Source organism: Martes martes, assembly GCF_963455335.1.
Source record: "Martes martes genome assembly, chromosome: 6".
In the NCBI taxonomy this organism is placed as follows: Eukaryota; Metazoa; Chordata; class Mammalia; order Carnivora; family Mustelidae; genus Martes; species Martes martes.
Window position 1 is genome coordinate 46,045,651 of NC_137893.1, and position 220,282 is coordinate 46,265,932.

The window sequence follows — 220,282 nt, forward strand, 5'->3', positions numbered from 1 at the left end:
AAAACCAAGTGGAGACCAGCTTTGAAAATTCCCGAGCAGACAAAATCAATCCGGTCACACAAACAGCTCAAGTCAGCTTATTTTGTGAGACCAGCCTGAGCCGGGTCATTTCTTACCGATGCCTCCCGAAGCCATAACTGAAACTTCCCAAATTTGATAGGAGGCAATCCCTGACCAATTCCCTGTCATTTAAGAAAATTCCAATATTATCAGTGCTCTATGAATCAGGCATTTACAGGAAATCAATATCCCAGTCCTTAAGTTTAATATTCCTGCAGACACATGTGTGAGATTTTCCCATTTTATATCCTTCAGTTCTATTTTAGACTAAAATTCCTTCTCGTGCTACTAAAGTCTATGTGCAACTTGTCCTTTACTGGAGCTACTCAATAGAGCAGTGAGCTCTGTGTGTTGTGGGAAGGAGAGAGACACACTTTCTGAAAGGCAGAGAGAGACCATATCTTACAACTTTTATGGCAGTTTATTGTTATAATTGTTCTATTTTATTATTATTGTTGTTCCTCTCTTTACTAATTTATGAATTAAACTTTATCATATGGGGAAAAATTATATACAGTTTGATACTACCTACAGTTTCAGGCAACCTTTGGGGGTCTTGGAACGTATCCACCATGGATAAGTGGGGGCACTACTGTAGGTTGCTGGAAGGTTCCCCCAGTGAACCCAGCTCTACCATTTTAAGCCTAGATGAGGTTTACTTCGGTGTTCAGCCAGAGGAGGAGCATGTTCTAGAGAAAGTGTTCCTAGATTAAAAAAAACTTGCTTTCCTTTCCCATCATATTTTCATGGTAGAGCAGTTAAACTGGGAAATAGACATGTGGAGAGTTGAAGTGGTGTCAGGCAAAGCTACATGTAATTGCAATTCTATACCCTTAAATCCTGGAATTGAACCTACCTTTGAAATCAAACCATTTCACTTTGTTCACATAACTATATGATTACAACTATGTGGACCATTTAATAGTTGGTTTATCTTAAGAAAACATCAAAACTATTTTTGAATGACTATTTTCACTTTCTGAAAACTGATGTCAAAGCAAAAATGACACCAAAGTTAATGTAACTGTCCCTCAGAACAACGTACTGCTTAAAATATAACCTACGAGAAATTATACTAGTTACCAAGCATGCTTAGATATAGCCTTAAGAAAAACATGAACTGGCAACAGGCCTCTGGGGGGAGGACAATATATGTCCTTAAAGCCGAGCAACTGGGGACGCCCGGCTTGCTCAGGGTGGAGCTCCACATGCTTCATTTTCCCGTTATCTCCCCTTGCCCAGAGAGCATCCGCAGTTAGTCAGACAGTCCTTTTGTTTGGGTTTGCTCACTGTAGGTCATGTACTACGTGACCAGATGTAGCTTGCCTTTCTTCTTACGTATCTACAAGACTCATGGTCACTGTGTAACCTACTCCAGCTTCTCTGTTGGTTGTTACTCACTTTCTAATAAATATGAGACTGAGGAGTTGTTCAGGGTGACAGTCTTTTCTACTGTCTTCCCCTGTCCCCATTCTCTTGCAGCTGACTTGTTTGTGCCTCATTCTTCTCCCGTGTGCTGTCAGGAGGCGGCAGTTAAGTAGGCAAGAAAGACTTTACTCAAGCCTCTTGTATTAGGGGAGAGATGTCGGAACTAACTCGGAACTAAACTTCACTGAAGCAGAAAACGTAGGGCTTTTTAAATGCTGGGGTTCGATAGTGGGAAAGCATACTAGACAACATTTGAGTGGGGATCCATAGGCCATCAGTGTTTGCTATTTGGCTTTATCCGAAAAAATAATAAACTCGTAATTCTGTAACCTGGAGCAAGGTGCCCATTGAAGTTAGGCTCTGACCCTCCCACTGGAACTGGGAGATAGGGATACTAACTCCTTTGATGATTACATTTCAAAGAGTTGGCTCCCAAGTCCTTGAGAAAGATATTCCTGGGTTGCAAAACCAGGAGAATGCTCTTAAAAGATCTACATACACCTCAAAGGCTCAACGAAATCATTTACAATTACAAGTTTTCTAAAGAAAATGACCTCAGAGAAAGGAAGTCGGGGGCCCCAGTGTGAGGAAGAAGACTGTCTGAAGATTAGTCAGGCTGAGGGGAAAGGTTAAGGCCATCTCTGTTGTTGGTCACATAATAAACTTTCATTTAAAATTGAAATTGAAATAATACTTGCTCAATCTATTTACTCAGTTGTATGTCAAACTCCATTTTTTGTTTTCTGGAATGAAAATGCCATCTATTTTAACTTTTGCAAACCTCACAGGGAGAACATTCTGCATAGAATAGAACATTCTGCAATGAGGGGAATGTTCTATAATGCGCGCTGTCCAATCCAGTAGCCACTAGCCCCATGTGCCTACTAAGCACTTGACATATAGCTAGCGACCCTGTGAAACTGAATTTTTAGTTTTAGTTGATTAAATTTAAATAATCACATGTGGCTAGTGGCTGCCATATTGGACAATGCAGCCTCCAAATCTATCTCACAATCAGTTTATTTGCTTCTGTCTTTAAATTGCTTCTGTCAAATGTAGTGTCTATGGCCTGGGCTATCGGTGGAGCACGGGAATACTTATATTCAGTCCGCAGGATGGTGGTGAGAATTAAGATATTGTATGTAAAGTGCCTCCAAAATGCTTCCTACAAAACAGATAGCCAACAATGCTGGTTTCCTTTTCAGCCCCCTTCAGGGGGGCACGTAATCAATGTGGGAGGGTCTTTCCAGTCTAGAACACAATAAAAAATAGGGCCTTGGTTAGGTGGATGTTTAGGAACAGATGTGCTCATGTTCATCCTTGTTACAAGGCAACAAGAACTCTTGCTCTTTTGAGATGGACAAGAAGTTAGTTAATCTTGAACACAGTCACCTTCTTTATATTGACTTCAATAAAAATATCAGATTTTAAAATCAGAAATTGCAAGCATTTGGGTTACTCTCAATATTGATTTAATATTAATCATCTATTGCATGATATTGATGCATTCTTTCCCATGGAATAGTTGAAATAAATAAAAGCTACGTAAAGACTAGATCAGAACATACATTGTCTGAAGTTTCCTCTGATCCAAATACGTGATTTTATATTATATAGATTATATATGTGTGTGTGTGTGTGTGTGTTTAAAAGAATGTATCTCTTCTCCTGACAGTGAATTATACATTTAGAAATGTGGAATACACAGAAGAGGAAAGGAAAAGAGCATATATATTAGAGGAAAGAGAATAAATTTGGCAAACAAGTTTCATCAGAATATGAGGATCTTGGCTACTGCAATTGGCCTTACTCTAAAGGGCAGTTGCTATAGCCTAAGCCATCAGGAATTCCATTACCAAGCTGTAGATACAAGGCTGGTTTCTCCCAGATACTCTTCTCTCCTGTGTGTGATATTTCCACCTCTGTTGATCACTGTCATGTATTGTCTCTTGTCTTCAATAGTGTCGTCCCAAATTTCCCTTGGGAACTGTACAGTGATAAGTTGTCCCCAAGAGATGGTAATATTTTTATAACTTGATTGGTGTATTTATATGAAAGAATAATTATTTTGAATGAACTACATTTACCCTTCTGATTCAAGAGTTTGGAATGTTCCATTCAACCAAAAGCAGAATAATGGAGCATCTGAGCTCAGATCCCACCACACTGACATGTAAGAATAAATCAATTTAGCAGTTTATTTCATTGGTCTAAATATGCAGATGTCATATACTGCCTTTTTATTCTGAATCTTAATGCCAAGCAGGTATGACCCATTACTCAAGAGCTTGAAAAGTTTCTTTGTTTAAGCAAAATTTACTTAACACAATACAATTTTACATGATGTAGAAATGATAAGGCCTGCCTACATATCTCTAAAGTAAGTGCTAATAATCCATTTAAGATATTTAGTTTACAAAATAATCATATTTAGTTCACAGAATAAGACACAGCTACAGATATTCCTCAATTTACAATGGGATTACATCCCAATAAACCCGCCATCACTTGAAAATATCATAATTTGAAAGTGCATTTAATACAACCTAACCTACCGAACATCCTCGCTTAGCTCAGCCTCCCTTAAAGTGCTATAAACACTTACATTAGCCTATAGTTGGGCAAAATCATCTAATGCAAGTCCTATTTTGTAATGAGGTGTTGAATATCTCATGTAATTCACAGAATACTGTACTGAAAGTGAAAAACAATGGTTGTGTGGGTACAGAACGCTTGTCAGCGGATTGGTTATGTTCTCCTGTGATCACGTGGCTGACTAGGAGCCCAGCGGCCACTGAGCAGGGTCACAATAGAGGACGTGCCACACATCACGAGCCCAGGAAGAGATAAAAAATCAGAATTCTAAGTAGTTTTTACTGAATGTGTATTGCTCTGGTGTCATTGCAAAGTCAAAAAATTGGAAGTCAAATCATCATCAGTCAAGGAGCTGTGTGTGCATAACAATGATTCCTTTGCCAGAGTTGAACATAAAATAAACAGGAAGGAAGGAAACTAAATTTGCCTGGTAACTTTCATGTGCCAGCTGCACATATAGAAAAGACTCTTCTAATCCTATTTTGTGAAGACATTTCTAGTTCCCATCTACCTTGTGCTGAATTCCCTTGACTTTCTCACTGACAACCACTTTGTGATTTTTTTGGATCCCACAAGTCACCTTTGTGTTATGATGACTGATTAAACATGCTAATATTTTATATTCTACAAATATATAACTTGCTTTCAATTTCAATTTTTATACCAATTAAAAAGCAAATTAGTTTCTCACAGATAGCTACTGAACTTTTTTTTTTTTTAAGATTTTATTTATTTATTTGACAGACATCACAAGTAGGCAGAGAGGCAGGCAGAGAGAGAGAGGAGGAAGCAGGCTCCCTGCAGAGCAGAGAGGCCGATGTGGGGCTCGATCCCAGGACCCTGGGATCATGACCCGAGCCGAAGGCAGAGACTTTAACCCACTGAGCCACCCAGGCGCCCCTCAGCATAGACTTTTAAGTACATTATCTAGGAATATCCTTTTTTATAAGCATTAAAAAGCTAAACAAAAAAAATTAGCAAAAATTAGGAAGTGTTTAAGATTTCAGAAAAAAAATTCTGTCACAAAGTTAGTCCCTTGTAATAATTTAGAAGCCTTGATATATTGTTAAACCCTGTATCATAGATAATCCTTTTGCAGAATATCTTTTGTCCACAGATTGAAATGTAACTCCTCTCAAACACCTGAGTTAATCAATCAGTTAATTACTTAATTGTTCACCAGTATCTGATTTACACTGACCCCTTAAAAGAAACTTCAGTATTTGATTATAAAAAATGATTATTTTTTTTGTAATTTCATTTTTTTTTCCATGTTCCAAGATTCATTGTTTATGCACCACACCCAGTACTCCATGCAATACGTGCCCTCCATAATACCTACCACCAAGCTCACCAAACCCCCTTCCCCTACAAAACCCTCCGTTTGTTTCTCAGAGTCCACAGCCTCTCATGGTTTGTCTCTACCTCCGATTTCCCCCAACTCACTTCTCCTCTCTATCTCCCAATGTCTTCCGTGCTATTCCTTATGCTCCACAAGTAAGTGAAGCCATATGATAATTGACTCTCTCTGCTTGACTTATTTCACTCAGCATAATCTCTTCCAGTCCTGTCCATGTTGATACTAAAGTTGGGTATTCATCCTTTCTGATGGAGGCATAATACTCCATTGTATATATGGACCATATCTTCTTTATCCATTTGTCTGTTGAAGGGCACCTTGGTTCTTTCCAGTTTGGTGACTGTGGTCATTGCTGCTATGAACACTGGGGTACAGATGGCCCTTCTTTTCACTACATCTATATCTTTGGGGTAAATATGCAGTAGTGCAATTACAGGGTCCTAGGGTAGCTCTAATTTTCATTTCTTATGGAATCTCCACACTGTTTTCCAAAGTGGCTGCACCAACTTGCATTCCCACCAACAGTGTAAGAGGGTTCCCCTTTCTCCACATCCTCTCCAACATTTGTTGTTTTCTGTCTTGTTGATTTAGGCCATTCTAACTGGTGTAAGGTGGTATCTCAATGTGGCTTTGATTTTAATATCCCTGATGGCTAATGATGACCAAGACCTGATGGATTCCCTGGAGAATTCTACCAAACATTCAAAGAAATAGTACCTATTCTCATGAAGCTATTTAAAAAAATAGAAATAGAAGGAAAACGTCCAGATTCTTTCTATGAAGCCAGCATTACCCTGATCCCCAAACCAGGCATAGACCGCAACAAAAAGGAGAATTTCAGACCAATATCCCTGATAAATATGGATGCTAAGATTCTCAACAAGATCCTAGCTAATAAGATCCAACGTACATTAAAAAGATTATCCAGGGGCACCTGGGTGGCTCAGTGGGTTAGGCCTCTGCCTTTGGCTCAGGTCATGGTCTCAGGGTCCTGGGATCGAACCCCACATCGGGCTCTCTGCTCAGCAGGGAGCCTGCTTCCCCTTCTCTCTTTCTGCCTGCCTCTATGCCTACTTGTGATCTCTCTCTCTCTCTCTGTCAAATAAATAAATAAAATCTTAAAAAATAAATAAAAAGATTATCCACCATGACCAGGTGGGATTTATCCCTGGGATGCAAGGGTGGTTTAACAGTTGCAAATCAATCAATGTGATAGAACAAATCAATAAGAGAAGAGAGAAGAACCACATGGTCCTCTCAATTGATGCAGAAAAAGCATTTGACAAGATACAGCATCCGTTCCTGATTAAAACACTTCAAAGTATAGGGATAGAGGGAACATTCCTCAACTTCATAAAATCTATCTATGAAAAACCCACAGTGAATATCATTCTCAATGGAGAAAAGTTGATAGCTTTCCCTTTGAGATCAGGAACACGACAAGGATGTCCACTCTTGCCACTGTTGTTTAACATAGTACTAGAAGTCCTAGCAACAGCAATAAGACAACATAAAGAAATTTTAAAAGGCATTCAAATTGGCAAGGAAGAAGTCAAACTCTCTCTCTTCACAGATGACATGAAACTTTATATGGAAAACCCAAAATACTTCACACCCAAACTACTAGAACTCATACAGCAATACAGTAACGTGGCAGGATACAAAATCAATGTGCAGAAATCAGTTGCTTTCTTATACACTAACAATGAAAATACAGAAAGGGAAATTAGAGAATCAATTCCATTTGCCATAGCACCAAGAACCATAAGACACCTGGGAATAAATCTAACAAAAGAGGTAAATGATCTGTACTCGAGGAACTACAGAACACCCGTGACTGAAATTGAAGAAGACACAAAAAGATGGAAGACCATTCCATGCTCATGGATTGGAAGAATAAACATTGTTAAAATGTCTATACTGCCTAGAGCAATCTATACTTTCAATGCCATCCCAATCAAAATTCCACCGGCATTTTTCAAAGAGCTGGAACAAATAATCCTAAAAATTGTATGGAACCAGAAGAGACCCCAAATTGCTAAGGAAATGTTGAAAAAGAAAAACAAAACTGGGGGCGTCACGTTGCCTGATTTCAAGCTTTACTACAAAGCTGTGATCACCAAGACAGCATGGTACTGGCACAAAAACAGATACGTAGATCAGTGGAACAGAGTAGAGAGCCCAGATATGGACCCGCAACTCTATGGTCAAATAATCTTCGACAAAGCAATAAAAATATACAGTGGAAAAAAGACAGTCTCTTCAATATGGTGCTGGGAAAATTGGACAGCTATGTATAGAAGAATGAAACTTGACCATTCTCTTACACCATACACAAAGATAAACTCGAAATGGATAAAAGGCGTCAATGTGAGGCAGGAAGCTATCAAAATCCTGGAGGAAAACATAGGCAGTAACATCTTCGACATTGGCCACAGCTCTTTCAAGACATGTCTCCAAAGGCAAAGAAAACAAAAGCGAAAATGAACTTTTGGGACTTCATCAAGATCAAAAACTTCTGCACAGCAAAGGAAACAGTCAGCAAAACAAAGAGACAACCCACAGAATGGGAGAAGATAGCTGCAAATGACACTACAGACAAAGGACTGATATTCAAGATCTATAATGAACTCCTCAAACTCAACACACACAAAACAGATAGTCACGTCAAAAAACGGGCAGAAGACATGAACAGACACTTCTCCAAAGAAGACATACAAATGGCAACCAGAAATGAAAAAATGTTAATCATCATTAGCCGTCGGGGAGGTTCAAATAAAAGAGGATTCTGAATATATTCAAGGTGTAAGGTAACAAGTAGCTCCTATAGAACGTATTCTCATTTTGAGGTGATTTGTATCAGCTAATCCTATCGTGGGTAATACTATAATAGGCAGACTAATTTGTTCCAAGAATGACTCCCGGCACATTGCCAATATTCTTTTTTCTTTGTTTGACTCCTTTTCACAGTTCATGATATAAGCTTTGCTTAGACATTCATCTGGAACAATTACCACCGCAATCATTGTACAATTTGCTTTCTTCATTGAAAACTTTCCATTTTATAGTTTTCAGGTTTTAGTTTTTATTTTCACTTGCAGATTATAGGAGTGATTGCATTTGCAAACAGGTATATTTCTGTGTGCACTTTCCACGGCATTCAGCTAGGATTAAAGGATAATGTCTCAGCAATTGTGTGAGTTCACATTCTTGGGTTCCAAGCAATAGTTTCAGAAAAGTTTTCTTTTCTTCTTTGTGATTGCCACATAAAGAAATCCTGTTACAGAATCAGTCCCTATCATGAATGGGCTGATTCTATCATAGAATCACAGAATTTTAGAGTTGGACCTAGTCCAGCATCTCACTCAGTTCAAGAATCCATTATCTAGCATAATTTAGCACCCTTCATGGATGACCATCTAGTCTTGGCTTAAGTGAGGGAAAGTTCATCTCCATAAAATCCCCAAAATCTTGCTCTGTTTATGGCATAGAACAAATCCCACTGGATTTAGAAACAGGCTGGATTACAATCCCAGTTCAAGCAAGATGAGGTAGGGCAAAGTTACTTATCTTCTCTGAGCTTTTTCACTTCCTTGCCTATTTCTGTCCTGTAAGTGCTCAAAGGATAGCTAATGGTAAACTATGAAGATAAAACGAGTTAATATAAAATATCCTCTGTAATTGATAGCCCCCACCTTTTTCCGTCTCCACAGAAAGAAAATTCTTTTTTTCTGGTAAGCCCAAAACTGCCTCTCCATAAGTTAATTCATTCAATAAAGAGTTATAGGAACACTGTCAAGGTACTGTATATAACTGTGAACAAGGTAGAAGGAACCACATTCTCAAGGAAGTTATATTCCAGTGAGAAAACACAGTCCAACAGTCAATAAGTAAATGAATTAAGTTTAAAGGGAAAAAAATCAAATGAATAGATAGCGATAATGTGTTTTACAGAAAATTAAAATAGGGTGAACGTACTCATTACTAGGTGGCTACTTCAGGCAAGACATTGCTGAGGAACTCTCACTTAATGCTGAAATCTGAATGATAATTATTCCCCTTGATCCTCCTCATGCTTTCTGGAGCAGCCCATTTAAAAAGAAAGAAAGAAAGAAAGAAAACCCTTTCAAATTGTTGAAGGCAGCTAGAATATCTTCTCTTAGATTTTTTTATTTTAAAGATAAACATCACCAGTCCCTCCAACCATTTCTTATATCCCATGATTTAAAAAAAAAATTTTTTAACAGGGAAGACTCTGGGTTTATCAACACTGTCTTTAAATGTGCATGTAGAATGAAAACTTTTCTTTAGATGTAGCCTGAACCAAGGGAAATAGAATCCCTTCATCTGGATTCTGTGTTTCACCAGTGGTACACAAGCTTGCATTAGCTTTTTTTTTTGTAGCGACTATAGCAAAATGCTGACTAAATTGTCATCAATGAGAAACGCCTGGTCTTTTCCATAGGAACTCCTCTTTGAACACACTGCCTCTTCCCTCAGTATGCACACTGGTTTCTGTACCAGAGCTTCCCATTTACTTTTGCTACCATTTATCTTGTTCATTTCAACCTAATTCTTCCAGACTGCAGAAGAGTTTTTGAATCTTAGAACCCTCTTCTACCCATTAACTCTTCTTTCAATCTCCATGTCAGTCATCAATTTAGTTAATATGTTGCTAGGCCTATCAAATAGATGTCTGGCAAATGCAAAACTATTTCAGAGCCATGCTAAATTATTTGAGAAATACAATTTGCCCCTGGGAAAGAAAAGTCACATTACTATGGGTAATTTCCTCTGGTGCTTTCTAAATTATCTGTAGTAAGCATGACCTACTTTTAGAATCAGAATAAAAAGCGATAAATAAAAGACATATCCCATTATTTTTCAAAAGGTATGCCTTCACATTTTCATTGAAAAAGTTGATGAGTGTTAAAGAATATAGAAAATGATAGAGCCCAGTGACATTCAATTAGAGATTTCCCTCTAGGCTGATTCAGAGCTGTTGATTTATCATCAGGGTTGTTAATTTAATCCAACTCTTCCTGGGCAATAGTAACATATGCGTAGTTTTTTCTTTTTTTTTAAGATTTTATTTGTTTATTTATTTATTTATTTATTTGGCACAGAGAGTGAGAGAGAGATTCAGCACAAGCAGGGGGAGTGGCAGAGGGAGTGGGAGAGCAGGCTCCCTGCTCAGATCCCTGGACCCTGGGATCATGACTTGAGCCAAAGAGAGACGCTTAACCGACTGAGCCACCCAGGCTCCCCATATGCGTAGTTTATTAGTGTGGTATGCTAACAACATAATAATCCAGAAGAAGGCAGGCCTTTGATTCTAAGTCCTCCTATTTGTTACATTCTCAAAGCACGAGATTGTCTGGTGGAATTTCTCCTCCTACTTCCTGGTTTAAAAGTATTTTTATCAAGAATTCCTAGAAATAATTATTAACTATTTGAGTCAATCGAGCAGAGAAAAAAATAATGTTCTCTTCTGTGATAGCGCATGCTTAAAAAGCTAAACAAAAGAATTGAGAATCAAAACTTTGACACTTGAACTAAAATGAATACTCAAAGGGCCAAGAACACATTTCTGAGTGTGGGAAAACATTTGCCTTTGAGAAAAATTTAGAATCAAAAAGCCATTTTGCTCGGTGTGGGCGGATATTAGGCCTTATTCAGAGAAAAGGCTACATGATGTAATTGTTTTGATACAATATACACACAGAACACATTGACCTTGAGAAGATCAGTTCTATTCGAATTTTTATCTATCTCTTTATTTCCCTGAAGACCTGACATTTGACTCTGATTCTTTTTTTGTAAAAATTATCTTAAAACTTAATCTGTGTGTTTTTTTTCTAAGACTTGTCAGTAAAACCAGCAAAAGCAGGGGTCATCCCCTTAATAATATGGTCGTCTTTTCTCCAGCACCCAGATCACTCACTCATTTTAGGGCAAGAACTGAGGGAGAGCATGATGGGTGAGACTGTTGCACAGGCTGGTGTCAGGAAAGATGGGAAGGGCTGAGATAAAGAAGGACTTTTGGTTACTAAAACACAGCAATGGGTTTCTAACCAGTTTTCCTTGGAAAGAATGCATATGGTCTTGATAAATACATTTCTTATATCAGGTCTCATATCAATGACACTCATTGATTTTGACTGAAACCTAAGAGAGAAAACTGCCACTCTGTGTTTTACCGCTTAAGACAGAAGTCAGAGAAAGTCCCGGGGCATGCATAATCCCCGTCTCTTCAGGTGTGCTTCCACAAACATTTACTGAACTCCTGCTGAGCCCCCAAGCATTAAGAATTCAGAAATTAATGAAATGTAAGTCTTGCTCTCAAACAGTTCACAATCAAGAAGCAAAGAGATACACTAAAACAGATGTGACATGGAGGTGAACCCATAAATGCTCGCATTATTTTATGATCACAAAAGGGGAAACCCTAATCCAGCCCTGCGAGATTCCAGAGGAAATTATACCCTATAAGCCCAGACAATTTACTTCTCAGAGCAGCAAGCTCATTCCTGCCTCCCTAGAGTCTAGCTCCGGGCCTAGCCCATAGTAAGGGCTTATTAAACAACTGTTGGACTGAACTGAGTGTACTTTATTGACGTAAAAAGTTTTATGCAAGACCTGAGGGCTGATTTAAGATGAACTATATATTCCCCTTAATGAGTCAGAGGATTCAGGTATATCCTGCTTATTTTCCCCACAGCACTTGTCACACCCAATATTGTATATATTAATGTATTTATTGTCTGCCAGTCCCCTACCCTGAAGAATAGAATATGGCAAAAGTGATGTGATGTCACTTCTGAAATTAGGTTATAAAAGACTGACTTCCATTTTGTTCACATTCTCTTTCTGGATCTTCTTACTTGCTTGTTCTGACGAAGCAGGCTGCTATGATTGCTCTACCCTATGGAAGGCCTCAAAGAGCAAGCTTGGCCCACCAAGAACTGAATCCTGCTAACACCGCGAGCTTAGCATCTGATTCTCCCAGGGGGTCAAACCTAGAGATGAAAGCAGCCCTGGGGTCACCTTGACCGCATCCTTGTGAGAGGCCCTGAACCAGGGCAACCAGCTAAGCTGCCTTTGGATTCTTGACCTACAAAAGCTGTGAGATAAAAATGCTGTTATTTTAACCACTGTTTTGTGGCAATTTCTTACACATTAGTAGATAACAAATACACCGAGAATTACCTTATCTACTGCCAGGAACACACTGATGTCATAATTTTCTCTCTTTCTTTCTTTCTTTCTTTCTTTCAAGAGAGAGAATGCACTCGTAAGAGTGTGGGGGAGGGGTAGAGGGAGAAGGAGAGAGAATCTCAAGCAGACTCCACACCCAGGGCAGAGCCCGACCTGGGGCTGGTATCACAACTCTGAGATTATGCTCTGAGCTGAAGTCAAGAGTTGAATGTTAACTGACTGAGCTACCCAGGCACCCCTCCTCTGTGTTTGATATAGATTTCAAAGTGGCTATTTCTAGCAAATTTGTAAAACATTATCTCCTCAGAGGTGTGGGAGGCATATGAAAAAGTGGGATCTTTAGGTACCAGAGAATTAATAATTAGTACAGTGTCTCTCTCTCTCTCTCTCTGCTACTTTTTAATTTTTCAGAATCTACTATAAAGCTTCAACTGTATGGAACTTTATTCTTATGTCCTTTTACTTTTTCTTTGTGCAGATTTACTTACAAAGAAAATACATAGATTAGAGAAAGATAATTATGAATAAAAAAATTTTAGCCTCATGGGATAGACTTAGTGTCTCTCCAACATATATCATCAGAAGAATTGCAAGAAAAATGATAGAAAACAAAGTGTAGGTAGCTTAATATCTGTATTAAGTAATATATTTTCTACAATTATTGATCAGTTTCTCTGTAGACAGGGCAAGCAAGTCAAAGTATGAATCAAAGTATGAGTCTGGGACTTGACCTGTAAAATGTTCGAACATTTATTCTCCGACAGACCTTGAGCAAGGTCTGAACTTCACTCCAAGACCTTGAGAGCATTTTGATATACTCCTTTTAACACAGTGATTTTTATAGTCTTGCTCTAAACTTGCCTGTGTTTTTCAGTGTTTCCTCCCTTTTTGCTTAGCATGGTCTTGTCATTTCTTGCTCCTTATATTTTTCCGTTGCCTCAAGAGTGGTTTCTAAAGCATGAAGAGAGGAGTGTGGGCGATTATTCCTGTCTTTGTATGGTTCTGGTTTACCTGATAAAACTTAATTCCTGCCTGGCTCTTACACACCATCACAGTAAGGCCATGGGTGTGTCGGGGGCGACAGTTGTATATCATGGTCTCAGGTCTCTCCAAAGCCCATTTGAACTGCAGGACAGGCAGCTGCCACAGTGTAAGGTGAGGAAGAATCCTCGTTTGAAGCTTTGCTGGCCACAGAAGAGAAACGTGCTCTGGGGGTGGACATGGGGGGGGCGGGGTGCAGGACAAATGATCTGACTACTTTCTCCAGTGGATTTTGTGTATGGTTCTCGCAAAGGATATATATCTCTAAATCTGAAAGCAAACGATTACATGAGAATTTCCTGGGTCAATATAAATTCTCCTCTAACTGGGAAATCTTGAATGATTACATGGATTTGTGTGGAAAACAAGTACTTAAAGACTGGTTATTTGTTCAAAACCCCAGAATGACTTAATAACTTTCCTACCAAATCCATTCAGTGTTTATCCCCTGCCCAAAGATTCCCAATTTCCCTTCAGAATTTGGACCATATGTTCAGAAAAATGGTTTGGTCATGCTGTTTCCACTGTGGCAAGATTTATTTTAGTCCTCAAACTTCCCCTCCGGCCTACGTGCTTTCTCTCGGGTCTCTTCATCTGTCATGAATGAATCTCTTGTATAACTCTCCTGAGTAGAGACTTTCATATACATATTCTCCCTCACCCATAAACCAGAGCGTCTGGAGCTTGGCCACTGCATTAAGAGCTTCAGCTTTGAGCTAGATTTGAAATGCCAAGTTTCTGGTGACATCACAGATTGATAGTTGGTGCCTAATGCCGGCTTAGCTGTATTTCTGGCAGGTCACTGGGTGTTAACCACTAGAGCAGCCCATGGATTCCAGACTAACAAGGTCAATGTACTTTGAGTTGATCTCCAAAACAAAGAATACTCTCACTTAAAATTCCACTTGAGTAAAGCAACTCAACCAGGCTAACTCTTCATGTATGTGATATTTTGGTTCATTACTTTTTTAAATAATACTTGTTTGAGATATGAAGGCTATTTAATATAGTGTCAGAAACTAATGGCAATTTTAAAGCAATGACCAGCTATTCCTTCCAAGGAGAAAGTTACGTAGCTTTTTGAAACATTATCTTTTTGCAATTGAAAACCTGACATGGAGATAAATCATATTTAATGTTTATTTTATTTAATTATAACATCAACATTTTCAAAATATGTATAAGATACAGGGAAGTGAAAAGCCATATAATATCACAATTTAGAGAATTCCTGTTAACATCATGTTATATTTGAAAATATATATTTTCATATATATTTGCATATATATAACATGCAAATATATATTTGCATACACATAACATGCAAATACATATATTTGCATGTTATATTTGATTTATTAACTAAATTACATGCAAATCTATTCTGTACATGACTTGGGCTTAAATGGTAAATTTTATCATATATTGTTATGAAAAAGGGTTACATTTCTAGAAAGTTTTTTAGCTTTAATTTTTTAAGTTTAGATTTTTTGGGGGGGTTGGGTTTAGTCTGGCTTTTTCGAAGTAAGAAAAGTAGGGTGGATCTGCACAGGTGTTTGGCAGAGTAAGGCATTATGAAACTTACCCTCCCTGTCTCAGAGTTGCATTATGTTGTTGGCTCCAGAGCCTACTGGCAAACAGTGACAGATTTTAATGCATCCATACAGCAGAAAGGTAATGAGGTAGAATGCCAAGATATCATCTCTAATAACCTTTGGAGCAAAAGGGAAAAAATTGAGGTTCCTAAAATTTTACAGCATGTTGCTTTAATTATATACACTCCCCTGGGTATGTTCCAAGTTTTTCAGGTTTTTTTTTTTCTGAATATGAAAGTAATATATACTCTTTTAACAAATTTTGAACACTACAGAACAATAAAATGAAACAAACCATCAATAACTTTGGAGCATATTTTTTTCCTATTAAAAAAAATTCTCAAAAGAAAAAAGGAATTCTCTCTAGTCAGTATTTAGTGTCCATTACTGGTTTTAATATGGTATTCCTACTAAAGCTAAATCAGTACATGGTTCTAATAAACCTAAATGCCTTTGGTTTCTAATATACAATTCTTTTACTGTTCTTTGTTAACAGTGTATGACTGAATAATCTCCTAACTATTTAAGATAGTGAAGATACTGCAGAATGGTGTATGTATGTATGGCTAATTTAATATTCTGGCTGAGCACTAACACGTATGTTCCAAGGAGTTGCCATTTTTCAAAGTATTAGAAGAAAACATACCATGTTAAAACACATTGAGAACAATTTAGAAAGCACTTGGAAATCTCTTTGTATTCAGAATCACCAGTGATTCCAAAATCTGATGCACCAAAGATGTAGTAAGGGATAGGGCCTGAATGTAAACTGAATTATGAAATACCTCTAAATGGCTTTTCTGGAATAAATTTTTCTCAACTTGTTTACTTATGCACATTTTACATTGGTGCCGATATTTGTCTATGTATGCCTATTTCAGGCAAACTAATGATATACATATATATAATGATGGGACTAAATGTAAATAGATCACTTCACCCCTATGTGGCAGATGGTGTTTTCCAAATGGCTGCAGCACGTCTCCTATTCCCAAAGCTCTTCTTACATGTGACGTTGGCGCTCCTCTTTGGCTTTTGTGACTGTTTGGATACAGAGTGTGGGACACTATGTGACTTCCAAGGCCAGGTAATCAAAAGGAAAGTCGCTTTCTATCCTGTTTTCTGAAATACTTGTTCTGGAAGTCTTCAAGGTCCACAGAAGCAGCTTCACTGTCCTGAGGTGGTCTCGCTGTGTGTGAGGAGCTCCAACCAGCCCGCAGGGAGAGACCTCACACGGAGAGCCTGAGATTACATGAAAAGGGAAGGAGGGAAAGAGAGAGGGAGAGTGGTCCTTCTACAGTCCCCAGCCTTTCCAGGGATACTTTTTCCCAGTCTCAGCTCCTTTTTAACTGCAACGACGGGAGACATCCTGAGCCAGCACCAACCAGCTAAGCCCTTCCCAAATTCTGAATGCACAGAATCCACAAGAGATAACAAAACAGTTATCATTTCATGCTACCAAGTTTTGGAGTAACATGTTACATACCAATCCCCTAATAGAATACCCTACAAGTTTTTCCAAGTTTTTAGTAATGTAATTTCTTTGCTTCTTGTAGAACCTGAACAGTTCTATCACTCCTCCATTTAAGGAAGACGTCTGGGCTGGCACAGGTACAAGGGGCAATTGCGCAGTGAGCTTCACATGCAGATAGTTAATCGAGATGGATAAATGATGGATAATGGAAGCTATACTGTGATGATATCTGGGAAAAACAAAACAAACTTCAAGAACTTCTGCGGATTCACCTGTATTTGCAAGCACCTTCCTCTCCAAATTTAAAAACACGAAACTTAAACAAAATAGGCAATTCCAAATAATATTTATTTACTTATGAGAACAAAAAATGCAAAGAATCTTGTGCATTAGTTAATACCCCAGGATTAGTATTAACACCCGTCAAGTCTCAATTCTCCCAAAACATCTGTTTGTTGAAATTCTAAGTAAAAATCATATTCTTGGGACACTTAATTTCTTCTGGTGATGGTGAATGGATAGTATTTTCTTTTTAAAAGTTCAAGCTAAGTGTATAGCGTGCCTGATTTCTTTATCCTGTTTGCTTTCATTTGAGAAATATTCATGCAGTGTTAGTGCTAGTAAGAATAAATCAATCACCTGAGGAGACAGAGGTGGTAAGTCATATAACACGGGCAAACAAGCTGGAAGGGGAGAAGCTGGAATAGGAGCCTGGGAAGTCTGGTTCAGAGTCTGTATGTCTATATTCCAAACTATTACTTTTTTTTTTTTTTTTAAGAGAGAAAGAAAAAGAGAGAGAGAGAGAGAGAGTGTGTGTGTGTGTGTGTGTGCACATGCGCACTCCTGCGCACGCAAGCAGGGGTGGGAGGGGCACAGGGAGAAGGAGAGAGAATCTCAAGGAGGCTCAATCCCAGGATCCTGAGATTATGAACTGGGCCGAATCCAAGAGTCAAATGCTCAACCCACTGGGTCACCCAGGTGCCCTCAAATTACAACTTTTAACGTTAACCTCTTTGACAGGAACATTAGTTATTACTTGTATGATTACTTGTGTTTCTCCTTTCATAGTTGATGGAATTTTTTTTTTTAAAGATGTTTATTTATTTGACAGAGAGAGAGAGTATAAACAGGGAGAGCAACATAGGGAGAGGGAGAAGCAGACTTCCTACTGAGTAGGGAGCTCAGTGTGGGACTCGATCGATCTCAGGACCCTGAAATCATGACCTGAGCCAAAGTCAGACACTCAACAGACTGAGAAACCCAGGTGCCCCAATTAATGGAATATTTCAGGAAATACTCCACTGGGAACAAATCTGCCATACACATGTAACCAAAGCCTTACTGATGTTATCTGTAGCGACACCTGAAGAAACACTGTCATTCAGAAATATTCTCAAGTACTTACATAAAAAGCATCCCGAGTGTTATGAAAAGATAGAGTTGAAAAAACATTATAAATATTTAAAACTAGTCTTCCTGTTACTGATTGCTGAAATGCACATTAATCTCTTTCACACTTCATGTTTTGTAATTATCAACTTTTTTACTTGTGTATTAGCTGTTTCTCCTCATAAGTCTATCTCTACATATCAGTGCCTAGCCTAAGGCTTAGTATATTAAGTGTTCAATAACCATTTTGAATAAATTAAGGGACAAATGACTATGTGAGGGAATATGACAAAAATATGGATATGTATATTTGACCTCTTCAGTCATTTACAACATTGATTTAAGAACCCAAATGCATTGGATTACATTTGTGCTAATTTGGTAGCCACTAGCCACATGTAGCTATTAAGCATTTGAAATGTGGTCAACACAAATGAGACCCTCAATTCAACATTCAAAAACATACCAAGGCCTAACAGTTACACGAAACCATGCTCTGTATCATTAATCATTAGGGAAATGCAAATCAAAACCACAATGAGATAGCACCTTATACCTGTTAGAATGGCTATTATCAAAAAGACTAGAAATAACAGTGTTGGCAAGGATGTGGAGAAAAGGGAACCCTCTTACACTGCTGGTAGGAGTGCAAATTGGTGCAGCCAGTGTGGAAAACAGTATGGAGGTTGCTTAAAAAATTAAAAATAGAGCTACCATGATTCAGCAATTCTATTTCTGGATATTTAGTCAAAGAAAATGAAACAGTAACTTGAAAAGCTTTGTGTATCCCTATGTTCATTGCAGCATTATTTACAATAGTCAAGATATGGAAACAACCTGTCTCCACTGATGGATGAATGGAAAAAGAGAATGTGGTATTCATATGTATGCATATACAGATACAATGAAATATTATTCAGTCATTAAAAAGATGAAATCTTGCCATTTGCAACAACATGGATGGCCCTTGAGGACATTATGGTAAGTGAAATATGGCAGACAGAGAAAGACAAATACCATATGATCGCTTTTATATGTAGAATCATCAATCAATCAATAAAACCAAGCTTATAGATGTAGATTAGTGGTTGCCAGAGGTTGGGTAGTGTGTACATGTCTGTAACAGGGGCCTGGGGCAGGGGGGGATGGGTGAACTGTTTTATTTTTCTTTTTGTTTTTAGTTTAAATAAATTTAATTAAAAAAAAATCACACCAACAAATGGGTGAGTTGCTCCACTAAAAACTACTTGCAAGGAATGATATAGATTCATTCATGACAATGATGGGAATTGGTTTTTATCTAGATTAATTGGTGAAAAAAAAACAGATTTAAGAAAGTAGTAAAATGGGGCGCCTGGGTGGCTTAGTGGGTTGGGGCCTCTGCCTTTGGCTCAGGTCATGATCCCAGGTCCTGGGATCGAGCCCCGCGTTGGGCTCTCTGCTCGGCGGGGAGCCTGCTTCCTCCTCTCTCTCTGCCTGCCTCTCTGCCTACTTTTGATCTCTGTCTGTCAAATAAATAAATAAAATCTTAAAAAAAAAAAAAAAAAGAAAGTAGTAAAATTTTAATTCAGTGAGATCAAATGAAAAAATCACTGAACTGGATCTTTTTCATAATAGTTGTGCTTTTAGGTTTAAATAATATAATACATGCTATTCATGAATGGGTACTTTATTGACAGCAGATATAATTCTACAGGGTACTAAAACATTATGCAACTACACAGTCCAAATGAATATTGATTGGAGAACAGCCTCAACCAAATTTATGTCATTCTAGAGGAATACTGAAAACACAAAATTTTTAAAAAATGTGATTTATTTAAGTAATGGTCTACACCCAACATGAGGCTCAAACTCAGTATCTTGAGATCAACAGTCACACACTCCTCTGATTGAGCCAGTCAGGCGCTCTGAAAACATGAATTTTTCAAGAATAATTTGAAGTCCAACAACTATTTGAAAGGCTGTTTCACCAGTTATTGCAACAATGAAGTTTCTATCTCCAATTCTGATGACTCATTAGTTATTTCCAGATAAATCTTTTGCCAAAGAGGACATGATCTGTTCCCTTTATGCTGAAGACTTAAAGGAGACAGTCAAATAAAAATTGTACATGTGAAAGAAGTGTGTGTATAAGTAAATAGATTGTGAAATAAGTTAGAAAAGTTGCTAAGGTAGAGTTCAGGAACATAAAAGTGTACAGTTCTGTAGAAAAGACCAAAAAATATTAAATTATCACTGTCAGAGAGTTGACATGTTAGTGGTGGTGGCAGTGAGATGACAAATAATAAGTGAATTGCATTTTATATTTAAATGTGAAAAGTTACATGGAGAAAAATTAAGTTAAGGAAGAATGATAGAGAGTAAGGAAGGATGGAGAAGGAGGGACAGTAATTGTCCTATTATGTGGGATGATTGGTGAAGTCCCAGATGACATTTAGGCAAAGACTTGAAGGGACTGAGGGAGCCATGTAGAGATCTGCGTGAAGAGTGTTCCAGTTATAGGGAATAACAAAAGCAAAGGCCCTGAGGCAGGAATGTGCTTGTCCTATTGGAGAGGGGGGTCAGTGATAATTGGAACAGAGTAAGAGAAGAGGGGAAAGGTAACAAAGCCACAGAGATAGGGGACTGGAACAGATCATGGTGGTTCTTGTAAGTCATTAATAACTTTGCTTCTATGCATGAGTGGGGTACTTTTGAGCAGAGCACTTAAGTTTAGAATTAGTTGTTTTTAAGTTTAGTAGAGAAAATCTGAACTATATTTTACATTTTGAAATATTCCCTTGGTTTCTTTTTTAATGCAAAGATTGTATGAATGTCCTTTATGCAGTGAGATGAAAACAATTATTTAAAACCAAATGTGATTGTAGTTGATTCTTACTTCTAAAGAAAGTTATATAGTTCACATCTTTTGGAAACTAAATCTCTATATTGCTCATCTATTTTCAGAGAGCATATATAGAAGAGAATTCTACTCATGGAATACTGAGACAAATTGAAATTTGTCTGATATTTTATTCAGAAACATTTTATTTTATCAGAAACATCTTATTTTTAAAAACTGCCAGGAAGGGGTGTTCAATATAAACTCAGTTGGTTAAGCATCTGACTTCAGCTTGAGTCATGATCTTGGGGTCCTGGGATCTTGTGCCTAACAAGCAGTCTGCTTATCCTTCTGCCCCTTCCCCAACTGTGTTCCCCACCCCTCTCAAATACATGAGGTCTTCAAAAACAAAACAAAACAAAGCAAAACAAACAAACAAAAAAACCCTGCAGGGAATCACTCTTTGATTCTTTGTGTATTTCAGCCATTACGTGTTAAAGGGGGCATTAATAGGATACCCTGGAAGCATTTGTTGTATTATTCTATGACAAAATGTAATCTGATTTTTAAATCTTTGGCTTGCATATGAACTTTAGGAAGCACAATGTATTAACAATATGGAAATTGTACAAACAGGTAGATAGTATTAATGACTGACTTTCAGTAAACAGTCTTTTTTTTTTTTTTTTAAAGATTTTATTTAACTGACAGTGAGAGAGCGAGAGGGAACAACAAGCACAGGGAGTAGAAGAGGGAGAAGCAGGCTTCCTGCAGAGTAGGGAGTCCGATGCCGGGCTCGATTCCAGGACCCAGCGATCATGACCTGATCATGACAAAGCAGGCACTTAACAACTGAGCCACCCGGACGCCCCCTTCAGTAAATAGTCTTAACATATTTTTCAAATAGGAAAAAATAAATTTTGTTTGGTTTTAATTTAAATATAAAATGTATACTCAGTTTAGTCATTGGAAGCTTTGAAGTATGTTTGCAACAACTTGGGTATTTGTATCTACTATTTCAACTGTAAATTTTATAAAATCTAAGTGCAGAACAAGTATTTCTAATACAAATCTGGTGTCCAAATTGGGATATGCTATAAGTGTAAAATACACTAGATTTCAAAGACAGTCCAAAAAAAAGGTAAAACATCTCACTAATAATTTTTATATTGATAACATTGACATAGTATTTTTGATATATTAGGTTAAATAAAATATACTAAAATATATTTAACCACCTGTTTCTTTTTACTTTTTTAAAAAGATTTTATTTATTTATTTGAGAGAGCTTGAAAGAGAGAGCACAACGAGGGGGAGGGAAAGAGGAAGAGAGAGAAGCCGACTCCCCACTGGGCAGGGAGCCTGATGCAGGGCTCAATCCCAGGACTCTGGGATCATGACCTGAGCTGAAGGCAGACACTTAACTGACTGAGTCACCCAGGCACCTCTCTTTTTATGTTTTTTACAAAAAAGCTTTATTTTAGTGGGGTAGGGGCAGAGGGAGAGGGAGAGAGTGTCCCAAGTGGACTCCATACTCAATACAGAGCCAGACTTGGGGCTTGATCCCAAGAGCCCGAGATCATGACCTGAAATGAAACCAAGAGTCGGGTGCTTAACCAACTGCACCACCCAGGTGCCCCTGTTTCCTTTTACTTAAAAAAAATACGGCTCCCTGCAAAATTTTAAATTATATATGTGGTTCACATTATGTTTCTGTTGGGTATTATTGCTCTATACTAGTGGTCCTCAAATGTGGTAACTTGACCATCAACATCACCTGGGAACTTGCTAGAAAAGCAAATTATAGACCTCACCTCAGACTTACTGAATCAAACATTCTGGGAGTGGGGCCCTGTTTTAACATACCCTCCAATTGATTTTGATCGATGCAAAAGGTTGAGAACATTATTTTAGGCCAATGGTTCTCAACTTTGGCTGCAAACTAGAATCATCTGAGGGAGCTTGGGGCAAAAATCCCTGGTTGAAAACCACTGGTCTAGATCCATGATATTCAAACTGTGCTTTCTAGAGGGGACACAGTTCACAGGCTCCACTTTCCTTCTGGCTTCTCACCAGGCAGTATTATCGATGTCTGTAAGACTTCCCGCCATGGAGATACTGGGCATGGACGGGCAGGAGACCTTGCAGGTATCAGAAGTTCACGTATCAAATCTATTTACCTACATGTGCCCATTACGCCTGTTACATTAACTGTAACCATGGCTATGCCTTCTTGGTTTAACATTATTGGGCTCTCGCCAGATTCAAAGGAGGGTGAACCTGGAGTTAGCAGAAAATGTGAAAGCTTTGATAGAGCAGGAGTGAAGAATGGCATTCCTTTTACCATTATTATTTGGGGAGGATTTTCTCAGGGCAGAGCTTTATTTTTATGTACTGCTGGACCACACAGCAGAAGCTGGCAGCTATCCCTGCACTCACTGACTTCCCCTATAGGCTTTCATTCCATGGAGTCTTATCAAAGGCTAACAGATATTTTTATTCTTAGTGCCATGGAGATTACCACTCTTTGGTTTCCATAATGGTTGGTTCTCTTACTGTTGGAAGGTAAAAAATTTGGTGAATCTAACCAATGTAACCTTAAAAACCTAAGAAGGCATGATGCATGGTTCATGTCACCAGGAAATGATGGATATCAAGCAGTTCCTTGATAAATTCTGTCAACCTTAAAAACAAAATAGTTATTTAACCTGTAAAAAAAATAAATTTATTTAGGGGTAGCAGAGGAATTGCAATTTGGGACTGCAAATTAGGGCAAACCATTAGGCAAATCCCAAGAAGGAAGGAAAAAGAGTATCCCTATATAGAGAAAAGAAGGAAATTGGGAGGGATTGCTTTGAACAAAAGTTCATCTGAGGAGAGGGAGAATTTGAGGTCGCGAGGGCGTCTCATTGGCTAAGGTCATGTGGTTTATCACTGACTGGGCTGATGATGGGCAAGAGAATCTTCTGCCTTCCCGCTGAGGTATGCTAAGTAAGCTGCTTGGAGTGCCACTGAGTGAGAACTCTCCCTTCATTGTCTCCAGACTCCATTTTAACTCTGTAAAAGGTACACCTGCATCATTTCAGCAACATATAAACCTTTTCTATGTGCCCCACCTTGAAAGTGCTAATGTTTGTAGTGTTAAAATGTTTTGTAAATACACACCAATGCTACAAACCAACTGTCTCCTCACAGGAAATATATCTTTTTAAGTTTCTATACAAGCACTGTATAACATGATCCAGAATATACTAGTGTTGTGCTCGCTTCGGCAGCACATATACTAAAATCAGAATATACTAGTGTTAAAGTAAGTGAAACAGCTGGCATCTTTTTCAAATGGACTTCCACAAGATAAAATATTACAACCAAATTATGTCATTGGAAAATTAACATACTTAATGAAAATTTGTTCAGGTATAAACGAGCAGTTAAGAAATAAATGATCTCTACATGCTGTGACTTAGTGTATGGATTTATTCCAGAATCAGCCACCATGCAGTGTCTGTATATGCATACAAATATGTGTTTTTGTGATTGTAATGATTGTAGTGTATAGTAAGAATGAGGTGATATTACATTATCTCTAATGGGAATAATGCTTTTAACTGTTAAAGAGTAAGACCACTTTCCTCAGGAAAAAAAAAAAGAAAACCAAACAGCTCTATAGGGCTCCAGACATTCTGGGGCTTTTGCACAAAATTTTACTTAAAGAATAATATAAGGGTACATCTTTTTAAAACATTCTAATTAAATGACTCCTATACCCATTTCACTTACAATACTCAGATACCAATAACTTAGAGCCTGGTACATCAGGGACTCCTTAGAGCCAGCTATAAAGCCTAGTGAAGGAAATCAGGGTAGGTCACCCCAAAATAAATATTTTTGGGAAGAGGAATCAGGAAACAAAGCTTATTGTTAGTTTCTTCCCACATATTTACCTTTCTAGTTTGCTGCCTTTGAAAGCCTAAAACTGCTTTCCTTCGTGCTGTCATTTCTCTATAAATGTATTGTTCTTTGCTGAAGATCCCATATAGACCATAGTTTAAAGCTGCTGCTTTGAGTTATTCTTTGCTTTTGGTTTCTTGGGTGTGATGTGCACTGCAAACATTAATAAACTTTTTCTTTTCTTGATGTCCTCTTGTTAAGGAGTGCCACATGAGAACCTAAGTCATATCCTCACTGCAGAATGCAGGCAAAAAGTCAACTCTTTCCTTGGTTGGCAATTACCCTGGGGCTGGCCATCCCAAGGAAGCAACTGCCTACACTAAATTCTCAAATTTTGGGGTCAGCTCTCCTGGTGGACTTTCTCCTAATAGACTGAACACTGGAATTCTCAAATTAAAACCTCAAAAGTTTGAAGGTCTTCCCTTCATGCAGAAACACATCAAGAACCAGACATCTCGAGGTATTCAATTAAAAATCACTTATTTTACATAGCAGTAACGTGCTTTCTGTATGAATAAGGATCATTTACTTGATATCCTATAGCCACATCTTTCTATCAGATTATCTTTTTCCTCATGAAAGTAAAACATTTCCAATGCCCATCTTGAAACTTAGCATTTGTGGTGTTGAAATGTTTTGCAAATATACACCAATGATGTAGACTAATTCTTCCTTGTGGGAGCTTTATACTAGAAATGCTGTATGTGCTGTATTTCCTGAATTTTTTAGTACTTAATCTCAATGATATTAGATCAGAAAACTATAATCCTATTTTAATGGCCAGAGTTCATTGTGCATCAAATTGGGCAAGAAAAATTTATTTTGACTGACAGTATTCTCACCTGTGTAACAGAAACTTACAGGTTCTAATCCCTTAGTTTGTGAATCCCACCCATTCTTAACATTATCAATTATGAGCTGACTGCACAACTGTAGTTTCATAAAAGGAAAATTAAAACAAGTTTTTTTTCTCTTTCCCGAAATGTTGGGTTTGTTTTGCTTTTACATTAAAACCTAACCTTACAAACAAGTAAAAAGGACTGAAATTTGAGTTCTGAATAGTGTGTGCATGGAAAAAGAGCTTCCCAGTTCTCTTAGAACTGCACATGAATATACAAAGTGGCTCTCCCAGTTAGACCCCATACTGTTAGCATTCAAGATGACTGGATTTCCTTTCATAAATTCACATCTCCTGTATGTTTACTTCTCTACCTGCACTGACAGGATCTTGTAATTCCTTTGTAGTGATGGTGTGGGGGAAGAGCCCACATACGTTTTGAGCTTCTCCCTATATTTATGTCAGCTTTCCTATCTGTACATCATACATTATAGAAACAGGAATAGACAGGTAACGCAGACAGGTAACTTCTATGCGAGGGGCATTGTAATAAGGTTCCGGTGTACTGACATTTTTGTATCTTCAGCATCTTATGTTGCTTACTAGGCCTATAATTAAACTGTTTCTGTTTCTGATAAAGCACTCTAATTGTAACATGCCTCAGTTAACTCCCAGGAGTGAGTTTTGTAAAGCATACCTTCTTCTCAGGTCTCCCAGGTAGGGTTAAATATTTATGGATTGTAGCATTCATGGTGAAAAAGGTTGCTTAAACGCAAGGAATGTTTTTAAAGAACTCTGATGCCAATTGAATGTTCCCCGTTAATAAAATGTTCTCCCTTGAAACAAATGATTCTAAGGAATTCAAAAAATAGGCCCAAGAAACTTCTGGATAGAAGTGTGGCCCAAAATACAGTTGTAGCAATCTTTCTGATAAAGTATCATTAAACATTAGATGGGTGTCTAGTTTATGGAAATATAAAACAAACCCCTAATCAATCCCTAATACTGTCTTTTGTAGGATCATGAGGTAGAAATGAATAGGGCAGAAACTAGTGATCCTATTTACCTAGAAAAGAAACTGGGGCACAGAAACCTTTAGCGGTTTTTGCGTGTCACAAGCTCCTTTTGGCTTGGTTCCGACTGCCCCTCCATTCCTTGAAACTTCAAGTCTAAATATCAATAATAACAGAATTTCAGTGCTGGAATATCATTTATTCTGACCCTCTCCTTTAACCAAAGAAGAAACTGAAGCCCTTAAAGATTGAGTTACTCATTAATATTCAAAGAGGTTCATTTAACATCCTGGTTTCTTAACTCTCACAAAATTATATACAAGATAAATGGAACCGTTCAGTGGGCCCTAACACATCTTCATCGGAACACACCTTGACGTTTACTTTAATTATACTAAAATAACATTCCCACTGATTGTCTACAGACTCCCTCAGTGTCCTGGCTCCACACTCTCCTTTCTCCCAGTTCTACTCCGGCCTCTGGTTTCTGGGTCAAGGTTGGCTCTGTCCGGGCCCCCGGGCGCGGCCGGCCTCCGGATGGGGGATAGAGCTTCGAAGCCCCCCTAACAGAAAGGGGCAGAGCGGTCTGAGTCTCAGTCAGTCGGGGTCTTCCGCAAACAGCCCCCGAGTCCATTTCGGAAGGGCTCCCATCCCTTTGTTCCACAGCCGCTGTGTCTGCCCGCACCTCTCCTTTTCGCTCCTTCCCAGCCTCCCTGGGGGCTCCCGCAAGGGCTCCCCTCGGCCAGGGGCGACGGTACCCACAAGGCCACCGGGGCGCGCCGGGGAACCTGGCCTTGCTGCCCGCGTAGGTCCCGGGGGTAAGAGCATTCCCCGAACAACGGAGGCACGCCCCACGCAGCGACGGGGGAGGACAACTGTGACCAGAAGCCCTGTGGGTGGAAGGGAGCGACTCCCGCGGCCGCCTCCCCTCGGGCACCCGCGGCGCCGCCGGAGCCTCGCTCTTCCTCCTCCTCCTCACTCGCCGGCCCGGCTGATCTCCTGCCATGACTCAGCGATTCTCGCAGGCTGCCCGGCTGGGGACACCGGCTTCTCGCGGGCTCCTCCCGCCGCGTCCACCCCCTCTCGCCACCCACGCCCGCCCCCGACCGCCGGCTCTTTCCCAGCGCGGCCGCCGCCGCCGCCGCAGTCAGCGCGGGCGCCCCAGCAGCATTCGCCGCCGCCTGCACCGCGCGCCGCACGCCCCGGCCCGACCCCGCAGCCCACCCGCGCACCCGCCATGGAGCCCGCAGCCCCCCGCCGCCGCCACACCCACCAGCGCGGCTACGCCGTGACGCGGAACCCGCACCTCAACAAGGTGAGTCCGCCGCCCACCTGGCGGCCCAGTGGCCGCTTTCGCTCCGACGCAGGCCCCCGAGGGTCCCGGGCTCGGCCTCGCCCCTCTGCCGGCTCTCCCGGCACCCGCGGCCCTCGGTGCGCGCAGAATGGAGGGGCCGCCCGGTAGGCGCCGCGCCCCTCAGTGTGATGGGAGCCCGGTGCTGGTGCACCTCGGCATCCCGTTTGGGGAAGGAAGATGTAACTTGTTTACAGTACTTTTTGGCTTCTCAGGAGCCAAGCCGGAGAAAGTAGTATCAGGCTGAGTGCGTGAACTGCTGTTTCGGTGAAGATAGCAGGTAGGCTGCCAGCTCAGCCTGAACGTGCCACCCACTTACCGGTTCCCCTCAGCGTGGCAATTACTGGAGGCTGCTCTGGAGAGAAGTGGCCCTACTGGTCCATCCCGGCAGAAATGCGTTGTGAAAGCCTCCGATCACATTAACAAGCTCGATGTCTGGGCCTCTTGGTTTCTGGAGCAACACGATGAAGAGGCTGGGAATGCGTGGTGGGTGGCTTCTGCCTTGGTCACTTTTCGTGGCCTGGTGCAGAATCCTTCCCTAGACATGGGGCTGTGGGTAAAGCCAGTCTTGTTTTTTGAATCTGGCCTTCTGGAAATTAAAACGTTGTTGTTGTTGTTTTAAAGACCTCTTACTAAAACAAGAATTCAGTGGAGTTTAGAGAACCTTTTTCAGATCCTGGTGACATTTCATTCTTCTTCACTGCTTAGGTAGTGTAAACACCCAATATTTCTCTCAAATGAAAAATACCTAATTTATAATTTTGCTTAGGTGGATACTAAGCCGTCACACTTATGTTATAGCCAGGTTTGTCTCTAGATTGTTCTTTTTGTGTAACTGTGCTCTTGACCTATCCTTCTTCTTTAGGATAGGGGAATGCCATCAGTCAGCACCGAGATCTCTTTAGTCATTTCGGTCATCTCTTTAGTAGATGCTCTTTCTCATCAGAAACTGGACCTCAGCTCTTACCTTCTGGTCACATTGCTGGTGATTTGTTGATCATTATTAATGGCTTGAAGACTTGTGATTCCTTTTAATTAATTGTAGCTAGTGTGAGTTCTTTTTGATTTCGTGGTAACAGGTAACTTTTACAAATACGGGGTTATTCAGTATTTGTGGTCATAAAACGTGAAATTTTGAGTAGTTTCTACTTACTTTTTTCTTCAAAAAAAATTTAATTGCTAGCTTGATTTTTCTTTTTATTATTCTGCAGGTTGGGGTCCATTTTCAGTAGAAAAAAGGTAAAATGTGATGTGACAGAACAGTTTGTGACTTTCATGTGTATCTGCTTCCTGTAATTTATGACCAAATAATGGGTTGTCGCCTAAGAAGGACTGCATGAGTGGTATAACCTGTTTGAATTTCCCAAAGTCATGGGCAAGTATGAGTGTTTCAAGTGGGTAGATGGAATAGGCAATCACTGAGCAAGCGTCATTATGCCTTTACTGTTTGCATCAGGAATGTATGTTCTTAAAATCTTTTTGGCTCCTGTTCACCAATAAGAATTAACTCCTACTTAACAAGAATATCACAGAGATCTTCCAACAAGTTGAAGGGTACAGCACAATATGTTAAGAACACATTTTTGGATTTATAACAGAACTTTATTGTCTGCATAGGTGTCAAATTGGATTTACAAATCTAGTTCACCAACTCTGGGGTGATTAATGGAATAAGCTTTACTTTTCTTACTCAGTTCTAAGGTAGCTGTGGGGCACCTCATAGAAGTCACAGAATTGCCTTTCATGTACCATTGAAACTATGGCTGTGGGATGTTCTTGATCTGCCCTGCACTGAAGATCTCTTGGCTTTAAAGTTTACTGATAACCCAGGAATTTTTATTGATTTTTATGAGAACTTTGACAAGTAGATCATGCCCTCTAGAACTCCAGCCTGTCATCTGGCTACATGAAGCCGCCTTCAGCCATATTAACACAGACCTTCATCACCTTACCTGTTGGGTAACTGCAACAGTTTTGTTGGTTTATTTTCAGTATTATGGTCTGTCCTACATGTAGATATGAGAAACATACCTTCATCAGTTAGTGTTTTCCTCACGTTACTCTTCTGTCATCCAAAGAGTTATAATAGTTCCTATTACACTGAATGTAAAATCAGTCTTGTCAGGTTTACTATCTTACCCGAATTGATCTCATTAGTTCCCCAATTAAGTCTTCCACTTGAAATATATTTGCAAAATCTCTAAATGCTTTCCTTTTTGCCTATGTGTAATTTCCTACAATTAAAATGGCATTAGTTGATTTAATAATGATCTCTCTAGGGAGGACTTTCCTAATTATCTCAGTTCTATTATCATTACTTGACACCTCTGTTTATATGTATCCAGTTGTATCATGTCATTTTGTGTTTACTGTATTTTATTTATTTTTTCTTACTTTGATTGTCATAGGTCAGGAATCATACTTAGTACAGAATTTTGCTCATTGGGCTTTGAATAAGTGTTTATTTAATGAATGAATGAACCATTTTTATTTCTTTTGTTTTTCAAACAGTACTCAGCTTTTAAAGCAAAAAGCTTAGAAAAATATAAAGCAAAAAGCTTTTAGAGTGGTAGTTTGAACATTATTTTAAGACATTTATCCTGTTTAATGTAATTTCTTAGAAGTAAATTGCATTGAATTCTAAAGCTCAGTTGACTCTCTATACATTATACAGTGTATAATGGATACAGAAGAATAGTTGGAATTTGGTTTAAACCTGATCATCCATGAAATTTTAATTACTTGCTACATAACCTTAAGGAGGTGATTAGTCTTGGTAAAATCAAGGTTAACAGTAGGTGTGATCCAAATTAAAAAAAATAAAAAATTATAAAAACTGAAGAGAAATAAGGTTCTTTATTGGTAATATGATTCTTACTATTTGCTTTATACTCAAATTACATAATTTCTGGTAGAATTGCTTCATAGTATTTGGAAAAGTACCTCACATTTATGAGATTCAGTATCTTTCTGTACATAGCCCTAACTATCTTTGAGTTGCTTTTCTTTGTGTTAAATGTGCTTATCTAATTTAATGTTTAATGTTAATGATTTTTAAGGATACCTTCTGATTTAGATGAGTTATATTTCACATTTTTTTCTCAGGAATCGTCATGTGACTAATAATGTTTCATAAATCACTCTTCACACACGATAAAATCACTTATTTTTTATTTCTAAATGTATTCATTTGCTTTGTTTCTCTAGCATTGGTAGAAAATTCTAATTGATAGTTCTATCATGATTGTGCTTATGTGGTTTTCATGTCTTTAAGATTAAATAATAACATGACCTACAAATAAATCTTCAAAAGATACCGCTCTGTTATATTTTAGGCATTTTAATCCAGTTTAAGTTAGTGAGTTATTAAAGTTTGGCCAGCATTATTAACTTTTAAATCTAAAAAATGAGCTTCTGGGCAAGTGCATTTGTAGATGTTTGTTTCTTGGCATGTCAAGACCTAGTTGGAGGTGTTGTAGGGAAAAGAGAGAAATGTCTTGTGACTATGAGGGAAAGATACCTTAAACCTCCTCTTTTTCTTCAGTGTAAACTATACCAGAGTTAATCATCCAGGAATTTTTACCTACCACAATTCTATGGATTGCCTCAGCAGTATGAAAAACTGATGTATGATTTAATGGAACCCCACTGATATGAATGCCATTGTGATTTGGATGTACATATACACCTCCATACCTGTTACTTTGCTGTACCTCAAACAACAGCGGTAGTATAGGGTAGCATAAAATCAAAATACTGTGCTTGAATGAGTAGAAAGATGAGTTTCATTTGAGGACTTTTGAGACCGGTGATACGGAGTTTAGGAAATACTGAAGATAGTCTGAGATTTTTCATTTTTGTGTTCTAATTTCCTTCTATCTTTTGGGCAAGTACAAGAAATGCAATGTAGTGGAATGAACATTCTAAGACATTGTATCTAGAGGAAAGCATAAGTCCCAATTCTTCCATTTAGCAGTTGTGAGATTTTGAGTGAACTTTTCTCAACTGGCTTCAGTTACTGTCCTTACAAAATAAAGTGATAACTTCATTCATTACTTTATATTTTTTCATTTAGAAAATATTTGTTCAGAACCCACTATACTAGGTAATATTCTGGTTCAATGAATATAGCAATGAAGAAGATTCTTGTTAGTGCACTTAAATTTCTGTTGTAATATGATTTCTACCTTGCTTCTTCACTCAGATATTCAAAAGATTATTTGAGATAGTGAATATTGTTTCTAAATTATATATTCTAAAAACAGGAAATCTTTTAATCCTATCATTATTAATACATTACTTTTGTATAGAAAGTCTGAGCTCATAGCTGGAGCAATTATAAAGTACTTATTTTTGTAGTGTACTAATCCCCTTCTCTTGAATTTTGGATGATAGGATTGTGTTCCTTCTTTATTTTATAGTACAAAACAAAAATATTTCTTCTCTCTGGGAAAGGAAGATTTATATTTTACCCTCAGATTCATATAATTGAGCTTGACTGACATCACATGACCTTTGCAATCTTTCATACACTTTCACAGAATGCCAGGTATAAAGCATGTATTTATGAAGAAATAGAAAAAGAAAAGTTTTTTGCTTTTCAGCACTCTGTTCAAAGTATGTAAAGGCTTGGAAGTATGAAAGAACTTGGCTTTTAGAGAAAGGTAGAGGTATGCTTTTCTAGTTAAAATTGGGAGAAGAGGGAGTGAATTGCAGAGACAGGAAATTTTAAAAGTTCCAGTGGTGTGAAACCAGCCTTTACTTGATTCTGTTTGACTTTGGAAAAAATCGTTACTCTGACAAAACAAATATTTGGACTGTTTTCCAATGGTTTTCAAAATTGACATGACCAAATAATGTGAGAGATTCAAGATTGCCCTGATTTGGCCCATTCATTACTTCATTATTTTATGTTATTGAACCAACTCAACCAACTTTGATAGTATATAGATCCAGAATAAATCGTAAGATATATTGCAATTGAGTAGAACAAATTTGGAAATGTTTCCAACCTCAGTTATTAGGAAATTTTCTTAGACATGAACCTGGGGCCTAAATATAAAATGTGGATATTTGTATTCTTAAAATGATATTTAAGATATTTTATGGCTTATATGTTAGTTTTTACCTGTTTTTAGCTTAATGCATATAAAGTAATACATATTAAACAAAGGATAATTGTTGTCTTAAGTGAATTTAGAGAATTTAAAATGTCAATATTTTCCCTTGGGCCTTAAAAATATATCTAGGTTAGCCACTGATTAAACTGTTAAGATATTTGAGGCCTTTGAGTTTTAAGAGAAGAAAGAGACAGTATGGCTTTAAGTATCTATAGTTTAAACTGGTAGCTTGGGAAATCAATATAATAATGAATCCTAGTCTCTAAAAACATGGAAATATAACTATTAGAGCTTTATACTAATAAACCCAACATCTAAAACACTAAGGTTATTTTTTAATCAGGTAATGTTGAATGAGACTATCAGCAAAATACTTACATGTTCAGACGAATTTTCATAATTGCATTATGAGTATCCCTGGGGTAGTTAAATTATAAACTGCCTCAGAAAGGCCTGGAAATCTGGAGACTGATGGAGTCCTAAGACTCCATTTTAAAATCAGGGGTAGGCCCCTTAAGCTTAGAATATATTTAATACATTTGAATTGTCTCTTCAGAGTCATTTAAGAAGGTATTTTAAAACTTTTTTGATTGTGACCCAGAGCATACATACATGATATATGTATAAGTGTAATGTTATGAACTGAATGACTCCCAAGAGTCATATAGTGAAGTACTTATCCCTGGTGTTTCACAATGTAAAGGTATTTGGAGCTAAGATCTTTAAGAGGTAATAAGTTAAAACCAGGTCTTTAGGGTGGGCCTTAATTCCATATGGCTGATGTCTTTACAAGAAGAGGAAGGAAGATGTGAACACAAAGAGAAAAGTCAGTGAGAAAAGCCTCAGAATGTAAGCAACCCTACCAACATCTTGATCTTGGACTTCCAGCCTTCAGAACTGAGAAAATAAATTTCTGTTGTTTTAGTCACTTAGTCGGGTACTTTGTTATGGCAGCCTTAGCAAACTAATACATATATAATTGGAACAAAGTATCGTAATACAATACTTTCCTGTCTTTAGTGCATTCTAGTAGTACCTATTCTATTTCAGCTTTTTTTTTTTTTTTTCTTAATGTGAGGGGTGTTTAGGTGGTTCAATTGGTTGAGCATTCAGCTCTTGGTTACCTTTCAGATTGTGATTTATGGGTGGTGAGATAGAGCCCCATATTGGGCTCCATGCCCCCACAGAGTCTGCTTGAGAGTCTCTCCCTCTGCCCCTCTCCCCACTTGTGCACTCTCTCTCTCTCTCGAATAAATAAATAAAATATTTTAAATAAATGTGAATCACAATCCATAGTTAAAAAAATTATGCTGTATAACTTCCTTAAGTAGTGCATTCACTACTATTCACTACTATTATTAGAGAGTAACTTGCTTTTCACTACTATTTTTAGAGAGTAACTTTCTTTTCTGTGTCTTAGTGTTGCACATATGAGTCTCTAGTTTGCCTTGGTGGTGCTGGCCCAGCCTCCTTCTGTTTTTCTATCTACATGTCCAAATTGAGGTAATCTTTTAAACCAATAATCTTGAAATGATGAGAACATTATTGTTACTGATAGTGGCAGATCTTGGTTAGTTAGCAAAACAATAAGTCCTGACTTGGTTGCTCAGAGCCAGGAAAAAACAAAACTTGGTTAATGAGCATTTTTGTAAGCATTTAAAATTTTACTTATTCAAAATCCTATACTTAATTTGTACATCTGATAACTGTAACATAATGGTGACAGAATTGAGAGTAAACATATTGGTCATATTGTTGTGGGGTTGTCAAACCCAACAGTCAAGAAAGAATTCCTGAGACGTTTTATAGTGCTGTTTGGTAAATTTATTTGAGTAGCATGGGGACAGGATCCATGAGCAAAAGAGCTGCACTTTTACTGTATGAAACTGGTGGTTATATGCTTGGTACTCAAGGGATAGGGGATGTGCAAGAAGTATTAAATCACAAATGTCTTCTTCGAATTTCTGCTCATAAAACTACTTTCACAAGATTTCTCTGGTGTTAATCATTTAGTTTGATATTAACTATTGATGAGATATCCAGGAAGTCATGGACCTTTTAAGAATGTAGCAACCAGGGGTCCCCGGGTGGCTCAGTCAGTAAAGCATCTGACTCCTGATTTGGTCTCAGGTCATGATCTTATGGTTGTGAGAGCAGAGTTCTGCATCAGGCTATGTGCTCAGCAGGGAGTCTGTTTGACATTCTCCCTCTCCTTCTCCCTTTACCCCTCCCCACTGTGCACATGCATGTGCTCTTTTTCTAAAATCTTTAAAAAAAAAAAAGAATTTTGCCACCAGCATGTTTTTGATCCTTATTGGAACTATCAACGTTCCAATAGCCTCTGGCAACAGAATAGCCTTCTGGGCTAAACGTGAATATTTTATGCTTCTATCCCTCATCAGTATCAGTAAATATAAATGAGAATAATTCACCTATTAATAAATTTATTTTCAGATCGTTTCACAAAATATAAGCAAATGATGCTATAGATGAGAGGTATATTGAAAACAGAATGCTATAAAAAGATAAAAATAAAGACATGGAAAATGCAAACAGGGTTATACCTGACATCAGACAATGTAGAATCCATATCAAAAAACAACAAGTGAGACACAATACTCTCTATAATGCTGAAAAGTACAATTTTGAATGAGATTAAAAAGCAATGAATATCTATGCACCAAATAACACAGCAACTACCTTCATAAAAAAAGACCCTGCTATAGGACATGCAAAGAGAAATAAACACTAATACTAGCAGACTTTAACATACTGCTGTCAGTGCAGGACATATCAAAGGGACAAAAACTGTTTCCCTGTAAGAATTCCTTCCTCAAATTTCTTAGGAAATTTGTTTTACCAAATAATGAGAAAATTCACTTGAGAAATTGGGAAAATGGAAAACAGTATTATAACTATCCTTTGAGAATCAAAGCTTAATAAAAACATACAGATATTACTGGTTAGAAAGATCCAATGATGTAAGTTAAAAGGAAGAGCTGGAAATAGTGACATACAGAGTCACATGTTGAAGTTGACATTTCCTAATGTTTACAGGAATATGCAGGTGAGAGATGGTAATGATCTAATCAATTTAGCTTGTAGCTGTTGTCAGTTTTTGATAATATCTCTTTTAGTTTTTGTCTTTAGACCATTTATACTTAATATAATTATTGGTATGTCTAGATTTCTGTTCACCATTTTATTATTAGGTATCTGTTTCCTCTGTCTCATTTCTTTTTTTCTCCTTTCCTGTCTTCTTTTATATTGTTTGAATATTTATTCCATTTTAATTTGTTTTTGAGTTTTTGACAGTATCTCTTTCTATAGTCCTTTTTTGGTACTTGTTCTAAGAATTAAGCTATACACAAGTTTTTGGTCTACTTAAAATGACCATTTACCAGTTCAGTTGGAATGTAGAAACTTTATTATCATGTCATTACTGTCCTCTGATTATGTTATAGTTGTTACTATTACATCCACTTAAATTGCCAGATGTTACATGGAGTTTTTTAAATTGAGATATAATTGACATATAACATTAAATTTGCTCCACGTATACAACATAATGAGTTGATATTTGTATATATTGGTAAATGATCACCACAATAGGTCTAGCTAACATCTGTCATATACGTAGTTATGAAAAATGTTTTTCTTGTGATAAGATCTTTTAAGGCTTACTCTCTTAGCAACTTTAAAATATGCAATACAGTGTTTACAATATTATTAACTATAGTCGCCATGCTGTACATTCATCCCCATGGCTTGTTTATTTTATGACTGAAAGTTTGTACTTTTTGAATACTTTCACCCATTTCTTCTACCCACCTACTTCCCAGTTCTGCAAACCAGCAGTCTTTTCCCTGTATCCATGAGCTTGTTTTGTTTTGTTTTGTTTTTAGATTCCACATGTAAGTGAGATCAATATATATTTGTTTTTCTCTGACTTTATTTCACTTAGTATAATGCTTTCAAGATCCATCCATGTTGTTGCAAATGGTAAGATTTCCTTCTTTTTTATTATGGCTGAATAAGGTTACATTACATATATATGTGCCACATTTTCTTTATTCATTCATCCACAGATGGACATTTGGGTTATTTCCATATCTTGGCAGTTTCAAATAATGCTTCTGTGAACATGTGGGTGCACATATCCTTTCCATGTGGTGTTTTTGTTTTCTGTAGATAAAAAGCCAGAGGTGGAATTGCTAGATCATATGGTAGTTTTATTTATTTTTTTAATTTTTTATTTACTTATTTGACAGACAGATCACAAGTAGGCAGAGAGGCAGGCAGAGAGAGAGGAGGAAGCAGGCTCCCCACTGAGCAGAGAGCCCGATGTGGGGCTCGATCCCAGGACGCTGGGATCATGACCCGAGCCAAAGGCAGAGGCTTAAACCACTGAGCCACGCAGGCGCCCCGGTAGTTTTATTTTTAATTTCTATTCCCACCAACAGTGTGGAATAAAGAGTTCCCTTTTTTCCACATTCTCACCAATACTTGTCATTTCTTGTCTTTTTGATAATAGCTATTCTAACAGGTATGACGTGATTTATTGTGCTTTTGAATTGCATTTTCCTGATGATTACTGATACTGAGATTCTATTCATGTATCTGTTGTCCACCTGTTTATCTTCTTTGGAAGAATGTCTTCAGATGCTCTGCCCATTTTTTAATTAGATTGTTTGTTTTGCTATTGAGTTATTATGAAAAAAATTTTTGATGTAATAATTTAATGTTTATTATTATTTTTAATTGTCATGCATATTTTAAAGAATTTAAGAGGGAAAAGGTAACCTGTTACAGTTACTCAGATATTTACCATTTTAGGTTTTCCTCAGGTATCATTTCTCTTCCATCTAAAGAATGGCCTTTAGCAGGACACCTGGGTGGCTCAGTCGGTTAAGTGCCTGACTCTTGGTTTCAGCTCAGGTCCTGATCTCAGGGTGGTGAGACTGAGCCCTGAGTCAGGCTCCATGCTCAGTGTGGTGGAGTCTGCTTCTCCCTCACCCTCTTCTCCTCCCCTGTTCATTTATATGCTGTCTCTCTCTCTAAAATAAATATATTTTAAAATTCTTAAAAAAAAATTGCCTTTAGCATTTCTTTTAGAGCATGTTTGCTGAAGACCAGTTGTCTTAGTTTGCCTTCATCTGCGAATGTCTTTATTCCACTTTCGTTTCCAAAGAGCATTTTCACCAGTTGTAGAATTTTGGGTTGTCAGTTTTTTACCTGCAACACTTTAAAAATGTCATTCCTCAGGGCATCTGGGAGGCTTAGTTGGTTAAGGGTCTGCCTTTGGCTCAGGTCATTGTCCTGGGGTCCTGGGATCAAGCCCCGCATCAGGCTCCCTGCTCAGAGGGAAGTCTGCTTCTCTCTCTCCCTCTGACTCTACCCTGTGCTCCTGTTCTCATTCTCTCTCTCTCTCTCTCATATAAATAAATGAAAAATCTCTAAAAAAAATTACCATTCCTCTTCCTTCTGGCCTCCCTTGTTTCTGGTGAGAAATCTGCAGTCATTCAAATTGTATACATGCAATGGGTCATTTTTTCTGGCTCATTTAGAGATGTTTTCTTTGTTTCTAGTTTTTGGCATTTTGAAACAATTTTTCTGGATTTAGGTTTTGTTTGTTGTTGTTGTTTTTAGATTATCTTCTTGGGGTTTGCTGAGCTTCTTGAATTTGTAAGTTTACATCTTGGGCCAAAATTGGTTAAGTGTTTAGCCATTATTTCTCCAAATATTTTTTCTTTCTCCTCTCCTTTGGCATTGTGTTGATACAAATGTTAGGCTTTTTGGTATGGTCCCAAGGGTCCCTGGGTTCTGACTTTTTTTTCGTGTTTTTTTCATTGTTTTTCAGATTGGTTGATCCATCTTCAAGTTCACTGACTCTTTGCTTTTATATCTCCATTCTGTTCTTGAGCTTATCCTATGAATTTATTATTTTAGTTATTGTATTTTTTAGTTCTAAAACTTCCATTTGGTTCTTTATAGCATAACTTCTTGGCTGAGACATTCTATTTTCCCACCATTTAAGAAAATTTTGCCCTTATGATTTGGGGTATGATCACAAAAACTTTAAATTTTTGTCTGATAACTCCATTCTCTGTATCATTATTGATTTTCTTTTCCTTTGAATGCAAACATTTTCCTGTTTCTTTGTTTGCTGAGTAATAATACGCATATTATGAGATTCTAGGTTTTGGTTAAATCCCAAAGGGAGTACTGTTCTTTTTAATTTTTAATTTTCAACCTGGTTAGATCAATTCATAAGGTGGATCCATCTTCTGTGGTTTGTGATTCCAGTATTCCATTTTCAAAGCCACTTTGTAGTGCCATCTGGATCTGTTCCATCATGTGTACTGCCCAGTGGCCAGGGTAGGATCTATGCAGTGATTTACACCATAGTTTAATTTTCAAATCCTTTGTGAGACTATTTAAGATCAGATCTATACATGTGTAGCTCAGAGATGAGTTTGGGAGTTCATATACAACTTTATGGGATTGCTCTCTTGAATTCCCTTCTTTCTATGATCTTGCTGATACTTTGTCTCCTTGAGGTCCCCCCTTCCAAGCCCACTAGCCAGAAAATTAGGCCTTTAGTTTCCTTGCTCTGCAGTATACTTTCTCTACCTGCATTTGTACTTAGGGCCAAGTGACTGGAAGACAGAGAAAAATGCAACAGACATTTGATCCATGATTTTAGGACCATTGCTCTTCTGGTTAAAAAGAATGATTTTCCTTTCTTACAATTTTAGACATGTGTGGTGATTGTGCCCCTGTCACCGACTATGGGAATCCCGGGGGGCTGGGGCTGAAGAGAATGGAAGATGATAATGGATTTCCCTCTTCTGTGACCTTTGAGAGTCTCCTTTCCTGATTCTTAGACCAGAAAAAGAAATCTTCTCTTGGCACTCTTTCCGTCTGAGCTCAGTTTCACTTCTAGCTTTTGTGCTGTGTTTTAAGTCAAGGCCAGTTGATTACAGATGAGGGTGGGGGGAAGCCAGGCTGCACTGAAAGGCAAAACTCCAGGAAATTCACTGTTGGTTTGGTGGTACCTTGGATTCTGGTCTTCTTGCCCATTTTTATGTTGCCATTTAATTTTCAGTCTTCAGGTAGCTGCCCAATGCATTCTGTACAAGTTTATAGTTGGGTTCTTGGGGAGAGACAAGAAAAAATATGCTTATACCATTTTGCACAGAACCAAAACCCTTAGATTGTTATTTTTAGGATATGAACATGTGAAACTCAGTATAACTTGGTTTTAAGTTTCAGGGGGATAATCAGGGGAATCTCCTCTCAAATATATATCCTCACCCCCCCCCATTTACTGGGTACATATTTGCTATAGTAATATTAGTAAGAAAGGTTATTCTATGGAAAATGTTTTATGTAAAAATAAGAACTCGACATAATTTATAAAATTCCTATATTCTGAGGATTTAGAAAAATGCTTGGCCTTTTTTTTTCTTTTTTTAAAGATTTGTTTATTCATTTGAGAGAAAGAGAGCAGGAGGAGGGGCAGAGGGAGAGAGAATGTTCAAGCAGACTGCCTGCTGAGCAAAGGAGCTGTATGTGGGGCTCAGTCTCAGCACCCTGAGGTCATGACCTGAACCAAACTTAAGAGTCAGATCTTACTGACTCAGCTTCCCAGGCACCCGACTTGGCCTTTTTGATATTGTGTGTTTCACTTCTGTTTCTTTTTATGCTGTGTTGGAGAAAATACTACAGAAATTACAAGGTTCAAAATTCCTCTGGGGAGGTGGCTTATATCATAGCTTTATCTTTTAATGTAGTTGCCCTTGGGACCTGGAGTATAGTTAGTATTCTATAAAAGTCTGTTGAATGGGTAAATGAGGGGTATTTGTTGAAGTAACTTTTTATAGCTCTATTCTGCCTTTCAGAAGTGTCTATAACCTCTCCACAGATCACATTCTACATTGTGGGGTGATTAAGCTGTTGGGTGTGTATCAGAGAATCTCTTTCCTTTAGTGGGTATAGGGATGACCAGTGTATCACTTAGGATTGGGTTTTGATATATATAACAAAACTACCAATAAAAACAAATAATAGTGACTTGGTTAAAATGTAGCTTGTTTTTCTTGGGCACATGAAGGAAATCAGAGGTAGACATTTAGGCCTGTTTGGTGGCACAGGATCATCAGGAACATTGCTGCTCTTCCCTCTTCAGGAACACTTTATGGCCTTAACTGACAATTGGTCTGTAGATATCATTTGTGTATTCCAAGCTGGCTTCTGGAAGAAATGAGAGAAACACAAGAATGGCCACTTTCCAGTGGGGTCAGCTCTCTTTAAGGGTCCTTCCCCACATCCCACACATCACTTCTACTTACATGTCATTGCTCAGAACTCAGTCACAGGGCCTCATCTAACTATGGGGGAGTTTGGAATTTTAGTCTTTTATATGATATATTACTGCCCCAAATAATGTTGGGGTCCTGTTGCTGGGGAAGAAAGGGAGAAACAGATGTTACAGTAGGCAATTAGCAGTCTCTGCCATAGCTAGAACTGCCAGAAACATAAGGATAGAGATTTAACAAATGTAAATAAGTATGGTTATATTATTTTTGGAGATGGAGAAAAATGGTTCTTAATAGTTCTTAATATTTTTCGTAGTGCTACAGATTGATTGTATAAAAATAAAAATACAAGTGAAAAGTTTGTCTTCCTCCCACTTTGGTGCCCCAGCTAGTTTTTTCCCCTTCCTAGATGTAACTGGTTTCTAGTGATTAGATGTTTCCATTATGTATTAGAAGTATTGTATAAAGTATATATTTTTAAAGTTAATTTTCTAAGTTAAAATGTTAATTTTTTAAGATTTTATTTATTCAAGAGAGAGAGGGAGAGCATGTGAGAGAGAGCACAAGCAGGGGGAAGGGCAGAGGGAGAAACAGACTGCCTGCCCAGATCCCAGGACCCTGGGATCAGGGCCTGAGCCGAAGGCAGGCACTTAACCGACTGAGCCACTCAGGTGCCCTAAAACGTTATTGGTGAAGGGCATGGATCAGATCTGCCCTTAGTGTGGTGGCTAGGAGGTGGTGTTATGAAGACAAGTGATGCAGTTGGGAATATGTATGTGAATCATGCAGAGCCATGGAAAACAGATTGAGAATCATGAGCCCACACTGAACCTTCTATCATCTGCCTGGTACTCAGAAACTGGTTCCGAAACACTGTTTTCTCTTCCTTCCTTCCTTTCTTTTTTTTTAAAGATTTTATTTATTTATTTATTGGATAGAAATTACAAGTAGTCAGAGAGGCAGGCAGGGAGAGAGGAGGAAGCAGGCTCCCCGCTGAGCGGAGAGCCCGATGTGGGGCTCGATCCCAGGACCCTGAGACCATGACCTGAGCTGAAGGCAGAGACTTTAACCCACTGAGCCACCCAGACACCCCTGTTTTCTCTTTCTTTAACAAGCTAGCCTTCATATGGAGATTCCTCAGTACGGTGAATAACAAAAATTGTGGGTGAGCACTGCTGACTCACTTGTAGTGTTTTCACAAAATGGCATCACGAATCAGGCAAAGAACTGGGTCTTCCCATTACTCTTAGGATCAAGTTTAGAACTTTACCTAGCTAACAAGGACTGGCCTGCTCTGGTTCCTGCCTGTCTTCCCAGGGTCCTCTTTCATCATTCTTCTCATAGTTTATGTCTCCTTCCCTGAACTCTCTCTAAGAAGCCAAGCTCTTCTACCCTGGGGTTTGTGCCCCTGCTGTTCCCCGCACAATCACCCTGAACCTTTCACCGGGGTCAACTCCTACTCTTCTTCTTGTCCTTCAGATCTCATTTTAATATCACTGCTTAGTGAACTCTTTTCCTTTTAAGGCCCTAAGTTAAGTTAGATAGGATAATTTCCCTTTTCTTTCCCCTGTACTTATCACATTGTTATTTTATAATTATTTGCGTAGCTATTCATGTGATATCCTGTTAAGCTCTCTAGATTGTTAGCTTAATGAGACTGTGGATCATATTTGACATATCCCTCTTTTACTGGCTTTTCTTACAGATGTAAACATTCACTCAACAAATATTTGGTGAAAAATATTTGGTGTGAGTGGGATGAATGATTTTGTGTGTCATTTTTAGCTAAGCCACTGGGTGTCCAGACAGTTGGTCAAATATTATTCTAGGTTTGTCTGTGAGGGTGTTTCTGGATGAGATTAATATTGGAATTGTTAGACTGAAGAAAGCAGGCTTCCCTTTCTCATGTGGGTGGGCCTCATCCAGTCAGCTGAAAATCTGAATAGAACAGAAAGGCTGAACCTCTTGTGAGGAAGAGGGAATCCCTCTTGCCTGACTGCCTTCAAGCTGGGACATCAATTTTTTTCCTACCTTTGGGTTTGGACTGAAGAACTGGCTCTTCCTGGGTCTTAAGCCTGCTGGCCTTTGGACTAGAACTATATTGTCAGCTCTCTTGATTTCTCAGGCCTTTGGGTGTGGATTAGAACTACACCATTGGCTCTCCTGGGTCTCCAACTTGCCAACTTCAGATCTGAGGACTTGTCAGCCTTCCTATTTGCATGAGCCAATTCCTTATACTAAATTTCTTCATATATGTGATGTTTATACACACACCCTATTTGTTCTGTTTTTCTGGAGACCCTTGACCAAGAGCAATGACAACCTCCCATAATGTAACTAAGAGGAGATAAAACATTTCTGAAAATCTCAACTGTGGATCTGAAGTAAGAAAGCCATCTTGTGGCGTTTCTGGGAATATCATGTTGATATGTGAAGTATATATCCCTTGGAAACTGAAGCATTGATCTCTGCAACAGTTCTGTTTCGTTGTGTTTTTAGGTTTTTACTTAAATTCCAATTAGCTAACATACAGTGTAATATTAGTTTCAGGTATGCAATATAGTGATTCAGCACTTCATACAACTCCCAGTGCTCATCACAAGTACCCTCCTTAACCCCCATCACCCATCTAGCCCATGCCCCTCCTGTCCCTCCCCTCTGGTAACCATCAGTTTGTTCACCATAATTAAGAGTCTGTTTCTTGGTTTGCCTCTCTCTTTTTTCCCTTGCTTGTTTTTTTTGTTCCTTACATTTTACATGTGAGTGAAATTATGTGGAATTTGTCTTTCTTCGACTTATTTCACTTAGCATTATACACTCTAGTCCATCCATGTCATTGCAAATGGCAAGATTTCATTCTTTTTCCATTGTGTATACACACACACACACACACACACACACCCCACATCTTCTTTATTATTAGTTGGTGGACACTTGGACGGTTTTCATAATATGGCTGTTGTAGATAATGCTTCTATAAACATCGGGATGTATGTATTTCTTTGAATTAGTATTTTTGTATCCTTTGGGTAAATACCTAGTAGTGCAATTGCTGGATCATAGAGTAGTTCTATTTTTAACTTTTTGAGGAAACTCCGTGCTGTTTTCCAGAGTGGCTGTACCACCAACATTCCCACCAACAGTGCACGAAGTTTCCTTTTTCTCCACATTCTCATCAACACCTGTTACTGATTTTAGCAATTCTGAGTGGTGTGATTTTCATTTGATTGTAGTTTTGATTTGCATTTCCCTGATGATCAGTGATGTTGAGCATCTTTTCATGTGTCTGTTGGCCATCTGTATGTCTTTGGAAAAACATCTATTCGTGTCTTCTGCCCTGAGTCCATGAACTTAGGCGAAACTAAGAGTCGGACACTTAACTGACTGAGCCAACCAGGCACCCCAAGATGCCCACATCTAAAGACTCCTGAATTATATCTACTGATTCCTTGAGTGTCCGTGATTAGGTCCATGTGTGAAAGATACACATTTAATAGAAATTGTATTTCAAATTTTGAATTTTGATCTTTTCCTGGTCTAATGATACGTGGTACGATCGTCTCTTGTGGTGCTGGGCAGTGGCAGCAGGCTGCAGGTCCCGGTCAGCCACATAACCATGAGGTAAACAACTGGTGCACTTAAAACCATTCTGTACCCATACGTCTGTTCTGTATTTCACTGTATAATAGTCCATCAGTTACATAAGGTATTTAGTACTCACTTTAGTACTTATTTTTGTATTACTTACTTACTTACTTACTTTAGTAAGTACTTAAGTGCTTACTTTTGTATTAGACTTTGTGTTAGATAATTTTGGCCAACTGTAGGCCAGTGTAAATGTTCTGAGCACATTTAAGGTAGGTTAGACTAAGCTGTGATGTTTGGTAGGTTAGATGTATTAAATGCATTTTTGACTTAATGGTGTTTTCAGTTTATGAGGAGTTTGTCAGGATGTGACCCCATTGTAAGTTGAGGAAGAGCTGTACATAGAACCGAACTACATGGAAATGGAAAGTTGTTTCAGATTCATATATTCATCCATTTGTTTACTTAAAACTTATTGAGGCCCTGTTCCATTTTGATATTTTATTGGGTGCTATTCAAATGTGAATATCATAGTACCTGTCCTTAAGAAGCTGCTAGACCTTTGGATAAAACAGCCCTTCAGCAGAAATCATGAAGTATGAGAAGTTGCATGATGGAAGTATTTGATGCTTTGGGAGGACATTGGAGGACGCCTCGCCAGTCCAGAGAGGAAGAGGAAGAGGAAGACGCCTCGCCAGTCCTCCTCCTCCTCTTTCAGAAATAGGCAAGGGACATCTACAAGTTCATGTGTCATTTAATGTTATGCCATCTAATTTCCATACTCTGTAAATTCTTTGACTAGGTCAAAGAATTGAGAAATCAAAGTCACAATACATGATTATCTTCTAATCCTGATGTTTCTGGTTCAGTATATGAATAATCACCATACATGGTATCATAGACATATCTAGAATGTTGTAAATGTGCATGTGATTATCAGGGCCTCTGCTGGCGATTAGCATTACCCATTTGGTTTGGATGAGATCTTGCTTTTTTTTAAATCACTTTGTTCATTGGCATTTCAATAGTTTCCTAATAATGACCAGTCTGCTCACCTCCAGTCTACTTACTTAACTGGTACTTTACTGATTTGGTGACTTTGTGAAATTTACCTTAAAACTTCCTTGGGGCCAGGAAGAATTTTAAAGTCTTTTTTTTTTTAAGATTTTATCTGAGGAGGAACAGGGCATGCCTGCATGGGGAGAGGGGCAGAGGGAGAGGAGCCTGACACAGGCCTCAGTCCCAGGACCCCCAAAACTCCACCTCAGTCAAAGACAGATGCTTAACCAGCTGAGCCACCCAGGTGCCCCAAGAATTTAAAAATCTTATTAATGATTTTAAGAGCTATGTTTGGAAAATGTATTATTAACATTGATGGTTAACAATTTCTCAGCCTTATAAGGAATCTACAAAGACTAGTAATTGCTAAGTTTTAAGTGAGAAATACTTAAACAACTTAATTAAACCTCTCATCCAATATTTTAAAAATCCATTTGCTCCCTTGGGTAGAGATGCTCTTTCTTTTCATTAATTAAGCAAACATGTCACTTAAACTACAAAAGAGTTATACTTGCTAATATCCTATAATACCTAGATGAAATGATTTCTAGGTGTTATGGTTATGAGATTTTGCTCTAAATTTTAGGGCATCTAGGGCCAACTATAAATATATATCTATAGTTGGCCCTAGATGCCCTAAAATTATATATATCTATATAGAGATATATATATATAGATATATATAATTGGCCCTAGATGCCCTAAAATTTTATATATATATATATATATATATATATATATATATAGTTGTGTGTGTGGGTATATATATGTATGTTTGTATATAATTTAAACTCAATTAATTAACACTTAGAGGTAGAATTTAGTGACTCATCAGTTGCATTTAACACCCAATGCTGGGGCACCTAGGTGGCTCAGTGGGTTAAGCCTCTACTTTCAGCTCGGGTCATGATCTCAGGGTCCTGGGATCGAGCCCCGCGTCAGGCTCTGCTCAGTAGGGAGCCTGCTTCCCCTTCCCTCTGCCTGCCTCTCTGCCTACTTGTGATCTCTCTCTCTCTGTCAAATAAATAAATAAAATCTTTTAAAAAACAAACACCCAGTGCTGATTACATCAAGTGCCCTCCTCAATGCCTATCACCCATCGCCCAGTTATCCCATTCTCCCCTGCCTCTAACAACCTTCTGTTTGTTTCCTACGATTATGAGTCTCTTATGGTTTATCTCCCTCTCTGATTTCATCTTATTTTATTTTTCCCTCCTTTTAAGACCAAGTATATTTTAGATTTATTTTTGTAATCATTACTTCTACCAGTTTAAATTACTCTATATAAACTATGAGTAAAAATTAATTGCTGTGTAATGACACTAAATGTTTTTCTTAAAGAAGCTGTTGTTAATATATTATTAGTTTTAAATAATTGATTTTCTGCCTCTTACAGGAGACGATCACTAGAGGATTTGGTTGCACAGCTGAATGCATGCAAAATAATCATTTGAAAACTTTACCTTCGAAATGTGTATCCCATCTGGCCGATTGGTTTTTTGAAGAAATGAGGTTACATACCCCAGGAAAGTTCTAGAAGTCATTTTCTATATAGTTAAATAGCTAATTTCTTTTTTTTTTAAGATTTTATTTATTTATCTGACAGACAGAGACCACAAGTAGGCAGAGAGGCAGGCAGAGAGAGAGGAAGGCAAGCAGGTTCCCCGCTGAGCAGAGAGCCCGATGCGGGGCTCGATCCCAGGACCCGGGATCATGACCTGAGCTGAAGGCAGAGGCTTTAACCCACTGAGCCACCCAGGCGCCCCAATAGCTAATTTCAAAGAACAATAATTAGCAGTCTGGAGGACTTAGGGGAAAGAGCCCTTCAATATATGTCCAAGACAAATTAGAATAACTTCTCTTTCTATAGGCATAGAATATGCACATAAATTATAAAACATTTATATTTATAAAACTATAAAACAAACTATAAAACATTTCACAATATTGACATTTAAAGCTAAAGCTCACTTTGATCTCTTTATTTCAGAATAGTAAATAATAAAAACAAACATTACAATAAATGCATTTTATTCATATATAGATTAAAGGTTTTTGTGATTTAGGTAGTGTTTTCCTTTTTGTCATTCCACTTGATTACTTTGAGTCCTTATTCTGGAAAAAAACAAGGCAAATTACTGAAGCTTATTGCAAACATTAAAGATGGTTAGTGCGGAATTCAGGTTGTATCTGTTCTGCTTTTATGGTAATCATTTCTGATAAATTACTCAGGACAAAGTTTCTTTCTCAGGTACAAACACAATTTCTAATATAGGTCTCTTGTTATGCCAGGAATTTTGTTTTCATTTCTGCTCGATAGTCTCAGTTTTCTCAAGAAGACATACATAAAGCAATTAGTAGAGCCCAGAAGAATGGTTGTCCTGTGTGCTGTCCTACGCGGTGAAATAGCATACCATTCTGCTGTCTAGGGATCTAGTCCAAAAGGTTTTGTAAGGAGGAGGGAAAGTAAAAGAAAGATAGAAAATGAGAAAACCAGGGTTGAACCTAGGGTGTATGAGAAAGCTTTTAGGGAATTAGAATTATAGGTGGTCTGGAAACTTAATATATGTACAGAGGTCTAAACTTTAATGACATGAAAGACTCAGAAGGAATCAAATGAAAGTTAGAAGCTGCATGTATACGTTGGATACACTATCTTTTGTTGGATAAGCCCCACCGCATAACTCTAAGGTAAAAATTCTTTGAAACAGATATTTGTCACATCAGCTTTTAATGAGGAAAATGTATTAAGCTAGTGTTTCACTGTATTAAGCTAGTGTTTAATAAGGAGAATGTATTAAGCTACTGTGTATGATCTCTACAAAATACATATGAATATATCTCTGTTAGTATGAAAAAATGAAAGAGCCAGGATTACTAAATATTTCAAGATTCTACTTACTGTTCCTCTGAATACTTTTGGGGAGCTGCTGGTTGGTAGGAATCACACTGATATGTCATTATTAAACACTGGTTTAAGTGAAGTCATGCCAAATATATTTTTAAGTTTTCAGGGATTTTAAGATTTAAGTTTGCTGGGGCGCCTGGGTGGCTCAGTGGGTTAAAGCCTCTGCCTTCGGCTCAGGTCATGATCCCAGGGTCCTGGGATGGAGCCCCGTATCGGGCTCTCTGCTCAGCAGGGAGCCTGCTTCCTCCTCTCTCTCTGCCTGCCTCTGCCTACTTGTGATCTCTGTCTGTCAAATAAATAAATAAATAAAATCTTTAAAAAAACAAAAACAAAGACTGCAAAACCTTTAAAAAAAAAAAGATTTAAGTTTGCTTACTCATTGACTTACTTTTTTTTTTTTTTAATTCATAGAGTAGTAATAGGACCCAATAACTTGGCCTAGTTCCCCAGATTTTTAATCCCAAGTTGTTGTTTTTTAATTTTGTTTTTGGTGGTTATTATTGTTTAAGAGTTGAACTGACACTTTATTATGCCATAGACTATTTGGCTAACAGTGTGTAGGTGTTTGTAGTTACTAACCATCCAAGGATAGCAAAAGATAGCTAGATGGCATTGTCATTTACATGGCAAAAGATACAGGAGACCTGATAGGTCAGAACAACAATGGGAAATTTATGTAAAAAGAAGGACTAATATACCAATAAATGATTAAGTGCCCGTATTAAGTGAATGCAAGAGCATATGTTAGTGCTTTTGATAATAAGCCTTATTCTCAGAATATTGATAATTTTGATTATTATTTTGCAGGCAGATTTTTAAGGCATAATATTTAGGAGTTTACTACTTTTTACATATGTTCATGTATTGTTGAGATTTTTTACTGGGAACTGGACACCACCTGTGCTGAGACATTTGGAGACCTTCTGAGAAGTCAAGATTGTAAGCAGTTTCTTGTCCTGGAGGTTCTCGAGCCACTGGTCCCAGCTAGCCCTTGTCGGAATTTAGAGAGCTCCACCAGGGGTCACCCAGGGGACAAATCTATTTGACTTTCTTCAGGCTGCCCCCGACCCAGGAGTTGAATCAAACATAAAGCTTTCTGCCAGTGACATGAATTAATGGGCCTAAACATATAAAAAATTAGAAGAAACCGTGGTTTGTCTGTTAATCTTCTTCACCTACTTTCTGAGGCTGGTTGTGTCATCTACCTCTAGGATGAGCCAAATTGTCTTTCTCCCAGAGTAATACTCAGGAGTCACTCTTCTGCCATTGCAGGGAGCTTTCAGGGGCAGAGGAGATGGGTGCAGAATCAGCCAGTGCAAATTTAGTGAACACGTTGTACCATCCTGGTTGTCTAAGAAGCATCAGGCACGTTTACCGTGAGTGGACACAACCATTATCATGTTGGCACACTATTGCCAGACCTCTACTCAGTCTACTCAGTCGTCAGTCTACTCAGAGACCCCCCCCCCGGCTTTGGTAGCTCCAGGGGGAGTCCTCTCCAGGGGAACTGTTCATCCAGTTCTCCCAGATTAATGACTACTGGAGGTTTTTCTGCTATTACTTCCCTTCATATTATGTTCCAGCAAATCTCTTTGGTTCATTCTGGATTTTTGTATCCACCCATCAGTTATATTTCATTGCTTGGTTTCAAGCCTCAGGTTTTATAAAACAGTCAGTGTTCTTATAAACAAATAACATAGAATAATAACAGGGTTCTAATGAGCTTACTGGGTAAGTCTGGAAAGGCTTTAGAGAAGAGGGAGCATTTGAGATTAGACTTCAAAGGCAGAAAAGCAAGGAAAACATTTTTGTCCACGGTGTCATGAAAGAGTAAAAGACTGCTGTGTTCAGGCAACGGTGAAAAATTTTATGTAGCTGGGAGTATAATAAGAATAATAGAAGATGGGGAGATGGGGCGCCCGGGTGGCTCAGTCAGTTAAGCATCTGCCATCGGCTCAGGTCATGATCTGGGGTCCTGGGATCCATCCCACCTTGGGCTCCCTGCTCAGCGGGGGAGTTTGCTTCTCCCTCTTCCTCTGCCATTCTTGTGCTTGTGCCCTTATGCGTGTGCACTCTCTCTCTCATGCGTGCGCCCTCTCTCACTCTCAGATAAATAAATAGAATCTTTTAAAAAAGCATCAACTTAAAAAAAAAAAAGAATAGTAGAAGATAATTTGAGAGACAAGTGTTGAAACAGGTGCCTCAATCATATGTAAGAAATTTTAAAATCTATTTTATAGGGGAAGGCACAGCAGGTTGTAGGTGACCTACTCACGTTCATAATTTTAAAATCTTTTATAATTCCTACTCATTTATGTATTGGATAACATTATTAATATTTATATCTTTCATTTGCATATCTTCACATCATTTTCTGCATTACCTAATTTCAAAACTGACGATATGAATGACACGGATCTGAAAATATTGTAGTATTCTAATATTGAAAGATGAGAAACTGAGGTATTGAGAGATGACATGATCTCACAATTGAGTGGCCATGTTTAGATAATACCATATATTTTTAATTCTGATTTTTAATTTTTAATTCCATGTATTTGTTGGACTTTATGTGTATGTATATGTATATAGGTTTTGGTTTTTATTCCCTTCAAATTACTGTGTTTTTCTTTTCTCCATAGGACTTGGCTTTTACCCTGGAAGAGAGACAGCAGTTGAATATTCATGGATTGTTGCCACCTTGCTTCATCAGTCAGGACATCCAGGTTCTTAGAGTAATTAAAAATTTTGAGCGTCTGACCTCTGACTTTGACAGGTAACACATTCCTGAAGATGATTTTTATATTTCTCTTAGGCAGTTGTCTAGTTTATTTTTTAATTGGATGAGAAAGTTAAAATATTTAGTGATTTGGAAAGAGTAGTTAAGTTTGAGAATTTACCTATAAATACTATGATTTTTTTAAGGTTTTTTTTTTTTAAAGACTTTATTTATTTGAGAGAGAGCATGAGAGAGTGCAAGAGAGAGAGCTAGCATGAGCGGTGGGGTGGGGGGTGGTTGGGGGAGAGGGAGAAGCAAGCTCCCAGCTGAGCAGAGAGCCCAATGCAGGGCTCAATCCTGGGACCCTGGGATCATGACTTGAGCTGAAGGCAGATGCTCAACTATCTGAGCCACCCAGGCACCCCCTTTTTAAGGATTTTATTTATTTGAGAGAGAGAGAGTGAGAGATCACAAGCAGTGGAGAGTAACAGAGGGAGAGGACGAACCAGACTCCCCGCTGAGCAGAGGGCCCAAAGTGGAACTCAATCCCAGGACCTCAGGATTATGACCTTAGCTAGAGGCAGACACTTAACCAACTGAGCCACCCAGGTGCCCCATAAATACAATGAGGTTTTAACAAAAATTTACCCTTGGTAGGAACATTTGAATAATCGAAAATTTTCATTTCTAAATATATCCTCAAAGAGACTACTTTTCCCTTGTGATCAGATGGTTGCTGTGAAGGTGAGTTATCAGGAAATACCCTTTCACACAGAATAAAACAGGTCATAGCAGCTTTCAGTCAAGACTTTAAGTTCATTGTAGATAAAAGCACACTTTTCCCACTTCCAAGCTTGGTTCTAACACTACTGCAGATTTGGGTCACTTACTTTTAGAATTCAGTTTCTGTGTCTGCACAAAGATGAAGGTAATACTGTTCCCTACCTTGAACTGGGTAGTCTTCAGTTGAAATTCTGGCTGTGTTTCACGAGGGGCCTTAAGCAAACCACCTATTGCAACCATTGCCATGACTGCTGTCTACTGTGCCCCGTACTTGTGGCTTGGCCCTTTCCTATTAAACCTGAGGTTTTTTATTGGTGGATTTAAAGAAATAATAGTTATTTGAAAATATTATTGTAAAGTTTGGAAGAGGTAACAAACCTTTGCCTAGTAAGTATTTGTATTAGGGTTCTCCAGAGAAAAAGACCAAAATATACACATATCCTGCTGGTTCCACGTAAAGAGACTGAGTGACTGACTGACTGATTATTTATTTACTTACTTATTTTTAAGGAATTGGCTCACATGATTATGGAGCTTAGGTAAGTCCTAAGTCTGTAGGTGGAGTGGCAGCCTGGAAACCAAGGGATGAGTTGTAGTTCCAGTCCAAAGGGAGTCAGTTGGCAGAATTCCTTTTTGCTGGGGGTTGAAGATTAATAATAAAAAATGGAGTGGATTGGGTGCCTGGGTGGCTTACTCAGTCGAGCAGCCGACTCTTGGGTTCAGCTCAGGTCATGATCTCAGGGTCGTGGGATCGAGCGCCGCATGGAGCTCCTTGCTCAGCTGGCTGTCTGCTTGAGGATTCTTTCCTTCTGCCCTTCCTCCTGCTTGTGTTGTCTCTTCCTCTCTCTGTCTCTCTAAGATAAATAAATAAATCTTTAAATAATACTAATACTAATACTAATGATGATGATGAGACGATGGAGTAGCAGTCCAGCTTGCCTTTGGTAGTCAGGATCAGTCACCCCATCCAGCACAGTAACTCTTTTCTTTGCTTGTTGATTCAGAGGCGTATGGTGGCCAAAGTGGCTAGCAGCAGTATTAACCTCCAGTTCAATGGAGTCATTGTCTCCTGGTAGAAACATTCCTCCCTTTGGAACTAAGACTTCTAGGCTGGTAGAGCATAAGTTCATGGGGACAGGAAGCAGAAATTTTGCCAGTGGATCATGGGGGTCATCGGGAGTGGTGCCACTCCGATTTCCACCTCTTAGTTCTGGCTGTAGGAGAAACAGCACCATATAGCGGACACGGATTCTCTGCATATACAGCATCCTGGAGAACCTCGCCCCAGCTCTGCAGGTTGCCACCTACCTAGTGCTATTACTGAGTCTTCAGAGGGCCATTCTGCTGTTCTGTCAAGCCACCTGCTTCAGGATGGTGGGAAACATGGTGAATTCCATGAATATGGGCCCACTGAGTTCTTTGGTTAAAAGCAGTATTGTATGGAATACCATAGTGGTGTTTAAGGCATTCTGTAAATCCTTGGACTATAGTTTGGGCAGAAGTATTGTTTGCAGGGGAAGCAGATCTGTAACCAGAGTAAGTATCTATTCCAGTAAGAACTAACACCACCCCTTCTATGAGGGAAGCAGTCTACCTGCCACCAGGTAGATTGCTGATCACCCCCCGTGGTGCCATATCAGGTGTTCAGCACTGGTCTGTTCTTGCAGATGGGGTATTCAGGAGTGTCTATAGCGAGGTTGGCTTTGGTGAGTGGAAGTCCATGTTGCTGAGCCCATGGATAACCTCCACCCCTGCCATGGCTACCTTCATTAGTGATGACAGAGGCAGCCGGGGAAAGAGGCTGACCCGTTTGCCTAATGTATTATGTTTGCTGCTTCTTAAACTCCTTTATGCTCTTTTTCATTTTTTCCATAAGTCTATCCTTCAGATTCTGGTGTTTTCACTTTATATTCTTTTCCTGGGCCATTTACCTCTACCTCCTAAGAGCTGGTCATTCCTGTTTTACCACAGACTAATCCTCAAATATTTATTGAGCATCAACTGACTGACTGTCAGGTGCTCTTTAAGATACTGGGATTATAGGGGCTCCTGGATAGCTCAGTGGGTTAAAGCCTCTGCCTTCAGCTCAGGTCACCCTGGGACCGAGCCCCGCATCAGCCTCTCTGCTCTGCAGGTTGCCTGCTACCTCCTCTCTCTCTGCCTGCCTGTCTGCCTACTTGTGATCTCTGTCTGTCAAATAAATAAATAAAATCTTTAAAAAAAAAAAGATATTGGGGTTATAGACCATGATCTCTGCCTTCATGGAATTTAGGTAAATTATTTTTAAAAATTATTAAATACTAAGTAGTAAAACAATAAGTTAATATGCTAAAATTTGACAGGTGCTGATGAAAAAAAAGTAGAGTAAGAAGGACTGAGAATGCTGAGGGTTGGGATGGTCAGTTTGTGTTGTTATATTGTTATATCAATCAGAAGACTTCATTGAGAAGATGATTCATGAGCGAATAATCAAAGGCAGTGAGGTAATTAACCATGAGGAAATCTGAGGAACAGTGTTCTGCAGCTGGTGTGTTCAAGGGTTAGCAGAGAGCTGTGTCTGGAGCAGAATGAGGCAGGGGAGAATGGTAGGTTGGGAGGGGAGGTGGGGAAAACAGATAATGAATGGCTTTGAAGGCCTCTAAGGGACTTCGGTGTTATTCTGGGTGAAATGGGAACTATTCAAGGTTTTTTTTTTGTTTTTTTTTGTTTTTTTTTAAGATTTTATTTATTTATTTGACAGAGAGAGAGAGAGAGAGAGAGATCACAAGTAGGCAGAGAGTGAGGGGGAAGCAGGCTCCCCACTGAGCAGAGAGCCCGATGCGGGGCTCAATCCCAGGACCCTGAGATCATGACCTGAGCTGAAGGCAGAGGCTTAAGCCACTGAGCCACCCAGGTGCCCCTATTCAAGGTTTTAAACAGACGATCAACATGATCTGACCTATATTTCAAGAAGACTGTCTGCAGTGTTAAGAATAGAATGTAGGCCGGAAAAATATTTAGGAGACTATCACATTAATCCAGGTAAGAGGTTATACCCAGGATGGCAGCAATGAAGGTGTTTAGACTTTGGATATATGTTAAAGGTAAAGCCAACCTAATTTCCTTATATATTAGATATGGGTGTTAGAGAGCTTTCAGAAAAGAGGAGAAAGCAACAAAGAAACGGGAAAAGAATGACCAGTGAGACAGAAGGAAAATCAAGAAAAATATGATGGCCCAGAAGACAAGCAAAAAGAGGGTATTGAGCTCCAAGGAAGGGCATCTGTGTCAGTGTTTTGACAGGTAAAATAAGATGAGGTCTGAGAATTGATTATTGATTTAGGAATGATGATTTCCACATTACTAAATCAGTTTTAACATGCCTGAAAGTCATCATCTTCCCAAATGTTAAAGGATTTGGTACAACCCATCTGTTCGCCAAACATTAGAATCCTTGTATCTCTGACTCTCAATTCTGTGCGTTTTCAACTATTCCAGGGAATGGAAATCAACTTAAAAAGGCTAGTAAGATTAAGTACAATTCTGCAAGACTATTTTAAGTTGTAGTGAGCAGTTTGGGTTTTATTCTATGAATTATCAAAGGTTACAGGTAACATGATAAGGTTGATGTTTAGAAAGAGAACTCTGGGTTAGAAATGCCTCTAGAAAGAAAAAGACCTTTTGATACAAACAATAAGAACTTGCCTACTTTAGTAATTTTTAGGGTTGGTACTAAATTCCTTATTTTCTACTTGTCATTTCCCTTGGTTATTCAGTACTACAAGTTACAGGATGAAGTCTATTTACTTAGTTAATGTTTAAATTATATCCCTAGTGGTATTTTCAAATTAAAATAGGGATAAAGTCTTTCCAGGTATTAAATAAAACTGTGTTGTTTCAGCAATGATTTTAAAGTTTGAATGACAGTTGCTCAGGTTTATGGTTCTTCATTCTTTGAGGTGTTTAAGAATATTTCTAAAGTCTTTTTTGATCAGTTGTTTTCTATGTGACGTAAAAAATACTTTGTTGAAAAATGTTTATATTTCTAAGCATCTGTTTCATGACTTTTTGGAATATAGATCTCATTATGTCCAATTTCCACAGGTATCTACTTTTAATGGATCTTCAGGACAGAAACGAAAAGCTCTTTTATAGTGTGCTAATGTCTGACATTGAGAAATTCATGCCTATTGTTTATACCCCCACTGTGGGTCTGGCTTGCCAGCAATATAGTTTAGCATTTCGGAAGCCAAGGTATGTAAACTTTCATGTTAAATACCCTTGTGAATTTATTTTTTTGTAAAGTTTTTGCAATAATTAAAAAAAATTGTTGAATGGAATTTAAGTTTGGAAAAACCTAAATCAAATTTCATTTAAAAGAAGTTCAGATATAAATATATATAAATACTAAAAAATATAATATTTTCTTTCTAGTTTTAAGATCATGGAAAAGTATTACAAACCAATTTAGGTTTCCTTTTATAGACAATAACTGAATTTGTTTTTTGTTTGGAAAGAAAATAATTGATCATAATTAAGCTTGTCTTTGAGTTGTTAATACTATTATGTGTACATTTTAGAAGTTAAAGCAAGGATTCCAAACCTTTCTGAAAAATGAATATGTTTTCTAAATTAAGAGTTGGCATTAAAGTAGCTCTTTCGTTGATTTTCCTTTCGCGAAATAGTAATAGCCTTTAAGGATGTGTTTTTTTAAAAAAGGGACGTGTAAAATATAGAATACAGTTTTTCTAAATCCATAGCTTTACTTTGTTAATTACATTACTTTAAATACTTTTGAAACAGAGAACAATTGAAGTAAATATTAATACTTTTCACAACAACAACAACCAAAGTTCAGGTTGAATATATTTATGTTACTTGTGCTTTAAAGATAAAAAAGATAAAAAAAGAAATGTTTATAAGTTTATACTGCAAATATAAAAGCCTATTAAAAGTACTGCCATTGAAAAGAGTATTTCAAAGGTAATATCTGAAAGTTAGGTTGAATATGTGGATTTCCCATATATATTGATGTAGTGGCAATATTTAGCACATTTGTGCCACATTACTCTCTGTATAAACAACAGAATTAGCCACATCATCCCTTGTATAAAGAAAGTAATTAGATAAATAGCTGTAGATGGTCACTTAAATTACATTTGTAGCACATATCTAGATTGCATTTATAAAACAGTTTTATTAACAGTGAATACATATTTTATTCATAGAGCAAGAGTGAGAATTTAGCTGGTAATTATATTGTGAAGATAATTTTGGGGGGGCAAAGAAGTGTATTTATTTGTTAATCATACAAATAATACATATTCATTATTGAAAAAAATTAGAAAATACAAATATACAGAAAGGAGAAATGTTTTAAAAATACCTAATGTCGTCATACCAGAAAAACCTGTAAATGCAAATACATACTCTTTCCTTATACAAGTGATCATACTATATATGCTCTTTCTTGCCTGTCTTCTCTGAGTGATGTCATGAACATCTCTCCATGTCTATAAAGTATATTTCTACATAAAAAATCTTAGTAAAAGCATGAGTGTGCAACACTTGGCTGTTAAAAAATGTAATTTAAGCATTTTTTGAAATTATAACTTTTTGTGAGATCCTGAGAAATGCTAACAACTATAAGAGATGTAGACAAGTATAGCTCAAAGTATTTGGGTTGAATTTGACATAAAAGTCTCAATGGAAGTAATTATTTTTTCAGCATTTACTGTGTACTTGATGATTTTTTAAGGGCTTAGGATGTATTGGTATACATGTAAAATGTAAGAGCAGAAGAGATAGGGAAATAAAAAATAAGGGAATTGTCTAGAATGTTTGAAGGTAGTAAATGTTAAAAAAGAAAAACTAGAGCCGGGCAGGGGGATTTGGAGAGCCAGTTGCTTTGCGGGGGGCAGTTGCAATTTTAAATAAAGTGGACAGTATAGGGCTTCATTGGAAATGATACTGCAAGAGTGAAGGGGTGGTCATGTAGATACAAAAGGAACTGTGTGCCAGGCAGGAGGACTAGTCAGTGCCAAGGCTGTAAGGGAGAACATGCCTGGGGACAAGGAGCAGCACAAAGGCCGTGTGCTGGCAGTGTGAGAGACGGGAGAGAAGTAGGGGAGGTCATTGATGGCAAATAAATGAGAGGGTACAGAACCTGGAGTTTCTTGTAGGCTAAAGAACACTGGTTCTTACTATTAGTTAAACGGATAGAAGAATCAGATGGCTTGGTTAGCAGGCTAGTGCAGTAAACCCAGTGAGAGAGGATGGTGTCTCAGATTAGGGCAGCATTGGAATTAGGGGTTATGGAATTATTCTGGATTGATAAAATCACGAGGATTTCCTGTTGGATTGGAGGCTTCCTGGAGCTGGGATTACAAGTATGGGGTCTGGAGTAGATAGCCTGTTTTCTTTTTCCTTTTTTCTTTTTTTATGATTTTATTTATTTATTTGAGAGTAAGAGAGTCAGGAGAGAGCATGAGAGGGGAGAGGGTCAGAGGGAGACGCAGACTCCCTGCTGAGCAGGAAGCCTGATGTAGGACTCGATCCCAGGACTTCAAAATCATGACCTGAGCTGAAGGCAGTCGCTCAACCAACTGAGCCACCCAGCCACCCAGATTGCCTGTTTTCATTGTACTTGGTTTTGCTACTTGTTTTAGTCTTTAATAAATTATTGACCTTTTGTATGTTCCAGTTCCTCTGTAACATGGGGATTAAACTACAGCCCACCATCCTTTATCTACATTTTCTAAATTTTAAATTTGAAAGCCAAAATACTAAAAAATTCTCATTTGGAATAACACCTAATTTGTCTGAACCCATTCAGTGTCAAGTGGAACTGAATTTATATGTGGGTATTTATAGTATTTAACTGACTTAGTGTCATCTGTTTTTCTTTAGAACTGTTAATGTATTTGATTACACCGGGATTTCCCAAAAATAAAATTAATTGATACATAAAGGGAAAGGGAAGAGGTAGCATAACATTTATAGCAGAAGACTCACAAATGTTGAATGTAGGTGGAGATAATTCATCTTATTGGTTCAACTTTTCCACAGTATTTGAAATTTAGGTAAAGGAATGCCTTACTGACAGAAAAAGTGAAGTTCTTAAAACTATTTCTATATGATCTCTTTATGGCAGTTTTTTGTCATGTTGATTTAAAAAAAAAAGATTTTATTTATTTATTTGAGAGAGAGACAGTGAGAGAGCATGAGAGGGGAAAAGGTTAGAGGGAGAAGCAGACTCCTGGTGGAGCTGGGAGCCCGATGTGGGACTCGATCCCGGGACTCCGGGATCATGACCCGAGCTGAAGGCGGTCGCCCAACCAACTGAGCCACCCAGGGGGCTCTGTCTTGTTGATTTTTAATGTGTATATTTTGCTAAACTTCTGATGATTTTGAAGTTTTTTAATGGAATAATTCTCTTGGCTTCTCCCATAACTGTAAAAAAAGGAACCTATTTGAAAATACATCATGTGGCATATATATTTATACATTGTATTTAATTGGAAAGGAAATTGTGATTGTGTTTGAATAATGATGGATATTTCAGACCTTAGTTAGCAAGTAGACTATTTTTTAAAGCCGAAATTGAAAAATGTCTATTAAATCTTTCCTTCTGCAACAGCAAGTATTCTAAGACATTCAGAAAATGAACAGGAGGATTATACCTCTTGTTACATTTACTTTGTGTATTTGGTGGTAGCAATTAGGAACATAATAAGTGAAAGTTAGGGGATAGTAGTCCAAGTACTGAGCTTAATACCATTGCAAAGAGGTAGATCTTCTGATCTCAGAATTTTAAATATTATCTTCATGATACTGATGCAGACTGCTTGGGTCTGAGGACCCAGAAGGAGGTTTCCACAGGACCAGCCGAGAGGGTCCTTAACTTCATGCAGGATAAAAATCAAACTGGAGCCAAGAGGTGGTGAGAGCAGAGTTTTTTGCAGGTATAGAGGGAGTGTAGATACTGACAGAGCTTGTGGGGGACTGAGAAAGGAAGAGTGAGTCTTGTCTCTTTGCTTGGAGCCTGGAATTTTTATTGAGGTTGGTGGTCTGGTGCACATGTCTTCTTGATAATCTAGGAACAAAGAATAGGATTTAGGTACTCTCCCTAAGTTACCTGTGCCCTGCAGCCAAGGGTCTTGTGGGGTCTTAGAAAATGTTCATGATGACCCTGCCCAGTAACTCCTTCAATGTTATCTCTTGTGCTCGAAGACTCCAAAGAAATCATTAAATAGTTGACCTTTACAAGCAGGACATCTCTTCTGTGTTCTATGTGGCATGTGTAAGGGCTGAGGTGCAGGTCTCGGCAAGAGTGGAAGGAGGAAAAAGAGTAAATAAAGCAATTTTTCATGGGGTTCTTTTAGTTTCTCTGTCACAATATGATATTTTTCTATGGCTAGATATTTTTCATTTTGAATATGGCATTAAAGTCTATCTAGGTATCCAAAAATAAATTCTTATATGGATAACTCTTCCAGCATTTTTTTTTTCCTAAGGTATGATGCTGGAGTATCCATTTATTGGTCTTGGGTGGAATTTCTTTTTTCTTTGCCATAGATACTTTGTGTGGGTTTTTCAAGATGTTGCAGATAATGACTTTTAAGAATGTCGAGTTTGTTTGGATTATCTTGTTCCCATGTATTCATAACATTTTAATTTTTGTAGAATTTCCAGTATTTGGTAGTGCAATATGCTTATGTCTGCACACCTAATTGTGGCTAATTTGTAGGTAGAGGCATGATTTTTGGAACTAGAGACGATTCTTGTTGTATTTTTGCAGAATGCTGAGCTTACTGTGTTACTTAAATTACTTGTATTCTGTAAAATTTATTTTAAGGGAAAACTTTGTGTAAATTGATAGTGCAGATATATATAAAGGATAACTAAAGCAGATTTATGTAATTTCTTTGGAAGTATTTCTACCTGTTATATTTTACACTGCACTTTGCAAAAAACATTTCTCTCTCTCATATAAGCTCTGATTAGCTACCTGTCATTTTACCATGCTTTTGGCAATTAATCATGTTGCTATTTTTGGTATTTTTAATGCTCTATCAAAGTACTCTTGGTCTGTTTTTATTTTACTTACTTATTTATTTTTTTATTGAGGTATAATCGACATATAACATATTAGTTTCAGGTGCACAATAAAATGATTCAGTCTTTGTGTATTGTGAAATAATGACCACAATAAGTCTAGTTAATATCCATCACCACATCTGGTTACAAGAAATTTTTTTTCTTTTGATGAGAACTTTTAAGATCTACTCTCTTAGCAACTTTTGAATGTACATTTTTATTATATGCAGCATTATTTATAATATGCAGTATTATTAACTGTAGTCACTATGCTATACATTATAGCCCCAGATTTACTAATTTTATAACTGAAAATTTGTACCGTTTGAACCTCTTAACCAATTTCACCTACTTCGCACCCCCCATGTTCGGCAATCACAATCTGCTCTGTGAGCTCAGTTTTTTGTTTTTTTTTTCCTCTTGGTCTCTCTTATTGGCATTTTACTCTTTATTTAGTCCCAACTAGATTATAAGCATCTAGAGAAAAGGGATCATACTTTAAAATTATTCCTGTATTTCCCGTGCTTTTAAGCTTAGTGCCTGGTTAGTGCCGAATCAATATATGTTATCTGCTGCCTCATAGAAAGAATAACAATATTACTCTAGTCATCCACTCACATAAAAAACAAAACAAAACATAAAGTACTGGTATGTTCTTTATTTCTCCTACTATTTAAGCATATTCTGAAAGGTGAATTTTCATAAATAATTGATCTGAAAGAAATTGGACTCACACCAAGTAAAATTTTGATTACACACAGAAAATACAACTTTAAGCTCATATTATGCTCCTTTTAACTACTCATCTTTAACAAGTAGATCACTAATATGACTTTGGCAAAAAGAATGAGCAGTTTGATGACAGTTTTTTTAAAAAGGCATTTCCAGAGTTTGATCTGATTAGTACCATTAATTGGTTTGCCAGAAGTTAGGGTGAAAAAAGCATTCACTGCTAAAATTAATTGAAGAAAAGTTGAATTACCCAAAATTAAACAGGATTCTTTACTATAAGATTTCTTAGAATAATACCTATCTTGCAAGTTTTTGGAGGGGGACAATAGATTTAATATAGGTAATATACCTTGCATAAAGGTATATTACCTATATTATACTTGACACAAAGTAGGTGTTCCCAAGCAGTAGCAGGTATTATTATAACTCCCAGGTTTCTTGATGACCAAATGGATGATGGTATCATTCACCTGGTTTCAGAGCAATAGAATATGTTTGTAAGGGAGATAGAAAATTCTTTTCAGGATGTGTTGAGGGTTTTTATTTTTAATTTTTTAAAATTAAATTAAATAGGGGTGCCTGGGTGGCTCAGTGGGTTAAAGCCTCTGCCTTCGGCTCAGGTCATGGTCCCAGGGTCCTGGGATCGAGCCCCACATCGGGCTCTCTGCTCAGCGGGGAGCCTGCTTCCTCCTTTCTCTCTCTGCCTGCCTCTCTGCCTACTTGTGATCTCTGTCTGTCAAATAAATAAATAAAATCTTTAAAAAAAAAAAATAAATAAAATAAAATTAAATTAAATTTATTTATTTGAAAGAGAGAGAGAGAGAGAACATTAACGGGGGGGAGGGGGAGAGGGAGAGGGAGAAACAGACTCCCCTCCCCACTGGGCATGGAGCCCCATGCAGGGCTCAGCTTTGATTGCAGGACCCTGAGATGATAATCCGAGCCAAAGGCAGTTGCTTAACCGACTGAGCCACCCAGGAACCCCAGGACATGTTAAGTTTTAAATGTCTGTGTGACTTCCAAGTTGGGGAGTCTGGTAGGCAATTAAATGTATGGACCTGGAACTTAGTAGATAATATATGTAAAGCTCCTTATATTTAAACTCACACATTACAAAAGCTACATAAATTATACCTGTTTTGATTTTGACAATGATTAAGTTTAGCAACAAGATTAATGGTCAGAGAGTCAGTCAATAAAATGTTCTATTTTTTGTTCTTTTTTTTCCAGAAAATTGTTAGAGAAATGAATAAAAGGAAATGAGATGAACCAAAGCAAAATACTAAAATAGTTTTTCTACACTTAGAGTTTGTTTGCATACATATTTCCTTCAGAATTCCAGAAAAGGGGGCGCCTGGGTGGCTCAGTGGGTTAAAGCCTCTACCTTCGGCTCAGGTCATGATCCCAGGGTCCTGGGATCGAGCCCCATATCGGGCTCTCTGCTCAGCGAGGGGCCTGCTTCCTCCTCTCTCTCCCTCTGCCTGCCTCTCTGCCTACTTGTGATCTCTGTCTGTCAAATAAATAAATAAAATCTTAAAAAAAAAAAAAAAAAAAGAATTCCAGAAAGGTCTTAGAGTGTTTGTGACTTAAATTGTAAGGACTAGAGCTTTTATTACCCCAAGTGCAATTTTGTATGAGGATGAATACCTTGTGATATAGAAATAGTCATAACCATACCATGATTAGACTGTGATTAGAAATGGAGATTGTTGGGGCACCTGGCTCACTCTGTAGAGCATCTGACTCTGGATCTCAGAGTTGTGAGTTCAAGCCTCATGTTGGGTGTAGAGATTATTTGCAAAATAAATAAATAAAGGGTGCCTGGGTGGCTCAGTTGGTTAAACCTCCAACTCTTGATCTTCAGGGTCATTAGTTCAAGCCCCATGCTGGGTTCCACACTGGGCCTGGAGCATAATAAACAAACAAACAAACAAACAAGCAAGCAACTGATTGGGAAAAAAAGAGAAATGGAGACTATTTACTCTATGGAAATAGTTTCTGCATTTGTGCCAAAAGCTCAGCAAATTTTGTAGTCTTATAGGGTGAGAGTGTTGCTTTTGTCATTTGATCTGTGAAACAGCAGTAAGAAAAACTGCTTAAAGGGAATCAGTAAAAAAAGAAACCTTCCCAAGGCTAAACACCCCTTTAACCCAGTAGTATTCTAATGATATAGTGCAGATTTTAATGACAATAACTATTATTCAACAGTTTAGAATGGACACATTTGTGTTGTTTTTTAATTTTCTCATGTTTTTTAATTTTCTTATATTAAATCTATCTGGTTTTAAACGTAATCTATTTTTATAATGTGCTATACAGATACATGATGGGAATTTCACTCTGCTAAGCTGTAAGTACTTCAGTACCTCAGTATTTATAAATAGAGTTTCAGTTGCTTAGGGAAAAGAAACATGGGTTCACAGACAATTCTAATAGCTGTGAAGGAAATGTTGAACTCTTGAATTAAGGCTGTGGCACCTTTCAGTAGTTTAATGCTGTCTAGTTGTTACTGGACTGTTATGATGTAAACAGTCAAGTGATCTAGCTTCCAGAGGTTAATAGCTCTCCTGCTCTCCTCCATCACCTCACTCTCCAGGCTGTGGGGGTTTCTGGGAAGGAGTGAGAGTAGGTCCTACCCCTCTGAGTTGTCCTGGATAGGACAGCTGCCCAGATGGACCAGGACTGTTCTTGATGGATTTAGCTTTCTTCAGTCAAACCACTTTGGACCATTTAGAAATATTTAGGAGACTTTTGAGAACCAGGGAATGAATATTTTTGGCTTTAAGCCCTGGTTTAGTTCGTAACTTCTATTTTTTACTGTATTGGAATTTTCTATATCTCTAGAAACTCAAATATTTGATGTTTAAGGGAATAGCTAATTTTTAATGCTTCTAGAAAAGCAATCATTTTAATATTATATGTTAATAAACTTTTCACCATTTACCTACAGCAATAAGCCTTTGATCTTGATTTATACTTATTTCAGAATATTCTTATGTTAATTGATTTCATTTCCCTTGAAATAGGCTCAATATTTGCATCTACTCAACTGTAAAGTATGAGAAAAAGTACCGTGTATTGGAATTTTTTTTTCCCCCAAAGATATGAAACTAGTTAGGTGCGGAATGTCTGGACTAGTTCAAGACTCTTGTTACTTCAGCTGATTTCTTGGAGATAATTATTTGCAAAAAGTTGTTTTTATTTATTATGGAGATGTAGATCTTATGATTTCTAAAACTAGTAATTCAAGTTAACTTTTTTTTCTGAGCAGACTAAATGCTTCTATTTAGGAAAATGTCTATGTGACTTATGCTGAGTAGAGTGAGGTAGAATATCCTATATCTTGGTCCTGGAAATACAGTGTATGCTCAGAAGTAGTTTCAAATTCCAAACTTTCTTCTTTCCTAAGTATTGCCATAATTAGGAAGAATTTGGAGAATGGAAAGAATGTAGGCATGATTCAAACATCAATTCTTCATATCACGATCTAAAGATTATCTGAGCGTATGCATAGACATAAATCTCCTTAGCAAGGCAGTGAAACTTATCTTTTACTGTAAACCTTTAAAAGTGTAAAGTAACAGTTCGTCAAGTCTCTGTATTCATGTAGAGACTTTAAGTGTGGAAAACTTGAATGGAAATGTAAGTTTAGGATCCAAAAATAACTTTGCTACAATCTGTGTGGTACATCCAGGTGTTTTGATTTAAATTTCCACACAGCATACAGAGAATTAAGAAAAATTGCCAAGTTTTATCTCCAGTAGTGTTTATGAAAACATATTAATTAGGGCATCATTATGAATTTTTAAGAGGGGTTATAAATCCCCATCTTTATTACTAAGAATAAAGATTTCTTTTCTTTTCTTTTTTTTTTTTTTCCAAATGGAGGCAGTAGTTCCTTACGTCACATACCCAGGTCACATCTGGAATGTCGTGTTTAGTTTGGATGCCATACTTTTCAGGGTCTTTGGCAAACAGAAAAGAGTGACCAAAGCAGTGACAGTTGTTGAAAATGTGCTATATGTGAAAGGGTTGGAGGAAATAGAAGTAGTTCGGCTAAAAGAAAAGACTTGAAAGGGATATAGCTAAGTCCTCAATTATTTGTTAGATTTACATGTGGGAAAGAAAAGTATATACTTGCATGGTATAGCCTTCAAGTGTAGAGCTAAAATCAGATGGACATTATTACAGGGGGTACAGATATAACTTCAATGTGGAGGAAGATTTTCTAATAACTAAACTACATGACATTGGAATAGACTTCCTTACCCTCCCTCATTGGAAATATTCACATGGCTTGGATAATCTCCTGGTCATTTACATTATAAATGAGATTCTTGCATTGAGTATGATTGTAAACTGGTTGAATTCTAAGGTCACTTTTAACTAGAAAATTCAGTGAATATTTAAAAGAGCAGCTTACAGATGAAGAATTCCAAGTATTTGGGAATATCTCACTCCTCATTTCAAATAACCCTATTTTCTAATTCAAAAAGATTTTAGTGATAATTTTAATCACAATTTTAGGAATTATTAAAAATAATATATTTTCAAATAAAAAATATTTTAAACAAATTTAAAGTGATTTGATGACACAGCTCATCAAAATTCCTACTCCCTCCCCCAAACACACAAACTACATGTCAGTTTACACAGCTGTATCCTGGCTACAATGTTTTGGTTTCAACATTTCTCCAGTTTTAATGGGTAAAAAGTTTAATGTTGACATTTTCTTACTTAATTACATCCTTCTGATCTAATCTTTTCTGTAGTTTTTTTCAGACTATTTGTTTTTCTGTATATTCTTTTAAACTCTCATATTTATATATATATATATATATATATATATATATATTTAACTTAGTTGCAGTTTAGCTACTAGAGACATTATTAGTAAAAATTTTCTTTAAGGCGCTGTTTCTACCTCCCCTACTGGCTCCTTATGCCCAAATCAGTAGTTGAAGGGAAATCGCCCAGTTAGAATTTGCTTGTATTACTCTTTCCAAAATTTCCTATGTGCCTTTAAGGTATGCTTCTGAAATATGAAGATTTGTTTTATCAGTTTTCTTGACAAAATAATTTATAATTATCATCTAAGAATTCTTTTATATACCTTTAAAAAGGTTGGCTATTGTATGCCTAGGTAACTTTATAGTATAAAATAGAAGTGTTTAGGGGCACCTGGGTGGTACAGTTGGTTGAGCAACAACTCTTGGTTTTGGCTCTGGTCGTGATCTCAGGGTCTTGAGATCCACCCCACATCCAGCTCCGTGCTCCATGTGGAGTCTGCTTGAGATTCTCTCTTCCTCTTCTGCTGCCCCTCCCATTCGTGCTCTCTCTCTGTCTCACTCTCAAATAACTAAATAAATCTTTAAAAAATGTATGTAACTATTAAAAGGCATAATTGAAATAATCAATTTTAGCTCCAAATATATATTTTACATCCACAATAGTAAAATTTATAAAATATTTGATAGAATTCCAAATTATTTAGTTATGTATGAAATTATTGAATTCTACATTTTTCTATGCAAAGAAATTTCTCATTTACCAGTATAAGTCCTAGTCTTAATATGATTGACTCATGGCTGAATAAATGACATTCATAATAATTTGGGGGCTATCATATTTTGTAAAAATAGTGTTACCTTGTGAAGTAAAACATTTTCACTGTGAAATGAGGTAATTTATTTTAAAAGCTGAAAATGTTGTAAGTATATTATTTCTCTCCTGGGAGAAGTTAATTTTTATTGACAATTTGCCAAAAACTGCCATCTGTCTGTTGAATTCATTGTTACCTTAGGATTCTTTCCAGTATTTTCTACCATGGAAAGTACTTTGGATTTTAACTATCAGAGCAGCATCTATTAATTTCTGCTTAATTGGTATGCTCATACTAATTTTAAAATGAATAAATGAATAATAGCTTGCCTAAAGTTATTTTTATGTACATTTTCATTTCATGTTTATTTGGAAACAGTGGTTAAGTTGTGGTACACAGAGGTGAAATCATTAACGTTTGGTAATTGTTGATTTTTTTCGATCCACTCATTTTGTAATTGAAAACAATCATTCCAAGGAAACTCAGTGATCACCCGGTTGTAAGTACCAGAGCTGGGACTTGAATTTATGTTTTCTACCGTTTGGACCTCTGTATTAGAGCTCTCCAGAGGAAGGGGATCAGGAGTGTGTGAGTGTGTGTGTGTGTGTGTGTGTGTAGAGATTTATTTAATTTAAGGAATTGGCTCACACAGTTGTGGGGGCTGGCAAGTCCAAAATCTGCAGGGTAGGCTGATAGGCTGGAGACCCAGGGAAGAGGTGATGCTATAGTCAGATCCAAAAGTAGTCTGCTGAAAGAATTCCCTTTTTCTTTGGAGGAGTGAGTCTTTTCTGATAAAGCCTTCAACTGATTGGATGAGGCCTAGCCACATTATGGAGGGTAATCTGCTTAACTCAAAGTCTACTGACTTAAATGTTAATCTCACTTGAAAATTACTTTCATATATATATACACACACACACACACACACACATTACCTTCACAGAAACATCTAGAGTAGTGTTTGACCAAATTTCTGGATACCATGCTTAGCCAAACTGACATAGAAAATTAACTATCGGGGCGCCTGGGTGGCTCAGTGGATTAAAACCTCTGCCTTCAGCTCAGGTCATGATCTCAGGGTCCTGGGATCGAGCCCTGCATCGGGCTCTCTGCTCAGCGGGGATCCTGCTTCCTCCTCTCTCTCTGCCTGCCTCTCTGCCTGCTTGTAATCTCTGTCTGTCAAATAAATAAATAAAATTTAAAAAAAATTAACTATCACATCCTCCCAGACCAGTGCTGGTTCTTTTTTTTTTAATCTCAGATTATATTTTTCTACCTGGAATCTGAGCTGTTCAGGGAAGCTGCACTCTTATGTAGTTTCTTAGACTTTTCCTCATTGACTAATATGTGTTGTGACTTTCAAAAGCTTAAATTATATATTATGTTTGTTAATTAAGATTATTCTCCCAAATACTGTAGAATTTCATATCTTGCATTCTATAAGAGTTTAATCCTAATAGTTCATATGAATATTGTTGAAATATAGTTTTTCTTCAAAAGGTTTCTAGCAATGATTGAATTAATGACAGCAATTTAAGATTTAAACCTAGTTTTAGAAATTGCCAAATAACATTGTTGATCACTCAGTTCTTCCAAAAGAAGTTCTTGCTATGTTTTCTTCCCCAACTCTGCCACCTTTCCAAAATCTTTTTGCTGATTCTCTGTGCTCTTTACTTCTTTTCTCCTTCCTTTCTTTGATAGAAATGTAGTGAGTGTGCACCGCATGCCAGACACTTTACTAATAGGGAGTACAGATAAATGAAAGACATATTTCCTGCCTTTGTGAAATTCACAGGTAATACTCAAGTGAACAAAGAATGACATGCACACAGCTTGTATTATGAAGGATCTGAACAGAAGGCGGTGATAAAGAGTATTGAGGGCATTTCCTTTCATGGTGTATTCAGGGACGTGTTTGAAGAGACACTATGTAAGCTGACTCCTGAAGGGTAAGGAGTTGGCTTGTGAAAACCAGGGGGAGAAAAAAAGCATTTGAGGCTGAGGAAGTAGCATGTTCAAAAGGTCTGAAAGTGAAGAGGATGGTTGGAGGTGTGGTTCGAATAAGGCAGGAGTCCCTCGCAGGGCCTCATGGGGCCTGGTAGACTTCCATCGTTATTCTTCATCAATTTGGGAAGCCATTGAAATATTTGCAGCACAAGAATGTTAGCATTCTGTTAAAGTTTTAAAAGATTATCCTGGCTGCCACGTGGATAAATGATTAGAAATGAGGGGCTAGAATAGAAATAGGAAGACCCATAAGACTGTTGTGATATTGGCTCTCCTTCCATCAGTCCTCATTGCTCCGAGTGGACTTGATCCTCTCAGGATATGGAGCAAGGAAATCTAGCAAGTCCCTTAGTCCTGCAGTGGTGGCTGTAAGCAGGTGAGGTGATATGGGTATATAACACATAACGTATTTCAGTGACCCTAAAATCATTAGCAGGAGGTAAGAAGATCTGCTGGACATAAGAATTTCCCAAGCATGCAGGCCCAGTACAGTTTATTTTATTTACTACCCCAGTCAATACTCTTACGATCTTGTCCTTGGTCCACTGCACAAATCCATCCCTAGCCGACTCTTCTTTTCCTCAAGGAAGAATAACTAGACAATGTTTATGCGCCATGAAATACTATTCATTTCATTTCTGCAGACCTATTTTTGAAATGAAAATATTACCGTAGGGGTGGAGTTCTATAACTGCCTGCATGGCTCCGTCTCAGCTGGCCCTTCTACTCCACAGAGTTTAACTCCAGCTGTGTTCTTGGCTCATCTCACTCTTGTGGTTGTAAGAATGTAAACACTCTGCAGCTTTATCCTCCTTATCATATATTCTTTCCCATGTCCCCTATGAATTCATTGGCTTAACATTTTATTTCCATGATCTAACCCTAATACATTTCCCCTTTTTCACATATTTCCTTCTTCATCTGTACAGCTAAGTACAGTGATCCATCCCACCCACTAAAATCTCTGCACTCTCTAATGCTTTCTTCTTGGTCCTGTTTCTCCTTAGCTTAACATCCCTGGTTTCTTAACCCTGTAAGTTGCAACACCACGCACTCAGTCACCTAAACCACACACCTCATAGATGGTCAGGAGTTTCTCTCCTTCCTTTTGCTGTTTGAGCCTTGCCAGCTTTACCTCTTTATCACCAGCCGAATCCCTCTCGTTCATTCAATCCTCCTGCTACTCCTTTCGATCAGGCCCTTCTCATTTCAAAAGAGAGCGAGTTTTCAAAAAGGGATGTCTAATGGTGTCACTTTCCTAACTAAACTAATTGAATGACTCCCCATTTTCACCACCATAAAATCCAAGCTCCTTAGCATGGCTTTCAAGGGTTTTTGTAATCTGGCTCCTTTGCCTACCTCTCTGTCTTCATTGTTTCCCTTTCCTGCTCTTCACACCCCGCCCCCCCCCGCCCCCCGCCTCAAGTCAAGTATCACCCAAGCCCCTGGGTGGCTGCTTTCACACTTTCACACTGACATATAGCAACTGACTCTTTTCTGTTTGTCTCTCTTTTGACTGTTTCTTTTTTCTTAAGGATAGCAACTATACCCTTTATCTCTATCCCAGAACCTACCAGAGCTTAGCACAGTCTTTGTTGAGTGCATAAATGGGCAGGAGAGGGAATACACTTGTCCAGCCTATAGTGTGGTTTGGTGCTGATCTCTTTATTGCTTCTTATTAACTGTGTGATCTTGGGTATGTAACATAAACTCCCTAATCTGTAGTTTCCTTGTTTGTAAAATGAATATTGTGATTATATTTAAATAAGGTGATCTTTTTAAAACCTATTTTGACAGGAAGTGTATAGCAGAAATTAAAAACTGATTTATCTGAAGTTCAGATGTATCTACAGTTCTCAAATATCTTATGAGGCAAAATTTTATTTTTCTAAGTTTTGCAACTTAGTTTAACACTGACTACAATAGCTATAACTGGAATATAACTAGTACCGCTATAGAGTGTGTTTAGATAACTGTAAGAATAAAAAAGTATGGGGGCACCTGGGTGGTTCAGTGGGTTAAGCCTCTGCCTTCAGCTTAGGTCATGATCCCAGGGTCCTGGGATCTAGCCCTGCATCAGGCTCTCTGCTCAGCGGGGAGCCTGCTTCCTTCTCTCTCTCTGCCTGCCTCTTTGCCTAGTTGTGACCTGCCTGTGAAATAAATAAACTCTTTAAAAAAAAAAAGAAAGAAAGAATAGAAAAGTATGGGTATCATGTGAATCATCAACCCAAATTATTTTTAGGGTTAGAAGATTTCAAACAATATGCAAATATAAGTTATGTAATATCAATATAATTAATGAAGATATTTCTAAGACACTGGCAAGTAAAGACATAAAAAAATGACCAAGAACATGTTTTTGAGTATTCATAGAACACAAAGGAAGTGTGTATGTTATTCATCCTAATGGTCAGTATACTACATTAGGTATGCCCAAGGAAATACGAATATTTCTGAAAATAGATGGAAACTGTTAAGTCTAAGCAGTAATTGAAAGTATATAAAGCTTGTCAAGGAAGCCCTCACCTAGAAAAATATCTGTTTAACTTTGGGAGTTCTATTTTTTTAACTCAAGGTGAGCTCACTAATTTTTCCAGTAAGGTACACAAGATAGTGACGTCATGTACTTCTTTTTGCAAAGATCATTTCTCTACCAAATTTAGCTTCTAATTTAATATTTTACTGTTATAAGACATTCCTAATGTGACTATTAAAGTCTTGGATGTGGCAATGTGATTTCTTTTTCTTTTATTACTCTCTGTTATTTCTCATGTAGCAAACAGAGCACAAAGTTCACTGAATAATGTGAAATGTACTAATAAAATTCGTTTTATTAGTAACATAAGTAAGGAAGTAATTTGAACACTGTGTATATTAAAGTATGTAACTCACTAACGTGAGCAATACCAAGGAGTATTTATATAGAACAGCTTTCTTCTTTTATTTGGAATGAGATACATTCCCCTAAAAATAAAAAATACAAAACAATCTCAGAGGATAATCTTTTTTGCTCCTTACCCAGAGAAAACCACCAATGACTATGGTGGGAAGAATTCCTTGCGGTTGGAAAACAGATGCATAAGTTGCTGGAAGTCTCATTTATGTATTAAGCTATTTAAAAGAACTTTTTTAAAAAAGATTTTATTTAATTTTTTGAGAGAGAGACAGAGATAGCAACAGAGAACAGGAATGGTGAGGAGAGGGAGAAGTAGGCTTGGTGCTCAGCAGGAAGCCCAACATGGGGCTCCATCTCAGGACCCTAGAATCATGACCTGAGCCAAAGGTAGACGCTTAACCAACAGAGCCATCCAGGCACTCCCCCTGAAAGAAACTTTTTATATGAAGGATTTCCCTTGTCCAAGTATCTGCTAACTGCCACCTGGAAATTGTATCAAACCTTCCCTCTACTTGTATGCCCCCAATCAGTAGATAAATAATTACTGGGTAAAGAATATACCTCCTGGTTTGATATTTTAACAACACAGCAAACTATTTTCAATGAAGCATATTTTTTATTTATTCTATCTGATTTTCAGGCATTCTAAACTTAACATTTTATTCTGTTTTTATTAGGGTCCATATGAAAAAGAAATTCCAAATGGAGAAGAGTCTTCTATATCTTTTTAGCAATATTTTTGATGGAAACAATGTCTAATATATTGTTCAATGTCTTTTACATAAAGACCATTTGATAAATTCCTCTCAAAGTTGAAGAAATGCTTCTTTCCTATTTCCAGATACCATGGTATACGTCCTTTAATTAGACTTGAGAACTAACTCCCTTTTCACCCTTGGGGTTTGGCTATATTTTACACTCAATTACAGTAGGTTTTTTTAGACCATTTTCTTTTTCCTGTCTCCCCTCCCCCTCATTATATTTTCTTTAATGAGTATGTCTTGCAAACCCAGGTTTTAGACAGTCATTAGCCCCCAAGTTCCTTCCAGGCTAAGTGAAAAGCCTATGTCCTCTATTAAAAAAATTTTTTATAAAGACATCTTATTAGGGTTTCACATCTCTCCCCTCCAGGGTGGGTGGTTTCCTGCAGCTCAGAGTAAACAGACTACAGCTTGCCAGTCTTCTGTACTGTTGTACAAGGAGTTCGTGGTTTTCCTGAATCTATAATTTGTGTTGGTTACTGCCTCAAACCTTTATTAATTTAGTGAAAACGTTGATCAATTTGTTGTTTCTGTTTTCTGTTAGTTTAAAATGAAAAACAAAAGACCAGAAATGAAAACCATCGTTCTGGCCTTTGTTTTAATGTGTTCTAAGCATCAGTCCCTTTGTTTTTCCAGCTATGAATGTGTGACATAGTTAATTAGCAAAATCTTGAGAGAGAGCCCGATGGCTGAGATCCCAAAGGCTTCTTACAATTTTCTTTCAAATAGTTCTTCATCAACCTGTTGCCTCTCTGTTTTAAAGTAATTTGTTATGTATTTGGGAGCTTAAAAGATTAAATTGAGTTACCAATAAACTGCCAAATATTAGTATAAATTTAAAACTTCCAGTAACAATAACTCTGGTAATTTCACCAATGCCAAAGAATTTTCTTTCCTTTTCTGAAGAGGCATGCTTGATAGGAACTTAGCTTTTTTCCTGATACTTCAGGTCATACTATAAATGGGCCAGTGTAAAACTACACCATTGGGGGAATTCTGCAGCTATTCACAATGTATGGGAAAGGCAAATTCTTAGTAAGAACAATCTAGAAATAGTAAAAAATGACTTTCAAAATTCATATGTTTCATCTTAAAAACAGTAAAAACTCTTATTTCTTGGATTCTAAATCATTGCTAATCCCTATCGAAGTACGTTTTCTTGGTTTGCCACTCAACTGATTTAAGAATTTTGCTCAATTCTGTGGCCGGTCATATTCAGGAATAAATGTTACTTAACACTGAACTTTTAGGGAACTAAGGTGGGAATTTCTGTCAACATCAGTGAAAATTCAACAGCATTGAATTATTGTGTGTCAGTGATCATCTGACTATTTCGCTTGCAAACCCCTTGAGAGAATTTTGAAAAATTTCACCCCTTGCCCTTCTTAACTTGACATCTAAAAACTTACATCATAACTTTGAATACTTACAAAGAATGTAGTTTCTAACATATTTCAATTATTGATATATTTTTCATGATATATATATTGATGTTATTTTTCATTTAAATATATCCAAAGAAATATAGTCTTACATATTCTATTATCTATTTAAAATATATAAAAACAAATGATTTTTAACACAAATATTGTAATATCCATTTATCTCTTTGGATTTATATTTTCATTCCACTCCTATTGATGATAATATCCTAGTCTAATACATTTTAATGCTTGAAAGCTTTTATTGATTGTTATACTTCGGTACAATGAAACTAAGTGACATTAATGTTTTTATTCTCTGCAATTAAGTTTCAGGTGTTAAAATTTGTTAGGATTATTACTGGCATACAGGTGATCTGACAATAGATACATGCATTAAATTTTGATTATTAACATAAAAATAACTGTTTTGGAAATAAATCATTTAATGAAATGGGGATTTTTTTTTCCCCTCCTGATTTGTTTACATCTAGACATGTTAGCTATAGGTAGAAGATAATTCTTAGGATCAGTTTTATTCCTATTTCTTATACTTACACATGTATGTGCTACAAAATCTTATTCATGCAAATACATAGATGGGACTGGAGAGAATTTTGTTACAGTAATATCACTTAATTTTTTGAACTCTTTCCAAGTTATATGCTAAAAATCATATAGAGCTACATCATAAACATTTATTTTGAATGACTCACCAAATGACAACCCAATTACTTCCTCCTTCAAGCTGAAAGCAAAGAATTAGAAACCACCTAATTTGCAAAATACTTTGTTACCCAGTAGTTGAGAGTCACAGTTTTTTTAATTTCTGAGAAGTATCCTAGAGTCTTTACCAAGACTTATTATATATATTATATATTACCAAATAGCTGCTAATATCTGTTACTCTTTACTTGTCAGCATGTTGTTTAACCTCATATATTCAGAAAGTGTTGAGAAAATTGAAACATTAATTTCAATACTTCTTTTACAGTACAGACTTTTTAAATAGAAAATATCTATCTTACGCTTTTGTCACAACCTGGAAGTTGTAAGGTACTTGCCGTATACCCTTACTGGCCTAAATAGTCCTTTTTATCAAGTCTTTCAGCCTAAGACTTGCCAGTTCAAAACATGTGTTAATATTTCTTTTTTTTTTAATATTATAAAGAACAATAAGAAATAATTTATAGATGGTTGATTAATGAAAGTCCTTTTGTCAAGATTAAAATGGTACAGATAATTAAACTGACATCCATTTAGAAAGTAAACTATAAAATAAGTTACTGGTATCTCATTCACTCATTATATGGCAAAATAATATACACCTCAGTTTATAAGTTTTTATGAAGTAAAGAGTATGAAAGAAAGCATGATATTACTTGGCTAAGAGTGTATGTATGCATGTATTAAAATCTGGTGTTGGGCTTTTAGAAATAATTATGTAAGAAATATACGTAAATAATAAATAAATCCAGTAATTTTGTCAGATGTAATGCCAAACATACATAGTGAAAGAATACATATTGCTAAAAATGGATTGATTTGGTAGATAATAATTTTACCCTTAAGATGAAGACATCAAAAATATCTATTTTATAAAATAGAATAATAGGGTTAACTGTAATAAGAATAAATAGGTGATAAATTTGATAAAATTATATAATACCTTATTAAAAGATACCCAGCATATCCAGAAATATTTAGTAATTTGGGGACGTATTCAGTGTATATTTAAAACAATCAATATTAATAACCATTTTCTGCTTCCAGGTGTTCGAAAATTTCTTTCTTTCTAGTAGACATATCCTAACTATTGAGAGTAACTGAAAAGGTTATGCTTCTCCCTAAATGTATGAGGGGAGGAAAATGCTTTTTCAGCATGTGATTCTTTTGCCTTTGTTGGTGTCTCCATCAAGACTGAGGCCAGCTCCCGCTGATTCACGCTATGCCTTGTCTGAATTACTAACCAAAATACCCTCATTCTAGTGCCACACTTTACTTATAAGGGGATCACCAGTTCCAATAGAAACCCAAAAGTCTTCTACCTTGGGATAGGGCATTTTGGTAAAATTCAGGATAGGTAACTCTATGTCTCTCTTTTATAAAATAGAAGGTCTGGTATAAAAGGAGAGAAAAACTGGATAATCTGCATGAGGGGATTAGTCTTTAGAGAACCACACCAGGTTGTAGTAGATCAACTATAGGAAACAGAGAAATAGAAGGTAAATATCTGGAAATTGATTCCCTTGAAACTATTCATGTATTTGTTCTCCTTATACAAATACTTCTCAGCCACATCTGTCAGTCTTAGGGCTTTAAGAGCAAGTATTCAAAGGAGACTGGAAACGGAGTTGCTAGTCTTTCATTCATTCATTTATTCTAGATTTTATTTATTTGAGAGACAGTTGCTAGCTTCTTAAGAATTGCTTAGAAACTAGCACAGTGTTACTTTTGGCATATTCTGTTGGTCAAAGAAAATCAAGGAGAGCACATAGACCCCACTTTTCTATGGTAGGAGTGTCAAAGCATCTGTGGCCAACTTTAACCTGCTACTATTTACTGAACAGTCTGTTAGGTCACTGTAGTGAAGTCATGCACAAAACACACATGACAGTTTGCCTAATGAAGCAGATGGTGTCGTGGAGGAGATGAGCCCTAAACAAGGAATTTGTGACAAGCACTGTGATGGGAGAGCACACAGTACTAGGGCATTAGAGGAGGGGAAATGGAATTGAGGCCCAACTCCCGAAGGAAGTAACCTGAGAACTCTATTATGTTGAGTTAATGCTGTTTAATTTTGTCCTTTAATTTTCTGGAAGTCTTACTGGGTGGTGATCATACAGCTTCGGCTTTTTGAAAGCGTATTTCTCACTTACACTTGACTTAAAGGAAACCAGTGACAGAGTTCCAGTGATAGTATAAATTTGAATTTGTGAAAGGATGGTCTAAATCTGAGGGAAGATGGTCAGTGTTTGGTTCTTGGAGTAAGACTGGTTTCAGTTTCTTAGGACCCAGCAGTGGCAACCTCCCCTGGAAAATTCTTTGGAAAAGTGGCCTCATATTAAAAGAATTTAGTTGAACTATATTTGGCAGTATACCAAGTCTGCCCATGTGGCTTATATTTTTCTGTTGATGAATTTTCTTTCTCTGAAAAGGAAAAAAAAAAAAAAGGCTACCTAGGGACAATGCCTGTACACAGCAGTATTTTTCTTTTAGGTTAATAAAGACCTATCCCTGAAATTCTCAACATATATATAATGGGTCTCTCAGTTTTCTTTAATATTAGAAAAGGAAATGAGACTAATTGGTTAAATGCTTTGATCACTAATTTTGGGTTTAGATAAAATAGCCTGCAAGAATACTTCCAAAGAAAGTAAAGATTAGCAAAAGGAAACGCTTCTGGATAAAGGCCCAGAGTAAAGGCTGTGGGATTTACTTTATTAGCTATTTGAAAGGAACCCCAAAGCAAAGCTTCAGCTAAGAAGTTGTTGCTATCCAAGAATGCTGTTTATCAGAGAAATGAGAATGAAAGAATTAAACTCTAGTCCATTTATAGCAACAAGATGATTAATAGAGGTTGTTACATTAATGTAGAGATTCCCTAAAGATTTTGGACATGGGATCATGAGCTCGAGTGGGTAAATTTCATGTAAACACCGGGGCAGATCTTAATGGTCTGAATAAAATGTTATACATGTAGGAGTAGTTGATTTCATTGTTTTCATTGCTGCTGCTTGTCCTCTGTGCTTTGACTTCTTGCATGAAATCAGTGGCATAACTGTAGTGCCATCATTGAGTGTCTCTATTATTTCCGTTCTTGGATCCCACTGCAATAGTCAGTTTATACTGGCCTTGGATAGGATTCTCATTCCATACACATCAAGTAACTGGAGGATTTTTTTTTTTTGAAGGATTTTTTTCCCCCTTACGTTGCCAAAAAATGTTTGATAGGATATATATTTTTCCCCCTAAAAGTGAGAAGAAAATGCTTTTTCCACTTTACTTCTTTGCTACTCTTTGTAATTAGGGAAGGGACTTGAGATACCAGCCTAGACGGGGTACTTATTCTATTCTGATAGAATTTGCTAGTTCAGACAGGGTAAGTAAGATGGATGCTTGGCAGGTAATCGGTGCCACTGCAATTGTTTTTGTGTACAGGAATTTACCATTCTGTAGTCTTTTCTCCATGTTTCTCTGTCCTCATTTTAACAACTTCTTAGCTCTGGGTATTTTTAATCTTCCTCATTATAATGTCATATTCAAAGAATTTTAGTCCATCCAGCAGATATTTCTGGTGTCTTTGTTACCGCTGTCTCTACTATAAGGGAGTTTAGAAGAAGCAAGTATCACCTAAGGGTCTGAACACAAGGTAGGTTAGGGTGACTGGTTTTGTGCCCTGCAGAGTTAAATTGTAAAACTTATTGTGCCTTTTTCTGCTCATCATATAGTATCTTGGAATAATAGTAGGACAGACCAAGAAAAACCTGGCTATGTTAGCTACTTTATTTTCTTAACTTCCAATATCACAGAAAGTCCAACACTTATACAGTCTTCCCAAGCTTTCCTTTAATATTGAAGAGCTTCTACATATGCAAGCACAAGTGGCTTGTGTTTTATCTAAGTTTTTACTCTTTTTTTTTAAGATATAGTTATTTATTTGAGAGAGAAAGAGTACTCACAAGTAGGGGAAAGGGCAGAGGAAGAGAACAGCTAAGCCGGCTCCTGCTAAGCGCAGAGCCCTACACAGGGCTCAATCTCAGGAACCATGAGATCAGGGCCTGAGATGAAACCAAGAGTTGGATGCTTAACCAACTGAGCCAGCTATGTGCCCCTGAGTTTTTATTTTTGATTAAGGTTTTAAGAAATAGTAATTTATACTTTTTGTAATTGTCCTATAATATTTAAGAACTGTTACCCTTTTCCTTTATGTATCCTCTACTGCATCCTTTAAAAACTCATCTTTTGATGATTTCCTTTTTTAATGTTTTTATTTTTTGAAGATTTTATTTATTTCTTCAACAGACAAATATCACAAGTAGGCAGAGAGGCAGGCAGAGAGAGAGAGGAGGAAGCAGGCTCCCTGCTGAGCAGAGAGCCTGATGCGAGGCTCGATCCCAGTACCCTGGGATCATGACCTGAGCCGAAGGCAGAGGCTTTTTTTTTTTTTAATTTCTTTTCAGCATAACAGTATTCATTGTTTTTGCACCACACCCAGTGCTCCATGCAATACGAGCCCTCCTTAATACCTCCCACCTGGCTCCCCCAACCTCCCACCCCCCACCCCTTCAAAACCCTCAGGTTGTTTTTCAGAGTCCATAGTCTCTCATGGTTCACCTCCCCCTCCAATTTCCCTCAACTCCCTTCTCCTCTCCATCTCCCCATGTCCTCCATGTTATTTGTTATGCTCCACAAATAAGTGAAACCCTATGATAATTGACTCTCTCTGCTTGACTTATTTCACTCAGCATAATCTCTTCCAGTCCCGTCCATGTTGCTACAAAAGTTGGGTATTCATCCTTTCTGATGGAGGCATAATACTCCGTAGTGTATATGGGCTACATCTTCCTTATCCATTCGTCCATTGAAGGGCATCTTGGTTCTTTCCACAGTTTGGCGACTGTGGCCATCGCTGCTATATACATTGGGGTACAGATGGCCCTTCTTTTCACTACATCTGTATCTTTGGGGTAAATACCCAGTAGTGCAATCGCAGGGTCATAGGGAAGCTCTATTTTTAATTTCTTGAGGAATCTCCACACTGTTCTCCAAAGTGGCTGCACCAGCTTGCATTCCGAAGGCAAAGGAAACAAAAGCAAAAATGAACTTTTGGTACTTCATCAAGATCAGAAGCCTCTGCACAGCAAAGGAAACAGTCAACAAAACGAAGAGGCAACCCTCGGAATGGGAGAAGATATTTGCAAATGACAGTACAGACAAAAGGTTGATATCCAGGATTTATAAAGAACTTCTGAAACTCAACACACACAAAACAGATAATCATATCAAAAAATGGGCAGAAGATATGAACAGACACTTCTCCAGTGAAGACATACAAATAGCTATCAGACACATGAAAAAATGTTCATCATCACTAGCCATCAGGGAGATTCAAATTAAAACCACATTGAGATACCACCTTACACCAGTTAGAATGGCCAAAATTAGCAAGACAGGAAACAACGTGTGTTGGAGAGGATGTGGAGAAAGGGGAACCCTCTTACATGAAGGCAGAGGCTTTAACCCACTGAGCCACCCAGGCGCCCGACAGTTTCCTTTTAAAACATTAAATTCTCTTTGCTGTTCTTTGAAGGTCCTTTAAAAAATTACCCATGATCTGCTTAAATCTAATTGTACTAAGGTTGATTTGACTAAAAATACATAGGACTTTGACTTAACTGCCAAGTTTTGACCTGAGAAAGGGCATATTCCCTCCTCTAATGGAACTTAATTAGAGCAAAATCCATCGTGTGTGTAGTACTGGGAATATGAATTCCAGCACCTGGGAGATCTTGGGGCCCATCTTAGAAATCTGCCCACCACACTGACTTTCCCTCCTCAGAAGGATTAAGACTAGAAACAGAACTTTAAACGTTGTCCTCAGTAAACAAAACAGATTCACAAGATTATCATTGCACAGCAAAATCACCTAGTTACACCACAAAAAATATCACTTGTTGTTATTAAAATTAGGATCTTATATGATGATGGAAAACCTTACTTTTAGAAGCAGGGGACTAGAGGAAATGGAAAATCTACCTTTCTTTTCTGGCCTCAATTAAAAAGTTTCTTTACTTCTATAATAGAATTGGTATTCAGTCCCAAGGATGTCACCATCCATTGTCCCCCACACAACACCTTCTACTGAGTCCATCTCCATTGATAGGCTCCGTCTTATCACGGTTTTGTTTCTGAGTTATCCAGACCGAAGCCTGAACCACTTTTTCATTTTTCTTTTAAAGCTAGTGTGATCCTATAATTCATGATTCTTCCTCAGGCCTAGTCGCTCTGGTTCCTTTGTTATTTCTCAAGTCCTTTGCCGTCACTAAGATCTGTTGCTCCTGTATTAACACAGATCTCACATTGCTGATCTCTTGGCCTCTGGGTGTTCCATGTCCTTGAGCTGGGCATTGGCTCTGCTTCTTGCTATACTTTCCCAGGGACTTCTCCCCTAAATTTTGAGTTCTTCTATCTGTTTCTTGGTCTTGTCATTTTCGAAAGACCTCCAAAACTACATGCATTGACCGCAGAGCTCCTGAGTTTTCTGCATTCCAGTTTTTGTTTGGTTGGTTGGTTTCTTTTGCTCTAGCACTTTACCCACCACCTTTGGACCAGCTGTTGCCACAAACACATCTGAACGACCTTCTTTTCTCCTTTCCTATATTCTTTCCATAAACTCCCTACTTCCATCTTTTCTTTCTGTAAGAAAGGCAGAATTCCTGATTTAAAGAGTTCATGATCTGGTAGAATAGACATATAAGAAAGTGAAAAACTATATGACAAATATGATAAATGTTATAATAGAGAAAAACAGCTAGGTTCTATGGATTGCAGAGAGAGTCCAACTCTGCTTGAATGTGGGTCAGGAAATAGTTCCAAGAGGAGGTAACACTTGAACTGCCTCCGATAAGCAATTAGGAGCTAGCCTGGACATGAAGAGGAACTGGAGGTACTGGAGGAATGCCTAAATGAATCCCTAAAAGATCATCCAGAGTTGGAAACTAGATAGTTCTCAGGCTGAATTAGTTGATCAAATGCCAAAAGCAAGGATGGGACCAAAAAGGGAGAGAGACCAGACATTCAGCTGAAGCTGAGGCAAAGGGGACTTCAAAAATTACTCCAAGGGAGGGAGCAAAGCGGAGTCCCTAGGCCTTAACTGTGCAGTATATTGAAAAGGGAACTTTTTTGAACCTGGAGAATGCCAGCATTTAATGAAGAGGACTAAGTGGCCAGAGGGTGACAGCATGAGGATAAACTAGACCAGAGGACAGTGATATTGACACTTTAGTCACCAATGAGTAATGGAAGGAAGTTTATTGGTGGATAGCTAGGAGCTGGAAGTCTCTTTCCTCAGAGACTTGTGCTGATCTGATGATAGTGTAGAGGGGTGGGGATGGGGGAATACGAAGAGATTTAATGGGTAATCTAAGAATAGCCAGTAGAAGATGCTTAAGAAAGTCTTGTTGAGTCGTGAGGACCTAGCTGACACTGGAGAGACTGTGAGGTGTTTTTTGTTTGTTTTTGTTTTTTTTTTTAAAGCTTAAAATTCCAGTATAGTTAACATACAGTGTTGTATTAGTTTCAGATGCACAATATAGTGATTCAGCAATTCTACACATTACTTAGTGCTTACCCTGATAAGTATACTCTTAATCCCCACCACCCTTCCCCCCACCCACCTCCCCTCTGGTAACCATCAGTTTGTTCTCTGTAGTTAAGAGTCTGTCTCTTGGTTTGTCTCTCTCGTTTTTACCTTGGCTCCTTTGTTTGACTTCTTAAATTCCACATATGAATGAAATCATATGGTATTTATCTTTCTCTGACTTATTTCACTTAGCATTTTACTCTCCAGCTCCATCCGTGTCCAATGAAATGACAAGATTTCATTCTTTTTATGGCTGAATAATACTCCATTGTATATACATACCATGTCCTTTTTATCTGTATGGACAGGAGACCCTGAGGTTTGTTTTTTTTTTTTTTTTTGTTTTTTTTTTTTAAATATTTTATTTATTTGACAGACAGAGATCACAAGTAGGCAGAGAAGCAGGCAGAGAGAGAGAGAGAGGAGGAAGCAGGCTCCCCGCTGAGCAGAGAGCCCGATGCGGGGCCCGATCCCAGGACCCTGGGATCATGACCTGAGCCGAAGGCAGAGGCTTTAACCCACTGAGCCACCCAGGCGCCCCGAGACCCTGAGGTTTTAATGACGCTAACACAGCTGAGTGAATGGCCTTTTCTTTCTCTCTTTCCCTCCCTTCCTTTCTTTCTTACTTTCTTTTTCTAAGATTTTATTTATTTATTCATGAGAGACAGAGAGGCAGAGGGAGAAGCAGATTCCTGGCAGAGCAGAGAGCCCAATGAAGGACTTGATTCCAGGACCCAGGATCGTGACTGGAGCCGAAGGCAGATGCTCAACCGACTGAGCCACCCAGGTGCCCTGAATGGCCTTTTCAAGCATCATTTTCCTATAGGGCCTGAGGAAAAGAGAAGGCAAATGGACTGGTTTAGATTTGGAGGTTTTCAGAAAGGGTGTCATGAAAGAGAGGAAGGCAAGGTAGTTAAGAATAGTTGGCGGAATGATTAAAATTTAGCTGAATAAAGAAGGAAATTCAGTCAGGATTGACTGGTAAGTTGAAGAGGAAAAAATAAAAGCAGATTTCAAAGGACAGACATTAAAGAGTTCAAAGTGTAGTTACAGCAGAAGTGTGATATTTGGGCAAGTATGAGGTGGGATATTAGATCCTCATACCACAGAGTATATAGAAAAGTATTGATGAAGTCAGGACTTTGTATGCTTCAAAGAAATGTAAGAAATCTCAAAGAAAAATCACTTGTTTCACTGTATATAAATAGGAAACAACAACAGACAAAAGTGAAAGATAAAAAAATTAGGAAAATAATTTCCACAAGTATGATGAGCTTGAGGACATGGAAATATTTCTTTTTTTTTTAATTTTTTTTTAATGTGGACATGGAAGTATTTCTAAGATAAAAATCCTTAATCTATAAAGATGTGCTTGAGGTTGGTATTCTTCCAGCAGCTGAGGATAATTATAGTTTCTTTCTACACATTCATTGCCATTTTCTCATGTTCCTCAGAAGTGACAGCAGGAGTCTGGCTGCCCACTCCCTCTGCTTCATGGTACCTCAGTCTGTGATGCAAAGCATGGGGAACCGGCCTGGAGCGTTAGAGCTTGGGCAGGGTTAAGAACGCCCATATATTGAGCTTGGGCAGGGTTAAGAACACCCACATAGAAGGGCAGTTTGACTTAGGGTGTGAGAGCCACGCAAAGTGAAGGGAGGGTTCCTGTAGGAGGATGGTCCGGTGCTGGGTGTCAGAGCCCCAGTGGATGGAGAGCAAGGCTGCCTACTTCAGAGATGGGAGTAGAGGAAGGCTGCCTACTTCAGAGCTGGGAGTCTTAGTGAAGTGAGCAGGGCGTCTGCACAGGGAAGGGACAAGACTGGTTTCATACAAGAGGACAGTAAGTCAATACATGAAGCATAACAGGAGCTGGGTTTCTCACTATAGGAGAAAGTTGTTGTAAGTGTGAAACCTGAAGGAGGAACACTAGAATGAACCTTTTGGTGTTGAATTGGAATTGAGGGTATTAGTATGAACATATGGTTTTCAGTGTATAGATAGGTAGGATGGGTAGCTACAGAAATATTTGTGTGTGTGTGTGTGTGTGTGTATGTATGTATGTATATACACACATACACGTATAAAGTTTGTATGTGTTTACCTATATTGTTTTTTCTGTCCATTGAGTTGCCCTGGGAGCAGCCATACCCCAGTAACAATGAGCATACCTGACACTCAAATCTAAGTACCATTTGCATCAAAAGGAAACAGAGCTCCTTAGAGAAATTGCTGATTTAGGGCTGCACCAGGATAATTAAAGGGGAGCTTAGGACATCTTGTACCGGTAAGGAAGTAAGTGCTCAAAGGGAGGGGGATGTGTCAAAAGGACACAGCAGCCCACTTGAAGGGGTTGCTGCCGGCCACATCTGGGACATTTTGAGCATCAAATAAATATTTGCTATGGATTAAAATGGAATGAATAAAATAAGAAATTTTAAAAAATAAATAAAAATTTTAAAAAATACAGTAAGTCCTGCTCTCGAAAAATAAATAAATAAATAAATAAAAATAAGAAACAGGAGGCCACATTGATACAAGTAAGTACATGGATAAACTGAAAGTGGGACTGAGGAATGGGGAGTTTTGAAGCATCATCCCATAAAATGCTTGTTAATTCCAAAGGGAAAAAAGAGTAACTTTGCAGTAAAAAAGCCAGGAAGACACGACCTTAAACAAGTGATCAGAGTGAATTTCACCAATAATGGGACAAGCCAGGAGCAGCGCCACCAAGCGGGCCAGTGAGAGGAAGCCAGTATCACTTCTGTGAGGTTCCTGCAGTGGACGTATGGCCTGAATCTAGTCACGGGGAAATAGCACACAAACCCAAATGAGAGCGACATTCTACAAAACAGCGACTTGTAAGTTTTAAAGTATTAAGGTCATGGAAGTCATGGAAAGACTGAGGAAATATTCCACATAGAAGAGGACCAAGTAAACATGATAGCTAAGCACAGGATGGGATTTGGAGCTGGACTTTTCTTATGCAGGACATCTTGGAGACAAATGGTATAATGTGAATGGTGTCTGAGAATCAGAGGCTAGTAATGTATCCGTATGAATTTTCTGATTCTAATTATGTAGGAGAATGTTTTATTTGTAGGAAATGAGCTAAATTCATAGTGATGAGACATCATGTTGGCTGCTTGACCCTCTAATAGTTAAGAAAAAAACGATTCTTAGTATACTTAGAAGAAACGGGGGCACCTGGGTGGCTCAGTTGTCTATGTATTCAACTTTTTGATTTCAGCTCAGCTCATGATCTCAGGGTAGTGGGATTGAGCCCTGTGTCAGGTTCTGCATTGAGCATGAAGCCTGCTTAAGATTCTCTCTCTCCCCCTTTGCCCCTTCCCCCCGCTTGCATGTGTTCTCTTTCTCTCTCTCAAAACACACACACACACACACACACACATACTCCTAGAATTTTTCTAAGCATTTACTGTGGGAAGATAATATTGATCCATGCCTTCTTAACACTGTTCTTCTTTCCTTGACTTCCCTTGGCTTTAGAAACACTGGTTGTCTGGTTAGATCGTTTTCTTTCTCTCATCTGTTCTTTCTTTCCTCCCTCCACCTCCCTCCTTACCCTTCCTTCCTTCCTTCCTTCCTTTCTTCCTTCCTTCTTCCAGGACTTTTCTTAGTCATCCTGTTCTTTATATGGGTACTAGTTTGTAATGCTTTCCCCTTGGCCTTCCCTTCTTTCTCCTTTGGCAATCTATTCTTTTCCTTTCAACTCTTAGGCATATGCCTCTTAACTCTGTATCTTTACCCAAGGTAGCTCCTGATTAGACCTACATATTACCTTAACTTAGTTTTTTGTTTGTTTGTTTGTTTGCTTAAGCACTTCTTTCCCTAACAGCTCAGATCTGCTGATGAAATTAAACTTTGGGCTGACTCCTAAGACTCACTAGTGCATACTCATATTTTGTGAAAAATACGGGGTCTAATTTTCTTATTTCAAAAGATCAAAAGATTGTAAAATGAGCTTCTGTATGGAAGAGAGGATTCTTACAGAAAATTGTAGAGTGGTTACCTCCTTCATTGGGTCAGGAGCAAGGTCATGAACTAATTTCCAGAAGAAAATACAATTCTAGGTATAATAGAAGGTTGCATGGTAGAAAGTTAATTCTATTTTGATATGAAATAAACTTAATTAGGGTTGTTATCTGAGACAACATGAAGAAGTAATATCTCATCTTACAAATCTGTTTTGAGAGTGCAATGTATACAATGTTAGAGGTTATGAGAAAAGTTTGAACTATGTTCATGAGAAAATGATTTATATTTTAAAATTATCTTAGTCCTGACATGAAATAGACATAGAAGCATGAGTATTTCTAACTGGCATGTTTAATATACTTCAAATAAAATTTAAGTATTCTAAACAAATTGACCAACAAGAACATGGATGGAGAAAAAATGTTTATTGACATTCCATTCATTTAAAAATGTCGTTGATAAATAATCTTCTGGTCTGAAGTTTTCATTTTATTTTATTTTTTTTTAAGATTTTATTTATTTATTTGACAGAGACAGAGATCACAAGTAGGCAGAGAGGCAGGCAGAGAGAGAGGGGGAAGCAGGCTCCCCGCTGAGCAGAGAGCCCGATGTGGGGCTCGATCCCAGGACCCTGGAACCATGACCTGAGCCGAAGGCAGAGGCTTTAACCCACTGAGCCACCCAGGCACCCCTGAAGTTTTCATTTTATAACTGTAACTCTGTGTATATATTGAGGATTGATGTTTCATATTTATCTCTATACCAGCAAGTATAAGTCATGTCCTGCTGACTTTTGGGTATCTCATTAGGTTTCTAATCAAGGAGACATTCCATGACGTTTTGCAGATTATTCTCTCAAAATGCTTGACTTCAGTGGGACATTACAGATCCTTCATTTATTGAGCTCTCTGTAAGAGTAAGCACATCAGTGGTGCCTGGGTGGCTCGGTCGGTTAAGTGTCTGACTCTTGACTCTCTCATGTCATGATCTCAGGGTTGTGAGATTGAGCCGCTGGGCATGGAACCTGCTTATGACTCTCTTCCTCTGCCTCTGCTCCTCTCCCACCATCGCTTTCTCTCTCTCCCTCCCTCTCTTAAAAAAAAAAAAAAATTAAGCATGTTAATCACAAATGAATCTCTGCTCAGTGTAAGAGATTACAGGTGACCAAATGTCTCTTACATTTAATTGATGGAAGTCTTAATATCATTCATTGTCCCCCTCATTTAAAAAAAAATACTATTTCCTGAGACTAGTGGTACTTGAAAACTCTTGGCTAACTAACAAGTTCCCAAGAAATATTATTTAATGGTATATTGCCAAGAACATATTAGATAATTCAACAAAATTGCCTTCTTTAAAAAGTCCAAATACATTTCATTTTAACTTTAGAATAATTTATTGAGTTCTTGTTGGTTGCATAGTTGGATATGACAGGGATCCAAAAAAAATATGTTACTTATATAGAGCTTATTATCATTTTGGAGAAACAAAATAAATTCATCTAAAAAAAACCCCAGGAAAGGATATAATTTAGCGCCAACTTGGTAAATTAATATTTCTGTTGAGTCAGAAAGTCATCAGTAATCTGCCTGTAGCACTTACTATCATAATATAATTTTTAGTTACTTAAGTCAATATAAGTCTGGGTTTATTTCATGTTTTCTGTACTTTTTAAAAAATTTAATTTTAGAGACCTTATTTTTAAGTACTAAAGTCAGCATGTATTGTTGAACTCAAACCCAGCACAGTTACAGGCATTAGGGTTCTAAAGGTGAGCAAAATAGACTATTTGCTTAAGGAACTTGTTGCATTGTGTATGTATGTGTACTGGGCAAGGGGAGTTAGGGTTAGGGTTGGATCATTTCAAATACTTGGAAATACTGTGAAGATGATCAAAATGTTAGGGCGGAGGTACTTGAATGGCTGTTATCAGAAAAGGTCTTTCTGAAGAACTAAGCTATGAGTTGGGGCCTGAATGATGAGAGGAGTTAAGCAGTTGGCTAAATTTGCAGTTTGGAACTCAAAGAAGTGGTCTAGGTTGAAGAGAGAAGTTTGAGGGTCATCATTATGAGCATGATATTTAAAGCCCTGTCAAACACAGTTGAGAAGTCAAGAAAGATGAGAGTCGAAAGTTGACCTTTGTCTTTAGCAGATGTGAGTCATCAGTGACTTTGGTAAGAGTTTTTTCTGTGGAGCAGTGAGGGAGAAGAGCCTTATTAAGAGATTGAAGAAAGAATAGGAGGTAAAAAAATAGAGACAATAAGAGAAAAAAAGTCTTTGAGGGGTTTTGCTATGAAGAAAGAAGAGTAGGGGACAAAATCCAGTTTTTACAAAAGATAGATAATATCAGGGCAGGTTGTTATGCCAGTAAGAATAATCCAGTAGAGAAAGTGATGTTATAGCATAGAGATGGGTAATTGTAGGAGTGGAACCTTTGAAAAGCTGACCTGGAATACGATCTAGAGCACATGTGAGACAGTGGCCTTGATAATAGGAAATTTCTTCCAATATAACATGAGGGTAAGCAGAAATGCAGAGGCAACACAGTGGAGAAAAGGTATTCTTTTCAATAAATAGGCTGGAACAATTAGATATACACATACAAAAAGATGAATCTAGGCAGACTTTATATCTCTCACAAAGATCAATTCAAAGTGGATCAGAAACAGAGGGGCCTGGGTGATGTAGATGGTTAAATGTCTGACTCTTTATTTCAGCTCAGCTCATAATGTCAGGGTCATGAGATCGAGCCCTGCTTCAGGCTCTATGGTGAAAGTGGAACCTGCTTAATAATTCTCTCTCTCCCTCTCCCTCACTGCCCTCCCTCCCCTGCTCACAGTCATGGTGTCTCTCAGAAAAAAAGATCACAAACCTAAATGTGAAATGTAAAACTATTAAAGTCCCAGAAAATAACAGAAGATAGCATAGGAGAAAATCTAGATGATCTTGAATATGGTGATGACTTTTTAGATACAACACCACAGACATGATCCATTGAAAGAAAGAATGGATAAGCTGGAATTCATTAAAATTTAAAATTTCTGCTTTTTATGAAGGATACTGTCGGGGTAGCTGGCTGGCTTATTTGGTAGAGCATGTGACTCTTAACCTTGGTGCATGAGTTCAAACCCCATACTGGGTATTGAACTTACTTAAAAAGAAAAGGCACTGGGGACGCCTGGGTGGCTCAGCTGGTTAAGCAGCTGCCTTCGGCTCAGGTCATGATCCCAGCATCCCGGGATCGAGTCCCACATCGGGCTCCTTGCTTGGCAGGGAGCCTGCTTCTCCCTCTGCCTCTGCCTGTGCTTGCTCACTCTCTCTCCATCTCTCTCTCTGACAAATAAATAAATAAAATCTTAAAAAAAAAAAAAAAGAAAAGAAAAGGCACTGTCATGAGAATTAAAAGACAAGCCACATACTGGGAAAAAGTATTTGCAAAAGATGTATCTGATAAAGGACTATTATCTAAAATATACAAATAACTTAAAAATCAACAATAAGAAAACAAACCAATTTAAAAAAAGGGCTAAAGATCTTCATAGGCACCTCACCAAAGAAGATATATATTGATGGCAAATAAGCACATGAAGAGATGTTCCGCATTGCACATCAGGGAAATACAAACTAAAACAATAGCAAGATACCACTACACAATTATTAGAATGACTAAAACCCAAAACCCTGACACCACCAATTGTTGGTCAGGATGTGGAACAATAGGAACTCTCATTCATTCCTGGTGAGAATGCAAAATGATACAGCCACTTTGGAAGAGTTTGTGAATTCTTACAAAACTAAACCTACTCTTTTGTTGTTGTTGTTGTTAAGTTTTTTTATTTATTCATTTGACAGAAGGAGCACAAGCAGGGGGAGCAGCGGGCAGAGGGAGAGGGAGAAGCAGGCTCTCCATTAAGCAAGGAGCATGATGCGGGGCTTGATCCCAGGACTCTGGGACTGTGAGCTGAGCTGAAGGCAGACACCTAACCAACTGAGCTACCCAGGCACCCCAAACTAAACCTACTTTTATCACATGATCCAGTAATTTCATTCCTGGTATATGCCCAAAGGAATTGAAAACTTATGTCCACACAAAAACCTGCACACAAATGTTTTCAGCAGCTTTGTCATAATTGCCAAAACTTGTGAGCAACCATGATATACTTCCGCAGGTGAATGGGTAAACACAGTGTAGTACATCCAGACAATGGAATATTACTCAGCGCTAAAAAGAAATGAGCTTTGAAGCCATAAAAAGACATGGAGGAAACCTAAATGCTTATTACTGTGTGAAAGAAGCCCATCTGAAAAGACTATAAACTGCATGATTTCAACTCTCTGACATTTTAGACAAGGGAAGGGTGTGGAGACAGTCAAAGGATGAGTGGTTGCTAGGGGCTTGAGAGGGAAAGATGAATAGGTAGAGCAGGAGGACGTTCAGAGCAGTGAATCTACTCCGAGTGATACTACAGTTGTGGATACGTAACACTATGAATTTGTCCAGACCCCCGGAATGTACAGCACCAAGAGTGAACTGTAACTTTGGGCGCCTGGGTGGCTCAGTTGGTTAAGGCCTCTGCCTTCAACTTGGGTCATGATCCCAGGGTCCTGGGATCGAGCCCCACATCGGGCTCTCTGCTCAGCAGGGAGCCTGCTTCCCCCTCTCTCTCTGCCTACCTGTGATCTCTGTCAAATAAATAAATAAAATCTTTGAAAAAAAAAAAAAAAAGAATGAACCGTAATGTAAACCCTGTGCTCTGGGTGGTAATGATGTGTCCGTGCCCGCTGTGGTATGAGGAATGTTGATAATGGGGAAGGCTAGACATGGTGGGGGCAGGAATTTTATGAGAAATCTCTGAACCTTCTGCTCAATTTTACTGTGAACCTAAAGCTGCTCTAAAAAATGAAATCTATTTGAAAAGATGCAGATGGGTTAATAGAGTTTGTATTAGAAAGAGGAAGCAGTTTTCACCCTTTTGAGTCTATTTCTGTTTGAAATTAAGATTTGATGATCAACTGAGTGTGAGAGGGAGATAGATGTAGGTGAGGAGAAATGAGGACGTGTGAAATGGCTTCTCAGAGACTGCTAAGTTGAAGTTAGGAAGTCATAGTGGTAAACTTCGCAAAAGAAGAATGCCATCATGGGGGTACATGACTGGCGTAGTCGGAAGCGTGTCCAGCTCTGGATATCATGAATTCAAGCCGATGTTCAGTGTCGAAATTATTTAAATAACAAAACTTAAAAAAAAAGAAGAGAACGAATTTGAGAATTCTGGGCATAGATAGGACGTGAATCTTAACATTATTTTGTAATTTTTCTATAACAGTACTTTCACCAAACGGTAGCAGGTGGGATGTCTTTTACCTATATTGTGGTCTTGAGATACCATTTTCTACTAAAAGAAACCAGTACTTCTTAGAGAAATGGCTCATTACAGGCCTGAGGCAGACATTTTCAAGACAACAAGGAACATCTTATCATAACAGAGAACAAGGAAGCTGTCAAAAACTATCATCATCCAGTGTCCAGTGTCTCAGTCCATTAAACGTCTGACTCTTTTTTTTTTTTTTAAGATTTTATTTATTTATTTGACAGACAGAGATCACAGGAGGCAGAGAGGCAGGCAGAGAGAGAGGAGGAAGCAGACTCCCTTGCTGAGCAGAGAGCCCAAGGTGGGGCTCAATCCCAGGACCCTGGGATCATGACCTGAGCCAAAGGCAGAGGCTTTAACCCACTGAGCCACCCAGGTGCCCCTAAGCGTCTGACTCTTGATCTCAGCTCAGGTCTTAATCTCAGGGTCATGAGTTCAAGCCTTGCATTGGGCAAACCAACTAATTATAGTCACGTCAAAAGGACTCTGAGGCCAACATGAAGAGTCTTCCTCTGGTTACGTATTGGACAATTTGAGTATCAATAAAGAAAATAACTGCAGTGGATTAAAACATATCAGATATGTTTAAATCCATGAGTTCATATTGATCCAAAACACAGACACATAACACATACATAACACACGCATGCATTTAGACACACACACACACACACACACACACTTTAGTGGAGGCTCTTGAAGGATTCTAGCAAATTAGCTCTTTATTTTATTTTTTTTAAGATTTATTTATTTTAGAGAGAGAGAAAGAGCATGTGAGCAGGTGGAGGGGCAGAGGAGGATGGAGAGAGAGAGAATTTCAAGCAGACTCCCTTCTGAGTGTGGAGCCCCATTTAGGGCCCAGTCTCACTACCTTGAGGTCAGGACTTGAGCTGAAGTCAAGAGTCGGATGCTTAACCAACTGAGCCACCCAGGCTCCCGGCAAGTGAGCTCTTTATTTCAAAAACTGACAAGTAAAGAGAAAGAATCCAGCATTTGTTTCAGCTTTATTGTTGGGTAACCAAATAATAGGTATGGTGAAATTTCTCTTTAAATAAGAGTTTCAGCAAGTAAATTAGGAATAATTGACAGAATTAGAATATTCCATTTTGTAACCCCTAATGAATTAATGAATTTAGATATTAAGCATTACCAGTGTTAAAATCACATAAAGGACTACAAGATACTGTAACTGGAACCAATGTGAGTTCCCTCCTTGTTGAATCAGAAACTGCACCCTGTTGAGTTGACACACAAAGTAATTTTTTTGTGGCAAATAAGGAGATCACCCAGAATAGCTTCCAAAGCCATGACTACCCAAGCAAGGGTGAATGGGTGCCTTTTATTTTGGGGTGGGGTGAATATTTAGATAGGGAAGCTTTGTCTTTGTAAGTAGAGGCAGGCAGAAGGTGGCGTATGTGCCATTAAGGAAATATACCTATACACACATTGTATGTTATGTAAATGAGGCTCGGCTGGTGCCCCTTCTTCGGTAGAGATTTTAGTATGATAACGAGATAAAGATAGTTGTTGATCATTTTAGAACTCACTGCATGGTCCATCTGTGCAGATGCAAGTCAGGGGTTAAGTTCAAGGCTGATCTGGTTGGTCTGGGCCAGTTTTGCCAGGCCAGTTGCTATGGCTTACAAGATGGTTTTACTTTCCATGTGCCTAAGAGAGAAAGTGGAAAGAGGAGTTTTAGGAAAAATGTGGGACAAAGGTTGGTGAGCACAAAGGGGTGGACAATAAAGGTCAGGTCTTGGGGTCTAGCTAGTGATAGTACTATACATCTTCTGATAACATCAGACCATGAGGTATCTTGTTTAAAAATGGATATGAATCCGATTAAGCTTTTAGATTCAGTTACCAATTTCTGAAGAAGTAGGGAAGAAAGATTAATCTGTTAATCTACACCATAGGAATGTAATCAGCAAAATCCAGATTATGGGAAGCTTTAGAAGACAAATTGTAGTGTCTAGGGATGGCTTATCATTTGGATGCTAGAACTATAAATTAAATAATGCCGTAAAAGTCAGGACAGTCGTTACTCTTAAGAGGGAGTGGTTTTGATTGGGAGAAACACGTGGAGGGCTTCTGGAATACTGACAAGAGTGTCTGCTTAAATGGGTGTTACATACAAGGGTAGTTGCCTTCTAAAAATTCACTAAGCTGGGGTGCCTGGGTGGCTCAGTTAGTTGAGTGCCTTCGGCTCAGGTCATGATCCCAGAGTCCTGGGATCGAGTCCCACATTGGGCTCTCAGCTCCATGGGGAGTCTGCTTCTCACTCTGACCTCCCCTCTCATGCTCTCTCACTCTGTCTGTCTCTCTCAAATAAATAAATAAAATCTTAAAAAAAAAATCATTAAGCTGTATATTGGTTGTGTGTGGTTCTCTGTGTTTAAGTTACATTTAGCAATAGTAAAGTAAAAGTTTTTTTTTTTTTATTTATTTGAGAGAGAGGCAATGAGAAGAGAGCATGAGCGAGGAGAAGGTCAGAGGGAGAAGCAGACTTCCCATGGAGCTGGGAGCCTGATGCGGGACTCGATCCCAGGACTCCAGGATCATGACCTGAGCCGAAGGCAGTCGTCCAACCAACTGAGCCACCCAGGTGTCCCAGTAAAAGTTTTAAATGAGATTAAGACATTGAAATTTCTCAGGTGAATTTTTAGTTCATTGTTAGACTTTTCCTAGGGAATGGGGGATGGGAGAGGAGCAGTATTAAAGACTTCAGTTGAGGGGCACCTGGGTGGCTCAGTGGGTTAAGCCGCTGCCTTCGGCTCAGGTCATGATCTCAGGGTCCTGGAATCGAGTCCCGCATTGGGCTCTCTGCTCAGCAGGGAGCCTGCTTCCCTCTCTCTCTCTCTGTCTGCCTCTCTGCCTACTTGTGATCTCTCTCTGTCAAATAAATAAATAAAATCTTTAAAAAAAAAAAAAAAAGACTTCAGTTGAGTCCAAAGGACAGAGTTGCAGAGAGCAACTAAGACTGCAAATTAAAGAATTGTAACTTAGATGTTTGAACTTAAAAAAAAAAATCAAGTATGTTTCACACAAAAGGACTGCTCAACATTAGTCAGTCACTTAAGCCATTTCTTTTAAAGATTATTTATTTATTTATTTGACAGAGATCACAAGTAGGCAGAGAGGCAGGCAGAGAGAGAGGAGGAAGCAGGCTCCCTGCGGAGCAGAGAGCCCAATGCGGGGCTTGATCCGAGGACCCTGGGATCATGACCTGAGCCAAAGGCAGAGGCTTTAACCCACTGAGCCACCCAGGCGCCCCACTTAAGCCATTTCCAATACAGGCTCTCCTCTTCACATTGTGAATACCCAATAAGTGGAGTATATGAGCCTGCTTACACATGCTTCATGTTTTCTAGGTGCTTTTACATATATTATTTAATAACAAACTAAGTGAATCTATGAGTGGAATTCATGATGCTACTTAAATTCTCTGTGTATAAAAGAGCGAATACTTCTCTAATTACAAAATGTTTAAAAATATGTAATATAAGAATGAATCTACATTTATTATAGATGTCAATATATTGTTTAAAGTAATTTCTCCCTTATTTATAAGATCCCTAGCTTTTATTTGTTTAAGGGAGTAATTTTCACTAGTTTGATAAAAATGGAGGTGTATTAAACTGATTTGGAAAAAAATTTTAAAAGTTCATGATATTTTGGCAAGTCTGAAGTAAATTAAAACTCTTTTTTCTGCCAGAGGTCTCTTCATTAGTATCCATGATCGAGGGCATATTGCTTCAGTTCTTAATGCATGGCCAGAAGATGTCATCAAGGTGAGTCATCTAATTTTTCCACTGTGGCAAATTTGTTCTTTTACCTATTCCATAACATATTAATAATTTTCATGATACTAGATAGCATTGGATGTGGAAATGTTGGGGTTTGGAGCCGACAGCCAAGAAAGAATTCTTGAGACATTCCCAGTGTGAAAAGGTGGTTTTATTAAGGCACGGGAACAGGACCAGCACAAAGGACTGCTGCGGGATTGAGGAGCAATTGATGATATACTATGGAGTTGGGGGAGGTAAAGACAAGGGAAGTTTCTTAAAGGATTTTCATATTGCTAAAGAAGGCTCACAGGATCCTGGAGGCCTGGCTCTCCTCATGCTGAGGTGGTGGTTTCCTCTAGTAAGGCATTAACATTAGGATTGGGAGTCCCTGGAGAAATGACATACTCTGCCTGCCTCAGGTATTTGTCAGTGGGCTGCAGGTTATACAGACCTTTAGTTTTATCTGCATTTCCTTTTTGCCTTTGTTCTTCACATCAGCATTCACTGTCTTTTCTACTGAATGTCACCTAATTTATGATCTCTTCAATTTTTGCATACTGGATTAATTTTATTTTGGTACCGATTAAAGACTAAGTTTCCCTATTATTTCTATCTGATTTCTTAGTATTTCTTGGCCCATTGATGATAAATGTTGAACAAATGTTGAAGTTGCCTGTGAATTTCTTTAAGCAAAGTCCCTTATCACATTTGTTGGGTTTAATCATCCGCTAAGAGGAACACAGACAAAAAAAAAAACCAATCCATTCATTCACTTCCTTTGTCATTATGACCTTCAGTTGTTCATCTGACTTCCCTCTCTGAATGACCTAATGAAAATAAAACAAGAATAGTATCCAACATTTGGTAGCTTTCTGTGTGAGACCCTACCTGGATTGACTCTTGTAATTATCAGGATTATTCAGTGAGGAAAGGAAGGGGGGATGGGCTATACTATAGTGTCTGGTGGTGGTGGAAACTGAACACAGGCCAAAGAGCCCTTGCTCTTAGACATGGTGACTATGGCCTTCCTTGTCAAAGGAAGGTGAGATGTACTTGTCCCTTCCCTGGCTTTTTTTTTTTTTTTTTTTAATTAACTTTCTGTTAGGTGCCAAACAACTTAGAGCAACTTTGTGCTGTTGATGTAGGCAAGCTGTTAGGTTCGAAGCCGACAGCCAAGACAGAACTCTTCACACATCTTTAGTGCAAAAAGATTTTATTAAAGCATGGGGACAGGACCCGTGGGCAGAAAGAGCTGTACCACAGTCATGAGGAATGGCCCATTAGATACTTTCAAGTTGGGGTGGGGGTGGTCAGGGAGGGTGTAAGTGTCTAAGGAATTTTGGAAGCAAGGTTTCCAGGACCTCGAGGGGGCTAGCTATTGTTGGAAAAAGGACGTTTATTACCGTCTAATAAAACCTTAGTCATGAGACCTTTCAGATGTATATTGGTGGGTCACATGCTTGGAGGATGATTACCAGCATGTATCTTGGGGGGGGTTAGAGATAAAGGAAGTTTCCAGAGGAATTTTTATATGTTAAAGTACACTTACAGGATCCCGATGGCAGGTGGGGTGGGGTGGGGGAGCTTGGCGCGGCTGGAGGATGGGTGTCAGGCTAGGATTGCCTTTTGCCCTCAGCAAAGTATTAACATCTAGGCTGTTGAGTCCCTAGAGGAATGTCACTCTGCCTATTTCAAGGACCTTTAATGGGCTGTAGGTAGTAAGGAAATTTAGTAATTTTTCTTCTGCCTTGGATTCCTACATCACTGTGTTTTAGGAGTAGGGTTGAACAAGCCGATGCCTTTAGGGGTATGGAGGCACTTCAGCTGTGGCTCCCAAAGCATCACTTCCATGCTTTTGAGCAGTCGTGGCTAGTATTGATGGACTCTGCTCTGTAAGGCTTATGCCAGGCTAACTTGTAAAGCCAGATGTTTTTCATGATTTCTAATCTTCCCAGTTGTTTCACTTTTCTTACCAAAGTCGCTTCCTCAGCTTTTCTCCCAGGTAGACTGCATTAGCCTTGGGTCCTGTCCTCAGAAACTCCCCCAAAGTAAGTTAATTCTGTGTAGTATAAAATGTCTGAGAAGACGCTTACATTTTAACTGGAATCTAGAGAGGATTTTTAAGAATGAGTCGGTATCGGGACTAATTAATAACCACATCATCATAACAGCCAGGCAATACACAGTCACCTTGTTTTGTGCTCTTCCTGCTAGCTCATCTCTGAATATTTGTCTTCGTTAGTAGCCTACCTTTATTCTTTCACCTCTTAATGTTGGTCTCTCACTGTTATTCCAGATCCTAACTACACTTATTATTATTTTAAAAGCCTAGCATAGTATCTGGCACGTAATAGGCACTTAATGGCAGCTTTTTATTGTAATAGAATACTGAAGATGTGGTCTCTACCGTAGTTGAAAGCACACATGAAACAAAGGCAATCTATCAGACGATATATAATTAAACTGGTATAAATTATAAATGCTGTATTCATTCAGAGAAGATGACCATTCAGAGAAGGCTAAAATGGCTAAATTTTTATATCAAAATTGGAAATTAAATTTAGTCATTGATAATTAGAATGGGAAGAAGATACTATCCGAAGAAAGGCACAGATGAATGTAAGTCCTAGTTCAAGAAGAGAATGGTGTGTGTTTGTGCAGTAAGTGAATTAATTGGCTGGTCTGACTAACAGCAGGTGTAACTATGGAAATGTAGTGGCATTAAGATGGCTTAAGTAAGAGGTGACCAAATTATTATAAAAGGTCTTGAAGTTCATAAAGAGGGATTTAGACTTGAAGTAATAGAATGTCCTGTTTCCAGATGGGAATGACTTTATGTAGGTAATACTTGAGGAAGGCTCGTCAGTCAGAGGAGAAAAGGCAAGAGTTGTGCATCCAGGTGTAGGCCACAGCAGAAAGGCCCTGGGGAAGGAAAAGAAGGCACGAAGACAGGACACACGTGAGGGTGTCTGTGTGCATTCAGGAGAACCCCTGCCTCCTCATGCAGAGTTACTAGTGAGCTAATGCCCAGGTAATAATTGATGCAGTAGGGGGAAGATGGAATTTCTGAAATGCAGACATCGTTGAGAGAATTATGATTGTCTTACTGAGATGATCCTCCTGTTGTAACTTCATTATTGTGTAGAAGACATGCAAATGCTTGATATTCCTTCAGTGGGATATGAAGTAGGTAAAAACAAAAGCCAAGGGAATGTCAACTTAATGATAAACTGTGTAGATGACACATTTTTTATTTTTCAGAAGATTCCTTCACTATTAAAATCTACACTTTAGTGTTGAAATGTTTGTGAATTAATGTTACAAATGTGCATTTGTAACAAGGCATGAGCAGATAAAATAGGAAATGCCTCAAAACAGAGTTTAAAAATTACTCAGGGGCACCTGGGTGGCTAGTTGGTTGAGCGTCTGACTCAGTTTCTGCTCAGGTGATCCTGAGATGGAGCCCCACGTCGGGCTCCTTGGTGGTCATGGAGCCTGCTTGGGATTCTCTTTCTCCTCTCCCTCTGCCCCTCCCCTCCTCATGCTCTCTCTCTCAAATAAATGAGCAAATCTTTAGGAAAAAATTACTCAACTAACACCTATCTAAATGTCCATGGCATATTTATATAATAAGATTAATAGCTTAGGATGAGAGGAGAGCTTAGGGAATAAAATTTATGAAGAAATGAAGAAAAATAACATTTTCCTTGACTTTATATGCAAGACATAGATTATTTTAACTTAGTTGTATTATCAAAAATAAGTGAGAATATTGTGTTCTTTGCAACCCCTTTTTCAAAAATGTTGAAACAGATGAAAATCACAAGTAGCAACTCCCTGGGTCTAAATATCTTTAATGAACCTGGAAAACATTATATAAATTACTACTCAGATCATACCTAAGTTATATGACAATGTTGCTCTCCTTATAAAATATCTCCTAAAAATATTTTTAAAATATTTGCAGACCAACTAGACTTTACCTGTTTAAAGGACACATACATAAAAGTATACATTATCAGTGATAGATAAAAGTACCTCTGTGACAGTGTGATAAATAGAACAATGTCAAAAATGTATTTGGAGTAGCTGGACTTTAAAAATTTAGTTTTAATTTAAAAAGCAAGGTTACAATTTTTTGTAGTATTTGTTTATCTTTCTTATCTTAAATCAGAGCCAACTAAACCAGTGGTATCAAGTCGCCTTCTTCAAAACAGCATAACCTATTGATCCTTTACAATTAGACATGGAAAATTTGACAAAGGCCAGGTTTATGGGATATGCAAAAATAATTTTGCCTACTTCTCAAATGTATTTATTTTTAAGGTAGTTCTTTAAGAGCTGCATAATATAGGTGAACAGAAAATTAAAAGATCTCAAAAGTATATTTTAAAATATGTTCTGCACTGTGGCATAGTGGAAAAACATTGTATGAGGAATTAGCGTACACAGTTTCCCATTCTTTGGTATTAACCAGGTCACCTTAGACTATTTCAGTTCTCTGATCTTCAGTTTCCTCATCTATAAAATAAGAGGGATGGACTGCATATACTTTAAATTTCCCTTCTAAAATACCATGACTCTTCACAATGTTCTTGATAGTAATAGTAGTCTTGATAGCTACAATTTGTTGAGAATTTTTAATGTGCCAGGTATTATGTACATTGTATATCATATTCCTCATTTTATTGAACCACAGATTTATGCAACTAACTAATGTTTATTCATTGTTTGCTATGTTCCAAATGCTGTGCATGGTGTTGGTGCAGAGTAGTGAACAAAATAGAGTTGGTTCCTATTTTTATGCTGCTCTTCTGAAAAGTACCTTTATTATTCCTATTTTACAAATAAGGAAAAGAATATTTAATTCATCTGTTTATTTAAGGTCAAATAACTGACATTTTCCCAAGGCTTTATGGAAAAGATGAGTGTAGGAGTTTTGAGAAAATCTAATAAATTGTGTTTCACAAGATTGGTTTGGCTTAAATTCATATAATGGCCATGAATCACAGAACAAGGATGTTAAATGCGTTAATTCACTCAGATATCAAATAAAATAGAAATAAAATCTCCCCATGATTAAAATGAATGGCTCATAGATATTCAGGGTGATTGGAAAGAAACTAAAGAAAATTCATTTAAGCCTAGTGGAAGATTACTAGGTAAGAGAAGTAGCAGACTGTACTTCATAAATTTCAAAAATGGTAGACAATATCTAGTGATTACAGGAGTTAAAGAGGATAGATCAACATTGCTGTGAAAATAGGAGGATGGTGCCAAGATACGTAAACTAAACATCAGAGCACTTGAGAGCTACTTAGCAATCATGCACTTTTTAATTAGGGCACTCCTAGAATTATGCTCAAAGTGGATGGAACTGGTTTCTCTTTAGTTCCCACTTTGAGCTCCTATTTCCTTGTACTCTTCCCACTTGCCACGATGTTATTTGAATCTTTATGTGCATACCATCTCTTCTTTCTTCACTGACTAAAGTGATCATATATATGTTTTTTTAAAAGATTTAAAAATATATATCAACTTTATTTCTTCTCTCCACTCTTCCACACTTAAGATCATATGAAATCTCTTAGATGTATATTCAATCTATGTTTTTTGACAGCTTAATATTTCATTATATAAGTGTTAATTTCAGAAGCAGAGACAAGGGACTGTGCCCCTGGATTTGTAAACATCTATTAATGAATACTTTTTCTTTCTCTTCTAGGCCATCGTGGTGACTGATGGAGAGCGTATTCTTGGCTTGGGAGACCTTGGCTGTAATGGGATGGGCATCCCTGTGGGCAAGCTGGCACTGTATACAGCCTGCGGAGGGATGAATCCTCAAGAATGTCTGCCTGTTACTCTGGATGTGGGAACAGAAAATGAGGTAAACAATTTAAGTCTGTAAGACAGCTGGACACCTTAAAAAATAGCACTAGCTCTTGTATTTTGAGCTTGTTTTCCAGGAACTTCATGACATTCATTCTTTTCTGTCTGGTTCCTTCTTCCCTCCTCAAACTCATTCCCCAAATATTATAAGAAAATTATTCTTTCTCTTCCTTTTTTCCCCCTTTCTCTATAGTGTGATCAGTCTTTCACCAGCTTGTTTAGTGTTTTATCCTTTGAAAAACATTCACACCATTATTCTATAGAGTGTATGTTTTACTTTAGGAGATCATAGCTTTCTTTTTAAAAATTATTGTTTTGTTACTACATAGGAACTAATCCCCAAGGACTTACTAAGTTTAATCGGTATGAAATCTTGTTCTAGAAGTCTGTTTTAAACCTGTGGTAAATGATTTGGAATTTATTTTTATTTTTTATATATTTTTAAAGGTTTGTTTATTTTATAGAGAGCATCAGGGGAGGGCCAAAAAGAGAGGGAGACAAGCAGACTCCATGGTTAGCGGGGAGCCTGATGCAGGACTCAGTCCCAGGAACCTGGGATTATGACCTGAACCCAAATTGAGAGTTGGATGCCTAACTGACTAAGCCACCTGGGTACCCCTGATGATTTGGAATTTATTATTTCTCATCCCTGCATCAGTATTTTAGAATCTTAAAGTTGTATATCAGTACATATTTTTGCTCATTCTTTATTGCTAATATTTAGGTTCATTTAATGGTGATAGACCCTAGACATTAAAGGTAGAATATGTACAGATTTTATAGGTATTTTCTGTGTTCCCCTCTAAAGCAATTGACCCATTAATAGTATAATATTAACTTGAACATTTTTGATATTCATTAGTAGAGAAAGTTATAATATTTAACTTCCTATATATGTGAGTGCTTATTTACCTTTATAAAGGAAACATTTTATAAAAGCACACTGCTTATCTGATATTTTCCTTTTCAATACTAATAGAAATGACTTAAAAATTATCAAAGCTGACCTCTTAGAACAATCATCCTAAAATTATATATATACATTGAACTTTGGATTTTCTTTTTATTTCTTAATTTGTTTAAAAAATATTCTCCTATGGTAAATAACAGTGGCAGCAAATAAAGTTTAAAATTACAAAATCTGGGGACACCTAGGTAGCTCAGTCACTTCAGTATCTGCCTTCAGCTCCGGTCATGATCCTGGAGTCCCAGGATCGAGCCTGACATTGGGCTCCCTACTGGTGGAGAGTCTGCTTCTCCCTCTCCCTCTGCCACTCTCCCCACTTGTGTTTTCTCTCACGCTCTCTCTCGCTCTCTCAAATAAATAAATAAATAAATAAAATCTTTAAATTACAAAATCTGTAGAATATCTTAAGAATTCCAGGGGAAGATGAAGAGGAGTGAGGAGTGATGAGAAAGACATGTAAAAATGTAAGAATTCGCTTTTAAATTTGGGTTTTTGTTTTGTTTTTTAAAGATTTTATTATTTTTTAAAGTCATCTCCACACCCAGTGAGGGGTTGAACCCACGACCCTGAGATAAAGAGTCACTTGCTCCACCGACTAAGCCAGCCAGGCGCCCCTAAACTTGGGTCTTTTATTGAGATGTTGTCAGTATAATGTGGACATGAACTTATACACTAAAGATGAAGCCATAACACTAGGACTCTTGCACTGACAGATTGTATTAGTTATATGAAATACTTTATTTCATGGAAAGAGGTCTTAAAATTGTCAAATTGGTCAGTTGTCTTGAGATTTCTCACATTATCTCCTAGTATTCCTAGTATCCCTTTCCTCTTTTGGCATCCAGTGCTTTTTATGTTACTCCATTTCTGCCCAGCGTCCTGCCCCCTCAGCCTACTGAATCCATATCCACTGATCCTTCATCAAATTTCTTACTTTGCCTTGCTGTAGATCTTGCTTTCTTTTACCCTTCCCTCATTAAGCATACCTGGTGCTTACTACATTTGAAAGACTTTCAAGTTACTAAAGTAGAAAATAATCTGGTAATTTAAATGAATCTGTTATTCAAATGCTGTGTGTTATTTCTAGACATTTTTACTTATTGCTAGTGGACTCTAGGAGATATTAGGGGAAAAATGAATAGTGGAATCTTAACTCTTTGATGGGTCACTGAGAATATCTTTTTAGCCTGAGAGACCTTTCCAAAACTCTTCAAATTCCATTATATAGATTTACTTGACTTAGAAAAATATTGAGCACCTACTGTCTGTTAAGGCCTAAGCAAAACCTAGATAACAATGGAGTTAATAATTTAAGATCTTGCCAGCAAGATGTTCTGAAGCCAGAAAAGGAGATACATATGTAACTAGTTTCAAAATACTTATGCTTAGATAAGGACATTTGGCAAACCATTAAGAACAGTCAGCAAGCCATTTCTCTGCCAGTTACAATATATTGTTTGTCTCTGTATTACTGTTATCTGCTTATAACTCCCATTTTTCTATAAATCATATTTAGTAATGGTGAAATTGTATGTTAATATATGACCTGCTAGAGTTCCTATTTTAAAAAGAGTAAATTATTTGTTCCTTTTAAAAAGATAACTTAGTTGTATGTGGAGCTGGCCAGACTATAAAGTCCCCACATCTGTCTTTACTTCTGACACCAACTACAGGTTTGGGGGGTAGATTCCCCAAAGCTGACTCTCAGGCTTGATAATTCACTAAAAGGAATCACAGAGCTCAATGAAAGCTATTATAATCACAGTTATGGTACATTAGAGGGACAGAATACACATTAAAATCACCCAAAGGAAGAGATGCTTAGGGGAAAGTCTCAGAGGGTTCCAAGTGTGAAGCTTCTATTTTCCTCCCTGTGGACTCAGGGGCAAGTTACCCTGTGGTATTAATGTGTGAGGTTGATATGTACCCCCACTGTTCAGAGTTTCTATTGGGGCTCCATTGTCTAGGCATGATTGATTGATTGATTGCCCATATGAACTCAAGTACCAGTTTGACTGATTACATTTGATCTGGGGTGAGGGGCTTTGGTGATTACATTTGAACCAAAGCCCCTCACCCCAGATCACATGGTTAGTGTTTCTTGGGGCTCCTAGGCTGTGAGGTAAAATGGTCAGGCTCTATCCAAAATGGCTAAATGCTTGGGAACCAGGTCACCAGATTTATGCAAGTATTAGACTGAAATATAAGAGACAACCACACAAAAAGGAAAATAGGTCTAAATTTTAATGTTAAATTAAACAGAATGCAGTTTTTAACTTATAAAAGATTATGAATTTGATCCTTCGCACTTTTAAGGAATATAGCGTGTTCCAGAGCATATGTTCCAGGGCATATGAAAATTCACAGCTGCACATTTCGTTTTATGAACAGAACATAACCTTCATATCCAAACCTGCTAAAAAAAAAAATAGCACATAATAAGAAACTGCTAATTTGTCTCACATTTACCCCTGTTCCTACCTTTACCACTTTATAGATGTGTGATCTTGAAAAAGTTACTTAACTCTTCTGTGCTTCAGTTTCCTTATGTAAAACGAGTACCTACCTTACAGAGTTGTCATAATTTAATGCTCTTAGAGTGTTTGTGATTGTGATTGACGTTTTGTAAGCATTCAGTAAATGTTAGCTTTTATGCATATAAGATGTGGAAGCAAAATCCTTCATAAAATACTGGCAAACTGAATCTTGCAGAATACTCTTAATGTCAAAAACTATTCAAACCATCAGCAACATCACAATTAATAGTGATTCTTTTTTTTTTTTTCTTAAAGATTTATGTATTGAGAGAGAAAGAGTGTGTGCTCAGGAGTGGAGGGAGGGGCAGAGTGAGAGGGAGAGAGAATCTCTAAACAGGCTCCGTGCTGAGTACAGAGCCTGAAATGGGGCTCAATCCCATGAAACTGAGACCATGACCTGAGCCAAAAACAAGAGTCTGATGTTTAACAGACTGTACCACCCAGGCACCCCCAGAGGCATTATTTTAAAAAGTTATCAAGACATTTGTTATCACTATTCTCTTTGACTGTTCAGAAAGTGCTAGCCTTTGCAATAAGATAAGAAAAACAAATGGGATACTTGACTAGAAAGATCAGTTATCATTATTTATAAGTAATATGTTTATTGATAAAACCCAAGAAAATCAAGTAAAAATTGTGACCAAATTAGAGCCCTTAGTAAGGTGATTGCTTACAAAATAAATATTAAAAATTGAAGAGTTTTCTTAGGTATTTTTAATAACTAATTAACAAAAATTATTTCACTTGCAATGGCAACAGTAGTTTATTCTGCTAATATTATATGGCATCCAAAATTTCTAAGCAAAGACAAGACATTTGATTTGGTTCATCAGAAGAATGATATATTTTTTTAAGTACACATCTGCCTTGTCTTTTCCAAAAACTAATAGAGGTATGTTGTATTTATAAAGCAGAATGTATTTTTGTCTTCCTTAACTTTCTCATAATTTTATTCACCTTTGGGACACACATATCAACTGTATTCTATTAACAATAAAGCACTTACATATCAGGAAGAATAGAAGCCATTTAGATTCTAAATTAACTTTTCTATTGCCTAAAATAGATAGAAATGCTCCAACACATGACTTTCTTTTTCTCTTGTGAGCTATTGGAATTCAAAGTATGTTAGTAACATGCTAACTTATAAACAGTCTGACCTAAATTTTTATGTTTATAGTTCTTAGTTAATACATAAGGGAGAATAGAAAAATATTTAGAGATGAGTTGTTAACACTTAATATTCTTCTTCAATTCATTCTGACACTTTATTCTTCTTATTTTGTACTGCCGCTTTACTAAAAGACAAAGAAAATTTAATTCAATAAAATATGACTAAGTGTAAAATGTAATGGAGTTTTTATTTGCTGCTTTATGTTCCATTTTCACATGTGGAAAACTGCTCTCAGTAAAAACATTCCTGTGGTTAAAAAAAATTTTTTTTTTTCCTCTTGTGGTAAAACCTTTTAATGTCATCTCTTTTGTGAATCTCTCTCCAATTTACCTCATGGTAAAAATATAAAAACAAATTGATAACATTGCTTATTTTCTTATCCAGAATACTCTAAATCTCTTTTTTATAAGTTAGAAACACTTTCCTCTTTTATCATAAATACTTATAGAGGAGAAATTAGGAGCCAATTCATAGGGCATTCTTCCCTTGCTGTAAGATCACACTTGCCTGACTTCTTTAATCTCTACAGCTCTCACCTAAAGGAGGTTTAAAGAACAAAGACACTGATTGGGCCCCTGGCTGGCTCAGTCAGTAATGCATGTGGCTCTTGATCTTGGGGTTGCTAGTTCAAGTCCCACATTGAGTGTAGAGATTACTTAAAAATAAAATCTTAAAAAAAAAAAAAAAAGCCAAAGACAATGAAACCAAGCCATAAAAGTGGTTGGCTAAAAAATACTCTTATTCTTTAGGTTAATAAAGCAAAGCATTCACTAGGTAGGATATTTGTGTTTCCATCTTATCATTCATCTGTTATTTCACAGTTCACATTTTCTTTGTTACTTGTGAAACTGTAGCTATATACAATTTACTTCTGTTACCTGAAGTAAATTTTCTTCAGTTATCTTTTAAGAGTATACCATATTCAGTTTCTTTTTAAATCATTGTTGCAAAATCTTTTCATAGTTATTATGTTTATTATTTGTCTGCTTTTCTTTTATAAGTGACAGATATCAAAGTTTGCTCTTTGATTAAAAATGTGAGCTGGTGTTCCTTGTGTTCTCTACATGCTGCTTTAGGGTTTATTAAAACCTAGCAGTCTTAAAGACTGCTTCATGTGCTTCATGTATTACATGGTGTCTTAGTTTTGTAGGGCTGTTGTAATAGTACTACAGACTGCGTGGTTCAAGAGGGTAGATATCCAAGATCAAGGTGTCAATGGGATTAATTTTTTCTAAGGTCTCTCTCCTTGGCTTTTCTTCCTCTGGTTTTCCTTCAGTGTCTTCATATGGTCTTTCCTCTGTTTGTAATTTTTTCTTATAAGAACACTAGTTACACTGGATTAGGACCCACCCTTCTGACCTCATTTAACTTAATTGCCTCTTTAAAGACTGTTTCCAAATACAGTCATATTCTGAGGTTTTGGGAGTTAGGACCTCAACATATGGCTTTGGTGAGGACACAGTTTGGGCCATAACATTTGGTTAGTCCTCAAGAGGGCATGGACAGTTGTTTTTGCATAGTTATTCTTCATTTATTAAATCAATGTTCCAGGTCGCAGATATCTGATTCTGGTTTTATGTTTAGTCTGACCTTTAGTTCATGTATACAGTGTTTCTAGATCTAGAATCCTTGCTGGAACTTGAACTCACAAAGTTGAAGCCTCCTACCATTTAGAAAGTTCACTCTTGTGTTCCAGAAAATACCATTATATTTGGCATGAACTGGCTATGATGGAGAGAAACTGAAGAAAAGAAAAACCTGATAGACTTTCTGTCACGTGTAGCTGCCATATGTCAGAGACTAGTGTTGGCACTAAAATGTGGCCTGTGTGAGTTTTCTATTGCTACCATAAAAAGTTATTACAAACTCAGTGGCTTTAAACAACACAAATATATTACATTATAGCTCTATAGGTCACAAGTCTGACACAAGTCTCAAACGGCTAAAATCATGAAAGGTGTCCACAGGGCTGTGTTTCACAGCCTGTCTTTTCCAGCTTCTACAGACTGCCTCCTCTGTCCCTTGGTTCATGGTGCTCTTTTTTCCATTTTCAAGCCAGCAGTGTAGTGTCTTCCTGGCTCTACTTCTGTCGTCACAGTCTTTCTTTGAGTACAGCCAGGAAAGACTTTTGCCTCTCAGGGACTCACCCTTAATCACATCTGCAGTCTCTTTTGCCACTTCAGGTAACACATTCACAAGTTAAAAGAATGGGGGAAGTCATTATTCTGCTTACCGTGGAGTCCCAGCTGGAATGTCACCATTTGTCCCTCCACCTCCTTCTTGTCTTTTTCCTTTCACAGTATGGAATTTCTTGTCATTGCAGAAAAGTGATCCTGCACTGGAATGAGCACTAATCATTTCATAAAGCCAGAGGAGAGAAGATTCCTTAGTTTCCAGGCTTTCAGCTTACAGTGTCATGTGCTTTTTCTTCATTGTCTATTTTTATCTCACCTTCTCTAAATTAGGTGATAATGGATCGTATCAAGAATTTCTTTGTTTTTTGAGATACTACACCAATGCTTTGGGAATGAGATGGCGTCTTTCTTCAGTTTGTCTTTATATGCACTGAAACTATCCAGAAGTCCTTGAAATTTGTGGTATATTTTAGGAATAGCCATTATATAAACTAAAATAGACAAGATATTTACCTGAGACAGGAACCTTTTAGGAAGTAGAATACTTTTATTTTAACTTAATAATATAAATTTGAAATTACTCGTTCTCAATATATGTTCTATGAACCAATCACTTCAGAATCACCAGGGGCATGTGTTAAGAATACCAGATCCTGGGCCCTGCTCCAGACTTACTGAATCACAGTCAAATTTTAATCATTTTTATTTCTACCACTTTTTAACATTCATGCTAGCTCATATGCTTGCTGACATTTAAAGTGTTGATTTTATGCAAAATTTAAAATTTTATGCCTCAGACTCTTGGCTGAATGTTGGCAGTTAGTTTCCTTTTATTTATTTATTTATTTGTGTGTGTGTGTGAGAGAGAGAGAGAGAGAGAGAGAGAGAGAATGGAAGGGTGAGAGAGTCTGAGGCATACTCCGCACTGAGTGCAGAGCCTGACATAGGACTCAGTCCCATGACTATAAGATCATGATCTTAGCTGAAACCAAGAGTCAGATGCTTAACCACCACCCAAGCAGTTAGTTTCCTTAATTGTATTGATGATATGAGCCAGCAAAACAGCCAAAATTATATATTCTTTACAGAACCTGATTTTTTTTTAAAGATTTTATTTATTTATTTGACAAACAGAAATCACAAGTAGGCAGAGAGGCAGGCGGTTTGGGGGGGGGGAGCAGGCTCCCCGCTGAGCAGAGAGCCTGATGTGGGGCTTGATCCCAGGACCCTGGGATCATGACCTGAGCTGAAGGCAGAGGCTTAACCCATTGAGCCACCCAGGCGCCCCTCAGAACCTGATATTTTCATTTGAAAATGAGTAAATGGCAACAAAGGAGATGATTATCTGTATATTATAAATAAAATTTTAAAATAAATGCTGACGTGGGGAATATTCATAACATTATGACAGATAAACATTAATAATGTTCTTAATATTCAGAGAACACTTCCAAGGCAGTAAGAAAAGTCAAATGTGAAATATAAAATTGCCTAAGGGCGTAAGGGCGCAGATAATTTACAAATGAAGAAATAAAAATGGTCAATAAACATAAAAAATGTCCAACAATGTTAAAAGAGAAATACAAGTGAATGCTGCTTGACATTTTGTATATGAAAACATATGCATTTATTTTTATATATCTAACATTTGCATATTATATTTTTTGTGTATATTTCATATACATCTAGTATATATGGAAAGATAATTTTACTTGACGTTGCAACAAAATAGATACACAGGCGGTTCCTGACTTATGATGGTTTGACTTCTGATTTTTGGACTTGACAAAGGTGCCAAAACAATATGCATTCAGTAGAAACCATACTTCAGATTTTGAATTTTGATCTTTTTTCAGACTGTGGTATGTGGTATGATCTCACTCGTGATGCTGGTTAAAGGCAACGAGTTCCTGGTCAACCATGTGGTCAGGAGGTTAAACAGCCACTACACTTACAACCATTCTGTATCCAGACAACCATCCTGTTTTTCAGTATACTAGTCAAGAAATTACATGACATACCAGCATGTTATTATAAAATAGGCTTTTTGTCGATGATTGTGCCCAAGTGTAGCCCAATATAAGTGTTCTGAGCACATTTAAGGGAGGCTAGACTAAGTTATGGTGTTCATTAGGTGAACATTAAATGCATTTTTAACTTAAGATGTTTTCAGTTTATGATGGGCTTATTGGGATGTAATTCTATTGTAAGTTCAGGAAGATTTATACTTAGATGTCCCTAGGTTGAGAGATTAATTTGTTCATCCTCTCTAGGAGGGCAGAGTTTTAATACAGTTTGCAAGCTTTTAAAATGTTCATCTAGTGACATGAAAACTTTCTATAATATATTCCTCTGTTAAAAGGGTTATAAAACAGTCTATGATTTTGTCACACATTTAGAGAGATAGTATTCTGCATGCATAGACATAGGGAAAAGGACCTAGAAGAGTATGTATCAAGATGCTAATAGTGGGTAGAGATTATTGGTATTCTTTGTTTTTAATTTTATTTTTCAGTCCTCTCAAATTTTCTGATAGGTAATACTGCTTTTTTAATGATAAAGAAGACCTTAAAATAAAAAAATATTTTTCCTGACTACCAAAGTTTTGTTATTTATTTTATTTTATTTTTTTAATTTTATTTTTCATTTGAGAGAGAGAATGAGAGACAGAGCATGAGATGGGGGAGGGTCAGAGGGAAAAGCAGATACCCTGCCGAGCAGCGAGACTGTTGTGGGACTCAATCCTGGGACTCCAGGATCATGAGTTGAGCAGAGGGCAGTCGGTTAAGCAACTGAGCCACCCAGGCACCCAAATTTTTGTAATTTGTTGAAAAAAGATGAATACAGAATATTTAGGATGTTCTGACAAAGTCAATACAGGGCACAGGATAAAAATCACTAAATTCAGGACATGTCCATATATATAGGATGCCTGGCAACCCTAAACACACACCAAGGTCTTTTTAGGAATGAAAAATAAATTACTTTTTTTCATTCTTGAGAAAGTATTTTTTAATTCTCAAACTCTGGATTAGAAAGGTAGGAATGTGAGAAAGGAGCAAGGTGAGAGTTGATAATAATTTCTATTAGCATTAAATAAATGAATACTTCAAATACAAGTTTCCAAGGTTCCAGAATTGAGCTATTGCTAATACATAAGTAATTACCTTCACCAATGTATTCCCTCCTTATCTCCTTTTTGGAACTCTTCTATTGCTATACATTTTTGCCTTTTACTATTTTTTTCCCTACTCTTTTTCCTTCTTTCATGCGTGTAAGTCTTTAGTGACACCACGTGTATTGTATGTGACAATTGTTGCTAAAGGAAGTCTTAACTTTTTTTAAGTCTTTGCTTAATTTCAAGTCTTTCATTTATTTTCCAACAAAGATCTCTTAAATATGTACTCTACTTCATTTTCCAACAAAGATCTCTTAAATGTGTACTCAAGAAGTTTTGAATCCGATGAATTAGTATCACTTCTGTGCCAGGCTATTTGGTGGATGGAGCCATTATCAAAACTGGGTAATCTCGTTAAATTGCTTTTTTGTAGATACTAATTTTTTTGGTCAGTAAGATTTCCAAGAATGCCCTCATTATTCAAGGCTTAATTATCATGAAATTTTTAAAAGACAGTAACTTTGGCAGGGACATTGTAACTGAAAGAATTTTATAACTTCCTGATTTAATTCAAAGATAACAAGATAAAGGGTTCATAAATCTTCATAATTGACTCTTCATTGTCGTCAGACTTCTTAATGATATACACTTTAATTATTAGCATGGGAAAGAATGAGAGAAAAGGCAAAACACGTAACATCTTTTCTCAATTATGTTCTTCGTCTAATTCATACTGTAGAAATCCAAATACATTCCAGACGTGGAGAAAGTGTTCTTATTCTGGCAGCCATTGGTAGCTCATTGGTGCTTCAACCTCAGCTGGTCAGCAGCCTGCCAGTGGACTGTTTTCAGGCCTCACAAAGCAGCTTGGCTTTACAACAGCACTGTTTTGGATTTTACATTTCATCTGAAATACATTTATATGATTAAATATGTTAACTTACAGCTAGCTGGAAAGCCTTAACTCATTGTTGTGCAGTATATTGTAAGTGGGATAACCACTGAGTCTATTGACCAAACCACTGAAAGGGGATGCCATTAATAATTATACCAGGACAAGAGGAATGAACTGGGCTGTAATTTCTGTTGGCTTTAGGCAAATCCCAACTCAGATCATTTAAATGGTTTAACCTTTTAACATCACAAGACCTGCAAAAACATATCATTTATCCATAGCAAACCACCTCCAAATTTAGTGACTTAAAACAGTTACTGTTTTATTAATGTTTATGATTCACTGGGATGGCTAGGAAGGCCAGGATGCTTGGCACAGCCTTTCTCCATCTAGATTCTCATCCTTCACAAATTGTTCACATTCCACATGTAAAATATGCACATCTCCATCCTAGGTTCCCAGAAGTTTCATCACACTAACAACAGCAGGCCCAAAGTTCAGGGTCCTGTCATCTAAGTAAGTTCTAGATGCAAATGAAGCTTCTTGTGATCTGCCTGTTGGTGTGGCTCCTTATAGCAGTTCGATGGAGAGACAGGGACAGAATAACCATAATCCACACTTCGATTTGAAATGGGAGGATTAGAAATCATATTGCCCTCAGTGGTTCGTGGCAATTCTGAATTGCCCCTGAACTCAAGTTGCCAGGCCACCTACCCTGAAGGCATGGGATATTTTTTAAATGGGACCTAGTTCTGTTTCCTTAGAATGGTTCTGTAGTTCGTTGTTCTTTTAGGCCTTTGGGTCTACTCTCTGAGCTCTTGGGTCTGTCCTTTGAGATATCTTTCCTTTTCCATAAGAAGTGGTGGTGTTGCCGCTCAACAGCTTTCTCTGCCTTCTGCCTGTGGAAAGTCGGGGGCTCAGAGAAGAATGTTCATTTTGAAGTGTCTGTCCCAAATCATCCAAATAGTACAGCACCCTTAAATTTTTCTTAAGCTTTCTATGTATCAGACTAATGTCTACCCTGTTAGAGAAAGGACTTACTCATCATTCTTTTCAGAACAGACCTCCCTATATTGACTAGCATATCCATGTGTGCAGAACCAGCTCTTTTTAGCCAGCCACGTTGGTTTTTTGGGCTCCACTTTAAATCATTCAGAGCTTTTCACAAAAGTTGTTACAACCACACACTTGATCTTTGACGGCAGACCTTATTTTACTTTGGAAATTCTTTACAAGAAAGTCCTGTGCCTTCCATGTTCTCTTTAAATTTTGCTCACAAGCTGAACATTTTCTTCTTCATCTCATCCCTGTTTTAACTTTATTATACTATGGCAAGTCAGTTTACACATTTGGCATTCTGCCTGGATATCTCTTTCACCAGATTCACAGTTCTTTAGGTACATTGTTCTTTCAGGTCACTGAAGATGACAGTGTGTCTATTACATGACATAGATTATAATTTTTTTTTCCAGCCCATAAAAACAGTTTGTCTTTTAAAATTTCATTCAGCAATATTTTGTAGTTTCCACTGTATAAGGCTTACACATATTTTCTGAAATATGTCCCTCTGAATTTTATGTTTTGGAATGATATTGTAAATGGAGTTGTATATTTTATTTCATTTTCAATTGTTCATTGCTAGTATATAGAGATATAGTTGATTTGTATATATTGGTCTTAGAGCCCACTATTGTGTTAAATTCACATATTTTTTCTAGTGGATTATTTTGTATGTAGATTTCTAAATATTTTTCATGTTCATGATCATGCATATACAAATAAAAAGTTTACTTTCTTCCTTTTAATACATATTCCTGTATTTTCTTTTTCTTGCCTTATTGTAATGGCTAGGGTCTCCAATGTCATGTTGAATAGAAGTGGCAAGAGTAGATATCCTTGGGATGCCTGGGTGGCTCAGTCGTTAAGCGTCTGCCTTTGCTCAGGTCATGATCCCAGGGTCCTGGGACCAAGTCCCGCATCAGGCTTCTTGCTCAGTGGGGATCCTGCTTCTCCCTCTGCCTGCCATTCCCCCAATTTGTGCACTCTCTCCCTCTGACAAATAAATAAATAAAATCTTTTCTTAAAAAAGAGTAGATATTCTTGTCTTGTTTCCAGTTTAGGGAAATAGCATTCAATCTTTCACTGTGAGATATGTTGTTAGCTGTGGGTTTTTCACAGATGCCCGCTATTAGGTTGAGGAAGTTCATTTCTATTCCTAGTTTACTGGAAGCTTTTGTTATGTATTTTATAGTATATAAATTATACCATATACTAAAACTTGTAAGAGTAATGTCTTATATCTATCAGTTTTAGAAAAAACTTGAACTTTGTAAAATTTAAAAAGTTTAAGAAAACTTTAGTTAAGGCTAAAAATTTATTTTTAACATCAGCCAGCTAATGTACTAAATGTATAATCAAAATGTTTGTTGAAGACTTTTGCTTTCAGAAACAAAACAAATCTAAGGAAAGAATTATATCTTTCTATTTCCTAAACTAATATAATATTTCAAAACTCAGTATTACTTTTCTATGTGACAAACTTTGCTTGTAAAATGAGAATTGAACTTTTCTAATTAGCACCACTGAAAGACTTTAATTCCTTTTATGTCTACCAGATAAAACAGAATGTTTTAATGTTTAATAGTTCTTTTTCCTATTTGACATATACTCTGGACATATTCTGTGTAACACATAATAATACTGTAGTAGTAATTCTCACTTAGTATGGAAAGATTTTTTTTCCATTTCTATACATCTGTAGATGAGGAAACTGAGCTCAGAAAATGTGAATGACATCCCTATCGTTTCTATATCTGTGGTAACTTTTTTTTAATAGGATTTACTCAAAGATCCGTTGTACATTGGGCTACGGCAGAGAAGAGTGAGAGGTCCTGAATATGATGATTTTTTGGATGAATTCATGGAGGCAGTTTCTTCCAAGTATGTATAATCTTTATTTTATCTATATTTGAATTGAATTTCAAAAATTTCAAGATAACCTAACATAATGAACTATAAAGGTGTCCACGTTTGGTGTAGGATATTTAGTAAGTAGAAGTGATTTATATGAAATGCATACACACACAATCTTAATTATTAGTGACCTAAAGATAAAGTCATGCATCTATCTCAAAAAAAATGTTGTCTTTGTTGCTGTTCCTGAAGATACTTTTATGAAAATGTTTAGATTGTGTGGTTATTGAAATGCATGATTATGGTGAATGAGACAGTGGTCACTGACCAAATTACCTGAGCAAGCTATTTTATGATTGGCAGTCTGTACTTTGTTTCTGGCTGCTAATAAAATGTGGTTTCCAGTCATCTTTGTGGGTATATCTGACACTTTTGTGGTAGGAAGTGGGGATTGAGTGTGAGTTAGTATAATCCACAGGTCCAGAATGATGTTTAAGAGCCAGGACATACAATCACAATTCATAAGTCTCTGATTAAATCTATACTATTTGATTAAAGTGCATTACTCTATTACACCTATTTTAAGTAACATTTAATTGTGGGCCAAGTGCTACTATGAAGTTTTCCAATTTTTTTTTTTCTTTCAGCAAAGAGACTTCTACCATAATTTAGTAAAGTATTCTGAGAGAATTTTGTCACACTAATGGGACAGCCATCCCATTTGTTACTGTGCAGCCACAGAAACCATGGGCTATTTTAAAACCTATATGTTGCCTTGGTTTTTCGTAGAAATAAACTCATCAGTAGAATCAGCTGTAACTAGAGACATAGTTTTTTTTTTTTATTATAAGGTTTAATTTTAAGAAGTTGTATGCAACAGCAGAAAGTGCTTTCATCAGCTTGCACAATATTTAGAATGTGTTGACTCTCTCATTGCCTAAGGTTTCAAGGCAGAGTATATTTGCCAGTTAGTATGGGCTACTTTTTAAAAACATAGGCCTGATTTCTTTATTGTTGTTATTAGCTTATTTGGTTAAGCTGTACTTATTCATAGAAATAGTTGAGGAACTGTACAGTTTAAGCTCAAGATTGCATGGTACAGTTAATTGCTAGTAGTTTCATATATAAAATGTAATGTTTTGAAATTACCCATAACTCTTTAGATAGCAGTGTTAATTGGGAGATTATGTAGAGAACATTGCAATGTTATGTAAAATAAAAGGGAAATGCAGGTCTTATCATGTTTGTTTTTATTGTCTATTTGTGTAAGTAGAGTCTATATATACAACTTCAGTATACTTACAAAGAAGCTGTTAAACAAGTTTATGAACATAGTTTGTATGGCTTATATACTTAAGTGCTGATGAAATGAAAAGAAAATAATTCCATTTGGAATCAATGAGAAGCTTTCCTCAGAAAATGAGATTTGAGCTAATTTTTTTATGCTCTGTGTCAATATAGAGTCAGTAAAGGTTTTTTTTTTCAAATAGTGAATTGAAGGATTACCTAAGATCTTTGATAAAGAAATGATGATCGACAAAATCAGTAATTTTAAATGCAGAGTATACCTATAGGTCAGAAGTTATACCATAGATTCTTCCCAGAGAAGATTCACAAAGACTTTTCAAAAAGTAGTTTCTAGCATGCTGCTGCTTTTGGAAAAGTTTTGTAGAAGCAACACCTAACATTACCCAATTAAATTGGGAAGTGTGTCCTGAAGATAAGCCCAAGATTATTTAAAAAGAAAATGTAACCTAAATTCAAGGTGAAAAATGACTGTTGCAAGTCGAGTTACTCAGGAATCACATTCTAAGATGGAGTTAAGGAGCGCCCTTGGAATGAACCCCTTTGGAAGGCGAGGGGGACAGAAGGAGTGGATAAAGGGGGAAGGATAAGGTAGATGATGGTAGTGGATAAAGCGAGAAGTTGGGCCTCAGCATAGAACCACCAATAGCCTTGGACAATTTCATTAGAATCATTCCTGTGTGCCAGTTAGATACTTAAGGGGACACTACTTTCTGCCTCTCTCTACCGCCCCATACTTTGCTGCTGTTTTTACTTACTGCATTCGCAGGGTTGGGTGGGGCAGTTTCAGATTCTTCCTCTTGACTTTCTTCATAATTATACTCTTTACCTCATAGGCCACAGACTTGATATGGGTATTGTGGCAGTTACTAATAGTGTTAGTCTATTCCAATCAGACATTTGGGGACTGAGAAAATCACCAGGTCAGTCTGTGGTGCTAATGAATGGGACCCATTATGAGCTAGACCTTGGCCAAGGCTCCATTTATTACTGACTTCCAAATGCCTTTACTCTAATGAGGAAGGTGATGGCATATAGAGGCGTTTGGTCTTCTGGTATCACTGTCAACTCTGTGCCCTTGAAATGTTTGGGTATTCCCTGCCCCCAGAGCACAGTTACCTGAATAAAGAGCTATAGGTCCCACTGGAGAAGGATTGAGGGAATTATTACCCTGTATTCTTACCATGGTGTTGCAAGTTCTTTCCTTCTGGATTCTTGGCCTCTTACATTAGAGGGTTCTGAGTCCAAAAATTTGCTGAGGCATGGAAGTTGAAAAAGATATGGTGACTTCATTGGGACAACTTCCCTCAGATTTGTTCATTCATCCTCAATTTATTTTGATTGTACACATTGACTAGTAGACTTGTCAGCTGTCTGTTTTGCACCTGGGGATGCTGTATTCTTTAAACTACCTCAATAATTCTCTCTGTGTCAGCCCCCCACTAACCCAGCCTTGCCACTCTTATGATAATTAGGTCCTCCTGGATTCTCATGGCTTCTGATCCTCATCTACACCTATCATCCCCATTGCTATCAATGAGCCCAGTTCTAGAACAGCATTTCCTTCTGTCAGTTCTGGCCTTCAGAAGAGAATCACCACAGAACTTGTTAATATGGATATCTTCTCACTGGTATCTTCCTTATGGCTTTGGTAAATGGTGTATTTTCTGGGCCCTCAGGGAGAACATAATATCTGATGGTTTTTCTGGCCTTACATAGCACTTGTATTCTAGAATGTACTCTCAGAACTTTGTGATTCCCCTCTTCTGCCATCTGCCATAGCATTTCTGGCCTTTCAACAGCATTTAATATGAGTCATTACTTTCTCCATGTTTCCAGGAACCACTCTAACAAGTCAGTTTATGCCATCTGGGATTCTTACCGGTTGTAAATCCTATAGTTCAGGAGAGCACCTCAAATCAATAAACTTTTTCTTATCTAATGGTTAAATTCTAACCTCTTTGAGCAAACACCTCAGAAATTAATCTCATATATACTCTTCTGGTTAATATAAACCAGCCAGATCTCGCAGTTCCTTTGTAGAATATCCTCTTTCTTTCTTTGTTAGGCCTAGTATGTCCTAGGTGGGTTATATTGTGACATAACCCTTGTTATGGGCCTGTGGGTCTGGAGAGGACGTGAAGGTAGATGAAAGTTAGGGAGGTACATGTTGTCTGAGGAGGGAGAAGCTTCTGTGTATGTGATTCCCAAGGAGGAAAGGGCAGACCATTTTTGTGGCTTCAGAAAGTTTTAGGGAATCTGGGAATTCAAGATTTTGGGAGGCATCAAACCAGATATCTCTTGTGTCAGGATCCAACCAGGATCCTGATTTAGCAGGTCTGCCTTGCTGAAGTTTGCGAGTATTTGAATACTGCGATGATTAATCCTTATTCCTGGTGATTAGCTCTCTCTGCCCAGGAGCTGTAGAATCTGAGAGCATTTTTGTATCTACTTGGGAGGTCCTCTGGTTTTTACGTTGATGATTGCTTGTCCTCAACTTTTTGTGATCTTTTCCTGTTGTCCATATAGTTAGTATTTCTGCTGTATTTCTCAAACACCTCACACATCATTCTAGCTAAAGAGTTCCCTTCTGCAGGTATACTGTCTGACCCTACTATGGTGAGAGTTTGAACAGTTGGACTGCCTCCTGTGCCGGGCATTCTCTCTGCTCCACCTCCCACCAGGAACGGGGTCCACGTCACCAGCCAGGCAGTGAGTGATCCAGCTGCAGAGCCTCATCTTATCACCAGCTTTCTCAGACCACTCCCAGTGCTGTCACAGATGAGATGCAGATTCTGCATGGAATTTTAGTGTTCAAGAGGTTTATAAGACATGCCCTAGAGGGGCGCCTGGGTGGCTCAGTGGGTTAAAGCCTCTGCCTTCGGCTCGGGTCATGATCCCGGGGTCGCTGGGATCGAGCCCCGCATGGGGCTCTCTGCTCAGCAGGGAGCCTGCTTCCTCCCTTCTCTCTCTGCCTGCCTCTCTGCCTGCTTGTGATGCGTCTGTCAAATAAATAAATAAATAAATAAATCTTTAAAAAAAAAAAAAAAAGGGACGCCTGGGTGGCTCAGTTGGTTGGGCAGCTGCCTTCGGCTCAGGTCATGATCCCAGCGACCTGGGATCGAGTCCCGCATCGGGCTCCTTGCTCGGCAGGGAGCCTGCTTCGCCCTCTGCCTCTGCCTGCCACTCTGTCTGCCTGTGCTCGCTCTCTCTCTCTCTCTCTAATAAATAAATAAAATCTTTAAAAAAAAAAAAAAAAAAAAAAAAAAAAAAGACATGCCCTAGAGATCAACCCCTAACGAAGGAGTATAAGGAGGCAGGAATGCGCAGAGGGGTGAAGGCCCAATGACACTTTCCATGCACCCCATGGGGAACTTTGGAGCTACAGTGGCTTTTCAGATGTGTCCCAGTTGGGCTGGGTTGGCCAAGCCTTTATAATCCTGAATTGTTTGGTCCTTGGATGTGGGTCAGGCTGAGAAAAGAGCATGACCTGTGATATAGTACTCTCTGCAGTGGACACAGTCCGTGGGACAGCAGTGGAGGTTCTCAGTGCCATGTCACAGTGGTCAGTACAAGGACATTTAGATAAAGATAAAATTTAAGAAGAAAAGTTTCAAGGTTGTGATTATGGCATGTCTTGAAATCTGTTAACTATACCATTTCTGATATTTTTTTTTTTTTAAGATTTATTTACTAATTTGTCAGGGGGGGCGGAGCATGAATGGGGGAGCAGCAGGCAGAGGGAGAAGCAAGTTCCCTGCTGAGCAAGGAACGCTGATGCGGGACTCAGGACCCTGCGATCATGACCTGAGCCAAAGGCAGATGCTTAACCAACTGAGCCACCCACACATCCCTCTGATATTCTGTTATCAAGCCATATGACAGACAAATGCTAGACTCTGCAAAATATTTTTGGTTTAGAAGAATTGGCCATTGGAGCAAACCACTGAGTTGCCTTAGCTACCTGTACCCTAACAGGATCTAGATTTCTCTACTACAAATGTCTTGTCAAATGACTTAGTCTTTCTTTCTTATTGTTTTAATTCATTTTTATTTGTTAAAAGTCAAGCACTGTGTTTGGTGCTGGGGATACAGGGATGAATAAGACAAAAATAATCCTTTTCATATAGCTTGTTCTTTGCTAGAATAGACAGATAACCAGTGAACAAGTGAGTAATAAAATGAAACAATGAAATCGTAATAAATATAACGGAGACAAATTGCTGTCTAAGAATAATATGTGACTTTATTTATGTAAATCAGGTGAATATTATTGTTATCTCTTTTTCTGAGCACAGACTTTACTTTTCTTCTGTTTACTTTATTAATTGATATGGTTATCTCTTTTATGAAGTTTATTGCCAAAATCCTTACACTTTTTCGGTAATGATGCTTTTGTTGAAACTTAACATGAACTCTTTGATTATAGGTAGGTAAATTAATAAACAGTGGGAAAACTGAATTCAGAAAGCACTGATTAATTAGACTGGATATTAATTAGCATCTCCAGTGGAATACTACAGATCTGTTTTCCTGGAACTTGCCTTTTCAACAGTTTTATCAATTGGGCCTAGTATTTCTACATCTGAGAATATAGGTTAAGAAAATAATCCTAAGAAAAGAAAAAGAAAATAATCCTAAATAAGGAATGAATTTTATGCCCAAATAGGTTCACTGAGCATTTTTATTACATGATTTTCCAGAATAGGCCCCTCTCTTCTGTTTTCTTCTACCTCAGTGATTGCTCTAACACACTTTCCTCACCTTATTTGTTCTCATCCCCCTAATCTCTCTACTTCAGAGTGCTTCAGGTCTGGAGCTTAATACTCTTTTCTTTACTATCTATCCTCACTTCCTCGGGGACATCATCTAGTCATTCATTTTTTTTTAATTTTTCAATTTTTTTAAATTATTGAAGTATAGTTGACATACAGTGTTATGTTAGTTTCATTTTTTTAAGTAAGTTTTTATTTTAATTCCAGTATAGTTAACATACAGTGTTCTGTTAGTTTCAGGCGTACAATGTAGTGGGTCAGCAATTCTATACATTACTCAGTGCTAACCATGGTAAGTATACTCTTAGTCCTCACCACCCATTCACCCACCTACCCTCTGGTAACCATCAGTTTGTTCTCTATAGCTCAGAGTCTGCTTCTTGATTTGTCTCTTTCTCTCTTTTTTGTTCCTTTGCTCATTTTTTTGTTTCTTAAATTCCACACATTTGTCTTTCTCTGACTGACTTATTTCACTTAGCATTAAACTCTCTAGCTCCATCCATGTAGTTGCAAATGGCAAGATTTCATTGTTTTTCGTGGCTGAAAAATATTCTTCTGTGTATACAGATACCACATCTTTATTCATTTATCAGTCGATGGACACGGGCTGCCCAATACACTTTGGGTTTTTTTTTTTTTTTTAAAGATTTATTTACTGGGGCGCCTGGGTGGCTCAGTGGGTTAAAGCCTCTGCCTTCAGCTCAGGTCATGATCCCAGGGGATCGAGCCCCACATTGGGCTCTCTGCTCAGCAGGGAGCCTGCTTCCTCCTCTCTCTCTGCCTGCCTCTCTGCCTACTTGTGATCTCTCTCTGTCAAATAAATTAAAAAAAAAAAAAAGATTTGTTTACTTACTTGAAAGAGAGAGAAAACACATAAGTGGAAGGGACAGAAGGAGAGAGAAAGAATCTCAGGCAGACTCTGTGCCAAGTGCAGAGCCCAATGCAGGGCTCAGTCTAACCACCGTGAGATCTTGACCTGAGATGAAACCAAGAGTCAGATACTTAACCCAGTGTGCCACCCAGGTGTCCCATAGTTTGGCCGTTAAAAATAGTGCTGCAATAAATATGGGAGTACATGTATCCCTTTGAATGAATGTTTTTGTATTTTTGAATAAATACACAGTAGTATAATTACTGGATCATGGGGTAGTTCTATTTTTAACATTTTTGAGTTTCAGGTGAATAACACAATGATTCAACAATTCTATACATTACAGAGTTCTCACCATGGTGAGTGTCATCACCATCTGTCACCATACAACATTATTATAATTTTATTCACTATTTTCTCAATGCTGTACTTTTCATCCTGGTGACTTATTTATGTTATAACTGGAAGTTCCTGCCTCTTAATCCCCTTTACATATTTCACCCTTCCCCATATCCCCCTCTTGTCTGGCAACCACCAGTTTGTTTTCCATATTTATGAGCTATTTCTGTTTTTGTTGTTGCTATTGTTTTGATTGTATGTTCGGTTTTTTAAAAAAATTGAAGCACGGTTAACTCACAATGTTACATTAGTTTCAGATGTACCACATAGTGTTTCAACAACTCTGTACATTATGCTATGCTCATCACAGTCACCATCTGTCACCATCTACTATTACACTACCATCAACTGTATTGCTTATGTTGTACCTTTTGTCCCTGTGACTTACACATTCCATAGCTAGAAGCCTGTATCTCTCATTCCCCTTCCCCCATTTTGCCCCTCCCTCCACTCCCTTCTCTTCTGGGCAACTACCAGTTTGTTCTCTGTATGTATGGGACTGTTCCTGCTTTTTTTGTTTTTTGTTTGTTTTGCTTTTTAGGTTTCCCATATAAGTGAAATCATATAGTATTTGTCTTTCTCTCTCTGCCTTATTTCATTTAGCCTAATACTCTCTAGGTCCATCCATATTCTCACAGTTGGCAAGATCTCATTCTTCTTATGGCTGAGTATTATTCCATTGTGTACATAAACCACATCTTCTTTACCCATTCATCTATCAATGGACACTTGAGTTGCTTCCATATCTTGGCTATTGTAAATAATGCACAGTGATCACAGGAGTAAATATATCTTTTCAAATTAGTGTTTTCATATTCTTTAAATAAATATCCATAGGTGGAATAGCTGGATTATATTCTAGATGTATTCCTAAATTTTTGAGGAATCTATACTGTTTTCCAGTGTGGCTACAGCAATTTACATTCCCTGTTTTCCACATTTTCTTTAAGACTTGTCTTTTTTTTTATTTTTTATTTTGGGAGGGTGATTGTCATTCTAACGGGTATGAGGTGGTAGCTTATTTCCCAGATGATCAGTGATTTTTGGACATCTTTTTATGTATCTGTTTGCCATCTGTATGTCTTCTTTGGAACAAGGTCAATTCGGATCTTCTGCCCATTTCTAATCAGGTTGTTTGATTTTTTTTATTGTTGACTGTATGAATTCTTTGTTTATTTTGTATATTAATCTCATCAGATTTATGATTTGCAATTTTTTTCTCATTCAGTAGGTTGACTTTTTGTTTTTATGGTGGGTTTCTTTCACTGTGCAGAAGCTTTTTAGTTTGATATAGTCCCAATTATTTATTTTGACTTTTGTTTCCTTTGCCTTTGGAGTCAGATCCAGAAACAGTTTGCTAAGACCATTGTCAAGGGGTTTACTGCATATGTCTTCTAGGAATTTTATAGTTTCAGGTCTTACATTCAAGTCTTTAATCCATTTTAAGTTAATTTTTATGGATGTTATGTAATAGTGTTCTAGTTTCATTTCTTTTCTTTTTTTCTTTCTTTGTTTTTTTTGGCACATGACTGTCTATCTTCCCAGCACCCCTTACTGAAGAGACTATGCTTTATTTTATGTTCTTGGTTCCTTTGCCATAAGTTGTCTGTATAAGTGTGCATTTATTTCTGGGCTCTTGATTCTGTTCTATTGATCTGTATGTCAGTTTTTATGCCAGTACCACCTTGTAGTATAGTTTAAATCAGGGAGCATGATACCTCTGGCATTGTTTTTCTTTCTCAGGATTGCTTTGCTTATTTGGGATTTCTTGTGGTTCTATACAAATTTTAGAATTATTTGTTTTAGTTCAATGATAGATGGCATTGGAATTTTCATAGGGATTGCATTGAATCTGTAAATTGCCTTGGGTATTATGGACATTTAATTTCTTAAATTCCACATATGAGTGAAATCATATGGTATTTGTCTTTCTCTGACTTATTTCACTTAGCATAATACACCCTAGTTCTATCCACGTTGTTCAAATGGCCAGAGTTCATTTTTTAAATTTTCCATTGTGTATATATACTACATCTTCTTTATCCATTCATCTGTCAATGGACATCTGGGCTCTTTCCATATTTTGGCAGTTGTGGACATTGCTGTTATAAACGTTGGGGAGCATGTGCCCCTTTGAATAACTATTTTGTATCCTCTGGATAAATACCTAGGAGTGTAATTGCTGGGTCATAGGGTAGTTCTACTTTTAACTTTTTGAGGAACCTCCATACTGTTTTCCAGAGTAGCTGCACCAGCTTGCATTCCCACCAACGGTGTAACAGGGTTCCCCTCTCTGTATCCTCGCCAACATCTTTTGTTTCCTGAGTTGTTAATTTTAGCCATTTTGACTGGTGTGTAGTGGTATATCGTTGTGGTTTTGATTTGTATTTCCCTGATACCAAGTAATGTTGAGGTATTTTTTTTTCTTTTTCTTTTTTTTTTTTTTTATGTCTGTTAGCCATTTGGATGTCTTCTTTAGAGAAGTGTATGTTCATGTCTTTTGTTCATTTCTTGACTGGATTTTTTGTTCTGTGGGTGTTGAGTTTGATGGGTTCTTTATAGATCTCGGATACTAGCCCTTTATTTGATAGTCATTTGTAACTATCTTCTCCCGTTCCTTTTAGTTTTGTTGATTGTTTTCTCTGCTGTGCAAAAGTTTTTTATCCTGATGAAGTCCCAATAGTTCATTTTTGCTTTTGTTTCCCTTGCCTCTGGAGACACGTCTAGCAAGAAGCTGCTGTGGCCAAGATCACAGAGGTTGCTTCCTGTGTTTTCCTTTAGGATTTTCATGGATTCCTATCTCACATATAGGTCCTTCATCCTTTTTGAATTTATTTTTGTGTATGATGTAAGAAAGTGGTCCAGTTTCCTTCTTTTGCGTATAGCTGTCCAATTTTCCCAGCACCATTTGTTGAAGAGATAATCTTTTTTCATTAGATATTCTTTCTTGTGTTCTTGAAGATTAGTTGACCATAGAGTTGAGGGTCCACTTCTGGATTCTATGTTCTGTTCCATTGATCTTTGTGTCTGTTTTTGTGCCAGTACCATACTGTTTTGATTTTTACAGCTTGAAGTAATACAGCTTGAAGTCTGGAATTGTGATACATCCAGCTTTAATTTTCTTTTTCAGCAGTACTTTTGCTATTTATGGTCTTTTCTGGTTTCATACAAATTTTAGAATTGTTTGCTCCAGCTCTGTGCAAAATGCTGGCATCGTTTTGATAGGGATTACATTATATGTGCAGACTGCTTTGGGTAGTATAGACATTTTAACAATATTTGTTCTTGTGCAATCAATGATCACGGAATGTTCTTCCATTTGTGTACTTACTCAATTTCTTTCATAAGTGTTCTATAGTTTTCAGAGTACAAAATTATTTCCTCCCATTCGTGAGCATGGAATATCTTTCCATTTATTTGGGTCTTCGTCAGTTTTCTTTTTTCCTCCTCCTCCTTCAGTTTCTCTCATCAGTGTCTTATAGTCTTCAATGTACAAGTCTTTCATTTCCTTGGTTAAATTTATTACTAGATTTTTTTTTAAGATGCAATTTTAAATGAGATTGGTTTCTTAATTTCTCCTCTGGTAGTTTGTTATTGTTGTATATAAACACCACAGATTTCTGTATATCAGTTTCATATCTTATAACAGTTTTGTATCCTACAACAATTTTTTGGTAAAGAGTTTATGGTTTCTGCATATAGTATTACAGCATGTACAAATAGAGATGGTTTTATTTCATTCCTTTTCAATTTGGACGCCTGTTATTTTTTTCAAGTCTGTTGTGGCTAGAACTTTCCAATACTATGTTGAATGTAAGTGGTAAGAGTGGCCATCCTTGTCTTATTCCTGATTTTGGAGGAAAAGCTTTCAGCTTTTTGCCATTAAGTATGTTATTCATTATAGGTTTGTTATATATAGCCTTTATTATGTTGAACTGTATTCTTTCTATAGCCATTTTGTTGAGAATTTTTATCATAATTGGATGTTGAATTTTGTGAAATGCTTTTTCTGCATCTGTTGAGGTGATCATATGGTTTTTATTCTTCATTTTGTTAATGTGCTATGTCACATTGATTTGCAGATGTTGAACCCTTTTTGCATCCCTGGAGTAAATCCCATTTGATCATGCTGTATAATCCTTTTAATGTTTTGTTGAATTTGGTTTGCTAATATTTCTTGACAGTTTTTGCCTCTATGCTCATCAAGAATATTGCCTGAAATTTCCCTTTTTCTGTGGTGTCCTTATCTGGTTTTGGTTTTTAAGGTAGTGATGGTCTTGTAAAATGAGTTTTGAAGTGTTTACTTCTCTTCAATTTGTTTTGGAAGAGTTTGAGAAGGATCGATATTAACTCTTTTTTGAATATTTGGTAGAATTAACCAGTGAAATTGTCTGATCCTGGGCTTTCTTTCTTGGGAGGTTTCTGATTACTGATTCAGTCTTCTTACTAGAAATTAGTCTATTCAGATTTTATATTTCTTCATGATTCTGTCTTGGAAAATTGTGCATTTCTAGAAATTTAGCCGTTTCTTCTAGTTTGTCCAATTTGTTGTGTAATTGTTTACTGTAGTCTCTTAAAATACTTTGTATTTCTGTAATTGCTTTTTCATTTCTAATTTTATTTGAGCCTCCCTTTTTTTCTTGGATTGTCTAGCTAAAAGTTTGTCAGTATTGTTTATCCTTTCAAAGAATCAGCTCTTAGTTTCATTGACCATTTTTATTGAATTTTTAGTCTCTGTTTCATTTATTTCTGTTCTGATCTTTAGTGTTTTGTTCCCTCTCCTAACTTTAGGCTTCATTTGTTCTTTTGCTAATTCCTTTAAGTGTGAGGTTAATTATTTATTTGAGAGTTTTCTTGTTTCTTTAGGTAAACCTGTATCACTATGAACTTCCTTCTTACAACTACTTTTGCTTCATCCCATAGATTTTGGTATGTTGTGTTTCTGATTTCCTTTGTCTCTAGCTATTTCCTGATTTTTCCTTTGATTTCTTTGATGGCCCATTGGTTTTTCAGTAACATGTTGTTTAATATTCACATAGAGTTTTTCCAGTTTTCTCCTTGTAATTTTTAGTTTACACCATTGTAGTTAGAAAAGATGCTTGATATAATTTCAGTCTTCTCAAATTCATTGAGACTTGTTTTGTGACATTACATATGATCTCCCCTGGAGAATGTTCCACAAGAACTTCAGAAAAATGTGTGTATTTTCCTGCTTTTAAATGGAATATTCTGGATATATCTGTGAAGTTCATTTGGTCTAATGTGTCATTTAAGGCCATTGTTTCCTTACTAATTTTTTGTGTGGATGATCTCTCCATTGATGTAAGTGGGATGTTAAAAGCCCTTACTATTATTGTATTGCTGTCAATTTCTTCCTTTAGCTTTGATAGTATCTGCTGTATATATTTTGATGCTCCTATGTTGGATGCATATGTATTTATAAATGTTGTATCTTCTTGCCAGATTGACTCCTGTATCATTATGTAATGTTCTTCTTTGTCCTTTATTACATTGTTTAAGTCTATTTTGTCTGAATATAGTTACACCAGCTTTATTTTTATTTCCATTTGCATGGAATATCTATCTCTCTCCCTTCCCTTTCAATCTAGTGTATCCTTACTTCTGAAGTTAGTTTCTTGTAGCCAGAATATATATGCATTTTGTTTTTTCATTCATTGGGCCACTCTGTCTTTTGATTGGAGAATTTATTCCACTTTTATTTAAAGTAATTATTTTTTTTTAAAGATTCTATTTATTTATTTATTTGACAGAGAGAGAAATCACAAGTAGGCAGAGAATCAGGTAGAGAGAGAGGGGGAAGCAGGCTCTCTGCTGAGCAGAGAGCCCCATGCGGGGATCATGACCCGAGCCGAAGGCAGCGGCTTAATCCACTGAGCCACCCAGGCACCCCATATTTAAAGTAATTATTGATAGGTGTTTACTTATTTCCAATTTGTTGTTTTCTGGCTGTTTTTGTTGTTCCTCTTTATTACTTCTCTTTCTCCTTCCTTATTTAATGGTTTTCTTTATTGTTATTTTCAGACTTCTTTGTCATTTTCTCTTATGTATTTATCGCTAGTTTTTGCTTTGTGATTACTGTGAGGTTTGCATAAACATTATAAACATTCTATGTTTATAATAGTTTGCATAAACATTATAAACATTCTATGTTTATAATAGTTGATAAAACATTAAATTGATAAAACATTAAATTTGAACACATTCTAAAACTTTACATTTTTACACCCCCCAATATGTAGCCTCTTTTTCCTGAATCAGTTGCTCCTGAATGTTAATAAGACAAGTAATGACTGCTTCACTCAGCTGCCTTAAATTCTCTATATTAGAATTTAATTGATGATTATTAACTATATGAGAAAAATAACTACCTCAAGTGAGTTTTTAAGATGCTAGTATTATATTTTTTAATGAAAGAAATAAAATTATTCATCAAGGACTCTTCTTATTTTTATTTTTTCCTTTTTAACTTTAAATGATCAAAATTAAAAGTCAGTTGGATGCACTAGGAATGGACACAATGATGATTACTATAATATTTAGATGACTTTCCCCAACTTTGGCTGCCATTGCAAATTTTATTATGATCTGTCACATAATATTTAAGAGAAATAATGTTAGTCTGAAACCATACCATCTGCCATATACTGCAGGGTATGATGATGGTGTTTTCATAAAGTGATGCTTTTTTTTTTTACTCCTTCAGTATAAAAATAAAGCCTCTGTGTATCATTCACACTATTCAGACTGTTGAGAGAAGGTATTAATTTGGTCAAATTTCTTGGAAGTCATATGTCAGATTTCATAGGAATAAGATATAAAGCCCCTGATTATCATAGCCAGATTTACTAAATTTATTTTATTATTATTTATAATATTTTTTCTTTTTAAAGAAGTCATCAGAAATGTAAGTATATATGCCCTTCACCCTTACACAAGATTGCAATTTGTTAGTTTCTTCACCATGCTACACTAAATTTTTGGCCTTAACATACATTCCTGTTGTTTGTCTTTCTGCTATTTCTGCTACAGTGAATTTCATGACTAACTTTCTTTGCTGCCTTCTTCCACCTGTTCCAGTCATTGCCTTTAATGCCTGATACGTTTTTTCGTTGAATGGACATATTTATAACTTAGATGGTTTTATCTATAAATTTGTGAGGCCTTTTGGATTCCATCCGTCATTTTAATCAGCATAATTTACTTCGGTTTTCATAAGAAATTTAATGAAAACATATGACTCTGTGGGACACCATCTGCTATTTTTCTCTGTGGTCCAAAGGTGATGTAAACCATTTGAAAAAAAAAAATCAAATGGAAAGAATGTCTGTCAATATGAGAAAAATCAGCAACCATGTTACTTACCAAGGAACATGACTCAAATCGAATTTATGACTCAGAGTTTTTTTCCACTTTTCCATACAAAGAAAGATCAGATTGACAATTTAACCAAAGCCATATTTTTCTTAAAAATTCTATTTCTAGGGGTGGCTGGGTGGATCAGTCGGTTAAGTGTCTGACTCTTTATTTCAGCTCAGGTCATGATCACGGGGTTGTGAGACTAAGCTCCATGTTGAGGGGGAATTGGTTGGAATTCTCTCTCTCCTTCTCCTTTTGCCCCTCCTCCCCCCATTTGCACTCTCTCTCTAAAAAAAAAAAAGAAAGAAAAAAATTTATTTTAAAAATTCTGTGTTCATTTATATCTTACTCTCCACTTTTTTCGAGTGAATGAAGAAAGTAGGTCATAAAAGAATTAGAAATCTGCTGGTATGCCTCATGTGTATGTATGTAAGAGTATGTACATAGATTTATATTTCTTCAAAGATTTAAGGTGGATATTTTGTTAGTTTTGCATCTTTGCCTGTATTCTGGCCCACCCTTAGAAGAGCCAATTTGACTTTGAGGAACAAGTCAAACTTACTATGTCTTGCTGAACATGGTTTACAACTTTTTCCTTTTAGGTGCTTTCCTTGCCTAATCATTTTTATTCAGATCATTGATTCTAGTTGCGTTAATTCCAGCATTCCTTTAATATGAGTGTAAATGTTTTACATGATTTTATTCTATTTGTTTGAGTCTAATGATTGTATTATTCCACTGTGCTCTATTTTTCTTACTAGAATGTGAATTGTGTCAGAAAAAGAACTTTATTATCAAGGGGTTACTGTTTTTCTGAATATCCCACAATATAGTCTACCACATACTGGCTATAAAATAACTGCTTTTGAAAAAGCATGCCTTAAACATTGAATCTGACTTGAATGAAGCTACAGTGACGTGTACAAAGGAAAGGTGGTTCGCTAATGTAAGCTAGAGAAACATACAATTTCCCAAATAAAGTGATTCTGCTTGTGTAAACTAAAGGTTTTAGTTGCATAAATACAAGTATACTTTAGATATTGAAGTTTTTCTAAAGATGAAAAATATTTTAATAAATTCCTAGTATATCCATCATTACTTTTTTTTTCAAGTTTTTATTTAAATTCCAGTTAATTAACAAATAGTGTAATATTAGTTTCAGGTGTAGAATTTAGTGATTCAGCACTTACATATAACACTCAGCGCTCATCACAAGTGCCCTCCTTAATCCCCATCACTTATTTATCCCATCTCCCTGCTCACATCCCCTCCAGTAACCATCAATTTTGTTTTTTGTAATTAAAAGTCTGTTTCCTGGATTGGCTTTCTTTTTTTATCCCCCTGTGTTCATCTGTTTTGTTTCTTGAATTCCACATAAGAATGAAGTGATACAGTATTTGTCTTTGACTGAACTTATTTCACTTAGCATAATACTCTATCGTTCCTTCCCCCATCTTTGCAAATAGCAAGAGTTCGTTCCTTTTTTATGGCTGAGTAATATTCTATCATGTGTGTGTATACCACATCTTCTTTATCCATTCATCAGTCTATGGATATTTTTCCATAATTTAACTATTGTTCATAATGCTGCTATAAACATTGGAGTGCATGTATTCCTTTGAATCAGTGTTTTTGTATTCTTTGGGTAAATACCTAGTAGTCCAATTGCTTGATCATAGGGTAGTTCTATTTTTAACTCTTTGAGGAACCTCTGGCTTTTGCAAAAGAAACAATCAGCAAAACTAAAGGCAACCTAGGGAATGGGAGAAGATATTTGCAAATGATACATCTGATAAAGGGTTAGTATCCAAAATATATAAAGAATTTATAAAAGTGAACACCAATAGAACAAATAATCCAGTTTAAAAATAGGCAGAGAACACGAATAGATATTTTGACGAAGAAGACATACAGATGGCCAAGAGACACGCTACTTTTTCTTTTTGAATGACATTGAGGTCTATATGGTGGAATCCCTAAATATTTCATCTGAGTTTATTAAAGGTAAATTATATTTGTTATTTATTTAAATAATTATTTATTTATAGATGATCATTAAGGTTTGACAAAGTCTGTGTATCGTGCTTCCTCTTTGCCTCTCTTCTTTATTCTCTTGACTTTTATTTAGCAAGGTAAAGTGGGCTAGTTCCTTAAAAGCTTTTGTTTCTTATAGTTTTCCATGTATATTACCGTGTGTAATAAATTGAAAATAAGAAGGAATATATATGCTCACTGGTAATATTTAAAAAGGAGATTCCGAATACATTTCATTAATTGTGGTGATAGATAAAGAACAAGAGCAAAAAAACTGAAACAAAACCAGATGAACAGAAGCAAAAAAACCCCACCATCAGTAGCAACCCTTTATGGGTCAAAATAGATTCTTTATTGTAATCTTTTCTTGCCCTCCTTTACTTAAATGTATTTATAAGCAAAGATAAAGCAGGAATGTGCTTATGAAAGCAGTTTGGTTTTTATGTTTAAAGATTATCTATGTAGCCAGTTTGATGGGGGAATAGTATAACAATATTTGAACAAGACGTAGTTTCATTAATGGGGATTAAAGATGCTGAAAGGAGAAGAATTGTTACAGAAACAAAGTTGAAATGTTGGTTTGTGGTAAGGTCAGAAATTAAGGGGACTTTTTTGTTCAGTAGGAAATGTGAAAGCAATTTGTAATTAATATCCTGTGTTGACCGGCGCTGCATTTCAGTGAGTAAAAGCTGGTCCTTTTCATGGCCGCTCCTGACCTCTCGCTGCTCTATCCTGCAGCCATCCTATTTGTGTGGCCTTTGAAGGCATTGACATCTCAAGCCATGTTCCCCACTTACAATATTTTTTCTCACTCTTCCCTCTGTTTGAGATAGTCTTCTCTCAGAAACTGACTTGTTAACAACCTAATCTTTTCCAGTATTTGTTGAAATCTTATATTCTTCTGGGCTTATCCTGATTACCCCAGGTAATACTGAACTCTGCCCCACTTTCTACCCATGCTCTATTTTTTCTTATTATATAATTTTATATAATTTAGCATTTATTGCATTTGCTGTTGATTGTGTGTCTTAGACACTAGAACATATGCATTCAAGGACAGGGATCTAGTTCTTTTTATGAACAGGTTCCTACATCAGCACCTGGCACAGAATAGATATGCAATAAATCTTTTTGAATTGAAGTATACTACTCGAAGGGAGGCCACACAAGAGAATGTGAGTGCATTGGCACAAGTCTTCACCGTTGCTAGAAAATAACATTTTAATTATGCTATACTTTTGATGAGTTAGTAACATCGTTTTTATGTGGAAGGGAGAACCATAGGACATGGCGAGGGGTGAATACCTGATTTTCTCAGGCCTCATGAACAGGTTATCCCTTGAGGGGTGGATATAAGTACTGAGGTTGGTATGTTACATAAAGCAACTACATTTAATGTAAGTTGGTGGTAAATATTTTTTGAGCTGATAGATTTCAAAGTTCTATCATTTAAGGCTGTAACAAAACTTGTATGAAATTTGCTATAATCAAGTGTTAAAAACAAAATAATCATTCATATTGCCAAGGTGATCACCTTCTGGCTAAGTCAGTTTTCCATCATTGGCTGTTGTTTATATTTCACAAACTGTAAAACAAGCCAGAATTAACACAGCATGCCATGATTTTGATTTAACTGTGATGTAGGGATTAATTAATAAGACTGGTTTTCTTTTTGGCATTCACAGATGGTGACCCATTTTTTATTTTTTACATCTTCAGTCAAAATCATACCATATCCTATAGTATTCATGGTAACGATCACCACATTTGTAAACAAAACCAAACAAACAGCTGTTACAATTATCGTTAACCAGTATGGTTAGATTTGGATGTGTAGAAATTTGAATGGAGGAAAGGTTCAGTCATACTGAGCACATGTTGGAGTGATTTGCCTGGAATAGGTTCACAGCCCATTTCTTTAGAGGCCTCATGGCATGACTTTTTTACTTCAGTGGCTTGAAATCTGACTCATCAGGAAGTTTAGAAACCTGGTTTTGTCAGCCTACACAGACCATGTCTCAGGGACAAGTGGTAAGTAAAACCTGGGTTTTGAAATCAATCCTCAGCTCCATCAGCTACTACATTTGCAACCTTGGAAAAGTTATTGACCTTTCCTATGGCTTAATTCCTTTTCTTGAAAAATGAAAAATGAAAAATAGTAACAGCCTCTACTTCACAGGGTTGATGTGATGATTGAGACGAAACATTAAAAACCCCAAAATTACTTTTATTAAGTGCTGTACATAGTAATTATAATTTTTTCACCTAGGAAGCATGATTAAGGCTAATTATTTAGTTAAAAGTTATAGGTTGAGAAATTTGGTTTAATATTAGATGGAACACTTAATGGTTGGAATTATAATTATAATGTACATAAAAATACTGACTACAATCCTTGTACATAAAATTCACTCACTAATTGTTGCTCTTGGTCATTTTAATTGTTAATATTTGTGACCTTTCTGTCACTCTAAGTCTGTGGGGAGATAGGCTTAATACATAAAGATTTCTGCCTTAAGTGGAGGGTGGATTAGAACTAAATAGTCTCTGAAATGAAATAAACTGTAGGATTCTAAGAAAATATTGAAGAAGCTGTATTTTCTTTCTCAACATTCAGGGTTGATCTGTATCATAAAATTCGGCAGTTCACTGATCATTGTTATCATTATGAGTCAGTTGGAAATGTTTGATCATCACATTATATAATTATGCCTGACTCAGAGGAATAAGCTTCTCATTCAGTGTTTTAAACTATTTTGTTTTACATAGACTTTAGCTTTCTCTTGCAATCTCAAGTTTATTTCATTAGGAGCTCAAGAAACAGATGGCAAGGTGATGGATTCAAGAGAAAATATTTCACAAATAGTTTTTATTTGCCTTACATTATATTCCCTATGCTATGTATTAATTTATAGTCAGCTTCAAAGTATGTTTATAATAGAAAATAAAAATAAATACAATAAAAATGATACAAAGGTACTAAAAACTGTTGAATTAATTTTGCAAAGACTAAAATGAGACTGGGGCGTATATCAGCCATTTATGCCAATCAACTAGACCAGTCTTCTTTCTTTCTTTCTCTGTCTTTCAGACATCTATATCTGTGTCATCTGATTATACCCCAAAGCAAATTGAAATACTACTTCTTCTTGAGTATATTTTATGACCCCCTCCAATGTTTTCCTGTGCACTTACCTCAAGAACAGATTCATTACTAACTCCATCCAGACAGTTCCTCTGTTATGTCCCTGATCCATGTCCTGACTCTATTTGCATAGCTAAACTTCCCTAGACCTTTATCACCATCTCAGAACCCTTCAGTAACTTCTCATTGTCTTTTGTATTATGTTAATAAGTTTTCATGAACTTATCTTTATCCTTTTATTAACTGTTTTTATCTTCTACATAAAAATCCCTTCCTGATCTGGCTGATGCACTTTACCTTCCTTTCTTACCACGTATTCTTTGCACCACTCATGAAGAACCAGTTTTGGGGGCACCTGCGTGGCTCAGTCGCTTAAGTATCAGACTCTTGGTTTCAGCTCAGGTCATGATTTCAGGGTCATGAGATCAAGCCCCATGTAGGGCTCTGCGCTCAGCAGGCAGTCTGCTTGAGATTCTCTCTCTCCTTCTCCCTCTGCCCCTACTCAACTCCTCGTTCCTGCACTCTTTCTTTCTGAAATAAAATAAATCATTAGAAAGAAAAAAAAATTTAATTGCCTGTGCATGTCACTGTCTGTCACACTTCTATGTACATACTGCTTCATGCCCCACTGTTTCTGCTAATTTAATTCAGCTTAAATGTCTAGACTCTCCCAGTCTAGATTAAAGACACTTCCTGTATGGTTCCTGAGCTGGATGCACTGTAATAGCATGTATCACCCTGAATTTAATTACATTTCTTCACTTGAGTTGGCACTAAGTCTTGAGGATCCCAGAAGTCAAGGATTAGGTCTTTTTTCTTTTCCTTTAGAACAACTATCGTAATACATAATAGATGCTCAACAAATGGTTGTCGATTGAGAGCCCAGCTAAAATCTTCTGTTCTGGAATGTCAGAGATGTCGTATTTGAAGACTGCATAACCTTAAGGGAATGTATATTGGATGATTATTTGAAACTAATTCTGAATTATGTAAGGAAATATGGCTTTGTAGTGTAAAACTAACAATTATTCACCAATGAGTGAAACATAGAGTGATTGTGTTTTTGTTCAATGTCTTTGGACAAACTTTAGTATTGTTTATTTCAAGGTAATAGGATTTTTACATAGGAAATGAAAGGTTAGCTTTATGTGTGTCACATACTTAATGTGTGATGTATGTAATCAGCAAGCATTTATGTTGTTTTTCAGTTACAAACAGTTAAAGATGTAACGACTATTAATCTTTAACCTTTCTTAGTTTTATTAATTAAGCTCTGGATTACTGTAATATTTGGATTACCCCAGACCTGTAGTCTGTGCTCAGTGGAATTTACAACTATTGTCAACCTCCTGTGTGCTCAGAGAATCAAGATGCTGCAAGTAAATGCATGAGAAGACTTAAAATATTTAGTCCATTTTAGTGGTGTTTGTGTTAAAAGTGGCCCTGGAGAATTTGTGTGGGGGAGATGTTATTTAGAAATAGGAATTTGTCAAAAGAGAGATTAAGGAGTTACCCTAGAATGAGGGTAAATGCAGTGAAGCAGCTGGCCTGCAAGCAGATGTAGTTTGACCTCTCTTTCTGCCTCCCTTTGACTCCCTTGCCCTATCCCACATGTACACGTGGTTGATTTACCTGGAAAAAAATCATTTCCATTCAGTTTAGGTTGAAAGGCTAGGCACTGAATCTGCAGCTTCAGTAAAACATACCTAAAGAAAATTCTGCCCATAAGAAATTGTGTGTGAGTATATTCAATGTGAAGTATCTAAGGCAGTCAGAATCATAGGACTAGAAAGGAGAAAGGTAATTGCTAGGGCACCCCGGGGGCTCAGTCAGTTAAGCATTGGACTCTGGATTTCAGCTCAGGTCTTGATCTCAGGGTTGTGAGACTGAGCCCCGCCTCTGGCTCTGGCTGGGCGTGGAGCCTGCTTAAGATTCTCTCTCCCTCTGCCCCTCCCCTACCTCACATGCTAGCATGAGCTCTCTTTCTCTCTCGAGAAAAAAAAAAGTAGAGAGACGGATGCCAAAGTCTGGGGAAAAGAATGTGGGAGAATTAGTATTTCACATGGGATATTTTATAGACACAGAGAACACCTTGAGGCTATAGGGGAACTTTTAATATAAATATGCATTTTCCAGAAATATTTTATACTTTGTAAGGACTAAATATCCTCGGAATAGTTACCCTGCTCCTCTGTTTATCAGTTGATTGTATTTTTCTCCTAAATGCTATAAAATACAAAAGAATTTGTTTTTAAGTGTACCTTTTACACTCTGCTGAGCACTCATATGTATTAGGTATTAAAAGTTGTATTTTCTTCTAACTTAGAAATTATCAGAAGGTGACCTGATTTGAATGTATTGTTTGTTTTCTTGACATTTAAAAATAGCTCTTTAAAGACAGGGATGCATCTGCATTCAAATCTTATTATGCATTTGAATCTTAAAAAGTTAAAGAATGATTTTTACTGTTGCCATCAAGAGAAAGATAAATAATTGAAGAGTATTTCCTTAGTTTGGTTATGACATGTGAAAAAACAAAAACAAAACCCAGATGTCTTCTATCAGTATTAGTAACAGTAAAAATAGCCACAACAGCTAGCACATTTTAAAGGCATATGTTAGGCTCTAAGTGCCTTTACATTCTCTTAATCCTCATAACAGCCCTATGAGACTCTTACAATTTATCCATTTTTATGGATAAATTTACATTTTATTCATTTTACATTGTATCCATTTTATTACTTTTTTTTTTTTTTTTCCGGTAAGAAACAGAGACACAAAAAGATTAAGTAAATTTCAGTAGCTACCCAACTAGAAAGTGACTGGGCTCAGATTCAGATCCACACAGTCTGGCTCTAGAGCCCAGGCTCTTAATCATTGCGTGACATTCCTCTCTGGATCTAAAGGAATGTTATCCAGATATGTCACATGCAAATGACATGCATCTGTAGGACAGACGTCTTATAAATGCAGCTTTTGGTATAACGGTGAAGATAGCAACGACAACAACTGTAAGCTTTTGGCTGAATTTTAAACAGGTAGCCGTGAAGATAAGCAGTACCCTAACAACTGTGAAAAAGCAGTTATGGAAAGCTAGGTAATTTGGTTGAAAACTATAAATTTCTCTCTCTCCCTAAATGTTATAATTCCCTGAACAAACCAAACAGTGTGGTGATGTTTGTGGGATTTGAGTTATAAATAGATAGGAAATCTATGTGAATTCAGTGGCGGTTTCATTCAATGGGCATCCCAAATCTTGCTGTTTCTTGTACACTACAGGTGCGCTCCCACCTCGGGATCTTTGCCTTTGCTGTTCTCTTGAACCTGCGTGCCTTTCTCTGTCCCTTGCCCTCCCCTCCTTCAAGTCTTTCCTCATTTATCACTTCAGTGAGGCTGTCCTTGCATCATTCTGTCTTAAATAGCACCTCTCCATTCTGGCTGGCTTTCTCTGTCTCCCTTCTCTATTTGTTTTTTCTGTGCTAATTATCACCTCATAACATGTATATAATTCGCTTATTATTTGTTGTCTATCTCCCACAAATGTGATACATACTCTGTGAGGGCAAGGATTTCCTCACTGCTATATCCCCAGAGCCTGACTGCTAGGAATCACTCAGGAAATATTTGTTGAGTGCATTCAATTTATCTCTGATGTCAAAATATTTTACAATAAGATTTAACTGGTCTGAATGGATAAAGAATATGTGAGATATACACACACACACACATACACAGTGGACTATTACTCACCCATCAGAAAGGATAAATACTTACCATTTACATTCATGTGGATGGAACTGGTTGGGATTATGCTGAGCGAAATAAGTCAGTCAGACAAAGACAATTATACAGTTTCACTCCTATGTGGAATATAAGAAACAGTGCAGAGGATCATGGGGGAAGGGAGGGAAAACTGAATGGGAAGTCATTAGAGAACAGAGAAAAACCATGAGAGACTCTTAATTATACGAAACAAACAGGGTTCCTGGAGGGGAAGTGTTGGGGGAACGGGGTAACTGGGTGATGGGCATTAAGGAGGGCACGTGATGTGATGAACACCGGGTGTCATACCTAATTGATAAATTATTGAACTCTACATCTGAAACTAATGATGTATATTGGCTAATTGAATCTATTTTAAAAAAGGGAAAAAAAGATTTATCTGGTAGTTAACTAGAATTAAAATATTCATGCTTTTTTTGCAACTAAAGAACAAAATTGAGAAAACCAATCCATTTGGTTTTGAATAGTCCCTATCATTTAGTAAGACTGAACTTTTAGATATCTATTATACTCTGGTTGTTAAGGTTGTTGTGTTGATTTTATAATGTATTCTATTCCCATTTCTATTCTTTCATTCTAATGTCAAAAAAAGACAAAACAAGCAGATATATACCATAATTATGCATATTAAATGGTAAACACAGAGTAAATAGGTTTCTTCTGAAATTATATTCTGCCCTACAAGGAGATTTCATCCATCTAAAACCCTGGAAGTCATCACATTGTTTTGGCCTTTTTTCCTAAATTTTATCTTAATTTAGGTTGATGTTTATATGTCACTTTGGTAAGAATTCATGTGACTTTTTTGGTAAAAACTGAAAAAGAATGGAAGTCCTGTTTTTCTTTGGAATACCCTTATGCCTTTGATGTGCATTGGTTGCATTAGATGTTGTTTTACAGCTATGTGTTATTTTTCAGTGAGGATGGCGGTCATTGTCTGAAACTGTAAATGCTAACCTGCAGAGGTAAAAAATTTTCTCCAACATCTTTTCAAATAGAAAGATAGCCATTTTAATTTGATAGTTTCACTGATTTTTGGCAATATAATGCTGTATGTAGGAAAAGAACATGTTGTAGGCGAACAGAACGTAATGTGAATGTGCTTTGGTGTGTGTTCACAGTCATACCAATAATTTTTATAGCTGTCTAAGTTTTACTTTCCCTTTGGGTATGCTATATTGACCTAAGGGAAAACAAATAAATCATAGGGTAAGGGGAACAACAAAAACAAAAACATTATCAACCAGTAAACCGAGAAATTAGCCTAGTCTTCTAGAGCTAGTCCCCAGTCATGTCAATGATCCCTGTAAACTTAGTTGAAGAAAATTTTTAGGGTACTTTGAATTATATATTCATTGAACAAACAAATTGAGCATCTTTATGTGCCAAGCATTCATTCTGGTAAATGCTCTTAAGGAACTCAGTGTAACTGGGGAGAGAGAGAAATAAATAGACATTTTTAATAAGCCTCCAGTGGAAATGAGCATAGGGTGCTGTAAGAGAATATAGTGTACCTAATAAATAATGTGGGGGAGATGAGTTGTCAGAGAGGACCTATTTCACTTGTCTCTTCTGGCTTTTGTAGAAGGAATAGTTTAGTATTAACTGTTCTTTTTCTTAAGTGCCAAACCATATGAAATTAAAATTAAGGGCAGATTTTGATCGCTTTGTACATTTTGATTCACCATCATCCCTAGATATTTTGAAAAGTTATATTCAATTTCCATGAAATTGGCTTTAATCACAGGGAAAGGCTGCCTAAATATGCAAACATATCTGAAAAGCTTTCAAAGTATTTTTTCACAAGTGAGTGTTTTTATGTTTAAGGACTCAGACACCTGGTGTCATCACCTTTTAATATGCCAGATGTAAGATCTTTCCCAGGCATAGTCTTAAATACTTGTTTAGAGTTAGACTTCAGAAATGCAAAATAAGGGGCGCCTGGGTGGATCAGTGGGTTAAAGCCGCTGCCTTCGGCTCAGGTCATGATCCCAGCATCCTGGGATCGAGCCCTGCATCGGGCTCTCTGCTCAGCAGGGAGCCTGCTTCCTCCCTTCTCTCTCTGCCTGCCTCTCTTCCTACTTGTGATCTGTCTGTCAAATAAATAAATAAAATCTTTAAAAAAAAAAAAGAAAAAAAAAGGAATGCAAAACAATATGGGAGACTTCATCTTATTTCTAAGATGGATATTAAAGCAAGTTGACAAAATAACATTCAAAAAAATTTTTGTTGCTCCTCAGTAGGTATCAAATATTTTTCTTTTTAACATCAATTCATTTATTCATTCAATAACTGTTGAGTATATGCTGTATGCCAGATGGTGTTCTAGACACTGGAGATAGAGATCTATCTTTACTACTAGTATTATTAGACGTGTCTGTAGAGAGTTCTTTCGCAACCGATGAATACCCAGTTACATGTTCATGGGGGAGGCAAGGGCCAAACTTCCACAGGTTTGGTCAGTGTGGATGTTTTATTGTGTGCAGGCTTTTTTGTTTGTTTCCTTAACATATTCACCATCTTTCTGAAAGATGAATAGGAAAAAGATAGAGCAATTGGAGGATCAAAACTGGAAATACACAGAACTCCAAAAGACCTATGTAACAAGTACTGTAAGTAAAGCCAGGCCAAGGGGCTAATTAGTATAAGAAACAATCTGACCCTATGTTCATTTTCTCTTCTGCAGTAATGTATCACTTATACTTCTTTGAAGAAAAAAAAAAAACTTATAGTGGTTGCCCTAGAGTTTGTAATATACATTTACAACTAATACAAGTTCACTTTCAAATAACACTATTATCACCTCATGGACACTCTAGGAGTGTTAAAACACAATAGTCCCAATTCCTTCCTCCTGTCCCTTATAACAGTGCTGTTACTTATCTCACTTGTCCATACCCATAATTACCAAATACATTATTACCATAATTATTTTGAACAAACTGTTATCTATTAGATAAATTAAGATAGAAAAGGTAATGTTCCTCCTTTCTTTATGTAGATCTGAGTTTCTGACCTACATCATTTTCTTCTTGCTAAGGAACTTCTTTTAATATTGCTTGCAAGGCAGGTTTACTGGCCCAAATTTCTTCAATTTGTCTGAGGAAGTCTTTATTTCTCCTTTACTTTTGGAGGATAATTTTGCTGGATACAGAATTCTAGATGGTTTTTTTTTTCTTTAAACATTTTAAATATCTCCCTGTACTTTCTTCTTGTTCACATGGTTTCTGAGGATAAGTCCAATGTATCATTAACTTTCTTCTTCAGTAGATAAGGTGTTTTTGCCCCTCGAGTTTATTTCATAGTTTTCTCTTCATCTTTGATTTTCTGCAGTTTGTGTATGTTATACCTGAGACATACCAATTGTTTTTTTTGTTTGTTTGTTTGTTTGTTTTTGGTGGAGCAGTAGGGTATTTATCCTGCTTAGTAGCCTCTGAGTTTCCTAGATCCGTGGTTTGGCATGTGTCAATAATTTTGTAAAATTTTTAGCATTATTACTTCAAATCTTTCTTCTGTTCCTTTCTTTCTTCTCCTTTTAGTATACACATTAGGCATACATTATATCTTTTGTCCCACAGTTCTTGACTATCCTATTCTTTTTCTCTCTTTGCATTTTAGTTTTAGGAGTTTCTATTGACATATCTTTGAGTTCACTAAATTTTTTCCTCCTGTATCTGGTTTACTAACAAGCCCATCAAATACAATATTGATTTCTGTTACTATGATTTTGATTTTTCAGATTTCTTCTTGATTCTCTTAGAGTTTCCATTTCTCTCCTACATCACCCTTATGTTCTTGCATGTTGTCCTCTTTTTCTATTGGATTTTTTTTTAAAGATTTTATTTATTTATTTGACAGAGAGCAAGAGGGAGAGCACAAGCAGGGGGAGGAGCAGCAGAGAGAGAGGGAGAAGCAGGCTCCCCACTGAGCGAGCCCGATGTGGGACTCGATCCCATGACCCCGGGATCATGACCTGAGCCGAAGGCAGTCACTTAACCAACTGAGCCACTCAGGTGCCCTCTATTGGATCTTTTAGCATGTTCACCTTAGTTATTTTAAATTCCTGGTCTGACTATTCCAAAATCTCTCTCATATCTAATTCTAGGTCTGATGACTGCTTTGTCTTTTCAGACTGTATTTTTTATCTCTTTAGGATGCCTTGTGATTTTTTGTTGAAAGCTGGATATGATGTATGGTGTAAAAGAAACTAAGTAAAGTAGACAGATCTTTAGTTGTAAGGGTTTTGTTTTCTGGCTTGGAGTTAGGTTGGTTAGAGTCTGCTGTAGCTGTGGTATTAGAGGCAAAATTTTCTCAGTGTCCTTGTTTTTGTCTCCCTTGCTGTCTTTGGATTTTCCTGCATCCTTCTTAAATAGTGTCTGAGGCTTGCAGTCCTTTTACCTGTAATCTCCTGTTATACCAGAGCCCTGCTGATGTGTTAATAAAATGTGGGGGGAGGGGAGGCATGATCCAGTCCTTCGTTTGGGTCTCAGTCCTTAGTGAGCCTGAGATGGGTAATCCCCTTCTCCCATTTTGAAGGCTAGCAGGGCCCTTTTTTAAGGAGAACAGAAACTTTGGGAGTATTTCAAAATGGTTATTTTGCCTTCCTTCTGCTGTAAGCATAAAGGAATTTCTCTGATCTTCACTGTGAGAACCTGGTAAAGTTCCTGGAGGATAAAACTGTGAAGGGTCACACCCGCACCCCCCCCTCAGCCTCCCGCCATGAGTGGGCTCCCTGGGAGTTTTTAACCCTCGAGTTAGTCTTCACTGAGCAGCCAGCAATTCTTCAATTAGAGTTCGAAGAATTAGCTCCAGTGGCAGGGTGGCTCCTGGCCTTCTGCTCCCAGTAAACTATATGAGTATCTGTATTTGGCTGTTTGTCTCATCAATTTTGAGGGCAGCATGATTGGTCTAAGAAGAGTTGTTAATTTTGAGTTTGTTCAGCTTTTTCTTGTTGTGATGACTGTAGTATCAGCTTCCAATCTGTTTGCATGTTAGACCAGAAACCTTGACCCTAGCTTCAGAAGTCTGGGATGCAGATAGCAGGAGGTCCAAGAAGATAAGGACCCTTTGCAGCACACTGAGTTGAATTACAACAAATTTTATTTTTGTTCTATAGCGTGAACTATTGAACTTGCCTTAGCACATCCTGTGTGAATCCTTTCCCCATGTTGTATTATCTTGAACTCCATAATGTTCTAACTGTTCTGCCATAAGCCCAACTAAACCTCTGATCTTCCATGACCTCTGATTATCCATGACCCAGACCTAGCATACTTGTGGTGGGTAACGTGCACACTGTTTTTCAGGTATATTTACTGCAAATGTAGAATTGTTGGCTGATTCTGAGTAAAGTAGGGACTGAGAGTTCAGATTCAAAAGCCACTGAGTTTCACACACTATAAAAAAAAGTGTGGTAGTAAGTGGTTGGCATTACACATCTTATCTCTTAGAGTGAGTAAATATGAGAATATAAATATTCTGTTTATAAAAGATAATATAATGGATATCTAAGTGACTTGCTTATTTTAATTAGAGAGTTCACAAACTATATTAAAAGTTACATTTGAGAGAATGTTTATTGCTGTATTTTCTTATAAAGGAATGCTATCATTCCTCTCAAGTATTTCTTTGAGGTGGGATTAAGTTTATTTCAAAACAGATGACTGTCTTTATAGATCTTAGATATCAGCCCTTTGTCTGTAATGTCATTTGCAAATATCTTCTCCCATTCCATGGGTTGCCTGTTTTGTTGACTGTTTCCTTTGCTGTGCAGAAGCTTTTGATCTTGATGAAGTCCCAAAAGTTCATTTTTGCTTTTGTTTCCTTTGCCTTTGGAGACATGTCTTGAAAGAAGTTGCTGTGTCTGATGTCAAAGAGTGTCTTAAGACTTAATGTACTGGAATTCAGTCTAAAAATCTTTAACAGTTTATCCTAGACCTAGAGAATTATAGCACATAAGTTATTATCTCTTTTCCCCTGGCAATTTGTTACCAGAGATAGAACTTTTTGCAATCAAGAAATTAATAAAAACGCACTTTCCATCCATTCTTTTTAACATCACATGTGCACCCACAATACTGTAGGAGAATAGAAATTTAAAAATCAGGGAGTAAACATAAAATAATTTTATATTCTCCCTTTCCATATGTCAGTGTTAGCAGATTATTGGGTATTAGCCCAGCAGAGGGAAGGAGCCAGATGTTGGAAAGGTAGCAGTGAGGCTAAATGATGAATTTCAGGAGAGGGACTAACAGGGTCCAACGCAAAAGTGAATCAAGCAACGTAAGGATTTAAAAATTGCAGTTGAAAATGCAACCTTTTTTCATTAAGAAAACAGGGTACTTGACTTAAGGGGTTAACAGGCACTTAAATAAGGTCACAAAGGCACACTTGTGGGTACAGTTAAAAGGCTTGGCAGAATCACTATATCGTACACCTGAAACTAATATTATGCTGTACGTTAACTAGCTGGAATTGAAATAAAAACTTGGGAAAAAAAAAACAATGGGGCGGGGGTGGGGGGGGGAGCCTCAGCGGAGTAAGACTTAACTGAAGCAGCAGAGATAGTGTCTCTAACTCATTTCTTAACACATAACATGAAATATATCTTGTTGTTGGCAGACAGAATCTCCTTTCAAAAATGGTATTGATTTTACCTGATTTGGCACCCTAAAATCAATCATCTGCATCTATTAGTATAATTATATTTAAAGAGCTTAAGGGAAAACCAACCTCTGCCTTTTTTTAGGTAAAAAATACTTTGCCATAGAAGAAAAACTTATTTGCAGTCATGGGATATTGTTTTTGTTCACAGGAAAAGACTTAACTTTTAGGGTTTTTTGTTGAAAATATGTTTTGAGTTGAGACGTTTGATTGTTTTACAACTTTTTAAATATTTTGTTAAAAATTGATAACAGTGGAAAACTTGGAAAGCAGTCTTTAAACCAAGGCTTTTGTGACTCTGAGCTGGAGAAAATATCATTTCTCTATAATATGTTTAGTCATTGTTTATATTGAACTGGAGTCTTTATATTGAACTGGAGTCTTGGAGAAGATTTGCTCTTGGGAGTATTAAAACCTTATTTTGTGTATCTTCTTAAAAGAGGTCGCTTGAGGGATGCCTGGGTGGCTCAGTTGGTTAAGCAGCTGCCTTCAGCTCAGGTCATGATCCCAGCGACCTGGGATCAAGTCCCACATCGGGCTCCTTGCTTGGCAGGGAGCCTGCTTTCACCCTCTGCCTCTGCCTGCCACTCTGTCTGCCTGTGCGCGCGCTCTCTCTCTCTCTCTGACTAATAAATAAATTTTTTTAAAAAAAATCTTTAAAAGAGGTCACTTGAAATTCTCATTTTAGAAACTAATATTGCAGCTTTTGCCTTTATTCCAAGGAGCTGTTAGTTGCTTTTATAGAATTAATCCAAATATATAATCAGATTAATTCTATAGACAGATAAATAAATATGAATATAAATTCTAGATATATAGAACTATAGATATATAAAAAATATATGTATAAACTTATTTGCATATAGCTATAGACATGGTAAGTATTTGCATGCTAAATCAGTATAGACTATGTATGTATTTTGTAGATACATATGTATGTCCTCTGTTTTAAAGGAAAGCTTCATCTTGGCTTTAGTTGTGTGAACCTAATCCTCAGATTTAGGAAGCCAGTCAGAGTAGGTAGTTGACTTCATTTCCAATTACCCCTAAAAGGAGCAAAACACAGCTTCCTTGATACATACAACCTCAGGATTATTTGAAAGCACAATATGGAAATCTCCCCAGCTTTAATCCTGGTATCCTTTGTTTCACTTTCTCTTACCTCAGATGGTTTTTAGAAATCTGTCACATACTTCTGTGTTAAGGCCTAGGATATTGTGTTTCGATACAATTAAGGGGTGTTAAACACAGACTATCTCCTACAACACTTGAAATTGATACCTTTTAAAATGTAATACACAGCGATATAAACTGTAAGGTTTCATATTATGTTTCAAGAAAAAATCCTTCTCTTTGTTAGGATTCGTGATGGTGTTAAGACTTTCCTGTGCCATGGTTTCAAAGGAGAGTTCATGGATTTGTTTATTCATTTATTTGGTGGCGGAGTATCAGGAATACTTCATATTCATGTCTTTTAGGTCCTTTAGCCTACCCTGATGAGTTGGTTTAATGGTTTAATGGTGTGCCCATTTTTAAATGTTGTCCTTACTGTCTTACATTCAGATTATGAAGTTGAAAACTTTCCCTTGAAGTCATAATCTTCATATTGCCTTTACATTGCTTGGTATGTGAAGAATTTGGAATGTCCCACAGTTGATATTTTGCTTACAACCAGCATCACTCCAAATCTTTAATCTCTTCTATTGAAAAATTCCTTCTTAACTGGGGATTTGAAAATATAAACCTTCCTTCTTTTTCCAGATACCACAGAATCCACAAAATGTTATTGTTATCAGCTTATGGGAAAACAAAGTGACTAATACAGCTCATATGAGAAAGAAGAGCGGGGATTTCTTTACTCCACATATGCTTATAATTTAAGCTTTGCCAGCTTTCACTAAACCAGTTGCCGCCTCCCTATGACTCAGTTGTAGCCGCATTGCCCTGCTCAGCTGCTGGACACTTCTCTCGTGAAATGGCAGGACCAGCCCTCAGAATAGAAAACCGGGTGAATTCATGAAACCAGGTCTATAAACTGTATTTGACTTACTTTTAAAATTTTGATCCCTCTTGAGTTTTGTGAAATTTTGTGAAGTTTCTTACTGTTTAATAAATCCAACTTTGAAAAGGGAGCTATACCAATAAATAATCCCAAGAGAGGAATATCTTCAAATCACAAACCCATTCCTCCTTGAGATGTTTTTATTTTGTATTACCAGAAAGTGGAAGTCCTTTCCTGAAATTTGTGTAGGGGTCCCCTGTTAGACTTATATTTTACTTCTTAGCTCAGCCACAAATTTCCCTTCATTTGAAATTAAGTCAATTTTTGTCTTTAGTGATACATATACCTCCTTTTGCATGAAAATTTTTTCTTCCAAAAAATGCCATCCTTATTCTAGTATAGAATAATAATTACTGCTTATAGGTTTTGATCTTTATTATAAACTGTTGACCAACTTAAGGGCTTTCTTAACCCTATCTTAACAGTTGCACATGCTTAGTCTTTCATTATTGTTTACAACTCTTTTTGGGCTGTGAAAGGGTATTTTCTAGTTAAATAAGTATGATTAATTCACATGTTATGCAGCCTCTTCTCAAGGATTATCAGTTCACAATAGTATTTTAGAGTTCTGAGACTCAAATGCTGGTTGAAGGAGACCTTTTTTTTTTTTTTTTTGTTTTGTCTAGTGTTTCTCAAAATCACTTGCTCAAGGATTGCTATTTTTGCAAAATCCCAGTCAACATACTGTAGCACATGGTTCTGAAAAATCCAGTTTCTTAGATGTTTCTAATCACTAAATAAAGTGGTGATCACTTTACTCAGAGGAAAGTTTAATGATTAAATCGATTTGTCCAGCATAAAGATCAGGCTTTTTTTTTTTTTTTTTTTTCCCAATTTGGGAGGTGGTGGTTTAGAGGTAAGAGGAATTTTGATCATTGCTCATTTACCCAGAAACCTGGGACCTGATCTGTTCTGAAGTTTAGCTAACAATTAAAAAAGAAATGAAAGTGGTAATGAAGAAGATGAGCTAAATGATGGTATATAAAAGCAGATACAGTCTGATAAGAAATATATTTTAATAACATATATGTCTTAGAAACTCAATAGAAATTTATTATACAAATCAATTGAAAGATGATAATATTGCTCATTTTACTGATAAGATAGTACAAATCTTTTTCGCTTTCCACCACTTGCTTCAGCACTATTTTCTGATATACTATCCTGGTGTTTTTTCCATTGGGTGGAATGGGATATATGATCTATTTTCACAAATGCATTACAGAGGTCTGTAGGCCCAGACCTCTGGGTATATATTTCATATGGGGTTTTGGAATAATACAGAGGTTATTTTTCTTGCTATGGAGAAATACAGAATTTTGGATTGAGACAGAAAATACATTTCACAAAGTTAATGAAGACTTTTATTTTTATAAGCATCTACTTATTCTGGAAGTTTATATTTGGCCAAACTCACTAGTTTTAAAACTGAAGATAGGGAATAGAATCTGATTACAATTAATTCTTGACTGGGTCATTCTTAAAGACTTAATTGTCTTCCAGATTCTTACTAACCTGGTCTCTGGGGACAAGAGTGTAGGGAGAATGCATTAATTGCTGACCTTTCTTGATCTTTCTGCATAGATAAATTAATATGGGACTATAATTACTCTAGATTTTAGAAAAATTATTGATTAAAAAAGGGGGGAACTGGTGGACATTTCTGAGGAAAGAATTTCAGGGAAAATATCAATTTAAAAAAGAATACTAATTCTGACTTCTTCATTATCTTAGGAAATTTTTATGATATTATTTGACTGATTCTTAATATTACGCCTAAAGGAAACTAATAGAACCGTCTCAATATTTGTAGACTATAAAATCTGAAAGTGTACCATAGTTTATAAAAGGCATTTTGTCAAACCTTCCCAAGGATATTTCTTAAGTGTTATAGTTAACATTCCTTAATGTTACCTGTATTTGTAATTTATTATGAGCAAAAAAAAAAAAATCAAAACACAAATGATAGAGAGGAACATGTTTTAGAATATAGATTTATCATGACAATGATAATCAGATGGGAACTATTTATCACTGAGTATTTTATTTGAGATTACCCTATCTTTACTCACGTGCAATAACACTTACCTCAGTACACACACGTATCCAAGGAAAGGACCCATAAATATTCTCAGGTCATTGTTTACTTAGTTATGGTTTCAGATATCCTCAAGCTTAACCACAACTCTTGTGATAAATAAGGAAATCACATTGGACAAATAAAAACTGATACTTACTGAGTACTTATTATGTGCCTGAGGTTGTTCCAAGGGCTTATATTAATTTAATTCCTTCAGACCTGTAAGGCAGGTACTGTTACTATTCCCATTTCAGAGATAAGGAAACTGAGGTACAGAGTAATTAAATAACCTGCCCAACTTCTAGAGGTAATAAGCATTGTGATTCAGGAAAGGCTCAAGCTCTTATCTATACATTATATCAGTTTGTATTTTCTGTAAAGCAGTTCTTGAGATGGTGTTGAAGTGTGAGAAGTATATTAGGGGTAATGCCTGTGACACATTAACAAGAAGGGAGGATTAGGCAGGAAAAAAGCCTTCGGAGCATAATGCACATCTGGGAAGCAGAATTGGGCAGAAAGCACCTTGGACTGTAATATATATCTGACGGAGTCTCAGCCAAACTAATATGGAGCTCCAGAGCCCAAAGTGCTTGTTAGATGAGTTCACCTTGAGTATAAATGCCCCGGCCCCAGCATTCCTGCTGTGCTCCGTCATTGACTGGGGACCCCCTGGGAAGAGTGTGGCTGTGGATGGAATGCTGCCTCTCATATCTTAAACCACTGTGGTAGAGGTAGCTGTCTAGCTGCACTCATAGGCAAGTTCTTTCTGGAAGGGCAGTCCAAGCAGCCTCTTTCCTTGGCTTCCCAGCACCACACTGCCATTGCCCAGCAATCAAGTACCAACCACATCGCCTCCATCAAAGTGGCAGCAGTGTTTAAGTCTGATGATGCCAAATGCGTGTGAGCCTGTGGATGAATACTTACACTGCTTTCAGGAGCACTAACTTGTAAAACACTTGGGAAGTTTAGTTAGGATTCTCATAACCTACTGTATGGCATTTGTAGCCCAGAGAAACTAGTTCTCAAGGAGCCATGCTCAGAAATTTTCAGAGCAGCATTGTTCTAGTAGTGAAAAATGGAAAGTATTTTAAATGTCCACCAACAGGAGAATCGATAAATTGTGTCATGTATATAGCATACAGTATTGTAGAGCACATTAAAATGGAATGAACTAGTGCTTCATATGTCTACGTGAATATATCTAAGAATTACAGGATTGGGGAAAAAATTGCAAAAGATGACAGTTCAATCCACTTACCCTGAGCTGTTAATAATTAAGATGTCATTTCATAAGAATCAGATACCATTCAACACCCATCAGATGTATATGCAGTTATTCATGTGTATAAAACTTGAGAATAAAGTCAGGTTTGCTTTTGGGTAGCATACATTTGTAGTAAAAGTATAACATGTGCAGAAATGATAAGTGCCAAATTTAAAAGGATGGTTACCTGAAGGAAGTGGAATCGAGGAGGGGTGGAAGGGGTTTCAAGTGATGTGTGGCCCTGTTTTTGGTCTGAAATAAATACGGCATAATGTCAGCATTTCACAAAATTGTGTAGGGAGCACATGAATGTTAGTTAATATTATTCTCTCATGTTTTTCTCTAAGATTAAGTTATTCTTTCAAAGTATAAATAGGTATTTAGTAGTGAAACAACAGGTGCATATCTAAAAGTTATTCATATGCAGACATCCTATTTATAGATCCAAGTAAAATAATATATTCCAGGAAGCTCTATACCATTTCACTGAAATCCTTTGTTAAAAGGTTTTATGAAGTAAAGCAGACTTGAGAAAGAAGAACCAAGCCAGAGATACCACAATCCTAGAATTTAGGACATACTACAAAACTAGAGTAAGCAAAACAGTATGGTACTCACACCAATACAGACACATAAATCAGTGAAACAGAATAGGGAGTCCAGAAATGAACGCACACACATATGGTCAATTATCTGTGACAGAGGAGGCAAGAATATGCAATGGAGGAAGACAGTCTTTTTACTCAATGGTGTTGGGAAAATTGGACCACTTTCTTATACCATACCCAGAAATTAACTCAAAATGGATTAAAAATCTGGCATCTGGGTGGCTCAGTTGGTTAAGCATCTGACTTTAGCTCAGATCATGATCTCAGGGTCCTGGGATCAAGCCCCTTGTTGGGGTCCGGGCTCTGTGCTCAATAAGGAGTGTGCTTTTCTCTCTCCCTGTACCCCAGCTCATGTGCCCATACTGTCCCTCTCCTTCTCTCTAATAAAGTCTTAAAAAATTGGATTGAAGACCTAAATGTGAGATTTGATACCATAAAACTCCTAAAAGAAAACATAGGCTATAATTTCGTGGACATTGGCCTTATTAACAGCTTATTTATGGATATGTCTCCTGAGGTAAGGGAAACAAAAGAAAAACAAACTATTAGACTACACCAAAATTAAAAAACAAAAACAAAAACTTTTCTACAGCAAAGGAAACCATCAACTAAGCAAAATGGCAACCTACTGAATGGGAGGAAATATTTGCAAATGACATACTTGAGAAGGGGTTAATATCCAAAATATATAAAGAACTTATACAACTCAACACCAAAAAAGCAAACAATTCTATTAGAAAATGGGCAGAGACCTGAATAGACTTTTTTCCTAAGAAGACGTACAGATGGCCAACAGACACACAGAAAGATGCTCAACATCACTCATTATCAGGGAAATGCAAATCAAAACTGCAGTGAGGTAACACCTCACACCTGTCAGGATGGTTCTTACCAAAAAGACAGGAAATAAGTGAGAACAAAATGATTGGATTTTTATTTTCTCACTTTCACAAATCAGATTGGTAACAGAGTCAGATTTTTTCAAAACCTGAATATTTTACATACTAGTAGGTGGCCTGGGTTGTTAATTTGACCTCTGTTGAGTATATTTTTCCAATTCTTTTTATAGATTTAGAATTGCCAAAGAAGTTCTCAGAAGAGTAGTGGAAAGACTGAGAATGTGAGTTAAGAGATTAGGTTTATAAGTGAAAAGGCAGAACTTAAATCCAGGTAGTTAGTTTCTAAGTTCATTGGATTATTAAATTCATTTTAAGTGTTCTTTTCAATAAGTATTATTTTAGGCACAGAAATTACTTGTCTTGGCTTATATTTCTCAGTGATACCAGAATAAAATTAGTACTTTACAAATCTTAAATTATACTTCCACATACCCAGTAAACTACCTAAAATTATCCTTCTAACACAAAGATAGCTTTGTTCATCAGATTTTGGAAATGTGTCAGTTTGTCAGAGACAGAGTTGCATTCTTGAAAATTTAGACTGAACTATAAGTGTACTTGTTAATTCAGGAAAGTATCACTGTCATTTAAAAATGGTTTAATGCAAAAGGAAGTTAAAACTATTTTAGCACGAGGTTATATTTTGTTCCTAAGAATTGTTTAAAATTAGGGATTCTACGATAGAATTCCAATTTTAGTATGTTGGATTGAATCAGTTCAACAACTTATTAAGGTATTTTAAAGAGAAAAAAGCATTGACAGGCAGGTAAATGTACCCATACAGATGCCAATAGAAATAGTTTTAAACCAGTTTGGGTTTAAAAGACCTTCAGTACCACTGGAGCATAAGATGGCTTAGTTCTTAAGGTCCCCAGGGGAAGAAAAGAGCTTATTAATAAAACAGGGAACATGATATTTTGGTATTTTTATTGGTATTAGGCAATAATACTCCCATAAGAAATACCACTAATATGGAATTATAAATAGACATAACTTTAGGACACATTATTGGTAGGTGGGCAGTAGTTATGGAAGATGGTTCATGCTCAAACTTTGACATTACCGCAGATGATTGTGCCAAAGAGGCCAGATTTGTCATTTACATTGGATTTGTGCCCCCAGCTATTTCTAAATGTACAGTTCTCGGATTTGTCTTGAATAATATGTGTAGGTTTCTGTTATTCAGTGGCACAAGAATGTATATCGTCTTTCAGTGTTTTTATTTTAAGTAGTTACACATGCAGTCTTTCTTTCATTTTTACTTTGATTTTGAGGTTTCATTATAGAATAATGTGTTTGATTTTTTTTTTTAACAAAGCTGGATCTGAATGAGTAGTATCTATTTCCAAAGTAATACCCTAGAACTCTGTAAATAATTAGTGTTAACAGCACTTTTGGAATGCCTCTTTGAAGATTATCTTTAGAACCTATAGCAAATCTTTTAAATATCACAATGATGACGTTGTAAGAAAAACCCTTTGAGGCTGATATTGATTTTTGGGAATAGTAAGAATGAGGGTATTGATCCAACTCAGTATGTGGATCTAGTTCTTATTTCGCAAAGTATTTGTTCAAATCCACTACCTACAAGATAGAACTTTAAAACAGCAGAACTGGTTATAATAGATTTACTAGATTTTTAGTGGATTTTACTATCTACTACCATCCTAAGCACCAAGTACTTGACTTTTCTCTCTTTTTCTTAGGGCCAGTACTCGCTGGTGTATCTGTTCCTGTGATCATGGGTGTTATGCAACATTTCTGGGCATTGCTTGTTGCTAAATGGTGTCTGAGGATCTTTCTAGTTTGAAAATCTTATGCCTCTAATTACCTGCAGCAAAATAGCATACAGTTCTTTTGCTGCTCAAAACATGATCCCTAGTGTTTTGTGGAAGTCATTGACTTTTAGAAATAAACAGTTTGATTTAGATGAAATTGAAAAGGAGACATAGCCAGATTTTGTGATTCAAACTACAGAAGTAAAGGACACAATTGAGGTTGGGAATAAGGTATTTACCGAAACCTGCATTTGAGGAGACCTTTGATTCTCTATGTTAAATCTGCAGATGGAGTTTTTAAAAACATTTTCTAAATTTCTGTGAGGGCATTCTGGACAAAAGAAATGATGCAGGCTAGAAGTGGAAGGTCACAGTACAATGGTTCGCAGAAGCGCAGATCAGTCCTTTAGAGCCAAAACCGTCCTGAGCATTTCAGCCTATGTGGGTGCTGCCCTCGAACTAGAGAGACGGGGATGCAACCTGCCCCTTCCTGTATCCCCAGCTCTCCACACTCCACCTTTGCAGTCCATCACGTGACCTCTAGACATAATTCTTAGAAAATCTTGTTCCATGTCATTGTTATAACTGGTTTCCTGTTAAAGTAGAAATTGTTACAATGTAAAAGGAACATGTCCTTTGTCTAGTTCGATATACTCCTTCACATACTTGAAGCTTTACATTTCATGTCCACTAAACCAAACTCCCAACACTCCCCTCCCTCTCACACCTTTCCACTGTCTTGATAATAAAAGGCTCCCTTTCGTCCTCACTTCCTCACTGGGTGTTCCCTTTCCCTTTGCTTCCTGGCAACATGGCTCCCATGTAAGACTCCCACTTTTCATGTAGTGCTTTCAAACAGTGATGCTTATTGGTCCACACAACATTTTAGGGTTGGGAGATGAGATCAGTGTCTTCTCTCCTCTGTCCCTTTCAGACTATCAACCTTCGTCCTCTTGTAACCCTCCTCCCTCACATGTTTCTTTGAGGTTTATGTCAAGTAGGTTATCATCTCTCTAGCTTCTCCCAGTTTCTTAACTACTCTTTAAAGTCTTGTTCTTAGCCCCGTTTAACTTTCATGTCAATGACCTTTCTTATATATTGGCCTTTTTTATTCTTAAGACCTTCATTTCTAATGGCCTTTAGTGCCACATCACTTGAGATGCACTCTCATGGCCGTTATCATGGGCCTTTTCTTTCCCTGTAGCTGTTCAAACTCTAAAATACTTAAGTCATCCATCTTAATATCCCCAACAGCTTCCTCTCCTTACATGTCTCTGTGGTTGCTCAAATGTGACTTACCCAAAGCTGAACTCATGATCTTCCTTATCAAACCTTCTTCTCCTGAGGTTTCCTGTTTTTTTTTTTTTTTTCTTAATATAATCCATCCTTTACCAAGTTGCCCAAGCTATAAACTTGGAATTCTTGATTTTTTTTTTCCTCATCATCTGCTTCTCTTCACTTGATACTGTTAATTCTGTGTCATAAATGTTTCTCAAATCCATCTACTTGTCCCTGCCCTTATTCTCGTTTCCAAGTGCAGGGCTGGGTCTCTGCCACAGCCTCTTAAGTAAGCTTCCTGCTCTAGTCCTGCCCCTCTGATATCCATTCTTCACCCTGATCACACCATAAGTCGGAAGTGGAAATTATCATGTCACACTCCAATTTAATGTCCACTCTTAGGGTCAAGTATAAACCCCTAATACTGGTTAGAGGCCCTGCATAATCTGGCCTTGTTTACCTCTCTAGCCTTAAGTCTTGTCTCTTTCTCTATAAACACTGTGATTCAGTCATATTTAGTTTACTTCAGCTCCTCAATATGACACTGATTTATTTAACTGTGGGCCTTTGGGTATGTTCTCTCTGCCTCCCAAATTCTTCCTCTTTCTCTTAACTTGGCAAGTTCCTACTAATCCTTCAGGCTCTAGCTTCCTCTTGAAAGTCTCTCCTAAGCCGCTTAATTCTAGATAGGAGCCCCTGCTCTGCATTTTGGTGCCTTAAATTTCCTCTATTATAGCTCTTATTACACTGCATTGTAATCTCCCATTTACTGTATCCTCCACAAGATTATAAACTCTGTGAGGGCAGGAATGTATCAACAGCACTTCAAGTAATTCCTGACTCCTGGTTGGCACTCGGTGTGTTATTTGATAGATGAATAAATAAGGGAAGGAAGGATAAGGTTTTGTTTTGAAATAGCAGAGATAAGGTTAGACAAGATCTCATCACATAGTACCTATTTAAAATGACATGACAAATTTTTTTTAGCGTGTAAGTGATTGCAGTGGGAAAGAAAATAAAAGGAAGGAGACTAATCAGGAGATTGTAGTACTGTTGCAATCATGTGGTCCAAAGAGCCTGAACTTGAATTGAGGCACTTAGAACAGAAAGCATAAAAATTACTATGAGAGAAAGAAGAAGGCATAACAGATGTTGACCACTGGGATGCGAAGTGAAAGGCAGAATAGAAAATGCCCTTAGTGCTTTTGGCATTCGTGGTACCAATGATAGAAATAGGGAAAGTTTGGGTAGTAAGTTTTATTTTTTTTTAATTTTTTTAAATTTATTTATTTGTTAGAGAGAGAGCGAGTGAGCACAGGCAGACAGAGCGGCAGGCAGAGACAGAGGAAGAAGCAGGCTCCCCGCTGAGCAAGGATCATGGGATCACTGGGATCATGACCTGAGCCGAAGGCAGCTGCTTAACCAACTGAGCCACCCAGGTGTCCCATGGGTAGTAAGTTTTATAAGGAAAAAGTTTAGAATTTTTAGGAGCTTTATATATACATATTAAAATCATAAAGGAAAAGAGTGTACTGACTTTGGAGGCAAGAAGTAACTTTTAAAATGCTTTTCAATAAAATATACTAAGTGGAAATTGTAGTTATAAATGCAGCTTTGCAATTTGTTGAATTTTAAGGAACTCACAATCTCACAAACTGCTTTTTTGGGGGGGGAAGCAGTTGACACCTAAACAAAATAACTCAGTTTTGCTTGTGATTCTTAGTTGACCTTGACATGAAAGAGTTGTAATTTTCTTTGATGCTATAGAAAATTTTACAGAAATCCATTACAAAGTAAGAATGGTTGACAATATATGAAAACATTATCTTAAACATTTATTTCTCATTTAAAGAAAAAAAGATCCATAATATAACATTTCTCCAAGTCTTTTTTACTGTCATTTGACAAAAGAGAATTGGAGCTTCTTTGAAAGATCAGCAACAGAGATAAAGATTTAGAAGTCATTTGTCTGAAGATGACTGATGATTCCCTAAGAATTGGTGAACTTGGTAAGGGGAAGACTGTAGAGGGAAAAGAATGAAAGAATGGATGATTACTGTTGAATCTTTATAATCTCCACTCTCACGGAGAATAATTAAGAAGTGTCAGTAAAATATGATAGAAGGGGTGACAAAAGAAATGAGAGGAATATCTAAGTGTTATGCAGTGATACAGATGTAAAGATAGTAGGAAGTGGAGCTGCAATGCATTACAGTGAACCAACAAGGAAGTGAACAATTTTCTGTTCTTAATTCTTACCTACAAGGAAGAATTACACTTGGATGGTTCTTGGCCAGAAGGAACCTCAGTGAACTTCAAATTACTTATCCTAGAATTCTAGAATATTCATGTTCTGAAACTCAGCCACTAGTACTGATCTTCTGAAGTCCCTCCAACTAGCATCCTCCGTGTTCTCCAGCACAAACTTTGAGACCTCTGTGATTTTACTCCCCACCCAACTCTTTTCTTCATTTAAATCCTAGCCAAGGGCCCAGCTGAAGCCTCCTCTAATTCATGCTGTCTTCCCTAAATCCAATAGTGGTCTCTTTTGTACTCCTGATTTTCCTTTTAACCTGAACCTTTAAATTTTTGCTTATATCCTTTGTCTTCCCAGTGAGACTGGAAGTGTTTAAAGCACCAGATCCATGGGTCCTAGTGCTGCTTAATTCTTTGAACACCCTCGGATCTCAATTACATTATTAAAAATGAATAATTGTAACAAATTATCTTTGAGTACCCATCAGAGTTAAAGTACTCCAGATCTTCAGTACCGTGTAAGTGCCATGTATACAGTTACTCCTCAAAGAATGACACTTACTGTATCTCTTGGGGAAACTCAAAATGTGCTTGGCTGACCTGGATACAGTGAATTCTTAATAGTTCATAATCAAAGAAAGACTCATTGTTTTCACCAATATCTGTTTTATATGCTTTCTATAATGACAATGCCTAGCATATTGAATACATACAAATGCTGTCTTGCTAGTTTTGTAAAATTGTAACTCCTTTATTTTATCACTGCCATCCTTTTATTTGTAAATATACTGTTCACTTCATTGACTTGATCATGACCTTGGTGCTCTGTGGAAGCCAGTATAGATAGTATTTAAAACCATGGGCCCTGTGGTTCAGTCCAGGCCCTACCACTTATTGGCAGTAATGCACTCAGCTATGGCCCTGAATCTCTCTGAGCTTCAGTTTCTTCATCTGTAAAAGGGGTAATAACTACCTTCCTCTTCGGGTTGATGAAAGAATTTAAATGACATAATCTGTGTAGAGAGCAGAGCACAGTGCCTGGCCCTTACTAGTGCTAGATGGGTCAGCCATGATCAGTCACTGTAACAAGGTTTTCTGTGATTTAACAATGCCACAAGAGAAAATTTGCAGTTTTCTCAGGTTAATTTTATGGGTGGTATTTCTGTTAACTTTTAAAACCATTTACACCCACTATTTTATGTGATATTTTGATCATAAAATAGTAGGTTCTTTTCATAGTTATGTAGAATCGAATTGGCTAAGTTCCTTGTGTTCCACTACTTATAATTTCATAGTGACAAGGTTGGTTCAACGTGGAACAAAGTATCTCCTACATGGTTTTCTTTTATTATATGATGCAGGATGCTGTATTACAAAATGAATCCAGGATGACTCTAAATCTTTAAGAGTCAAATCAGAGTTAACTACCAGGTAGAGAAAAGTCATGAAATTAAAACAGACACACAATATTCTCCAGGGGATAATTCTAAAATAAACATTTGTAAATGATGAAGTATCCTGCGTAGCATTTTACTCCCTATGGCTGGTACTCCTAGATTTTACTTAGAAAATATTATAAACTTGTAGCCTGACCACACTGTGTCCTAAACACTGAAGGCAAACCATATTGTGGGGATTTCATTTTAACCACAGAGAAACTGTAGCAAGTCCAAAACCGCAGGACCCAAGTAAGTAGTGGGTCCAGGAATAGAACTGAGAAGGCTCTGATTCGTCTTCACATACTGAAACCACAAGGTTCTTCTGCTTCTGAACATAATGACAGATCGTCTGGTGCTGCTAGACATGGGTACCTGACCCGTGAGGGGCGAGCTGTATGAGGACTCTGTCTACAAGTGTGCAGCCTTTACTTTCTAAAGGCCTGTGTGGAAAGCAGAGAAGGAGGGAAGGAGCCATCACAAGCACCAGATGGTTGTCAACTGATACTCGAGTTCGGGGGGTAACCAGTTGCTACCACAAAGTGTACTGCTTTGCTGAGGTTGTAAAAGGAAAGTAGTGATTTCTAACCAGAGAAATGCTTTTACCAGTTCTTAAAAACATTTTAGTAATTTCTAATAAAGCTACCTAAATTGTTCACTAGAAGGGCATCATACACATAAGGAGCATAAAAATTTGATGTTCCTTTCAAGATTTGACCCCACTCCCACGTTTTCCTTTTAAATTTTTGCTCCCTTTGCCTTTAGTTGATTTCCAGAGCCCTGAAATGGTTGTTTTGAAGGATTTGTTCTGCTCTACTGTTGCTGTTTGGGGAAAAATTTTCCCGGTCTCCTCCCTCTGTCAGGCTTACTCCTCTTTACTATTTTATATGGACAAAAATTCCTTGTTATTATATTTTACTGTTTTAATTTATCATAGACTTTTTGCAGGATTATTTTCTTTCTTTGTGAAACATACCCTTGGAATGTTGCCTTAGTTGAAGTCCTTTGGTTTCTATTTATCTGAAGATGTCTTTGTTTCAACCCTACTTTTTAAAAAAATGCTTTATTTTCATTTTTTTTTCCAAAGTATAGTTGAATCACAACCTTACACTTGAAGAGTAGCTTTGGTAGACATACTATTCTAAGATGACAGTTATTTTCTGTTAGGTCTTTGAAGATCCCCACTGACCATTGCTTCTACTGTTGCTATTAAGTAAAAAATATTTCGTGATTATAGGGCACTCATGTGTCAGTCTTCACACACTGAGAACTTATATTTATCACTTAATTCTGATAAACCTATGACAGTTTGCCACTATTATTCTCATTTATTCTAGTGGAGACAGAAGCACAAGACAGTTAAGAATATAGAATAAGTGAGGAGGACAGGATGACACCCCAGGAGCTCTCACTCTAAAGCCTGTGTTTTCAACCACTGCCACAGCCAAGCGAATACATAAAGAGAAAGAGAAGTAAATATCACTAACTATTTAAGAGATTTAAAAACTATAGTAATTAAAACAGGGACTTGTTTTTTCTGGATAAAGAGATCAGTACACTAATCATTACCATTGAGCTATTATTACGAGGCAGTTTTAACATGCTGTGCCTGTTTTCTCCTAGGTAAGATAACAGTACTACTGCCTGTGCCATGGGGTGGTTGTGAAGAATAAGCAAGTGTATACAGACATATGTGTATTATTTAAAAGTGAAAGAATATTTGTTGCCACTAGCAATAGTAGAATAAAAGAGGAAAAGCACAGAAACCAACCCTAGTAAATAACAGAATATAGTATCTGGTCACAGGTGATGAGAGGAAATGATGGACTCGTGCTGAAATACTTGCATGAATTTTCTTTTTTCTTAAAATTGTATTCCCTAGACTTCTGGGATGTCATACTTCTCTGTGCCTTCTTCTAAACATGGAATCAGTTCTTCTTTCTCCTTGGTGACATCCTCGGCACTTATGCATCGGTGTTTCCTACTACTCTATCCTTGGCTACTATACATAGGTGTGTGTGCATCAGAATAGAATCCCAATCATGCTCACAGTTTTAATTACCAACTATATATACTGACTCATAAATATATAAAACAGAAATTCTGATTATCTTTTTTAAAAAATGAAATCAAAACAATACCAGATGTAGAGATTATTTCCTAAATCGATGATATCACTAGAAGAAATTTTTTATTAATATTTAAATAAATGTTTGTGGAGAAGACTACAATAAGCATAACATCAAGGACAGCAACTATAAATAAAAAGTGAAAGCTCTGACTATATAAAAATTTAGAATTTCTTTTGTAAAAACAAACAAGAATACTGTACATGATTAATGGCGCAGTATACTAGAGTAGGGAAACCATATGCATGTGTAGGAGACAAGGGGAAGAGGGCAAAATTTAAAAGGATTGGGAAACATTAGGAGTAACCATTGGGTGTAATGGAAGTGGATGCTGACCCAGAACAAGTAAGAAGAATCCCACATCGAGGAGCAGTGAGAGTCTAGCTCAGGCGGAGACCATAAATCTGTAATGGCTACATGGCTCTGTGGCTTTCTCCGGCAACACTTAGAATCTTGGCTTATCAGTAACATTCATTTCTTTTGCCTTGGCTAGGTTATGTGGGTGGATGACCATACATATGAAGAGTCAGACAAGTAAGCTGTTCATATCAGAAATAAAAATCTGCCCAATATATTTCAAAGCTCAGCACCCTGCAGTGTTTGGCCATTGCTGTAGAATAAAAACCAGAATCCTAGGCTTGAATTTTAAGGTTTCCAATATAAAAATCTAACCTTTTCTTTCAGTATACCCTTACATGTATCTCCACATGATAGCCAATTAGGACTTCTTGCTGGTTTTTTGGGGTTTTGTTTTTGTTTTGTTTTGTTTTTAGGTTTCCTATTTTATTTTTTTCCCTTTTTTTTCGTGCTGTTTTTTGAAAAATGTATTCTTTCTCAGTTTTCACCTCAATTATGTTGCTTCTAGTATTTACCTGGCTTGTAAAAACCTACATCTCTATTTTTGAAATCATAGCTATTCCTTAAAACTCAGTTCATTTATTACGTGGTCTGTGACCCCGGCCAGAAGTGATACCTGTCCTCTCAACATCTACAATTCCTTGTTTATACCACTTCTACATTACTTTTCACTTATTTCAAAATATTTTTGTTTCTACTAAATTTTAAATTCTTTCATGGTAGGGACCGTATTTTTGTCATTTTATTTCACGGAGCCAACACAGTGCTTTTCCTGTAGTAAGTGTACAGTGAATATTTGCTGAACAGACATTGTGTAACATATTTATACTAAGTAACAAGATAGGACCTTTAAAAGAAAATGTTTGTTTCTCCAAGAAACAAACTGGGGGTTTTAGAGAGGAGGGGGGTGGCGGTATGGGTTGGCCCAGTGGTGGGTATTAAGGAGAGCACGTGTTGCATGGAGCACTGGGCGTTATACGTAAACAATGAATCATGGACCACTACATCAAAAACTAATGATGTACTGTATGGTGACTGACATAACATAATAAAAATAAATTAAATAAATAAATAAAATGTTTTAGTCTTTTCTGTAGGCTAATTTTAAAAGTTTATTTTTGTATGCTATTTCATGAACTTCTTCTCATGTGAATGTTTTGTCCCGTAGGTATGGAATGAATTGCCTTATTCAGTTTGAAGATTTTGCCAATATAAATGCCTTTCGTCTCCTGAAGAAATATCAAAACCAGTACTGCACGTTCAATGATGATATTCAAGGTAAGCTGGACAGGAAAGGAAGTGACATTACAAGACAGAAGGGCCCATATGCTCCCATGAAGTTAAAAAATAGGTATAATGGGAACAGTTGAATAAACTGGAACGGTGGGAGATTGGAGACTATGAGTGAGGTATTCTAATGTAGTATTTCCACGAAGGATTAGATCTGAGTGATGGGAACCACCAACATGGAACTTTGGAGGAGACAGCCCAAGTAAGATAAGGTGAATGCTATTGGAAACGAGGTGGTTAAAGAAAAGCTTAAATGTAAGACGAGGATGATAATGTTTCTCTATTCAGAGAGTTTGTGTTGAGTACAAACACTTGTTTGTGAAAAGACCCTATGTACTAAAATACACTTTACAAGTGTAATTTTAAAAATTCACTATGCTTAAAATCTGTAGTGTGACATAGCTAGATAAATATAATGTGTTTAAATATAATAAGCCTCTGTACCTTTTGGGGCACGCTAAAGTAATTGGTCGAGTCTTTCTTTTTCCCAGATCCTTTGCGATATTAATCACATTGTTACTTTAGAGCCATTTTCATGACAAAGATGCTTTACATTCTTACAACTTTGTTTTCTCCCTGTTTTATTACATTTCTTTTTGAGTATTTATTCATGAGAAGTGAATATTTGGAGGATTTCAGAAGGGAAGTAAGGAGTCTAATTTTCCAGAGCTATGGCCCTAACTTGAAGATACAGGTATTATAGTGTGCCTTTGATGCTGCAAACATAGATTTTGTAGACCAGTGTCTGAGTCATTTATAGTTCATTTTGCAGTGGTCTCTCAAATCCTCACGTTAGGGGCGCCTGGCTGGGTCAGTTGGTATAGAGCATGCGACTTGATCTCAGAGTTGTAAGTTCAAGTCCTGGGTTGGGTGTAGAGATTACTTAAAAATAAAATCTTGGGGCGCCTGGGTGGCTCAGTGGTTTAAGCCTCTGCCTTCGGCTCAGGTCATGATCTCAGGGTCCTGGGATCGAGCCCCGCATCGGGCTCTCTGCTCAGCAGGAGCCTGCTTCCCCCTCTCTCTGTCTGCCTCTCTGCCTAGCTCTGATTTCTCTCTGTCAAATAAATAAAAAATTTAAAAAAAATAAAAAATAAAATAAAATCTTAAAAAATTTTAAATAAAATAACCACATCAACTATTGAACAAACTGTCCTTTCTTTAATATTCTTATCTTTTGATTTTGTGGCTCCCACAGAAATGTCCATACAGATGTTAAAGATCAATATTACATTCTTTTGAACCATTATGCAGAATTAGTAGGCATCAGAGTTCAGTTTAAGACAAAGAATGCTAAATCCAAATCATCAAACAAAATGAGCATTTGGGAACTAGGGTCAGGGCTCCTATCAACTAGGACAAAGAATTTAGAGTTCAAGACCTGGGCTGCAGGTGGCTTAGTGGGTTGAAGCCTCTGCTTTCGGCTCGGGTCATGATCTCAGGGTCCTGGGATCGAGCCCCGCATCGGGCTCTCTGCTCAGCAGGAAGCCTGCTTCCCCCTTCCCTCTCTGTCTGCCTCTCTGCCTACTTGTGATCTCTGTCAAATAAATAAATAAATAATCTTTAAAAAAAAATAAAATAAAATAAAATCAGGAGTGCAGGAAATCTGAGGCAAGTGCTAAGCCAAGTCCAAGAGCACTACAAGTGGAGTTGCCCTGGAGGACTGACCCACAGCAGAGTGCTGCCCCCTCCACCCAACGGGTCACCACAGGGGAGGCATTAAATCATTAAGTTTTCACCCCAGCTAACCTGTCCTAAAACACAATCTGCATATTTACCTATTTACACATAAGAATTGAAGAGTTAACTGCCTTAGCCAACAAAAAGACAGAAAAATGGGCCCAATCTCTGACTAGAGAAAACTTTTGGCAAGTTAGTGGGATTCTGATTAGAAATGACCAAACCATTTTGTGCATTTCTCCATACCAAAATAGTGTCCCTAGTGACACTTTTCCCCCATATGTTTCCATTTTACCTTTTTAACCTTATGTTTTTATCATTTTGCCCACAATGTAATACTTTCCCCACTGTGGGCATAGAAATTGCTTTTCGGGGCCAAGGAAAATAATTATTTAGCTATTACTGCTTCACCATGTAAATAAATATTTCACACTGAACCCTTGGGAGAACTTTTTTCTTTTCTTTTTTGAACAGATACGTTATTTAAAGATAGTTTATGTAAAGTATTTGATTTTAAAAATCCTTAAATTTCTACATTACTGATCTAAAATAATTTTAAATGATAGAGATTTTGGTCTTGGGTAGAGATTTAGACTTTAATGCATTCTAACTATAAATTATATTTAACTGGAAAAATGTGCTGGTTAAATCTATTAAGAAATTGGACACTACGGGGCTCCTGAGTGGCTCAGTCATTAAGTGTCTGCCTTCACTCAGGTCATGATCCCAGGATCCTGGGAGGGAGTCCCACATCGGGCTCTCTGCTCAGCAAGAAGCCTGCTTCTCTTTCTCCTGCTCCTCCGGCTTGTGTTCCCTCCTTTGCTTTGTCTCTGTCAAATAAAAAAATAAAATCTTGAAAAAAAGGAAAGAAATTGAACATGTAATAATATAATCAGGAGACTATCAGAATTTAGCAAATTCAGATGAAAATAATGTCTCATCTTCCGGTCATTTAAAATCAATTATAAAAAGAGTTGTTGTTCTCATAATGGCCTCTCTGGAATTGTTGTTTTCTACCATGACATTGTAAATATTTTATGTAGAAGTTTTAACCATAATAAACTAGTTTGATTGTTAGGATTTTTTTTTTAAATAAGGTAAATACAGCCCAATCTTATACTAAATGCTTTTATCATTGAAAAGATAAAAATCAGACATGGTAAGAACAGACTTTTCACAAAAGGAGACCACTGGCCAGAAAACATGCTTCAAAGTTCAATGCCATTAAGTTCTAAAAAGCTTATGAAATGGCAAATGAGAAACTGATTTTCTCTATCAAGATGTCCAAAATTTTTATTATAATCCCAGTGTTAGTGATGCTGTAAGAAGATATGCACCCTTATATACTGATGGAAATATAAAGTGGTGCAACTCTTGGGGAGGCAGTGTATGTCAAAAACCTTAAAACAGGGGGACGCCTGGGTGGCTCAGTTGGTTAAGCGGCTGCCTTCGGCTCGGGTCATGATCCCAGGGTCCTGGGATCGAGTCCCACATCGGGCTCCTTGCTCAGCGGGGGAGCCTGCTTCTCCCTCTGCCTCTGCCTGCCTCTCTGTCTGCCTGTGCTCACTCTCTCTGACAAATAAATAAATAAAATCTTAAAAAAAAAAAACAACAACCTTAAAACAGGGACTCCTGGGTGGCTCAGTTGATTAAGCTGCTGCCTTTGGCTCAGGTCATGATCCCAGAGTCCTGGGATCGAGTCCCGCATCGGGCTCCTTGCTCGGCAGGGAGCCTGCTTCTCTCGCTGCCTCTGCCTGCCTCTCTGCCTACTTGTGTGTACTCTCTCTCTCTCTGAAAAATAAATAAATAAAATCTTTAAAACAAAACAAAACAAAACCTTAAAACATACAGCTCTTTGAGCCAACAATTTTCTTTTTAGAAATTTATCCTGAGCAAATAAAGGTGTGTAAACCAAATGTGAAGGGTATTTATTTGTTTATTTTAAATATGTATTTACTTTTTTAATTGAGATAACTAACATATCACATTGTATTGGTTTTAGGCATCCAACATAATGAGTTATATGTGTATATATTGCAAAATGATTACCATAGTAAGTTAACATCCATCATCACCACATATGGTTACAGGCTTTTTTCCTTGTGATGAGAACTTTTGAAATGGGCTCTTGGCAACTTCAAAATGTACAATATGATGTTGTTAACTGTAGTCACCATACTGTACATTACATCTGCAGGACTTACTTAGAAGTTTGTACCTTTTGACAACCTTCATGCTGTTTGCAACCTCAGGCAATCACCATTCTCTTCTTATCTGTGAATTTTTTTTGTTTGCTTGTTTTTGGTTTTGTTTTAGAGTCCACATATAAGTGAGCTCCTATAGTAGTTCTCTTTCTCTATCTGACTTACTTCATTTAGCATAATACCCTAAAGATCCATTCCTCTTGTCACAAATATGAGGATTTCCTTCTATTCTTATGGCTGAATAATACTCCATTGGGTGTGTGCGTGTCTGTGTTTGTTTCACATTTTCTTTATGCGTTCATCCATTGATGGACATCCACATTGTTTCCATGTCTTGGCAATTGTAAATAATACTGCACTGAACATGAGGGTGCGATATCTTTTCCAGATAGTGATTTCATTTCCTTTAGATAAATACCCAGAAGAGAAATTGTTGGATCATATGGTAGTTTTATTTTTAATTTTTGAAGAATCTCCATAGTTTTTTTCAGTGGCCGCAGCAGTTTATTTTTCTGCTAGCAGTGCACGTGGGTTCCCTTTTCTCCACATCCTTGCCAACTCTTGTTACTTCTTGTCTCTGGTAATAGCCGTTCTAGGACTCAAGGTGATACATCATGTGGTTTCGATCTGCATTTCCCTGATGATGAGTGATGTTGAGCACCTTTTCATTTACCTGTTTGCTATTTATGTATCTTCTTTGGAGAAATGTCTGTTTAGATAAGGATATTTATTTTTATTAACATTATTGCTAACATTATTTATTTATTGTTAACATTATTACTGAATGTTATTTTTTCAATTAATTATACTCTGATCATAAATGATCTTTTTTAAAGCATGTATATTCTTGAGATTCAAAACAAATATTTTAAAAGAATGATATACTTAATAAAAATTGACACAAGTGTTTTACTTTAAATTATTATAATAAAAACAAAGACTTTAGAAGGTACTTGTCTCATTGTAGAAAACACAGGCTTTAAGCACTAAATGTAACTTCTCAAACTCATTGCCAGAATTAAAATTTCACATCACAAAAATGATAATAACAAATATTAACATACTTAGATTGAACAATAAATAAAACCCTGATTTTTTTAACCAAAAAATCATGAACTAACGAAGGAACAATAGGAAGTTAACGTACATTTCAAAAGGAAAGGCACATCTGAACAAAACAGTAAAGCTAGTTTGTAAAAGGCAGCATTATATGTTCGTACTGTTCTTAATCAGTCGAATGCAGTAAACTATTCTGGAAGAGCCTAAACTGTGGCAGTAATAGTTGTAAAGCAGGGCTGATACGAAGCACCCCCTTTAATGGAGTGTTTTGTTCCTACGTAGATGGCTCACAGAAATGTGCACTAAATGTACACTACAGAAGTGTCCCAAGCTTCTGCATTCTGACACACAGGTTTCACTTTGTGCAGTCGTGGGTCATCTGGGAGCCCTCAGGGCCTTGCCATCTCTCGGAGGTGGCTCATACTGGGTAACGCAGCTCTCCACACCACAGGGAACAGTCAAAGGCTGAGCATGGCCCTACTCAGGATTAGGAGGTATGCCTCTAAGAAACAATGCCTGCCCTGTGTGCTTTGCTCCTGAGCTGGAAGAGAACCTGCTCCCTTGGGCCCCCATGACCACCATCCACATGACGTCTAGGCTGGTCTTTAGCAAGAGAAGATAAGAACCGGAGATGCCAGAGCAAACTGCATGATCACCACCGACAGAGTAGGGACCATCAGGATGGTGAGCTCCTACACCCCACAAAAGTGGGAAACAGGTGAAGACCTAATATGGATGCCAGGAAAATGATAACCAAGAAGTCCCAAATAGGCTCAATTTAAGACAGTGTCTCCTTGGTAACCATGTGGCCTTGGGAAGAGATGAGCACTCTGGCCAGGGAGCAGCCCAGCTCCATGGAGACATCCAACAGCTCCGTGACTGTTAACATTAAAATAATGGAAGCAGAGATTCCTAAGATACGAATTTTTTTTATGCCCTTTGCTTTCTTTACACAGCTTTAGATAATATGGTGCTATGAGGTAAGTCTTTATGAGAATTTTATAGTAGAAAAGCAGCATGCGTGGAGAAAAGAATCTGACCAACAAGCCAATATTCACAGGGCAGCCGTGACAATACTGAAATCATTTCTGGCTCCTGCTTGGATAAGGATCAGCACGCTGGCCATGACTAAGAAGCCCAGCATCATGTCCTGCACTTGGAGCATTCCACGCAGCACCATGCTCTGGTCAATGCTGCTTTTTTCACCCTGGGCATGACCCAGGAGGAATCCGGACACAAGGGATATGCTCAAGAAGGACAAGCAAGGAGAAGTAAACAAGCAAGAGAAGCTCTGGGTGGGTCTTATCTGTAAGAGGTGTCCCCAGAATAAACCAAATACAATCACTAGCTAGTGTTTACACAGTCCTGGAGGGCAGTCTTCACTGCCTTTCTCAGCTTTGCTAGGGAAAATTCCAAGCCAATAAGAAAAAGGAAAGAACCCCAAATTCTCCTAATGTCTCCACTTGTACAATAAACTTCATCCTGTTTAGCTCTGGAATTGCCAAGTAACCACAAAGAGTGTAATGAAACATTGTAGGCAGTCCTCCTGTGCACAGCCGGCTACAAGTAAGGACAACATTGCTGTGGTAACTGTGTTCTCTACCAAGTGGTGCCATGCTGGGTTGTTGCATCTCTGGGCTTGGTCAGAATACAGGAGTTGTTCTGGCAGTCCGTCACATGCTACCACCCACAGCATACTCCTTTCTCATTTTGGGAGATTTTGCTTGGAGTTGGCCTCTTCCCCTACCCTCAGAACTGCCTCAAAATTGACCCCTTCTTTGACTGATCTATTGTCATCAGAAGTGTGTTCTTCCATATCTCAGAACAATATGCTGCCTTTCTCCCATCTTCAAAAACATCATCAAGCATGGATCAACTTCTATTTTGATGTCGTGTATTTTCCACTTCTCTGATTGCCCTTTTCAGTTGGTAAAGAGCCACAGTCTTTTAGCAAAGAAGCCCAGAAGAGCCAGACAGGGGAGCACAAGCAGGCATGTAATGTTATTTTTAATAGCGAAAAAATAATAGCGAAAAAAATACAGAAAGTGTGTTAAAACGGTAGGCATGACATGAGATTTTTTTTATAAATTAAAATTTTCTTTAGTTTGCATTATCAAATATAGAGATCAGTTGTAAGAATATTCATCAGAATGTTGAAAATGTTTTGACTTAGGCAGTAGGATTATAGATGATCTTTTTAGTCTTTGTCCATCTGGATTTTAATGGTTTAATGCTTTTGTTACAATGTACTTATGGATAAATTTTTCAAGTGTAAAAAGACAGCACTTTTTACTGAGTTGCTGAGCTGTAACACAAAGATACCTAAAATATAATCTTTCCATTACTTAATCCCAAAAACCTATTGTTCCTATTAGTGTTCTTTTCAAAGTGGTACTGTTACTAGTTTATGTTGTAATTTGGTATTTGCTCTCATCTCTTAGAAGAGATGTTGTTCATGTCACCACTTAATTATGTGAAAGTTATGTGAAAGAATATTAGATATAACTGTATCATACAAGTAAGTTATACAGAAAAAAATAGTATTCTGATGATGCTCTTTCCTCTTATTTGTAGACTCTAAATTAATACTTAGTTGATGTAACATTATTATTCCAAAGCACTTTATTTTATATGTAGATGCCATAATTACATTCCCCTGCATTTCTGCTATGATGTCTTTATACTAGAAGACAAAAATCTATTTGGACTATTTTCTTTTTTTTTTTGGACTATTTTATATATTAGAATTTATTTTGTCATATTTATTTTAAAAAAGAGGCACAGGAATTATAATGTAGGACTATTTTGTCACAATCTTCTTACTAAAGAATTTAATTGAGCAGAATTTTTTCAAACATTACTTTGCTTTCCTAATAGTGACGCCAGACCAATTAGGAAAAGCTCATTAGAATTAGTAGATAGCTTCTTTTCTTGTGTCTTCAGCCTCTTTTTTTCTGCTGCCTTCTTCCCATTATCCTATATAATGCTTAAATTGCTTTAATTCTGGAAATAATTCCCTTGACCCTAAATTCTTTCCTCCAACAGTCCTTGTCATTCTTCTCATAAAAACATAAATATAAAATATTTTTTTGTTGGCCCCGTTTCCTGTCCCACTCCCATCTCCTTCTCATTCATTCTTTTATCTATGCTCTTCCAAGGGTTACTCCACACCTGCTGTTTCTGTTCTTCTTCTTTTATTTATTCCTCAGCACACTGCCCTCCAGCTTCGGCTCTAGCATATATAATTAAAATAGCTCTCTGAAAGGTCACCAGGATGGAATCACCAGACCCAGTAGTTATTTACCATTTTCTTTCTTGATTGACCTTTCTCTGTTTATCACTACTTCTTCCCTTTGGTTCCATGGTGCCATACTTTCTTGCTTCTCCTACCTCTTTGACCATTTTTTACTTAGGAATCTTCCCCTATATCAGATTCTTCTGCTTATTCCTTAAATGTTTTTCTTCATTTGGGCTCTCTCCTTAGCCACTCACTGAATAGTGTTATCAACCCACATGACCTAAATACAACTACAGTTTTCAAATTCCAGATCTTTATCTATTTATCTCTCACCGGGATTTCTAGGCTGAGTTCCAGACATGTATATCTAACTACCTTCTTGGCACTGCCCCCTGAGCAGCACATAGACAGAAGGGACAGAGCTCGTAAGTTCAAAAATTGAACTCCTATTTTCCTTGCAAACTTTTTCCTAGTCATCCAAACAAGAAAATGTATAATAATTCTTGACTTTTTCCTCACCCAATCTATGCATTTAATCACTAAGACCTGTTGATTTTTATCTCTTAAATATTTCCTCCCTCTCAACTTGCTTCCCTCTTGGATTGTTGCAATATCCTCTCTCAGTAATTGCAATGACTTCCTAACTTACCTACATACCACCAGCCTCCAACTCTCAAATCTACTCCCCACACTGCTCTCTGAATTTTGAATCTTTCAGCAGCCAGCTGTTACCTGTAATAAATTATAATTATATAATTTTATAATTATAAGGCTTGTAATTTTAGTTTTAGTCATGTATATATTTATATGCATATAAAACTATATAGATAGATAGATAGAGTATGTAGTAGAGCATATAAAACTAGATAGATAGATAGATAGATAGATAGAGTATGTAGTAGAAGTCCCTGCATGATCTTGTCCCAACTCTTCTCCAGTATCAACAACACTCTAATACCTGCAGTTTCACATGTGTTCTGTGTTCTCCCTCCTGTTACATTCTGGGAGGTTTGGTATACAAATGGAGCTTGTATTCTGGGTCTTTACTGACCCAGTACTTCATTTGATTGAGCTGTTTCTTTCAGGAAATCCTCCGTATCAGTCTCTGTTTTGGGGGGGGGGGTTGTTGTTGTTTTCTCTTACACTGCTCAGATTCCACAGAAAAGATTTTTTTCAGTCTCTCTCTTGATATTAGCTTTCTTTTCTTTTTCTTTTTTTTTTTTTTTTAGATTTTATTTATTTATTTGAGAGAGAAAGAGCACAAGCAGGGTGAGGAGCAAGAAGCAGATGCCCCGAAGAGCAAGGAACGCATTGAGGGGCTCAAACCCAGGAGTCTGGGATCCTGACCTGAGCCCAAAGCAGATGCTTAACCAACTGACTGAGCCACCCAGGTGCCCCTGATAGTAGCTTTCTGCTAGGATGAGCTTTTGCCATTATTCCTTGAGCCAAGTAGGGGAAGATTGGGGGTCCACCATATTGAGTGTATAAACTTGCATTTAATCTCGTTTTCAAGTATGGCATCCTTGCACCCAATTATCCCTGATGCCTTACACTTATGCCTGTTGTCTTAAAGTCCAGATGTCCTTTCTAGAAAATAAATTTCCCAGTTTTTTAAATAAACCTCCAGAGTGTGGAGGGTTAGCCGTCTGCTAGAAGGTGAGGAAAATGAATCTGGGTTATAATTACTTCTCACCAGATTTTTGAGCAGCCCCCTGGTTTTCACCTCTTCTTCATCCACACTTTCAGAGGTGCTTGGTGCCTCCTATAGCCAGGCCTTTTGCGAGTTCTGCCTTCTTAATCCGATTGCTTCTTAGCATTCCCCATGGCTGCCAAGAAGTCAGCTTTTTCACATCTAATGTCCGTTGCCATTTGCCCATCTGCCTTCTAGCTTCTAAAATTTTGTTGCTATCCTCTTCTGGCTCCTTTATCTTTTTTTTTTTTTTTTTAATCTTCATTCTGTTGTTTTAGTAAAGTTTATTGGGGGGAGGGAAAAGTAAATTATGTGTTTGGTCCCTCATTTTGACCAGTCCTCCTAGCCTCCACGTCTTCGCACATGCTCACCCTATCAGAGGTCCTGGACCTCTTCTGTTAATCCTTTGATACCATGCTCGGGTGACATGTACTTCTAATACTGTGGCCCTTATTCAACAAAGTTACTCCTGCTCCTCTTGCTTCTAGTTCTGTCTGATCTATTTAGTTAGTAGCACATGAGGATTATAATTATTTGATTACATGTAAGTCTCCTTTGCTAGTTATACATAGTAATTTTAATCAGATTTAACAAATTGCTGCATTAGTAGAGGTCATTCTTTGATCAGTGTTAAATAATAAGTACTCTAAAAGTCATAGCATGAAGAAACTTCAGCTTGCCTCTGTCTGCTTTCCTAAAAATTTGGTTTTCAATCTCAAAACAAAAATTATTTTGAAACAATTTATTGTGAAACTTGCATTTTTATAGAATATTGTCTTGCCACATTTATTCCCTTGACTGTAGATTTAAATTTAAATCAAAGTCATACCAGGAAGTAGGACTAGGACATGTGCAAGAATCATGCTCAAATTAACTTTTTGGTAGTGCTAAAAATATCTTTTTGATTTTTATTAACTAATTCTATGGAGAGAAGTTTATGTCCTCATGAGATGTTATGGAATATACATTCAAATAGAAGGCTCTGGCATCCAATGTAGACGGAGATTTATTTTCTCTTATTTGAGGTAATGTGTACAAACTTAAAACATCTTGGCTTTTAATACAGAATGATCCAGCGTAACCGTATAAAGATGTCACCACATTATAGTTTGGCTCTCCTGAAATATTTTACTCTCTCTGTTCTTAAATGCCCAGTTCTATTTAAAATCAAAATGATAATACACAGTGATTGCTGATAATACTTTACCTTTGGTTCTTCAGCTGGATAGATTTTGTGGTTCTGGTAGAATTTATTGAGACCCCTAAGATGATAGCATCTCAGGGTTGGAAGAGAGCTTCCAGTCCCCCAAATCCAAACTTCAGGCCAGTTTACTTCAAAAAGCCTGAGATTGAAATAGCTTGAGCTACTATTAGTGAGTAACTACTTATCTAGTGACTGGATGCTTATACCTCTCTAAAATCCTCTTTTCTTCTGTTTAACTGCTCTTGTGAGTCTGTCTTGATCCTGTTTCTGCATAGATCAGCCATAGGTTTACACAGGCTCTCATTTCATTTTATTTATTACTATTTTTTTGAGTATAGTTGACATATAGTATTGTGAGTGTCAGGTGTACAACATAGTGGTTCAATAACCCTGTATGTTACGCTGTGATCACCACAAGTGTAGCTACCATCTGTCACCACACAACACTGTTGCATTACCATTGACTTTTTCTTACACTGTGCCTTTTATCCCTGTGACTTATTCATTCTATAACCGGAAGCCTGTATCTCCTACTGCCCTTCCCCCATTTTGCCCATCCTTCCTCTCTGGCAACCATTAGTTTGTTAATTCTCTGTATTTATAGATTAGTTCTGCTTTTTGTTTGTTTATTCATTCTGTTTAAAGTTTTTATTTATTTATTTGACAGAGAGAGAGAGAGAGAGCACAAGCAAGGGGAGCGAGCAGCAGGCAGAAGGAGAAATAGATTCACAGGGAGCCCAACATGGGGCTCGATCCCAGAACCCTGGAATCATGACCTGAGCTGAAGGCATGCTTAACTGACTGAGCCACCAGGCGCCCCTATTCATTTATTTTTTAGATGCCACACATAAGTATTTGTCTTTCTCTGTCTGACTTTCTTCACTTAGCCTAATGTCTTGTAGGTCCATAGATGTCGTAAATGGCAAGATCTCATTATGGCATTGTGTGTGTGTGTGTGTGTGTGTGTGTGTGTGTGTGTGTATGTACACACAGCACATCATCTTTATCCATTCTCCTCTCAGTGGACACTTGGGCTGCTTCCATGTCTTAGCTATGGTAAATAATGCTGCAGTAAACATAGGGGTGCATATATCTTTTTGAATTAGTGTTTTCATTTGTTTGCAGATATATCCAATAAGGGGTTAATATCCAAAATATGGGAAGAACTTTTACAACTCAACACCAAAAAACAAATAATCTAATTAAAAATAGGCAGAGGACCTGAATATGCATTTTTGCAAAGAAGACATACAGATGGCCAACAGATACATGAAAAGATGTTCAACATCACTCATCATTAGGGAAATGCAAATCAGAGCCACAATGAGATATAACCTTATGTCTGTCAGATTGGCTAAAATAAAAAAGACAAGAAATAACAAGTGTTGGCAAATATGTGAAGAAAAAGGAACCCTTAGGCACTGTTGCTGGGAATACAAATTGGCATGCCATTGGGGAAAACAATATGGAAATTCCCCCCAAACTTAAAAATATAAATAACATATCATTCAATAATTCCACTGCTAGGTATTTCCCCAAAGAAAACAGGCTTTCATTTTAAATAATGTATAGAAGAGTAGCTTCTACATAATGTATATGACTTGCCACAGTTCATAATTTATTATAATGCCGGCTCAAAATTGCAAGCATTTTATTTTCATGTTTTACATTGTTTCTAAATTTAAAAAATGCAAGCGACACACAGGTCTTCAATAATTATCATTTATCATGATCTTATTTATGACTACCACATTCTACAAGAAAGAAACAAGGAACCAAAAGATTGAAAGGAACAAACATACTGATGGTAAAATGCTCATTCATCTTCGGCACTTGGCGTATATAACACCTCATCATTGTGTTGTTCATCAAACCTATTCTGAATCTATTTTTTTAAAACCAAATATGAGTGTTTAAAGTATAACTAAGCTTTGCTACCTAGGTGAGGGATCTAGGAACCATTATAGGTTCCTAGGGTTTTTTGAGGAGTAAAATGTAGATACAGCTGGAAAGTACTACAGGAGGGTACAAAGTTTTATTTCAGACATGAGCCAAGAAAGTTGAGCTATATAATTACGTTTAAAAGCAAGAAAACCATTCTGTGGTCTATGAAAGCTTATATGTCCAAGTAATAAAAGTAGAACTGGAAGTTTCTGTGACCCTGGGCCATGATGAGGAAAAACTGTCTTCGTGTAGGTAAATTTTACACTAATGTTGTCTAGCACCTTTGGGACCCACCCCTGATTATTATAGGTAGGAAGCCAATTAAGAGATGCATCACAGCAGATTTTAATTGCTATTAACTGTCACTTTTTCAGATTGAAGATTAAAAGGTTAAATTCCAGATGTATTGAAAACATCATTATGCCCACCACTAATATCAGCGAGCATTTACTGCGTGCTTGCTTTGTGTAGAGGGATCAGTAATAGGTTTCAGAGTCCCTAGAGTAATTAGGTGGAAGAATATAATAGCACTTAGTACTGTTTTATCTCACACAGTACAACTATTTTACAAATGAGGAAACTGGTATACAAAATAATTTCTCTAGGGGCACCTGGGTGGCCCCAGTTAAGCATCTGGCCTTTGGGCTTAGGTCATGATCCTGGGGTCCTAGGACTGAGCCCTGGTGGTTGGTGGGGCTCTCAGCAGGGAGTCTGCTTCTCCCTCTCCCACTCCCTCTGCCCCTCCCCCTGGCTTGTGCTCTCTCCCTCTCACTCATTCTTTCTCAAATAAATGAATAAAACCTTAAAAAAAGTTTTTCTCTGAATTTATCCAGCTAGTAAACAGGTTGAGCTGGAATCCACATAAGAATCCAAACCCCAGGGGCGCCTGGGTGGCTCAGTGGGTTAAGCCACTGCCTTCAGCTCAGATCATGATCTCAGGGTCCTGGGATCGAGCCCCGCATCGGGCTCTCTGCTCAGCAAGGAGCCTGCTTCCTCCCTTCTCTCTCTGCCTGCCTCTATGCCTACTTGTGATCTGTCTGTCAAATAAATAAATAAAAATCTTTAAAAAAAAAAAAAAAGAATCCAAACCCCATGCTCTTATTCATTAAATCACCACATTAAGTCACAGAATCTTTTTGGAAAGTGATCAGGAATAGTAGTGAGTTGCTATCCTAAAATACTGATGTCAGTAGCCTGAGAATTTCACCTCACCTCTAAGCACGGGGTCAGCCAACCACAGGTTCCCTTTCTGTACCAGTTACCCTGTTGTGAGACAAGTTCAAGATGTGAATAGAGATTCCAGGTGTCGAGTTCGGCAGGATCTGATTCAGGCTCACTCAAGGCTGTTTCTTACCTGTTTCAGGAACAGCGTCTGTGGCAGTAGCGGGCATCCTTGCGGCTCTTCAAATAACCAAGAACAAACTGTCTGATCAAACAGTACTGTTTCAAGGAGCTGGAGAGGTACCTGCTTATCCAAGACTTACATTTCCTTAAATTAATGAATAGAGTTTATATTAATTATTCATTAATTAGAAGTTTGAGATATCTTTCAGATTTTTAGTGTTTTGCAACTATAGGTTTATTTTTTTTTTAAGATTTTATTTATTTATTTGACAGACAGAAATCACAAGTAGGCAGAGAGAGGCAGGCAGAGAGAGAGGGAAAAGCAGGCTTCCTGCTGAGCAGAGAGCCTGATGCGGGACTCAATCCCAGGACCCTGGGATCATGACCTGAGCTGAAAGCAGAGGCTTTAACCCACTGAGCTACCCAGATGCCCCCAGCTATAGGTTTTTTTGAAAGATTCCCCAGTTAAGTATTGAGGTATATTCATCTGTCTTAGGAGGCTTTAGTATAGAAATATAGTGATACTTTCCACAATCTTAAATTTCTAGAGATTATCAAATGGTGGCGTGGCCTTTTGTTTTGCATATTTTGCAGGAACAAAAAGTTTACATTTTGTGATTATGTATAAAAGCCTGTAAGTAGGGGCACCTGGGTGGCTCAGTGGGTTAAGCCTCTGCCTTTGGCTCAGGTCATGATCTCAGGGTCCTGGGATCAAGCCCCGCATTGGGCTCTCTGCTCAGTGGGGAGCCTGCTATCCCCCCTCTCTCTCTGCCTGCCTCTCTGCCTACCTGTGATCTCTATCAAATAAATAAATAAAACCTTAAAAAAAAAAAGCCTGGAAGTATTTAAGCTATTATATCTGACGCTTTTAGATTCCTCTGGTGGCACCTATGAGAGTTTTCTTAATTTGACTCACAAGTCATGTGCACATATATAACTACATACAAGTTTTTAAGAAAAAAAATATTTGAATTGGAGACTTGTTGTGCATTGTTCACATGCAAAAGAAGCAAAACATTTACAGTTGCTGGAAGGAGATGGCAGTGAGGCAAAAGTGGGCTGTTTTTTGTTCTCTTTTGTTATGAGTTAATCATTTGAAAGAAGAAAACTAGACTCCAGTTTCTAAAATAGAAATTAAAATGTCAATTGAGTTTGAGCTTCTTGTGAGAAAGCTGCCCAAATCTGTTTAGAATTATAGAATGTAATGAATGGAGAAATACTTTTGTGGTTATATAAGAAGCTTCAGATTTTTAAATTGAATATGATTAAATGTATTATACTGGTAGAAATTGTGTATATTGTGTTGGTTTTGATTTTACTTGTTCTTAAAATGAAATACGCAAAGCTAAAACTTCAATGCCAAGATATAAACATGTCAAAGTATCCAGAATGTAAATTACAAGTCCATTTTCACATCAAAATAAAAATCAAGCCTAAATTACATCTTATTAAAATTCGAGGGGTTTTTTGTTTGTTTTTTTGTTGTTTGTTTGTTTTTGAGTTTTTTATTTGTGTGGCTGTTACATGCTGTATTTACTTTTAGTCAACTTATTTGAGTTCAAATTCTTTGAATTTCCAAAGGGTTTTTGATGAATGGTACAGGCCACTTCTTGATACTCAGCAGGGCAGAGGTATTCATGGTTGGATGATTCAAAACTGGTGCTTGTTTGTCCCTGAAAAGGTTTTGAATGTTCACAGATTATCACAAAATTTATCAAATACCAAAGAAGTCGATTCCTTTAATCTTGCAAGAGATTTCACAGTACTTTCTTTGTCCAAATTAACAGAATAAATAAATGCTTGGGGACAGAGAATTTATGTGTTTTATTCTGTTGCCTAATTGGTCAAGTTCCCATCCAAATGACCAGGCTTCATTCTTCAAATTCAATTAGAGGACCTGGAGCCCAACAATAAACAATGCAGTCCAATAAGCAAGGCTGACCAGGCCATTCTTTTAAGCTCAATATTTTCTCGTTGGAGCAAATCTTAATTGCATTAACAGGATTAAAGTAATGACAGTCAAGGATATCACTGGTTTATCTGTAGCTAAAGAGCAAACCACATAATAGTGGTTCTGTTGTGATAAGAAGAGTAAATAATTGTTCATTAGCTTACTCCAAAATGTGACAAAAGTACTTTGCTCCCAGTATAAATGAAGGAATATAGCTGTTTAGGTCAGTGGAGCCATTTTGTTCTTTCTTATTAACAAAGATAAAATGGAGGGAAACGTAACTCTTGACAAGTTATTATGTGGAACAACTTTTCAAAGTTTTGTTTTCATAATGTCCTTCTCAGGCTGCCTTAGGAATTGCACACCTGATTGTAATGGCCATGCAAAAAGAAGGTTTACCAAAAGAGAAAGCCATGAAGAAGATATGGTTGGTTGACTCAAAAGGATTAATAGTTAAGGTAAGAATTTGACATTTTCAACTGAAGAAAAATTAATGTGCTATTCTGGGTGCCCATCTCAAAGATTACTACTACTTCCACTCATCTTACCCCCAACACTGTGTTAAAAGACTAGCCATTATACATGAATGACCATGTCATACAATGATATTGATACTCTTCTGAAAAAGAAGACTGGCTTGGCTACAGAATCAGCCCGTGAAGTATGGGGGTCCCTTCCAATTCTGTGGGTTGTCAGTGCATTTGAATTAGTTTCCAGATGTGGCAGTTTGATGCTGAAACACCTAGGTTAGCTCCTTTTATTAAGGGCTATCTGTCAAATTGCACACTAGCTAGGAAAAAAAAGAACAGATGATGAAATAGCTACTCTTTTGCCTGCTACTTTCTCTTGAATAAATTCTTGAGGGTTTGAATGGGAATTCTGAGAACCATTTTAATAAATGGGCTGTTCAGTGTTAACTACAAGGTTGTTTCCCAGCACTAATAAAGATAACAGGACCTACTTTCTAGGTTATTTTGAGAACCAAGTAAGACTAGGTAGGTTGACCATATTGCTACATAGTTATATGGCATTAATATTACTTATACATTAATATTACTTCTAGTTATAAGGCATTAATATTACTGCACATTAAGCGCTCTTCCTTAAACTGCCAGAAAAAAATACTCGTGAATTCACTTTCTACCTGAAGGTGAATATGTAAAATAACCAGTGATCAGCATAGACTTCTGGAATTTAGTATAGAAGCAAATGTGAAGGTGTGCAAACTTTCTGGAAAACTGACTTTTGTGTATCCAAAGCCTTTAAAAGTTTATGCTTCTGAGCCAATAGGTTCCATTGTAAGAATATATTTCATAGAGATAGAGATGTACACAATATTTTATGGTTTTTTTTCTTTTCTTTTTTGAAGTTTTCATTTAAATTCTAGTTAGTTAACACTCAGTGTAATATTAGTTTTGGGTGTACAATGTAGTGATTCAACACTTACATACACCTGTTACTCATCACAAGTGCACTCCTGAATCCCCATTATCCGTATCACCCATCCCTCACCCACGTCCCCTCTAGTAACCATCAGTTTGTTCTCTGCAGTTAAGAGTCTCTTTCTTGGTTTGCTTCTCGTCTCTCTTTTTTTTTTCCTTAAATTTCTCTTTTTTGTTTCTTAAATTCCACACACAAGTGAAATCATATGGTATTTGTCTTTCTCCAACTTACTTATTTCACTTAGCATAATACTGTTTAGCTCCATCCATGTTGTTGCAAATGGTAAGATTTCATCCTTTCTAATGGTTAATATTCCATTACATATACATATATACATACATACATATGTATATATGTATGTATGTATACACACACACACAGATGCCACATATTGTTTTATCCATTCATCGGTCAGTGGACATTTGGGCTATTTCTGCAATTTGCCTATTATAGATAATGCTTCTATAAACATCAGGGTGCATGTATCCCTTCAAATTAGTATTTTTATATTCTTTGTGTAAATACCTAGTAGTGCAATTGCTGGATCATAGGGTAGTTCTATTTTTAACTTTCTGAGGAACTTCCATACTGTTTTCCTCAGTGGCTATACCAGTTTGCGTTCCCACCAATAGTGCAAAAGTATTCTCTTTCTCCACATCCTCACCAACATCTGTTGTTTCTTATGTTGTTGACTTTGGCCAATCTAACAGGTGTGAGGTGGTACCTCATTGTGGTTTTGATTTGTATTTCCCTGAGGATGAGTAATTTTGAGTATCTTTTCATGTGTCTGTTGGCCCATCTGTACGTCTTCTTTGAAAAAATTCCTGTTCATGTCTTCTACCCATTTTTAAATTGGATTATTCATATTTTGGGTATTGAGTTTTATAAATTCTTATTGTATTTTGGATACTAACCCTTTATCAGATTTGTCATTTGAAAACATCTTCTCCCATCTTGTTGCCTTTTAGTTTTGTTATTTCCTTTGCTGTGCAGAAGCTTTTTATTTTGATGTAGTCCCAGTAGTTCGTTATTGCTTTTGTTTTCCTTGCCTCGGGAGACATAGTTAGTAAGAGGTTGCTATGGCCAATGTCAAAGAAATTACTACCTGTGTTCTCCCTTAGGATTTTAATGGTTTCCTATCTTACATTTAGGTCTTTAATCTATTTTGAATTTATTTTTGTCTATGTTGTAAGGAAGCACTCCAGTTTCATTCTTTTACATGTTGCTGTCCAGTTTTCCCAACACTATTTGCTAAATAGACACTTTTTTCTCATTGGATATTGTTTCCTGCTTTGTTAAAGATTGACAACAAACTCTTCTGTTCCACTGGTCTATGTGTCTGTTTTTGTGTCAGTCAGAGTGTTTTATGTTTAAGGATGCTACCACAGCATTACTTAGAATAGTGATATGTTTTATCATACAATCATTATAATAGTAATATGTTGTCTTCTGCTTGTCTTAGCTGAAGAAAAAAAAAGTAATATGCTGTGTTTACCTAAATAAAGGATGGTTGTGAAATTATCGTAGAGTAGCTAAATAAATAGAATATACAGTCTTAAGGTTTTTTTTTAAAGAACTATAACATTAAAGACTTAGCGATATAATGTTAGAGGAAAGAAGGAAAACCCATGTTATATGTTATTATTTTATATTTAAAAAATTGGGTTGTGGGTTCTCTTGTATGGCTCAGGTGGTTAAGCACCTGTGTCTCGATTTCAGCTTAGGTCATATCTCAGGGATTGAGCCCCATGTCAGTCTCCATGCTCAGTGGGGAGTCTGCTTCAGATTCTGTCTCTCCCTCTTCCTTTGCCCCTTCCCCACCTCTGCTTGCATGCATGTACACTTTCTCTCTCTCTCTAATAAATAATCTAAAAAACATTGAGTTGCATATAAAATTATGGAAGTAAATGTATAAAACATGTATTAGCTTAAAACATATTATTTTTAATGCCTTACTGTATATTCCAAATTCTCCTAAGCAATTATGTTCTTTTAAAGCTAGAAAAAATGTTTTAAACGAATATAGACAAATTTTGCCTTAATAAAGAGTGTATACATAACTTTTTGTGGCAATTGAGTATAAGAAAGTAAGATAAGACATGAAGTACTTTTACAATATCTCCTGAGAATCAAATAATAATCATTTTATTAATTTTATTAACGTGAAATGTAATTTTTTATAATATAAGAAAAAACATAAGGTTTAAAATTTTTTCCTTTTTTTTCTTTTTTTAAGGTTTAAAACTTTTTGGCTTAAAAACTGCTATAGCTTTGAAGAATCGGCATAAATAGAAAAAGTTATACATTTTGGGCACACAACTTGTATCAGGATCATGAAATGAGATTTGCTGAATGAAATTGCCTCTTGGTCAGGAATCATACTAGACTCTGGGACTCAGTAAATCCCTTGATCTCGGGAGGCTCACAGACTAGGGGGAAAAACTCAAGCTGAAAGTTATGTCTCTATATGAAGTGTTATAGAAATATGTTCTTGCTACCATGGGTGCCCTGGAAATGAAGTTCCCAGCTGCACTGATCAGGAGAATGGGCCGCGGAGGAGGGTTCCTAGAAAAGGTGTTTCTTCACCTCAGTTTGAAAGGAAGAGTTAGGAGTTCTTGAGTCTCCACAGATGTCTTAAATGTCTCCTATCTGAAAGTGAGACAAGGGAAGAATTATGGAAATTTCACTAGGAGATCTTGGCTGAACCTGCGATCGTGTCTTTCATCTCTTTGTGTCTTCAAAGCCTTGCATAGTGTCTAGCACACAATTGGCAATAAATATTTTGTTAATAAATGAATTGATTGATGAATGGCCTTCCAGGCAGAGGAAGAGTATTTGCTAAAGAAGATATTTCACTATAACAGACATTTAGGGCTTAGATTTGAAAGGTAGCAGATGACTGACCAGTGACAAAGGCTCTTCTAAATCCTGACAATGAACAATTGAAGAAACTTATGCAGAGGGGGTTAGTGTCTTGTCACTCTAGGCATTGTGGAGGATGGATTGAAATGAGGGAAAACGGAGTAAAGGAAACTAGTTACAAAGCTGTTGTAGTAATAAAAATTCATTGGTGCCTGAAATAAAGCAGCGATTATGGGGGGTGAGTGAAAGACATTTTATTCAGTAGATGTTTAGCAAACAGGATTGGCATACTTAGTAACCACTAAATATGGAGGGAGGAATAGGGTAGGGTGGTATAGGCAGGAATCCAGCAGGACTCCTTGGGTGTCTGGATAAACGATGGGGCCATTACTGTAGAAAAGGAATAACGAAGAGATTATGTTTAAGAGAAAGATAATGTGATTCAGCTTGATTCAGCAAGTTAAAGTTACCTTTGCAGATCTCATGGAGATGTCCCCTTGGCAATCAGAGGTATAAGACAGACACTCAGGATAAGGGTCTTGGTTCCTGGAGATAGAGATTTTGGGAATATCTGCATGTAAAAAGTTAGAGCCATGGAAAAAAAGATACACAAATTACATTGTATTTAGGGATGTAATACATGTAAATATCTAAAAAAAGAGTGGAAGTCTGTGGCTGTGGATTTCTTTTGTGATTTCTAATGACATTTTTATGTGAAATCTTTATAGAAAATATACAGATTTTAGCATCTCAAATAATTTTAGTATAGATTTACTGAAGTGAGACTCCAAATTCTGTGGGTTACAATACTTGGAATAACTGTGAAGTTTGTTGCCTAGACCTAATCAGTCACTCTTACCTCATGCCTTTTACTTGCCAAAATAAAGAACTGCATATATTCTGCTTGCCAAGATAAAGTTACATTTTAAAAGATTGTTATATATTTAACAGCTTATGCACTATTTAATATAAAAGAAGCATGAAGCTTCAATTAACCACTTTTTCTTTCAAGTTTTTAAAAAGTCAAAATTATTATGTTGATTTTTGTTACAGAACTAGTAAGTCTGAGGGTAACTTGTAAATTAGTGTAATCTTGCTTTCAGATTTACGTGATTTTTTGTTTGTTGTCCTTTATTCTTAATACTTTCACAACCTCTCCTGAAAACCAATAAGAATCATTATATTAATTTTATTTACCTGTCATGTAATTGTTTATAATACATAACATATAATAAACTCCTTCACTTTTTAAAGACATAAAACCAGAAACTAAAAAGTATACTGTGTGCTTGCCTCATTTATGGAGTTCCATCATCATCAGACCAGGTGATAATCATTCTGGCAGTGAAATGGCATTGGCAATCTGCAAGGAGGGCCCCTTTTACAGATGCAGAGAGGAACCCAGTTCAACTCTGATATACTGATCACCTGACAGCAGACCTGGCCAGTGCAATGGGGCAAAAGATCCAAGCAGGCATGGATTCTAAGAGAAGGCAAACGAAAACCCTTGTGGAAGAAGTCTTCTAGTGCCTGTGTGTAGGAAGGAATAAATATTTATCAGTAACAATCCACAGTTAATTTTTTCTATCTATCCTGGGCCATGAAATACTAACCCCGAATCTTGAGGTCTTTGCTACCTATTCTTTCCACTCGCACCAGAACATCTGTGCTTTTGAAAAAGGTAGTAATTCAGTATAGTTAGCTGTATCTTCTCTCCTCTCCTAAGAATCAGCACAAAATAAGGAGTAGGGGAGACTGAAGAAATAATAACACTCAAAAAAAAAAAAAACCAAAAAAACTCAGCTATCCATAATACATTTGGTATAATTAAAGTCTCTTTTAAAAAACACACACACAGGGGGGCGCCTGGGTGGCTCAGTAGGTTGAAGCCCCTGCCTTCGGCTCAGGTCATGATCCTAGGATCCTGGGATCGAGTCTCACATCGGGCTCTCTGCTTCAGCGGAGAGCCTGCTTCCCCCTCTCTGTCTCTGCCTGCCTCTCTGCCTACTTGTGCTCTCTGTCTGTCAAATAAATAAATTAAAACACACACACACACACACACATACACACACATGATTTGGGATTTCTATAATAAGAAATGCCCATGTTCACTTTGCCAAAAGAAGGCAAAAAGCGTTTCAGTAAGGGATCCTGGAAGTGGGAATGAATAGACAAGAAATCTTCTATATCGATATCCAACGGACAGGAGTAGCATAAAGAATATGGACTCCAAATCAGATTTTGAAAGGAGGAGGAAAATGAGCCATTGGTGTGGAAAATAGAAGTCTGAAGGTGTAGGCAGTTGCCTTAATAATGCCAGACCTAGAGGTCCCATTCCAGTATTTTCTTCATCTAAACCAGTTCTTCAAATTGACTTTGAAAATGGTACAGCAGTTACTTGAGAGACCTTGCTTTTTGTCTTTTGATTCTTCTGTTTTTGGCAAGTAGAGGCTTTCAGTAGTGCTAGTATTCCATTTCATGATTCCTGGCCTTCCTAAGTCACCAGAAGGAATCAAGCCTTTGCGGGAGAGGCTGTGGGTAATCTGTGTTTCTTACTGGGTGGATGTCTTCTGATCAAGATCTGGCTTCGGCTGGCTGGGAGCTGCCTGTCTGTTGCTGTGATTCAGAAAGCAAAGTGTTCATGCTGAAATCATATACCTTTGCCTTTCATACAACGGTTATCCATCTTCTTTGTGATTTGCTTCTCCTTCCAGGAAATTCAGGAGATTTAAACCACATTAAATATTTTTCATCGTGTGTAAAGTTGTCAGTCAAAAAAGCAGTACTAGAAATCTGTGAATAATAATTGGTTGTTCTACAGCTTTTCTTCTTTAGTAAAAGAAAAAGCATTTTGTATGTCTTTGAAAATATATCACGTATCTTTTTAAAATGCATTTGGTAGAAATCTGATAAATCAGTTGGTGCAGTGATTCTCAAAACTGGTCATCATCTTAGTCACCTGAGAGACCTAAAAAAAAAAAAAAATTCACAGATTCCAGAGCCTCCTCCTGGACTTAAATTAGAATATCTGAAAGCAGGGCTCAGGAATCTCTTTCCTGAGGTGAGTCTGGTGCTCTGTAAAGTTCAGATCTGGCTCACTTTCATCACTCTGTCCTCACCACTAATCCGAACTGTTTCTATAGATGGAGAAATCAACATCCATGGAAGTCTCAAAGGACATGCCTAGGTCATGCGTGAAGTAAAGAGCCTGGGGCTGTGATCTGGAGCCTTAGTCCCATGTTTTCTCTCTAGCATTTGTAGATGGCGTTTTTCTGTGTCTCACTGGAGAGCTTTTATTTACTTTTCTGAATATCATGAGAAGTTTTCAGGAGTAACATAAATTAATTGCTGTTGGCTATTAGAATGCATTCTGCTACTAGTGATTTATTCATGTCCCTAGCCAATAAAATTGATCACAAATTAATGCTGTATTGACAGCAATCAATGAAAATGAATAGATTTCCATTTTTAGAGCGATCATATGTGAATTTATTTTAAACTGTATACCAGAAGCAGTTTGGATGTATTCGCCTTGTCATGTAGTTTGTCAGTAGTTGAATGGTCAAGAACTGGTTGTTTTCTCAGACTGAGAACACCAGATGCTCTCAGCAAGCCTTCACTGTGATTCCTCTCCTGATTCTTCTACCTCATGCTTTGGGCCAGGCCATTTTTCCATGGATTGTGTGGAATCTTACTGTTTGGCTAACCTAAGCACTTTTTAAAATAAACAAAGCAGTGGTGTGTTTTCCTCTTTTTTAGTCTTTCCTATTCCTATTCTATTGACAGTTCTGGAAATCTTCTAGATGTTCCTTTCCCTTACCATCCTTTCTGTGGGGTTTCTCCTTTCTTCTTGAAGTAAACCACAGGGGAAGATTGAACATATTTTACTGCTATTAAAGAAGAAAACATGATAGTAGAATGCAATAATAGAACATTTAAAGCCAGATCTAGGAAGTGTGGTCTTCCTTGACCATATTCAACATTGGTCATTCCAGTGCAATTTTCAGTTCTATGGTATACAGAGGGGAACAAGAGCATATCAGAGTTCAGTTGAGTCACTAACTATGATAGGGAAGAGAGATGCGTTCAAGTAGAAAGGTAGATTAAAAACATCAGGGTTCCTCACTGGGGAAAGGAGACAGTGTGATTCAGCATCTGTTTTCAAATATACAAAATGTTATTTTTTAAAAGATTTTAGTTATATATTTGAGGGAGAGAGAGAAGGAGGGAGGGAGAGCACAAGTGAGGGGAGGGGCAAAGGGAAAGGGACAAGCAGACTCCATGCTGAGCATCAGACTTCAGTGGTGGGCTCGACCACAGGACCCTGAAACCATGACTAAAGCTGAAACCAAGAGTCAGATGCTTAACAGCCTGAGCCACCCAGCACCGCCTCTACGCAGAAGATTATTTACGGGCAATGATACAAAATTGAAAAAAAAGAAATTGTATTAAATTGCAGTGAGAAAGAATTTGGGAATAAAAAACAACAATTGTTTAAGTATAGAGAAGTGATAGAATTTACTTTGCATGAATCTTGAAAAATTTCTTGATTTTAATGTTTTGCTCATTGGCCTTCCCAGAAGATAAGGGTTTGTCAAGGCAGTTTCTTCCTGATTGTATATGTGCTGTTTTCAGATATGAAATGAAGAGACTACTAGCCTAAAGGTATGGATTGGTTAGATTTTAGGTTAAATTGTTATACAAGGAGACCCCAAAATATGGTAACTTAAGTTAAAATTTATTTCTTTGTCACTTAATAGTATGGAGGTAGGCAGAAAAGGGGCATCTGTGTGTCTATCCCTGGGTATAGAGAAGCTTTCCAGGTCTCACTGTTCCAGCCAGCCAGGGGGAGAGGGTGGGGAATGGATGGGGCAGGGATTGAGGGGGTAGGGATGGGGACGGGGTAGCTGGGTCAGAAGTTGTACACATCACTTTGACTCTGTCCTTTTGACCAGAGAAAGTCTCATGCCACTCTAGGCTGCAAGGAGTCTAGGAAAGAGTATCCACCTGGGTAGTAATGTGATTGGCTAAAACTGGGAAATCTTATTATCAAAAAGGAGTGAATGAAAAAAAGTTTTTTTTTTCAAGAGAGATTGTACACCTAAAAATTTGAGATTTCATATTGTGTTTTCACAATAATATAATTAAAACAACAACAACAGGAGAACATGAGGTACCTGGCTGGCTCAGTCAGAATAGCATGCAACTCTTGATCTTGGGGTTGTGAATTTGAGCCCCATACTGAGTAGGGATTACAAAAATAGAACTTAAAAAAAATAAAATTAAAAAAGGAGAGCATGACTATCGGTAGACAATTAGGATTCTCTACCATAGATGAAAAGGGTTTCAGGATTTGGATATAAAATTGATATGACCTTTTCAGGGGGTGCCTGGCTGGCTCAATCAGTGGAGAATGTGACTTTTGATCTAGGGTTTGTAAGTTCGAGCCCCACATTGGAGGTAGAAATTACTTAAAAATAAAATCTTAAAAGAAAAAGTAATATGACATTTTCAGATACTATACTAACTTTATTGAATTATATTTGCATAATGCTTACATTTTGTCAGGTGGAAAACAGAAAACACCAGTAGGCAAACCCTGTGATACACTGTCTTCTCTATGAGTTACGCATTTTCCCAGCAGCTCTGAAGATTACATAACATTGTGGTGAGGTGACTCTAGCCAGTTTGCAGTAGTTTGAATAATTATCCTGAGATCTTTTTCTGTTAGAGAACATAGCACACATTAAAGTTCCCTTGTCCATAAAAACATTGTGAGATACAAATCTCTAAACCTTAGAAGAAGTAGACATATGGGCACCTGGGTGGCTCAGTCCTTTAAGTTTCTGCTTTCAGCTCAGGTCACGATCCCAGAACCTTGGGATCGAGCCCCAAGTTGGGATTCCTGCTCAGCAGGAAGCCTGCTTCTCCTCCCCCCCCACTGCCCCCTGCTCATTTGCTCTCTCTCTCAAGTAAATCAATAAAATCTTTAAGGAAAACCAAAGAAGTAGACACAGGGCTCAATGTTCAGGAATAGCTGTAATGCGTATCTGCATTAGTGAGGAAACTGCTGTAACTGCGGGCTGGAGAATCAGTCTCCGCTAAAACAGGAAAGCTGCCAAATACGGTGGCCGCTACCACCACCATTACTTGGGCCTCACATGTGGGTGTTGGCTAAACACTAGAGACTCCTGCTTTTGCCTGAAAACCAACAAGCACTACCACAGGCTCGGGGAAGAGCCCTATGGCCACTGCTTCATGATGTGCATTGTCTCCCTCAAGGTCCTTTGAAGGTACCTCAGCTTGGTGACTGCTGTGTTGAAAGTAGAAGCTCTAGCTGCAAGATCTCATTTAGCCCTTTAGCCTCAGGTGTGCAGGAACCAGGCTAGAAACAATGTGGAATTCTATAGCATTTGCCATGTCTAGCCTCAGGTAGATGTTAGTCTAAGTTCTTGCCTTTATACTTGAAATTGAGTATATGCATTTCTGGGAAAGAGCAATAAGCCAAAACGCATTGTGTTTAGTTTAGAATGCTGGAAGCTAAAAGTTATTATTCCCCGGAAATATGTCTCCCCAAGCTATAACTTTATTTAGTATCTGTCCTAGAAATTTCATTGTCGTGAGAACAAAAATAGTCATGAATTTTAGCTTATACTATTTCCAGAAATAGTTCAGAAATAATTTAGTTAAATACTATCACTCTCAAATGGTTCCAAGTTCTTATTCCTATCCAAGACCAGAATTTTTCTTTCTTTTCCAATAATGCAAGATTCTTTTTTTTAAGATTTTATTCATTTATTTGACAGAGAGATAATGAGAGCAGGAACACAAGCAAGGGGAGTGGGAGAGGGAAAGCAGGCTTCCTGCGGAGGAAGGAGCATGATGCGGGGCTGGATCCCAAGACCCTGGGATCAGGACCTGAGCCGAAGGCAGATGCGCAACAGCTGAGCCACCTGGGTGCCCCACAGGATTATTTTCTTGGCCAAATAAGTAAGCAGTAATAAGAGCATTGAGGTACAGATAGATTGTAAAAGCATTACTTTAATTAAATCATTTCAGGAAAAGGAACCTCTTATCCCCAAAACAACAGATAAGAACAATGAGTAGAAAGAAATGATGGAATGTATAATTGAAGTTAAAACTATCCCCTGAATCCAAAAAAATTATCCCGTCTCACTCAGCTGTTGCTGAGTTATCAAAAGCCACAAAATCTCAGTGACATGCAACAATAAGGATTTATTTCTCACGTACCTAGGGGCTACGTGGAGTAGCTCTGATAATGTTGACTGGGTGGCTCTAAGTCATAGGTTGGGTGCAGGTCTTTTTCACAAGGTTTTCACCCTCGGTGAACCAGACAGCTAGCCAGGTGACATACTTTTAAAGCACAAATAGCAAAGGCATGAGAGAATAAGCAGAAACAACAATTACTCTTAAGGCCTAAGCTTGGAATTGGCACACTCTCATTTCAGCGTCCATTTTATTGACCAAAGAAATTGCATGTTCAAGTCCAAAGACAAGGGTTTGGAAAGTATAACTGCCTTGGAACTGTCAAGTTACAGTGCAAAGAACACTGACACAGGAAATGGATGATGAGGAATTGGGACCTGAGTCAAAGTCTGAATTATCAAAATATTTGGAGGGAGTTCTGAGGTACTCCCAAGTGCCTGTTTTTTTTCATTTGTGACTAATAAATTATCATTAAACCTGCCCTTTGTTTATATATTAGGATAATATTGAATTAATCTATCTAATTGAAATATGTAAATGAAATAGATTTCCTGGCTGAGAAGCTAAGAGAGATGAGGATAAGAGCACCAGGTAGCCCCTCCCCACAATTTGGCGAGAGTTGTAAAGATTTCAGTATTGTCGTACATTTCTTTATATTATTAAAAGGGAATTTTTTTAAAAATCACGTCTCATAGGGGCGCCTGGGTGGCTCAGTGGGTTAAAGCCTCTGCCTTCGGCTCAGGTCATGATCTCAGGGTCTTGGGATCGAGCCCTGCATCAGGCTCTCTGCTCAGCAGGGAGCCTGCTTTCTCCTCTCTCTCTGCCTGCCTCTCTGCCTACTTGTGATCTCTGTCTGTCAAATAAATAAATAAAATCTTAAAAAAAATCATGTCTCATAAATACAAAAGAAAAACTGAGAATATTTAGTGTTTACTCATGAAATCAGTCTAGGTTTGCATAACCAATTTGTTGTTGGACCTACGACTAATTCTGAAAAGCCTATGATAATAGATAGGTTTTACTGAGCAATTTGATGCTTCCTAATAAAAGTGGAAACTGAATTTATTTGATGCTTTTGACTTTTTCTTAATGAACAAGATGAATGAATGTGACTTAACTGTACTCAATTTAATATTACTGGAGACTATAATGTTCTCTCAAGTGAATATGAAACAATAAGCTTCAAATTTTGTTCTGAATAAAGTAAGTTTTTTTATTGATACATAATTGATGTATCATTTTGTGTCAGTTTCAGGTATACAACATAATGATTAAAATTACTCTGAAGAAGAAAAAAAGTCATAATTCCAACAGTTATAACTTTGGTACATTTCTTACAGTTATCACCTTTAGTCATTTTTTAGTTCTAAGAGGTTATTTATAGTACATTTTCTTCTGAGACACTGAAAAATAATGTTAACACTAACTAGAAAAGATACCTGTATGCCCATGTTCACTGCAGTGTTATTTACAGTAGCCAAGACAGGAAGCAACCCAAGTGTCCGTTAACAGATGAGTGAATAGATTAGAAAAAAAATGACATACACACAAAATAAAATATTATCTTCACAATAATTTTAATTATGACTACAACTAACATTAAGCTCTTGGTAAAAACTGGTGCACGCTCACGCACGCACACACACACACCCCCACAAAGTAAAACCTGGCATAATCCTAAGTATTTTATTTTATTTTTTTTAAGATTTTAAAAATTTATTTATTGTAGGGAGGGAGAATGCGCTTTAGCAGGGGGAGGGGCAAAGGTTGAGGGAGAAGAGGAGGGAAATAATCCCAAGCAGATTCTACGTGTATTTTAAAAACAGAAATAGGGGTATCTGGGGGGCACTCAGTTAAGCATCCAGCTCTTCATTTTGGCTCAGGTTATGATCCTCAGGGTGTGGGATCCGTATGGGGACCCTTCAGTGGGGAGTCTGCTTCTCTGTCTGCCTCTTCTCTGCTCCTCCCCCTGCTCACACTCTCTCTCTCTCTAAAATAAATAAATCTTTAAAAACAGAAATAAAATGGTCATAACCTTTCAAAATAAGAAATTTGTACCATCTTCAGGGGTAACAATTTATAAGCAATTGGACATATACCATTTAAGAACAAATGTACCAAAACAAACATACCATTTGTAAAGCTTTTTCTCCAGGACGGTACTGTGCCATATTATTGAAAAGACTGAGTTTCAGCATCTGCCCTGGGCAAGTCCCTTAACATCTCAGAACCTCTGTCTCCTCATGTAAAATGACTCTAATTACTTGCCCTACTTCTTCCTTTTTTTTTTCTTCAAGATTTATTTATTTGAGAGAGAGAGAGTGCGCATGCCTGCAAGCAAGGCAGAGGCAGGGCCGGGGTGGGGGCCGTGGCAAAGGGAAAGAATCCCAAGCAGATTCCCCACTGAGCGCAGAGCCCAGAAGGGGCTCCATCTCACGACCCTGAGATCATGACCTGAGCCAAAGTCAAGAGTCTGACTCTCAACTGACCAAGCCACCCAGGCGCCCTGTAGTTGCCCTGCTTCTTAAAATTGTTGAGGGGATCATATGAAATACACGACAACAACTTGTAAGTCTTAAAGCTCCATGTGACATTAGGCGGGGCTTTATTATTTTAAGTCAAAATCCTAAAAATTTGCAGCTAGAAAATTATAACCAGATGTTTCCTAGATAATACATGACACATTCATAAACAAAACATTAAGATAAAAATACGCAAAGCTAGTTCTTGTTCAGAAAAATCAAACTATGGTATAAATATGGCATCAAGTTCTATTTTTACTCAATGGTACGCAATTTGGAAGTGCTGTGGCTGAAGCCAGTTCTAAGACACTGTTATTTAACACAAATAATGTTTAATAAATTATATTTAAATGACATTGCACATTGCCATTCGTCAGTGCTGGTTTCTCACAAATGTCTGTAGAATTAAGATTTTTAATATTAAATAATAGTCCAGAAAGGGAAAGACTTAAGTTTGTTCACTGTTACATCTCCATTGCCTAGAATATTGTCTGAGACACAGTAATTTGTTGAAAGACTGAATGAAAGAATACTCTGATAATCGGAGAAGAGAGTTTAAGAGCAGCTATAACACATGGTACATGAAGATGTTAATAAGCCCAAATACCGGTAATGTGTGTAATATTCTGACATTCTTTGGCTCACATATGTTTGGCAGATTTAACATTTCTTTTTATTTGCTTTACTTAGGGAAGAGCTGCCCTAACACAAGAGAAGGAGGAATTTGCCCATGAACATGAAGAAATGAAGAACCTAGAAGCCATTGTTCAAGAAATAAAACCAACTGCCCTCATAGGTAAATTTCTCCCTCTTTGTAGTAAAGACCACCCTGACCCCATTCTGGCCTGATTCATTTTCCTACTGATTTTTAAGGCATAATTTAACTTTTTTGAGATTTTGATATTTGGAATTCACCAACACAATTACACATTCACTGAATCATTAGTACCCCATGGACACCTAGATTTGTAAATTTAGTATGTACTGTCTTCTCAGTCTTACCAATTCCAGCCCAAGTGGGGGCCCCCTCTGCTAACTTGGTCAACCTCTCGATCCTTGGCATAATCAACTCTTCACCAGGCTTGATTACTCCAGATAGACAGTGGTTCTCAAATGGGAGTGATTTTGTGCCCAAAGAAACATTTAGCAATGTCTGGATATGTTTTTGGTTGTCACAACTTTGGAGGGGTTGAGGGTAGGGTGGTCAGGGCTACTGACATCTCGTGAGTAGAGCCTGGGGGGTGCTGCTCAACATCCTACAATGCACAGGAAAGCCCTGCCCCCCCAACAAAGAATTATCCAACTGGACCCTCCTTGAAGATAGGGACCATATTTATATTCCTCATAGCACTTAACACAGGAGCTTACATAGTGCATGTGTACATATGATCTTTAATATAGTCAAATTTAATGTGGTTAAAAAACTTAGCCATAGTTATAAAACTCTATGCCTTATTTTGTGTGTATATAATGTTAGTCTTTACTTTGTATTATACTTCATTCCTAGAAGCTCTTGTGAAACAGGTCACAGTATCAAGAACAATGATGTAGATCATAATAAAAGTAAATACTCTATAACAGAAACTGTGATAAGCCTTTATTGCTATTTTTTATAAAATACTATATTAGGAATATTTTTTTTCCATTTCCATTATGCTAATTGCTTTATTCTTCTGTTAGGATTCTTTCACTGAGTGATACTTAAATTTTACAATTGAATTGGATGACTGTCTTTAATGTTAGCACTGGTTTATAAAGCATAGTTACTTTATAGCCTCAGAGACTAGAATATACTCATAGAATTGTTCATAGAGAGATAACGTATATTAGGCACATTTTAATTTCCTGATATAAATATTTGTAATCAAAATACCTAGTGAATGGATCACTAACTCAATGTATTATGAACCGAATATTATATCTGATTTTTTGTATAGATACTTACAGATTTGTAACCCTAAAGATCATTGGCATTAACAAACTTACCTCTTTTTTGTCACTTTAATGCAAATATTCTGTATTTTGTTTAGGATCTATTAGAAAGTGACCTGACATGTCTCATTGTTTTGAGGGCAGGGACTTCTTAGATTAATTAACCAATGGTAGTCTATTCACTGGTTTCTCGTTTCTACATTAGGAGTTGCTGCAATTGGTGGTGCATTCTCGGAACAGATTCTCAAAGATATGGCTGCCTTCAATGAACGGCCTATTATTTTTGCTTTGAGTAATCCAACTAGCAAAGCAGAATGTACTGCAGAGCAGTGCTATAAACTAACCAAGGTAAAGCAAAAGTATAACTGATTTCTACCCTCCCCTCCTCATCCCCCAGCTCCGCAAGTGCTGGTGCAGACTGATATTTTAATAACCTAATTCTTATTCCTTGTAGGGGAGCCAAGGATATGTAAGGTTCTTACCACTTAATCTTTAAAAATGAAACAGCTAAGATTGAAAGAAAAGTGAACAAGTCAGAATGGATAAGAGCTATTTCCTTTTCTAGAATGTTGTTGTACAAATCCTCCTCTTCGGTAAAACAAAATAAACTTTGCAGTGTTTATTGACAATTTTTCTCAAGTGATTTGGAAGTATCTAAGATTGAATTACGAAAGCTAAAAAGGAAAAAGTTTGATTCTAGATGCTTATGAAAATAACTCTCAACGAGCTATTTCTGAACATTGAAACATACAGTATAAAACCACAGTCTTATTTTTGCTTTGCTAAATCCTGGGTTTGGATTGGACACCATGGATGGTACGTTTGGGCAGCCATTTTGACATCCAGCCAGGTTGGGATAGGAGTCCTCAGAGCTTCAGTACTTCACTGTTTCTTTAAAAATGGCTTATTTTATACTATGTTTTTACTAATACATACTTGACTAATAGGTTGACAAGAGCTTTCTTTCCTTTAAAGACTTGAAAATGTCATTACCACAAAATAGTAGTTGAATCGTATATATCTAGCACATTTATTTTGGAAATAAATCCAAAATGAACTAGAGAAGGTAAACATGACACAAAGTTAAGTCACTGCACAAATTAGAACTTGATGGCCCTGCTTCTTTAATATTATAACCTTAAATGCTCATTACTAGAATTATTGAAATTGTTGGCAAGGAGCTACTCTGTTGTTTATCTTTCTTATTTGGGATGGCATTCAGTCTCCTCAATAATTTTAATTTTCAACCCATCTCTAGATTGGGGAATTTGCCTGGCATCCCCTTGGTAGTCCTTAAGTCTTTGCAAGGGAAAACAAATTCCTCTGGGCAATAAAATTTTAGCATGGTGCAATGCACATAGTAGGCATATAATAAATAAGTGTTTATGTAATGATTTTGCTGTATATCTCAGTAGGTGTGAGAATTTAGAGACTCACCAGTAATAGACACAAACACAATTAACCAAATTTATATAACTGTAGTTTTAAATCTGAATGTGTCTAATATAAAGGGCCTAAACTCTTTCTTATCCTCTTACTTAATGTTCTATGTTATTAAAAAAAATGGAAATAAAATTGAAAGTCATTTTGAGGCTAAAAATTTAAATACTGGTTCTGCCAAAGGGCACAAGCAAAGACGAGTAGAGATTCAGGCACAGGTGAGGTGAGGTTAACCACAGGAAAGGTTAAAAATACAAAATACAGAAAGATTATTGAATCCTGAAAAACTATAATCCAACAATAGTATAGAGAGATTTTCTTCCCCATATTAACAATCCATATACATAATAGTGTTTAGCTGTCATTTATTGAATGCTGTTCCTCCCTAAAATGATGATTCTAAAAGAGTAGGCAGGCACTGAAAGCAGGGAGAGAGATAAGTGTATATATAATGTTATAGGTCTTTTTCTCAAATACAGTTTTTTGAAGATATATAATCTATATATCAAGTAATAAGTTATATTAGCGTTTCTTTTAATAAAATATTTTATCTGCTAAACAGAGCAAAAGGTATCAGACTTGTCTGAAAACAGAACCTAATGTTCTCTAAAATGTAAGTGTTCTACAAACATCTAGATGAGAATTTGTTTTCTTTCTTATATGTTTTCATCTTTTTATACCCTAATGAAGGTTGAATCATACAACTTTACCTATATACAAAAAGTATATTATGGTCTTTGTTAAAATGTTAAAATGTTAAAAATGAATATTAAGTTAATACTATTAACATTTTAATGGATTTAGACTCTAAATAGGGATGAAGGTTACAGCCCAGCCTGTGATCATTTAGATGATGTCTTGGGGATTTGGTGCTTTGGACTTCTCAAATGGATTTCTTAGATTGTGATACTTTATTTGTCAAGGGTTTCCTACACCTTCTTTAGAAGCCTGACTGTTCTCAGCTATATTTCCACCCTCATCTTTGCAGATCAGAGTCCTCCTTTTTTTTGAGAGAGGGAGAGAGAGAATACATGAGTGGGGAGAAGGGGAGAGGGACAGAGAGAATCCCAAGCAGACTCCATACCCAGTGCAGGACCATCATGGGGCTCGATCTCGCAACCTTGAGATCATGACCTGAGCTGAAAGCAGGAGCCAGATGTTTAACTGACGAGGCCACCCAGATGCCCCTCTTCATTTGTGATTAGCAGTATGGAATTGCAGCACCTGGTAAGCCCTAAGTCACTGCCATCTGGAATGTGCGATACATGAGGTTTCTCCAAAACAGTGTGACAAAATATGATGATTAGAGAAAATATGACAATTTTTGACAATTATTGATAATCTAATCTTCCTTTTATTTGCTTATTCCATTTGTGCCAATGAGTTTGTCTCCTACCTGATTTTCTATATAATTCTTTACAACATAGGAAAACATAAAATTTGTCCCAGTGATTATGTTGAAATGTGTAGATCCTTAAACTCTAACCTAAAATGTCATTCTTTCCAATGCTCTAATGTTAACCTATCATTTTTTTTATCCTCAGAAGTCTATAATCTGAAGCCCTTATAGAAATGGTTGCTAGGCTTGCGAGTTGGACCCCTGCAGAGAAGACAGTGGTGATCTCAGGGTATCCTGTGCTTTGCACACGTCTCTGAGGAGAGTGAGACAGAGAACAGTAATAATCACCCACTCCAGAACTTACTGCAAACATCATAAAAACTTGCCCAGACTTATTAGAGAGTCAATGAAAATTAGTCTTCTTTTAAGCACTTAGTACTTTAACTATGGAGTAGTTCTGTTATGATACATTTGTTTCAAAATATTGCGCTTCTTTTTAAAGTTAGTCATGTGTCTGTGTTGTAGGGGCGTGCAATTTTTGCCAGTGGCAGTCCTTTTGATCCAGTCACTCTTCCAAATGGACGGACTCTGTATCCTGGCCAAGGAAACAATTCCTATGTGTTTCCTGGAGTGGCTCTTGGTGTTGTGGCCTGTGGACTGAGACATATCACGGATAAGATTTTTCTCACAACTGCTGAGGTATTGTAAAATACTCTACGTTCACCAAGGCTGTACAACACCAGACGAGCTCAATGTAGGCGGTTTAATGATTTCTTTATATAACATCTCAGCTCACTCCCTATAAGGTACAAAGTCAAAAGCGGAAGAAAATCTCTCCTAGTGAACAATAAGGGGTGGGTAGCTGGTTCATACTGAGTCACTAAATAGAAGGTAGAAAACTGTTCTGCTCTCTTACAAGGAACCCTTTTTTGTCTTCACACTTCCAATTGAATTCTGTGACAGTAGTGACACAATTAAAAATACCGTTTCCACATCATAATGAAATGGTAAGTATTTCTGCGTTTCTCCAAACCTTCCTAAATAACAACATTTTGAAGATTGAAAATGAAAGTCTTATTTGGCATAGTGAAAAAGTATTTATCACTGAGGTTCAGGGCAGAAAATAGAAACTAATATTTTAAGCAGCAAGAAAATTAAAACAGGGAATTAGTGTTTATTAAAGTCATAAAAGGACAGATGTGTGTTTGATTGTGGACCTTCAGGAAAGATTCTCAGAATATCACATAGCAGACCCAATAGGGAATGTTAAGCTACTCCTAGGAGCTGAAGGATCTAAAATTTACCCTAGCTGCAAGCTAAGTTCTCCTGCCATAGTTTCATAGATGTTGGCACAAAAGCCTTGAGTCAGAGACCAAAGACTTTATTACTTAAGGCACAAGAGGTACGATAACCTTCAGGTTCCCATCCCCACCCCTTACCCCCTAAGCTTCAGGGCAATGGTACAATGATCGGGCAAATATTTGTAAAATCATGAGCTTTTGATAATCAGAATGTTCATCTGGTTGATACCATGTTTGAACAGTATGCAATTCATGAATGAGAAATTTGAGTTTCCTCTAAAATTAAACCACTGTACAACATTAAACTGAACTAAATAAAAATTGATTAAAATTCAAGTATTTTCATCTTGCAAACATGCTATTCTTTCTATTTTGAAGGGGAACTCTAGGAATATAGATAAAGAATCTTACACTATTGATGTGATCCAAGGATTATAATCCCAGTGCTTAGCAATTGTCCTTATTCTGTGAGAACAGGTGTCTGAAGGCTATAATGTTCTGCTCCTTTCTTTCTCTTCACTGTGCTAAAAGCATGACAGTTGATGTCTCAGAGTTTATTTAACTCAAAAAATCTTGTTAAACATAAGTAGATGTCTAATTATTCAGAAAGATTTTGAAAGCTGTTTATACATTAAAGAAAATGTAATCGTTGTTCTATGTAACTGTCACATCAAAGGGGGGAAAAAAGATCTTTTACTCATTGTAGCCCATGTTTGCTTTCCTAAATAACTCCAGCACCATCTAGTGACAAGATTCGTGGAAAAAAAAAATCCTTTTCTTTTCTATCCAGGCAAAGTAATAATTTCTACATAAAAACGTTGAAGGAAAAAAAAGAAGTAATGTCTATAGTCTTGTTCTTATCATAGATAGTGATCTCTCTGGCAAAATCATTTTGGCTGTTCCCCTGATTTTCTCTCAGGCTTCAGCACAACATTCCTGATTTTCATACCACCTCATTGTTTTGTCTTCTTTCCTGTCCCTTTTAACTAAGAGCTTCTCTAGCATTCTTTTTTTTTTTTTTTTGGTCCCTTTTTTTGTCCTTTTTTCTTTCTTTTTTGTTATACTTTCGGGGATCTCATCCATTCTTTTGTTTCCATTATCTTAATTCTAAAAGTGGCCAAATCTATGTATCTCTGGTTTTATCTTTTCCCATGTCTCCAGTTACCTGATGGATATTTCCACAGAAATGACCTGCTCCTTAAACACAAGATGCATAAAACCTTCTCACCCTCTCTCTTACCCTCAATATTTGCATTGCTATTAGTAACACCCTTTTCTAAGGAGACACTAAAGCTTAGAAACCTGACATTCTTTCATTCTCCCTCATCCCAAAGCTTCAAACACAGCGTGCATACATACACCTGTATAACTGCTCTATTATCCTGCCTGGAAAACTCTGAGAACTATTTTTCACCTATCTAAGCCTGTCCTTCTCTGTTTAGGTCCTACCTCACACCTGAATCCTTCTGTGACTACTGTGGCTCATCTTATCTTTCTCCTTAGCCATGGCTGTCTTTATCAAACACTTTGACATTTAGTTTAATTTCTACTTGTATTATCCTCTTGAGAGCCTTATGTTTTAAACAGTTAAGTGTTGCCTTACAATTACATTGTAAATTATCTTTTTTTTTAAATAGAATTTTTTTTTAAATTTTTTTTTAACATTTTATTTATTTGACAGAGAGGCAGGCAGAGAGAGAGGAGGAAGCAGGCTCCCCGCTGAGCAGAGAGCCCGACGTGGGGCTCGATCCCAGGACTCTGAGATCATGACCTGAGCCGAAGGCAGAGGTTTTAACCCACTGAGCCACCCAGGCGCCCCTGTAAATTATCTTCTTTAAAGACAGTCTTTCATATACTTCTTTCAAAACACCATTAGCACCTAGCACAATGCTAAAATACATAATAGAAACTTAGTAAATACTTACTGAATGGAGCTAAATAGAACTATTTATATATCTTAGCAAGAAGAATAAATGCAACACCCCAGATGCTCACTGCTAGAGGGCCCAAAGAGGGAAGTCCTTGTCTAGATTATATTTTGTAGTTAACAAAGTTTACATGTAGGAGATCTAGGTGAATCTTTTTGTTTGGCAACCCAAAATTTATTAACTTAGGATTATTGCTGGAATATTAGTTGGGTCTCTTATGGAACTAGAAATTGCATGGATCAGCATCAATCCTGAAGATTTTCTGGGAATTTTTATTACACAAAGAGATTTCTGGCTTTCCTGGTACTCTGGCAGCCTTCTGGACCTCTGATAAGAGCACTTAGTTCTCCCCTGGGTTAGCCCTCCTGGCCCCGCATTATCTGTACAGCAGCCTGGGAACAGACTTTGCACCTCCTGTCCACACCTGAGATGCAAGCCTTGGTCTCCTACCGTCACACTACTCTTCCTGAGCCACCTGCTTTGTGTCCTCTCACTTGCCTCACCCCACCCCCTTCCTGATGCCTGTCCAGAGGACACTAGAGATGACCCCCATAGACAGTAGCATCTGGAGGAAATGGATTCATTTCAGTCACTGGATAATTGAAAATCCAACTGCTGAAACATTGCCAAAATGAAACGAGGAGAAATCATTTGAAAGTGGACCCAGTGTAGTTAGAGACACACTAATGGCATATCAAGAGCCCCAAATAATTTTTGAGTGAATGAGCTAATAGGTGAGAGTGACACTAAGACTCTTGTATACTCTCTCCTTTTCCCCAATTCAATCCCTTCCGTTTTAGTGATTTGGTTCCTAACAGTAGGCTTCCCGTTGTCACCTGTTGCTGCTTGACTCTGTTCCACAGTTTCTTGGCTCCCTCTCTGTATGACAGGCATCCATGGAAAGCAAAGACTTACACTGATTCTTCTTGACTCAGCCATCTTCTAACTGTCCTCAATCTCTTTAAAATGATACTGTGTAACATTCTGGAGAAGAAACAATGATGTTGGATACCAGCAATATGCTAATGGTGAGAGGAGCATTATATATATTATCTCATAGAAATAATTTGCAGTTGGTTGGTTATATAACTTGCCTCCAAATCAAAAAGCTAATAAGTTAGCAGTATGTTATAGAGCTAGATCTGACCCTAAAAGCTCTTTTACTTCCATTCTGCCATGCTGGTCACCATCTGTTTTTTTAAAAGTGAAATAGCTAATTTGATTGAACACTTACTTTTCCAAACAATGTGGTAAATTCTTTACTGGTGTTGATTTCATTTAATCCCCTGAATTAGGAATTGTTACTAGTCTTATATCACCAAAGAAGAAACTAGGCTTAGAAAGGTTCATTAACTTGCCTGAATTCAATTCAAATTGCTAGAATTTGAATATGGACCTACTTCCCATCAGAGCCTGAGCTTTCAACCACTGTGCTAATCTATCCTTTCAAGATTGCACTACTCTTTTTTTTTCTCTTGCCGGTTAAATAACAATACTGGATCCCCATGCAAGTCTTTGCTTTAACATCGAAGAAATGCCAACTGATTTAAATCTGCTAAAAATCCTTTACAGAAAAACAAGAAGTAACAAGATTTTGTAAGCAGCCTATATTCAATGGGGAATCAACATAAAATGGTTTTATTTTGCCCCACTCATTGTTTGGAATAATTCTCCAAGTCTCTCTCTTCTTTGTCTTAATGGCATCTCGGTAATGTTCAGTTCTGTTTCGATCCACTCATACTTTTAACGAGTATTAATTAAGTATCACTATGTGCTAGGCATTATTCTGGGTGCTGGGGATACCTCAGTGAACAAGGAACAATGAGTAAACATCTGTCCAGTTCAGAATTTGTATCCAGTTCAGGTATAATGTCCTCTCTCTTCAGTACAAGAAGCCTGCAGTAGCATCTGGCAGAGGGCCCCCTTCTCTTTTAGTGGCCTCCCACCCCAGCACCATAAGGGGATTGGGGGAAAGAGTGTGGCCAGGCTCTGAAAAACCTTCTCCCCCTTCTCATCAAGGCCTGTTTCCTCAAATGTATTGGAAACAGAAAAGAGGGATGTGGAAGAGGGTAAACATGTCTTTTATTAACTCTCCACTTTGTTAGGCCATCAGGCCATTTGAGGCAGGGGCCAGCATCTCACTTTCTTGTAGGGCATGTATACAGGACTTTAAAGGACACTCTGGGGCATGACCTGAGAGATTGGGCTCCTGCTCAGCCTCCCTCCCCTCCGTTGGCTTTCCCAGCCTGTTGGATCGTCCTCTGCAGTGGTCACTCAGCCGTGGAAGCACATGCCTTCCAGGGGTACAAGCTGCTCCCCAGCAAGCCCCCTCCCCGTTCTGTTCATCTCTACTTATATACACATGTCTGTAACTGCTCAGGCTGAGTAGGGAACAGAATGCCAGTGCCTCCTTCTTGAAGGCACCTCAAGCCTTCAAGGGGAGGCAGCATGCAGGAAGAAGTGGGGAAAAGCCACTGCATTAGCCACTAGGCCAAATCGTGGTTCAAGCGACTGTCCCTGATCCTTCCCATATCAGCGTCTGGGAAGGGCTGGCTGTGTTTGTGGGCGTGGCATGGATGATTCCACCCCCTCTTAGGTTCTGAGGGAGGTGACAGTCCCCACTGATTTGGTGGCTTCATTATAATATCAAATACTTCATCCTCTTTGCGCTAGAGTTGGGGGCCCTGATCACCAAATTTGGGGCAAAGGAAAAGTTTTACTCAACATCCTGTTTCAAAGGCAAGAAATAAATGAGTTAAACAGTGTCTTTATTATAAAATTCTTTATGATCAACTTATGTTAATATAATTATACTTTTTAATATTTTGCATAGTATGTGATGTTATATTAATCAAACAACAGTTATACTAGTAACTTCATCTCGCTCTCCTTCACCCCACACCCCCGTCTAAATAATCCTTGCTCAGAAGTCCTCAGTCACCCATAGGATTTCACCAGAACTCCTTAATTTGGCATTGACTGTGTTCCAATCCTTACTGTCTTTACGGACCCCTCCCTCCTGATCAGGACACGCAGGGCTGACTGAGTCCCCCTCATCTATCTCTGCCTTCCATCTGAATCTTCCTTCTGGAGGGCCCTCCCCTTCCCTGTTGGTCTAACTCCTAGTTCTCCTTCAGTCCCATACGCAAGCTCCCTCCAGTGTTCCTCTGGATTTCATAACACTCACATTTCACCTTTAGCCTAGGCTTTCCTCTCTCAACATTTTCTTTCTCCCTCACTAAATTATAAGTCTCTCAAAGGCAGGAACTGCTTTTTTAACCTCTCTTGGTGTTATGTTCGCTCATGTCTTTCATACTTGCTGATGGAATAAACTATTGCAGAAATAATTTCATGATTAAAACAATCTAAAACATATTAAGAGATACAGAAAAATAAGTGTGTGATTATTCAAAATGTTTCAAACGAGTAAGATTTTCTCCTTCCTTTCTGCATCCTCAGGTCTATTAAATAATAGACCCACTGGTTTAGACTTGCCCACTGAAATACCTAATCAAAGATTTAGAGCTGGAGGAAACTTCAAGGTTGCTGAGTCTACCTCTGTGCCCCAGAAGCTTTAGCAAAGAACTTAGCATATAGAACTTTATTGTTGAACCATTTGAGAGCAACTTACAATATTATGTCCCTTTATCCCTAGATATTTCAGGACATTTTTTTTATGTGATCTCTGCACCATCTTTCAATTCAGGAACTTTAACACTGATATAATATTATTATCTAATGCACAGTCCAGAATCAAATTTTGCCAATTATCCACCAAAAAAAGGCCTTTATAGCCTCTAGACTAATCCTTTAATCTGCAAGAATTTTTCAGTCTTTCCTTTACAGTGCTGACATTTTGGAACATACAGGCCAGTTGTTTTTTACAATGTTCCTCATTTTGGGTTTATCTGATTGTTTCCTCATGATTGAATTCAAGGTATGCGGTTTTGTTAGGAGTACTAAATGCCTAATAATGGCATCCTTCTCAGTGCATCACATCAGGAGGCATCTAATGTCAATCTGTCTCATTAAAAAATGTATTTTATTGAGGTATAGTTGATTTACAAAAAGCAATACATATTTAATTATACAACTTGATAAGTTTGGAGATAAATTATGTATACCTGTGAAATGATCACCAAAATGTATGCCATAAATCATATATCCATCACCACCGAAAGCCCTTCCCTATTCTCTTTATTATTATTTTGTGTGGTGTGTGTGTGTATGTGAAAGAGAGAGAGAAAGAGTGAGCTTGAGAGAGGGAGATAAGAACACTTACTGCAAGATCTACTCTCTTAGCAAATGTTTAAGTATATGCCATTTGATTTAGAAAAAGGGAAGGGTCTGGGGATACAAAATGCTGAGGCCAGTTGGGTGATTTGGATAATTCAGAATCTGTTTAAATTGAAATCCTTGCAGTGTGACTCCAACATGGCTTTCTCAGCCTCCTGCTCTATCTCTTGTGCCAGAGTATAAGAAGAGAGGAAAAAATAGAACAAGACAAAATTGGAGAGTGAGACAAACCATAAGAGACTCTTAATCATAGGCAACAAACTGAGGGCAGCTGGAGGGGAGGGGGATGGAGGGATGGGGTCACTGGATGGTGGACGTTAAGGAGGACACGTGATGTAATGAGCACTGGGTACATTATTTAAGACTGATGAATCACTGAAGCCTACCTCTGAAACCAAGAATACATTATATGTTAATTAATTGAATTTAAAAGTAAATTAATTAATTAGTTAACTTAAAAAAAGGAATATGTGAGCCAGGAGAAGCAGCATGATCAGCCTTGGCCCCCTTCCCTCCTGTACTGTCAGGGTCCTTTTCCCTCCCTCTGTCATCCTCCTCTGCCTTCCTTGACCCTCTCCCCCCGTTCCTCTACTATAGGAGAAGGAGAAGCTTCTAGCACTTCATGGCACAGTAGAAAAGGAACTGGAGTAAGAGACAATGCAGAGTCCATTCCCGTCTTTACTAATGATGTGATCCCACCAAACCCCAAGTGTCTCTGGAGTCAGTTTTGCCACTGACAAAGGGAGAGACGAAATTAAGTGATCACATTAATATGACCCATATCTATACATCACCACATGTGACCATTCGTTTACTTACACTTAAGTAAAACATGTTTTGTCTTTCTTTTTTTGAAAGGTTATAGCCCAGGAAGTATCAGATAAACACTTGGAAGAAGGCCGGCTTTATCCTCCTTTGAACACCATTAGAGATGTTTCTCTGAAAATCGCAGCAAAGGTAAAACCACTCTTGTTCAGGTCTCATTATTTTTCCTTCCTTCTATTGCTAAATATGCATTTTTAGGTACTTCCTTTGTTTGGGTCCCCAAACAAATAATGGTCCCCAAATAATGGGTCCATGGTCAAAGGAGCGAGACTGATACAAAGTGGAGGTCAAGCAAAGCTTTATTTCGCGCCAGGCATCAAGAATCAAACCGACCATCAAACAGACTGGTTGGGGCCGCCCCCTACAGAGAGGGCGACCCCTCCCTGCCTCACAGACTAACTTTTATAGAGCAAAGACCATGTGGTTGAGCCTGGCCACACATGGGTGGCCAATGAAATTGTAACACACAGAGAAAGCTGCACAGTCATGCTAGGTCACACATAAGTGACCAATTGAATTACAATTTACCCTATAGTAGATATTTGAACTAGCCTATCACCTTGGTCAGAATTGGTGCCCAAAAGGCTCCCAAAGGGTGGGGCTCATACTCCTTGGTAACTAGGGAGACAGTATGCACCCCTCCACTGATTGGATGTCTCCACCTGACCTGACTCATCCCTGCCTTTGGGCTGTTATCTCCACCTGACCTGACCCACCCTTGTATTTGGGCTTTGTTACCTGGGACTGGTTTCCCCGGACTTGCTTTTAAGTAAGTTCCCCTTGGGGGGAGCAGGGTCAGTTTAAGTTTTACCGCATAAACAACAAAATGGCTGTTCAACAGGGTGGGGCCGCTCTGGCTGAATAAGCCCTTACACCTTGAGATTTACATTTGTATCAGCTTATTTTGTCAGAGAAATGAGACACAGCGCTTCAGCAGAGCTTAGTAACTGCACTTCATCCATAGGAATTGACAAATTGGGGGGCACCTGGGTGGCTCAGTGGGTTAAAGCCTCTGCCTTTGGCTCAGGTCATGATCCCAGGGTCCTGGGATCGAGGCCGGCATCGGACTCTCTTCTCGGCGGAGAGCCTGCTTTCTCCTCTCTCTCTGCCTACTTGCAATCTTTGTCTGTCAAATAAATAAATAAAATCTTTTTAAAAAAAAAAAAGGAATTGACAAATTGGGCTGAATCATTAATTGCCCTATCATTCCTTTTCTCTTCCATAATCTAAATAAGTTAGTAGGTTTTCATTTCAGTTAGGTTTCCCCACTTCATTTTTTTTTCTACTTATTGTTTTCCATACCACATTTGCGATAGTGTCCAAAATGCTGTAGATGTGGTAGAGTAATATTTAGACCCCGAGTCCCCTGTCTTGTCGATGTAGCCTTGACGTATGGCATCTTCAAGATCACAACTGATAATACGGGTCAGGGCAGGGTCGGGCGGGAGACACAAAACAATGAGGTTAAACAAAGCTGTTGGGCTGACAGATGAGCTGTTGGAACAATTAGCCAAGAAGAACCTCAACTCAGAGAAATTTTCTTTAATTGAGATGAGTGAGAAATTGACTTTTTTTTTTTTGCAGCATAAATGTGTTAGCTACTAGGGTTGCCATAACAAAAGCCATAGACCCGGTGGCTCAAACAACAGTTTGAAGGCTAGAAATCTAGGATTGGGGATTGGAAGCTGGATTTTCTTGGAGGGCTCTCTCCTTGGCTTGTAGATGACTGCTTCCTCACTGTCCTCGTGCAGCCTTTTCTTTTTTACAAACATCCCTGGTTCTCTTGGTACGAGAGACATACCCTTCCTGTAAGAGCACTACTCAGTTTGGGTCCGGGCCCACCAATCAGCTTCAGTTTAATTTAATTACCTCTTCAAAGGCCCTGTCTCCAAAGAGAATGACACTCTGGGGTACTGAGGATTAGTACAGATGAATTTTGGGTGGCAGAGGTCAGCCCGTAATGTTTATGTTTGTATGTTTTATGATTAAACTAGGGTTTCTCAACCCCAGCACTATGCACATATTGGCTGGATGACTCTGTTGTGGGGGTTATCCTGGATGTTATGGAATGTTTAGCACATCTGGCCTCTACCCACTAGATGCCAGCAGCCTCTGCCCCGTTGTGACAACCAAAAATGTCTCCCAGACATTGCCAGGTGTCGCCTCAGGGGCAAAATTGCTTTTGGTTGAAAATCAAAACCATTAGCAAATTTATCAAAGCAATACCATATTTAGGACTCCCATACCATTATTTTGGTATGGGAGGGTATTGACTGAGGGAGGGAGCGTGCTTCAAAAACCACATAATACTTCAAAAAACTGTAGATGATCTGCTTGATTATGATTCCACGAAAGAGTATCCTATTTTCTACTATTTATATCTCCTGGTTTTTAAGGAGTTTGGATTGTTAATGTCCCCGACAACACATTATCATGTTAAGTTCAATTTGAAGATTTAAATGAGAAGGTGTTAGCTTATGATTGGAGGAGAAAGTACAAAAGCAACCTTTTCTGAGCCTCAGGGGGAGTTCAGAAAGACTCAGATATTATACCTAGAATAATGGGAAAATGCAGAGTGCAGAGACAGAAACTGGGAAGTCAGGACAAAGAATCAAGTCGAAGGAGGAAGATGGGCTAAGGGGACCCCAGGCTTGAGGTTTCAGGACACATTCGTATACAATCCGCACAGTTCCAGCAAGTTGATGGAAATGACTGAAGCTTAAAGAGACACTAGATATAAAGGTGTGGGCAGTATTTCCGTATGGTTATGGGGGAAGGGCCAGGAGTGGTTGGGGCAACCAAGACAGCAAGTGTAGACAGGCAAGAATCAAGAATAGAACATGGTTTGTCACTCTGTCCAGAAGACAGAGGCAAGAAGCCAGTGATGAGAAGTCAGGATTTTAACAGACTCAGAACAAAGCAGTGTGTCAGAAATTAGATAAGACACAGTGTCACGATGGTAGTAGAAATTACAATAGACACAGCTGTGGTAGTGAGAAACCCGGGTGAACTTTTAGTGCGTACGAAGTTACCAGAACCTTTTACAAAAGCGATTTCAGTAGCACAGAAGTTAAGACTGGGGACGATGAGGAAAACAGGAGAATCCAAGCTGCTCTTGCAGAGTCTGGCATTGACAAGGAGAGAGTGAAGACCTCACTGAGAGAGGAGATCATTGATACAGTGTGTCCTGGGAGCAGAAAGAGGAGGGAACACAGCCTATGTCAGGAATGCAACAGTGTGTTTCATCATAAATGCAATGCAGCCATTGCAAAAAGCATCAGAGGCCCCCTGCGGTAATGGAGATGTGCGGAAGCTGGGTGTGGTAACAGTTGCACAACTCTACCCATTTAAAAATAATTTAATTGTGCACTTAAAATGTTTGGATTTTTTGTCAGTGAATTATACCTCAAAAAGGCTGTTAAAACATAATAACAACACACTATAGATACTTCGGGAAAAAGAGAAGAAACTACCCAATACTCTATTTTTCTAACGTAAGCCGTTTTATTGTTTGTATTCACCTCAAATCTTTTTTCTTTTGCGTGACTTTCTTTGCTAATGTCATCCTAATCATGGTGTATACATCTATTTCATGTTTTTCACAAACATTTCTCCATAATATGGCACAGTCTTTGTAACCATAATTTTTCACAAATGCATAATTTTGCATTGAGAAGAGATACTTAATCATTCCAATAATCTTCAAAATCAGACTTATCCAAATAACTCTATTATACAAATAGCTCCCAGGGATTGCTTTTTTTTTTTTAACAACTGGGGTGAATTAAAGACACGTATAGAGTGATTAATTTTGACAAGGAGAATCCATTCTTTTCAAAGAAAGGAAGAGCGAAGGTTTAAAGATACAGAGGACATAGTTTGAGTTGTTCCAAGGGGAAATAGAGATTGTTTTTTCTGATTAGCTGGAATGTTCTCATTCCAGTGGTAACAGTCAAATGCAGATTTGACAGAGGAAGGTTTGAAATTGCCTTGTGGGAACTAGGAGAGAAAGGGTTTTTGTTTGTTAAAGAAAGGGATAAAGGCATAATGTGTAACCACGTTGACCCAGGTAGGGTTAGGAAAAGTATGGCATTGTACGGTGCAGCCATGAAGGAAGAAAGCCAGCACTGAGGGTTCCCCAGACCTGGGACCAGATTGGTGAGTGTGACAGCAAGACAAGGAAAGATTCTGTGATCCTGGCGAGAAGCATTGAAACTGACCGCAGAGTCCAGCTGCTTAGGTGAGCAGGGATGAATAATGACATTTTGTAGGAGGCTGTGTTCAGCATAGGGATTGTTGAAACTGCACATTGAGTTCAAACTAAGCAGGAATAAATACCTTTAGTTCAAGTTAATTATCATTCAAGTCCTGTTAAGACTTTTACCACAGGTTTATCTGTGAAGACCTGTTATGATCACATTTGATACATCTCTTCTATGCTCGCTTTCCATTGTTTATATCATATTCTCCTCCTGCTGTATGACTTAAAATTGCATTTTCATTTTAGACCTTCTTTGTGTATGTGTGCTTTTATTATAATCTAACTTAATTTTTTTATTATTAGCCTCATTTTATTTTATTTTACTTTATTTTTATCCTACAATTTATTTTTTTTATTTTTTTTTATTTTCAGCGTAACAGTATTCATTGTTTTTGCACCACACCCAGTGCTCCATGCAATACTGGAAGAGATTATGCTGAGTGAAATAAGTCTAACTTAATTTTTTTAAACAGACATGAATTAATTTTTTGAAACAGATAAAAACTGACATGTGCTCACCATCAACTCTGTTCATTAAAGTAATTAATATTCTTTTTTTATTCCTAGATTGTGAAAGATGCTTACCAAGAAAAGACAGCCACAGTTTATCCTGAACCCACAAACAAGGAAGACTTTGTCCGCTCTCAGATGTATAATACTGATTATGACCAGATTCTACCTGATTGTTATTCTTGGCCTAAAGAGGCCCAGAAAATACAGACCAAACTTGACCAGTAGCATAATAACTGACATTTCTAATTCTGTTAATGAGATCTTAAAGTCTTTCATAATTTTTAAAGATTGGGATCTTTTATAATAACTCATTAGACTAAGAATTTTACTTTAACAATAAAAGTTCATGGAAGGATATTAATATACTTTAGGGTAAACATCACACTAGATAATTTTGCTTCATTTACTTTCTTGTTATTTATGGTTTCTCTCTTAATTATTTTGCCCAAGTTCTCTTTAAAAGCTATTGTACCTACTACTGAGAAACACACCATTTTTATATAGGGAACTAATGGAAAGACCAAAATAGTAATAAATTGATGTACTCAACATTAAAATCCATAGTTCTTTTGTTGACTGTTTTGTTAAAAATCTACTTTTTTTTTTTTATAAAGACAAATGAATTTAGGCATAGGTGAACTTTTGCTAAAAACAGAAACAGCACTTACTTTGTTGCCTAGAGAAAAATAATTTCTCAGGTATTTTTATTCCAATCCTAGATTATAGTAGTTCTTTTAGCTCAACTGAACTCCAACATTTCTAAGAAAGATCACTGTTGTTTACAATGCCTTGTGCAGCCTTAGATTTTAATATTCTTGCTCCATTGTTTCATATTCTTATCACCTTGGTCCTCAGTCAGATATCCCTTCTGAAAGCACCTTTCTTCTGCCGCTGACTGAATCCTGTCCCCTGCACTATTGCTGCCAGGCACTTACAGATAGTGGTCCCCGTCCTGAGGTTGGTATTGTCAGTTCAGCATAGCCGTGGGAAGAGTTGAGGGAGCAGATAATCTCCTTGAGAAAGGGCTGCCTGTGGAGCTGACCTCTTAGGGCAGAGATTTCCAGAGTCAGGAGTGAGAGCATGGTTCCCAGACAAGCTGGGTTCCCACAGGAGTGACCTGCCCTCGTGTTTCCTTGATTAGCTCAGGTAATGAGGAGCTCACTCTGAGTTTGGAGGAAATTTTGTAACCAGTTCCCCAACATCAGAAATTATCTTGGCTTCAGGTATTGAGATATTCTAATTACCATCAGTAGTTATAGCCCAGAAATTAATATTAAACAAATGGAAACAATTTTAAATCCTTAAGCTCAGGTGCAATAACATTTGCTATTTATTTGTAGAATTATTTGAAGGATTTTGTGTTTGAAGTAAAGCTTTTAAAAACTGTAAGATGATATTCAAGGAAAAACTATAGTATAAAATGATTTTGTGAAGGTTGATGGTTACACAGATTGTTTTAGGTGTGAATAGAAGGGGTGGGAGTATTTCTGAAAGTAACATTTAGTGAAGAGTTTCCTCAATATAGTTACTTTGAAAAGATCCAGAATGCTGACTTCTTGTCTGTTTCATGTTGTCTTGTAGCTCTAACTAAATGTATTACCTATGCAAAAGATTGATTAAAGCATAGAAAAAGTGAATGAATAAAATTATGATTGTCTTTTTCCCTTAAAATATTGTTATATTTTAAAATGATAATGCTGCATCTCAGCAGTCATGTGATAGGGTATACATTTTAAAACTATTCAAAAACAAATTTCAGCATGACCTTCATTTAATGCATGTGTTGTCATACTTGCTGTATACTGTGATAAATGAACTACTTTCTTATCCTCAGAGAAAGATAATGAAATAGCATTGGATGATTACTTAACCAGGTTTCAAGTCTTCTGTATGGATTTACTGTATTTGCTGTATTTACTGTATTCTATTTCCTGTAGTCCCTACAAGTTCCATACAAAGCAGGTATTTGAAGGAACCTACCAAGTCCACAGAGCTAATAAGTGAAGGAGGTGGGCTCTAAATTGATGTTTAATCCTGCTTCATAGTCTACTCTGTCTTCACTGGAGTGCAGTGTAGAGTAGCATCGCCCAACAGAAAAAGGAAGTGAGCTACTTGTGTAATTTCTAGTGGTCTCATAAAAAGAAGCAGCAGGTGGAATCCATGTTAATCGTTTTATGTACACTGACACCTCCAGGATATCATTTCAATACATAATTGATATTAAAATATTAATGAAATATTTTTACATTACCTTATACTAACCTCCAAAATCCAGATATTTTTGTATACATCAAAGTCATGGAAGCTCACAGACCCCTTGATTATGTGAATTACAAAGGTAGCACAAAAATCCACAGATAAAAGGAATATAGGTTGTTTTGTAAAAGAATTGGGAAGACTGGCCTCCTATATGGAGAAAATTAAAACTAGAACCCTACCTTCCATCATATAAAAAGGGACACTTCAGATAGGTTAAAGAACTAAATATAAATAGTAAAAATATAGAGTTAATAAAAATTAATGTAGCAAAATATCTTTGGGAACTCAAAAACACAAACATGAAGCAAAAAATGGATGGAATGCATTATCCGAGGATGGGCTGGCGAATGGGTGCTGCCATCAAACAGTGTTGTAAAGGGGGAAGAAATCCAGGACTGTGGGAAGGGGTGGTTGCTTCTACAGAGACGGGTTCATTAAGAAAGAGATAATACAGGCTCAAAGGTTTACAGCCTCAGTTCAAGGCATAGTATAAAAACTAGAAATTGCCTATGTTTTTACCAAAAGAATATTTTCTATCTTGCTAGATGTAAGGCTGAAATAACTGATAACAAGATCATTCTTGATCCTCCTGGTTGCCAGATTCCACCAGGAATTGCATTCACAGCTTTCACCAGGTCTTGTATTTAAGAATATTGATCAGAGGGGCACCTGGGTGGCTCAGTGGGTTAAGGCCTCTGCCTTTGGCTCGGGTCATGGTCCCAGGGTCCTGGGATCGAGCCCCGCATCGGACTCTCTGCTCAGCAGGGAGCCTGCTTCCTCCTCTCTCTCTGCCTGCCTCTCTGCCTACTTGTGATTTCTGTCTGTCAAATTAATAAATAAAATCTTTAAAAAATATATTGATCAGAAACAGTAGGACTTTGACTTGGAATGGGGATTTATGGGTAGGGGGATTTGGAAGACGTGTGATACCATAAGCTAGTATAAACAATAACCCAGGTTTGAATACTGAAAGTCCTATATCCCAGGAAACCCCTCACCCCCTAAGCAAACTGGAAGAATGGACATGTCCTCCCTTGCTAATCAAAGTGGGCGCTCTTCCTGTCTAAGGAGGTTGTTAACTGCTGTGCTTGGAAATCCTGTATTCCACTCCCTCAGTTTACCTCCCACTCTTCCCACATTATTCTTCATTACCTCCACACACTAAATACCAGATTCCATAGAGGAGCTGTGGTGGATATAGTTAGAAAGGGAATCCCACCAAAAGAATTCTTGACTTTTTTAATTTATATTGGCAAAACCTGAGGGAAAATGTATGGGATACTGAAAATATACTGAGAAAGGAGAAGTGCAATTTTGGATTGGGTAGAATTGATAGGGGTGCACTTGCCACAGATTCTGGATTCCGTGTGTTGCCTTGAGCAGCTGAAAGTCATTCTACTTGGTTGTTCAATTAGTTGACTGAAATGTAGACTTAATAGTGGCCCACATTAAATGAAATTGAGAATGCAAGCATTCCTTGAAATACTGTAAAGGAATTCAAAGATTACAGTGATAGGAATGTTGGACCACTCCAACATTTGTCACACTCCACATTTGTCATGTGTGATCAAACCATTTTAATCCTGGTGATCTAAAGTCTCCCAAGAAGACCTGTCGCTGACCCTCTTTTCACTAAAGACTTGAGAAATACAACGGTGATGGGAGTAGCAGCATCCATGAAAAGCATTTTCTTAAAAAATTGGGGTGTCATGTTAGTTTCACATATACAACATGATTAGATATTTGTGTATATAAATGCAAAATGATCACCACAATAAGTCCAGTTAACATCCATCACCAAAATTTTTTCTTGTGATGAGAACTGTTAAGATTTACTCTCAGCAACTTTTATGCAATACAGCATTAACTATAGTCACCACGCTGTACATAACATCCCCATTTATTTATTTAGATTCTACATCTAAGAGTGATCACACAGTGTCTTTCTCTGACTTATTTCACTTAGTGTAATGCCCATAAGGTCCACCCATGTTGTCACAAATGGCAAGATTTTACTTTTGTATGACTGAACTATTTATATATACACACACATATATACACAAAATTACATTTTCTTTATTCATTCATCTGCTATTAGACATGTAGGTTGTTTCCATATCTTAGCTATTAAAAATAATGTTGCAGTGGGGCGCCTGGGTGGCTCAGTGGGTTAAGCCTCTGCCTTCGGCTCAGGTCATGATCTCAGGGTCCTGGGATTGAGCCCCTCATCGGGCTCTCTGCTCGGCAGGGAGCCTGCCCCCCCTTCTCTGCCTGCCTCTCTGCCTACTTGTGATCTCTGTCTGTCAAATAAATAAAATCTTTGAAAAAAAAATAAATGTTGCAATGAACATGGATGTGCAGATGTCTTTTCAAATTAGCATTTTCATTTTCTTTGGATAAATACCCGAAAGTGGAATTGTAGATCATATGGTATTTCTATGTTTAATTTTTTGAGGAATCTCCATACTGTTTTCCATAGTGGTTGTACCAATTTGCATACCCAACAAGGATTCACAAGTGTACTCTTTTCTCTACATCCTCACCAACATTTATTTCTTTTCAATAATACCCATTCTATCAGGTGTGTCATGAGACTTCATTGTGATTTTGATTTGCATTTCCTTGATGATTAATGATGTGGAGCATCTTTTCATGTGTCTGTTGACCATCTGTATATCTTCTTTAGAAAAATGTCTATTCAGATCCTCTATTTTTTTTTAAAGATTTTATTTATTTATTTGACAGAGAGAGATCACAAGTAGAGAGGCAGGCAGAGAGAGAGAGAGAGGGAAGCAGGCTCCCTGCTGAGCAGAGAGCCCGATGCGGGACTCGATCCCAGGACACTGAGATCATGACCTGAGCCAAAGGCAGCGGCTTAACCCACTGAGCCACCCAGGCGCCCCAGGTCCTCTATTTTTAAAGGATTTTTTTTTTCTATTGAGTTGTATGAATTCTTTATATATTTTGGATATTAACCTCTTATCAAATATGTGCTTTCCAACTATTTCCTGTCATTCAGTAAGTTGCCTTTTCCTTTTGTTGATGGTTTCTTTCTCTGTGTGGAAGTTTTTTAGTTTTGATATAGTCTCAGTTGTTTATTTTTACTTTTTTTCATTCTTTTGCTTGTGGCTGCCAGTTTTTCCAATAGTTATTGGAAGACTGTCCTTTCCCTGTTGTATTCTTGACTCCTTTGTTGTTAATTTACCATATATGTGTGGGCTTATTTCTGGGCTCTCTCTTTTGTGCCATTGATCTATATGTCTGTTTTTATGCCAGTGCCATACTGTTTGATCATTATGGCTTTGTATGATATGGTTTGAAATCAGGGAGTGGGAAGCTTCCAGCTTTGTTCTTTTTTCTTAAGATTGCTTTGAATATTTGGGTTCTTTTGTGGTTCTGTGCAAATTTTAGGATTGTTTTTTGCATTTCTGTGAAAAAATGCCATTGGAATTTTGATAGGGATTGCATTGAATCTGTAGATTGCTTTGGGCAGCATGGACATTTTAACAATATTAATTCTTCCAGTCCATGAGCATGGAATACCTTTCACTTATTTTTGTTATCTTCAATTTCTTTCATTAATGTCTTATAGCTTTCAGTGTACAGATCTTTGATTACTTTGGTTAAATTTATTTCAAGGGTTTTTTTTTTAAATGCAATTGTGCAATTTTAAATGGGATTATTTTCTTAATTTTTCTTTATGATAGTTTGTCATTAGTGTATGGAATGCAACAGATTTTGTATGTTGATTTTGTATCCTGCAACTTTACCAAATTCATTTGTTAGTTCTAACAAGATTTTTGATAGAGTCTTCAAGTTTTTCTATATATATATATATATATATATATATATATATATATACTTATGAAGTCATCTGCAAATAGAGGCAGTTTTATTTCTCTCTTCAATTTGGATGCCTTTTATTTCTTTTTCTTGCCTCATTGCTCTGGCTAGGACTTCCAGTACTATGTTGAATAACATAGTGGTGAGAATGGGCATTTTTGCCTTCTTCCTGATTGAAAGAATTTTCAGCTTTTTACCATTGAGTATAATATTAGTTGTGGGTTTATAAAATGTGGCTTTTATTATGTCCTCTATAAACACTTTGTTCAGAGTTTTTATTGTGGATATTGAATTTTGTCAAATGCTGCATCTTTTGAGATGATCATATGATTTTTTCATTTTGTTAATGTGATGTTTCACATTGACTGATTTGCTGATGTTGAACCATCCTTGCATCCCTTGAATATATCCCAGTTGGTCATGGTGTCTGACCCTTTTAATGTATTAGTGGAATCAGCATTTTATTAAGGACTTTTTTTATTTATTTGACAGACAGATCACAAGTATGCAGAGAGGCAGGCAGAGAGAGAGGGAGGAGGAAGCAGGCTCCTTGCTGAGCAGAGAGGCCAATGTGGGGCTCGATCCCAAGACCCTGAGATCATGACCTGAGCTGAAGGCAGGCAGAGGCTTTAACCTGCTGAGCCACCCAGGTGCCCCGGGCTCCCTATTTTAATGGAAACATCAGAATCTTAGGGTTGATAGAGGCTGAATAGCAGTGCTTTGCGGCAATTAACAAATGGAGACACAATGGAAACAGTTACAATAGGAAGCTGGTCCACTGTAATCAGCATAGTTTGGCCTACAGAAATCTTTGGTGGTGGCCAGTAGATCACTGGGCCTCATAGCCTGAAATGATGTTGCAAAATTTAACAACTAGGACAGCACAAATACTAAGAAAAATGAGTGCCAGTGTATACTGGCATACAGTATACAACTGATACAGCCACAACAGTGTCTATCAGCTAAATATCAGCTGGGGTTAGGACCAAATAGATGGGCAACCCAATGTAGGCCTTACTTGATATGTATAACAACAGCAGCAGAAAAACCTGACTAGAGCCCCCAATATAGAGTGTCAAGGCCTTCAGCAAATTGCCATGCATAGATATGAATGAAAGACCCCTAAGGTGATGAACTCTGTAATATCCAAAACCTTCCTTTGAGATTCCATTTACTAGAATAACAATGCATTGCAGAAAGGAAACCACTAGTCCTTTTGGAAATCACCTGGAAACAGAGCTCTGAACAAATGCAAATTTCTAGGGCCTTAGAAATTATTGTGGTCTATGGAACTTAGTGTATGCTTAGGATTAAGTGTATATAGGAACAAATCCATCATCTAGTCATTTGCTCAGTGAAGAGTTCTCAGTGAAGATTAATTTCTTCATCATCTATCACCACATTGGATCCCTAATCACACACAAAAAAAGGATTATTCCTGCTGGAACCACCCGTGATTTGCAGCGGTAAGTCTCGTCATCAAAACCTTTAAAAGAAACAGGGGTGTGATTTTTAGCACATCTTAACTCAGTATGATCTTTGGATCACATTAACTTGGTCAGATGGTGATTCCAACTGCAGTTGACAGACAAGTTCTCTTTCTTGTAGCTACTGATTCGGCCAATGCTTTCTTGTTTTTCCTATATTTCATTAAGTAGTGGGCCACTGAAGCAGTTTGTGCTACCAATAAACATTATAGATTGCCTTTTTACAATGTTCCATTAACTCTCTGGTTCTGTGCCAGAATTTAATTCTGGACACCAAAACTTGATCATCTCATGGCTAGATAGGGTATCACGCTGGTCTGACAAATTGATGAAACATTCACAGGAGGTAGAGCACAGGCCATTAGATTTACTGAATTCCTGGCTAAGATCTCATGAAAGTACAAGAGTCTGCCACCTCAGCCAAGCATGTGG

The 220,282-nt window shown here is 37.3% G+C and overlaps 1 protein-coding gene and 1 pseudogene across 2 annotated transcripts; both read left to right on the forward strand.

Moving 5' to 3' along the window:
- Nucleotides 1-13,723: 13,723 nt before the first annotated feature.
- LOC308344304 (acyl-protein thioesterase 1-like) lies at nucleotides 13,724-23,672 on the forward strand (annotated as a pseudogene). Its single transcript has 5 exons — nucleotides 13,724-13,816; nucleotides 16,295-16,384; nucleotides 16,854-16,908; nucleotides 23,061-23,454; nucleotides 23,491-23,672. The product of its transcript is annotated as an acyl-protein thioesterase 1-like (transcript).
- A 4,231-nt stretch (nucleotides 23,673-27,903) lies between these two features.
- Nucleotides 27,904-214,129, forward strand: ME1 (malic enzyme 1). Its single transcript, XM_080805792.1, has 14 exons — nucleotides 27,904-28,101; nucleotides 51,773-51,906; nucleotides 56,716-56,865; nucleotides 96,572-96,647; nucleotides 102,370-102,531; nucleotides 116,196-116,299; nucleotides 163,940-164,049; nucleotides 178,441-178,538; nucleotides 180,717-180,830; nucleotides 195,117-195,222; nucleotides 196,564-196,706; nucleotides 199,663-199,836; nucleotides 207,521-207,619; nucleotides 212,316-214,129. Exons 1-14 carry the CDS (start codon nucleotides 28,024-28,026, stop codon nucleotides 212,484-212,486), a joined length of 1,719 nt encoding a protein of 572 aa, XP_080661918.1. The 5' UTR covers nucleotides 27,904-28,023; the 3' UTR covers nucleotides 212,487-214,129.
- The last annotated feature ends 6,153 nt before the right edge of the window (nucleotides 214,130-220,282 follow it).

What these genes read in the sequence shown, in the direction of transcription:
- ME1 (XM_080805792.1), top strand. Translation starts at nt 28,024, where the DNA reads ATGGAGCCCGCAGCCCCCCGCCGCCGCCACACCCACCAGCGCGGCTAC. An exon ending in CTGACCTCTGACTTTGACAG is followed by an intron (nt 51,907 to 56,715) that starts GTAACACATTCC and finishes CAATTTCCACAG; the next exon opens with GTATCTACTTTTAATGGATC. An exon ending in AAAACCAACTGCCCTCATAG is followed by an intron (nt 195,223 to 196,563) that starts GTAAATTTCTCC and finishes TTTCTACATTAG; the next exon opens with GAGTTGCTGCAATTGGTGGT.